The sequence below is a fragment of the Scophthalmus maximus genome, chromosome 5 (assembly GCF_022379125.1).
Source record: "Scophthalmus maximus strain ysfricsl-2021 chromosome 5, ASM2237912v1, whole genome shotgun sequence".
In the NCBI taxonomy this organism is placed as follows: Eukaryota; Metazoa; Chordata; class Actinopteri; order Pleuronectiformes; family Scophthalmidae; genus Scophthalmus; species Scophthalmus maximus.
The window spans coordinates 4,775,062-5,032,729 of record NC_061519.1 but is presented as its reverse complement, the minus strand read 5'-3'; the positions used below and the strand labels follow the sequence as shown (position 1 = coordinate 5,032,729).

Sequence of the window (257,668 nt, the reverse complement as noted above, 5' to 3'; positions counted from 1 at the left end):
AGTGACCACGTCCATTTTTACATGCAGTCTATTGTTCTACGTGTTCTCTATCTCAGTGTTGGTTGGATGATAATTGAATCCACAGCCACACAAGCTGTCGGGCCTTTTTCTCTTTCTTTTCTGATCTAATCCCATTTTGTGTCATATGTGCTCTCTATCAGAAGCAATTTGTTAATTTGTCAATACTCCAGTTCTATTGACTTTAAGTTGAATTAAGTGTTGTTTTACGGCGCTATCAATCCTGGGGATAATCTGCAAAGGCCAATTATTTGCAGCACAAATTTAAACCATAGGAAACTCTGGACTGTAACGCAGGCTCTTTTTTTTTTGTTAGTCAATGAGCAGCTCTTTAAAACTAAGCAGGGTGTTGCACCTTTCTTACGAGTCTAAAGTGCCAATTATGGCGCAGCACTGATGGCTGTAGCTACTGCCAACAGATTTTATAGCCCCCACCCCATCCTGCTTTCAGTCCCGGTAGCATACTGTGTACTGATGTAACATGACATGATCTTTGGGTAACAAAGAAAAGGGTAGACAGCAGTTCCTCGCTGCCTCTTGGGGTTGCGAGATCACACTGTTACCATGTGCAGCTGTAGGGGCACAGTGGGGCAGGTGTCACGGGACTTAAAGAACCTTTGCCACAGTCAAGTCAAAAATAAACCTCAAGCCTAAAGCCCAAGTAGCCTCGAGGGGATGAAGTATTCCTTACACTCTACATTCAAAGAATTTTTTTTTTAGATTTTGTAATTCTCACTGCTTTGCCAGTCAACACAAATGTGAAATGACCTTCCATTAAAAGTCTTAAAAGCAAGGCAATCTCAGCGTTTTCTTCGTTGAGTGCAAGTTTTATTATAACTGATGGAAACACGGGCCAACTGTAACAATGTAAGACCCAAGTGAAGCCAAATTATCCTCAGGGTTTTACTCATGAGGAAGGCCAAGAGAAAGCCCATGAAAAGTAATGGAAAGTCCAAAATGGAAAGGTTTCCTCCTCTGGGGATCATGAATGCACTAACTTGACATTTCGTTTATATATATGGACATTTTGACCCGATGGTGGAAGCAAGGGAAAGGTCACTATGCTTCAATTTTGAGTACAGGGTTTGGCTTCATCCAAAATCCAGCAAAGATCAGGAAACTTAATGACAGTCTCTCCTGGCTCCAACACAACTTCATCTGCACTGGCCAATCAAAAATGTCTCAGTCCCCCCTAGCATATTTCTTTATAAAGCATGTAGTGAAATCCGTATTAATTATGAACCACCCTGCACTTTACATCTTCGCATCGGATTTACCTACAAACTCATGCATCCGTTAGTCCAACTGGAATTCCTGTCCTGAAGCTGTTACAGACTTATCTGAGCCAGCCCCTCGACTTACCCATCTCTTTTTTTGTTCCCCGATGACATTATGCAAATGGGTGTTTAGGTTTTATGGGGAATCATTGAGGTGGTTGTGTGTATGTCTTCTTCAGATCCTCCACCAGAGTCCTCCGCAGTATCTTAGCTGTTCCCGCGACTGCCCTCTTCTGATGTTGCACCTGGATGCTGCTTGAGCCACTCCTCCCAGTTTGGGGGGGTCACAGCCCCCAATCCTCCTCTTATCACAGGGGCCACATTGGCCTTCACCTGCCACACCTGTCCCAGTTGTTATTTCAGCCCCTCGTTCTCCTCAGTCTTCTTTGGGCTTCTTCTTCCTGGAGTCATGTCATCGACCACCACTGCCCTCTTCTGCTCATTGTCAACCACCACTATGTCGGGTTGGTTAGCCAGCAGCTGTTTGTCATTCTCCCAGGATCTGGGCTCTGTTGTTCTCAACCACTTTAAGTGGTTTGTCCCATCGGGACTTGGGGTACGTTCTAATCCATACTCGGCACAGATGTTCCTGTCTCAGTGTACACGTGCCTGCATCTCACACCCTGCCACTATGGATTCTGAGTTATTAGCGTTGCTATAAATATCAGTGGGACTAAGTTTGGGTCGTCTTACTTTTGGAACAAAACTCTGAAGTTCCAGTTTCACCAAGGCTGTTTTTTTGGTACCCGATAGAGCAGACCCCCACCACAGCACTCCCTTTTTTGCATGTCTTTGATGCAGTGCTGTTTAAAAAGAAGGAATACTTTTAAATGAAATGCTAATATATAGTATCAGTCTGACACGACTGAAACTACTGACACAAGAAGCCGAGCTGTTGGTGGGCCGTTAATCCATCTACTGTATCACCCCAAACACTCAGTCTTGCTCGAAGGGATTTCTGGCTCTGCTATGTTTACAGCCCAGACAAAGAGGATTGTGGACCGTGTCTGTTTTTCTCTCTCGTGCAACTGGGGCTGTGAGAGGAACTAATAGAACCCTGGCAGCATATGCCACCGTGAGCCACCCCATCTCCTCCCTCTGCCAGCCGCGTTGGCGTGTGCCCCTTCTCCCGGACCTTGACGAGCAGTCAGGGGAGGGGAGGGGAGGGGAGGGCGGCGTGAGCGATGGCGGGAGGCCTGCTGACGGACAGATGTGTTAACCCCGTCGTCAGGCGGGGGGGGGGGGCGGCGATAGCACCGTTGTTGTTTACACACACTGAGGCCGCATTGTCACCTTGTCTGTCGGGGAAATATCCCATCGGCCTCCTCTTATCTGGCCGGGAGACAGCAAGCCGCTCTGCTGGAGAGACCTGCTGCGGCATCGCATCACCATGAATCACCTCCCTCAGCCGGACCATCGTTGCCTTTTCATGTTATTTCACCCTTCACTCCTCCAGATACCATATTATCCTCCCCTGTCCTCAAATGGCATCTACTCTCACAAACTCTCCGCTCGTTGACAGTGACCCCGTGTCCTCACATGGCCATGAGTTACTGAGGCGTAAAGACTGCATGGTGAGATGAAAACATACCACGGCAACAGTGGAGTCGTAGACATATTTTGCCCTTGATTGAAAACGTCAGCAGCCTTTTCATTAAAACATGTTGTAAATGTAATTTTTACTCTTAGATTGCGCCGATTGTTAATGTTCATGAAGCATTACGACTGTTTTAATGTTGTGACCTTGCGCGGGCCAAGTTTTCACATCAGCAAAGTGCTTGTTGAGGATCAAACTGAAGTTTTGAACACATGCAGTCGTTTGTCAGCCTCAACGTGAGCACATGGAGAAAACATCAGGATCCCAAAATACACCGGGCTTGTTAAAATGAATTAAGCCAAAGCGCTGCAGGAAGAACGCACACCGGAGTAAATGAAGCCCACACTGTGTAAGAAGAGTTTAAAGAGCCCGCGGACGTGAAGAGGCAGCGTGCCTCGGCTGTTGTGTCGACGGATAGTATTCTGAATGTACTGTAAATTTTTTCGAGGAACGAGGGGGCGAGAGCAGCGTAGTCCCACGGGTAGAACGTATTCAGAAATTGATGCGCGAGTGGAGAAACAAATTGATGAGGAGGGAAGATGTACATTCTGGAAAACAGTCAAGTTATTTTCCTCATTAAACACAGCGGATAAAATGTTATAACTGTAGAGCGGAGTTCGAAATTAAAGTATAGTAAAGTTGGTGAGTGCCGTGGTTTGAGAAAGCTAAGATGGTAACGAGATAGAGAAAATGAGTTTCTGATGTTAAAGACAGTTTGGAAAGAAAAAAAGGCAGGAGGAGTCCTGTATGCATGAATGTCGGTGTTAATGTTTCACACACCATGTGTTTTTTGTAATTCACATGTGCGTCATAGTCACAGTCAAAGTAATCAAGCGCAGAAGCACAACATGCTACTTGGTCGCTCACAGAATATATACCCATTTCAATTTGACTGTTCGAAGCATGAACAGAGTCAAACGACTAAACCTTTGTTAAAACTGAATCAAATAATTTGCTGTGTAAATGGAACTTTATTGATTCTTGTTGATTGAAGAGTGGGACATTGAAACAGCAAATAGTATAGTAGGCCCACAGAAAAAAAGACTAGGTGGATACTGGATATATTGAATAGCAGGGAAATATACAATGGAAATGCTAGGCAATAAAATACAAGTGGCAGTTCTAACTTGCAAGAAATACAAGCGGTAAATTAATAAAAAGAAATATTAGTGTTAGCCCTTTGCAGTCGTGTGATCATGCTAATATCCGGTTGTTCAACACCATCCTAGTTTATCGTGCGTTTGCATCTTTACATTTGCTCAACGCTCAAAACACTGAGGCTGATGAAAATGCCATTGCGGTAACTGGTACTTGGCCATAAAAAGAAGCATTGGGCAAAATGGATAGTTCCCCTGGGGAACATGAATGTCAGTTCAAAAACTGCACGGCGATCCACCCGACAGTTGTTGAGATATTCCAGGCTTGCGGTGGGCCGACTGACTGAGGAAGCTACTGCTACTAGTTGAACTTCTGATCTGCAGCCGTGTGGAGGACGGCTCATTAAGGTCGATCACACACGGGGCACGGCGAAAGTTTACCACCGGCTGACGGTAACATGGTTTTCTCCCGGGATCGGTTCGGACTGAAGCGTATCGGCCGCCCTCAGTCTGCACAGGTCTGACCACAACACTGTTTGTGCGGCCTGTGTTCATTTGCCGCCGCGGTGCCGACTGTACGGACGGACGGAGCAGCTGGCGCCAACAAGCAAGGAGCATGCACTGCAGGAAAGAGTGCAGTGTTCTGGAGACAGCTCGGTCTGTGATCTCAAAAGTCACCAGGAACACTGGTTCTGTGTTGTCATTTCCCCCAGACACCTTTCCCTGTTTCTTTTTATCTCTGCATGCAGAAATCACGAAGCCTCACAAATGAAATGATGACTCAAAGCAGCGACGTCTAGCTCTCTTCGTGGATGCATCAGCACCGCAGCTTTCTTCCTCCAACCTTTTTTCTCCTTCTTCATATGAAAAAAGGACAGGAGGAAGGGTCTTACTGTTTTCTTCTTCTTTGCCTCGTAATTCTCTCTTATTCCGTCCATCCATGGTCTACCGCTTTATCCATTTAAGGGTCGCGGGGGGGCTGGAGCCAATCCCAGCTGACATTGGGTGAGAGGCGGGGTTCACCCTGGACAGGTCGCCAGCCTATCGCAGGGCCACATACAAGAGACGGACATTCACTCTCACATTCACACCTACGGTCAATTTAGAGTCTCCAATTAATCTAACCCCATTCTGCATGTCTTTGGACTGTGGGAGGAAGCCGGAGAACCCAGAGAGAACCCACGCACACACGGGGAGAACATGCAAACTCCACACAGAAAGGCCCTGGTTGGTTTGAACCGGGATTGGAGCCCAGAACCTTCTTGCTGTGAGGCGAAAGTGCTAAACCACTACGCCACCGTGCAGCCCTCTCTCTTCTTCCACGTTTTTTTATAAAGTCCCACAGACTTTCTAGCATGTCGCAGCCAGAGCAGGACAGGTGCATCCGTCAGAGCAGGCGTCAGTCATTTGACGGAGGCGAGAGGCGTGAAATGATGGAAACGGCATGATCTACTGCCTGACGCCCCGACGGGATGTGTGAGGTTTGAGATCAGATCATAAAGTGGGGCTGTGGTAAACAAAAAATATATATATCTTTTTAAATCCAATCCAGAGTACTTCAGTGAAACTTTGGTGCTGGGTTTTTTTAATGGGATGTGCTCTTTCATACAGAATGTGACAGAATAAAAACGGATAATTGGAACGCTCGACTCATTCGCCACCACACCACCGGCTGCTGCGCCCAAAGTCAACGCTCCGTGAGTATGGTCTCTGTCATTTCAGGTAGCTCTTACCACACCGGTGGTTTTTCTCAGGGGGTCAACTTTTACCTTGCAAGTGTAACTTGCAATAGCAACGTAATGAATACAGTACAGCAAATTTAAATCACATATTAGCCCAGATCAGAACATAAAGCCTAATAAACTATAACCTAATTATTAGGGGCTTTATCAACTTTCCTGGTCTCCTCATTGTGAATAAAGGACTCGTCCTTTGTTGCCATTTTTCCTGCTTTCATTTTGATTTAGTGATTGTTTAGTTTTTATTCTTGTTTGTCAAACAGTATTTAGAAAACCTCGAAATACAGAAAACAGTTTTCGTGTCTCTGACTCAAGTCATGCTCAATAATACATTTGGAGAGACTGTGAACCACTGGCAGAGGTAAAAATGGGGCTATGACCATTCTCCAGTTATTTATACCTGTTGAATGATGAGCGGCCAATTTTTTGCAAGGTAAAATGACTAATATGCTGTTATTCAAATCTGTGATTCAAGATCCAAGATTCAAGAGAACTTTATTTAACCCCAGGGGGTAATTAAGGTAAGGCACGTAGAGCAGACAAACAATGACAAAAACAAAAAACAGAAATGACTAAGAATAAATAGATACATTTGTATGAACAAAATAAAAACAAAAAACAAAACTGGCGTGTGGGTGATAAAATAGGAGGATAAATGCAGATACATTGGTGTTGTATATGAATAGCCTCACTACACACGCACACCCACACACACACACACCCACACACACACACACACACACACACACACACACACACACACACACACACACACACACACACCACCACCAGGGACTGATATTTTTAGTCATGCTATTCGATCAACCTGGCTGGCCACTGTAATGGGGCGAGGGAAATGGGGGTCGGTTCCTTTCACAGGTCAGTGGACTGACAAAGCCCAGTGTCCCCGTCCGGAACCAGGGAGCTGTCTGCTCGCTGCTGTTTGTGTGGGTGTCGTGTGCCTGTGCGGGAGTTGATCTGTATTCCCCCTCCATTGCACCGTGGCCCGCTTCTGTTTAATATGGGTCCCGCTGTAGCCTCCCCCGCCATCACCTGGCGCTGCACAGTTCATTCTCATCGTGTGTTTTTATCGGCACCCCTTGGGGCATGTGTAATAGCTTGGTGCTGATGAGAACAGCCCCAGCTCAAAGTACCATCTCATACCGCGATTAAACCCGTGGAAGTGCAGTGGGGGGAAAAAAAGGGTGAAAATAAAGAAACTACCCCGGCAGGTGAAAGATTTGGCCTAACCTCCTTCTGCTGAGCTGCGCCAGGGCTGATAGAGGACTGAAAGTCAGCCATCTCCTTGGGGATCAGGAGTTTTTAAAACTGTTAATCCTCCGTCTGTGGATGACTGAGGTGAACATCTGATATTTGAAGCCTTTTATGTTAAAGGTTCCAAAGCTGAAAGCTGTGGGTGCATGCGTGTGCATGTCTGTGTGTGTGTGTGTGTGTGTGTGTGTGTGTGTGTGTGTGTGTGTGTGTGTGTGTGTGTGTGTGGTTTGCCAAGACAATAAAGGTGACACATTTTCTTCACAACTTCTTGTGTCCCGCGTGTGAGCTGCACACACCGAGGGGGAAGTGGTGTTGGGGCTCTGACAGCTCACCGCTCCTCCGCTTATGAAAATAAATGCTGACGAGTGTTGAACTGGCTGGGTTGCTCGGGTGTCAGCCGGGGAAGAGAGATGGCTCTCCAGGCTGACAAGCCCGATGCGCCTGGTTTGCATTGAGATGCATGAAGCGGCCCCTTCGTCTCGGCTGCCTTGCTGCCATGGTTGCCCCCGTTTGCTTCTGGGGCGGGGGGGGGGGGGGGGGGCGTGGATGGCAGTTGGAGCAGAGCCGAGGCCGGGGCCAGCTGAGGTTCACAGCCAAGACGACATGTCCCCCATCAGTATTCCACTGTGACAAAAGATGAGGCCGTCCTTGCTGTCGCTTGTGCTTCGCCGATGTCTTTGCGTGTTTCAATGTTTGTTCGTTCTCCGTGACTTTTTAACATCTGAATAATGCTGCATATTTAAAGTTGCCTCCTGCTTTTGAGCAGGGGGTGGGCCTGACTGAGGGCTCATCCACCTACACCTGCAGCCGTGCCCCTATTGGAGGGTAGTAGCTGTCAATCGCTATCCACACACCCCAACGCATACTGTGCTTTATCAACTATTTCACTTTAATTTACAAAATGAACATCATGCCGTTTCGCCTCGTGGACTTTGTTTTGTTACTTTGTGTTTGTATTCTGTATCTTTCTCTTGTGGCTATTTCCTGTTTTACTTTGTAGTCCCTTTCCTCGTCTCTTCACTTCCTTTCCCCCCCCCCCCGTCTTGTTTTTGTTGTGTCTCCGGCCCCTGTGATTAACTGCACCTGTTCCTAATGTGTTTCACCTGTGTTTAATTAGCCCCGCCCACCTTGTGTATCTGTGCTTCCTGTGTCTCTGTCAGTTCGTCTGGTGTGTGTCGCCCGTGTTGTTTACTGCTTTTGATTCCCAGTGCTTTTTTTTTCCAAGTGGATTACTTTTGTTGGATTGTGTCCTTTCCCCCCCCCCCCCCCAGGGGACTGTAAGTATCTTTTTGTTCTCCCTTTTATTAAATCCCTTTTGTTCCCAGTCATTTTTCACAGGGGGGGGCAGAAGGGATGACTGAAAATCTCGGGGTGGTCACCAAAACCAAAAGCCATAACCGCATTTCAGGAATTTTATCATGCAGTTGTAGTGTTTTTTGGAGTTTTGGATTTGAGGTTTGGAGAAATGGATTTTTTGTTTATTTAAGTCTGTTTTTTGTTACCTTAGTTATTAAATACTCTTTTTTTCCCCTTCTTACTTTCATTTGGGTCCTGCTCCTTCAACCATGTGACACTTAAACCTAACTATACTATTTAACTATTATAAAAATATATACTTAATTGATTTAAATGAATAGTACCCAATGTAAAATATCAGAGAGAAGCATTTTACCACCATGTAGCATATTATGCATGTGCTACATGCTACTCTCCAGGGGGGGCAACTGGGATTGTGGGTTGTACTTGAGAGCATGAACGCACCATCAGCAGCTATTTATCACTGCATAGTTATTTCAATGCCACAGCTCATAGAGTGTTCGCAGTTATTATGGTCTGATTAGGCCCCTGAACTCATGTTTTTACCTTCACCTGCAGTGCTCCCTAATGACTTCTGGTCCGCACCTGCAGAGCTTCTGTTTGCCCTAGGGAAAGGACATAAACTATAATAATAATGATGATGATCATTATCAGCATTATTATTGATGTCACTGTTCGTAGAATATAAGAATATGTCAATGTGAGCTTCTGATCCATTGTTCTGTCAAAGTATGTGCCGACTTTTTAAAACCAAAAAGTCCATTTTGGATACGCAAGTGCTTTTGTCACTCCTGTTCCTTATCTTGTTCATATTTACGATTTCTTTTTTCAGTAGTGTTCCCATTATGCTTTGAGGAATATAACCAGAAAATGTAGGCAGCTGTAGATCTCACTGAAACAGATAACACATGCTTGAGTCGGTCCCACATGATTCAGCAGAAGTGTACCGTGGCCTCACCATTAGCTGTGAACTCCGGGGCGGATTTATGGACTTTTGAGTCGCGCCAATCCCATTAATACACGTGAAAGTCGAGAACGTGCATAAATTGTGTCTACGTGCCTCAAAGCAGTTTTCTACCAGCTGCACAAACGGCAACTGTTGCGCCTATCCCAACCTATTTAAAACTGGGATTATAAAAAGACGGCAGGAATATTTATGTCACACGCACAAGACTTTGACCGCGACAGTTCAGATCTTCACATAACCGAAGGTACAGAGAACACGCTCTGTCAGCAAACTGTTCATCATAAACTGTCTGACCTGAATACTGAGCTTGCATTATGGCAGTTCCATGTAACCCTTCTGTTTGTCTTCTCCGTGCAGAATCAAAAATTTTGCCAAACATCTTTAGGCTGGTTAAAATAGGGCCCAGTTTTTTGTTTTTTTGCATTGCTCACTACTTAGTTCTCATCATCTGCCCCCTTGAGCACAGCTGACTCGATCAGAGTCAAAATTCACCGAGGCCATTCATAAGATAAACTGATTGTGTCTTCAATTTCACCTGTCCTGTTATGGAGTAGCACTCGGCCTCAGAAAACAAACTAAGATTAAAACTTTAAATATTTGACAGAAAACCTATGTTTTAAATTGGGGAAGTGGAGTTAAATGCATCTATCGGGTGTAGGGAAGGTCGAATGAAAGATGCTACTGAGTTGCATTATGGGAAATGGGATCCAGAGTTTTCGGAGCTTAGAGGATGTTTTGGCCTCTGCTGCGTAGATGATTATTGATTTTTTTTTTTTTTTTTTAATCTGTTTCTTACAATCCCCTCAGCTTTATGGAAGTGCAGTACTAAATGCCCCCTTTAAACAATTTGCTCTATTAAATTTCGGGTGCACAGTCGGGTGGTTACCACACATTGCAAACTAAAAAATGCTGCCACCTCTAGTAAAATACATTTTGAGTTAGTAATGTAGGATTTTATCCATTCTGCAGAAATTCCACGGCATGTTCCCGGCCAGATATTACCCCCTCAAGTCTGTTTCCCTTCGCTGCCACCAGAAGAATGCACTCTGCTGAGTGGGCGTCGTGTCATTAAACTCCATTAACAGTGATCAGTCGCTGTGTAGTCCTGCGATGTTAGGACAGACTGCGGTGCCCATGCTGCTCTGCCTGATATACGAGGTGGCGAAACCTGCGTCTCTGTGTCCATTACACACACCAACTGAAAAATGGCCCTTGAAGTGGCCAGTATTTTCAAGTGAAATGTTCTTCGGGGACATTGTGCACGGACACTCGTCATGAGAGCTGGCCCGTACTTGATGTGGATCTGCATGCAACGGAGAGCACACAGTGGGACGCTGCAGAAAGGAGAAGAGATCTTTGGACAGCACTGTGCCATGTCTGAAAAGAGACACAAACACAATAGCCTGGGCAGCGCCTCAGTTTTCTCAATGATGATGCAGATTGAAAGAATATTGATAGAATTATTGTAGCATTGTTACAGATACATCGGGAAATAACCTCAAAGATGACGTATTTTGAAATGTCAAATTTGCAAGTGGAAAAACGAAGGTAGTTTATTGTATTCTTTGGTTCTGTGACCTTAAAACCTCATTTTGGAAATCTGTTGAATGGCTTAGAACACCTCATCATAAGACACTTTCCCAACAGTGTTTTAGTCACCACTAGACAAGTTCACATGATGATGAGTTCTAGCACTATTGGCGAATACATGGCTATTCACTGGACATCATGACAATTTCCCCACAGTGGTTGATTGAGCTTTTAAATTCTCTGAAAAAGGCCAGAGAGCACGACTCTGGAGGCGAGTGTAAAAGAGACTTTACTTTAGAGAGAGAGGGAAAAAAAAACCGAGGATAGAAAAAGCCAAGCAGACAAAGTATAAAGGCTGAGGCGAGAAAAACCAAAACAAAAAGTCAAAAAAGATGGTCAGGAGCAAAAGAGGCAATGCAAAGAACAGAGCACTGGGAAGATAAAGTCAGTCTGGCAGACAGCAAGTGGAATGGACTGGTATGGAAACTGGAGAGCTGATGAGGGAACAGGGAACAGGACATATGTGCATGTTTGGTTACATGTATAGTTTGTTAGTTAAATGATTTCAATATAATCCAATTTCTTTCTCCATGTTATTTTTTTACTGCTCCCTTTAGCTTTAATAATAATTGTCAGTCATAACAGTAGATGCTAAGTGAATGAGCAGTGTTTCTGGCGAGGTCTCAGTAAAAGATCTATTGCATTAGTCCATGAAGTCTTGCATTATGGGTCCATACGATCTGTATGACTGAAAGCTTTACAGCATGTTGCTTTTTCACAAATACATTAAGGCGTTTGTCTTCATGTAAATGATCATTACTGGAAAATGTGTCATTTAAAAGTACTCTGATTACATTAGTCCAAATAATTAGTAAAGTAACACTATAACCATGTCTTTCTAAATGTTTGCTGTATGCAATGTTTCTCCACCTCAGCCCCTGTAAGTGATAGAATCACGGTCCGTAACAATTACCACCCACAGGTTTCCTTACCTAACAGGCCAGTTTTATTTTTCCCTTTTGACACTGATTAAATTCCCCCGCAAACCCAACTCGGGTTTATTGGAAAATTGATGTGCGGGAATGAAAACATTGTCCACAAAATGCTCCATAATTACCGAGTTGGTTCAATACAAGTGACGACTGAGTGGGCTTTGGGCCACACTGACTGAGCCACATGTGCCTGTGAGCTTTATATCGTGTCACACTCAGCTCACTCTGGAAACTTTATCATTTATCAGCTATTGAGGCTTTTTTTCTTTTCTACTTTTTTTCAAATTTACATTTTAATTGGTTGTAATGTAAACAGGGTTTTAAAGGTCAGCTCAGAAATATCAGCTGTGTTTGGAGCTTCATGTGACTTGCTTGAGAAAACTTGAATATAGTTCTGGATGCCACATTCTGTCAGTTGAAATATTCACGTGTCATTCAGTTTGACAAGTGAAGTAGATTAAGGAAAGCAGATGAATTTGAATTTTAACAAGTACATGAATGAAATATTTATTTAAGTCTTTTCCAGGACAAACTTGGACAAAATGAACACAAGCCCATCATTGGTCTGTCAATTTTAAAAGCTTTACCGCTGACTCCTACACATGGACCTCTGATTCGGGTCCACTAACCTGGACGTATCAGTCACCAGTGGTCTTTTGGAAAGCTGTGAGCTGCACTGTGGTGCTTTAAGCCACAAATTAATGAATGAAACATCTTATTCATCAGATTGTTAAAAACAGTTTGGGGCATTAACAGACTGGCCATTAGCTACTGTTATCACCTTTTGAGGTTTTCACGTGATGTTATATTATTTGTTTTGATAAAATGACAAGTCATCTCTAACATTCACAGACAACCGGCCATTCGTTATCCCCATTGCGGATTTGACTCAATGTTATTAGTTTAAGTAAAATTATTCAAATGGTCACATGTCAGAATTGAATTGTATTACATTTGGCTTTGCACAATACAACTACAATGCTGTGTTGTGTTTTTCATCACTAGATAATGAAAGATACATGCATATATTTAAGAATTTGAAGGAAAATTATTTTAAACCAGCTGACATACACTGTTTCGTTGTGGCTTGTATGTTGCCGTGATGAACATACTGTCAAGTAAGAGGTAACAACATTTTCTTTCATCATCGTCATTTTCATAATGTGAATTTCAACATTTGGAAATCTGGTTTTGATTATTAAAATGAGGGGTTACAGGTCGACGGATGCCACGTTAGCTTAATTAGCTAAACGTAAGCATATCAGCCTGATAAACAACTTTTATTGAGGTTTTCTGCAAACTTGAACTTGCGAACTGTAAATGACTCGCCACGGAAAACAGCTTACAAGAAGCCAATGTCCTCTAGAGCTGTAGGGAAACTGCAAAGTCAAATGACATTTCTTTATTGGTTCATCTCTGTGGGTAACCCAATTGATCATTTAAAAATAATGATCAGTGCTTTAAAGCTACTTGTGTATGCAGTCCAGTCAGGGTGTATTTGAAACCGTTCCATTTCGATCAATGATCTGCAGTTCCTGCAGTGTGTGGAAGTCATTAATTGAATTTTGAGACGAAAACACTCAATAGCTGATGAGAAGCGAGACTCAGTGTTCTGAGCTTCTGATGATCGTATATCCGATCTGTCCTTGTCACTCACCACATGCTGGCCTTGAAACAGCAACCAGCCTAAACAGCATCAGTAAGGCTGGCCTTAATATTCAGAATGTCCATTCTGCTATCACGTGGTCAACTCTTTCAGCTCGTTGCTTTGGTTCAGTCTCACTGCTCCCATTCACCTTAATTCCAGGATATCAGGGAAACGTTCTGATACGTGCCTTACGCTTCATATCCACCCCCAAATATTAAACAACTTGATATCTTTTTTTGCCAGGAGTTGGTGGAGACCAAAAGAGAGCCAAAAGAGAGACTGAATATTTAATGTGCGTTCACTGCGTGGCCGGAAATTTGACTCCATATGAATGCTAATGTTGCTCCATCTCTGCTGGTTGTATAAAATGGAAAGTTGTTTGCAAAAATGTTCACTATTGGAACTTAATGAGGTAACAATACATCAATGTTGTCAACAGGTTGCTCCAAGTGGCAAAAAATGAGAGGTTATACTGCTTCAAGACTGTCCAATAATTGAGGTAATATTTTCTACATATTACGCCCTCGTTTCATGGGAGTACCCCATTAATTCCTTTTTTTCCCTTGACGTTGCCCATTAGATAGGCTACTGTATATTACATGTTTCATAGTGCTCGCAGTCAGTAAAGTGGAACACAGTCCAAATGTTCCTCAGGCAGAACAGATGGTGTTAAAAGGTCAAAACCTCCATCCACCCTCATCATTTCAATGGAAGTGATGTAATATGTGGCTGCTGTGTTAAAAAAAAGAAAAAGACTCTGGCTGTACAAAAACTGCTGGCTCAATGACAACAGTTAACTCTCCAAACTTTAGTTTCCCGCAATCCTACGAAGTGAGGCATTTGCATCACTTTGACCCGCCCACCAACACTGCTCCCTGTGAACAGCTGCGCGCAGAACTGCACTGTATGCCCGACGCTTGCATAATGGAGGCCATCATTTCTCACTGTGCACTGTAAAAGCCGTGGAAAAAATATATATGTATGTATATATGTAGATTCCCCAGTGCTTCAGTTCAGGTATGTGCCGGGTGAAAATCATAGAGAAAAGCACAATCCAGTGTGACTGTTTTACCACATGGCTGATTAAACTGGGGCCACCATACCCAGACAAACAGGCTGTGTTTCTACCAAAATACCAGCAGATCTCACATATGGAACGCTGTTTATCAGTGCTGAAGGAAAACAGAGTCTAGCTGTGCCGTTGCCCTGATGAATTATGTAACAGCCAGGACTTTACAAGTTTACCTGTGACTTACACCCGCCGAGCTGCTTGTATACGGAACAAACTGTGGATAATAAAGCTGCTGCTAAACGCCTGACTCAAGCACCGCACAGCCAAAAAGTGCCACTGCAGCAGCTATAGGCATCCACTCGCTCAAAAGCTTCCTCTGCAACCCCGTCGTTTACCTTTCCACTCATATTAAATCACTCCCACTGTAACACACACACACACACACACACCTACACAAGTGCAGCAGTGGACTTCTGTCAGGTCGACCTCCGCTGTGTGCGTTCAAGGGAAAACGGCACCAATCCGGGGCACAGGCTCTGCAGTGCACCAGTGAAGGACTATACTGCAGGGTACTCAATCAAGTGAATATTTGAGGTGCTATTGACATAAAAGTTCAATTAAAAATGAATTTTGCTACCGAATTTGTAAATAAAGAACGCGGTTGATGTCTGACTTAAATATTCGGGCGAAATTATTGTAAAAGCACCACTTACATTAGCGTTGTCCCAGACGGGGTCCGAATCCTTTTGTAGCTGCTGTGGGGATTTGAATCATGCAGTAGCAAACAATCTACTGCGATCTGTTGTCCAAATATGTGAGAAAGCAAAATTGTTAGAAGATATTTCCTGTGTGAAATTGATAAATTTGGGGGACAAGTGGTTTCGGACGATTTTTCCTTTTTTTTTAGTAATTGCTGTGTAAGTAGTGAAAAGAGAATAAAGCTGGTGAGGTAAGTTCACACCCCGAGACAGGCTGTTAAGTAAAATCATTTTGATATAGACCCTACATATAGTCTTTTAATTGTCTCAAATTAATAATTTGCTGCTTCCCCGTGGGTGTAATCATTAGTGTTTCTATGGGCGTGTGTTTGCCTGACGTTAATCACCAGCTGGAGCTGTGAGCTCACCACCTTTATAGTTTCCCCGCTATATTGCAGGTGACAAAGATGACGTGAAATACAGCAGAATGAATATGGGCAAATTAACTGGTTATATAACGTGTAATATAAGCACTTTATGAGCGAGCTGTTAACGTAAGCATGCTAGAAGTTATTAGAGCTGAAGGGCATGTGGACCACTATATCACTGACACCAATATATCAGCCTCTCTCAATAGCCTGAAAAAAAACTTACATTGAATTATTGCACCCTGGCAAATGAAGCAAGCTCACAATATGCCCCCCGCTAACGTCCTCCGAGAAATAAATATCTGCCAGACACAAGTTAAAAGCCCTGAGGCTACAAAAATCAATATTTCATAGGCAGGAGGTGATAAAGTGTCTTGATCCAGCTCTTCCTGTCTTTGAAGCAGCCAGTTGTCCAGTGGTGAGCAGCGGGATGGCTCCGTGCCATCGGAAGCCACAGCCAAGTGGATTTGGGACGCTGCGCAGCGTTTCGTAAGTGTAGGAAAGAGTTGGCCACAGCACTTCACCCTGCAGTGTTGATAATTCTGGAAACCAAAAAGCGTGCGTGCGTGTGCGTGCGTGTGTGTGTGTGTGTGTCAGCCATAGTAACTGCCAGGGCTCAGGACAGAGTCCGAATAAATACCACCGCCAGCCAGTCACGTTAGTGTCAGATGCAGCGAGTTCCATGACAAAAAAGGTGTGAGCTCGTATGTCGTGCATACATGTGTTGCTACAAACGTGAAATAATCAACAAATGATCGTGGTTCATGCATGTTTTCCCAATTTCTTACCAAGCCTGCATTAAATCACCATGTTGCGCTAGATTTATGGTCGATTCTGTTTCATAGCCGTGGGTTTTCGCTCGTTGGTAAACCCACTCCAAACGCATTGTGTTGCACATTGTTCAGGCTGCATCACACTTAAACTCTATCTGTGTTTACCCTCTTTGACTCACTCTGGGATGCGGAGTGATGGTGGGCTTCACACACACACCCACACACACTCACGCGCATTACGTTTCTTTTTCAGGAGGCACATGTCAGCCTGTGATGCAGCCTGTGCCGTCCCCCAGGAGCCGGCTTAGGTGTGGGATGACTCTTTGAAGCAGAATTATAAACAAATCTTCAGGCTTTACCTGTAACCACCACACCACAGAGAGACGTCCACTGGGGGCTCCCCATGAAGTTGTATAAACCCCTCTTCTATAACTGGCAGCCCTGTCATTCCAAACCACAGTGACACACTGCATTCCCACTGAACAACGATACAACCTGTACAAGCCAAGGTAAGACTGTTTACCATGAGGATCGTATTTTCATTTAAGTTTATATTTCATGGATCTGTTGACATGTTTAATGGATTCATTTGTATTGCATCAACATCTGAATGCAGAGATGCATAAAGTAATAGAAGGGAAATGATGACCCGATTTTGTGTATTAATTCGATCCTTTGTTGTACGCATCTAATCCAATTAGTGTCATATCTTCCCTTTAAAATGTCTTATTTATGTATTGAAAAAAGGATCTACTCATTCCTGATTGATACAACTCGTGTTCAACCCAGCGTTTGGATCTTTGTGCCCACCGATACTCCATGCACTGACGCACATCCTCAACTGAAATGATGAGCCTTAATGTTTCATGCTATCTTTTGTTCACGGTGTGTAAATCAAGTTGTGCTTAATATGTGCAGAACACAGAATACATGCACAATGCATAAAGAGAATAGAGGAGCGGGTGGCCAATAGGGGCCCAGAGCACAGGCACAGTGTCGCAGGCGCCTTTCAGTGGGTTAAGCTGGCCACGGGAGTTAAACTGAAGTGATTTTTAATTTGTTTTGTTCTCATATCTGAAGAGTGTTTTCCCAGCATTGACGGGACTGAAAGAATTCAGCAAAAATCAAATGTTAGATAATAGTTTGAAAAAAAATATTTTGTTTACATTTGCAAAACAGAAATGTTTATCTCATCCCTTTAAACGCCCGATGACTCCTCTGATGTTTCTTGGATCCCTTTGTGGTTACCAACCCCTGGATTGTAAACCACTGACTTGCATGTTGGTGCACTTAACATGCGTCGGCTGCCACACAGTGTGTTCTGAATAAAATGTGGGCTTTGGATGTTAATCAAAAACCAACTCCAAAGGAAAGGTCAGAGGTCAGGGTCGCCCGCCCACAGAGCTGCGGCTCCGCAGCAGCTGGAAGAGGAGCCAACTTCGCTGCAGGCATTTTGTGTGTGGCTCGAACCCAAACTCGCTCCCCTTTTTCATCACAGAACAGATTGTTAAATAGTGCAAACTGTCACGGAGAGCATCATATTCATGAATAAAAAAACATTAAAATAAACTGCCACTAGGCACGGACAATGATTTGGTTGCCTTTGGCGACGCGCAGCCTGATAAATACCTCATCAGAGGTGAGTCAGGATTAAACCTTTTTTTAAACATAATAGTCTAATGGAGAGTAACGTCCGAGCAGGGCCGAGTGTCCGAGAGCCAAAACTGCACTTAGAGGGAACACGTCCCCCTCTGATGTGACCTTAGGTACATCTAATAATTCACAGATTCCTAATGCATGTTTTTGCCCCTAAAAAGAAAACCTGCACATATCAAATGAAAGGCTCTGTGAGTGGACGGATGTTGGATCCCGCTCCTCGCCACATGGCGGCGCCGCAGACCCGCACTCCTGGCTCAGTGCGTCAGTGCAGGGGGGAGAGTAGTGGAGCCGTTTGGGGGGGGGGGGGGGGGGGTCCTTTTGAAAGCTTCAGCTCCAGATCAGATGCTCCCTGTGCGGGCGGTGGAGGGAGCAGGCAGGCTGCACTTCTGCAGGGGGATTCAGCGGTGGATGGATGTGAGCGCACAACTTCTCTCCAGTCCTCCTCCTGTCGCCGCCGCCGCTGCTGCTGGATTTTTTTCCTCTTCTTGTGACAAAAGCGAACGGGACTTTACATACTTCTTGTGCCAACATGTGTCCAGCAGCGCTGCTACTGATGCTGGCCGTCGGGATCTACGCAGAAAGTCTGGAGGGACCAACAGGTAAACAGACGCGACGCGATGTTTGTTTGTTGCGCGCACCTATACACATTTTTTTACGTGGGGCAAAGTTGCCGATTTAAAGTAGTTTTAGTTTTTGAAATTGTTGCCATACTCTGACGCGTTGCTGTTGTTGTGGTGGGTTTTCCCAACTTGAAAAGTTGCCTGGCCACCTTCAGAGGTGCCACAGATATGCGTCCTCTGCGAAATGTGCCATGGCCACAGCATCTTCCTCGCAGCATCAGGACCACGGTGTCGTCTCAGGACATCTCCTCGAACAGTTTAACAAACACACTCCCTCTCTCTGTTCTCCCTCTGTGTCTCTCCATCTCTGTCAAGGGGACGTTCACTGTCCAGGCTTCAGTGGACTCACTACACACAAAATGCAAATCACACCTCAGTGATGAAGTCATCCTTCACTGGATTCGTTTCTTCTTCTTCTTTTTTTTTTTTTTTTTTTTTTTTTACTGCTGATGCGCATGAAATGGGACTGCGCACTTGGCCTGTATGTTAATAGTATTGATGGGAGCAGTTTTGCATAATTGTGTTTCTGAGGCAGGGGATCATTTGGTCGACGGGCTCAGTGGTGTGCAGCAGAGAGTCCTCTGGGAGAGAAAACTTTGGGGGCAGACAAATCAAGAGGAGAGTGTTCTGCTGCAAACCAATGCAGCGGAGAGGAATAAGTGAATAGTGCCCCGAACAACAGCACTGACAACTGGTCCAAATGTTGTCTGTGTGTGCAGCAGGCAAAGTTTGACACACAGAAGTACTGTAGATATAGTTCCCTCAGAGGAGGACTGTGACTTCAATACCTGAGTCTATCTGAGATGGGAGTTCAAAAGTCCTTCTTCACTTATCCAGGAACAGGTCCAACATTTGAATGGGCCAAGCAGTTTTCCTGAAAGGCCTCCGCACCGAGCCTCATCTTTTGGAAGAATGCCGGTGAATACAGTTGTCACAAATCCCCCGGTCACACCCTGTCAAGTTTGTCTCAAGCGAAAGTGCCAGCTGGTTAAATTCCAGGAACCTTTGCGGCAGAGCATGCGAGCTATGCAGCTCCGGTATAAATACTGGTACACGGGGTGTCGGTTTACACGGCCACCTAAAGCAGTTGCTCAAACAGACGCACACCAAGCCGCTCCCTGCTCTCCAGGATCCACTTGGTCCTGTATAGACAAGTTTAATGGAACAGGCCAACGACAACAACACAGAAGGTCGTCTCATCATCGCTTGGCATTCATTCGGTTTATTTGTTTGAAAATGGACACAGAGGGAATAGATACAGACGAAGCTGGTCCGGACTACTGACTGTCCAGGGCTGTGTGTTGAACCATAATATTTTGGCACGAGGGGTGTCAAAGAAGTAGAGAAATTTGGCATAGTGGTCTGGTTAGATTGATAATGTTGTTTACTTATAAATTAAGCTTGTTTTAGGCTACCCTCATCCTGTTCTGCTTTTGTTTTACATTATTCACCAATGAAAGATGTCATATCATCACTATCAGTAGGGCTGCAACCCAAAAAAAGAAGAGTCAACAACATATGAAAAATATGCATCAACATTTTCCACAGCCCCTTCAAATGTCTGGTTTTCCCCCACATGACAGCCCAACACCCGGATATATTCAGTTTAAAATATCATAGAAGACCGACCTTCCCCTGGACTCATGTCACCGCACATCCATCGTCTATCGCTTTGGTATTCCAATCCCAGCTAACATTGGGCGAGAGGCGGGGTTCACCCTGGACAGGTCGCCAGCCTATCGCAGGGCCACATACAGACACAGACAACCATTCACTCTCACATTCACACCTACGGTCAATTTAGAGTCTCCAATGAACCTAACCCCATGGGGTTAGGTTCCAAGGTAGCCGTAGAACCCACGCATACACAGAGAGGCCCTGGTTGGTCTGAACCGGGATTCGAACCCAGAACCTTTTTGCTGTGAGGCTAACCACTACACCACCGTGCAGCCAATTAAACAGAAGTGACCCGTTCATTTTAAGACCGAAGTTTGCTTTGTGGTCCAGCAGGTGGCGCTCCTAAAAACTCTGCTTCACCTTTTTACTGTCACTAAACAACAAGAACAATGCACAGATGTGCAAATCAGATAATCAGAAGACTTCAGCATTGAAGTACTTTGTGTGCATTGCACCGTGGATGGTAAAGCTGTTAGAATAGCTGGGTTGTGGCGATTTTTGTGGAACAAATGCTGCTTTTTGAAAAGGTTTGACACATCATGTGGATGCTCGGAAATAGAACCTGGCGTCAACCCTTGTCGATGCACGTCAAGGTGATGCCGATCTGCAGTGTGTGTGCCTAGACTAGCGTACAGTGTGTCGCTGCTGCACCACTCGATAATTCGGACAGATTTTGCCTGGCAGTCAGAAAGTTTTGTTGCATCACCTTGACGTGCATCGACAAGGGTTGACTCTATAGCTCTGGGTGAAGAATGTTTCACCTGCAGAATGTGTGACTGCTGGGGCGTGTGTTGTTTAAGTGCATCCGGGCCCCTGTTAGCAAGGCTCCAGACACCCTGAGACCGGAGGCCGTGAGGTGGTTGGCTGGAAAAGACCACACTGAAATGGGGCCCTGACGCAAGAAGGTGGGCTTTGGTGGTCCGCTGCAATGATGTAGAGAGAGGGTCCCCCCCCCCCCCCCCCCCCCACACACACACACACACACACACACACACACACACACACACACACACACACACACACACACACACACACCCGCACACCCGCACACCCGCAGCTCTGCTACTGCAAGTGGAGAAAACGGTGCTCGTGCTCACACAAAATCCAATGATGAGACGCGGTTGTTCTGGAGGAGATAACACCAGATTCTCTAATGGAACAATGGTGAATTGCATAACGGCTACACGCTGTGTAAGAAAATGACTGCGCTCAGTAATTATAGTTCTTGATAATGAGATGGCAAAGGAACAAGGTTATTTCGACAACCATTTTTATAAAAGAAGGAGAGAAAAAATCACAAATATCTGTCGCCGGGCTCCGATCGTTTATCAGACAGTTACAAGCTCTCAGAGGCGCGGGACTGAATTTCAGAAGCAACGGACCAAACACTCCTGCTTTCATTGTCTGTTTGGCTGGAGCAAAATGGAAACGATTAAGCTCGCAGACAATACAAATGACCAATATGATGAAATGATAAAGTGTAGCCTGCTCAACTTTATGATACAGATTGCATTTCACAAACGGTCTGAATGAGCCCGTTTTTCCTGCAGTTTAAGTGGACTATTAGATGGTCAAGCATCAAATGCATGGGCATGTTAAATCAGTAGAAGCAGCCTGACAGACAGATCCAATGAGAGTAAACCAGCCTGCGTGAGGTGGAAGTAAATAAGGCCTTTTCTTATTTCTCATTTCTTATATTCTACCACTTTGCTGCGGCTTTTGAGAAACTTTTAATTGCTTCTGCTCAGCAGTTGAGAGTCTGTGTGACTTCTGTGGGTTTTAACATCCTCACTGATTATGAAATTGTGTTGTTGTGATCATAAAGAATTTTTGTGCCAGAGTGAACAATCGGGGAGCAGTGCGCCACCTCGCGTCAGCTGGTGGGGAAGCAGATGCAGACAAAATGGAAAACTCTGGTTGTGCGATTAGTATATTACTTTGTTGTGGGACAAACGTAGCCAGCTGTTGCCAACATAACCACGAATATAATCATCTTGATTTGAACCCCCAAATGTCAAACATGTTTTATATCATCTGGTCCTGATTAGGCCTGTCGCGATAATTACGTTATCGACTTATCGTACGATCATTTTTATTGACCTCAATAACAGCCATTGTGTTGACATGCATGTTTGAGTGAATGTCAACAACGGTCCAAGTCTCGCTTCTTCTGTCCTCTCATCTGTTCTCGTCGTGTGATTAATCAATTAGTGGTGTCGTCTATAAAATGTCAGAAAATATGGATTTCTTAGTATTTTTCTGAAGGCACCATGTCTTCACATTGCTTGTTGTGTCTGAGGCCTAAACGCAAGTCGAAACTGGATCAGATTTCTCTCAGCAGTGGCACGTTTCGTGTAGGACTTGCACGCGCAACGACCAAGCTCACGTGATTCAGTATTAAATAATTGTCTTAAAATTACGATAATATTGTTTATCGCAATCGTCACATTACCAGAGAATCTGGGTCGAACATCAGTACCAAGGTCCAGGACTGTGGGGTGAATCAGGGATAAAACTCCCGTAGTCTGAGCCCGGTTTAAATCAAACTAAAGTAAAGGTGTTTGACAGAACAGACGTTTTACTCTTCCTCGTCAAAATAGAAGATTTTGTGGGCTTTGGGTCGTTCTCAGGCTGGTGAATAGCGGACTTTGCAAACCTCACGGCCTTTATATATATATAGAGAGAGAGAGAAAGTCTGAGACCGCTTCATCGTGATGGGAATGCGGTCTCAGACTTTTGGACCCCACCGCAGCTGCTCCACGATTGCTTCTACATTTATCTGAAAATTATTTCCCCTTATCGTGGAGGGAGGAGTCGTGGCTGCCGTTGTGCCACTGAAGTAAATTTTCTCCACGAGATTGGAGCTGCTGAAAATGCAATGTCGCCTCCGACGGACTTCAACAGTAATCCAGCATCGTGTTGACATTTCTTGGATCCTCTTGTTTGCTGTTTCAGCGATGGAGGGTTAGCAGGTGATAAATTAACAATTTTTAAGAGCTACGCAGAATAAAAAAAAAAAAATGTTTTCGTCCCTCAAGTAAAAACCGCACGTCAAATAAAAGCTGTGCTCTCAATAGAGCCGAGGGCAAAGTCGACACAATCAAATAAACACAGGCTGGGGAAAAAAAAAACAATGGTTTAAAATCTCCTGGTGTCTGTCGTACAGTATAATGTACCCTTGTGTCGTACCCTTTTTTGCTCTTGTTCACTCAGCTCAGCATTATCTGAGTATTATTGTCCAATTTCTGTGTGTGTGTGTGTGTGTGTGTGTGTGTGTGTGTGTGTGTGTGTGTGTGTGTGTGTGTGTGTGTGTGTGTGTGTGTGTGTGTGTGTGTGTGTGTGTGTGTGTGTGTGTGTGTGTGTGTGTGTGTGTGTGTGTGTGTGTGTGTGTGTGTGTGTGTGTGTGTGTGTGTGTGTGTGTGTGTGTGTGTGTGTGTGTGTGTGTGTGTGTGTGTGTGTGTGTGGTGGTCGTCATCCCGTCCAGCTGTTGTTGCATGTGCTACGTCTGCAGATGCCTTTTTAAAGGAAGCCTTGTTAGAACTAGGCTGAGTATTGAAAGCGAAGTAACAAGTAACGTCACCAGCCACTTTTGCTTATGAGTAATTGAGAAAGGGACGTAAATCTGTCAGTGATGAATGTGTAAGTCATTGATCAGATTGACCAACACGGATCGTCAGATTTCTTACATTTGATTTCTGTGCTCAGGTCTCCGTTGAGCAGGGCCTGTGTCTGCAGCCACATGTTGGTCGATGATGGTGGTGGCTGTCACGTCCCGCCTCGCACAATATGTCTTTATGACGGTTATCCACCAGTGCTGCTGCTGCACGCACACACCCGTCACCACCACGTGTTGTTAATGGAGCTGACGGCGAGCGCAGAGCGAGCGAGCGCCTTGGGCCGTGCCCACGAGGCGTCTTTGTGGAGAGGAGAGGCCCCTGCGATGCCTCTCCAGGTGCTAGAAAGGCGTTGTTTCTCTCCCCCATCGACAAAAAATAATTATTGAACAGATGGAGGTGTGCCAGCAGGCGCCGCGCTGCCTGCCAGGCTGATCGCTAAACAAGGTTTAGACAATAAAATTTATTTGCTTGGTTTCAAACATTCCTCACTTGTTCGCGAGTGCCTGCGATGGTTTTCCAGTTTAGATTCCTTTAATGGAAACGGCTGGGTGTGGGATTCTTTTGCCGTTGCTTACTCTGCTCCCTGTGCGTCATTGCATCGCCCGCACAGCTCTCGGTTTTTTGTTTCAACAAGCTACAGTATGTAATGATCTGCCTGGGTGAAAAGTTTCATGAAATCAGTGGAATAGTTAGAGGGGAATAAACTCAGCTGCCCAAGTAACAGCTGCTGGTGGAATTCAGATGAAGGAGGTCGGTGCAGGCGTGCAGGTATGCAGAGTTTTTGTTAACTGTATTACTTGTAGAGTCTCAGAGACTTGACCTGCTGAAAGGGCAACAAAAAAGCCTAAGAGTCGAAAGCATCCTGACTTTTCAACGACAGACGCTACTCCAATCAGGGAGCTTTTAAAGTTTTTTTTTTTAACTCAAGCCTCTCTCCTCGTCAGTGTGAGAGCTCACCCTCCTGCCAGAGATCATGTCTCAGATTTTCCGCGGAGCACCGAGGGTGCGAGGATGATGCTCCGACGGCGTATAGGCGGCTTACCCGACTGCCGCGCGCTGCCAGGCGATATCTGTCTCTGAGAACACAGCTACGTGTCATGTCGGCCTCTTATAATTCCTCAGACAGCCCTCCAGAAAGGAAATATCATCAAGCAAGGCAGGGAAAGCTTATCTTGTCAAATCTTAAAGGATTGAACCTTGAACACATTTATCTTAAAACACTTGAACGTTGTTGGGTAAAAGCGATGTGCCTGTGCATTCTGGGGCTTTTGTTGCTTTGGTGGTGTTTATTGACCTTCGCCTCACTGAGAGCACTACGGCAATGTGGAGAGAGAGTGACAGAATGAGGTGGAAGAGTATATAAAACCTGCTATTTCAGTCTCAATGGACAACACAACGAACACAGTGGTGTTATTCAAAGCAGCTGCAACACATGCAGACAAAATTGCAGTATAAGATACAGTAAATGGGAAATATTCATAAAGCGCTTTACAGGTCACATTCACACACATTCATACAGTGCTGACGTTTACTGTGCCATTTTTGGTCACATTCATACACTGATGGAAGAGCCGTCAGAGGCAATTGAGGGTGTCTTACCCAAGGAGACATCGACATGCGGAAGCCGGGATCGAACTGCCGACCTTCGGGTTAGTGGACGACCATCTCTACCTCCTGATCCACAGACGCAAGAAAGATTAAGAACCCCCCCCTTTGTGAATGTATTTGATTTCAATTTTATATAAAGTTTCCACAAATATGTATGGCATGTAATAATATGTGGAAATGGATAGATGTCTGAGACATTTGTCCTCTTCATTTCCTCACTGAACAAGTCCCAAACAAGCAGAAACGCTGTGAATGGAACAATCCCTGTCAAAGGAGTTATAATAAATGACCCAAGAAGATAAAACAGAATCAAATAAAGGGAGTTATCATTATACAACACCATTTATTTTGTTTTGTCATTAGTTTCAGGGATTTTAGATATTGTTGTAAAACAAAAATATACCAAAAATCTAGGGGATTAATTCAGGATTCAATTTAGCATAAAACTGTATTAAAACTAAAATAAAAAACAATAATCCCTGCTCAATGCAACAATGAAGCCAGAACTACCAATGTCCTATTGCAATAAAAAATATATGATCTAGGGTTTCAATATCAAGGATATTGGTGCTATAGCCAGTGGTTATTTTCATTATTACATAATATGCAAATTATTTTCTTGATAAATCATTTGAGCAGAATTGCAATAGTTAAAATGCCTGTTGTATTACCTGAAGGCCAAGTTAACATCTGGATGTCTTGCATTGTCCAAGCAGCAGGTCAAGAAAATCAGAACATCCTCACAGTTGAGGATTCATAAAAATTATTATGAATGGTTACAAAAATAGATGCCATATTAAGATTCTTTCAATCAACTAATCCATTGATTAACTGTTTGACTGATGCGCAATGGCACATCTCATACTGTAATTTGAATTGATTTGTTGTTTACCATCGTACATTCTGCGTACAGTTAGTCTGCACGTGGAACAGGAGAACACAGTTCATGTCCCTTCTCAGGGTTATTGGGGATAGGCAGGGTCTGGGTAGTTAAACTTCAGTACTCACTATAAAATTGTCGACGACCAAAAGTTGTCGTTGAATACATAATCAATAAACATTATTCTTGTTGAGGGTTTTTTATTCATTTAAGAAAAGTTTTTGTAGCTGCTTGTCTTTAGACAAAATAAAACACTGTTTTATATTGATTTCTCATGTTTTTTCGTATTCCTCAGTGTGAGATTGAAAAACATACAATTCTGGTATTTGGACCAAAACCTAGGTATGATGTTGTTGCTATAATGCATAGTTAAAAGGAGTATAGAATGAAGGGAGAGTGGGTAAAACAGAAAAGTACATTTTATCCCAGGGAATGCACTCAAGCTCGCACTCTGATGACAGATAACAGTGTTTGAGGGCGGGTTCATCCTTTCAAGGGTAATTCACCCTGTGGTATTGAAATCTTTGCTCTCAGCACTCAGACTGGGCCAACTTTTTGGAGAAAGGAAGGTGAGACCGGTGATGTCGAGTCCTGTTGGTTGTCGCTGTACAACCGCGCTCTTGTATTAAGGATGAGTTGGACACAGAGAAGCGATATGGAGCGTGACTATTCTGCGGTGACGGCCGTCTGTCCATTAAGTCCGGTCCTGCTCTCCGTCAGACTCGGCCGCTGTCGCCGTTACCTCCCAGATTTGTCACCGCCGCTGACAGCCGGGCCGTGAATAATCTTTATGAATATTCCTCCATCGCCTGTGCCGCCTAGCCGATGATGTGTGTACACTGTGCGGCTAAACCAATTGTCCAAGCTCTTCCTAGGCCATGAAACCTGTGGTCAGACCTGTCACAACCCATTGCAGGTTGATGGCAGCGCAGAGGGAAACTGTTGCTCGGTTATCGCTGCAGCGCGAGGCAGCCGGACAGCAGATTCGTCGGGCGGAGGGGGTCGGAGTTCAGCCACAGGGTGATTTTCGTGGTGGTGCTGTCAGCAAGTGTCACTTCAGATCGAGATGACATCTGGGGCCAAACTGCGGGAGGGGCGTTCCTCTCGCTTCCTTTCCTCTCTGCGGCTTCTTGGGCAAAATAGCTGCATTGTGCCTGAAGGTTTTTTAGCTCCGCTCCTCCGCCTCAACTCTTTATCTCACAGCATTTTCCCTCACGGGGTTTGCATGGTTACTCCCCCTTGTCATTACTGTAGAAGACCACAGTGCTGATTAAGTCAAGTTAGATTAAGTGCCAAAATACAAACTCACTCCTAAGGTCCATCTAATAAAAAAAAAATAATTGTGATATGGAGCAGGACGCCGAGTGCGAGGGTCCCAGGGTAGATGTAGATATAACGTTTTAAAAAAGTAGCTGTTTAAAGTTATCAAACCTTTGGGCCTCCAAGTGTCCCTGTGGCCCACAAGAGATATTAAAAGTTGAAGGGAGACTTGAAAGAAGAAGAAAAAAAAATAAATTATTTAATAGATAATATGACATGTCCCTCAACGGAGTGAACAGGGGCCCTACGGCAGGGCCCGATCACCCCTGTCAAAGTTAACAGGGACCCTCCTGTGCACAGCGGGGGTGGAAAGGGGGAGGGGTATGCAGCATGAGCAGCAACACCTGTGTGTCCGCTGTCACTGAGGGACATCCTCATCACCTTCTTCCTCGCTTCCTCCTTCCGTAAAGTAGAAATTTGAATAAATGCCAGTTTTTGTGGCTCAGTTGTTGCCCCCATTTCCCCCCCAGAGAATTTCACCCTGCTACGGTACACATGAAGTGTCAGAGGCCCAGAGTGCAGGCTGGGGAAGTGTGGGGGTCGGTGATGAGTATAACTGTGCACACTCTGTCTGACCGGGGGGCAAGTGACAATCGATTCAGTCAGGGATCGGGAGGGTGTGATCCGACCTTTTCTCCCCTGATGCAGACGTAGATGTGATTGACCAGACGGGACGTACAGACTGAGGTCGTGTTAATGTGAAGAAACAGGAGACGTGACGCTGCAGTGGCACTGAGAAATTGAGGCTGGTTGCCAGCCATGTCTGAATGAATGTAACTGACGGAGGAAACACTTAAAGCCACCCCCCCAATTCAGATGTCAGAGTAGTGTGGGGAGAGGGGGTCTCAGACGCAGCAGGAGGAAGCCGACTTTTCCTGCATGAATTGGTTTCAATGCACAATTAATTAGTTTCCGTGTTGGAATTTCCTGCTGGGAATCGAACCTTCGACCCCGACAGTGTTAATGTCTTGCTCCGCCATCTTGGCCCCCTTGCCTCCCACCCCATCTGTCCTTCTTCTCCTCTCTAGAAATCAATTGGCAAATGACTTGCTAACAAAACTAAATGGCACATTTTTTATTATTCTGGTCTCTTTGCCTTTCCCCTGACTTGGCGGTGATCCAGACGATGGCTGTGTTCTGGCAGTTATGAGAAGCAGTGGCACCTGGGCTGTCGTCTGCACCAGTTGCGATTATTGAGGCTGTGGCCCCGTGGCATCTGAACTCCGACAGATAGACGTAAAGGATAACATTTGTGAGCAAGGAGCTGGCGGATCACGCCCCTGCATGGGAACGAGCCAGCTCAGGATCTTTGCAATCACACAGGGACGCATTACCTAGCCGAGGATGACTGGAATCGTATACCTCCAAAATCCCCATTCTGTTTTACGAGGTGTATCGCTGCCAGTGCCTGTAGCAGGAGTGTGTGGTTTTTATAAACTTGCCGCTGCAGGAGGCCCTGAATCAATGATTCAATGGGCAGGCCGCTCAAGTGTAGGTGCAGCAGCGCAGGCGGAGGTGGAGGAAAAGGGGCAGCGAGTGAAGTGGAGGAAGAGAGGAGTGTGTGGAGTACACGTAGGGGGTAGGGGGATTATTGATGACACCGGTGGGTGCTGCAAGGAAAACAGCATGGAAATCGGCTGGTGGTAGACTTTCTGTCTGTGCTGCAACTCCGCGCACCCTTTCATCCTTCCCCCCGCCGTCTGATCTAGCAGACCGGGCCCGGGGTGAAAGTGACTCCGGGGGGAGGCGTCTCCAGATCGGCCAGCAAACATGTGTGTCCCTGCACCCTCCTGGCCTGCACTCCCCTAATCTCAGCATCAATGGAGTCCGAGCAGATGGCACCGTGGCTGGGGGTCACCGAAGCCCAAACACAATACAAACGGGGCATGAGAGGATGATGAGGCTGGCCCAGACACCGGGCGGATGACGCAGAGATGACCTGAGTAGACATTAAAAACAAATCTACTTTGTTTGCCCTTGCATAAGGCAGCAGTGGACATATGTTGTTTGTGAGTAGGTTTAAACACAGCCTCTTGTATATTGACCCAGAAAAGTGCTGAAAGCAGCAGGCGGCTTTTCATCAAACATCTGCACTGGTTGATGTTAATATTATTATTATCATTATTAGTATAATTTTTTGATTCTTTGTTTCATGTAGAGGTTCCTTCCTATCATTAATTATGAAACAAAGGAAAACTCGCCACAGTAGGAAATTTGTTTGTGATTAGATGGGGACCTTATTATAGCATAGAGTTTGTAGCAGTTTTTTTTATTCAACATACACATCAATGCCAAAATGATTCCATAAAAAGGAATACAACAAAATGATTGCATAAAGAAAAAAACAATATTAACTAAAATGATTCCTTTGGTTTGATTAGTCTATAAAAATAAGTGAGGAACCCCATATAACACACACAAAACATGTATTTACTTGTACACATGAAAATGACTCGGAAACATCCTAATTAATCTGACATATTAAACTAAAGTTATCTAGCATTAACCTCTGGTCCAACTTGGAAGTAAAACCACTGTCCACTTTAATTTTCATGTATCATGTTTGGTTCCTCTATACAAAAGACATATGAACACATACACATGCTAAAAGTGCCACAGACTGAGTTAATGTAACTTAGTAATTACAAGTTCTGAGTCATCCACATATCACTCTCCTGGAATCAGATCCTAATGTTGATTTTTATTGTAGGGACTGAAAGCGTGGGTAAAGCAACGGGTCGTCGGCATAACCGTGAGAGGAATATTGTGATTATGACTAATTTGACCCAAAAGGAACATTATAAATGTGTAAAGAGACCAAGACCAAGTATCAAACCGTGGGGAGCAGGGAAAGGTCGATCTTCAGCCTTGAACCGAGGGGTTAGTACAATTTCCTGAGTCAGCTGCCACAAGGTCTTTTTTTCTCTTCGAGTTAATGCTAATTTGCTACTTGACCTCCTATTTCTCTGCTGCTCCCATTCATATCATAGGTCATGAACAACTAGGTAACTTTAACTCATCAGTGGCCTGTTACCTAAGAGCAGGGAGGGGCTTCAGTGGCCCCGATGTGGTTCGGAGAGGAATGCATATGTAGAGCATTGTATGACATGTTTGTCATTGTCGCTCCTATGGGACGGTTTGCACATAAATTGCTTCTGCCTCAATCTGTCCAGCCACGCCCGGTGGTTCAGTAGCAAGTCCCAGACATCTCTAATTAATCGCACAAAAAAGTAGGCTATGTATTGTCTCCATAAACCCCCCCCCCACTATCCCCCACCGCTCGCCAACTCCGTCACCCACTTTCTGCCAGGCTGGAAGACCTGTTGTTAATTAAACCTGCCAATCACAGAGGGAGGGAGGAAGGGAACAGCAGGCAGCGGTGGAGAGAGTTCCTCACGGTGTTTTGCAGCAGTGCTTGCTTTATGGTAATGGAGTCATGCACATCTTCGTTTCCAGTGGCTGTAGCCAAGGACGGTAACTGTTGACTTACAATAGTGTTTGTGTGTGTATGTGTGTGTGAGTGTGTGTGTGTGTGTGTGTGCCTTGTCCTCACTCTGTAAACGCATGAGTGCATTTGGGGCGGGCGGAGCAATTAACGGGGGGGGGATTCAGATTAGGAATGCTGTCAAAAGTGACAGCTCTTTTTTTTTCTTCACATTCCGTCCTCAAAGGAAAGAAGAGAGGTTGAGTAACGAGCTCTGTTGAACGATCCAACACAAATACGAGTGTCCTTTTGGCCCCCGTGTCCTTGCCGCACGGACAACGCCTTTGACCCCGATGTTTTTTTCTGCGTTTAATTAAGAACCCGCTTGAGAGGGATTACAGTGCAAGGCAGAGTGAATCTGGAGTGGCAAAGGAGTGAGAGGCAACTAATGGGAGGGTTTAGTGTGGCGGCTTGGCTGGGCACACTGAGGGGCGGGGGTTGGGATGAGGGGGGCATTGAAAACACTGGCCACAATGTGTTATTCTCGGGCTGGCTGGCGTGTTTTTGGTGTGGTTTACAGTAAATCCTTGACTCAAGCAGTGTCCTGCCTAGTTAACTTGATTTGTTTGTGCCTAATTGGGCTGGAGGCGTTTTCTTGCATTGTTCACCTACTGCACCGCTCACTGCAGCGCAGACGTAAGCATGGCCTGCAACAAAACTCACCTCGTGGCCGTGTGAGAAGGTGTACACTTACACACAACCACAGACAGACAGACACACATGCTTAGGTAAGGGGAAAGTGTTCACATTTGTGTCCCTGAAAGATTTTTAAGTTATGCTCGACTGATAAACCACCGCCACCATCACTGCTACTGATGTAAACAGTATATTATATCTGCTACCGCTGCTGTTGCTTTCATTTCTACCACTACAACTAATATAATCACTGGCTTTGCTTGACTGCCATACCTGCCCCTTCAGCTGTTTCAAGGTTTCTGGAGGGCATAGGTGCTGCGATGGTGCTGGGGGGGTACTTGGAGGGTTTGACTTGATCGTGGGGCAGTATTGACTCTTTTTAATGGAAAGTAACTAAGGTTTGTGCAAAAAGTCCTTTGATTTGCTTTGAAAAAACCCAATAGAGATAATTTTTTAAAAGAGCGAACAACCAACTGGGAAATTCCCAAAACTGAGCCATCCGACCAATGGCGTTCCTTCTTGGTAGACCAGTGGTGTGACACTTGATTACAATCTAATCGCTTACACTCACTCACAGACTTTTGGGATGAGGTGTCAGACAACATGTGTGGTACTGATGACGTCTCCAATGTGTCACAATCACTCAGCTTCATCAATGTGTAGCAGTCTAGCCATATTTTGAAGACGTAGCTTTAAAAGTATGTGTTGCTGTGTCATGATGATCCCACTGAGGCTCCCCCAGCCCCAGCTCTGAGGTGCTGACAAGACCACCTGGACACCTGACTCAGGCCTGACCTGTAACTTTTGGACGGTGCAACAACAAGACCATTTGTGGTAATTTTGACGGCGGGGATCGCTGGAGGGCACCGGGGCTGTTTGCTTTGCCCGCACTCTGACTGGGTGTCTGCAGAGAAGTAAAAGGACTCGGCGAGCATGTGGGAGAGCTGACCTAGCCAGGGGCATGAATAAAAATGTGCAGTAATTGCCTGAGTCTGTCACTGAGATCATTACCACAGGTGTTTTGAGCCCTGGCGGATGCAGGTGGGGCTGTAAGTCTGTAGAGCTTTGACAGAAAAAAACAACCATTTGCCCAGATCTCCTAAAGACTTTGCATGACGTGATAATTATTCGGGTTGGTAGGGGCCCTTTCACTGTCACCAAATTTGACAGTTGGTCTTAATGATGTTGACATTTCAAATATGCTTGGGAGAAAATGTTGTTGCAATCGCCCTCTCCCTTCATGTTATGAAAAACAAAATCACTGGCATGCGAAATTTGCATGGTAAGGGATGAGGAGGAGGAGGGGAAGGGGTTGTAGCAGGAACTGGGAGGAGGGCACAAGTTTTTTTTCTAGTTGATTAGGCAGCTGAAATCATCCTTTGTGAAGGCAGCACAGGCAGGGGAAAGGGGGGGGGGGTCGCTAAACCTCCCAGAGGAAAGCCTTTTGGGTTCATTGCTGCTGGATTGATGCGGGCGGGGCTTTGTTCTGGGCTCGGTTTCAGAGGCGTGGGCCCATTCAGAGGCGAGTCTGTAGGCTCCTGGATTTATTCCGGCCCACTGGGCAGGTGCGACAGTGCTGGCGGGCCACGCTGGAGGATTTAAGCTCCTATCGCAACGACAAAGCAGCACGCTTCTTGCAGAAAACGGGGAAAAAAAAAACGAGTGCAGGGAAGCAAAACTGTATACTCATTATCAGAGTCGACAGGAGGATGAGACGAAGGGATGGACAGAGAGAGATTGCTGCGGAAAAAGGAAGCCGAATGAGCTGAAGGAATAAAGAGTTGCAGAACAAGACGGAGGGGGAAATGACAGAGCAGAAAGTTTGTGATGCTTCAGTAAAAATATATCTTGCCTAAGACTGAGGGAGGACCGAGCGAGAGAGGAGAGGAGGAAATGAGGAAGATGAGAGGGTTACTTAGTATCTATGTGAGGGATAGAGAGCCTGTTGTCCACTGTTTGGACACAGCAGAGGCACTGTCTGCAGCTGCACGGTCTCTGTGGTGGAGCTCCATCTGTGGGATTATGTGTATGCACACACACAGAGGAGCCGCAGTAAACGGGAGCTTCCTCATTAATGGCTGCTACAACACAAGGCTCATTTTAGAGACCATTACGTCTTGGCAGGAACTGATCCAGACAGTGCGGGAATCCTTCTTGATTTTCTTCTTTATTGCGGTGCTGCAATACTTGATGCAAAGTCAAACCAGTCCACAGATACTTAAAAAAACTGGGACTACATAACTGGGCTGAAAAAATATCCTATGCTGTGTGTCTGTGCTGTGCGAGACAAATAATGAATGAGAATGCAATCTATTTATTGTCCTGGCTCGCCACTGTTTCGGCCTTCTTTCAAAACTTTGAAACACCCAAGGGAGACCCTTCATTTTTATAAACCAGGTGCCAGAGACAAGGAGCAGCTTGTGTGTGTGCGCGGTAACGGTGTCTGCCTGCACATAAGAGTTCAGTTAACGACACCTCTCCCAACTTGGGAATATGAGCTCCCAGAGTTTTCTGGGGAATCTTCCCTAAAGTGGCGCACTGCCCTCCAAGCAGCACAGTGTACCAAGAGTCGATCTTAAACGTGGACCTGATGCAGATACGGGGCCATTTCACGGGGGAGCGGCTGAATGGGCCTGTCTGCCGGCTTGCTGCAGGGTTACCGATGATGAATGGACGAGCTCGAGAACAGTGTCCCGGAGTGGAGAGTTTTTTCCAAGAGTGTGCAGCGTGACCTTGGAGCAAACGTGAAGAAGATCCACGACTGTTTGGTCTGATTGATGATCTGTGGACCTTGATCTCTCACCTGCGGCCTCAGTGGCTGCGGCAACACGTCGCAACTATCAGGCCGATGCGTTGCTCTGCTGATACAGACGTTTAACTCAAAATATAAATATCGAATCCAAATCCAGTTTGTCTTTGAAGGTAAGGTAAAATATCTTTTACCACCTTCTGGTGACTCAGAGGGTTAGAAAGGCTTCTTTTGAAGGGCAGCCGTGTGAATTTTGACAACATATATGAGCTTCTTAGTGGATCATTGCCTACAAGAAGAGTCGCCACCTTGTTGGTCTTGTTGGGCTACACAGAGATATTGGGAATATCACAGCTCCCTAAAAGTTGAAGGTTCGAAGCATTAGTCAGATAAACTGTACTTCACTATTGGCGTGTAAAATTCCCAAATATCTATATCAGACCCTCCTAAAAAAAACAATTATTGGCTATACTCATGATAATCTGACGGCTATATCGGAAACCTTTCCATCCAGTCACAGTCAAAGAAAATGATGAAATCCATAGGTGTGAAGTAGCATAGCAGCATGTATCAGCAAGTGTCGGATTATTCTAGAATATATTGTATCAGTCAAATCCTGCTTAAATTGTCTTTTGTTGTCACTCAATGCGTCCGCTGGGATAAATGTAAACCGTCATCGCTGACAGACTCTTCAACAACAAGACTGGTGCATCTAATGTGCACAGGACGCTATAAATACAGGCCTATAAGTCAGGTTTATGCCTCATTCAGGTCGGATAGGATTTTCTGCCAGTGCAGCGCGAGCTGCCAACTGGGATGCTGGCAAGTCTGTGACAACGTATGTTACGCGAAGGCTTCCAACATCCCACTTTCTGACATCACCTGAACTCAGAGGAGCTATCTTTGTTTCTCACGAATTGCTGTCCTACCACACCAACACCTGCGCTGCTATTGTCGTCTTTCCCGGCTCCAACGCTGACTCTCCACATCACCTTGGAAGGGGCTTGAGTAGTTCAGCCTATAACACAAATAGGTGTGATTGCAAAGACGGCAAAGAATAGGAATGATTATCAAAACATAAAAAACATTACAAACTGCATTTATCATAGAATACCAGACTACATAATACATGCTTTTAACGTTTCATGTGTTGTGCTCCTGATTGCCAAGTTTCTAATCATGTTGAAAAGGGTGATAATTGCAGCCAGTCCCTGACAGATCATGCTCTTCACTTAGCTGAGTGGCAAGTGGAAAATTAGAAAATTGGTGGTATCTTGTCCCTAACAGCAGCCCCCCCCCCCCCCACCCAAGAGGGAAAAAAAAATGGCACCAGCAATCATTGTTGCTTCATTAACAAACCGACGATCACCGCCTCTTTTAAAAGAGGACAGAGGAAAAGGAACTGCTGGTCGAACAGTTGGCGTCTCATCCCTCTTGCAAATAAATTACCCACTTTATCAATGACTCACGTACAATAGTCTAATTATAATCATTCTCAAGGGTGTGGTGGAATGTGTTATATCGCTAAGTAGGCTGCCCATGCTGAGAGAGATCCCAAGACTGCAAAGCTGAAGGCACGCCTGTTGCTTTTGCGGCGCTGTGTGGGTTTACTCGAGTCGACTCTCCAAACTAAAGACAGGTTTACGAGGGAGGTTATTGCACCCGGTCTTCCCCTTCCCTTCTGAAGTTCCTGTAAATTCTAGGGAATATCTTTAGTGAAGCATCCTCTCTGAGGAATACGCTCCTCCACAGGGGAGCGGGTGTATTTGCAGGAGCGATCTGTCTCGTTGAAGAATGTGTCTCCTGAGTGTCTTAGCTCTCATTGCTTCTCCCACTGCCAACATGAAAGAAGACACAGCGCTGTCTACCCATTATCCTCGGGGCTCAGTCTGTCCTGTCTTCTTCGATGGGACTTTGTGAGTGTGTGGACGTCTGCGTGTCTGCTTCTGCCACAAAGATGACAATCACACCTCGCATATACCTCTCAGAGAAACTACACCTTAAAAAAATAATAATCTGATGTTTAGTGGAAATATGATGCTATAGGGTACATTAAAAGTTCTTCAGTGCAAAGCAAATATCCCCGTTTTCTCAGGTCCTTTTTTGGTTTGACTAAACTGCCAAGTTTTCAAAGAAGTGGAAAAGGAAATCTTCCACTGTCATGAGATAATTTCAGCAGACGTTATATCTCAATGCAAACTGACTTGTTACAAGAATTTTGCAAACTCAGGCATCATTTGTTTTGACTCTGCTGCAGCGATTTGCTCTATTCTGTGCTCTTTCAGAATACTGACATTCATTTGCATAAAATTCACATAAATTTGTATTTTAAACATGTTCAAATAATCTTACTGTACCACTAGATAATTCCACCTCTTTGATGAAAGCAGAAGTTCTTTTTGTTTTAGTGACAGTTTATAGTGTGTAGATGTACTTTTAAAGGGTCAAATTAGTATTGGTAGTAACACAACTACTTTTAAGAGTAAATAATTGTAACTGATTACTTTTTCCAATTAGATAACGTAAGTACGACGGAAATCCCACATTTAAAGGCTCCACACTGGTAAATGTCTACAGCAGACAAATGCAGCACACAAGTGAATCAGTGAATCAGCATTAGTCCTCACAATGGTAGAGATTTTGCGGGGTGCAACCTTTTTCTCCTGGAAATATGGACAGAATATTTTTCATCCTCATGGTCAAGGACAAAAAAATAGTTTTGATTTGATTTTGACCTCGTGTAAGCAAAGTAACTCTGTTTCGTGAATCACCTGGTAAATGTGTGAGAAACTGTTGTTGTTTCTTTTCACCCTGTGACGGACTCAGTGATGATATGAAGGCCTGTTGAGGACACAATAAATACGGCGATAAAACATTGTCAGATGACTTTTATTTTTGCACTGCTTCCTTCATCACAGTAATGAATTATTAATAAGACACTGAAGCAGACATTTAAAAGAAAACTATAGAGTTAATTTCCCTCAAAACTTTTAAATGGTGGAGTAACTCAGTGTTGTTGGGGAAACGAGTAAAAACTGTAACTGCTACTAATTTTCTAGTAAGTGTGAGTTTGAGACACAACAGGCGCACTTGTATAGACAATGGAAATGTTCCTGTTGTTTTCTACTCTGTTAGAAAACTAGACATGAAGACAGTGAAAACGAGCATTCACATCTCTCAAACAGTGTTACAAACAATTCCCTGTTAAACCACATTAAGTGGCATTACATACACAGTTAGGATTATGGAGCAAAAAAAAAGAAAATTTGATTATTGACAAATCGTGTTAGTTGCAACTCATTTCATTTTTCACTTAATTTGTGTCACTGACTGCAACGGACTGGAAATAAATTACTCAACCAGCAAAGCCCTCGGAAAATAACTCCATTAAGAAACAAATATGGGGGGGATTCATTTTTACCTGCTACGTGGATGAATAGTCACGTAAAACAGGGTCATTACAGGCGTGTTGCCCGTGTTAATGCAGTCATGCAAAAGGCTGAAATAGACTGCTGCCTTCACAGTCCACAAGCAGCGGTGACAGTGAGCAAAGAGGGAGTAGTTATTTGCAGATTAGCTATAGGTGCAAGGCATTTAGGATCACTAACCTTCAGTGGGTGGAATTATTCAACTACAACAAGGCAATTAAAAGCTGCTAGCTGGTGCTTCTATTGGCACACATTTGTCGTATAAAGTAACCACAATCACACCTGTGATCAGTGTTGAGTCTCCGGGTCCTCCAACCTGCCCGGCGACGGGCTACGGGGGAGAAAACTTGCAGAGATCTAGGGAGAACAGTCAAACTCCAATTGTACATACAACCTAGAAATGTGAGTTGACAAAGGAGATGGCGCTGTAGAGTAGGGATTCCTTCAACATTTTTTGTCTTTTGGACTTAAGGTTGTGCCACTTGTCACTGGTGCAGTCACGCAAGTTGCATGAAGGCTACAAAAACTAACATGGACGAGAGTGAACAGTAGAATTTCAACCAGCAAAGAGGAAGCAAGGCGCTTATATCTGAAATAAGGTTCTCCTACTTCTGTTGCATGGACTTGGTATAAAGTCTGAAATGAATCTGAAAACCATACTCTTGGACTCAACACCTTGGCAAGCCTTGTCAGGCAGTACGGAGAGAGTCCAATCGATCAGAGCCACTAAAGTACAGTTCAGTGCTCAAAACAAACCCCAAATTCAGACACTGGAAGAGAATTTTTTTACCAACAAATTGTAAAAATCATGATGATGGAAGAAGGTAACTGCTGCAGTTGACGCTTACATCTACAAAGACATGGTACCTATTCACGCCCTCGAGAACAGGCATGAGTAACAAGTAACGATATGTGTCATTATCTGTTTGGATTTGAGATTTAGTTTTTAATCTCACAGCGTGACTCCAAATGAATTCAAAGGGTTAATTAATACCAATGACTCAACAGTTACTCAGCCCGGTGCTGTGATTTCTGGCTTTCAGAAAGTCACTCCTGAAAGCCAGAAAGCCCCCCACTGCTGCTGGCATTTCCAGCTCATTGATGGATGGTGCGGTGGGTGAGAGTTGGACAAAGCAGGATTTTATCGAAGTATTTATCACAGTGTTTTGCATGGCGGCCTTTTCGCCTGGCACTTGTACTTTTCATGTCAGTGACTTTGTTCCTATACTGTCTACTGTACAGTATACACAGCTTCTATCAGCATTGCCCCAGGTCTTACTTTTTGCCAATAGAGGTCGAAAGACATGGGACTGCTTAATGCAGCTTCAAAACCCATTGTGTACATTGAGTTTCATGAGTTTTAGAAGTGCAATATATTGTCTTTCACAGTCGGTATCCATGCAGTGCCCGTGCCTTGTTTTTCTCTCCACTGTCACCTCGTGGGAATTGTTGGCTTTCCCTCTACAATATTTAAAAGATCTCGACCTTACTCTGTAAAGTGCCTTGCAAAAATGCATGTGGTGATATGGTCCCATACAAATCATATTGAATTGAACTTAATGAATATTACATGAAGCCAGGGGTGGCTGGGAGCTGTGCTGTTTGGCAATCAAAGCACACCGCCAGTTGTGTTGTTGTTAATTGATCAGCAGCGTTGGGCCTGGATGACCCACCCACTCAAATCTCAGCCCTGTCAGAGAAGAGGAGTCTTCTTTTTTATTTAAAAAAAAAAAACTGGCTGAAGCTGCCGCGTGATCCAAGCAGCACGAAACCTCAGATCTGCAAGCCACAGAAGCAGACAAACAAGAATAGCTGAAGGCGTCTCTTTCTTCCTCCCTTACATACATGCACACTCACACTCACGCCCACTGCACCTCCCCACAGACACACGCTATTTTCCATCCTGCCTGTGCTTTTTTTTTTAACTGAACACAAAGACAATTTTTTTTTGTGTGCTTTGCTGCCACCCACCCGCCGGCCCGCACCTCTTGCCTGTCCTGGCCATCAGTCAGCCTTCCCGCCACGCTGCTGATGTGACAGAGGAGCCGTCAGAGCAGCTCAGTCAGAGGCTCTGATGGTGAGCCAGAGTGACAGAGCGACAGGGGGAAATGTGCCAAACAAACAGCCAGTAATATTGCTCCGTCCCTTCACTTACCGCTCTCTGTCAAACCAGAGTGCTGACAGTGGGAAGAAGTACAGACACATTTACACATGCACACGCCCAAGCAGATACACGCACACACAAACACAAAAATGCAGTACACACGGCTGTTTACATTATAATTAGATAATTTCAAAGAAGCTTTTTCATGTTACTATGGGTAGAGTAAATTCCAATAGCTTTTTGCTGCACTGCTCCGTTGGCCAAAAAACTGAGGATTCGTTAATGCCAAAACTGTATCCCTCACATTCAGAATGTGACTTTGCTGTCACAGCCCCCCTCTGAGCCATGCCGAGTTATTTACACAGCTCCAGGCAAGGATTATGTCCGCGGGCCCTGATTGTTTCCCATGCATGACTGGCATTAATGTGTCGGGGTGGCTAAACAGGATGGGCGATGCACAGAGACACGGCTGGCTCTTACCTCAATCAGGGCCCGGATGATCCAGGATTACTGTAGATCGCATCCATTCATTCTCCATCGGCTGCAGCTTGGTCCGTCTCCAAGACACCCGCGTAGTGCAACATGCTAATCACTGCTGAGAGGCGGCATCTGCGAAAGTGCTGTACGAGGAGATTGTGGGAATACTTTCGTATGTGCAGTATTTGTTGCCATTTGTGGTGTTACAGTGCGAGAAGGTGTGTTCGTTTGGATTTTGTCTCAGCCGAGTTTCCCACTTGTTGTGCAGAAGGAAGAAGGCAAAATCCCTGGCCATGTTTTTTAAGGGCTAGATGAAAGAATCAATGACAGATGTTCCTGCTTATATCCGAACTTGCTGAACTTGCCATTTCATAAGCGTAGACTGTAGGAATGATGAGACCTTTCCTTGCAACGGACAGACTCTGCAGACTTTGACACTGGCTCAATTTTCTGTTATTTAGGGTACAAAATAATTAAACCGTGGAGTGCCATTATTGAATTTAATGCGGAAAATCCGTCCCCCTTTCCTTCTGAAATAGTCATTGTCTCCTGGCGGAGTTCTGCGGAACAGTGACAAAAGAGATTAAGGGGCCCTAATTCTCATCAGAAATCCACTTTAGCCAGAGAATCTCGCCGGAGGGGTGGAGAAAGCTTTATATCCCCATCACCAAGACTGCGCTCCTCTTTGCTTTATGTGTCCTCGGTTTCACTCCCATGCAGCAATGACACGTACACCTGATAGTGTTCACCTGGGGCAAATGACTGGGATTACTGGATACCAGCTTTTAAGACCTTCTGACCTCCAGAAAGACCCAATGGATTTTCACATATCTGATTGCCATCTGATTGCCTATAAAAGATACATACTAGTGAGGATGGAACTGCATAATTCAAGAGACTACATGCCTCTTCGTCCACTGTTTGGTGACCTTTGCCCCGCGCACCAGACACATACAGCTACCTGCACTGCGGCAGCATATTCAGACACTGAGCACTGACTAAGCACTCGTCATTGTCCGACTCATCATTCAAGGCATGTGTCTCAGTAAGTGCAAGTATTGTCAGTCTCAATTATACTCAAGCACAAAAAAAGATGTGTGCAGAGGCATGACTGCGGGATACAGCGACTCTGCCGGCTGCCAAATGCTGAGATTCGGCTGCTCTCAAAGGTGACACCCATGTTCCTTGAATGGGTGATGAGTTATTCTCCCCTTAATCAGGACAGAAAATATGTTGTCCGTCTTTAAATGGGCTGCATGGCCAATGTCAACAGCAACAGGGATTGCCATAAATCACCTCTGATGCTTTGTCGTAGGTATGAATTATGTTTGGGAAGGGGAGGGGGGGGGGGTGCACACGCACACCTCTTTGGACCTCCCTCTCTCTTTGGGGATTGTTGCCAGATGGAGCAGTTAACAGGTAGTTAATTCTCCCCTCAGCCATGACAGACCTCCACTGGAGGTGAAGCAACTACTGGGGAGCCTGCAGCTAAATTAATCTCCTCTCCTTTAACCCTTAATCCTGGAACCTATGGATTTCAAGATTGTAGCCAAACAGAGTAAACCCCTTTTGAACACCCACATGGGTTTCATCTTTCTGAGGGTGAGTGATTCATTTCTGTTCTGTCGGAGTGCTCTGTCTGAATAAAGCATTAGCAGTCAGGTTAGCCTAATGTAATGCTCACTTCTGGAACTTCACTCGGTGATAGCCTAAGGGTGCAAACATAAGTGGATTAGAAAACACACACACACACACACATAGAATTCACTGTCTGTTTTATAAAACACGCATGTCCCAGCATCCCTGGCTTACCCTCTCCCGCGTCTCTTTTCTTAATACACACCAAAGTACTTGCAAACAAGCACATGCATAAGCATGAAAAGACCCACGTGCTGCAACATTATTCTGCGGCCACGCATCGATGGCGGCCTTGCACCGAGAATCTCAGCCCCTCGCTCAAATCCAGCCGTGACGCTAACAGGAGGTGAAGTGTTGGTGCGGCCTGGTCACGAGGCTCGCCCTCTGCAGGGTGGCACAGCACCAACTGTGCAAGCACGGACAGCGGGCACAACCTCTAGCGAGGTACCAGGAGCGACCGAGAGCCGGAGATAATGATGCAGTGCATGTTGCTCCCATTTTTTATTCATTTTTTTTGGGGGGGGGGGGGGGGGGGGGGGGGGGGCATAGTTATGCTGCCATGCCTCGTGGCCTTTTCCACAGGCTGGCTATTAGTGGGATGTGATGGTGTCCGAAGCTTTTCTTCAAGTGACAAACATGATTTAATTCTGCTGCGTGTTGTACCATTTGAAAAGAAAAATAATAAAAAAAGCACTTGGTCTTGTGCTCAACACCGGGAACATCATTACAGAGCAAAATCTCCTCTGTTTCTCCTTCAAAGAGTTTACAGTGAGCTCCCAGGGGGTGCTTGTGTTGTCTGGATTAGATAACAGATACAGTACACCTTCCAAACACACAAAGAAAAAAACATTCATTACTTCACCATTGATGCCGCGCACTGTACGACCCTGTGTGTGTATAAATGTGTGTGGGGGTGGGGCAGCTTGTTTTTACTCAGGCATGGCCCGAGCTGAATGTCTTCAGACGCCATAAGACAATGCAGACATGACAGGGGCTTCACTTAATTCATTGACCTCATTTCTTGATCTTGTTTATTTGTGTTCTTCTGGCTGCTGAGCGGTCCACTCTAATGATGGCGGGCAGCTTGTGCGGCACGGCGACTCAAGCTAATGTCGCTCAGAGGGTTACATATGCCCTATTTGTGATGCGATGGCGGGTTAGTAAATCATTTCAAACGTGATCTCGGCTCTCCCGCGCATCCCTTGGTGGAGACTACACACAAATGCAGAAGAGTAATAGACTTTTGAACCAACTCTTTGAGTGGCTTTTTTAATGCCTGTGTTTCAGAATGCTCAATCAATACCTTGCCCCACCTTCAGGCTCAGCACAGCAGCTCCTATAGGAGATCCATAAATTGAACGGATGACAGCGGCCAAGCCCAAGCCACCTACTCCCATTAAACCCCATCATGAGAAGGGACAGGTATAGGTCACATTGTCCAAGTGCTGACAGAGATTAATTGAGGTCGTGTGACTTTGTGCACCCACAGGGCCTCGGGGGGTGGGGGGGCGTCTCTGTCCCTGCCCTTAAATAACCTTGGGGTGCCCAGCCACCTTGCCGACAGTAACAGGTGAATATTTTATGAACCACAGGGATTTGAGAGAAACTGCAACCGATCTTTTAGTGGATGGCAGCTAATGGCTTTAGCTGTGAGATAGCGAATGGATTAGGGTTTACTTTACCTCAACTTGTTCAGAGAATGTGTCAATCTATTCCACAGTCTCAATGGCTTGGGGGGAAACTGAAGTGCCATGTTAGTATGCCCTGCCACGTGGAGGTTGGCCAAATTTACGAGTGAGCCCCCACATAAACTGTGCAGGGGAATGTGCATATTAAGAAAGGCACAGATGGCTATGCTGGAGGTAGACGCAGCGATAAATTCCAACGGAGACTTTATCTGTCATTTGTTTTTTCAAATCTTCAGCAGCCTGGGACTCCGTCTCCATCTGCTAATGTCAACCTGTCTGGCTGTGACAAATGCTTGAGTTAAACCGCTTTTTATGCCCGCGCCTCTTTTATTGTTTGTGGGTACAAAAGCATGCAGGGCTTTCATAATTGCACCGGTGGTTTTTCAGTCCCAGACTCATCTCTGAAAAGCTTCCTTCCACCTACACACAAACGCTATGTGGTTACACTTTTGAAGATGTACAGTACGCCTCTTGAAGTTGTAATGCCAAAGATTTCTTTTTCCCTACGTTTTGTCTCCATTGTGTTTGTTTTTTACCTCATTTCTTAGAGCTCTCCTGTTAGTTAATTAATGATTTTTCTCTTCTTAGATTTTTGCTCTTGGAGGATCTCTGGAGCTCAGCCAGAGGGACCATCGGGTCACCTCCCTAACCCAGATTGCTCATTTTTGCTGTCCACTTGGCCCCTGTGGCTCTTGGGAACCTTCAGTTCAGCCGAAATCTCTTGTATCCTGCCCCACATCTGTGCCTCCACACAATCATGTCTCTGAGCTCTCCAGGCCGAGCCTGAGCCTCTCCAAATCACGTCTAATCAATTGAATTTGCCACAGGTGGACTGCAGCGGTCGTGCCATTGCCATTGTGTGAATGCTAAGTGAAGTGTCACAGGGAAGGGTCTAAACTCTTATGTCAACGTGATAGTTAAGTTTTTCCTTTTTAATGAATTCACTAATAGTTTTCATTCTCTATAGTTCAAATTGTCATAAGTGTGATGAGGGGAGAATCGAATCCAAAGGATTTTAGGGTCATACCGCAACATGACAGCGTGAATAAAGCGAAGGGGTCTGAATATTTATTGAGTGCAGAATTCACGTGGAAGAGAAAACTGCTTCACTTAATGTAGTCCTCATAGTCACATAGTTTCCTGTGCAATGTGGAATTATTATTAACGACATTTCTGGTGAACTCGCTTTTGGTTTCATCTAAAAAAAAAAGAAGCTTTGAAGATTTGGGAACTTTCGAGTAACATCAGTGACTCATGACTTTAGCCTTTTCAAGTTGAAATGTCTTGATCATTCTTAACTTTGTTCTGAAGATTAGGAAGAACAAAAAGGCAGTGAGTCAACTCTGACAGTGTGGCTGTAGTTTCAGAGTTTTTCTGATGACCATGAGTCATGTTGGACAGTCGAGATGTAAAGACGCATGAGAGAGAAATCATCGTGCATCATTGTAGCAGATTGCAGTGCACCTTTTTTTCATTTGTATTTTTTTGTAAATGAGTTCAACACAGAGCTTTTGAATGACTGGTCTTTGGTTTTCCATCTTCACGGCACATCACACTTTTACTACTTTGATTCTTTAGAAACTTTGATTATTTCTGTAGATTTACTATTCTTAGAGTTTACATGTTTAACAGCATTAAATTTGATGGATTGCGTACAATTGCCTGGCTTGTCTTGGGTCTGCTGGTCTGTGACCTTGAGCTTGACTTGAGACTTGCAAAACAGGAACTTTGCCCCTTCTCACCACACTGTGGACAAGGAGAACAAGGCCAGTGTTATAATAAATCGGAGTTATCCTTCAGTCTCTACCTTAATGAACCCACAGTGAGCAATCCAAGCCCGCCTTGATTCTGCTCATGCAGGTTTTATTGAGCTCAAGTGTTTGGACAGGAGCCGCTCCTTTTCTTCTTCTCTGTGTGGTCTGGAAATAAAATGACACGATAACCAGAGGTATTTGCTTTCTGCTTCATTTAATAGCCTCTTTAAATCAGATCAATAGTTTAAACTTCTTCCTGCCATTTTTGGCTGCCATACGTCATTGTAGCATTTTTTCTTTTTTTACATTTCACAGAGAAACTTATATGCGTGAAGAAAACACTGTGGATTATCATTAATATTTGTGGGATTTTGTGCGAATGTTCACATCTCTGTGATGAAGGTGTTAGCAGCACACTGCAGGTGAAGACGTGTCCCGGTAAACCGTGTGTGTGTGTGTGTGTGTGTGTGTGTGTGTGTGTGTGTGTGTGTGTGTGTGTGTGTGTGTGTGTGTGTGTGTGTGTGTGTGTGTGTGTGTGTGTGTGTGTGTGTGTGTGTGTGTGTGTGTGTGTGTGTGTGTGTGTGTGTGTGTGTGTGTGTGTGTGTGTGTGTGACCCCATCTGTCTCTGTGTTTGAATAAATGCGAGCTTTGTTGAAATTTCTCTCCATAAACGTCAGAGGAGAGTACATCAAGAGCCCCCCCCTCCCCTCCCCGATGGCCCAACCTAGTGTAATTGCGTAGCTCCTGAATCTCTGCACCCGCTGCTCCGTTCAGAGTAAATTGCCTTTTGTACACAAAGATGTGACATGTCATTGCGCGGAAAACGTCTCAGGTTTCATCAGGCTTTCCGACATCTCAGGCGCTCATCTTCAACTTCTTTGTTTTATTCCCAGCTCTCATTTCCGTCCTGATGAGAGCTGCAGGGTGACGAAAAACCTGGGGGAGGAAGGGGGGGTTGGTGGCATGTAGATGTGGTGGTGTACAGCTGCGGTGGGAGAGGCCCTTGGGGGTTTATGAGAGGAAGGCTTTGCTTGTTCATTTGCAGAGGTGTGTGGGGGGTAAATGGAGACAATTGGAGACATTTTGGAGGCACAGGGGTGGGGGGGGGGGGGCTCCTGCATCCGTCCATCCCTGCACACATATGACAAGATGCAGTGTTTGCTGCAGAGGTTCGCAGTTTAGATGACTGCAGTACAAATGTAAATATCTCTGTGAAGCAAACACCTGCATCCTCATGCGGCTGCTGAGCTTTGTGCCGTGTGCCGCAGAGCCGCTGTCACCCCGAACCTCTGTCTCTTCAGAAGTTCATAAATGTCGAAGACTCGACAGCAACACTTTGAGTCGGTGGCCACAGGAGCACTACACACGCTTAAGCGCCCCTGTGTTGTTGTTTTTTAACCATCAGGTCTATCCGGCCGGTATTCCCACATGACTTGAACGCAGCTTAACTTCGTTCCCTCTCTTTCTTCTTCTTCCCCTCTCCTCCGGTGCCTTGTTTCTCACTTCAGAGTCTTCCTGCCGCAGCTCTCCTGAGCACAGAGCCGGTGTGTCACAGTCACCCGCCGCTCTCCCTGTGTTGATGTGTGTGTGATCACCATGGGTAGAGTCTTTCATCAGTGTGGATAATAAATCCAGTGGTATTTCTTTTCTTTTTTCCCCCTCACATCTTGTCATGAATTGACACGTTGCTTATCGTCAGTTTCCTGTAAATCTAAGTTTTGTCTTCGCGTGAACAGCTTCTAATCCTCGCAGACAAATCTGCATTTCCTGCGCACGACATGACACTTTGTCTCCAGTGAATGGCTGCGAAAGTTTATGGCGCAATTATTGTGCCACATTAGTGAGCGCGCAGTGGGACTCTTCTGAGCACCCAGTGGGACTCTAGAGCAGAAGATATTAATCTGACCGAAGAAAACTTTTTCCTGTGCATGCTCAACTCTGCCTACACGCTCGCTCAATCTCTGACCTGTGTGCTCACAAGCACCCGCACGCTCGCGCACAGTGTCGCGCTCGCAACTCTGTCTGGACGCTCGCTCGAGGTGGCACAGCCTCATTAAAAATGCTGCTAATCACAGACAGGGGGGGGGGAAGCTGCTTCAAGCCTGGATGTAAACAGCCAATCAGAATTGCTCCCTAGCCCCTGTCTATGATTGGCTGGTTTTTCGAGGGATTTTCAACCATGGACGGATTTTGCGTGAGAAAAAGGGATTTATACGAGAAAGAGGTATTATAAGATACGAATAATACAGAATGACGCAAAATAACACCACAAACATTCTGCCACAGCCCCAGGTGAGTAGAGATTTTTCCGTTTGTTTCTTATTTGCGGCGCCCGTGGTCTATGGTTGAAAATCTGTTTACATCCAGGCTTGAAGCAGCTCCCCCATCCCCAGTCTGTGATTGGCTGTTTTTTTTGGTGCATTTTTAATGAGGCTGTGCCACCTCGAGCGTGTAGGCAGAGTTGAGCGCGCGCAGGAAAGTTTTTTTCTTTGGTCAGATTAATATCTTCCGCTCGAGAGTCCCACTGTGTGCTCAGAAGAGTCTGACTGCGCGCTCACTAATGTGGCACAATAATTGCGCCATAAAAGTTCACCTGTATTTGATGAGTGGGAAATCCCCTTTGACCGCGTTTGTGTGTGGATTAGCAGCGGCATGGCCGCGGCCTTTGTTTCTCCTTCTTGCGCTTTGCTCACATCAGTTATGCTGTGTGAGCACGACACCACCACCTACTGTTTTCCTGTTAGGAGCCGGAGATGATCATCGGGACCAAGGCGTGGCTTGTGGGTCGGGGTACGGATAGAAGTGTCATGTTCTTGGCTCTCGGCTTAAATTATTCACGCTCATCCGACACATTTTGTACATGGAAAAGCTACTTCTACACTTATGTTTTCATGATCTCATTCTATCGTTAATTTCCGAGAAAGAAACTGCGAGATGTGTAACTGCATCATTTCATGCCCCCCGCTAATAATGCAGGGGAATAGAGTCCGTCTGTAATCATTTAGTTTCTGGAGCAGAACTCAAGCAGCATTTGACATTTGTTCATGCAACTCCTCAGTTATGTTAAACAGGCAGCTTGTATTTTTCCTGTATTTCCGTGGCAAGGAGTTTGACTTGGCTAAATTGAGAGTAGGTTAAGTTTGTGGAGCTTCTGGAAATCTTTTTTCAAGAAACTTTCCTGTACTATTAATCAGGTAGTGGAGTGGTACCTTTTGATATTTTTGGATTCATGAATTTTATTTTTTCTCCGCTATTTACATGACAACGAGTTTGACTTTCAGCAGACAGACATCACACAGCGTTCTGTTTACAGTCGGGGAATTTGAAGGGATTAACTTGTTATCACTCGCACTGAATTACAGGACCCCCCAATACTTGACACTTCCTTCTCATCTGGAATTATATAATTTAATAATATTACACCCCTTTGATGTTTACCCATCTGTGTGCGTGCGTTGTGTGTGTAAAATAACAATCCGCTGTTATTTAATACTGGGAAATGTTACTTTAGGTAACGGTGATGGCACCTAATGAACTGCTGTTTCAAAGTTCTGCGGGCGCCGGTGGAGAGACGTCATCTCCTGGTAACTCCATGTTTCAGAAGGATCCTGCAAAGGAATATCCTGTTTATTAATTATTGTTGTGTCTGTGTGTCTTTTATTCAAATGAAGATGTAACAGTGGATATTTAGCCTTATGTGGAAGTCGTAAAATTAGGCCAGTCAGCTAATTGATCAGGTGGTTGTCACTAAAGTAATGTCAACGGTCGTAATTGACAAGTAGCCTTTGGTCAGATGAATTGAGACATCTGAAGAAGTTTCCTAAAACTGTTAGATTGTTCAAAAATATTTGACTATTTAAAAAAATTTGCCATTTAATTTTTTTCTTCTTTTTTTCATAATGGGCAGTTGCATAGAGGCAAACATGCAACATTGTGTGGGCAACACTTTTATGACACAACTCTTTCCAGGAAAACTGTGAGAGACCTATGAAGAGAAATAACAGTATGTTTCTCGTATGCGGTGGTCATGCATAATATACAGATTGTTGGCCTCATTACGATCAGAATTTGTTTTTCTACTTTTCCCATTCTTGTCGTACATCTATTCTATTCTGTTTTTTGTTTCATTCCTTTGGTATTTTGTTGCTGCCACGGTTCAATTACCTCGGGGAAATCATGAATGTTTTATCTCATCTCATCCTCCTCTTTTTATTTCTTTCTTTTTTCTTCCTCAAAGTATCTCGCTGCATTCTTTTTACTCTCCAAAGGCCTGAGAGAAGGAGAACGCCACGGCACAGCGCGGCTGCTCCCGAGCCGTCGCCCGCTGTGGCCTCAGATCATCACAGGATGCTGGAGTCTGCCTGACAGAGCAAGGGGGTTATAGGGCTGGAGGACTGGAGCATCCTCAGGGGAAGTAGATACATCGCTAAATATTAACAGAACAGCACATGTATTTGTAAGAAAGCAGCATATAAACATGTTTCAGAAGGACACATAATTGTTGCTAATCGAAACTGATGTTCAAATAACAGTGATATCAGCCTGTTAAGACAAAGACTGCACTCATGTCTTTGTAATGAAACATTAAACAGCTACACTTGTGAACGTTAAAGGGGCGCCTCACTTGTTTTATACATGAATCATTCGACAGGCAACGCGAAGCGCCTCTCAGCCTGCGACAACAGTTTCGTCATGTCGTCTGCGGCTCGGAGCTCAGTCGCAGAAAGACACCCTGACGTTACGTGAACTGAGGCCTGACACGTGACATTTATCACAAAAGGCCTGTGATAATAAAGTTTCACAGGCGTGGGCCTTTAGACGGAGAGGAAAGTATCCAGTGTTTTTATAGATTTGCCATTACACCGTATTTAAAATCTTTTGCACCAATTATCATCGGCTTTTTGTGCGTCCCCCACCTGTACGAAAACACAGTAGTGAATCAATGGTGTATTCTTTTGGACGAGGATGTCAATATCAGTGTTTGAGGGTGTAAAAATGTGTTAACTTAACATGTCGTCAGTTTATTTTTAGATAAATATCCCTTTGTTTTTAAAAGGCCATGTTCTGGCATTTTATAGTCCGAAAATAAGTCAAACTATGTAACGCAACTCTTTTTCTAAACTGCGTCAAACATATCGTTGATGTCACTGGAACAGCATTTTATTTAGTCATTTATGGGCTGGCATATGCACCGATGATGACGTATCCGCATTAAACCCAACCAGGATTATCGGCCTGGCTCGATCCAATCCACAGGGGCCGGATGATTGGGCCTGTATCAATTACACGACTCTTCCAGTCTGAGCTGCTGTCTGCAGATCCCATCACGCGACGGCTCATCCTGAAATGAGAGACACAACATTCGAGAAAGGGGACGCCGGCTCTCGCAAAATGACTGACCGGATCAGAGTAACACGATTCGCTTTATCGTTGAAATCATAATGAAATACAGAGCGTCTTGGCTTCAGTGGGATCAAGTGAAGTGAAGTGATGTGATGCATGTATTGAAGCAGCCATCAATATGGTGAGAAGAAATCTAGTTACAGTTACAAGTACTGGGAAATTCTGTGTGGCATAACTCTGGATGTTTTGCAGCTATTTGCATTAATATTTGCAGCAGGTATACGGCTGCTTGAATTCCCGCTCATGCTCCCACATTAGATTAAATTTGCAGTTTCATGTGAATTAATCAGAGCCCAGGGAGGAGGACATCTAATGAATGTTTTTTGAAAACAACCTACAAAAGATAGATTGTCCTGATAGGATATTCATCCCCATGCAGTATGTAAAGAAAAGCCCACAGGCTCACGTTTATCTTGCCCCGTCAATTTATGCTACTGCTTCTTTTGCAGCACAACGAAATGACGAAGTACGACATTTTCACTCGCATAGAGTCAGATGAGAGTAGTAAATGAGATGAAGTAAATACTTCCTTGTTCTCTTTTCATGCTGATTCGTAAAGACAATCTTTCTTTTTCTTTCTGCATCCATTTGCTTTTGATTGAAGCCAGGAAAGTGGTCAGTGGCTGCGATGGAACCGGTGCTGAGGGGGGGGGGGGGGGGGTTTGGGCTGATGGGCTCCTGGGAGACTTTGAGCTAAATGCTCTTTTTCATCACTCTCCAAGATTATCAAACGCTATTCTCTTCCAAGTCTGCTTGTTTTTCTTCTCCCTTGTGTCTCGTGTTCACTTACAAATACAAATAGCCCTCCCTTCATAGGGTGGACACACACACACACACACACACACATACACACATAAACACACTGACTGGTTGAGGCAGAGAGAGAGAGAGAGAGCGCTAGGATGATAAGGCAGTTGAAAGCTGTGGAAAAAAAAGAGAAGGAAATGAGGGAATAAACTGCACTTGAAGGAAAATGTGAAGATCAGTAATGTGCCTCCATGTGGTGATTAAGAGGACCCCGGGGTGGAGCGAGTGGTGGGAGGCCCTGGGGTTAGTTTTGTGAGGGGGCCAGGATCAAGGCCACCTTGACAGCTCCCAAATTCTCCTTTCACCCACCGACTCAATTTCCTGGTGGAATGGTCCAGCGCTGCCGGCTCCCTCTCCCCTAGCTCTGTACGACGTGCACTGGCAGAGACACTCTACTACAAAGAGAGCCGCTGGTCATCATCACCCATGAGCGCTCTGCAGGGTTTTGAGGGTTCCTCACTATAGATTGGGCAAAAAGAAAGGATTCCACATCGTGTCATTGGGATTGAGATGAAAGGGGGCCAGCAGGTTTTGGTTGCGGGCAGGACACAGTAAATAACTTAACTATAATCTTAGTAGAGATTATTATAGTAGTCATTTAACTCAAATGCCAAAACATCTTTGTTCACTTATCCTTAGTAATATTTGACCATGGCAGAAAGGCCATACTATTTACTACATACAGTATGTGACTCTTACTCATGCTGATATATTGAAACTCATGCCACCACCATAATACAGTGTGAGCAAATTGTATTTTGTTGAGGTTGCTCAAAATTTTGGTGGGGAAAAACAGTAAACGGTGAATTACGTGTTCGAGCCCGTCGGAACCCCCCGTTAAAAGTGTAGATGTTTAACAGGAGGTCACTCTCCGCCTTCTGCCCACTGACACATAAAGCCTGAGCAGCGGCAGACATGTGGGTGATTTGGTGTCCCGCATCTTTTCGGGCTCTACCTGAAGAGGCCAGGGTTGTTGGCAAGATGCCCACGGCCTCACATTAAGATGCCCACCGCCTCACATTAAGATGCCCACCGCCTCACATTAAGATGCCCACCGCCTCACATTAAGAGGCCCACCGCCTCACATTAAGAGGACGCAACGTCTCCAAAAACACACAAATGCATATCAGGGTTGATATGCTTATGAGGCTGTGAGGAGGCAGCGTGGGACTATTTGAACAGTATTCTATGTCTCATGTATTTTCTTGGTGATATTCTGCCTCGAAAAAGTTCTTAGTGCTTAGGTTTTTAAGTGGAGAGCTTAATTGCCCATTGATGGCACTTTACTTTTTTAAATTGACTGTGACAAAAATGAATTAAGGTTGGACATAAATCTTAAAATTGGAAGATATTAAATGGAAATTGTCAAGCAAAATACCATACAAAAACTGGCTCACACTCTGACCTGGAACCAAAGGTCACGTGGTTTGACTCGATGAACGCGCCCCGGTCGGTTAACACTTAAATGAGCATGGGTTCCGGGCTGTCAGAGAGGGGGCCTCAGTGGTCCAGCCTCAGTGATGGATAGACAGCTTTAAAATAGCATCTGAGGGGCGGCTTATGTGTCGCGATGGATATTACCACATCATAAACTTTAGATTCCTTGCTTAATGCTGCGAAGACAGACACATAAGCTTGTGCTCATGCCTGTGCATACAGTATGCCCGCGGGGATGTGTGCCGTATGCACACTTGTGCACACAGGTTGCCGTAAATGTGCACGCTCACTCACACTCACATGGGCTCTATAGTTAACCTCTACAGTTGCTCCGTAACTCAGCCCAGATGGCCTTGTGGGCACTGGCCTCTATAGTGGCCAATATTAACATGCAACCAAATTCCCAGGCCCTTAATTCTTTACCGTGGCTCTACAGGCCCCTTTAACTTCTCCCCACTGACTCGACAGGCCTGCATGTCAGACCTGCACTTCTGTGTGACCACAGCCAAGCACCCTAATTATCAGCTCATACTGTCCCGTGAAAGGGGGGGTTATCGCGCCCCATCGGGGCGGTCGACGCAGTGTGTCGAGGGGGCTTCGCCTTTGTGGTTTCAAAAGCAGGCCCTTGAGAAGGTGTCACAGCCGGCCCACTGAACACGAGTGCAAGTGGTCCTGGCCCCTGGCTGTGGTAATTACAGACCCCCCCCCGACCCCGCCACAGGACATAGACACGCTGGTCCCGCCTCTTTCCTCACAGCTCTTTCTGGCACAATGTCTCGTGAGTGGTCCGTTCCACACTTGAGCCCCTTTCACACTGGCCAAAACCCCCCTAACACCCGGCCTTTTCTGCAGTGTGAAAACGTTTAATCGGCATTTAGCCCCATTTGCCATTTGCGCGATGACGGAGGCAACGAAGGGCTTGACTCCTCCGTCTGTAACCGCTGTAACCTCACCACTGCTACCACTTACCACTTATTCACTGTTCTTCTTATTTGTTTTACAGCGCGCACCGCTCTCTACCGCCATCTGTGGCCGCCAACTGTCACTACATGATCATCAGACCCTGGTCTGCTCGCAGTGTGAAAGTGGCCAATTGCCGATTAAACGCGGGTCGACCCGTGTTTGAAAAAAAAAAACGGGTCTACGCGGTAATTTTGGTGTGAAAGAGGAATTGGCTGCATATTTTTGTGGCTGGAGCCAGATGAAGTGCTTATAAGGCTGGTGTGGATGCATGGGAACATTTAATTTGGTGTCATTTTTTAAGCCCCGAATTAACGTTGCACATTTCCACATTGCAACACCAAGGCCCCTTTAATACCCAGAAATAATAATATGGCACTCATGTAAACCAACATCATGGGTTGTGTTGCTTTGTCTTTTTTTTAAAAATTCCTCTTCTTCCAAACGTGTTACAAAATAATACATTTTCATTTTCCCTTTCTGTGCACTGTGAAGAATTCATTGTGAATCCACGCGTTTGTGGTGGCAAACCTCGTGTGTATCGCTGGTGGCTGTTTTTTCCTCTCTTGTTGTAGCCAAAACATGAATTGAAATCAATGTTTCCCCCTGAAATATTCATGCAGTGGGTGAAAAACTGCCACGCTGCAGCCGTCTTTATTTTAATTTAATGTCGTGTGAGTGACATGCTGAGGCTTTGAGGCGCACGTGTCACATGACGCATGCATGTAATAGTTGTACAGAAATAGGTTTAAATACAGACGAATTTCCGAAAGATGTTCAAGAAGCAGTGATGATATATGGTAAGATAAGAAGTTGTTTTCATTGGTTTCTACAAATCTGTAGTGGTGGTAGGAGGATGTGTGCTGTACGGCCCACACACTGTTGGAGGCCCCAGGCCCGTCCGATCCTCACTCTCGCCGGCCCCTGATGAGTCGTCGTCGCTGGCGGTTTATTTTGGTAGTTTTCCAGTTGTAGACGTTCGATAAGGTCACTGAATCGCAAGACCTGCGACAATGGGCTGCTGTGTCTTCATTCTGCCGGGCCCCCAACTGGATCCCATCCACATGGCTCCTGTCCCAAACCTTTGTTACTCTGGGCCACACTGTCCTGAAAACACACCGGGGCACTCTCTGATTTCACACTCCTTCATGGGACTGCTATAGCCAATGGATAATGGGCATCAGACTGAATACGGATGTCTGTTAGATATTCTGCCTAACCCATCCTTCCCCCATGCTCTACAATCTTCCAGCCTTGACCTCTGAACCTCCTTTGTTTTACTCCTGCTGTAAGTCAAGGTTGCTAGGTTACCTAATAGATGAAGGGAACATTGTCGTCTCGGTGAAATCTCCACTGGACTAAAATTAGCAAGACGGTACAAATTTTTAGAGTAAAAAGAGGCAAATTAAAAAGCACGTGATAAAACCTTATAACGAGTGCTCATTTAAATGTATATGGTGCTCGAGCAAGCGCTGCTTTTAATGTGACGTAAAGCCTCTTGTTACTGAATACCACTTTGTTTGTTCCCGTGTCTTACAGTTCTTAGATCTGCGGCTGAGTGGCTTAACCTTGTGCTACCACTGGAAAAAGGCTGCTCGGTGCATCCTCGGCGTAACACTCACTTGGCCGGGGAAAGATATGTGTGGGGAGAAACAAAATAGAGAAATAAACAGCGAGAGCAGAAGACGGAACGGCTTAGAAAGGGGAGTAAATGATGCCAGTGGAAGCAGAGGATCAAGTGTTCCACAGGGCATCTGAATCAAAGCCCTCTCTCCCCTCCTCTGCGCAGTGAGAGGGAAGGTGTGATCTGTAATTAAGTCGGAGCGAAGACACTGAGACTCTCCGAGGAGCACTGATCTCTTTCGAAAAGTGTCTCATTGCTGCGGTTACGGCACACTCTTACATGAGGTTAGCATACTGTTTGTTTGTGTAAATGCGAGCGTCTGGCGCCTGTTCTTGCCGTTGGCCAGAGGCATTGTGTCGTCAAGTTGTCCCTTCGTTCCATTCTCGTGAACGTGATATCTCTGGAGCTCCTTGAGGGGATTTCTTCAAATCTGGCACAAACTTTCTCTTGGACTCGACAATGAACTCATTTGATTTCAGTGGCCTATGGCCAAATACTAAGGTCACTGTGGTTAGTGATGTTCAATCTTCCACTATCGCCATCACCGTGGTGAAGTTAGACAAAGACACACAGGCCCAGCAACGGACCCGGATCTCTTATGTGTTGTAAAAATGTAGCGGAAGAACTTTCAGGCGGCAGTAGAGCTGCTAGTGGGAAGGTTTTCTGTTTTTTTCTCTGTTTTATGAAAAAAAAAAAAAATCTTCAGTTGCAGCTCTAGAAATTTGCTCCACCTCAATCAGCTGCAACAAAAGCCACTTACACATTAATGCATTAGTAATAATGATAAAAAATATACAAAACATATTAGTTCTGATACTTCTATGATACTAGAATAGCACAATTCACTTCTATACTTCTATAGCACAATTCATACACAGTGGCAATTCAAATGAGACAGATACAATAAAGATGAGCAGATGAAAGAACATGGACAAATATTACATTCAATTAAGAGGTGAAGTGCATGAGAGGAAGTAAAGATTAAGGGAATAGAAGTATATAAAATAGAATATGAACATAAAATAGCATATATTAAAATAAAGACAAAGTCGAATAAAGACATTGTGTCATATGACCAACAGCACTTGTTCTCCTTTACCTTTCTTAGTGGAAGACAGTCACTGCAGTAAAATGAGACGACTCCACCTTGGGCCTGGCTACAACAGCCTGTAATCCCTGAGCATCAGATAAATTGAGTTAAGGATCGTCATACTTCCTCCACCGCTGGTCGTCAGTGGTCCAGACTCTTGAGGCTGGTCTTCGCCGGAGCACAGTCACTCTTTGCATGAGCGGGGACGTGTGCTCAGGTGTGATGTCCACACGAGGGCCTGTTGGGTTGTGGACGGCGGGGAGGCTGTGCGGTCAGGGCCCTGTCTCTGTGATGGAGGTCAACGTTGTCGTCTGTATCTCTCTCTGCAGCTCGTCACTCTGTGTTCTCGGCACGTTCGCTTCCTTAGCGGCAAGTAAAAATAAATGATTCAAAAAAATTACGAATGACTTACTGAGTGTTCTGTTCTCGTGGCCGACCACCTGCGGTGAATAACAAGGCTGAGCGCGTCACATATTCTGCGTTCAACATAAAGTAAAAAAAAGCAGCCGATGGAAAAATCCCTTTATGCTGTGGAGTTGTTTCCTCATTTGCTCTTTCATATGACTAAGTTTTCTCTGCTCGGGGCGATCTGAGAAGTCATCTTTTTTTACCAGTGGACTGTATGGAGTCGGCTGCCGTGACATCATGCAATCATGCGTGTTGTCTAAGTCTATGCACGTCATTACCATAACTACAAAACATCGCGCAGATAGACTCAGGCTGTTTTTTTTGGGGGGGGCGGGGGGGGGGCGGGGACTTCTGTATTCAAAAAGTCTGTGAGATCAGTTTGATTCCCTCGTTATATGTATCAGCTAATTGGCAAGAAAGAATTTAAGTGGAGACGGTAATAATTTACAATATGAATAAATCGCCGCTAAAAAGATCTAAAACTTTGAACTAATGCATTTAGGTCAGTCCTGAAATGAATATTCCCCTGTTGTAGCGGACGAAAAAAGACTTGACATAACCACTTAAAGTGGCTTTTCCACATGAAGGGGGAAAGTGTCTCCTCCAGCCTTCTTGATTAAATTTTCATATATAACAGTGGCTCAGAGAATCTGTCATTTTCCTCCCATTTCTCCATCAGGGGACAAAAAAAAAAAGGGGCGGCCGGTGACGTAACGCAGGTACCGAAGAAAAAGCCCTCTGTCTCCTTAATTAGTGCGATTTGAGCCTCATCGGACAAGGTCTGTTTTTATTCATCAAGCTCTATTCATGAGGCCCCCCTCTCCTCGTGACACCATAGCATCAACGGGCGAACCGGCCTCAGATTGTGGGAGATGGAGCCCTGTAATTCATGTCTCTGTGGAGGGGGTGGGGGAGTGGAAAGATTAAATGAGAAATGAAAGAAGAGAGCCTGCCCTAATGAAAAGTATCTGCTCTGTTGAAGCCAGTGATTTGTGACTCTAATTTTTTTCTACCTGGAAGTGAATTCATACACCATCTCCAAACTTATAAAAAAGGTGAAGTATATCTCTGAGCCACAGCCTATCTCCTGTTCTCTGCCTGTATCATCTGTTTTTCTATCTCGCTTGCTGGTGGCTCATGCACCCCCCCCCCCCCCCCCCCCCACACACACACACACACACACACACACACACACTTTAATCTCGCTACACGGACACGTGTCGGTTCAGGTTATACTGATAAAAATTGGGGGGGTGGCAGGAAAGTGGTTGATTGAAATCACTGATAATCACTGACCTTCGTAAACTTCTAATAGCAAATTCTCACCCAGTTTTCATTTCAAGTTCTACGGTGCTCACTTTGTGAAAACGCTGAACGCTGCCCTCCTCAACATACTGAAAGGTGTTGAAGAGTGTTATCGGCCTCGGAAGGTACAAGGTCTTGGCCGGCGACTGCTGCAGGGATTTTTCTGAGTTGCACTGAGGGGCCAGAAACCATCGTGAACTAGTAATGAAACAATTTCACACAACAGCATATGCCCTGCGGTGCCAATCTCGCCATCCTCTCGCAGCCCCGCGCTGGAAAAGTAAAGCATGCAGCGAGAGGGAAATTAGATCTTTACCATTCACAGCCTCGTGCGCTCAGAGTGGCTTCCGCCCGATCTGCTGAATCGGAGTATTGAGATGTCAAAAGAGGAAAGGAAAAAGGATGTTGTTGAGGAACACTGGAGCAGCTTCCAGGAGACATGGCTCATCTTAGTTTAATGGAGACTTATGGGCCGGGTTTGTCTCGGCTACCAGGGCGTTTACTCTGCATTTACTGTCTCGTAAAGGTCATGGGAGCACAGCGGATCTGCTCATCAGTCACGAGCTGCTGGGATATCTCCGGTCATATCCCCGTATGAAGATAAACGATGACGAACGATTGCAGTTGTAGCTCTGCACCAAGTACATTTTGATCGATGTCTCCGCACATACGCACAGTCTGTGTCCTCGCACAGGTTGTCACAGCTGGCACAAAATCAGCCACTGCGTCCTCATCGTGTGATTGGACGTGTGATTTTACTTTGATTATAGACTGGTGCAGTAGTGCTTTGATATACTTATCCCACGCGGGGCCAGATGCATATGTGCAGAAACTAAGTCAGAAATGTGAATGTTAGTTCAGCTTGAAAAAAAAAACCAAGACTATAGGTCGTCTTTGTAAGATGCATATTATGACCCAGTTACAATTTATCGGTATGTGACTTGCAGTGGACAAAAGGATTATGGTGGGACCAGAGGAGGAAATTGGGTGATGCATTAGGAAGAGCAACATAGTCTATGTTAGGAGGAGGAGGCTGGGTGATGGGTCGGTTAGAAACTACAGGATATTAATGCACGGGACCACTGTTCATTTCTCATGCTAATATCTACTTGCTTGTCAATAATGTAAACTGAAGCTTTCAGTGTTTTCTACTTTTGTAAGAACAGTACACATTGTCGTGTTGCTACATGCGTTGTGTGTGCGCGCAGACCGCATTTACGAGAATAACAAGGTGCGTCGTTAAGTCACTCAACCATTTTACCCATTTGAAATGCGAAAAACAATAGAAAATCAATATGTGCTGGTCAATGTTGATTGTTTCTTGGTGGCCCACCATTAATAAATCAATGGTGGTCCTTCAGTGTGGCCCGAGACCACCTCTGAATGTGGTCCGAGGGATCAGAAGATCTCAAATGTGTCCCCAATGCATCTTGGGAGTGCACACACACACCTCTTGTGATCAGATCAACTGAGACGCGTGTTAACTCCAGTTCTGAACAGCGCCTACGGACAGCAGAGCCAATTTATCACAGAGAGAATGTCAGCGGGTAGGTGAGATAAGATCATGAGGGGTCCCTCGAGACGCACGCGTGAACCCACGTACCTGGAGCTGTCCACTTGTGACCGGATCGCAAGAGGCGCATTGTTGATGCCACGTCCGAACGGGGACGTTGACTCGATTGCAAGACTCTCCTTTCAATTGTTGGGCTCATTGCGACGACTGTCACTGTATTCATGCAAGTATGCATGGGGATTTCACAGTACTGAAATGCAACACGGAAGATGGAGTTGTGTGCGTGAGAGTACTGTACATACAGTAACAGCTGAGTTGCTGCAACTGCCATAATGCTGCAGCTCCTTAAAATCTGTGGTCCCATTTTTGTCTTTGTCTGCCGACTATAGTAGGTGGCAGTTGACGTGCACTGTACGAACAAAAAGGAAGGCAGAAGAGGAAATGTGTGTAAATAATACACAATTTCAAATATTGATCAAAAAGTGTCTTTGTAATTGTTTTATGAATACAGAAATGTAGTCAGCAGGTCTGTTATTGGCCTTGGGGATTTACAAAATGCATTTTTGGTGCAAAACTGAATATAAACATGTTTTTTGTTTGCTTACAAGAAAACTGCGGGGCACCTTTAATGTGGTGTATACATGATTTTTTTTCCCATTGCATATGCATCATTTATACATCTGCCCTCGGGTGTCTGGGTTTCACTTCGCGTTAGTATAATTGCGGTCTGACCGCAGTTTCAAATTAAAAATGAAGAATCCCACTGAATATTTCTCAGGACGTCGAAAAAGTTCCTGTTGCCAGACATCCAAATATCCGTCTCTCTGTGACCTACTGCACCTTGTGTTTGGTATCGTCAATATAAATAAAAAATCTATCAAATTTCGACAGCCTGCAAAGAATGTCATCCTCTCTTTCAGGGAATTACCAAACTTGTACTTGTTTCGCCATTCTCCTGCATCAGCCTCCTCGGTGAGGCTGCTGGAAATGCAGTGGCTGTTATTAATGCTCTGAGAAGAAGTGGTGTTCGGCGCGAGTCCTCAGCCGGCTCAGTATTGATGAGCTGTACAGCTGCGCCCCCCCTCCTCTCTTCTCCTCTCCCCTCCTCCCCTCTGCGTAAGTAAACTTGTCAGGTCTGATGCATTGCCTGCACACGCTCAAATGCAAATCAGGCAACAGCGGAGCTTTATCTCAAACCAAACAAGAGGAGGGGCAGAACGTCCTGGATCCCCAAGTCCCAGCAGAGCCGCTGCATCCGAGAGGCTCTGATTAAATGAGTGCCGGCAGAGTGCGGCGGCCGGTTACGCGATATTAGTGGGGGGGGGGTTTGCCTGAGGAAAGAAATGAGCTGAAACAGACGGAGCTCAGCACAGGAAGTGGTTTTCTCGGTTGGTTCGCACACATGAAGTTCAATTCCGATTTAGTGGAGAACGAAGGGACTATTAGTGACAAGAGCGGGGCACTGAGCCCGAGTCGGAATGAAAAGTAGCATCTCGTATGCAAAGAGAAGAGAAGAGGTACTCCAGAGATTCAGCTCAAGGGAGGAAAAAGACAGTTTCCTTTAAACGTAAGAAAACTAGACATGGCATTCAGTGGAGGGGCATACCCCAGCACAACAGTCCCCTTATATTCACTCGAGCCACACCAAATTGCACCCACTCGTCAGTCCTTTTAACGTGCCTGATTTTTCCTGGATCTGCCCTTTTCACCTGATCCATGGTTGAACTCAACGGATTCTTTCTCCCTCACCAACAGAGAAACCAACAAAAAAAAGAGAGAAAAACATAACCTACTTGGTGGAGGTAAAAAGAGCAGTGATCAACTCCGACCGGAGAGAGGAAGTCCAAGGGTAGCTTTTTAATGCGGTAGCGTTTGGGGTTCATGTTTTCTCAACACGAGCAGTGAAGGGCAATCCCTCAGACTGGCAGCCAGTCATTTGATCAGCGCCCGCCCTGCGCATTGTAATCATTGTTATCCCCGTACGAGTAATTGCAAATGAGTGTCCTTGTTAAATCTGTGCATGGATGATTTAAGCCCGTCTGAGAACTGCACTGGAACAGCGTGATCAATAGAATCCCGTCCTCCTCCCAGACTCCTTTGATTACCTCTCGTGTTTTATACTGTAAAGCCTTTCGGGACAAAAAGAGTAAAAAAAACAACAACTTGTTTTCCCCAGAATCCTCTTGTTGTACATGCCCTACACTATCTGTGATATGTTCTCATTATCCCCGCCCCTCTTTAGCCGTGCACTTTCCCTCTCCTCCTCCTGTTCGAGGGCCCTCCACCCCGCCCATGGCCGCCCCCTCGCCCCCTCCAATTTATTTCTCCCTCTCCATGATGAATGCAATGTAAGAGGCTGGTGTTTTCCTCCCTCTCCATCACAACGTATTTATGACGCGTCCGCTGCGCTGGCTATTAGTCAGGGCCGCGGTGCTCGCTGTAGAAGCGAGCTGGGTTGGACAGTAGTACCCGGGGTCCGTCACAAGCACTTAAGGCCGGTCAGCACCTCCTCACATTAATCTCCCCCCAGGGCCTCCTCCGGCTGAGCCACTTTGTGCGGCGGAGTTATGCTCTTCCCGCTACTTTCTGACTTTGATCCCGCACCAACACGGCTAATAGGATTTCATTACAGTAGCACCGTTTATTGACACTGAGGTATGAAACCAAGGACTTGCTTAGAGAAGGCATCCATCTCTGAAAATACGTACCTGTAGTGGTATTTTACCACCTTTAGTTTTGCTCAAGGTTTTAAGGTCCAAGCCAAATGCAAAAGATGAATGGAAATTTATTTACGGAGCTTCTATCATTTAAAAAATTGCATTTGGCATTAACTTCAATATCTCCCTCCAGAAAGAGTAGAATTCGATATAATTACAAAGAAAATGCCCCAAAGAAAATGTAATCATCAAAACTTGATTCACCTCCACTGATGTGGCCGCAGAAATGCAGGAGTATAAAAATCTATGATGGTAAAGGTTAATGTGCGGTAAAGCTACTGATGATACATGCATATTGCCTGATGCACTTTTTAAATGAAGTGAAACAGCAAACAGCTGTTTGAGGAATTTGCTTAACATGTAATTTTACTTTAGGAGCCGATGGCCTATGAACCACAAACAGGGTATCAAAGACAGAAAGTACTGAGAGACAGTAAGAACAATGTGAGTGATACCAGCCTCATATTTGGACATTTTACTCTCGAGAAAGTGAAAATAAAATGACTAATGTTGGATTTTCCCCTCAGACATATCATGGGGAAACCTCTGAAGCAGTGTTTAGACCGTCACACAGAGCTGCGTTAATGAGATTCCCTGCTGCCTCATGCCGACTTTGCTATAAGTCTCCCCACACCACACAGAGGATTTCTATGAAATTATGTAAGATTAGCAGGAAAAACACTTTATTGATACTGTGGAATTTGATGCAACTCTGCAACTGATTTAGGACAGATGGAAATTTCACTTGAAAATGAAATCGTTCCACATCGTTCTGACAGAAACAAGGAAGTCTCAAGAAATGACTTCTGGACGAGAACGTATTGAGGTTGAGACAAGAGCACAAGCCGAACAAAGATAATACATTCTGCTCATGGTGCCTTCGACAAGCTCGGGTCTTGTCTGGCAAATTACCTTTCCTAGCTTTCAAAGAGGAGGGCGCCTCGTTCTTGCACACTTATTTATTTCTCCCTCTTTGTTTTCCTTCTGAGAGACCCTTCAGCTGTGACAGTAGCTCACTAAAGTTATATTCGGGCCTCGTCGTCCACTTCTCCCGGTGTTATCGCAGCTCTGCTCCTGCTCGGCAGCACGTTGCTCCGGGGGAACCGCTCTGCGCGGTGCTGCGCTCTCGCCCCCCCCCCCCCCAATAAGCAATTAGCATTCTAAAAACTGCTTTCTCTCGTTCGAGCTATTATCCAAGCAATCTAGGTCCCGCGTTGGCCAAACGCCCCGTTGCTGTGATGATCACAAATAATTCATTCTCAATGTCGTTACGGCTTTAGCCTGTGTGACATTGACAGATTCATTATAATTGTATTCATTTTTAAGTAAACATCTAAACAGCAAATGTCCTCAACTTACCACACACACACACACACACACACACACACACACACACTCGGAGAAACGCACGCAGGCGTGCACACGCGCGCACAGAATGCATGCAGCTTTTCTAATTACATGGGCTTTGCCCTCCCGCTGCCAAAGAAGCTCATTTGGGCACTGAGAGGAATGTGTGTGCGCAAGGAGCAAAGGAGGCTGCGAAGGATGAGTCCTAATGAGGGGAATCATTGGAACGTGTCTGATGGTGACATTTCTTCCTGGCGCTGGAGGGCTCTCGATGAAAGGCAGGCCTTCACCGTGGGCCTCGCTCCACCACTCAGCCCTCTCATCCTCAGATAGCAAGGGCACGGCGCAGCACAACACGGAGGCGCTCACACAGGAGGCAATTAAAAACTCTGATCTGCTTACACACCCGGAAACGCTTGCTTGGCTGCCGGCAGAGGGGAAGCGGGACGGGGCGGTGGCGGCGGTGGGAGGCGGGCGCTCACTGGTGGTGGGCTGGTGATATTTGTTTGTCAGCAGGAGGAGCGGAAGTCGCGGTCCAAAATTAGCCTTCTTATTATTGTAACAAGCAATATTTCTTCAGACTCAGAAGTTACACGTTAACAAAGGAAAACAGATGGAGCTTCTGAGCAAAACAAAAAAAGCAACATAGGCCAAATGGGATACTATTAAGCATAAACTGGCGTTGAGTCAGAGAAGCTCTTTAACAACAGCAGCAGCACCGCTGCCAAGCTTTAATACGATGTGTTAGTGAAGAGGGTCCTGGGACTGCAGAGGGCTCAGGGCGTTCGGAGTTAGATGGAAGACCGTTAGGCCCGTCTCCCGAGCCGGGGCCAGACTGAGCAATGGCTAGTTCAACGGATCGGTGACAGTCCAGCGCTGCACTGTATGTCTTATAAATGAGCAGCTCCCCCCCGCATCTCGCACCATTATTCCTCAGTCCGCCCTCTGGCACCAGGCCCCTCGCTCGTCTCTGGGCGGGTGGATCTGTACAAATCACACTTTCGTTTGACCCCCAGGGAGACTCATTTGGTTCTGGAGCAACACATTATTTCTCCCTTTTGCCGCTCGGTGGATCGGCTGCAAAAGGCAAAAAAATAACATTTGTGCTAAAGCTATTAAAGGAAAACTATGGTTTATTAAAACATCGGTTTTATTTTTGTGTCTTTAGCCATCGGACATATCAATTCTGAATAATTGTACTCGACAAAGTAGGTTTTCTCAGAGCTTGGAACGTGGTAACAGCCCCTTCGTACATTTGACCATCTTGTACTTTTACTACATTTTTTTTTTTTAAAACCTGAGTCTCCTTGCAGCAATGGAGCACTCCTATTTCTCAATCATTCCTAAATTAATTAGATCCACAGACCTTCAGAGAGCAGACATATTGACTTTTATGAGCAGAACAGCCTCAGGTGGAACTGAACATTTCTCATCTGCTCTCTCCAGAAATTATTGCATTGCAGCAATCGGCTCTTATCGGCTGAGACCGTGTTTGACTTGTCCAAATGTCATGTACAACTCTCCAGATCATAAAACCAGCGTTATCATAACCCCAGAACTGAAGCTCAAATCTGGGAAATCAAACCCACCTCATTCACGTATAAATTCCTGAATCAGTTTTCAAGCAAACGTTCGCTTGCTGCAGATTCCCAGCCTTGAAAAGTCTCTCTTTTTCTCCGTTCTTATATGTCAGTGGAATCATTGTCTTGTGGTTTTTGACAAGACGAGCAGCTTGAAGGGGGCTCTGGGAAAATGTGACGGGGATTTAAAAAAAAAAAAAATTCTGTCGTTTGACGGACAAAAACATTGCTGGATTCTGCAGATTGTAGCTCTGAAACGTCCCAAGCGCTGGGGTGAAACATCGCTCTGTGGCTGAAGAACAGTCTTAACTGTTAAGCTCAAGGTTTTTCTGCCGGTGTTTTCCGGCCAATTAAACCGGCCACCCACCACCCCCAGTTTGACGACCACGCTGGTGTCCGTAAAAGCCTTCGGTTGGTGTGTTAATGGACGAATGGTGGATGGAACCATTAGAGGCCAGAGAGGGGTTGGGTCACCTTCACTGAGAGCCAGGCTGTTGTTGTCCGTCCCCCCCCCCCCCCCCCCCCTCTCTGCTCCAGCATTGCTGCCCATTTTTTCCTGATTATCTGGGTGACCTGTGTCATATTCACACCACAGGGCTAATTGCACCAAATGGTGGTGGATTTTTGAGGGAACAGAAGAGATGAGCAATCCGTGGTGACCACCCTGTGCCAACCTTGAGCTGCAATTTGGTTTATGTCTGCAAAGCTTCTTTAGGAGTTGATGTGTTAACAGTGAGCCTGTGCTGATGTAACTGACCTATCCTTTTTCTGATAGGGATGACATGATGCATTCACTCCACCCACTTTTCTCCTGGTAGAATGTACCACATGAAGTTTAATAATAGCTTTAGGCTTTCTCCTGTTTCAATTTCTAATAACATATTTCTTTTCTTCTTTGGGTTAGCTGGCTGTACTTTTGACGAGGACTCAGACCCCGGCCTGTGTGAATACCGACAGGGCCAAGATGATGACTTTGACTGGCAGCTAATCAGGACCTACAACTGGCCACACCCGACCCCGGACCTTCTCCGAGGTAGGCTACCTGATCTGCACCAACAGTCAGTGACTGCGTACGGCTGTAGTTGACCCTGGTGTGTAAAGCACTCGTGCTGCAGTGGAGCAGCTCACTCCAGACCAGTTGTACCACATGCTTCACGTGTGAAAAGTAACAGGTGGAAATGAACATCTGTGCTCTTGACTATTTGCGCCACTCTGATTGGCTGGCCCCCGCTGCAGAAAAAAATCCTAGAGGAAATACTGGAAGTGTCCTTGGGCAGGACACCTAACCCTAAGATTGCCTCTGACGGCTGCGAGAATGTGACAGAAAAAGCGCAGTAAATATCAGCGCTGTGTGAATGATTGAATGTGAATCGTACTGTAAATTGATTCCAGTGGTCATTAAGACTAGAGAAATGCTGTATAAATACAGTCCATTTACCATTTACTGTTTCTGCCAAGTGCCAGTGTTCAAGTGAGCGTCGGGCAGAGGAACGCGGCGTCGCAGGGGTTCACATGTATCACAAGGTGGGATTTGGAAGGATCCGTTACCAAACATTACAAATGGGCGCGCTAGTGAGCACTGGAGGCTCAGGTCCACTTGTCCCGCACATTTCAGGAGCAAGGCAGTTCAGCATCTAATTTGTAGACATAAAATGCATGAATATGAGATATTAAAGATAAATAAGACAGTAAAAAAAACATGTATGAAACGGATTTAAAAGTTTTTCAATGAAATATACCAGAAAGAAATCTGATCAAATTCAATGAAACATTAATCACTAAAACCAAAATTCAGCACAGCTGAAGCCGAGGAATCTCAGCCTGTCTGCCTGTATTTTCGATTTTCTCCTTCCTAGACCTTCGCCAACATAACGAATGAAAGACCTTGTTTGGAGCCGTAACTCACAAAATGAATTGGCTTCTGTTTAAAACAAATGAAAACAACACCAAAATGTCTAGTAATCACATTGGATTACAGCCGCAGCTCACTAAAACAAAATCAGTTGTCTAGCCTCCGTGGAGCTTTGACATGAGGCCTCCTACTATACAAGTCGATCTGTTCAGGGCGTGCGACAGGAAAACCAACATGTCCAGACGCCTGACTGTTTCGACATCTTGCCGGAGCAGTCGTAACTCCTAAGCCTGTCACATGGTCACGTGTCACTGTCCGAGGATGTCCATCACCGTGGCAACAGGCAAGGCTGCGAGGCACCCGGGTCAGTCCTTTTGATGGTGGCTTTCTGAAGCTACGTATCAGACAAGAACGGCGACTTGGCGCGGCGGTTGTCTGCCTGTGTGGCGGTGTGAAAGTCCGGTTTGAATTTCTCTCTCAAAACTAGTTGATTAGAGACTGACGGAAGTTTGCGAAAATATACCATACAAACTTACCTGTGCCTCAAAAATGGGGTTTCAATGTTAATAGGGTTGGGGGGTTTCAAAATTTTTCCATTAAACATTTCTAAAATCTCCCTGCAGTACACGATATATCCAGCTGATTAAAATTCAGACTGTAGCATTATAGGGAGCTGGTTAATTGTTACTTTACCTTTTCCTTCCACTAGGTGGCAGCTGCAGGTCTTGAATGAAAGATGCTTCACAAATAAAGTAAATCAAAGCTATAATAATTTTCACACTGACAAAAAAATATGTGATAAATGTTTCAGTCTTACTCTGGAGGACATCAGAAGTGGAAGTGGTAAACACCGTGAAAACCCAAACTAGCTTCTTATGAGGAGAAGCCGCCGTGTGACACGTGAAGCTGGTTTGACGGGTGATTTATCGAAACAAATGACTTTCTTGTCACTTTCACGGCATCTACAGCTGGACAAACACTCACCATCATCACAATGTCATTTTCACTTGAAGGTTTACTCTCCAATGAGCCACCATGATGGCCAGCGAGTCAAGGTGCTGTAGTTGTTCTGCAGGTTCCTGAAAGAAGCATTTGGACATGAATATTGTGTAAAAGCAAACAAGCCACAGGAAGCACTGTCGGGAGACATTTACCAGCTAGTCTAGAAATAGACGTATAAACAATGCTGTTTGGGAACCCAAACTCAACTCAGACACAATAACCCTCCGGTCTCCTGTAAAGCGGGCTTGCCGCAGCTTTTATGTGCCGTGCTGCTTTTTCCGACGGTTCATTAGGAGAGTGTTTGTAAGTGTTTTGAATAATATAATGACACATCTAATTAAATCGACCTCACTGCAAACTGAATGGCTCTGTTTTATGCAGCATTCTGTCAGTTTGCCGGAGGAGTGCTTCCAATCCACACCTGGGGCATGAAAAAAAATGTATAAATCTTTTCAGCTGGGTCCGGGCTGGATAATTGTAGTAATTGGTTTTAAAATGGGGAGCTGCCAGAGCTGTGGAGATGATTTTGACAGAGGTACAGATTTGTATCTGACCATTAGCCTCGGTTCAGATTTGGAAGCTTGTATCTCGAAGAATGCTCACTCCGCTCAGACGCAGCGGAGACGGATCGGAGTCCACCTCCCCTCACCTGGCACAACAGTGTATCTCGCACGGATCTCCAGAGATGCATTTGTGATTACGTTTCGCCTCTCGACTCACTCATAATTTATAAGTAACAAACGCTGACTGCTGCTGAACAGGCCGGGGGGGGGGGGGGATAAACTACACATTTGCCTGGCCATGCAGCTACTGGAGAGAGAAACTGTGGCTGTTGGGGATGTTGCCTCAGGGAGGCGATGAACTTCATCACCTTGTGCCGAGGTGTTTGACACACAGACGGTGTTTTGGGGCTTTGTCTTGCTTCGCGGTGTAAACCGTACAACGTTGACAGGAACGCATTCAGTCTGTATTATATTCCTCCCACATATATATTTGGCTGCTATCTTTATTGGGAGCCATTTCCTTTTAAAGAGTTACCCAAGATGCCCTTTGGTGCAAAGAATACATTTCTTCTATTCATAGATCTCGGCCCTAAGTCCAATATTTAAAACTGGAGGTGATGGGGTTTTTGCTGAATAACTTGTGTTGGTGGCTTCATTTTTCGGTTCTCAAATCTGCACTCATCAATATCTTTATACACGGATCAAATGGCTGCGCGATGAGAAGTATCATGCAGCTCTGCAGCTCACCCCTCGGCTCTACTTCTCTTACAGTAGCCGGTGAACACATAGTGGTGCACTCGGCAGCTAAAGAGACCGACAATTCCCCAGAAGTGTTGCTGGAGACAAACACAGAGCCGAACAGAGAGCAAACATTGGCCAAAACACGGCTCCTAATGAATACTAATGTTGGTGTGCGTCTGCGGGATGTTCACTGAAACAGCCATATAATACTGTCAACCAGTGTTGTGTTTACACCTTGTTTTGCTCCCACATGTGGCCATTTTCCTTCCTTCCCAAAGGAGACTCTTTAAACCTTCCCGGCACCAAACGGCCGACACACAAAGGTAAGAGAATAGCCGGGGAACACAGTGGAGCGTTTAGCTGCTCAAAAGGCAAAATATTTCCCTGGACTCACGAGCGTCAGGTAGCCGGAAAGAAACACAACGCAGCAAGAATGCTGATTTTGTTTTCCGCGTCTACAAGACTTGTTCATTCACAACTCATTGCCAACATGTTGTTATATGACAAATGCATTTTCAGCTGTTTCCTAAAGGCAAAAGAAAAAAACCTGTAGCTTACAAGTTCATAATTGAGAAGCAATTATTTGTGCTTGGAATAGGACTGAAACATGCATCGATTATCAGATGATGCCACCTCATCCTTTCAGACTACACACTATTATTATTCCACCCATATCTGAGCTTGTATGTCTCCTCCTCTCCGGATTTACAGAAGAAAGTTTAGAACATGATGTAAGAAACGCTGCAAACACGATCACCCTATGGTGATTACACATGCACATTGCAGCGCCGGGGTGAAATTTTCCCCACTCTCACGGGTAATCACAGCAGCCTCGTCCTCATGCTTCTTCAGTGTTGTGTACGAGCACCATGGTTATATGACAACTTCGGCCTACATGTTATCTCAGAAGCCTGACCGCATGGTCTTCTGAAGAAAGGGACGCTAAGACCCCTGGAACCGCGCAGCAACCTGTGGCGACCCTGCATCTCCCACCTGAGGGCGTGGTTTGGACACAGCCCAACTCGCATCCCTCATTGGCGGAGACCCGCACGGCACCGCGAGGGGTCGCGCGACGTCGCACACTCTATAAAACAATGCGATGCCCACCGCTCATCGCTCTCCAGGTAAGAAACCAGTTTTGATCAGGTGGGTTACTCTGACCTACAAAGGAGGCAACCACCCCTAACTTAGACTTCGTGCACCGCGACCATTACTCTAGAAACAAGAAGAAGTGACCGTGCACGCAGCTGAACCAGGCCCCAGGATTCCCGACTTCGCTCGACGACCCGGAATCCGCCTTTTTTTCTTCCTCTATGTCTGTTTGGAAACACACACAGCACCGGTACAGAGACAAGAGCTGCCACGACGGAATGCTCTGTCGATTGATCCCTGCAGAAGGAAAGATCTGAACCCACAGTCTTTCAGCCGAGTCGACCGCCATAAATGCTCATATCTACCAGATATGAACATTTTGAGTGAACACATTTAATTCTTGAGACTGAATTAACGATTTGGTTATTGGTCCCGGTTTCCGGGTGGTGCCCCGTTGCTATTAACATTGATTAATAAGCTCTATTGATTTTCAAATTTCATAATTATCTTTGATAATTATAAATTATTGCTGATAACCAAATTAGCCCAAACCGATGCACAACATCAGGAAGAGTGTGATCAGGCTTTACATCCACTCAGGCTGAATGTTAATGGATGTCCAAATGGATTTACAGTCTGCGTCTGCTGGTTTTCCTCAGTGATTTATGCCAAACAATCTTATTACCTTGGACCCCGTTCCAGCCGTCAGCCTACTGACAGCTTGATTTTACCCACATTCAGTCCCATGCCGCTTTTCTGTTAAAGTTCCTGATACATCGGCGCCAGTGGCCCACCTCCAATCTGCACTGACATTTGTCATACACGCTCATCGCAAAACGGTCTGTTTATCTCGGGAATTGCTTGTGCGAGCGCATGTCTGAGGGGGACACATCCGAGTGTGAATGGCGCCGGGGTGTCGGCTGCTGGATCGGGCAAACTGTGGCGATGCAAGGAGCCGACACACGTAGGGGGATTTCATAATTTATTCTGCGTTATCAAGTGCTTGTTCCGCCGTCGCAGGCACAGCTCCCCCGAGGCGGGCTGGGTATGTTAAGCAACTCCCTGGGATCGGTGGAGTCTAGCATGGGTCATTGCTGATTACACTTCCTGGTGGTCCTTGCGGGCCGGCGATGCCACAACGTCCGCTTTTCATCCTTTTTGTTTTTGTCCATTAGGGAAGGTCGATTTCCGGCGGGATGAGCACATGCTCGAATGACTTGAGCGTTTCTCTCGGATGCTGCTGGATACGAGATGAGGATTTGACGTATGAGATCCCATCATCGGAGAAATGTGAAGTGGGCCCTCCTATGGGGGTCATACAGAAACCATAGGCTGTGTTAAGGATCAGTGGTCATGGCTACATTGGCATTATCTCCAATCGTCCTCTGTCCCTTTGACATGTGGTGTAAACTTAAAACTGGTTGTTAACTTTCGTCCTGTGTGTCAAGACTTAGCACAGTAAATGTTAACTCCTACCTTTGTTTAATTTAAGTTCATATGTTCCATAATTCTTGGAACAATAGCGGACATACAGTAATTACATTTCTGAAGCAAGACTTAATAGTATGATAGAATCTATGTAAATAATCACTTCAAAATAAAATTATTAGAGGTACTCCAAAAAGGACAGAGGCACAAATTAACAATCAATGCTTCCAACATCATGCATACAACTTCAGTTCGTTGGAGGAAATTGAATGTACATTTTAATGTACATATAGTGCCATAATTCACATTTACCAATATCAGCTGATATGAAAAAGGAGATACATTCTCACCTGTGCACCTGGTTGCATTGAATGTAGTGAGACTTTTCAATGAATTAAAACCTTGCCCGTTGAGCCGAGTGGACTGAGGGGTCCGAACGTCTGGTCTCAGATTGCACGTGTGTTTCTATATCTAACTCTGGATCGATGCGGAATTCAGGAAGTGTAATTGATTTGCTGTAAAGTTGTAAGCAAACATGCAGTCTTTGTTAAGAGCAGAAATATGACTTTTACCCGTGATTTATGTCTCCACACATCGGTGAGGAATAACAACTCCGTCCAGCCTGCTGGTTCATCCTGCAACGCTGGAGCAATATTCAAGGTCAGAGTTTTCCAAGAGGACCCGTGAGGTAGCACTGCAAATATACATTTTGCCGTAAATTTTTCCCAGGGGCTTTAAATTCTTTCTGAGGTGTTAAAGAGACTGAAATTGAGACAACAACTGAGTTTATTGGGCACCAGCAGCTCGATAGTATTGATTTGCGCCCACCAGCCAGTGGAATACCAATGACATGAAACATTGCAGCTAAAAAGGAACATGTTACGCCCTTCAGCTTCGCAGTTTGTTTCCTTCTCCCCCTTTCCATGATAGTGTTTCTTCTCCAATTTTTCAGCCTGCTTATCGGCATTGTAATGCGTGGTGTGAGGCGCCATGGCTCAGCGTCTGGACCTCTGTGTGAGAGCAGACATGATTGCTGTGAAGGGTGGACAGTTGCTGCTGCTGCTCTGCTGATGGTTTAAATTGAACAGGTCTTGCGCGAGATCAAACAAAGCAGATTCAGAGGCTGTCGAAGGAGATTTCATCAGAGTTAAATTAAATTAAATTGAATTGAATCTCAGTGGACTCGTCAAAAAAGAAAAAAGAGAGAGACCGATCTTAATTCAAGTCGATATCACGATGGGGAGCAGCATCTAGAAAACTTGTGGTCGAGACACTGAATGAGATGAAAGCACCGGGCACACGCTGGTGCTCGGGAAACAACGGGACCCGAGTTATTGTAATCGGTCCCGCTCACCCAGCGGCTGCAGCTGTGGCTGAGGCGGCTCATGCATTTGTGGTTTGCTTTGTTTGGCTGACGGTTAACTTAACACAGCCTTTAATGAATTACACAGCGGTTAACACTAGTTTGTTTAATTACCTCATTTTGTTTGAACGATCATTTTCAGTGTGAGAAAGTCCAGTCATATTTTGTGAATTGCAACGTGCCCAACTGCTCCATGGGAACTTTATAAGCCAACGTGAGCGAAAACAGATTTTGGTGTCGAGGAGAATATCGACCCTTTCGCAGCAGAAGCATCATCACCCGGGGCAAAGTGACATTGTCTGCTTTTAGATTTCTTCAAGGCACTCAAACCTGCCACTTCAGACAGAGACTGAATGCAAATTTCACGCGGCTCACAGAAACGCAGTCATTGTTAGTCCAGCATAAATCACCTTTGAGCCATGAAATGCACAAAGCTCTGCAAAGTGGAAGTAAATCAAACCAAACTTGCGAGGTTCTCCTCCCTTCAAATGTCCCTCGTGGGGTTTTTAAACATGATGCTCATTTGCTAAGCAGAACTTCAAACATTTTTTACGGTGTCTTGCCTCCACCCCCTTTGCCTGTCCCCCACGCTATCCGGGTTTTTTCCTGAATGCTGCAGGCCTTGGTGATTCAGGGCCCAGAGACGAGAAGAAAAAAAACTAACTAGAGGAGGCAGAATGAGTCTTTGCATTTAAATGGCACATTTAACAGAGAGCAGTTTCTCTTGATCTCATGACTTATTTAAATTCGTCAGCAGTGGAGAGCCTGTTATTCGCGGAGGTACAGTAACGACTATGCACTGCTGAAGGACTTATTCATAGCCAATCATGTGCTTGCACATTATCTTATCTACTGTACAGCAGTGCATGGCCATTAGCTTCCGTGAGACTGTCCTCACCAGACTAACAGCAGCTTTCATCGTTTGTTCAGACGCCTAATAGACCCAATGTTTGCATAGACCTGACGAGTGCCTCTTATCAATGATGGCTGTTAATTGAGAGCCACGTTAAACCTTCGTGGGAGGTTGATGGGTTCATTTGCCATTTTTTGTTCCAAAAGTTGGATGAGAAGAAGAGATACCACTCACATGTTTATGAGCTGTCTACTGAGCAAAAAGACTCGCTGTTCCATCACCTGCCAGCTCACTGATTAACATGGCTTTTATCACGTTTTTTTAATTCCTACATAAAAAAGAAATGTAAGATACGCCATGAGGGATTTTAAGTTGCCAGGCTTCCCAGGTCAATGTAGCAGTTATTCATCTTTAAAGGCACTGGCAGGCGATTTCTCTGAAGGAAATTTGGACAGAGCCAAGCTCTCTCCTCTGGCTTCCAGTTCATGTAAAGCTACTGTACGCTAATGTCCGCCTGGCTCCAGCTTCATATTTAGTGCTCGGACATGCGGTATTGATCCTCTAATCTCACGCGCAGCGACAGCAAATAATCACATTTTGCAAGATGCCACATTTGCATTGGATCTTAAACCTAACTAACTCTTATCATTTAAAGAATATATTTATGTAGTTAAAGCTGCTGTCGGTAGGATTGAGAGAAGTGTGGACATAGTCTCAGAATTCAAAACCCAACGACTCCTGCTCCCTCCCCCTCCGCTGCACTTCGGTTCCTCCTCCACAGCTCCTCCCATCCCGCCGTGCTCGCGCACGCTACCATGGCAACCGAAGCCAGGCAAAGTACGTAACATGACGCTCCCACCGGTAAGAAGCTAACCCGAGGCTAACACGGACTACTGTCCACATTGATAGACTATCAAGCAAAGCAAAGTCAGCATCTGTGGAGAAAAGCAACATGAATAGCGACACATACTTAGCATTTAGCATAGCACGGGATGCTACGTTGGTGATAAAATAGTGAAGCTAACTAAACAGTACGACACAGATGGGAGAGCATTGGGTCGCGAGAGCACAGACAACGACATGTCTGGAAAACTCTCAAACACAGATTAGACCGCTTGGACACAAACATATTTTCAGCTATTATGCTACAAACACCGCTAACCACAAGCTGTAGCACTGTGGACCTGGCAACTAGCAGCCTGATCACAACAGCACAGGAGCACACGGTCACAGAGTGTGACAATAACATGGAAAATAAAAGATAAATGAAACAGAGATAATTGTCGGTCAAGCAGAACGCATCGTTTGTGAACCCTGTCGGTGTCCTTGCTTCTGTGGAGCCACTCCGATGTTTACATCTGCTCGATCTGCTTCCTTCTTTTCAGCTCGTTCTTGCTCGCGGTCTTTGTCGTATATGCAGTTTCTGGCAAAGGAGCCTGGCAGTTTTTTCGATGCTTGGCGTTTCTCTGCCGCGGTGTTTTCAAACTAACTCCGCTTCTGCTGCGAGCTCCTCGTTGTGAAGACGTGAGCTCGGTCGTGACCGAGCGAGTGAGGCTGTGCACAGGTTCTGCAGCGCTGCCCAGCTCGTACCCGGATGATTGACAGAGCGGAGAGACGCCCCCTGGCTGTGATTGGACATTTTTGCTCGGGCGCAGTGGATTCTGGCAAATGGCATTAAAGGCAGTAGGGGGACGAGAATGACCCAGAGTCTGTCACAGACGATCTGTCTCACATATTACTACCAGCATGTAGCGCCAGTTTCAGCAAATATGAAAAAAAGTTATATTTGCAAATCCTACCGACAGCAGCTTTAAACAAATAAATGCAGTGTGCTTCATTCCGCCTATATTGGGAGGCAATTGTGAAAAACATTTGTCTTTCAGTTTGAGGATTCTTGGAGATCACCGTTAAGGTTTGAATACTTTACATACAATTCTGTCATCTGAGCCTTTTGAACATGTTGTCACTAAGATGGAGCCTGTGTAAAACAAAAATGTGTTAGAGAAGTATGGACTTAGTATGAACAGTAATTTCACTGAAAAACGTAGCAAATATTGGCTACACTGTGAGACATTTTTCACTTGACTTTGGCAACAACTTCGCCAATTATTGATCATAGGTTTGGTATTTCAAATCAACCCACTGCAATTTCTCTTTTTTCTGCGTTTATTGAGTCAATACACATTTGTTGCTGCTTCTTTGAAAGAACGTCATCGTATTTATAACGGCACATTCTGCTTTTATGAACTGGGCGGTTGCATCAGATTTTGGCAATTGATGTCACAGGCGGCATGTTGGGACTGTACAGCGTAATACTGTGAATCTGGGGCCCGCTTTTTCTTTTTCTTTTTTCTTCTTGAAGTAGTGACACTTTAGTGCAGTCAACGGTTCCTCTGAGGTTTTAAATTCACTCTCTTTTATCGGAAAGCTACTGGGAGTACATCAACCGTCTGTGTGTGTATCTTGGGCAAGACTGACTGAGCCCACTAAATACCCTGAGCAAACGACGGACAGACTTGAGAAATGAAAACAGGTTGGGAAAAAATGTACTGAAGGAGAAAAGGCGATGTGTTGTGGGGACAACAGATGTTTGTGCACACGGGGAGATCCGGGATTGATAAGCTTGAAGGCGAGTGATGGAGCTTTTTCTATTTTTTTTTCTTCTTTTTATCAAAGTAGCAAGAATTTTTCATGTGGAACTTTTACCTGCCTGTCCCTCTCTTATCCTTGTGTGGCACGTTGAATGATAGAGGCTCAGCACAAACAGCGAATTTGCACTTCGCCGTAGAAGCAGACTGATGATGACAAAGCCATCTCAAAAGTCCTGTCCTCTTGTTTCCAAGGCTCAACCTTAAGCGCCACACATTGTGTGCGTCGGCTGTCATCGAGGAGTAAATTCACGCTTTGATCGCTGTGAATCAACCCGCGCAAGTACGGTGCTACAGAAAAATTTGTGTTGAGAGCACACGTTGATTGGCTTATTATGCTGCGAAGACAGAGATTTGATTAGGACGGGCTCCATCTGATTCCCTTTTGTTTTGGGAGAAGTAAAGACAAGAAGTACTTGTAGTAGGAGAAGTAAGAAGTGGGGAAATGACAGTTTACACGGATTCATTTTATTCCAAGTCTTTTAATAGATTGGTACACTTTAATGTGTGTGTTAGCAGGGTACACACAAAGCAATGTGTTGCCAGTAAACTATTAGAATGCATCTTATATAGCCTTTAAATATCTGGACAGTCGAAACACATCACGATGTCTATGGAGAGCCTGTTGTTGCTGACGTTTTTCCGACCGTACTGGTCGAGGGTTGAACTCGCTATCATTGATGCAATATTCACTTTAAACATTGTTTCTGTTGAATTAGGTTGAGGTTCACAAACGCTTGTCCAATTGGCTAAGGACCTCCAAAATGGCAGCCAGCGAGTAGGTTTCATTACGTGTATCCTAAAATCCGCTCCTCGTGTCCTCAGACAACTTTTTTGCTGCAGGTTGCAGTTTCACAGCCTGCAAATGTGGCTCTTGAGTCCTGTGCTAACAAGGGGTCAATCTTGACGCCCTCTCTAAGCTCTCTCCAGTTTATGAAAGGCATTTAAAGTAGATTTACATTATTTATTAACTTTGCCTCTGACCTTCTACTTGAGCTTTTAATACCTGGTATTAACAGCACGTTGCACTGCAAGTGACTTCTTCCTACAAACAGGTCCTATTGCTTCAAAACGGCCACTGCTCTATATTCAAGTTATATGACTGCTCAGATTGTCTCTGTTGACTTTTACCTCTGACTACCTCTCTTCTCACACATCAATTACACAACATGCTACGTTACATGCACCCAAAGAAAAAAATGACAATTCTACCACCAACTATTAGCTGCTATCACTGTTTTACAAATGTAAAACAAAGTCACACTAACCTGGCATCAAATAAAATAATGCATGACTATACAAACTAGACATCTTTTGGTTGCTGTTGATCTAAATATCGGTGATCTGAACAGGAATCTAGGAGCATGAATTGATTTTACCAAGGATAGATATGCCTGTAAATGGATATCTATGTGGCAGTCTGCATGAGGACTTGAGGAAGAGGGCCTTCCCCCTACTTGTTTTACATTAACAGTACAGTGTTAGCTCATAGCTCATATTGTGATTAAGGTCTTACTCAGGTTAAGCTGCTTACTGTCTTTCGGTTTCTGCACACCAAAATGATAACCAACCACTGTCTTGCACCATGCTATGCTGTACAATATGTATATGCAGTTATAAAGCTGTGTGCAGCGCTCTTAATTATTGTCGCTCCCTCAATTGCATACTCTCTCTCTTTCTCTCTCAAACACCTGTTGACCCTGTGTTCTTAATCTCAAACACAAGCTTCTCCACATCTACCTTCACTTTGGTGGTTATGACAGGGAAAAGGACATATCTCACTCCCCTTTTTATAGCTGACTGAGGGAGGAATTTGCAGCTTTATTCCTCACCTATTTTTCACATTCATCAATAAAGTGAAAAAAAATTAAATGCTCTCAACAATATACTGAAAAAATAAAACAATTCTTCCATACACTACAACTTACAAGGGCAACAACAGACAATGGGTTGTGTAAGAGCTTCATATACAGTGAATATACAATACATATAAAATGTAATTGACCATTAACATACAATATATTATATATATAATGTATAGTATGACATATCGTACTGTACATTGGTTCATACATTAATGGTCGGCTACTAATTCTACGTATTTGTCTCTTCACTTTCATTTATCTTCCACTTTGACTGAAAGGCATTTGTTGTCTGTTTGCTGCTCCGTCATTCCACCAACCTCTTTTGGGCGAGTCAAAAATTGAACCGCCGACCTAGAGGACAACCGCTATGCCGCTCTACAACCTGAGCCACCCCTTACACTTACACACTATAATTAATACATTCATTTTCAAAATGATTATAATACCTACATGTCCATAATAATGATGGAATATCATTAGTTAGAATTCTTAGTTAAGCTGTTTTTCTGATTATTATTTGTGCCAATTGAATTTCTTTTGGATTTACGCCTGTCCACTAAAGCTGACTACTGTTGTGACTCCCTATCTTCCTTATTTCTACTTTATTTTTCTTCCCACATTAATATATCACTTCTTTTCCTAATGTCTTTTCATCTTGTCTGCTGTCTTTGTTCCCCCTGAATTTCCTGTCTTCATCCCCTCCCCCCTTCCTCCTCTTCTCCCACCCCTTAGGTGCTGACAGGCTATCTTTAGGAAATATTTCCATATCCCCTCACTGCAAACATCTCACTGTCAGTGTAATTGATATTTTATATATTTCAGGTTCCAGAGTTGGGATGAGTCATTTGCATATAATGGGCTGATAACTGATGTAATAATGAAAGCCTGGAGCCGGGCGTAGGAAGGATGGATCTTGTGAGGGACTAATGACCATTTAAATAATGCACAATAAGTGATATTTTCCAGCCAGATCAAAACCTCTGGAGCTCGGTAGCAAAAGGAGAACAGAGTCTGACTGAACTCCAGAACAAAGTACAAATCCTACAAAGAACTTTGTTGACTCCTGAACTACTTTAACTAGCACCTGCTGAGACCAAAGAGTCTGTGACCTCTGGTCTTGAAAGAGCAGACACAAACATTTAGTTACTTTTTATGCCCAGAGGTCTGAAAAAAAAATCAGTCGGTAATGGAATTTAAATTCTCCGTGAAGCCAGTGAACCCAAACATGATGGAAACTGCTACAACTTGTAATCTGATAATGGAGACAACCCCTTGAGTGCATTCATGTTGTGTCTATTCTGCCGGTTCATATTTTAACTGTGACTACAATGAGATAAAAAATTATCATTTTATCTTTTTTTTTAAAGTTTTGACTTCAATCGGTTTGCCTGATTCTAACAAAGCAGTGGTGCCTCCCGCTACGTCGCCTGCTGTTCATATCACACTGCGTGTTTGTAGCTTAAATTTGATCAGATGAAACAAAACTGACGAATACTTTGACAAAATCACAACGTCGATGTGACGTCATCGCACCAACGCTGTGTCTGGTAATCGAACAGACCTACTTGTTTGACTCGGCTGCTCCCACACTGTGGGCCGGTCGAGAGCAGCGTGGCTTCGTTTCACACAGGCGTCACATTTCCCCCGACGCTCACTCAGCATATTCCTTATTTTGGGTGATGTATCGCATGGCGTCTCTCACATGTCTCCACTGTCTGACTGTTGGCCCATTAGTGTTTCCCTGCCTCATGGAGACACCGCCTATATCCCGGTGGAGAGGATCAACAGTCCCCTGCTCCAGACAAGCGCCCGGGTTCGTGCTGCACGCACGAGGGCAGTAGGTGAGGAGGCCATCTCAAGGACAATTTGAACACACCAGATGAGTGAGAACATCTGACCCCCCCCAAGACCATGATGTCCTAAAAATCACAGATTTCCTATGCTTCTTTAGTAAAACAATGAGCTCCCTGTCCCTGTGTTTTAATACCAAAGCCGAATTCCTACAGGCCCATCCCCAACAAACAAGCAGCCATTACACATTGCAACCAAAAATGTTGGAATGATTTATTGACGTGAATGCTCAACACGATAGGGGGTTTAATTAATATGGGGCTGTTAATATTTTTGAGCCATGACATTCTCTTCCCTCCCTCCTCTTGCCTCTTGTCTGGAGCGGCAAACTATAATTAGTTTGTACTCTTTGTCCAAAAATATACACCATGGAGCAGACTTGATGTGTTTTTAAATCATGAGCACAGGGCTGCAGCTTTTCAACTTAGTTTTGACATTTTTGGTGCTAATATTGAATCTCTGTATGTTTGACACTGTGGCCTGCATGTCATTTTAGAATTGGATTAGAGAAACACACAAAGAGCAGCATTGGCTGAGGCAAACCAGTGTGTTGCCCAAGTAGAATAAAACCCAGTATAGAGCCCTATTTTTCATGTCTGTGACATTCTTCCTCCACACTCCTCCGTCGTGATAGCAGGCTGTGAGTGATGAATCCCTGCGTGTGTGCGTTAGTATTTACCACTCCTCCATTTCCTTTCAGCTTGTGTTTTACACATCAGTTGCCCCTCTGGTTGCCTGACTCTCCTCATTCTCGTCTCCCCGTCTGTGGCTTATTCCAGCTCTCTTTTTGGCTTCAGGTTGTTGTTGTTGTTGTTGTTGTTGTTGCTGCTGTTGTTGTTGCTGCTGCTGCTGCCTATGGAGCAACAGCAGCAGCCTTATCCCCTCTAAGTGGCAGATAAAATTCTGGTTGACACAGAGGGATGACATGGAAGGGTTATCGAACACAGAACAGGCAGCCCCAGTGCACCGCTTGCCCATGCTCGGCTTCCCCGCACGGATGATTGGCTCCTTCTTCTTCGCCGTCGTCCTTGTTGCCAACCGACGAGTGTTCGTCGCTATCGCTCTTTTTCTTTCATTCTCACTGGCTCTTTTTTTTTTGCCCATCTCAGCTACAGTGAAATTGAAAGTTTGTAGGGTTAAAATTTAAATTGGTGCTGCTAAACATCCTCCCCCTGCTCGGCGTTTGAAGAAGCTGAAGCGACTTGGGAGATGAGGGCCGGGACTGGAGGCTGGTGGAGATGATGATGTCAAAAGGAAATATTTTCACTTTCAGCTGCTCGCATGTGCGAGCTCTGTTCGGGGATGGAAAGACATCATTATCGTCCTCTTAAACCAGTTGAAGCACTACTAAACTGGTAGCTTTACTTTGCCCAATTTGGTGACTTTTTCATACACTGGACTGTAAATAAGTAGTGGCAAATACAAATCTGCTGCTATTTCAGTATGGCGTTGATACTGCTGTGTCTTACAGATAATTCCTGACAAGGCTTTTCTTACGCACAAACATACCATTTCTGTTGTCTGCATATCATTAGTGGTAAACTCAGATTTTTCAACCAAAGCGGTGACCTATGAACAAAAGCCCCGGATACCGGTCTTAGGTGAACCCTATTAAACCAACTCGCTACGACTCATGCGACAGGCCAGGCTAATTATAAATAATAGTTTGGGCGATAAGGGATTTGTGTTAGATGTAGCCTAGGTTACTATATATTCATATCTTTTGCAGATTACTGACAGCCAGGTCATAAGAGGACCTTGTGGGGGCAGACAGTAGTACTGCATGCAGTTAAGCCTCCTGTCAGCAACCTGTAATATCTTCCAAGAAGCTGCGCGGGTCAACCCGCAGGTGCTGGGTCAGTAGTAATATAGAACTTATATGCAGTCCGGTGACAGCTTGGCAGCTACCTCTGGTTTCTGTCTCTGGACTTGTTTACCTGCATGTCTTTGAATTACCACACAGTTTCCCACAGTGCCTGTTAACGTCAAGCCGACGACTCGGAGGGATGCTGCAAAGGGTGCGCTCACGGGTACCATCTTGTTCCTATGCTGTGCTTCAACAGTAGATGGGGGGTTGTCTTGGCTTTCCCCTGGCTCGTCTTTATGCTGAGATGAACTGACATGCTCTCCTGGAGCAGCCGTTGGAAGAGGAGCGAGCGAGAAATTGAGGGAATCTACACTTGGCAGGCCTAATCCTGACTTCAGAATGTGCTGTTCCAGGCTGCTATCTTTAACCGGGGGCTGCATCTCCCACAGAGAAGAATGCCTGCCTTTGATTGGGCCGCCCACACTGGTGCAATGATTTGGCCAGAGCTGCAGGCTAAGTTGTATCATAGTTGTTGCTGTGCACTTTTTTCTTTTACTGTAGGCCAGAGTGAAACAACGAATAAGAGGTCGTGACCTTGAGAATTGCCTTGGGCTTAGATAAGCACGGACCTTTGCTTTTCTCCACACTCTGCTCCACGACGAGAACAAAGCACTCAAAGAGATGCTTGCAAAAGGCAGCCATCAAAATCTCAAACCTAAAAACTGTGGAATGGTACACCACTTCAGAAATCTACAATTCCTCCCAAAACCAGTTCATTTTGTGTTTTCAATTCTTTGCAGCAGCTTAGATGGATTTTAGCTGGGCTCGATGAGACCATGCTGGAGTTGGTAGAGGGCTTTTCAGTTTGCACCTCAGAATTCTCCAGAGTTAAATTTGAAACTCCCCAACCAGCAGCGAGGGGCGAAGACTTCCACAGCGATGGCATTTGGAGATAAAGAGACTTTATTTCCCCAAACAGGCAGAAAATTAATTGGACAAGCGAGGGTTTTGTAATCCTGTGTTTCATCATCCGTAACCGCCGCGGACCCAGCGCACGTCAAAGCCTGGCCGAAAAGACCTGACAGAGACTGAGAGGAGTCAACGTCTCAACAATACATCGCCTTCTCCACGTATTTTCCCTCCTTTGCTGTCTGGGTCTTGCTCTATCTCCCTTCCCCTTTCTCTGTTCACACTAAAATACTATAAAGATAGAGAAAATGAGAGCGATAAAGTAATTAAAAGTCGGGAAAGTTTCTCTCAGCGCTGCGCACCAATTTATTTTTTTTTAGTCATTTTTGCCTTCAAGTGCTCTTTGAGTCCTACATTAGCCATATCTCAAAAGGAATTGTAATTAAGTAGCATTAAATTTGTGCAGGTCCTCATTTTCCTTTGTTCTACCACACATCTAATTGTGGCGATGGCCCTGAAAGATCATGAAAGTATGTAGTGGAAGGTAAAAAGAAAAGATCCATCTAAACAAAGGGCCATTTAGAAGTGTCTCAGCTCTATTTTTTTCTTCTCCTTTCTTTTAAATTTTCTGGCCAGGGGTTGGATGTTGGTGGAGGGCGATTGGAGTGGCTCTCTCATTTCAAACCGCAATGTGTGATCCGATGCCTGCAGGCACATCTCTACAGCTGTGGTGACAGAGCTTTTGTTTCTTGTACCTGTCAGCCCAGATAAAAAAGATGGAGGAGTTTATCATGCCTCTGCTGCGACAAGATGCAAAAAAACTAAACCTTACACCGCCTTGTGATGGGATCACACCTCACGCGACGCCCGTCAATGTGCAGACGTTCTGATGCGAAAATCTGTCCAGAAAAACAGACGTATGAACATCTTCCAAAGTATTGGTTTAGATGCATTCAAATATCTTATTTGGTTTCGATGGTCCACCATCTCCCATTTAATGGATATGAAACACTTTTTTTCAGACAATTCCCAGACCCCAGGAAGTACTTTGTTTAATTATGCTGTAAGAAATACTGTATATGGTTGGGCCTGGTATCGTACCTCAATACTTTTAATGTACAGACAGGAATGTGTGTTCTGCACATGCAGCTGAGGAAAAATCTGAAAGGAAAAAGTTGGCATTGAATGTCTTGTCAGGTGGCACTTCAAAAAGAAGAATTTTTTTATTTTTTTTATCCGGTTTACAAAAAACTTTACCATTTGAGAACTTAACCTTCCTTTGTTGAACAAAATTGAATATTTCTTAAAGAAAGTTCTGTGTTGATGGTAAGTTTTGTATTACATTAGCAACATTAATATGAAGGACATTGTAAGGTTTAAAATCACCCTCAGTGGATTCTTACAACTTTGTTGAACTATAAATTTAATCTTAGACTTAGCTTCCGTTTTTGTTTTAAAAAAATGTGTTATTGTATGTTCCTTGCATTTAAAGACGTAAGTAGGACTAGTAAAATAACCACTAAAATCAGAGCAGTCCTCAGAATCGTCAACTGATTGATGGGTCTCTGGACTATTGAAGTGTGCCCGCGTCCGTTTTCTGTCTCAGCTCGGCGGAGGCAGAAGGTTTTTTTTGAGCTTTGTCACTATTAATCACAGGCCACGTCCTGCGCTCTGAACAGAGTCTATAATGCACCAGGCCTTTATACTGTCCTCCTTCGGTACACACTCATGAATGAAAGAGGAAATGAAAAAATAATAATGCATGGATGTAGCAAGTGGATGATGAGGCTTCTTTGTGAGGAAAAGTAAAACGAGATTCAACTTGCCTGGATTGAGGCGCTGCAAATGTCAAACCAAAACTAATAAACATATCAATATTTGAAATAGGGATACAGTGGTCCTCGGGGTGTCAGACAAATCTGCTCTCTGAGAGCAAAATCCAAAGGTAGGAGTGTTTTTTTTAATGTTCATGTGCTAGTGGGCTGTTGTGGTGTAGCTCTATTGATCTTGATTTTCATATAATTGACATATATTCAAAAGGAAGTAGTGCTTGGACATTCATTCATGTTAATCTAAGTTAACTCATGGAAATTAAAAACTGAATAGTAATTTTAATAGAGGCCGTGGACTGGGCTGAATGCCCCAGGATACCTCGGGGCAAAAATGAGTTGTTACCCCCTGTTCAGCCTCCGCCACAACAAGTTAGTCTCTTCCTGTTTTGATTAAGTGCAGATGTATTCAAGAACATGCAACGTTTTTATTAAAACATGTACCAATTTCAAGTAACAAGTTATCTTAACCCTAAACTTTATGGAACAGTTTTGTCATACGGTGGCTGCTGTGCTTGTGTTTCACAGCGGCTGTGCGACTGTGTATGTATTAAATTTGATTCCCCCCCACTCATTCTGCTGTTGAGGCGACGTGCTTGTTTTTAGACCTTGTCGGTGTCAACAAAACTCGAGTGAGATGTTCTGAGAAAGTGTCTCCTCGCCGAAACAGGATCTCATTATTTCCAAGGTGGCCTGGTTCTTCAGTGGCAGGAACAGCGGCAGTTTCTCTCTGCGTTGCAGGTTGACGGAGGGAAATACCACAGCGAGTGTTCCCAGAAACGACTGAAGGCGCATCCAGAAAATATGTCATGCTTGAGTTAAAGTTGAACTTCAGGGACTGCTTTCAGGTCAAAAAAAATAAATACTCATCTCTGTCCTGCTTTCAAGTTGTTTCCTCGGGATTTTGGTAAAAAAAAAAAAAAAATGCTGCAAAAGCGTAAAGGACAAACTGAAACTCAAGCTGGTCTTTGAAACGCCAGTCGAGGTTCACCTGGGTGGACCTCAGAGGCGGAGGTGGATAAAGATTGAAAAAGGAGAACCATTAGATCGGAGAGGAAGGGGGCAACACAGTGAGATGAGATCATGCAACAGTTTTTTGTGCAGATGAGCGGAGTCGGCGGCTCCTAAACTGCCTGAGCGTTTCCTTAATTCATCACTGTCTCGGCGCGTGCGTCTGTTAGTCACGGTGCGGCGGAGCATCTGCGTGGCAGCGACCGGCTCTGATTGATCACCCTTCTGCAGACCGGAGGGGCACATTCCTGGGGCCGCGCCTCGCCGGCGGGGGCCTCAGCGCCTTCGTTAAGGCTGAGACGACCCCAGAAATGAGCGCCACTGGAGGGTTCACCCTCTCAGCCTCTGTTCTATCTCTTACCTTCTGTCTGGCTCTCGCTGTGTTGCCGCTCTCCAGATTAATGGAACCCCCCCCCTCATCCATCCATCTGCTCCTTCTCCTCCACTTTTCTCTTGTCAAGACACTTTTGCATCTTTGCTCAGGTGACTTCCCTTTGTCTTTAACTCACATATTTCTTTTTTGTTCCGTCCCTTCTTTATAGTTCCAATCGTTCTCTGTCCATCTGTCCATCCTCTCCTGATTTCTGTACCAGCTTTTTTTTAGTTACAAGCTTTACAGTTTTTTCACATGTCGAGTCGCGGTGAGATGAGTGCGTCACGCTTGCAGGATAACACTGGCAAATCTTTTTATTTAAAATAGCTTTTTTGAAAAAAACTTGCAAAAGCAATCCGATAATAGAGACTGTTTTTGCCAGTAACTGTCAATGGGGGAACTCTATTCTCTATTCTTCTATTCTAAGTCTAATAGCGTTTTTTGTATTGACTGTGTATGTAATATCATTGCATAAAAAAAATAGCTTTGTGATTGGAATGAGCGCACCATAACGGCCTTGGCATGAAATCTTGAAAGTATCCTGCTGTTTCAACGCTGCAGTGAAATTGACATCTGTTGAACCTTCCACATAAAACCTTCACGCTTTGTTCAGTCAATGGGCAGTCTTTCAGTACAAGACGGGTCTTCTTGAACTGCTGCGTTGGCTTCTCCTCAGCAGCGGCCCGACTTATCGGTTCTGATCCAAGCTTAGGCATGTCGGTTGCAGTTTACATTATACAGCCGAGGGACTTGTCATCCTTCCCCAGTACACACTTCATTTTATACCTGGAAGCTCTCGGCATCTTGAATTAATCAGAACATTCACTAGTGTGTGGATCAAAAGAAAAGATGAACCTTTGCTCCAGTAGCTCTTTTAGTATCACCACACCCTCTTGGCCCGTAATGTTCATCAGAATGATTGAATAGGAAAAGTTACGGTTACAAAACCATCACTTGCTCCTGCTGGTTTAGCTGTATAACCAGAGTATCTCGTGCGTAACAGCCAGTGTTCGAGCCTCGCTCCGTGAGATTGATTGATCAATCAGCTGCCTTCAAGGAGTGGCAGGTGACAAGTTTCTTTGTGACAGCTGACAAAATAATCGGGCAGAGGGGGGTCGCCGGAGCCACCGTGTTTTAAATTGAACTGGTCACAGGTTTTAAGGGTAAATCCATACTGAGTCCCCGAAAGCCGCTGTTATTTTTGACACTGACAACTGACGGGCAGAACCTGCTGCGCTATCACCGAGTGACCAGAAATAGAACCTGCATGAACGGCTTAATTGATAGAAGGAGTTTTACTTCCTCTGAATCGGTGTCGACGGCCCCTTCAAAGTCCAAACCCACTTCACAGAACAATACATTGAAATTTGACAACATATAAGGTTTTGAATTACTGCTTCAGTTTTCCCGCAGCCCTCCCTCCCTCCCTCTTTCCTCTCTCGTCCTCCTTCGTTTCTACCTGTGGTGGGCTGCTGCTGACCCTGGACGCAGCGGCGGACGACTGCACATGTGTGTCTTATCCATTAGAATGGAGCGTTGCCCGGGAGTGTCACTGGCTCAAGTCGTACGGCTGCTTCTGCATCCCACAGGCGTTACATTATTTATCTTCCCAGCTGACACCTATCAACCGTAGTGACTTCTCCGCAGCCCTGCTGACATCCCTGCTGTCGCCCCACTGCCGCAGCCCGTTTGCCCCACATCAACATCCCCAGAGCCTCAGGGGACTTGAGACTTCGACCCCCCCCCCCCCCCCCCCCCCACCCCCCTCCCCCCTCCCTGGAAGACCGTTAGAAATTGTGGCTGACGTAGAAAAACATCTCCCTCCCCAACCGTCCCTCGCTCATCAATCAATCAGCAAAGTGGAACAAAGAAAGCCAGTGCTGCTTTTTATCTGCAATTTCGGGAAGTTGATGAGTCTCTCGGAGAACTTCTAAAGGGTAAATGGAAAAATGCCAGCAGTCCAAGTACATTAGTTACAGTACTGGTGTAGCATGTGGTTCTGCATAACAATCACAGCCTGACCTTGATCCCAAGTGAATGCACTCGCCGCGTTACCACACACACCACTCTCACACACACACAGGTCAAAGGGCAGGGGTGTATTGTTTGCGATTCCTTGTGGTTTCCCTGCACCGTCTCTCTGAGCCCCCCCCCCCCCCCCCCGTCATGGATTAATTGGATTTTTGACCCAGTTCCAGTTTGCTCCCCTCCTTTTCCTTGGGCTCTGCTTGGGAGCTGACGTGAGATTGTGTAAAAATGCTTGTGTGTGGGTCATCACGTGTGTAGAGGATTTAGTGTGTCGCTGGCTGCCCCGTTTCCAGTCAGTTGGGACCTTTTGTCTCCCGACCGCCCTCCTCGTCACACCCCCCCGTATAGGGCATGCAGCCGGCGAACAAAGCCGGACTCCCTGTTTGAATGCTTACAAACCCCCCCCCCCCCCCCCCCCCCTCCTTCCCCTCTCAATTCCAGCCACTTGCCGACTTGTCACAACCATAACAGCCACTGTCACTACCATTGCCATTGTTCTGGCATTTTGGGACCTCGCAAGGGGGCCTGCCGGCATTAAGTTCATCTGTAGTGCACCGCACAGAGAGCCAGTAAAGGAGAGGAGACAAGGAATCGCCCTGCCTGTACGTCTGAAAACTTGTGTCTCCCTGTTTTATTTGTTGTTCTACCTCTGTCGCCCTAAATCAATCCCCGGCTCTCTGTAATAAAACCGATCAGAAGGCCTTTTCCGTGTGGGTGTTTGCGCGTTGTTGTGGAAAGGTCCTTTTTGCCTGCAGTCAGTCATTCTCTCTGGGGCGAATTTCACAATACATGTACATGACCTTGCTCCGAACACACTTGTGGAAAAAAAATAAAATAATGAACGTTGTAATTGCGGCAACTTTGTGTGGATATTTCCCCGTGGGTCTTCAGCGGGATTTTTCATCTTGGTTTGCTTGTAATTACAGACCTGGGGGCTGCTGCGAGTGCAGGGTCAGCTTCCGCAGTCCCTTTATGGACGTCCGTCTGCTCTCCTGCACTGATTTGTAGTCAGTTGGACGGCTCCGCTCCCGCCATCGGCAAAATCCGAGGATTAAGAGTTCTGCTCATAAATGTCAAATGATAGATCTGAGAACAGTGCGCTTTCCCCTCCAACTTCAGCCGAGATGCTTATTATGCTGATTTATTACTATTGATTTCAATTTCCAAGGCTCTGTTTGCTGCGAGCCGTACCATTAAAATGCTGCCACGCAGGATGTGAATTAAGATCCCGGAGATTACAAATGCCTTTCGATTGTGTCTTGCAGATTAATGGCTTTTGAATGAGCAACACCGTGTGTGTGTGCGCGCGCGCCTGCATATGTGAAAGCAGTAATGCCTGCTTTTTGTTTGGCCCATTTGAATCCCGCAGCCAGGCAGTTGGATGGTTCCCTGGCTCCTTGCAGCCAATTGGGTTGAAGCGTGGGTGATTTTGAATAACTCACAGCCACCGCATTGTGTGTGGTACGTTAAGCCGTTACTCCACTTGCTTGAATCCCAACGGGGATTTGTAAAGGCCCCTGTCAGTTAACGGTCGTCCTTTCAAAGACACATTTAAAATTTAAAACGCCCTGCTTTCTTTATCCAACGGGGCGCCGTGTGTTTTGGCCCGAGATTAGGGACACGCACAGGCTCTTTGAAGGGCCTGAGTGAATATCGCAGGCCAGCATTAGTGTGCCCCCTACTGCCAGTCTGATGCCCCTGTAATAGGCTCAGGGCTGTTTTTTTAAATATATATAATCCATAAATGTATCTTGTCACGTTAACCTTTGCTCGTTGATGAGAGGTTAAGGCTACAGTTTAAAGGTGTTATGGGGATGTATACAATTTATTCTCACCCAGTTAAGATCACAACTGATGTGATGGATGCGGTAAATCATACAGTTTAATTTGAACTTGTAATGGAAACTGGGGTTAGTTATCGTTGGATCTTAATTGTTTCTGGTTCTTATCGATTCCCTTTTTTGATTCCAAAATGGTGAAAAAAAATGATGTTAAGAAAACAAATATGTCTTCTATCTATCTATCTGTTTTATATATCAATCTATCTATGTAGTTATCTAGTTTTGAAGCCTTGGCTCTCTCCATATTAGTAAATTAAACTATGGTGGAAAAAACTGTAGATGATTTGTTTTTGTACTCGACACAAACTCATAGCTGTCAGCAGCCCCCTTCAGTCAAACAAACATATATATTTGTATCTGCGTTCGACTTCGAAACTCACAAGTGCTGCTGCTGCTGTTGTTTCAGATGCGTGTCCAGTATTTCTGCTCTCCTCTGCCCACCGGCTGACAATATGCTCCCGGGGTCAGGGCTTCATATCTGGGCTCCGGGCGGGACAGGTGGAGGAAAAAAAGAGCTGGCCTTGGCATCTTGAAGGTGATCCGGACCAGATGGTGGCCTCGCATCCAGATGCACTTTGCACATCCACCGCTGGCACTCTGTAAAAGATAGGGCCTTATCGCAGCCACTCTGCGCGCGTGTGTGTGGGTAGCTGGGAGTGGGCCTGAAGTGACCTGCAGTGGGCCATGATCCAGCCTGCCAAATCCAATACCCCCCCCCCCCCCCCCCTCTTCCGCACAGATGCTGCAGCTCTGCACTGCACCAACTGATGGAAAAATCTGATTTTAAGGCTGTTGGCCTCAAACTTCCCACCCACTTCTCACTATCACGTCCACATCAGTGCAGGGCAAATACAGCCAAGAAACGGGCTTATCTCAAGAGGAGATGGCTTTTGGGAATGAAAGGCTTTTGTTTTTCTTTGCCAAGCAGAACGGCAGCTGAGGACTCAGGAAGACTCCTCCGCAGGGCCCGCTTTTATCGACTTGGCGTCTTCCTCCTCTTACCTCGAGTTACTCTACCTGGGTTTATCATTCTCATGTTGCATTGTGCCATGTGCCTTACACGTACAGGATGTTGTAGATCTTCTCTTTCCCTCACCTCTTTGTGCACCTTGACGATCGTGTCTGTGATGGAGCCTGTTACATCCAGACCCCTCCAGACACACCCAATAGGAGTCGTCAGGAAAGTGATAATAGGGCCCCTTTCTACACAAATGTGAATTTGTTGTAAATACGCGGAAGTCTTGCACGTATGCGCCTTCCGTCCAGACGCACCCGGAGTTTTCGCTGCCTGAAAACGGACTCTTTTGAATCCAGGTCCCAGGATCTCCCCCCCTGCGTTTGTGTATTGGAGTTCGTGTGAACGCCAGATACGCATAGGATGATGTCATATGTCATCGTCTTTCCAATGAATCCATCATTACGGAGAAGTCTCAGGCCCCCCTGCTGAGGAAAATAGGGGGGGGATCATTTTCGAAATATCTTGTGGTGTGGACGGGGCCTAAGTCTGTCTAGAGAAGATACATTCTTTCTGAAGGATGTGCTGTTGTGTTTTTTTTCCTCGCCCTGAAGGACCACAGCCTCAGTCCCATCCATTAGTCTTTATCAAAAAAGCAGTTCTGTGGCCTTTCAAGGCACACTTGGCCTCAGATAATGTTTTTTCCCTCTTTTCACTTTGAGCTTTACTTTTCTTCTCTCATTAATGAACACATTTGGTTTCAGAGTCACATCCCTTTAAGCCTTTAGCTGCCTTGAAAACTAGCATGTGGAAGGAAAACGACACTATGATCAACCTGAAGTCACGGAGAAGCACCACAAGCCCCCACAGAGACCAGCCGATTAAAACAAACAAACAAACTAAAAAAAACTCTGATGACTCGTGGGAGAGTAAGACACCAAATTTAACACCAAATAATATATTTTTTTATGGCATCATATTGTTTGATCATGATAGATTTGATCAGAAAACTTTTGCATATTTGTATTGTTTCAAATTAACTTAATGACACAGTAACGTTCATTGTGAATGAAATATTGTATGTTTGTGCAGCTTTCAGCACATTAACTGACTTTTCCTTTGAGTACTTGTCGTTGAATATTGTTATATTATAACCAATATAAAAATGATCATATATTTGTACTAAACAAACCACAGTATTCTTCAACTTTGCTGTGTCCAGGCATTTGTATGGTTATAGATTCCCACGTTCCCAACCCTTGCAAATGACCATTTATAGATAGTAGAGATAACTCTCCAGCATTTCACTAGATCAGATAAAGATATGATAAAAAGTAAATCAGAAAACATAATGTTCTTTCTTCATATCTTGTTAATAATCTGATTATCTCTCAGATTTACCCTCCAACCTCTTGGTCGCCCTAGATACATTCATGAGACCGTATGTTTCATCTTAAACTTTTCTTTACTCTGAAACTCCTGTGTTTGGAAAAGTCCCTATTGATAAGAGCTCCCCTGCTACTGTACAGGACGACACCGCACAAGCCCGGCTCCCCTACAGCCAGAACGAGCAAAAGGAAGGAGCAAGGCCTGGGAAATGACGTGCTCTGTTTACTAAATGAGCAGAGAAACCTAGAAGAAACGGGCCACAGAGAGCGATACCGGCACAAAGAGCACAGAGAGAGCGCCGGCTCCCCCAAAGGCCTCGGCGATACCGAAATGAAACAAACAAGCAAGTAGATCAGAGGAGTTAGATGAAGAGGCTGAGGGCGGGTGTATCAAGCTGCAGCAGAGGGGCACACACATTGTCACCTCGCCGCTGCTAATGCACTATTGATTTCTGCCACCGAGAAGATTCCCCCGCACCCAGCGTCCACTTCCCAACCACTCACGTCTCTGTCAGACGGCCTGGACTCCGCCTCAGGAGCAGTGTTTTAGGCCCCGGGTCCAGGTCAAGATTAGATTTGTTTTTTCTTAAGCGAGCCCCGAATCCGTGCTGCGAGCGGCTATAGAGAGAACTGTATCGCTTTTATTACTAAACACTGCTTCTGGGGAGACGGTGCTGAAAGTGTGTGGGCAGTCGACAAACTTGTCAATGAGAAAACTTTGGAAACAGCTCGACTTTTTTTTCACAAGCATCTGCCACAGGCAGCCAATCAGGGGGATCTTTTGCAGGGGGAAGCGTTTACTGTGTTTTAGGAACAATAGTTGGAGTCTGTTAAGTACAAAATGAACAAAATGTTGACTACAGCTATAAAAAATTCCATTTACCACCAGCAATTTTAGTTGAAGCTGCAGGAGTAATTACTGTGAACGGTGGGGGGCTACTTTTCTCATTTTATTTCAAACACGGCTTTAACTACTGGATGTCTGTGAAACATTTTTCTGCATTTTGTACCTCTAGTTAGAGCCGGCAGTGCTACCCTCCAGTGAAATTAACAATGGCTGCTCCACTGGAGGTGCGGCTACAGTATAATGATGATAACATTAATAATTTTTCCCTCGTGTGACATGGAAATTTGACTGTTCTCATCTGCTGGAATAAAAGACAGAAAATCCAACCCAATGCAAATGGACACATGTTTTCTGTACTCTGAAACAATTTATAGGAAAACTACAACCTAGGTAATATTTGACCTCTGATAACCACAGTGATTACTGACATCTTTCAGTTCACCACCTGCCTTTGGTTTCTCTTTAATAGAAGTCTAGCAACGGTTTCATACCATAGTTGCGCTCCAGCAAATACTATGCATTACAAATTACCATAGCTGCAAAAATTTGGTAGCCAATTAAGTAACCAACTTGCCAAGTTAATCCAATCAGCAGGGACTGGACATATTAGGCTTCGGTATCTGTCAACCTCAATCTCGTAGTTTCATCCATCATGGTCTACTTTTGGTGACGATGACATTTTTCTAACCACCGCCTCTACAGACATTTGGGAAATGCTGATTACAGCAAGAGAAACCCTTTTTGTTGGCAAGGCACAGGAACATTCTCCACAGGGATGAGACGTTATGAGAGTGTGAAGAAATTATTTCTGGCAAATGTGACTTTATTTTCTGGAAAGCTGTAGAATGCTTGCAGCCTTTTCTCCAGTTGGCTTCATTCTTGCTGGAATCCGTGTATCTCAAAACTTGTCACCAAGTAGGTGACATTTGGAGTAAGTCCTCCAAATGAAAAAAAAAAAAGTTTGTAATCTTTACAATAACACAGAACAGCTGACAACTTTGTCAGTAGGAAAACATTTGTTTGTGGCTTCCAAAACTATTTCCAATCACTTTTTGGATAATGAACTGATCGATTTTATAGGATGATGTCCGTTTATTGAAATATGGTGGTTAACGTCATCGTCATGGACACAATAATAACCACACACAAGGTCAGCGAGCAATCGTGATCACATTTTACCAGAGTTTGGTAACAGTAAACAAACAGCCGCTTCCCGTTTTTAAGTCATGATTTCCATGGTTTCCAGAGGATGTGGTCATGTGGACATACATTTGCAAAAGACTTACCGATTCTATTGGTTTTCATGCGAGCCTAAAACAAAATGTTATCATGGCGATAACAAATATGCAACACAAAATCCATGTTGATGACTGCCAAAATTTCATATCACAGAGTACAAGCCCTTCTTTTATTCATGTAATGTTTATATAATGTTTAATGTAGTTGGATAGGGTTGAATGAATCTATATCAGCAGAGGCAGTGGTTGGAAGGCTACGAGTGAATTTGGCGCCACTGAACTGATGGGTCCCCAGTATGTACAGTATACAGGATGCCTGTTTGCTAATGTTCAACTAAAATATGCCTTTCAGATTAAGGGTTTGGGATTGAATGAGCTCCTCTCCAGTACGTGTGTGTTTGTAATCCTGCAGCACAAACAGAGCAGCGGCTCAGGCCTCGGTGCAACAGTAGCATGTGATGGAGCATGTGCGTACGCATGGTTGGCACATTTCACTCAGTATGTGGTGCTAATCGGTGCATCTTGGAAGCATCAGTGTGGGAGCACATAACTCTGTTGTTGTCAGTGGTCTCCAGGTTGTCTGCTGGGCTCTCGAGTCTCACCTGGGGAATTCATTAGCCGGAGCTGTCAGCTGCAGTCAGGCTGGTATTGTTCGCGGGCATTTAGTGTTTTCTGTCAGTATCGCATTCATGACCAGCTGCTGTTGGTTCACAGATTTCCCATTTTCACGGTGTAAGCACTGTGTCACTTTGTAAAATGGCAGAATCCGCATCGCCTTTTGGCTCCAGTAAACAAGTCCCAGCCGCAGTGAGCAGATGACACACTACCGCCAGAGATGCAAAGAAGAGCACTGTGGCTCTGGGTTGCAATATCATGGAGAGGGGGGGACACAAGGCCGATGAAGATCTGAAAGACTGAATTCAAGGACCAAATTGAAAGTCTTGGATGACCTTCTCCAAATGCCCTGGAGGAGCAGAGTTGAGGAAAATAGTCTGGCTCGCTCCCACCAATCACGCAGTCTCGATGAACATCACTTGAAACCAGACCGTCAACTGTTACCCGCAGCCAGTAGCGCCGGTGGTGGATGTTAGACAGTATTAGATAAAAATTTGATTCAAATGTGTGAGGTTTTGCTTGGCCATTTTCAAGGAAGGACGTGTTGTCATTGGGTAGAACAGGGCAACCTGAGTTATGAAAAAGGGTTATTGATGGCGGTGGAGGGAAGCTGACAAAAAACGACGGAGACAAACATAAAGATAAAAAGCACCCCCGCTATCTTTCCCTCTCTCTGTTGCTGCACTTCCCCGCCCCTCTCTTCCCCTTTCGGCTCCCGCGCCTTTTTCCCCCGGTGCAAGTGTGATAAAAGCAGGCAGACCTATGACTCAGGTTCCCACCCCACATTCTGATATCAATTCAGGGAGCCGAGGCCGTCCCCTAATCTCTAAATGCATGTTCCCTCGCCCTTGGCAGGGTCACAGGAGAAATAGATGGAACCTTATCAGCTTTTATGGATTTATGGAGAATTTTTCTGCACTGGATGTAATTTTTTTGGTGTGTGTATACAGTTTGCGCCTTTGTGTGTGTGTGTGTGTGTGTGTGTGTGTGTGTGTGTGTGTGTGTGTGTGTGTGTGTTCTCAAGGATGTTCACTAAGGTTATCAAAGCTATCTTCGTGAATTTTTATCAGGTTTCTAATTACGGCATCAATCATTTTTGACTTCTTCCATCATGCTAAAATGAAGAGACGCTGGGCTTGTTTTGACAAATTTGTGCCAGTGTTCTACCCTTCAGCAGCTCATCTCTTCTGTTGGGCTGCTCTGTGATTCAAAACCGCACCAATCCATATTTTTTATATTAACGATCGATCACATGAGTTTTCAAACTTGCAAAGAATATTATGCGGTTCCTCTCTTTTCTACGATGTTTTGGTTTTCGGGTCATAAATACATAAATACATTGGTGTTGCTTGACAGATATATTGACGTGGTTATGTATAAAGATTTTAACACCCAGACACAGAGCACACCGAGGCAGGCAGGTGCGGTGAAGATAATTTGATGTGAAATAAACAGGCGTACAGAAGCTCCAGTTGGCAGACAGGCAGGCGTACGTAAACAGAGAATCCGACCGAAAGACACCGAGGAACACGAGAGAACAGAAGTAGGTAGGAAACTCTGGGGAACGGAGCAGCAATGCGAGGCAACGCCTGGGAGCCGAACAGACGACGTGACGGGGGACAAGGAACACACACGGGGGGCAGGGGGATAATTGGACACAGGAAAACACAAGAGGATGGGAGAAATTAGCAAAAGACAGGAAGTGGAACATCCAACAGAAGCACTATTTAAATACTAAGGGTCCAAAAAGAGTCACTTTAGAGGGCTGACTCATGTCTGAGGCAGAGGGTAGAAAACAGTGAATCTGAAGGGCCATTTGAGAGAAAGCTGAAGAACTTGGACAGCTGTAGTTTGGGAAAGTGAAAAAAGAAACCCAACTGATTAATGATTGAAATGTTATTTAGTAAAATAATCAATCCAGCCTTTACTCAGTTGTCAATAACTATTGTTAAATAGCTCAAGGGGTGTAAAACTTCAACAAGTGAGTGTGTTGGATTAACAAGGTGTACCTAATAAACTCTCAGGTGCATTTTTACACATTGTAGTAACTTCGACGGTGTTCATTCTTTTAACCTTAACACAAACTGGTTTTCATCCGTCTTTATAATGTGATGAACACAAGCAAACGTATTATTCACTTAGTTTGTACTGGCTGAACATCAGTTTGCACAGATGTTAGGAGAGCCGTCTCGAGACGAGCCCGAGGGATCTGTAGCTATCGGACAAATCCAGGCACATTTTAATGGTTGGGTATAAACCGAAAAAGAACGCACATCAAAATCCGATTCTTTTTTTCTTTTTTTTTCCATTGTGCTCCGCTGCGGTTTGTCCACCTCAGCATGCCAGTGTTCCCACTCATCTCCGTCAGGACAGCCGTGCTCTGCGGTGCAGCATCCACCTGCATAAGCCACTGAGAGTCAGCGCGTCTGCATGCAAATGGTTTAGGCGCAGCAGTGGTGACATTGACACAGAGGCTGTGAAAAATACACAGATTCACTAAGCTCCGACGCTAATAATCATTAGCGTGGCAGCACTGACGGCATTCAGCTGCGGGCTTCTGATTTTTGGTCGGCGCTTAACATCAGTTTTGCGTCTTAAAAATGACAGACGTCGCCATCGGTCCCCAAAAAAAGTGAGACGTCTTCTTTCGGAGTGGATCGTGCCGTGTCACTCTCTCGGGGTGACATTTTCCGGAACGAACTTTCCCCTCATCAATAATTCAAGCCTGCAAACTTTAAAATTGTTGAACCATGACCTTCAGTATTTGCATCAAGAAGCCCAATAAGTGGAGTGTGCAGATCAAGTATTCATCAGCTGTTTTGATTCTGCTCGTCAGATACACAAACTTTTGAATCAGCATTCAAGAAATGATATGTATCTCGTCGGACTCAGTATCTCCAGATACCCAATATTTAAGGGGAGCGAGGCCAAACAAGCTTACTACCCAAAAACGTTGGTTCAAGTATAGTATGCATATAGCTTCATTATACTTGCAAGCATTAAAAACCTTTTAAGTTATATTATTTCCCTCTACGATAATGAAAATAATTTTGGCTGCAGAAGTTCATAGATTAGTTGCTGAAGGCAATTTTCAGGCAAGAATGTCAAATATTTGCACCTTTTCTTGGTCTTACATTATAATAATTTCAATATTTTTGCGTTCGGTTAGTGGAGAGACTTTTATTCATGTCACCTTGTACTCTTTGTACACCTCGTGTTGTCATGGGCATTTATTACTGTTTTCTGACATAAGACCAGATGGATTATTGAAAATAATTGTCAGATTAAACTGTCTTGAAATGAGTTGTTACTTGCAGCCTTTTCATGAATTTGCCTCTTTTCTCTGTGTAGATTAAAGTCCTCATTCATCTCGGAACATGTTTATAGCATAAAATTCAACTTCAACTGATTCACAGAAGACTGGAGCTTTCGGTGACAAGATACTGCCAACGCTGTGTCTTTATTTTGATTCGCCAAATAGGATGAGTGCGTTAAGATATTTAAAATCGAATGTGGAACACAGCGTTACTGAAGCCGAGGCTGTGTCTCCCCCTCACTCGTCCCAACACCATCCTGTCACATGGACAGATGCAGACTTGTCCTCCTACGTCGAGGGGGTCCAGCTCTCGTAGCTGATGGAAAAAGCAATTTAGCCACAGATCTCCCCCGAGAACTCGCACATCAAAGCATGCGGCGGCGGCGGCGGTGTTTGGGCAGGGGGAGGTGATGGGGGCACGGAGCCCGAGCCTGCCAAGCTTTTCCCGCGAGCAGGTGAGAAAAAAAATATTGGCGTTGTCCAACAGTGCAGCCAGATCTCGGAGGACAGCAGCTGCTTGTTATCACAGGATATTTCGGGCAGTTTGACGTCTCTTCCGTGCTTCTGGGCCGGGGCAAGAAGGAGCCGAGGGAGGGAATGGACAGTGTTCAAGGAGGCTTTTGCGATATATGCATTTTAAATCTCTTTGTATCCAAACCTTCCTTGGATCTCACCCTGCTTTTGACCTGTTCTTTTTTTCCTTAAACCCGAGGACTGGGGCCCACTCCAGGCTACACATTAAACCAGACTCCTGGTGACTTGCTTTTGCATCCTAAATGACGCACAGTTGGGACATGTAAAATGACTTGATAAAACAAACTAAAATTAGTATAATTGAGTTCATTTCACATTTGCCTTTGCCTGAATAAATAGCTGCACCCACAGGAAGATGTTTTTCTTTTCTTATTTTCTCCCCAGACCAGAGTTTGTCATCAGCACACTACATTCCCCAAATTACTTCTTGGGATGTTTTTTCTTACTGACGAAAATGAGATCCACCACATTTCACCTGCTAATGAAACTACCATCGCTCATAGTCGTCTTTGACGCCTTTGTTTTCGCCCTTTTTCCTTCAAAACAAACAGAGAATCTTTATTAATAAATAGATTTTATTCTTGCGTGTTTGCATGCATCTTGAATGATAGGGGCTGGTGAAGGTAGATAATTAGGGGAAATACATATTGGCGGAATAAAAGAATGAGGTAGAAGGGGGAAGGAGGTACAGGACCAGATATGAAGGGAGAGGTGAAGGAAGAAGCCACTTCTCACTCTTGGGAAGGTCGGCAGGATTTGGCTCTGAGTCGGCTGTGGGTGTTGATATGTACAGTGTGTGTGTGTGTGTGTGTGTGTGCATGTTGATATGTATCCTGCATGTCAGCGTGCGAGTATTACAGCCATCTCTCTGGTTTAAGCATTCCCTTGGTTGCCATTACGGCCCTAATAACCGTGTCAGTATGATTAATGCAAGAGGCAGGGCTCTGATTGCACTCTCGCTCACCGACAGCACCTAGGTAACTACGCAGCCCACGATTCTGCTGTCTGTGCTCCCCCCCACCCCGGCCATTTTCGAGCAGCGGTATCCCTCCGCACCGCACTTGGATGTGAAGGTTATACACGCACTCGGCTTGTGCTCCAACTTCCTCTCGGCGGCATCAAAGCGTCAGTTTGACGATGATTGGGAGATCAGAAGTGTACTGTGTGATCCCCGAGGCCGCTGTAAGCCAAGGTGACGGACGCAGGCGGCCTCAGCTTTTATTGCATCTTCTCTTTTAATACATACAATTATTCTACGCCAGTAGAGCTCCAAACTTATCAGTGACATTTTTGTGACACATTTTTTTCTATTGGTATTTTTGATCTTGTGTTGAAGTACTCAAGACATGTCGCCCATTTGTGGTGGGAATCTGAATAGCTTTACAGTATATGAGTGTTGGTTTTTGGATGGACATGTTCCACTCGGTTGTTTTGTGGGATTAATTGTATTCCTCACACTAACAGATAGACGATGGGCTATGTTTAAGTGAAGTTGTGGGCAGACAATGTTACTGTAAGTCAACTAATTACAACATGAGGGTCTTGGTGACCCCCTTCATGCCAGGACCAAACTACGATTCCTTGATCTGACAGAAATCGACTATCTACAAAGAAAAGTATTGTTCATAACACTTTTATTCTAATGTGTCATCGTGGAAGACCACCGATTTAGCGTTTGGGAAGCCTCATGATACCTTGATTCACTTTTCCTACGGAGAAAGTTGCCTCTTCGATTCCTGCCTCAAATGCCTTTTCTTGCATTATGTATCGTACCCACCCGGTCGTTTTTCCTGTGAGAGGTGCTGAACTGAGTGATAGTCAGCTTAAACTGCCGGAACGAGGCCCAGCAAGTCCAAGAGTAATGCCGAACTATAGGTCAGTTTAAAAGACTTCATTTAAAAACCATTGCTCTTCTCCGATTTTCACCGAGGACTCTTTGAATATATCTAGAATACTAAATGGAGTTCGACGTGTTTGTCACAGCGATAGCACCTCTGTTTCATGTGGAATATATACTGTTTGGATGTGTTCCAGCTCGGTGAGTGGGGCCTACACAGTCGAAGCTCCGGTCCAGTGATTGGTAGGCTTTTTCTGTTCTTCAAACCCGCTCGGTCTCAGACACCGACAGCATTAATCACCAGTCGTGGCTGCAGTCGCTCTCGAAAAAAGTTTCTTAGCTGTCGCTTTAAATAGACATCTAATTGTGGCAAACCTCTCGGTTTTATTCCCCCAACTCTCCGCTGTGGCACCTCTCTCGTGGCCAGGGGATTTCTGCCGTGCCGCCGGGACGACAGAGCCAGCAGTGACTCTCTGTGAACCCGAGTCCAAAAATGAGAGCCCAGTCTGAAACCCGGGCGCTTGCAGCTTTGAACACACCAGATCTGAGGCAGTGCTGCAAAACTGATGGCAACCCCTGTTAAGGCAGGAAGCGGGGAGAAGCAGAGACGGACCAAAAAAACAAATAGCCAGAGAGCATCGCCCAAGATATCCCGGATAACAACCTTGCACCTGTCAAATTTGGCTCTTAGGCTCTTTTTCGAGGATTTAAAAATAAAAAAGAAAGCAGCCGTTCTTCGGCGGCTGAAAGCTAACATGACATTTCTATCCTGGGCCGAGGTGTTATGGGTGAAACGCAAAGACTTGGATCTTATTATCTTTTTGTGTCTCATTGGCACTAAGCTCTGCCTGGCAGTCAGAAATGCTGAAATGGCTGTTATATGTGAAGTGTACAGTATGTAGGCATAGCAGGTGCGATTGAGACCGAGTGGAGTCTTGTTTTTTTGGACAAGGTCATTCACTTTTATCAGGACTAAACTTTCAAACATCTTTTTCCTTTCAGTGAGCTGTCTGTGAGAGCCGGCCCATGCTATGGGCAGTCAAATGAGCAGCATTCGTAGTGATACTTGAGAAAAAACTCCTCTAACCTGTCCCTCCCCTCCAGGCTCCTTCATGATGGTCAACTCATCGCAGCACTTCGGGGGCCAGCGGGCTCAGCTACTCCTGCTGCCGCTCAGCGAGAACGACACCCACTGCATCCAGTTCAGCTACTTCCTGTACAGCCGCGACGGCCACAGCCCCGGGAACCTGCAGGTCTTCATCAGGGTCAACGGGGGCCCCAAGGGCAGTGCTGTGTGGAACATCTCGGGCTCCCAGGGACGCCAGTGGCACCAGGTGGAGCTCGCTGTCAGCACTTTCTGGCCCAGTGAATACCAGGTAAGACTCTCCAGACGATAACCGAGGATAAGGAACGTGTTGGCCTTTACAGTTATCACATTGCATAGCAGCTATTTAGGTTTTTAAATCAAGTGTGCAGATGATTCTTGCAGCAATCTGGGACACTGATTTATTTCCATCAACAGCGCTCTACAGTAAACTGGGCTCATTCCAGCTGTTTGGATTTATGTAGAAATGTCAGAAATGAAACCTGGTGGGTAATCACTGATATGTTAATGGGATCCAAACAAACAGCGTAGAACTCCACACATAAAAAATCCCCTTATTTAAGATTCATTTTTTATTCCTTGGAAGAAAAACATTCTCAGCCTTATCCCAGTTTGATTTAGCCATGGCACACCGCAGGTTTTACACATGAAGACTTTTAAAGGTGGAAGTGATGAGTTGAGGGTTGTCCTGGACGGGATTTGGAGTTTTAAAAGAAACCTGTCATGTCCGAAAGACCGAGACATTTACAGGGAAGAGAGGATCCAAGGAAAGACACCGTAGAGTCGCTTCACCGGGGAATGTAGTATCGAGTGTGTTTAGAGCCAGGATATAATTTGTCTAATATTCAATCTGTCTCTTATTAGTTCACCATTTTATGAAATATCAATACTAAACTTCTGGAGTAACCCTTTAATTACCACGTGTTTTTTTTGTAGGAGTGCTGACACTGTTAGTAAACTGATACGTAATTGGTTAATTGACAGAAATATAATTATAATTATTATAATTGAATTGTCATTGTCACGCAAGTAAAGATATCACACACACAACACACACACACAAGCACACACACACACACACACACACACACACACACACACACACATTAGTCAGACTAATTAAGAAATCCATGTGGGTTTGGGAAGAAATTGTTTGGATATGAAATTTTTTAATCAAAGTAATAAAAATGATTTAGAAATGAGTTTATATCGAATTGCTCATCAATGAGTTGGTGGCTACATATCATACTAAGAATACTGACCATATATGAAGTGGATTTGATGATGATTAATGGCTGAATAGAAAAAAAATGTTTTATTTATATTGACTATTATAATTTGAATAATCAATCATAGATTCTTAAATTCCCAAGTTTGATCTTCACATTTTTTTGTGTGCCTTTTCTCGGTAAACACGTTTTGTGCTAAATGGCCACGGAAGTCGACTGAACCGTGTTTGTCGAGTTTCACCGTGAGCCAACCAGCTCTCTGCAGACATCAGGCGTATGTCTCATCATCACAAACTCTGCAGATGAATTAGCGATCAGAGAGTTTCTCTCCTGTTTGTGATCATTAAAGTGGATGTCTGTACTCAGCTGGAGCATCTGCCACTGTATGGGACTTCATTTACATAAAAAGAATATGAATGATGCTGATGCCCTTGTAAGTGGTGCAGGTTTTGCAAATGTGGCCGACTATAGTATTGCTGATACGTCTTTAAGCCATTTTGTATTAACCAAGGGAAATAAATCGTTGGTCAACAGTTTCACAACTGCACTTTGCTCAGTTGTACAGTCAGAGAAGTTACAGTGTTGTTCATGTGTTGAACGTAGGAGATATTTAAGTTATGAGAGCAGCTTTATGGAACATTGGTGTTTTTCTGATGTAAATGAGTCATCACATATTGAATTTCATCCAGTCGAACCGATCAAAAAGGAATCAATCCTCGACTCTGTCAGCTGAGTTGACATCTGATCGGATTGGTAGATCAGTGCTGGTATCCAGCTCTAATGAAGATAATTAAAGTCGCCGTCACTTTAATTAAGGCGAAGCGGTCGTCATGAATCATCGGAGCAGAAATCACGTTTGTGTTACAGTATGTCAAATTACCAGTAGTGATCCTGCTGCTTCACATGTATCAAGAGTGTTGACTGAGGTCAGATGTGGTCTACACAGTAGACCACAGCATTGATGAACACAGGGCTGGACCTGGTCGGGGTCAGCTCACAACGCAGATAATATAATGTGAGTTATTGTGTTAGTGTGATACGCAAAGAATCACACTAACACACTAACACCCCCTGGGCACCTACCTGGCGAAGAAAGCTGTGAAGCCACACAAGCGTTATTTCTCCTGCCTCATAATGTCATCCTGAGATTTAGTCTGTACCTAATTGATATATTGTGATTACAAATATTGAATTTGAAAAAAAAAAATGTCACTACATTGGCCAGCCCAAAATCATCTAATGCCTCGCTTCATCGAGAACTTGAGGTGCCACTTAACAAGGCACTTCACCGCCAGCTGTTCCCCCCGAGCTGCGCTAGGCCCACTAAACACTGACCCGTGGCTGTGTCAGCTTCAGCGGCGTTATTATCATTCACACCATATGCAGGAATTAGCAAATTGCAGCGGCGTCGTATATCACTGTGGCTCAATAGGTGTATAATTACAGTGGGCATGTGTTTGCGTTCTATCTTTATTTATTAGTCAATTTACCTGCATGCCGCAGTCTAATCAATAGCTCCGCCTGATGCCCGTGTCGTCGTGCCGCATTATTAGCGTTGTTGCGTAGCTTGTAAGATTCTGATGACTGCATGCAGCCCTACCTCATGTCATTACGGCCGATAATTCATCCCCTAATGCTGTCTCTCTTCCCAGCCTGCCCCCTCCCCTCACCCACAAACAGGCGTTAATGAGAGTGCAATGGCTGGTGTGAGGGACTGTGGGAGCGTGGGTCTGCCGAAACAGTCAATTGACCTCAATTCCACGCGACCCTCTGTGCGGGGGAGCGGGCCAGGTGTTTGATTCCATAACCTTGGCGCACCCTGGGCCCCATCTCAATAAATCAAGAGCCAGTTAATGAGATTAGAGGGCTGCGCAGATCAATGAGGACAGCCTGCACTTTACCATCCTCAGCTCTGCTGTCCTGCGCGACTCTCACACACAGCCAAACTGATTTAAAGTAATGATTCCCCCCCCCCCCCCCCCTTCTCTGTGGACGTTAGAAGTTTGTCTGCCGCGCACCAGGAGGAGGTGGAGTGGAGGCAGGGGGAGGGTGCTGTCAGATGGGTTAGCTGAGGTGAACAATCAGACAGGTCGGCCCAGGCGGGGAGTTTGCTTAGCGCCGCCGTGTTTGCCATTTGGACAGGCGTGCATAAGCAATGTAATCCACTTTTCAGGTGATGTATGTCCACGGCAACTGATTGATGAGAAGGTGCTGTTCTCCAGAGTCCCCCCGCCAGGCATGTAGACACAGGACAGATTGCATTATTTGCCTGACAAACCTGGATGGCTGTGCAGCAGGTAATGGAGCAGGTAACGCTGAGCAGATGAGCGAGGAGGCTCAAACGTGGGCCTAGAGGAACAAAGTGTGTCTATCTGCTGTGTGAAGAGGAAGGGGAGCGAGCCCGGAGTGGGGCTCGTGCCTCTTTCAAGTGTTCCCCATCGCCACAGGAACACCCCCCCTTCCTCGTCGGCTCCCACAGATACGAGTCCAAGCTCATCGCAGGCCCCACAGGGCTCCACTCATCCATCCGGTCCCAGCGATAAGAATCATTGTCCAGCACTGCCAGCCGACAGATGAGCCCCCTGCAGGCCATCGGGGAGCAGGGAGAGGACTTGTGGAGAAAGTGCTTTTGATGGTGTGTGTGTGTGTGTGTGTGTGTGTGTGTGTGTCTGTGTGTGTGTGTGTGTGTGTGTGCGCTAGTGTGTGTGTGTGCGCACAGAGATGTGTTGGACTGTGATCAGAGGTGTGTTGGTCAACGCCAGTATTTTTCGGTTTCCAGATGTCTGTTATTGATAGCATATTTTGTGCTATAAATTAGAACATTTTCTGGCCTGTGCAGCACGGCAACGATGGCAGGGTGGACTGGACGTAGATCTGTGTAGGGACAGTAAAAACCTTTTGGAGCCGCCCGTGTTAGCAACTCTGCAAAGAAATAAACCCGGAATATATCAGAAATGTATCAAAATCTGGCCAGCTTGGCCATTAAAATAGCACGCCGGTGATTTAGTACTGCACTCCCATGAGGTTCAAGGGACTTAGAAAGAAGAAAAATTGATGCAGCACAGGCTGAGATATCTGGACTCAAATCCCCCAAAATGCTGGATCCATAACTCAACACAATATCATCTCCTCCTTCGACTGTCCGTGCCTCTTTTATAGGAGGTGTCCCTTTAACTCCATCGTTGGTATAGTTTTGTTTTTTTCTTCCAATCCCAGATAACCCTGATAACATTATAAGGGGTTATTTCTCTCTCTTGACAAAGCTCTTCCGGGGCCTCAGAAGAAATAATAAAACAGTTTTCAAAGCTGTATGTAAATATTTGTTGGGAAATGAATGTTTACGACATAGTAATACATAATAATTTATGTATGCAATATACAGTATGTAGTTTATATAATGTTTCAAGCATTTCAAGTATTGCAAACACAAGACAATATACCTATTTCATCACTAATCCTATTATATATTTATTTAATTTTGTAGGAATTTTGATGATTTTAAATAAGAATCTTTCAGACTTTTCATAAATTCAAAGACCATTTTTGAACTGAACTCATGGTTGACATTTTAAATGAAAATAGCCTTTCCTTTTGATTTGAACTCTGCCATAACCCGTCTTTTACAGTTTTGATTGGTAATGTCATGCCATACCCACAGATAAGCACAATTCACAGCGAACTACGCACGATGCAGGTTATCCGGGACAATAATCTTTTAACTGATATCAGCCTCACTGCTACTGTTCATGAGCTATAGCGTGTCAGAGCTGAATTAAAAATCCGCTAATTAAAATTAAGAACATTCATGTAATGAAACACAGGGTGGGTTTTATTGTGAAAAAACAACAACATTATCTTTGCCGCTGATGGTCCTTTTCTGCTGGGTTATTTTCTGTGCATCAGCCTTTAGACTGAATTCTAATAGGGGTTTCATGCTATCAATATGAAATTATATAAAATAAGATACTGTAAAATATTTGACATTTTATTCATATACTTTATATAATTTTAATAATGATGAAAGGTCTTAAAGATTAAAATCACTATAAGAAGTTAAAAAAATACATATTTATGCTCTATTTGGGGGGAAAGGAGATTTTTGTGGGTTCAGCCTGCATCACGTCTTTTCCCCCAAAGCTCTGAAACCACACACAAAGACTCGTGTCTCGTTTCCTCCAGCAGCCATACTGCAGCGGCCCTGCAGCCGTGCACCTCGCCATATTTCTTCAGGCCCGCAGAGAGACGAGGGGAAGGCTCAGTTGCATGTCATATATTTCAATGTTTCACTGCCACGGTGCCAATGTGGATCAATAGCGGTGGCCTCGTTCTCTCTGAAGAAATCAATTAACAGGACATCGCCACAATTTTTAAATGACTGCATGTGAGTCGCTCGACTAATTCAGGTCCTCATGAAGATTGATGGCAGCCGTGCATCAATTTAGAGTTTTACCAGAGTGCACGTACTTAAATTATTTCTGCAGTGCTGTAATGAAAACTTAAAGCAAAAAAAAGATATATTTCTCTCGGTGGAGTCTTGCTCTCAATGCGATCCCTTTTTAATGCATTGGCTCTTCGTCTTATGAATTCACTGTGAGGCCTCCTGGGGTGCAGTATGGATTTTGTTACTCTACACTATCAATTCTCCGGCATTGAATTTTATGAGACAAACACGGTGCTGCGGGAGGCTCATATTAAAATGCTTGCATGACTTTTACATCAAATGGGCCTGTCCAGCTGCTTCCGTCCCCACAACCATCCACACTCGCTGTTCCTGTGCCAGGACTTCCTGATTTGGATTTCTCCCTCGTCTCATTTCCTTTGGTCGCCGACAATGGCCCGGCGCCCCATCCTGGGAGATGGCATCCCGCTGCTTGCAGTAAACCAAACCTTGATTCATACTTCACAGATTGTGCCTTTGCGGCGTTGCACGCTTCCCTTTTTTTGTTTCCTGTTTTTGTCACAACAAGAGACTGTGGATGACATCACCTTGATCCGGATATTCTCAACTGGACAAAAAAAGAATCCATCTCTTTTATTGTCTGCAGAAATAGATTGTCCATCCCACCGTGCCTACTTGTGTGACAATTGGGAAAAGGTGAAACTTTGCCATCAAATATTAAAAATTCTATCCCGCCACATCATGACAAACTGCATTGGTGGTGTGGTTCAAGCTTCCACACCCCCACTCTCTATCTCCTTCACCTATCCATTATCTTTGCTGCCACCGTTTTCACTTCTATACTATACTTTTTTTTAAATCTCCTTCATATGGTTGACCTGCAAGCTCCACGCAGGGTAACGTAAGAATAAAGGTAAAAAGGCAAAACAGGATGGATATTTACCAATTCAACAACGTATGCACATTTAAAATGTGGGTAATTTAGGGAAACACACCAGACTGACAACACATGCTGTTTGAAGCAAAATGTCAGCACAACCACACTGAGCCTAGAGGTATCAAAGAAAGGAAAGTGAATAATTGATGATATGTTTTTAGGTTGTTTTTTTTTGGTCATATGATGAGCAAACAAAGACAAACCATTAAAACCAACATAAGGCTATTTCTGTTGCCTCAGCACAGAGGAACACTACCCAGAGAGTCTTACTAGGCTGACTCACCACTCTGCGTGGAGCTAGTTTAAAAAAAGGGACAGCCAGTATATATAATTTCAAATATTTAGCTATTTGAGTTTTGAAAGATTTAATATTCACAAAGTCCCTTCATGTAATCCTGAACCACAATTATATATTCAGATTATGAAAGCATTTGTACTGTCACAAACTCTGCCGATAATTAAAATAAACCTATTAATATAAAACACTGCTTTAGCCACTACTCACTGTTCTGAATGTGTGTGTGTGTGTGTGTGTGTGTGTGTGTGTGTGTGTGTGTGTGTGTGTGTGTGTGTGTGTGTGTGTGTGTGTGTGTGTGTGTGTGTGTGTGTGTGTGTGTGTGTGTGTGTGTGTGTGTGTGTGTGTGTGTGTGTGTGTGTGTGTGTGTGTGTGTGTGTGTGCGCCATGTTTTAAACCCAGAGTGACCCACTTTCTACTATCTGTGGCATAATTATCATGGAAATGAACTGAAAAGTCATTTTTTGGATATATATTAAAAATGGCTACTCTCCGTCTTTTACTAATGTCTTGTTTTCTTATCAGCGTGCAGTGTCACTTTGCGTGCTTTTGTGATATTCTGTTGCCTGTATTGGCTGCAGATTTCCTTACGCCGCACACATGTTGTGAAACTGAGGAACACGTTTGCTAAATTTGCTCATGTTTGTATGTAACAACTGCAAGGGGATCCCACTGGAGCCGGTCGTTGTCGGCTGCAAATGTTATTCCTCAGTGTCTGGCAGAGTCGTATTCAAACACACTTTTCTATAAGTGAGTGCAGTGTGGAGGATCTTAATGATGGCTCAGAGTGCGGAGCTGGGTGAATCGATGGCGGCGCGTTGCGCCGACGCGTGATGAATTGAGGAGTTTATCAGTCAGACGTCTCTAATGGCCCGACATAGGAATGAAAAATAAAAATAAATTAGTCGTAGAGAAAAGCCTTTGTCTGTATCCATCTGCCAAGGCCTTTTGTGGTATTGATTGGCCTGAGGCACTTAAAGCCTGATGTATTGTCAACATTGCAAACTACTGCCCGTCTTAACTGCACAGTCTGACTTCCACTTGGCTTTGGCATAGATAACTAGGGTTAGTATGAGTGGGTGAAATACTCTGGCTACCACACACACACACACGCACACACACTTCCCTGATGTAGCGTACAGTTTACAGCTTTCATCTTAGCAGCTGTTAATGCACTCGGTCCGTGAGTTTGGAGTTTGTCGCGCTGCAGTAAAAAGTGAAGAGTTGCTGGTGGAGGAAATGATCTGGGCTCTGCTGACTGTAATTACCACTTGGAAACCCGGAATGACTTTGTTGCTCTCTGGGAGGCCTCCCCGATTCACTTTGAGGCACCGCGTGCACCAGGCTCATTTAGATGAGCGAGTGAAAATTTGAGTTGTGTTTAAGGACACCTTTAGCCACGGTAGGGATTGATAAAGGGGACAGTTGAGCAGGAGGAAGTGATTTATTCATGCACCGTGCAGTGCAGGGCCTGTCAAGGTAAAACATTTCGTATTCACAAGAAGTCTGATGAAATAACCTGCAGACCTCGAAGGTTTGGGGGTTATTCAATCACATATTGTGTTGTTTGACGTTTCTTTACAAGAATTGGGCTTTCAGGCAAGCCATGATCTCCACAGTCATCTTCTGAACGCCTTTTCATTATTGGAATTAATGCACAGTATTTGCAATAAGAGTGACTAAGAAAAGACTGATTATAAAGTTCTCACATACAGAGACTAAAGTAGCAGGATGTCTCCTCCTTGTTCCTACACTTGGGACATGACTGACATACCTAAATCTGACATGACTTGTATTCTGATGTTTCTAGAGTCCGTGCCCCACTGGTTTTGAGGTTGTGTAAACCCTGCAGTACATTCACGTTGCCGTCCCGTCTGTCGAAACTGTATAATTCAATACTGATATTAACATATGCATTTGAGCCGCTCCTGTTCCTAGTGCAGTCATTGGGATTCCAAGTGATACATTATGGTTGGCACCGGTGTGCATCAGGGCACACAGTTCAAACTTTCCCCACAGTGTGTTGCAGAGAAAGATGCACCTTGATAGTGATAGAAGTTGTGAGCTTGCCACCGGACCTGCTTCTATAGAGAATGCTGTGACTGTGTCTATTACTCACGATGTAGTAATCCACCATACACCAGGTGTCATTTTGTATCGCGGTACATCTGTCACGTAAGAGTTATTGCATCACATATAGCATTTCAAATTATCTCACAATGCATCACGACAAGCAGAATACTTTGCACCTACTTGTGTCTTTGCATCGACTTTGTATGTAATATCATTGTGAGAAAACGTTGCTTCACCTCTTGATTCGATAAAGTGTAAGCAAAAATAGTATATCTAGCAATTCATCCTGTTCATGAATATTGAGACACCTCTGTCACCCCTGCTGAAACCAGTGTAGCGTGGCTGCAGTGGTCAGAAGCTGTTCAGGCCGGTGATGGTGCAGAAATTCATGATCCGTTTGACCTTTTACAAAAAATGACTTTTTTAGAAGAAAATAGTGTCTCAAGAGAGTGTTACTTCTTATTCTGAGGGGGCTGTAGCATATTTCGATATTTCTTCTTTCGTCTTTCACAGAGCTAAACAGATTCTGATGATAACTAGTTTTATTATAGTTGTGAATTAATATCTGTGTATGAAACATACAACACATAGAATGAATTTAAAAATGCAAGAAACATTCCTGATCACAGTCTTATGGCAATATAACCTTTTAGCCAAGGGGCCAACTCTGAGGCTGAGAAATGAAGTCTATGCGGAAGTGCTATGAACTGCAGTTCACTAGATGCCCGCTTGAGACTGGATTCAGAAAGGAGCAAATCCCCATAGAGCCCCATGTTAAAATGCCCAACTTTACAGCAAAACAACAAAAAAACGTTTTTGGTCCCAATGGCTAATCCCCCCTTCGTGACAACTGTGCTCGGGGGGGGGGGGGGGGTTAATAACTCGGCCATTTCTATGATATTAAAGTTTGAAATTCTGCATAATTAGGGGCGTGGTTACTTGAGTGACAGGTGATGTCGCTGTTTGCTCGTCGCTCGGTGGCAGCTAGCCGCTGGGCAGCGCTAGGTGTCACCAGGGCTAATCCCCGGTCATTGAACGGGACTTCTCGACCGCGGTGTCGGAGCCCTGCGGAGAACATTTCAAGCTACTACTGGAAGTCGTCCCAACAGAGAAGTCCAGGAAGCTTGCGCTCCTGTTGTTTCGGTAAGTTAAATGATGGTGTTGTTCTGTGTTTGCAGTCATTAGCGGGTGTCGGTGTCTGCGCTCGGTACCCGCTTGTTAGCTTAACTCGCTAAAGTGCTCATTAGCCAGCTAGCCTGGGGTTAGCCTCGAGCGAGACTCCGGCTCTGCTGATGAGGCGAGCGGGATCAACACAACACGACACCGACATGAGCGTGTGGATGGTAAATATGGTCCACCACGTTAAATACAAGCAATGCAATGTTAACGTGAAATGAATGCAACTGTCAAGGTGCATTAAGGTGTTTGTAATGTAGTGTTCATGTCACATATCAGACTTGTTTCAGAAGATACCGTTAACGTAGAGGATGCGCTGTGTTCTCGGTTATTGCGCATGTACGGTAACTTAAAAGGAAACAGAAGAACACAAGAAGTGTGATTCATATGTTTTACTAAAACCGACACGATAGATAATTAGGATGCAGAAACAGACTTGTTGTGATCGCCTGTGACGAGGTTTGTCTGTGTAGTTTTCTTCCAGATGATCCAGACAGACTGGACCAGTGGAAAGTCAACATGAGGCTCATCCCTTCAGCACTGACCCCAGGTCCACATATGGTTGGTGAATAACTTAATGGTCACATGAGAACAGAACATGATCTTACAGTGCCCGTAAGCTTTGATAACAATTAAATATTCTATACATACTGTACTGTACATTCACTGTGTTGGTAGAACTCTGTTAAATCTAAAACTACATTCAAATACAGTTGAATATCTACAGAACACAAGCACACTTTATTTACAAACTTGTCATACTATTTTTTATTTGTCAAAAAAATAAACATAGACAATAGACACATTATCGTTGTTATTAGGGAAGGACCTGCCTGAAGGACTCCACTGTGCAGACCATGTTCTCGGATGAATCATTGGTTCTTCTTTTAAAATATATTTAAATCACACAAACCTGTTATTGTCCTGAGTTATTTGTCAATTAATAGTCAGATTTGAATGTGAAATCTCACATATTCAGTCAGTATTAAAGACAAAAATAGTTAAAATATAGACATAATTTATGAGCCAGAACCAGAAGTTATAGATTAACTCTCAGATTTATTTCTAGTGAAGGTACAAAACATAAAAAGGTGGACAATATTAAAATTAAAGAATAGAGGTAGAGGAAGACCAGAGGTAATAATTGTTGGTATTTTTTATCAACCATGACGAACATAAAAATAAACTCAACATTGTCCATGAAAGTCAGAGATGTGTTTAGACTTAACAAAGTGTGTCCTGAAGGCCAAATTCAATAGCAGTGACACTGCCACCTGTAGCAGTTCCAGGTCCCCTTCACAAGGTGCTGGAGGTGAGTCTGCTGCAGGTCGTCTTCATGTTGACCAGCCTGATGCTACTGACCTCCCTCAGGTTGTCGTCACCACAGTGGATGATGAGGACGTCAGCTGCTGCTCTTCCTCACGAAGTGGAAACAGAGTGGAGAAGGCTTTTCCACCACAGTTCACAAGCCAAACAAAGCTTGCCAAGGTCTGCAGCTCTCTGGACACCTCGACGGACAAACTCATCACCACGTCCGCATTGTGACTGTAGGATTAAAATTAATAAATGAGTGTGATAAATGCTATAGATAATTAAAAATGTGAAGTCCACTAAAGAGTGTAGCTCACATTTTATGTTGACAACACTGTTTTCTCACATCTGTAGGATGAAATGGAACTGAAGAGCTACATCTCAGAATATAGATGACAGTCTCTAATACTTTATATTTAGACAGACTATATAACTGTAAAGTCAAAGCAGCCACGATAGTACTGGTTTGTTTTGTGCAGCTAGTGGAAGCATCACAGGTGAACTGAACAACCAATGTGCTGAAAGTAATAAACATCTTGTAACAAATATAAAAGTGCCTTTCTTACAGTCATATTCAAAGTGGTAATCTGGTACAGTAATGTCTATAGCAGTACAGGTAAGGTAGACTACCAAGGACTAATGTCAGTGTAAAAACTTGATCTGTGCACTGTTTACAACTGTGGTGTGGGGAATTATAGTTTTTATATTTTCTTGTTTGGTGTATGTGTATGTGCCTTAAGGCCAAAATAAATAAATAAAAGACAAGCCAGTTTTAATACAACATTTACTGTATGCCAAGAACACTAACCATCACATTTTAACTTCTGTTTAGTTAACGTTTAATTGATTTAATTTATCAGAATCAAAATATACTGGTGCAAATTACCACTAATACAATTTTTTTAGAAAAGTAATATTTAAGACTATTATAATTTCAGTAACAAATATTTATTTCAAATGTTGTTTTATAGTTCTAGTGTTTCTTACCACATGTAACAGCGCATGTTACCGCGGTCAGTACCGACCCGGTGCAGCCTCGGGGCCTCGGCGCTAGCCGGCTCGCACTTAGCCTAGCTTATTAGCTTAGCTCCTTAGCGTCAACTAACTGGGAAGCTTCGACGTATGTGTGCGCGTTTCAGTGACCGGTCTGCATTTGGCCCACCTCTATGTCCATATTTGGATTAGCCGGGTAAGGGAGGAGTCAAACCCTGCCAACATGGCGACGGCCGAGCCGCTGCGGAACCGCCCACTTTGGGCTTCAAAACCGGCCTGCAGAAACCAATGGGTGACGTCACGGACGCTACGTCCATGTTTATATACGGTCTATGCTCTTACCCCAAGGGATTAACTTTCCACTCTTTGCAGACCTTTGGGACCCATCCCCCTTAATTGCCGACACTGTCGATTTGCTTGCCACTCAACATCTTAATGGTCCACTGTCCCCACAGGTCGTCTTTGAAGCAACTGTATCCGAGGGGCGACAGGGCTACATTGCCTTGGACGACATCGTGCTGCTCAATTACCCCTGTTGTAAGTAAGCCACTCTTGCAACACTTACAGCCCACTGTACATGCGGACCTCGACTAGAGCTCGGGAAGCCCCGGCCCCCGAAGCTCAACAGTCTCCACGCGGTGATCGGAGACTGAAGAAGTTCCTCTGATAGGGGGAGCACATACAGTATACCTGGCACCCGTCCGGGTGTCAGAGCCACAATGACACAGCGGGAAGCTTCTCTTTTGTGCAGGAAGAATGGCTGACCTTTCCATCTGATTGCCATGCTCCCGGCTGAGTGCTTTTGCAGCCAACGCTGTGTTACAGTCAGGAATTGGAGCGCTAGTTGCTGTGTTTTGATCCTCTCTGCTAGTGGTTAGTCATTACTGGGATATCAGAGTGTTGGTAATGTTACATGATGCTCCGTTCCGTTACATTTACTGTTATCCCCTTCTTTTACACAGGCTGTTTGCAGATGTTGTGTTCCTATCATAAAAGACAATTTTCTTTCACTGCTGTGCCGTTCCCAACATGATTAGCTCTATTCGACCTCTTAGACAAAAGTGACTCGCTATGCCTGGAAGAAGAAAAGCTCAACGGACACATGCCGGTTTCCAGAACGAGGACACATTGAGCCAGAAAAAGCAAACAATATGATGCACCTGAAAACTGCATGGGTTATTATTGCCTTTTAATGAAATACTAGGTGCACCTGTTAATATTATCAATAACATTTACTCAAACAAACACAAAGTACAGGCTTCTGAATGCATACTTGCACAATCACGTATTGTTTCATATGAGCCGGCGTAGCTGCAAGAGCAGTCCCCCCAACCAACCCTTAAAAACACACACACACACACACACACACACACACACACACACACACACACACACACACACACACACACACACACACACACACACACACACACGTGAGCATTGGTAAGCCGGCATAGACTCCCCCACAGGCAACAAAAATAATGGTATGCCTCCTTAGGAAAGATTCAAGTCAAAGGCAACTGCTATTCAGTTTGCATTCCCACTCATTTGACATTGGTGTTGTTTTCCACTGGAGCCCACTTCTTTATTCCGATCACGTGTTTCGGTCAAGACCAGTCTCTCCTGCGACGAGAATAAGAGGCAGCATCGCTAATTTAAAGGACCAACATCGCAGACAGACAGAATATGTTTGAGACTCAAATTACCTTGCCTCTGTTTACGTTTAGTGCCATTAATTAAGGCTAGACAGGCTTCATATGGGCTTTTAGATTTTAAATTTAAATTTTTCTCAGTAACTATTAGGGCCGTTGCCTCACTGCCAGACAGGTAAAATGTGGATTTTATGCTTAGTGTTTTCAGCAAAACACAAATTGCTCTGTTTGCATGCTAATATTTGCTTGTGTAACTATTTAATGTAGCTACAAAATGTATATCTATTATTGTCGTACAGGGTTATTGATGGTTCAGACATTGTTGAGAGACATAGACTGGTCATGGAAATTTGGTTTCATTGTTTTTAATATATTAGTATAAAATAACATAACCATTAGCTGTGGTAAAAAAAGGAACACATACAGTATACTCAAACTCTGTTTAGTTAAACATTTGTAATAAACACATGAAATGACAGATGTCAGAGGGTTTTAATATTCCAAACAGATACAGTGAAAAACCACAACACACATTTTAATCCAGGTAATTCATTTGGATGGCGACAGTACCACTTCCAAGCAGTTGCTAAAAGGTAAACCTATTCTTACAGGTTATACCTGATGCTTCGTAGCCTCCTTAGCATTGAGTGCATTTTCACCACATACGCTTTGACTTGTCTTAGCAGGAGAAGCACAGGCGTAAATAACAGTTATCAACCAACCATTAACCACATCCATTTAGCTGCTTCAGTTTCAGGATCCCGGTGTTGTGCATGTTGGCTCACTGTCACACTGTCATGGGTTACTGGAACACACAAAGAAAACAGTGGCAACGTTATTAGTTGCACCTCTGCTTTGCCTATTATGACAAGTCAAAATATCTGCTGTGAAACATTTTTAATCGCTTTGAGATACTTATAATATGTATATAATAATATTATTATATGCTTTATTTTTGAAGCATAAGAATCAGATATTTTTGAGAGCTTCATGGGGAGTTGATTAAAAAAAAAACCTAGTTCAAGTACAAAGGGTATGATGGCGTACCTTCTTAATAGCAGTGAAATTCCATTTTTCTCTGAGACAGTAAAACAAAAAGAAATAAAGATGACGTATTAATGAGAAATGAACATACTGGAAAACTGCCATCTTTGATTGTGATCTGTTACTTTGTTATTGATCAGAGCGGAGACGAAAATGAAAACCCATCTGGCGACAGAGGAGCAGAACCAGAAATAGAAGCCCAACAGAATCAGACTCGATCAGAAACAAATTTTACTTCATATGATTTCCAAACTAGTTTGCCGGATTTTGAGAATTATTAAGTCTGTGGAGAACAAGTTTTGAAAAACCAGGTTAACTTTTCTCCCCTTTAAAAAGGACCAGGTGAATTATAACTCGATGAGCTATACAGCATGAGCAGTATTTGTCTTCACCAAATTATGAAATTTAAAGTCCTGTCCCACCACTGTATTTTGGATTTATATGTTTTTATTTTTTATCTACACTAGCCCTTATGTAACATCACACTGTTGCAAACATTACATTACAATGACCGGAATCATTTTTGTATATTGGCGGGGAAGCAGGCAAAGAACGAGTCATTTATATTGATAAAATGTCCCCTGTTTTGCATTTCAACTTAAACTATTTCATATTTGAATAGATTATATCATAGTGTAATAAGCTGCCATGGAGACAAAAATATGAATTTGTTTGTGTTGTTGATAGGGCTTTAAGAGCAATTCAGACTAGATTCTGAGGTTGCCAGGTTTTCTTTCTGTGATCCTATAGCGAACACACTGTCAAACTGAATGGAGATTATGTGTTTGACATGGTGGATGTTAGCTTCAGAAAATGTCTTTCTTCATAGGTTATTTTGTGTCTTCTGCATTATGAGCTGGATTCTCTAAACCAAGCGGAATCTCTTGCTAACGGTTTGAGATGATTATACTTGGGGCCACGACATTTTCAGTTATGTTTTAGAAAATTCAGTAAGGTCATTGTGAATTATTTGGAAGAATGTTTTTTGTATGATCAAATGTTTATATGTTCATTATACATGACCGCACTTATACACTATGCATGCAAGCATGTTTGTGAGGGTGCATGTAGGTACAGTACTTAATGTGCAGCCTCTGAATAAATTAAATTCACATCTGGTGTTTAATATATTTAGACAGTGATGCTCAGCTCCACATGTGCCGCGTTCATCAGTGTGTGTGTGTGTGTGTGTGTGTGTGTGTGTGTGTGTGTGTGTGTGTGTTTGTGTGTGTGTGTGTGTGTGTTTTTGTGTGTGTGTGTGTGTGTGTGTGTGTGTGTGTGTGTGTGTGTGTGTGTGTGTGTGTGTGTGTGTGTGTGTGTGTGTGTGTGTGTGTGTGTGTGTGTGTGTGTGTGTGTGTGTGTGTGTGTGTGTGTGTGTGTGTGTGTGTGTGTGTGTCCCTTTCCACAGACAAGGTGCCTCATTTTTCTCGGCTGGGTGACGTGGAGGTGAATGCCGGGCAGAACGCCTCGTTCCAGTGTGTCGCCACAGGCAAAGTGTCTGAGACTGAGCCCTTCCTCCTGGAGGTGAGAAGGAGAGAGTGTGTATGAGGGTGTTTTTTTTCTTTCTTTTTTTGTAAAATGTATTATCTTAGCTTGAACAGCCAAGCCCACATTGAAAACACCTGGATAAGAGAGGAGGATTGGTGGCTGCCGACAGAAAAAAGCAACACAAAGTGAAAAACAAAGACATTTTACACGTTTGCCATTTAGCTGACAGTAGTTACATTTACATGCATGTCTTCTGGACTTGCTCACATTGAAGTATCATTAAAGCTGCTATTAGAATGAGCTTTCTGTACAGTGATGAAGTCAAAACCATGGGAATATAAAAAAGGTCCTAGTAGTAACAGAATTAGTATAATTCAAATGTACATGCCTAGTGCATGCATCAACCTAGGTGCATATTATTATCTTCATAATAAATAAAGGTGGTTGGTCATTTGAGCATGTCATGAAAGTCCCTCAGAGAGTGCGTGCTCATTATAGAAATGAGCATCATCCATGTTTGGTTCACATATATTGATCAAATTGAATTATGCAGAGAGAAGTTTTTTTTTAATGAATAAAAATCTAGCCTTGGGATCTTCAGTAACACTAATGGAATAGACTTGTGTGATATTGTCATTACACCTCTAGAAACAGTAGAGGTTGGACGCTGTGTCCACCGTGTCTCATTAAACCAATGTGTGTCCCATGTAAGAACACCATCTTAGCTTGTAGCTGCAATGAGCGTTTTGAATCGGCGTCCGCAAGGTGCGGCACTGCTGCCACGACCCACCGATTCACGGGTTGGATCATTACACAGCTAAATAGAGTTGTAGCTTAACATAAATGCAATGGTTAGCAATAAAAAAAACTATCACGACAAGCTTTGTTTATTTAACTAGAGCGGATAATCGGACGAGATGTTGATGTTGCTCCGGTACTGTTTTTTCCTCATTGATCTGTTCTCTGCCAATGAGGTGTGTCATTTTCGATAACTCCGATAAACTGCCGGGAAAATCTACCTCTGTGCTGTTTCCCTTGCTGTAGCCTTTGTTGTTGCCATGGTCACACAGAGCCACAGTGACAAGATGAAAAAAGTTAAAGCATCATAAAACTCTCTCCCCTCTGTCTGTGTGTGTGTTGACACCGGAAACAACTGAAGAGATTCTGTAGCCACCGCTCGCTTAGTCGGGTTTGTCGAACTTCATTGGAAGTACTGTGCCGAGCTCCACAGAGATCTGAACTTTTTCTGTTTACTCATAAAGTTGAGAATTTCTTGCACTTTTAACTGTAAGCTGCCTTTAAAAGTGGAGAAATACCGAGTGCTAAAACAGTTTTTCTTTCCAGAAACTACATTCCTGGATACTTAGGATCATCCATGAGTAGTTGTTTTGAAGAATTTCCTATTTCTCAGACTGGTGGGCGTCCCAAAACTTTGAGTCCAATATAATTCTTTTGAAAAAGAATTTGATTCTGATCATATAGTCTGATACAGGGAGGAAGATTTAAATGCACCATAAACCAAATAACATTACACCTTGGACCATGACCAATAATGATCGTCTGCTTCTCCACGACTCCTGTGATTAGAAAAGGGGGCGCACACCAGAGTTTTCCACCTGAAAGCCCTGGCAATATGTCTACAAGCCATTCCCACTGGGTTATTCTCCTGTGGGTCGACATGGCGGAACAGACCACAGAAGCTTTCACTCCTTTTGTCTGTTCAGCATAACTGATACCCTCGTTTCCAGTTTGTGTGGCCACATTTGCAAGAGTCCTCAAAAATACCAATCACAGCCAAGCTGCCTGGGGCTTGTGTTGCTGACTGAACCCCGACGGTGAAATCTACATTCTGTCAACAGCAACGTAAAGGGAAGTTCCTTTTAACATCATTTTACACCAGAGGACAAATTTACTGGTATTAAAGAGGACTTTTGTATTAAATGTGAATTTCAGTGTGTGCATAAAATAAGTCTGAGTGGAATCTGTATTGGGCTCAGACATAAAAAAAAAACACCTAGGGTGTGGAGTTTGAAAGATGTGCACATTTAGGGCTTGAATAGAAGATTTCAATGTTTTGCATATAGTTAAATACCCTTTATAAGGGACTACGAGTCAGGGTACCTCAGCTTCCGCTGAATTCATTTTGTCCAATTCCCCCAACTCTATGGGAGTACGACAAATCTCTGTTAATATCCCTACACTGAGTTGTGTTGGTGAAGAGCTGCATTCTCCTCGTCTGAGCTTGTAATTAACTTTACAGTAGTTGTTAAAGGAAATGGCAGCAATTATCCGAGGTGTTAGCATAATACCATTAACAGTCCTTGATTTAGTTAAATAATGCAGTAACTTAAGACTCAAAGTTTGTCTTCTTCTATGGTTTCGCGGGAAAATGTAGTCATTTGAGGGTTTGGAAGATGATTAAGCGTGCTCCCTGCTTTTTTTAGCTTCTAGATGGTGATGGCGTTTAGTTTACGAAAAGCCCCTAAAGTCATATCTCTCATGCAGCAACTTCAGTCTTCCTCGTCTGAGTGTGAGATAATATTAGTCTTCAAAAATCCATCCCTGAATGCCTCCGCTCTTCCTCTGGCCTTGAAGCCTGCACATCTAAGTGCTTTTGAAATTGTGGCAACAGGGAGAAGGCGCTTTGCAAATGAGATCTCAGTATACTTGGTGATCCATCCCCTGTGTTTCTGCCTGATTTTATATCAACCCCCTTCTCTGAACCGAAGCCTTTGAAGATCATCGGCATGTGAGAGAGACATTTCCAAAAAATACAATTTTCTCAGTTTTGAAATTTGTGGACGTAGCCACAAAAACATACACACACACACACACACACACACACACTCACAAAGATGCGAATAAACAATGCGAGGCTTGTTTTTTATAATTCGACAGTGAACTTCTCTGCCTGAGTCAGCTCTAACTTCAACTCCTCCCTCCTTTTTCTCATTGACAAAAAAAAAAGAAAAACAGAATGCGGTAACAGCAGAACATAGAGCTATATCACAAACCATTACCGCTTTCTGTTCCTCCATTTGTTGTTCGGGGGCCCGTTTGATCACCAGCACCGAGGCTGCTAATTGCTGCTTTCTCTTTCATCTCCTTGGCGCTGAGGAGGTCCTCTCCGGACCCGTCTGAAGCTGCTCTCCTACACTCTTCATTCTGTTTAGGTAGTCCAAATGAGTTCTTAGCATAAGGTCTCTTAATCAATTATAGCATCATATTTCCCTCCGCCGTCCTCTGGCCCAGATCGCAGATGTCTCTCATGCGCCTCTCAGATCTTTACATTTACATGTTCGGGATCCCAAACCCGAATTTCTTATTAATCGCAACGTGTTTCACGGCTCGCTGCCAGATGAGAATAGCAGGAGGCTTAGCAAACAGGAGCATTAAAAAAATGCATGAAAAGCCTGCAGGTGGATTAAAAAAAATATGTTAATGATAATATGCTGCACAGACTCCTTTGAATAGTTGCTTCAAACCTAAATACAAAGAAGTCTTGAGACAAAAAAGTTGGAAACAAGTTTTTTTCTTTTTAAGTCCATTGAGGTTATTTGAAAGAGGAGACCGATTATATTGATACCAAAGATAAAGGTAAAATGAGCTTTAATCTGTCTCCCTAGGCAGCAGTACCCCCCCACTGTACATCTAATTTCATATTTTTTAATAGCAGTGCATTTTTTTTTCTTCTCTCCCCTATCCTCCTAAACCAATTCTGAAATGCCGATGTCAACCCCACTTACTTGTGAAAAGCATGAGCAGGCGACAGTTTACATAATAATATGCTTATTCTGTGAGAGGGGCTGCGTATACCGTGGTGTAGCCTGCACCTGGAACAGCTCGCTGGGAGTGTTGTCTTCTGATTTCCTGTTCCACTGGTTGTGTGCCCGGAGCGCACACAACACATTAGCATGGCAAGAGATGAGGACATGTCAGCTAGGGCCCCCGTGCTGGGAACAACAACCCGGCAGGCCTGTGTCACCCGCCTCCGCCAGCACAAACACTATTGTTACCGGTGACATTTATCACAGACTTATTATCTTGCCCTCCCATGTGGCTAATTCCAGCCCTCCTTTGTCTTCCTGTCTGCCTCTCTGCCTGCCACCCACATTTAATACACTTGAATGGACTTCGGGTAGCTGTGTGGTCAGGCCGGTGTGCTCCTTCCTCATGTGCTGATCTTTCTCTCTGTGCCCTGGTTGCTAGCGGAGGAACGGTGTGCTGCTGGACACACCCTCGCTGTCACGGTTGAGCCACAAGCGGCTGATGGCCACTTTCCAGGTGGAGGCGCAACGCGGGGAGCAAGATCTCTATCGCTGCATCACCCTGTCCCCCAGAGGTGCTGCCGTCTCCAACTTTGGAGAACTCATTGTCAGAGGTGAGCCACATTAGGGAACACGTTCACATCCAGACCCACTGTCCATCTCTTATTTTTATTGTTATTGTTTTACCCTTTCATCAAATCCCACCAATAATAGGTGCTTAACAGTACAAAAAAATGCAAATGTATATAATACAAAGAAGTGAGGATTCAGATGAAATAATTATAATCATAATAAATTGAAATCGATTAAGAGTGCTAAACTAAAAAGATGTGTTTAAGAGTTCTTTTAAAGACATCCTCCGCGTATTTGGCAGGCTGCTCCAGATGCAATGACCATAAACACTAAATGCTGCTTCCCCGTCTTTCCTTATCCTCTTCCTGGGAGCAACTAAAAGGCCAGTGTGAGAGGACCTAAGTGATCTGGAGGGAGTGTACAGTACAAGCAAGTCAGACAAGTAGCAAACACAAGTTCATTGAGTGATTTTAACACCAATACAAGGATTTTACAATCTATTTTTTACAACTGACAGTCGATAAATTTAAGTAAAACCTTGTTCTTCTCTTTGGTAATTTTCATGGACCTATGTGACTTCCAAGCAATGCTTTGAACCCGTTTGTCAACATGGCTGATGTCATTTCTGGACGATAATGAAATGTACAGTTGTCCGCCAGCTTAACAGAAATTAATTCCATTTAAATTTTTGTTCTCCTATGATATTACCCAGTGGCAGCATATAGACACTGCACAACACAGGTCCTGGAACGGAGCCTTGAGGAACCCCACATGCTAGTGTTAGTCGAGGAGAAAGAAGATAAAATGTATTCACATTAACAGCCAGCGGTCATTCTGCTAACAAGATAAAACAATTTGACGGAAACATCAGAGGATATGCTGAGAATATATTATTATTATTATTATTAGAAATATTAGAGATAAATGGCTAAAATTTATTTATTACGAAATACAAAATAATCTTACTCCAAGGTCAGAATCCACCAGCTAATTCCACCATTAGCATTTTACCAAGCGACAGTAGTGGGCTATAGACCATTACATGAAACTAAATTTCATTGTTCATTATTATTTTCCATTTATTTTTCATTATGATTCCCTAAGACACCATTTGTGAGTTAGCGACTTCACCTTGCTCCGCTTTATATCCTTAGCGTAGCTAAACACTGTCTCCTCCATACTTCGTGCACAGACACTTATAGCTCTGTCTCTGCAAGAAAGCTAATGAGCCTGTTTTTACGAATACAGAATCATAAACCCCTCAATTTTGAAATGAAAATGACAATGTATAAATAGTAAGGGTCAAATTGTCCACCAAGACCGACTTCATTTTTATGTGCAGACAGGGAAATTCATTTTGTAATTGTTCATGCAAATAAGCTCTTATTCGTCAGCGTCAGAGTGAACATTAAGACTTGCAGCGTTCAAGAGTCTCTCTCTCTCTCAATATCCGCATGTGATTAAAAGACCTTTATGACTCTGTGCTCTAGCAGAGCAGAAATAATGTTATTGTAACTATAAAACAAAAAAGAGACAGTCCATGACAGGAATCCTTGACTTCTCCTTTGCTCTCTTGATGTGGTTGTTTTCTGCTGAAAATGGCAGTTTTATTGTTTTTCATCAGTTTTCCAAGGACAGATTTTCATTTTGTTTCCAAGTAATATCTCTTATAAACAAGTGCCAAATTCTTAAGCCTAATAGGATTATACATTAGGTATGTAATGACATCTTTATTGCAGTGCCCCCGACACCGATCGCACCGCCTCAGCTCCTGCGGGCAGGGCCTACCTATCTCATCATCCAGCTCAACACTAACTCCATCGTGGGAGACGGACCCGTCATCCGGCGGGAAATCCAGTACCGAGCCAGCCAGTCCATGTGGACGGAGACGCACGGTGTGGGCTCACTTACCTACAAGGTTTGGCATTTGGAGCCCGACACAGAGTACCGCATCAGCGTCCTGCTCACCCGGCCTGGGGAGGGGGGCACCGGGGCACCTGGGCCGCCTCTGATCAGCAGGACCAAGTGTGCAGGTGAGTCAGATCAAGCACTGAATCATCTTCAATGGCAGTGGAGCAAATCTGAGCTTTGGTGGCAGACACAGAGACAGAGCTACATCTCATTGGTTGGGAATAAACCTCAGTGGGAGAGACTTTAATAGCTTTTTTTTTATTATAGCCTAGTGAAAAAAAGGCAGGAGAGGAGGAAGCAAATATTGGAAAGTCTACAGTTTTAATTTTATCCACACTAAGCTCCACCCACCCCTGCACTGATGTTTACCTCAGTCACTTTAAATATCTTTGCCTCTCTAAGAAACACTGCTAAGACTTGAAAGTACTGTTATGATTCAAAGACTCTAATATAGCTAAAACAGAAAAAAAAGCTTGACGCGAATTCTCAAAAGTCCAACAGACAAGCAAATTTACAATAATATGAATTGAGAAGCTGGAAATACTGAATTAAATTTCTAATTGATAGCTGACTTGACCTATTGAGCCCGATAAACACAGTTTGCATCAAATCCTGCACCTCGACTCGTTAAGACTCATAACTCAGTCTAAATGAAGCACAAGGGGCATCATCTGAACGCTGCGGGGATCAGCACTACTTACTGTTAATGAAAAACAGTCCCTGTTGTCTGCACATCCATGATTAATGTGCAAACAGGAACATGAAAAGCAAATGGCTGCAAAACTAATGACATTCACACCATCCTCCGTTGTAGTTCGTGTAAGGGCTAATTAGCATTACTTTTTCACGGTGCTAACATGGTAAATTAAGATATAGATTGTCCTAAACATAACACTTTCTTACTGTCATGTATGTAATTGTTTGCATTGTAACTGTGAGCACAGAGGCTCGTCCTATATCCCTGTCGCAATCTCCTGTTCCTATTCGCAAATAAGTATGAGTTGAAAACCTGAAGGAAAAAAAATAGAATTATAAACATTTATTTTTTTATTTAAATGAATAAATTAGTTACACTAAATGTAACAATATGTGGCATTTCTAATTATCAAAAAATCTATTTTTTGATAATTGATTGACTAATTTATTGGTCAGTGGATTAATCGTTGTCAACCATGAATTACACATGATATATGACTGTGACTAAAATGTGAGAGTTTTCTAACCCCTAGATAGAAAGTGTCATGAGAGCCATTGAGAACAAGAGATATGTTTGTTGGAATCACAGCACATTGGCTGTGTGACGGTTCCTGTTCATCCTGGTTTTGTCTTAGTAAAAGCAAAAACAAATGCAGATCGGATTTCCATGAAACTCCAAAAAAGATACTGTAGATAGATTTTGGTGAGAATACAAGAAAAAGTCTTTAACGTTGCAATGGTGTTTTTTTGTTTGTTTTTTGTCATTTTCACAAATTCCCAGGAATCAATGCGTGCAAAAAAATCATGCATAATTAGCGGACTGATATCTGCGTGTGTTTACTTTGGTGCAACCAAATCTGTGGATACATCCAATCTATATGGATGTATGCTTTTAAGCAATGCCATGCAAGCAGAGGGCAGGGTCTTCCCACAACCTCTCATCTGTGCCTTAACAGCAAGTGCCAGTTATCTGCTTGAGAAAAGGCGCCCTGTCAATCAGTCAAGCAAGCGGCGTGGTGCTCTCACGTCACCTGCCACCCTCTTTGATCCGCTCTCGTCTGTGTCTTCCACTCGCCAACCTCCTGTAGCCTCCCACTACTCCGATCTGAGGCCTCATCCCTGGGGGGAAAAAGCAGCAGACAGCAGGCCCGGATGTGACACAGAAGTCTGGACAAATTCCTAATGTGTCACTGAGAGCCATTTTATTTAACAGTGACACTGTTCCTTTTGGGGGGCAGTCACTGAGCGTGACATTCTATACTTAACTGGTCCAGAGTTTTTTCGCTCCCACGGTGCCAATGTCGAGGGTGGCCAGCCGCACACGGCTCCAGTTCAGATGCCAGACGAACAACGAGTCCTCGGCATGAGTGCAAATGTGCCGTTCAAGTACTGTAGCGGTAGCGCTTGCTGTCCTTCTCCCGAAAGACACTTTACATAATAGTAGTTTCTTTTTCTGATGGCAGGATTGTGTAGTGAACACTGCTTTCAGCCCAGCAGTCTGAAGGTCTTGATGTTCTTAAAATGAAGGGGCCTGTCTAATCCTGGATTGACTTGGTGGTGGCACATGTGTCCAACCCAATGCAGAACCTTGTACATGCCTCCAAGAGGAGAACCTGACGGAAAGAGTGAGCTGTTTTTCTGCAATTTTTCCATTTCGGTGATACTACAAACATGCAGGATTGGAGACACACAAAAGATATCCAGTGCATGTAGTTCTCAAAGAGCTTTTTTTGTACCAGCTCTTTAGTGCGGCCATTCAGGAACAATTGTAAGCCTTTCTGCCTTTAGACCTAGTCGAACAAAAATGACAAAAATGCAGGTTCATGTCAGGAACACTCTTCACAGTACGAGTGTATTGCTGTGTCATTGTGGCTGTGAATTATCATTCCATAAACAGTTTATTTAAACTCTGGTCCTATTTTTGTAGGTTTCACAAAGCCTCTCAGCTGCACAGGGGCTCTGCGCACGCAGCATTTGTGAGTGCAATGCGAGATTTATAGTAACATTCCAGGATGCCCAATTTCGGTTTGACCTCGAAAACAAGGTGGCCTCGATCATCTAAACTGATGGTCTGTTTACAACCTGTCTGATTTATTTGGTTTATTGCCTTGTCAGACTTTGTTGTGGCAATATCGCCGCGTTCCCAGCAGATCTCAGCGGTTACTTGGCGTATACGATGTCTTCGTAACTGATAAAAAAAATAAACTTATGGCCCAAGATCCAAACATAAGACTAAAGTGATAATAACCTGGAGTTACCTTTGGTGCACTTGGTGCTGCAGGAAGTATTCAGTTGATCCTAGACTCACACTCCTGCTGTACTCCTGCATTCTTTAAAATGTGAGGTGGTTTACTTTGGAGGTTTTTTGAAGCACTTGGATGCTGAAAAGAGCTCTTTAAATGAGAATTATTATTATTATTTTTCACCACTTACATTCCATCAACATAATATACATTAAATACTAGAAGTTACATGTCCATACATTGGTCATAAACTTTTTCTGAAGAACGAGTGTCAGCAGTCAAAGCCCCCTGTGGTTTCAGTGGTAAGTTTGAGCGTGTGCGGCGATGGTTCATCATAAATCCAACATGGCTCCTGGCGGGAGGGACAGGCCTCAGTGGCAACTCACTGAGGCAGCTTTTAAAGATGAGGAGGGTGAGATGAAATGTGCAGACCCACAGGGACTCTCCCTCGTTCATGTTCCCCTTCCTCCTCCCCCTGCTCGTCTCTTGGTCGGCCTCCCCATCCCTCCTTCGCTCCCTCCGCCTCCGGCTAATCCCTCTAATTAGGCTAATCGAGCCAAGTGTCAGTGTGGGGCAGGACTGGCGGAGGACTGGAGGGTGGAGAGGACAGGACGGAGCCCGCTGCACTGCAGCTGTAATGATGAGTAATGGTGTCAGGAGCAGAAGCTGAGCACTCGGTCAGCGAAGCCTCTGGTGGCGGACCTGGTTTCAGCCGGATTCGACGTTGTTTAAAAAAGAATCAAAAACTAACCCACTTATACCCATGCACTTTTGACATGACCAGTACAATACAGTTTTTTTTAAATTGCATTTTAAACCGCAGGATTGATTGATGGTGTTCTCTTGAAAGGGTTTGATCTTGGAATGGTGTCTGCGGTGAAAACACAAATCAACCAAAGTATGCCCATCGCTTCCCCTTTTGGGAAGAGAGAGCAAACATGTTTTAAATCAGCAAGGACTCCTTAGGACATTTCCGCCCGCGTCTCATCTCTGTCCCCTCTGAACTGATGTCTCCTCCATGACATTGCCTCTCTAACGTACGCAGCAGCTCTGATCTGTGTTTAGTGTTGCAGCAGGGTTATAACCACTTCTCCCCCAGTCCAGACAGGCAGCAGCTCTGCACTGCCGGTCCGTGCTATGATGAAGGCATTGCCCCTGGTCTTGGTGAATCCGATGTCCCGGCAGGCCAGGCTACTGGGAAGAACCCCCCCCCCCCCCCCCCCCCCGTGTGCTTAAGACTGGACATTTTGCGTGACAGGAACACGGGCATCCGTAATCACAGCATTCACACGTGGCAGCGGTAATTAGGCGTTGAGTGTTGATGTATGATTCTCTGCTGGGGCCACGCGCTGGTCTCCAAATAAGCTTGATTCACGTTAGGAGGGAAGGGAATGTAGAATGCTGCAATGTGTGTGACTTCTTTCACCCTGTTTCTTGCTCCTTCCCCCATCAATATTCCTCGTTCATGCTGTACTGGATAAGACTTTGGGGTAAAAAATACACTTGTCAGCTACAAGACGAACGGCATCCTATCCCCTCTTACAGGAAATAAACCCATCATGTTTTTGTTTCATCTATCCATTTTCTTTTGATTTTCAATGTCAAAGTAGAAGCAGCAGGAAAGTAGCCAGACATTCGTCCCCGCAGTCACATTCCTCTTCAGCGATCCGGAGGGAGTCTCAGGCTGGATGGGACGTGCGGTCCCTCCAGCATGCTTTGGTCTGGCTTTGGGGATCCTTCCGATTGGACCACTTTCATCCGTGAACTCTTTCTTTGGGTCACAACGAATGACCAGGGGAGAGGGTTGGAGTGTAAATCCTTAAGGACCAGAGTATCACTTGCATAGATGCAGTGCAACGCACCAATCTAACCCCCAGGCACCCTAACTCCATCTTGTGGTTTGACGACAACGGGTTATGAATTTGTATCACAATGACAAGAATGTCACAATAACTTTCCAATATTTTCTTACTGCCGGATCAATAACTAAAAGGTTTAAGTAATGTGAAAGATTTCACCTGGAGAAATGAGCCCACAGAGAAGTGTCACCTACTCTGCTGTTCCCTCTAACTCCAAATTATTGTTTGACCTTGGTCAAGTGTCCAAAAAAATCTATTAATATATTTGTACTAGATAACAGATGAATATAGAAGTTCATCCTTCACCTTGGCATTAGTATGTTTGACAAAATAATCTCAACTCAACGTCTACTTGCTTTTGGCCGCATGTCTTCGTCCGCAGATACAATGTGGTATACCTCGGTAATGTTAGTATCCGGTGTGGCTGTTGATATTGTGTCAATTTGTAAGTGGCCATCTAAAACGAATGAGTTCTGAAAATTCTGCATAGATTTCACATTGAAAACCTCGTAGATCAGCCAAGTTTGTCCAGATGCAGCTATATAACTTCTACTTTCTGCCCCCTTACTAGAACCTATGCGTGCCTTGCGGGGTCTGACGGCCACAGAGATCCTGCCGCGGCTGCTGGCCCTTCAGTGGGAGCCCCTGGGCTACAACCTCACACGCTGTCACACCTACACCTTGTCCCTGTGCTACCGCTACTCCATGCCGACTGGGGGCAGTGGGGGGAACAACGCCACCGTCAGGGAGTGCCTGTCCGTGGACCGCAACACGTCCCACTTCACGCTGAGGGACCTGCCGCCCTTCCGCTCGGTCCACGTCCGGCTGGCGCTGGCCAACCCCGAAGGGAAGAAGGAGAGCAGAGAGGTCACCTTCCAGACCGAGGAAGACAGTGAGTGGGCGGTTTCATTTCACTCAGTGGAGAGCAGGACGAAAAAGATAGAGGGGTTTGTTCAAATAAGGCATGCATGGTTTACCTCCTCGCATCTGCACATCATTATGCACAGCAGTGATGTATTTTATGTATGCACCGAAGCTCCGTCTTGTCATATTTGCTCAGCTCAGACTCTCAGAGTTTCTATGTATCCGTGCATGCTCCTTCATGCACAGATAATTATTGTGTTCTGCTTACACAAATACATGCCTTTAGTCATCCACTACCCGCGAACAAACACAAACATTGACTCACAAAGTAAGCTGGATCAGCGTAACTAAATGGAAGATCAGCCCTTTAAACAGAGACCAGTGGAGCAATAATCAGCTCGGGCCATGGCCCATGGCGAGAATGCTAAAAGGATTTTTGCTTATTGTATTAACATTTTCCTGTGAACGTCAGCAGGGTGGGTGCATTCTAATGCAAATGCACAGAGCGTCTAAGTCCAGAAGGTCAAACACTTATTGTTGTACAGAATAAGCAAGACTTTTCGATGTAATTGAATGCCACTCAGGGATATTCTTGTCCCGGTGAGGAGAGCGAGAGGGACTGATGGCTATGATACAATTTTTTTTTGTTAATTGCATCTTCAAAATGCATTTCAGTAGCTGCCAAAAGACGCATTATTGTTTCACATTCCAATTTACGGCAGTGCTCGAAAATACCGAGCAGTGAAGGAGATATGGAAAAAAAGAATTATCCACACCTACACAGAGCTGACTTGTAGACAGAAAGGGAGTGCATTTACATAAATTGAATTACACGAATGTAGTGTGGTATTTTAATTTTTTCATCCTTTTTGACTGGGTTAAAACACAGACAATCAAAAAAGAAAACAAAAAAAACACCCAATCCCTAGACTTTACTTGATATTTTGAGTGTCGGCAACAGTTTGGAACACTGAATCCCATTCTGACTGCCTGACAGTCCCCGATCCCCCTGTCACATGGAGAGCCGCCATCACCTCCGCAACGACGGTAATTGAAGCGCAGACGGTGACAGTTCCTCCTGCCTGCCCCCTATTGGACTCAACAATCAAACGCCGGTGGAGCGCTTTGCTTACACTGTGTCTCCGCCGCTCGCTGGAAGCAGATTTGAGCTGTCAGGGATTCATGGATACAGCAGGATGATTTTCTTCCAGGTTTCTCTTGCCTACCTCAGCGACAGCGTCTGATGCAGAGAGATGGGCCAAAGAAGTTTGACATCGTCTCCTACAATGCTTCCTCCACTCACACACCGACTCAGTGTGAAGGACGCGAGGGAAATTATTTCAGGACAACAAGAGGAGACAAGGACACTGGCATTGTCTTTTTGGCACGTGAACGGATAATTCAACCTGGGTCAAGCTAGTTGCCGAGATCTGGACACAGGGACGTCAGTGAAAAGAAATATGGCAGGGCGAGAAACATGCATTCAGGCGATAACAGATGGTTGAAAATAAAAAGCTGCAGGTCAGACTCAGGAATCAGATAAGTAGAACGAGTCAGACCGGCCCATTGGAACCACCTGGAGATGAAACACCAAATGGATTCCTAAATATACTATTACCTTTATAGGACACTACATGAAACTGTATGTCAATGTAATTGTGTCATGTTTCAAATGTTAATTTACACTGGACAGATCACATTCTATGTCGATCTTCTGGTCTTTAATTTGCCGAATCAAATAAATAAATGCGTTGGGGCCTCATGACGGCTTCAAAGTCCGTTTACAGGTTTCAGGGAGGAGTGGTGGCTGATGATGTTATTGTGTCACCGCGGGGCCCGTTGAAAAAGCTGATAAATGTCACTTGAGTCAGAATCGGTTAGGCCTGAAGACTGAAACGAGTCTGAAATTGCGAAAAAAACAACCAGGGTCTCTAGGTTACATTAGCTGCTCCGAGCATAGCACACCTGAATATCCCTAAACTGTCGGGTTTTGACAAGGAAGAAGAAGAATGTTTGGAATGAAAAAAAAGGCATTTTTTAACTGTCCAGTGACTCAACAGTTTTTTTTACATCCATGCCCATCATACCATAAGAAAATCTGGACATACTGAGCAGAGACGATTGTGTGATAGGTGTTTTTTCTGGTGTTAGCTGATAGAAATGATAACCTAGACGATAAAAAAATAAGATTCAATAACGTGGAACTGCTCTTTAAAAGTGCGAATATGAAATATCTCTTGTTTTCCTTTGACATGACACCTCTACGAGGAAGAGTCAAATCACGTTGCTTCTTTGCTTACATGTACATTGAATAATGTTATTTAGCCCCTTTGACAAATAGGGAAGATCGTGCAGAGGTTGTTCGGTGCCTCGTGTAGGATATTCAGGATATTATTCTGCCTTTCAGCTTTCGTTTTTCTGTATCTCCTTGAGTCTTCCTTCATTTCATAACAGAAAATGCGATTCACCCGAAATAGATGCAGCCAGGTTTATTTTTGAGTAATTTTTGAGTGTGTTTAATCTGTTTGAGTCGCTCATTATCCATCCCAGCTTCAGTCACCCACCTTGGAAATACAGAAAGTACACCCTGGTACTTCAAAGCTCATTTTCTTTTTTAAAAAAATCCTTGCATAAAACACACACAGTGACATCTTATTTAAAATGACTCACTCAGATTTAGAGATTTCTAATTCTAATTTGTGTTGCCACCGAGCACCGGAGCCAATAACCCAATGGGAGACTCATTATTTATTCTCGCCACTTAGTAATCTGTCCTGCACTTCAGGCACTCAAAAGCGAGCTGCACTCCTTTAATAAGATGCATCTCATTAAGCCCCCCCCAAAAAAGGAAATGCAGAGAGGTACGCAGGCGGTTCAAAGGTTGGATTACTTTGCCATTTGTTTGTCAGTGAGGTGCTAAAGAAGAAAAATCGACTGTCATCCTCCAAGACGCAGTGCTCTGTTATCGGACAGTAGAAGCCAGAATCTCAATTCATCCCGAGGGGCTGGGTGCAAGCCGGTCGCACAGTTTCCTTTCATCACCTCCCGTCTGCTCCGTCTCTCTCTGTGCCTTACACCCCCCCCCCCAAACCCCCCCCGTCCCCGTCCCTCCCTGGCCCCGGTGCTTTTTCGTTTCTGTCAAAGGTGTTTTTTACCCCTTGGCACGCCTGCACAAGAGTCCATTAACTTGAGACCGGAGCGGAGTGTTTGTTTTCTGAGGGGGTTGTTTTTCTTTTCCCCATACTGTAGTTCCTGGCGGCATCGCTCCGGAGTCCCTGACCTTCACCCCACTCGACGACATGATCTTCCTGAAGTGGGAGGAGCCCATCGAGCCCAATGGTCTCATCACGCAGTACGAGGTAGGACACCCCGTTAGTCACGCAAGAAAATGTGCAATCCAAAAGATTAGGCTGTCTTTGAATCACACACTAATCCTCTACAGGTGGAGGGTGTTATTTTCCCCTTGCCAATGTTTATTTTATCCATCCCCCTTCATTACAATGACTCAACTCAAGGGCAAATCCCCTCTGCATGCTTTAAACACTGTACTGCCCCCCCCCCCTGATTTTCCCCAGGCTTTTTTCCCACTGTTTCTTGTGCCCAAATGCTGGTAAGACACATGTGCCTGCGCCTCTGGAGTGGGGAGGACCCACTTTTCACAGATCATGGGATCTACTGTACATGTTTGTATGTTAATGAAGCCAAAGCACAGACCTCAGGCTGTAATTACATTGGGAGGGAGGGGGGAGGTCATTTTAATTACTTATTCGCCTAAGAGATACCTACACACGGGGGCAACTTTAAAGGTTTTCTAATTAATTATTGATGGCCCCATATTTACCGTGCCATAGACCTTTGTCGCGTTGGTTCTGGGTCTGTTTTCTGTAAGTAGATGTGACGCCCCACTCTCAACGTATGGTCGCCCCCGGACATGGAGAGTTAACAGTTTTGTTCATATGGGGAAGCTTGGAAAGTGAGGAACTGGGCAGAGAGTAGGGCGATGCGGTAACCTTGGTCCACATACAGGTGCATGTGCTCCTAAATGCATGGATATTCTAGATCCATGTCAATATCCATGTTTGGAGTCAAAAATCGGGTCGTGGCCGAGTCAAAAATCTGAATATTGGCCTCCTTATTGTCTTTTGTAACCATTTCAGGGGATATTTAGTGAATAGAAAAGATGTGTACTTGCCTAACCCTGACCCCTGAGAACAGGTGCATGGATGTTGCTGTCTTAGGATCACTGGCTATCCTCCAGTCACCCAGTACATCTATGCTCCTCCTCCAGCACCAGCAACGACGCCCACATTCTCCTCAGTCCCAATAACTTTATGAGGATTAAGTTTTGTCCAGACATGGATAGAAGTGACATTTATCTTTATTTGCACAAATGTTATTGTTGCACCAGTATACCAGCAGTGCAGACATAAGCTGTAAGGTGCAGCGAACGTGCAAAACACACTCACCGACTGTGCGCACGAGGGTGTGTGTCTGTGTGTGTGTTAGTTCTTTCTCTTCCATCTCGTTTTATTTCCTCTCACATACCTACGCGAGCCCCGGGATGAGTTGAAGCATTTTTGAGGGGTTCTGTGGACGCGTCAGTTGTATTTACTTGTGTCTCTCCACTTACTTTGTACGCTGTTGTTCCACCTAAGAAATGCACTTCTGCATCCTGTCTGAACACACGGCAACAGTGTATGGCAAGAAAAATATGAGGGAACTGTTTGTTTTTCTTGTGTGAACATTGTGTAGTTCCGTTCTAATATGCACGAACATATTTCAGCAGAGAATGAGCTACGTCATTGAATAAACACTAAAGAGAGAGCAGATCATATACCAAGAATCCATCATCTTGTCCCTGATAAGTCACGTCTCGCAGGCCTGTCTTTGAGTTAATCAATAAGGCATACAGTATGTCAACCACCCAGTTATTCATCTATTCTTGAAAAACGATTATCCCATTCAGGGTCACAGGGGCCTATCAAAGTAAACCACCATGCCAACCCCGAAAGTTAAATGTAAAATCAAATAGGCCGATGACACTCCGCTAGAATGAGGAATGTAAACATTTTTTCACCGGCCTGGTTCATTTCCGCAGTTTTACGAATCTTGATTTACAGACTTGCATTCATCAACCAGCAACAAAAAACAACATCATCATGCCATTCTTCATTCATACTTGTCATCTTCAGTGACTGTTGTTGTTCTTTTTCTCTCTCTATGCTTCTCTTTGTCAACTAATCCAGAGAACTGAGTAAAATAAGGCCGACGTCGCTGTGGAAGAAGAGTGTGACGTAGAATATGCACGAGTCTCATTATCAGTGGCTAACTGCAGCGTGAGATTAATTAGATCCGAGCGAAGAGTTGAAGTCTCTTTGCAGTTGTCCTGAGATTAACTGAGAGGTGTTTCCTCATGAGAGAGTCTTTAAATGAAATGCCATCGGAATTCAATCTTTCAGGTGGTGTGAATAATGAGCTATACACCATGAAGAGCATATCACAGATACTGTATCAACTCTTATACAGTAAGATGAGCTCTGTCCTAAGTATCGTATACTGTACGTTGGGGGAATACTTACAATGACCTAATTTGAACACATGCTGTGCGTGAAAGTGAAAGATCTAACTTTTTTAATTAAAGTTTGATCAAACCCATTTTGAGCTACCTATTTTGCATAAAATGTAAAATGACTCCCCTATCTGAAGAAGGGTTAGAGTTAGTCAGTCAAAGAAGTCAGTTTCTATAGAAGTCAATGAGAAAATGACCCGACTTGATGAACTTCTAACTTGATTTATAATCATTTTCATGAGTATATGGTCTCAGAATGGTGGATGTAATGATTTCTCTTCCACCATCAGGTCTGAATTGTATCTAAATACCTGCATAACTAATGACATTCACGTCAGCCTCAGTTGTACTTTGTGTTTAGTGCTTTTTATAGCATGCTAACATGCTTATCTGAACACAATATACCTGCTGAAGGTCAGCATGTTGGATTTGTCAGTTGTGAGCGTGCCAGCTCAAAGCATGGCCGTTTTGTTTTAATCCAGTGGCATCTCTTCCCTGTTCCCAGATCAGCTACCAGAGCATCGAGTCGTCAGACCCGGGCATTAATGTGCCGGGTCCTCGCCGCACGGTGTCCAAACTGCGGAACGAGACCTACCACATGTTCTCTGGCCTGCATCCCGGAACCACCTACCTGGTGTCAGTCCGCGCCCGAACCGCCAAGGGGTTCGGCCAGACGGCGCTCACCGAAATCACCACCAACATCTCCGGTGAGGCCGAGTTTTGACTGCCATCATTGTTGTGGCTGGGTCCGTTGTGTCTGTGCGATTGGGCCGGGGGATGAGTCAACGTAGGTGCGGTTTAAAATAGTAGATAATAATAATAATAAGTAGATAATAATGACACAATGTACTTTTAGGCTGATGATTTTTTTTTTTTTTAAAGCTGCATTCTGTCATTGGGACAACAACAAGAGAACAATAAACTATTTTTATGATAATGTGTTCCCATTCAAAGCATTTAAAAACCATAAGTTATGACTTGTAATTCCCTCCTTCTGAAGAGCTTTTGATTAAATTACACATATACTTTGAGATTGCACCAATTGTCCTCATGTTCCCTCTGCGTTGGCTTTGTTTGATGCAGACCTAAATTGAAGTGAACAACGAAAATGGTTTAAGCTCAAAGAAAAAAAAAGGAAAAAAACAGCTGTGTTCAGTCAACACCACCGCAAACGGAGTGAGTTTACCATTCAGAGGTGACACCGCAGTTCAGACGTGAGGGAAGCAGCATACTGTATGTGGGATGAAAAGGTTTCGGGTATGGATTTTGAGATTAGACTGGGGATGTACCCGTGGGAAATGTGAAACAGAGTTTTCTACACACGAGGATCCGCAGGCTTCGTGCTCGTATGTCGAGGATCTTTATTAGTCAAGTAATTTTAACTTACCTCTCTGACCTTAAAAACTTTATTTCTTATTTGGGGGAAGACGATAATTGCGAACATCCAATTTAAGTACTGTATGTCCACATACTTTTGTCCAAAGCAAAACTGCATGGCATTAAATACAAGCTCATGCTGATTCCATTGTCAACAACTGTATTTTTTAGTGCTGCCAACAGATATTGGCCTCATTCCTTCATATTAATTTTGCTTTCGTCATATATCCTACATCTGTCCTTGTCCCCTCCACACTCTCTTTTCTTATGGAATTATCATGTTACATTGAAATAACGTGTTGTAAGGAATCAGACCGAAGACGATGTAATCAACATGAGTTGCCTGTTTTTTTGATTTCTTTTTTTATTTTGGACAGAGATGCATGGATATACAGATTTAGACTGTTTTGCCCTAAAAGTATAATGAATCGTCTACTGCTGGTGACACTTAATCATATTGCTATATTCTATTTAGTGGTACGCACTATTTATTAATTATAGAGCTCAATTAAGTAGATTCAGCAGAGTTTTTGTTCAGATTTTAAAAGCATGATTTACGAACTCGTGCAGACTCATTAGTTTGATACCTGCTCTGAATAGATAAGCAAATGATCATATGAATCCATTTTGGACTGAATATATGGGTGTCAAATTGAAATGCTCAGAATATTTGTTTTAGGTAGGGTTGTAAATGACGTATCAGTCAGTTTTTGGAACATTTTGGTCTTTTCGGGCTCAAACCTATTTGATTAAATTGTCCACTTCTTTTTGTTTTTATTCCATAACTGCCTCCACCTCAGCTGATAATTGATGTGATGTATTTTAAGGGATTCAAACAAGCTGCGGTGTGTTTGACCCGTGATTGCTCACCCATGGCTGCGTAGGTGTAATAAAAGTGGCTGTACCGGGCCCTATAGGAACTGGATGACTCTGAAGCATGGTACTGCAAACACAAAACATGCAACAGTGTATGTACAAAACACGACATGATGCAGCTCGTTCTCCATCAGTGACGGAAAATCTATGCGGCTGCTGGGAGACCCAGATGTTATGAGCAGAGGCAGAAGAAAAAGCAGCGGACGACACGAGCTAACACTGTGTAGTGTCACCTAACTCTGAAGGCCGTCCTTCGCACAAGTGGCCTCACATGGCACAGACTTTACTTTACGTCCCACTAAAATAAACTAACTGACCATGGGACACAGAGACTGGCTGGTTGTTATGTCCGTCTTATCTCATCAGTACGGTCATAACTATACTACAGACAGACAGTGAACTTTAATATGTTTATCATAGATGACATTTGAGTGTGACCTGTATACAGGGGTCCAATGGAGAAACGGAATCAGGGGCGGACTGAAATATGGTCACTATGCTCATCCCGTAGGAAAGTTATCCAGATTGCAAAATACTGTGGAAAAACAATTTCGCCAAATTGCATGTTATCACAGGAGAAAGTGAAGAATACATTTTATAGTCACAGCAAAAAATTTAAATAAAAATTCCAATATAGTTATAATTATGTTATGTCAAGTTAATAAAACGTGTCACTTTAGCTCCCAGCCACTGAGCACAGAAAGCACCACTTTGCTGCACGCAGCAGGTCCGTGAGGGTTCCCATCACGCACAGGTGAGGCATGTGGTGCGTGAGGTCCGTCGACTCATTGGAAGTTGCTGCTTATTAGATCATTATATGAGCTGGTCAAGTTGACTGTTGACTGCCTCAGGCCGCCCGTGTGTCCACCACTGTTCCCCATCCCGTCTTATCAACCTGGCCCATTTTGTTGAGAAGGTGGCCCGTGTGGGCTCACAGCTGCCGCAGTATACATTTCAGCCTACATTATCACACGCTCTCTCTTGGCTGTGCTGTCAGAAAACCCCAGCGGGATGCCGGCTTTTGGTGGCAAGCATGAAAGTGTAATGTGGCACTATTGCTCTTTTCATAATTCATGTTGGATTGAACCACCTAACATGCACTGGCGGAAACTGTCCCTGACGCCGCGATGTATAATGCAGGCCTGCAGCTGCCGGGTGCAAAGCGTGTGTGTGCGCGTGCGCGCGCTTGTGTGTTTCAGTTGCACAAGCAGATTTTTACGACATATCTAATGCCCCCTGCCTTCGAAGCAGAAACGTTTGCACGTCCATTCCGGAGCCCGTTTTTTTAGGTTCTGCGCATCTGTTGGACCAGGATAGCCATTTGCTTCACTACATCCTCCAGTTAATTCACTCCCCGTAGTAAACAGAGATGGGTACACTCAACCTCTTTGTCCCCAGAGCTTTTCTGAGGTTGTGCAACCTAATTATATTATAAGGGCCTGTTGTTTTCTCTGTAGCTGGCTGCTGTTTCTAGTCATCATCAGTCAATGGCCCTGCGTGGGAGGCCACCACGCACCGCAGTTCCCGGGGGGCAGGTGCCGGTACTGATTAAAGATAGCTTACGGTACCTTTTCATGGTGGATGAATTACTAAACTATCCGAGCAGAAGTGCGGCTACTTGTCTTTTTTAAACCCTCATATCCAAAGAAAACATGTTTGATCCTCTCCAGGAAATGCAAAAGGTGAACGCTGCTGTTAAAATAACGCTGGTTTTATTGCACAGCATGTCAACTTTCCCCTTCCCCTCATTCTTTCCTCAGCGCCGGTGTTTGACTATGAAGACATCCCCTCGCCGCTGAGCGAGTCAGAGAGCACCATCACCGTGCTGCTGCGCCCTGCGCTGGGGAGAGGCGCTCCTGTCAGGTACAACTAACACACGCCTCAATCCCACGCCGGCATTCATTCAAGGCTCTTCCGCACCGTGATATTTATAGCTGCTGTCAGAAGGACGGTGTAGTACGTCTTCAGTCTTGTGGCTCTGCAGATGCCATTTATAAGTTCAATGTTATCAAGAGCCACACGTGTTGTAAGGAATGTTTCATAGGAATTACAAGTGATCGATTGCACGTCAGGATTTACCCACCAGCTGACTGTCCTCACTGAGCTACTTTATTATTCATTCTATGCTGAAACCTGTGCAATCTTATCAGACAGCTGTGGATGGAAACCACATGCCAACCAGCCAAAGCGTTGACTGCCTGACAGCTATGCGACTGTAATGAGCGTCACCCAGTGTCAGTCAAGAATCGCGGTTCGAGGAAAAAAGAACTAAAGGAGGTCTAACTTTAAAGGCAGCCTCTACGGAGCTATGACATGAGTCGGCAAGATGGAAAAACAGTGCAGAATTGTGTATATGATGGAGCGTTATAGAGTATTAATGTGTATTACAGTCCATAAAGTTCATGCTTTATAATACGCACAACGTTTTTCTTCTCCAGTTTGTGGTACCTTGCATCAAACAGGCACTTTTCCAACTGCAATTATGTATTTTTCCCCTTCAATATAGTTTTTTCTCAGTTTAATTGCCGTTGCTTTCGTAAATACAAATCATAATTCTGCCTTTTCCATTTAAAAAATTCGGAACCATTACAACTTTTGAATCACTACTTATGTATTTAACTCACTTTCAATCTCGGTTTGAAACAGGACAAACTTAACAAAGCTCAAAAAAAGGTAGTTTGTGGACTTTGTAGTAGCAGTTTTTGATTGTGTAAACATATATATATCCTCCTGCAGTGCCTACCAGGTGGTGGTGGTGGAGGAGGACGGGTCCCGCAAGGTGAGGCGGAGGGAGCTCGGCTCCGTCGACTGCTTCCCCACGTCAAACTCCCACAGCGAGGCCCAGGCCAAGGGGGCGCCGCATTACTACACGGCCGAGCTGGCCCCCAGCAGTCTGCCTGAGGCCACGCCCTTCACCGTGGGCGACAACCACACCTACAACGGCTACTGGAACAGCCCCCTGGACCCCACCAAGAACTACCTCATCTACTTTCAGGCCACCAGCAACTTCAGAGGGGTAATAACAGTTAAGATGTCAGACATGGCTTTTTTTGTTTCTGCAGCCCGGCCACGCTGCTTCTCTGTTTGAGCTACCTTGTCAGTCAATTTAGATTTGTGTCGGGAGGCAGCGTGAGAGAGGAAACCGCCCTCTGCATAAACAAGGCTTTATTTATCTCTAAATGGAAAGATGTATGTCTGCAGGCATCATTCCGTGTAGCTTTGGGTCGGTCGTTTCCCGCTGGTAAATCTTGGACTTGTTAATGTTGAGTAGTTTTTCAATGAAAAAGAAAAACAGTGAGGGTTTTTTTTTTCTCCTCCATAAAAACACTTCAAAAACATCACACGAGTAATGTGTCAAAATGAATCTTAACAGCTCTTAGAAGATAATTGCTTGCAGAACACAATGTGCATTCCTGCCTCTTTTTTTTTTTTTTTTAATCATCCAGTTGTCAGATTCCCTCATATTCAAGCTCTTTAAAAACTTTACTAGTCTGTCGGGTTTTTTTTTCCTTCGGGGAATATCAAACACTGCCTCGCAGGCTTGAAAATAACTGAAAAGCAACTCAGTGAGCAATTGGAAAAGTGACTGAAGCATAAATAAGGAATGTGGCTTGCCAGTCTTGCACAGAAGCGGCGAAAAAAAAGCAAACGTTCCTAAAATCATTCTGCACATACGGAGCTCATGTGTGTGTGTGCCTGCCTGCAGGGTCTCATCTAGATATCAGCACCTGACTTATCACAGGGTGCAGCCGGTTTCCTCTGGGTGCCGGTGGGTGGGTCCACAGAGCTGAGGAAAGGCCAACAGACAGCCTCTGGTCCGGGTCCGGACCAACACGCTGGGTGTCCGACTAAAATTTCTCCCGTTTGATCTGAAATCAGCGCTGCACTTTTACCCATCAGAGCGGTTTGTGAAGATTCTCCCCCAGGACCAAATTAAAAGCTCTGTTGGCACAGCCTCTCTTAGCCAGAGAGGAGCCAACATAACAAGCTGAATATCACACTTCATTTTCTTTTTGTCCTGCAAACATTATCATCTCCAGTCGTTGTGTTTCACCAGAGATGAGCTGCTCGAGAAGGAGGGAAGGGAAAAAAAACAAATTATTTTGACAATTACCCTGGAAATAATTAGACGTACGAGGCTCACCGTGGACCGTGAGCTGCCGTAGAATTGAAACAGTAATTGCTTTGGCAGATATGCCTTCAGTGGCGCTTGAAAGATGCACGATTGGTGCTGCCACTTTCTTGTGAAGCACACAAGCAGAAAAAAAACTTTTTGTATTTAGCAGCTAAATTCAGTTTTTTTTCAGCCATGCTTATCACTACTTTCACTGTTTTGAAAGGGGCAGATGTCGCCGGTAGCAGTTTATATGGGCTCTAGCTAATTTGTGTTTATTATTTTTCCAAGTAACTTGGTAAGGCACTAGATTGGGAGCCTGTTTGCAAGCCGGCGCCTTGTCGTCGTCTGCCCTCAGTCAGAACGAAGCACCACTCTGAAACCCGCTGTCCACGGTGTGCCCACCTCCGAACTGCTGACGGAGGCAGAGAGGAGCTGGTGAACATTGCGGCGCATTTAGAGGCTTAAAGAGTTGGATTTTAATTTTTTTTTTTACCTCGTCAGGAGTTAATAGAGACCAAGTCGGGATATTGGACAAAAATTTGTCGGGTGGACAGAAACGACTCCAAATGAATTCTAATGCTGCTCCGCGTCTGCTGGATGTGTAAATGGGAAGCCGTTTGCTGACGCATAACAATTTTGAAAGGTGTGCAGGGTTACAAGGCTGCTATTTCAGTGCGGTTGATACATTTATTCAACATTTCATACCTCATTTTGCTCATTTTATTCTCAGGTTTGTAGACTGCAAACATTATTAAATTCCACAACTCAGGCCTGTAGCGTTGTCTGTGTATCAGACAACAAAAACATGATTAAATACTGTACCTCAACCGAGTGTTCCTTATTCATGACTTTGTTTATAATGGATTCTGGAGGGAATCGGGAGGGATTCATATTGGGTGACACTGGAATCTGATTTGATAAAATGCAATGGAAATCCAAGCCCATTGATGTGGATTCCACTATACTGTAAATCCCACATCTTCACGAGACCAGCGGCTCGGTTGCATTAAATTTGCGACTTTGACAGGCGCCAGTGTGTCTGCTCCAAAAGGCCAAAAGCATACCTTGACGGAGGGCGAGATGACACATGACATAAACCCCGCCGCAGCTTTAATAACCCCTGGGTGCGAGTAAATATGACTTATCTGTCACCGAGGAGATGAGAATCCGCTTGAAGTGGATTTCCAATTAAAAAAAGGTGATTGGCAACGGGTGCGCGGTGAAAGGTTTTCGACTCCAGTCGCAGAGCACATATTAGCATAATTGCCCATAAAGACTGATTTAACTTCGCTAAATCTTAATTTGGTAAAATGTCATCCACCTCTACCTTTGGGATAGAGGCGGATGTGGGGTTTTTTCCCGTTTTCTTTTGAGGGATGTGGGGTCAGGGTCAATCAGGGGCCCCGGGTGAGGGGACCTTACATGGTGAGGAGGACAGGAGGTCTTCTCATATAACAAGGAGATGTCTTCCTAGTGGAAATAATAATAATAATTCAGAATTTACGGACAAGGTTGTGGATTTCAAAAAAGGTCTTGACTCATGATTAAGTTACACCGCGGTGCTTGTTGCCATCATGCTCATCAATGTGTGTTCACGGCACCAAACACGATTAATTAACTCCGCCTTTCTTCTCCTTGCAGGAAACCAGGATCAACTGCATTCGGATCGCTCGCAAAGGTACCACCCTCTTTTCTCTCCTCTTCTGTCAGTCTTTAAGGTGCTGCATGTGTCACGGCTATGTCGATAAGGCATCAAGTGAATAATGGATCAGTTTACCTTTAAACATGGCCGTCACAGACACAGAGTTCTCATGGTTTGTCCTCCTCTCCCTGAACTCTTGCTCATCCACAGTGCTGTGCAGTTTAACAGAGGTGTTGTTCTCGTCTCCGTGCAACTTTCAGACCTTCAGCTTTATGGCAATTGCACGCATTGGATGTAGTAAACGTTAGATAGGCAAAGTGAAACCAGCGCAGAATGAAGTCATTCAAAAGTCTGGCCCTGGAGCATTACCTTCCCCAACAGTATGTCATAATTTGATAAGACAGCAATGCCAAGTTTAAAAACAAAAAATAAACTAATGGTGACATGATTTATTTCATATTTACTGCATGTTAAATGTTACCAGCTGAGGGAGGTGAGGTGTTCAGACAATATAAAAATTTATAAATAAATAAATATTTCTGAACTTCAGATTGAAAAAATTGGAAATATTAAATGTGAAGAGATAGTTGGTGGCTCAGACGAAGGGGTCGGTGGTTCGATTCCCTGCTTCCCCCGGAACACCTAAGTAAAACCCTAAATTGCCTCTGATGGCTCCTCCGGCAGTGTATGAATGTAACAGGAAATAGCGCAGTAAATAGCAGCGCTGTATTAACGTGTGTGTGTGTGTGTGTGTGTGTGTGAGAGAATGTGTAAATGTGACCTGTGCTGTAATGCGCTTTGAGTGGTCACTAAGATAAGACTAGAAATGTGCTGTATGAGTACAGTTCATTTCCCAAACTTGGAGGAACCAAAATGGTAAATCATTTTTTTGTTGAATTTTAATGAGGATCATGGAGTCTTTGACTTCATAGACCTTAGTCAAAGTGACAGTAAGCTCCAGGAACTCCAGCTTCACTCACTGCTGACTGGGGAAAGAAAAACATCGGTGAGTGAGAGAGAAGCTAATGGAACAGAGGTGACTTCAGGCCTTCAACTCTCTAGTTTGCTGAAGAGTTTCTATAAATGAAAAACCCATTTTAATGCTATTATGTCCTTAATTTTTCAACAATAGCTGTGGGATTACATGATTGCGTTTCTTTCCCATGCGGGAAACTCACACACTCATATGTGTGACACGTCTTTTTCTCATCCGGTCATGTGTCTGGTATTTGGGTGTTGTTTTCCTGATGCCAGATTCCAAGATGGGGGCCAGTCACTTGAATAGAGATTGCTAACTGAGTGTCTGAGCTGCAGTTGTACTGTACATGCCGGTCACATTCCTTTTTCAGTGTGAACTATGAATGTGTGATGCAGCTCCCATCTGATCAGATGTTTCTATGCACCTGCCATAATTTTGATCCTTCTGATTAAATTGTGGTCTGACTTTGACTGTTCTATGAGTCATTTCTCACTCTAAGAGCAAAGGAACATTATGCGCCCTTTGATATATTCATTTATTTATTTTTATTTTTATTTTCTCTTCCCCTGAGCCGCCAGGGCAATTTTCCCGGTGTTGTATGAAGCCAGTTTCTCAAAATAAAAAAATAAAAAGACACACTCCATAACATCCATTCTAAAGCAGATCTTATCACAGACAGTTAATTGTAAAAACAAATCTAAAATATGTCATTTTATTTTGAATATTTTGGATAATTTTTTTGTCCACAACCCCCCCCCCCCCAGGTACAGAATCATCATTCTAGGTTGTTGTAGTACCAGTTCCCCTGGGACAAATCGTCTACAGCTCTTTTAATAAATCCATACGACTGATACACGAGTTGCATTCGTCCCGTTTCCTGGCAGTGGCCGCTCGAGGTTTGCTGCCCCCGGCGGTGGACACAGCACGTGCTGTTTCCACAGGTGCCACCGAGCCATCCGAGGACACTTAAGGCTGATAAATATCACTATGTCAAGACCGAGGATCACAGGGTTCTTACCGACGGCGTTACAGCTTACATCAGCCATCAGACAGCATCTGTCCCTGTCCCTGAGAAAAACCCTCTCATGTGAACCTCCTGGGGTGAAAGTGAACTGATACAGTTTTCACCTTAACCGGGTTGTTATGGCGAGATCTGTGTTGGCATCGTGTCCTGTTGTTTCTCACTCAAGCAGGTTTGCGTTGACGCGGGTGGAAAGATTCTAACGGATCATGATGATTGTAATGAGCAGATAAGACAACGGCGCACCGGGGACTCGTTCGACACCTGTCTGCTCGCGCGGTCGCCCCATGGACTCCTCTGTGAAGCCGTTAGATGCAATGGTGTCATTATCTATGGAAATAAGGAGCGCCAAATAGAAAAAAATCCATCTAACATAATGTTGAATAAGTGGAATCGTGATTCCCGAGGGAATCGTAACCTCTGTAGGAGTTCCTGTGGTTCCAGTAGCTCCGGCTGTGTGGTGCGAGGTGCATGTCAGGGCTGATAACCTGGATCAGGCTGCTGCTTACGAGATTTGACACCGGACCCGGTGTTGTTTTGGGTGTTGCAGGGAGGAAGCCCCTGTGCCAATCGCTCGTCCGCAGAGACGCTGAAAGGAAAGGTGAAAGCAAACAGAGCGTCCGTGCTCTCCCTCTCACTCTGCGCCTCCTGGATCACTGACACTGACATTTGGCGAACCCCTTTTGGGCTCTGATGGCTTTGAAATCCACAATAAAGCAACATTTCTTTTTCTCCTTTTCTTTTTCTCCTCCTCCCTGAGAGAGGAAGTGACCGAGTGTTTGCTCGAGAGACAGACACGCATAGATGGCTCTCTGTTCAAACAAAATGGGAGAGGGGAAACAGACAGAGGGCGAAATGGAGTTGCCCCCCCTCCCAACTGAATTATGCCTGGAGTTTGTAGTGCTCTTGAGAAAGGTGGCAGTTAAATTGGATTCCTCTCCCTGAACTCTTTCTTATCTGGAGTGTGATGACATCAAAGAACCCTGCCACAGCGTTGTCTGCCAGCAGGTCACGTAAATCGAGGGGAGGTGGGTTGCAGGCATATTTATAGAAGCCATTTTTTTTAAATTATTTTTTTCCGAAGCTGTGCATATTCGACTGGGCACCCCCAGAGGGCATGCGGAGGTTCCCGCTCCTCCTTCGGAGGTGGCACAGGGGTCCCATTCCTGGATGCTGTGTTCAACGCAGCGGCAGGTCGAGCCACCGCAGCAGTGGACACTTTTTTTTCTTTGTTTCCATTTTTTAATTTCTCTCTATGCCACCGGGGGACTTCTCTTTTGTTTTATTTTAGTCCTCAGATGAAATACAGCCATCACCAGCTAACAGAACAATGGGAACATGTTCATAACGAATTGTGAAAGATTCAGTTTCCGGCAAGACAAAAAAAAAGCATCAGATTCACATGAAGCTTTTGCAGCATTTTTAAAAATGTTTTGCTTAAAATCGGCGTGACAGCTAATTGGAATCAGATCATAGCCTAAAAAAACACACCTAGTTTACTCTGTTTACCTCAACTGTAGATCGACCCGGGCCTTTATATTACATATGTTATAAGTCATGGTTACATCTTTTTATTACACATGCGAGTTTGAAATATTCAAGTGTTGGGTGGCAACACTGAAAGCACTTCTCCATCACCTGATATCATAACGTCTTACATTACCAAGTAAATCTACAAGATGCAGCACTCGAATCAGAGCAAACCCCAAGTAAACAATGAGTGAATTTGAAAAAGTAACTCCAGTTTAAATCATCTTCACGTCAAGTTTAAAACTAAGACGCCGAGGGATCTGGCCCGCTTTTCGGAACTGTTTGCTCGGCGGCTGTCGAAGGAGCCAAAGTGATGTCCTGAGCAGACAGATGAGCAAATCACCCGAACCCATGAAACGGGAGGGATTCAACAGGATAAATATTATATGAGATGTCTGTTTTGAACAGTTTTCTAAAACTTGGGAGTGGGACATCGATCTGGTTCACTTTGTTTAAGTATACAGTATATCCATGAGAAGGGGTGAAGTAGGTTCATCCATAGAACCTTCATCACCCCAACATTAATCCACTCGTGAGTCAACAGTGCCATTGCAGATTTATTATCATAGATTTGTTTTTTCGGAGTAGCTTAACATTGATCGGGGGGGAGATGGTGTTTCAGTGGCAAAGAGAGTATCAGAGCAGGCGCAGCAGTAGAGAGGTGTTTGTTCGGATCTGTTCCTGCTGGACAGCTTTTATTTGAGATTTTATGTTGTGTGTGTGTCAGGCTAATAAAAGGAAACTGCAAACAATGAGGGGGTTTAGTTTTATCGACAGTACCTCAAGTTCAAGTGCTAACTTGAGGTACTAACGCTGACCCACAGCAGGAGAGCGGTGAGTGGGACATGACTGCGCGCGTTGAACAAGCGCTGATGCGGAACTTGTACCCAGCGCGGAATTTACATGCGTGAGCCGATATCATACATGTAATTCCAGTCCCATTATAGATGCAATATTGTGATTGGCCCAACCAGTTTCAGGATGTATGGAAATGTTTCTGAATCGGCGGAGGGGGAAAGGGGGACAGAGCCATCTGTGAGCGTGAATAAACATGAGCTTGCTGACAGCTCTTGTTGCTGCTGTGTGTGTGTGTGTGTGTGTGTGTGTGTGTGTGCGCGTGTGTGCGTGTGCGCATGCGTGCGTGTGTTTGTGTTTACTTGTGTCATTTTTTCGGTGTGCCCAGCACAGTGCAGTGTGTTTCCTCTGATAAATTGCACAGCGATACAGGGAAATGATGAATTATGATGTGTCTCACAATCTTTACCCTTCCTCCCTCACTCCTGTGAATTTCCCTGCATATCCACTGCTGGGTTGTTTTTTTTGGAGGGTTTTTTTTCTGGTGCGATGACATTTACAGTGATATCCAAAGACTAAATAAGGCCCCATAAAGCAGAATGACTCAGCCAGCATGATTCGTGTTATTATGGTGAGTCTGTCAGCCTATTGTCTGCCAGCAGCTATTGTCACCACCAGTCCACAGCTTATCAGACCAAACTCTGCATTCTGTTTCACAGTAACGACCCCCTCCCCTCATTCCTTTCAGTCACAGATAAAAAGCAATAACTCCCCCATGAAGCATCTTTGCTTTGTTTTAAATACAGAGATGTTGTCCAATTCAACAACGCTGCCAAACCTCACAGAGTCCCTTAAACAATTCCAATTTCTCTGTGTTTCCTTATACTCCCTGTCTCATTTGTTTTTCTCATCAGTGAGATGGCTTATTAATGTAGAGCGTGCTGCTAAACGTGTAATAATGCTCCTTCAGCTCATTCGTCCCTAAAAGCAATGTTTCACCTTTGGATGGAACGCGACGGGGAGCGATTCCATGCTCTTGGCAGGCTGCGATGTCAAAGCACTGAGACTGTGTCATGTAGGCAGAGAGGGGGAAATGCATGAATGCACCACTTAGGTGAGATAACCAGAATGTTGGCTCTCGCAGGCCAAACGTGTTTAGGTCTCCTTTGTTGGAGCTCATGTTGCACAGAAATCGTGTCTTAAGCCCTTTACTGTCTGGCGAGCTCTTTGTGGTGCAGCATCTGGTGATTAAGTGTGATGCAGCTTCTGCAATGGGCTGCACGGTGGTGTAGTGGTTAGCACTTTCGCCTCACAGCAAGAAGGTTCTGGTCGCGAATCCCGGTTCAAACCAACCAGGGCCTTTCTGTGTGGAGTTTGCATGTTCTCCCCTTGTCTGCGTGAGTTCTCTCCGGGTTCTCCGGCTTCCTCCCACAGTCCAGAGACATGCAGATTCTCTAACCAGTTAGGTTAATTGGAGACTCTAAATTGACCGTAGGTGTGAATGTGAGAGAGAATGGTTGTTCATCTCTGTATGTGGCCCCCGCGACCTTTGGGTGGATAGAGCGGTAGACGATGGATGGGTGGATGGATGGCAGCTCCTGCATGGTAATAAACTCACTTCAGCTGGAAACACTGCGACTGGATACGTATTGACCTCCAACTCTGAATCTGTTATCTGTTATATTACACAGTGTATCTGTAATAGATCAATTAGAATTGAAATTGAGCTGCACACTGTAAAAAAGGAGAGCGGACATGAACACTGAATTTGAGGAGGAGGATACAATACAAGTGTGATTATGTGTCCACGCAGTAAGATAGTTTTACAGACACATTCATGATCATCTCAAGAATATACATGAATTCAAAGAAAGAAAAACAAGTAGATAACTTTCAAAACAAGATACTTCATCTCAAATTTCCAACTCTTCGGTTTTAAATCTTCACAAGCACAGAACAATTTGCATTATTGTGACAGAGCTCAGGGCTGGAAAATCTGGACTACAAGGAGTGAGTGCCACCGTTTCCTGGTTATTGGTGATGTGCGTCACCATCGCTTAGGCCAATGAGATAAACACGTCAATGCATGTACATTTGGGATACATGCAGCGACTATACGATATGACTCACAACCGATTCGACATGGTGCAGAGAGATTGATTTTATTTTCTTTGGTCCCTCAGCCGGCAGCAAATCATAAAATAACAAACAAACATGTCTTTTTTTTTACTTTTACTTTTTTTTACTACGTACCGCAGCTAAGCATCTCATTTATCCCGTTGCTTTTGCATATCACATAATATTCTTAGTTTATACCACTGTTTAGCAAGTGGTCTGAGCAGGGAATTAGCCAACATTACACACAAACATGAAACTACTGAAGCAGCAGGTGTTTTTAGTTTTAGCTGTGAAAGGCTCATTGATCAGAGGCCTTGTTCTGCTGGGCCCCCAGCGATAATAACACTGAATTTCAGTTTTATGTGCCCAGGTTTCACCACAAACCCAAATCCCTTCACCTCCATGTCACTAGTTTGGCGGCAGACGTCTAAGATATCTAGAAACCTGGATAAATAAAACTCAAACTATCCACACAAAATCTCCAGTGGGGTTAAGTGAGAAAATATATTTCTTACAGTTTTTACGAATGTGCCGTCCAGGCTATGTTTGTTTTAAAGGAGCAGCATACTCCTGTTGCCTTGTGCCATGAATTGATCTAAAAAGAAAAAATCAGTTCCCACCAAAGCAGAGCATCAAGCCAATCCTCTTGGCGATAGTTTTGTTTGTTTGGGGGTAATTATGCTAAAACGAGCGCAACAATGATTTATTGACATTGAACCGCTGCACGTAGCATCTTTGCAATTAGAGCTGATTAACCAGTCACCGTGGCCGTCCCTTTCTTCCGCTCTGCCTCCACAGCCGCCTGTAAGGACTCGAAGCGCGCTCTGGAGGTGTCCCAGCACGCGGAGGACATGGGCCTGATCCTCGGGGCCTGCGCCGGCGGTCTGGTGGTCCTCATCCTGCTCCTCGGGGCCATCGTCATCATCGTCAAGAAGGGGTGAGTGGCTGGGAGGATGTTTGTGTGTGTGTCTGCTGGCCAAGTGGCGTGAGACGGGTCGGACCACGTCACACGAGTCGTATTGTTCCTGTACGTCCCCATCCAAAAGGGATTCATTTATCCCAATTGGCAGCTGAGGTCTACTGAGGGGGACGCACTTGGCAGGTGAATTACAATCAGTTAGTGGAAGGGTAGAGCATTAATCCTAAACTCCTCTTCCTCCTCCTCCACTGCTGCCTCGGCCAAGCTTTTTGTGTTTTCATATCATCTTTTAATTTCAAGGTCTGCGTGTTGGCTGAGCACATTCAAAATGCAGCGCGCGCACGCGCTCGCACAGCAACCGCTGGCTGCTCTCCACCCGCAAATTACCTCTGTTGTCGCTCGCACCTGCAGTGTATTCTTCCTGCGCTCGCCGGGCATTGGTGGAACAGTCATCTGAGTGTGAAATATTTCATCAAGGGGCATGTTATTCCATTGCCCACTCAATTACATGAGGCGAGCAGCTGTGAGGTGCCAGTGGATGGGCTAGTAATTGGTTAGGAAGGCTGTTTTTGCCTTATTTTTCCTTTTCTTTTTTTTTTCTCCTCTCTTCTTTAGGAGGAATGAACTCCTCCGCCCCGAGGATTTTTCCTCACAGAGAATAGAGGGAGAATGAATGGGGGTGTCTGGAAGAAGGCACTGACTGATAAGATTCACTGGGCCAATCCAGCAGATACAATAGGAGCCAGACAGCCACATGGGGGGGGGGGGGGGGGGCGCAGTAAGCAGACATGTTTATATTTCCACCCTGCATGTTCAAAGTTAAACTCCAGTGTGTTTGGGTTTTGTAATCAATAGGAAAATCAGAGATCCCAGTTGGGCGCTCACAAGGCAGGGAAAGGATCCATGATGAAGAAAGGATTTCAAAACTTTTGAGATATTTATTCCAAGTCTTCGGTGGAGGTGCAAGCAACACATTTTTGCACACTGGATGCGTCAACTGGCTCAGTTGATTGTATTGGCACATTTTTGCAATGAGTTTCTGTTGCCATCTGGATACAGGTTGGTGCGCATTTGTAGTTCAAAATTCAATGTATTTATTTTTAAGTTTTATTTGAACTTCTAGTTAATGAGACACTGTTCAATACCAAATATGAATATACAGCAATAAGGACCAAAATAGACCAGATTTTTTTTCACGGTCAAATTTGAGACAACCATTTGGAAATTAAAAGCCCTTTCTTCATTTAAAAAAAAAAAGCTTTCTCCTGCTTCATGCAGTCGTGCTAAGAACACGCCAACACACTGAGAATCCTCATTTATCTTCCCGATGCCCATCTTGACAAACCATAGTCACCTCTCCTTTTTTTTTTTCTCCTCACTCTCTGTCTCTCTCCTTTGCTCCTCCCTCATGCTAATCAGAAGGGACTTCTATTCTTACCCTTACTACCCGTAAGTTACTCCTTTCTCCATCTTCCACCCTGACGCCATCCTCCCCTTGCTTTCCCCTCGTCCTCCCAAGGAACTTACTAAAGTGGAAATAAGCATTGCTATCTCCAGTCCATCCTCCAGTATACTGTAGACACCCCCCCTCCCTCTTTCTCCTCGTCATCCTCCTCCTTTTGCCCCACCACCTGCACCACAACCCCACCACCACCCCTTCTCCCTACTCTCTCGCTATCACCAAATCTCACTTTCGCCCTCGTCCACTTTCAATCTTCTGAGTCCAATTTCTCATCCCCTCACCTCGTCCTACTTTCCTCTCTCCCTTATCTCTTTGCCTGTCTTTCTCTCATTTTGCCCCTTTTCTGATGTCCTTTATCTATTATTACCCCCTCCCACCCTCTCCCTCCCTCTCTCTCTCTGTCCTGCCTCTCTGTTCCTGTATCTCTGTAGTAGGAAGAAGGTGGCCATAAACAAGACAGCCATGTCATACAGGCAGGAGAAGAGTCGGAAACTGAGCTCATTAGACTGCAGCATGACAGAGCAGAGCACCCTCCAGCAGGACGAGAGGATGGCCAACTCCTTCATGGACGCCCACAGCTGCAACGCTCGAAGTAAGACAGCAGGGAGCATATGGGTACTCTTGAGAGAAGTGTCGGGAGAGATGAAGTATCCCCCCTTCCTGACCTTCAGCCATGTTTACTTCCAAGCGTGTATCCAATCTGTTCTGCGGGAGCACAAGGTGCTCTCATCAGAGGAATCTCCTGCAAGTCTCTCGTCTGTTTGAATATTGTGAAGTGTCAGTCAGCCGTCACATCTCTGCAGCCTGTTTTTCCTGCTGCTGCGCACCCCCACCCCCAGACTTTTCAGCCGACTTTACTTCAATAAAAAAAGGAACTAGGTCTGTGTCACAGAGTGCAGAATGTCACTGGTGTGACTTGAACTGTGTGTGTGTGTGCTCCATGTTCCACAGATGAACAGCGTAGCTCCGTCAACGAGTCCAGCAGCTTGCTGGGAGGCTCGCCGCACCGCCACTGTCGGAAGAAGAGCTCGCCGTATCACACGGGTCAGCTCCACCCTGCCGTAAGGGTCGCCGACCTCCTGCAGCACATCAACCAGATGAAGACGGCCGAGGGCTACGGATTCAAACAAGAATACGAGGTGAGAAGAGAAAGAAGCTCTGTAGTCGTGCATTTAGTCTTGGGGCTGTTTACGTGGTCCAAACTTGCCCCGTAGTTCCAATGAAGGAAGAAACTGTATGTTTGGCCCCCCTCATGTTTCAACATGACAGTGCCCCCACACTCAAAGCCAGGTCCATGATGAAAATGCTTTTCCCAGTTTGATGTGGAAGAACTGGACTGCACAGGGCCCTGCAGGCTGCTGTGCTTTCCAAGAAAAAAAAACGCATCAGTCGTCGCTGATGCCAATTCCCCTGAACGACATATGTTTACACTCGAGTACAACTGTTCACTTCCCAATTTCTAACTATGAGTCAGCGTTGTTTCATTTAAGCATGGCCACGATCCTTTGAAGTCATGACAATTAAGCTCCTCCAACCTTAAAGGCGCCAGTTGATTTTGCTTTGACTACATTGTTACAGCTATCCCTTCCAATCTAGCAGAAACGCTGCAGATACAGGTTCATCAGTGGAAAGCAATGTCATTGTAAACACTTGTTTATCTTGCGTACCTATCACTTTGCTTCTGCTAACCAGCTATCCCCCAGCCTGGATATGACGTACCACTGGGTAAGATGTCAATATCTGTGACAGTGTTTTCACTACAGTTAACAGAAGGTTAGGTTCAGTGGCCGACTGCCCATCGGGAGCATAGGGGTATTTTTGGACCAGTGATGATACAGCAAGCAGGAATTATCCGACAGATCTCAGAGTCCACACGTCAGGTTCGACGGATTGCAATGACGATCCTCTGAGATGCACCTGCTTCTAAGTCTGCATCAATACGAGTGCAGCTGAGAGGTGGAGCGTGGAAACATAGAAAAAATGCTGCATTATAAGCAACTTGTTCACAGGAGCAGTCTAAAACATCAGCCAAACGTACATTGTTGTGGCCTATTTTCGACTTCCGTGAATGTGTGTTTTTTTATTTTGATTGGTTGCTTAAAGATAATCATTGGAACGTTTGAGCAAACTCTGCATCACATCCTTTGTTTAAACAGTATAGGATCATTTTCTTTGTGCTTCCAGCCTTGTGCACTTGCACGTTCTATGATTGGTGTATACCTAGTGAGTTTTTGAGGATTCGTAGCGATAGCTACCTCGAAAACTCCATATTGAGATAGACACACATGTTGGTTAGTCCCAAATATATTGTATTTTTAAAATCTGGATAATGTTCCTCCTTATTCTAGCATAGCCAGACTCGTCCCCACAGAGCTGTATCAGCTTTTTTTCCCCATGTGGCCAAATTTATAACTAGTCTGGCACCTGTTACAAATCTGTACTGTATATTTGAACCATCAATCAAACTTGTGTTCAGTTAGTGCAACCGGCTGCAGATTTGGACCATGCATCACCTCAGGAATGAACTGGAAGGTTGACAAATGGAAAGCGCGACACCAGAAGAGGGGAAGCTCTCAGCGGAAGCTCTTCCAGCAGCTTAGAGTTTTGGATGGAGATGTTCGGAGGTCACATAATGAGTGAGCCCACGTGTGGAACTTTTCATAAGCTCTCATAACCTGATTGTGAGGTGAGGCTTTGGTTTCCGGTTCTTCCTTACGTTTCCACTATATTTGTGAAAACAGGTTGTTTCAAACGTTCTATTCTATCTAGTCAGGGATGTGTTGCACTGCTGCTGGGGCTTGATTCAAAATGGTTGGAAGCCAAGTGCATCAAACCACGTTACATTGTAACGTTTCGACTTTCTGTTATCCTGTTTCAAATGTACGCTGAAACCATTGGGCTGTGTTGAATCTGTTTTCTCTTAGTTGTTTTTGTTGGAACGTGATGACACATCTGCTTGACCAGTCACGACTGACGGCTCAGCCGACAACCCTTAAAAAGTAGTCTGGTGATCCATTGAGCAGTATTAGATATGTGGTTCCATGAACTCCTCTCCGAACCACGGGAAAGAACTGTCTACTTTCAAAAGGCTTAAACGCAGAGTTAAATATTCATGAGCAAGCTGTGAAATCCTGTATTACTTAATCTGCATTACAGATATAGTGCAGATTTACTGAACTTTCTGGAGTTGTGTGGACTAGTTATGCTCTCCCAAAGTTACTCCGTTCAGCCAATCGTTTCACTTTAATAGGTGGCCCACCACATCAACCAGTGGTGATACGTCTTTCTTTATTATTTTTTATTTTGCACCAACACCTGCAGGAAGCCAGATGTACATTCTTCAATTCATTAAGCTATCCCCTGAGGGGCCAACAAATTTCCCCCCTCCAAAATCAATGTGCGGGTTTGCTTTTTTTTTACTTCAGTCTGGCTCCCCATCGCCTGGAGAAATAAACAAGATGAAGGGGATCAACGTGCACACCGCTGTCAGGCTTCATAACCCTTATTTCCCACAGGGTCGTGCAGCTGCCATTGATCAGACATGTTGCAAGTCATTGTGGAGGGGGGGTGGGGTGTGAATAAATCGGACAGGGGGGTACAGTGCGTCGTGCCAACATCTGGATCCAGAGCTATGGAATAAACAAAGTGACAGAAAGCATGTCACCATCCACGAGTGATGCAGACCCCCCCCCCCCCCCCCCCCCCCCCCCCCGTGTGGGTGGGTGAAGCGTTGTCATTTTGTTTTTCTCCTGGAACTGCAGTGCCTCCTTAACACTGTGATCAGATGTGTGGCCTTGCAGGTAGTGGGTTACCAAGTATTGTGGAAAGACAGATTTTGATATTTAAGCTGAACAAAATCAATATTTCTTCAAGTCGTTAACCATTGAAATGACTATGTTTAGTGTTAAAGGTTCAACTAGTAGTGAAGAATCCATAGAAAATGATTCTCATAAGTCTACTGAGCTTCTTCTTTTTTTTTTTTTTAACACAGCAGCAGCATCTGGTTTTAAGCAAAAATAATAAATAAATACATAAACCAGACAGACACAGTTAGCAACAAGCTGGTGAACACTGTTGAATATCCAAACTGAAGAGCCACTTATTTTTCCTCAGGGGTTGGTGAAAACATGTTAAAATGAAATTTAACATTTGGAAATGTCGGAATTGACTCATAGTTAACTAACGCATAAGTGACTCCATGTATGTGTGTGTGTGTGTGTGTGATGTGAGCTCTTGCATGACGGATTTGTATGGATTGCGTTAGGGCAGCATGGCTGTGCCTCACAGCAAGAGGGCTCTGGGTTCAGCCCCTCATGGCAGACTGTCCAGGGAGTACTGTGCCTCGGCCCAATGTAGGAGGGGGTTGGCTTCAGCTTCAGCCCCCCGGGATCCTCCAGGGATAAGCAGCATAGCTAATGGACGGATGATTGGATTGTATCATGTGTGCTGTGAAATCCTAAAGTCCATGAAAAACTTTTCAGTCAGTCAGTTTCTTAGTATGATTGATGGTGTCCAATATGAATGCAGCAACTCTGCAGATTTAATCGATTTTACATGAGGGATGTGTGTATTAGTGTTTTTGTCTAAAATGGAAGGATCTCAACTGGAAAAACGCAATGTGACATACCTCTATGCACAAATAAGACCCAAGTCAAGCTTGTCGCATCTGCTATAGCCACAACTGTCTATGTCCAAAATGTGTGCGCCAAAAGTTAACTGGACACATTTCATTTACTAAATGTACATACAGTATTGTGTCTGTGTCCATATCAAAGCATGAACAAACCCTGAGGATTGATCAATATTTAAATATCAATCTTATTTTTGCTTGTGTTACCAGGCCACTGTCAATCAAATGTGATCCAACCTCTCTCGGCACTGATAAAGCAGAATGGCTGAGTTTTTGCCTCTCCACACTCTGAATAGATAACGACTCTAACTTCAACTTTGATCATTCCGTATTTATTCATGGAAATTAAATGAGATATGACTGCGATTTGTAACCAAGCTGTCGGGGGCGTTGAGTGTTGAGCATCGTGACTTTGGTGGATGAGATAATAGAGAATAGAGAAGAAAATAAATGGAGTAAAGCTCCATGAAGGTGAGTGGGATGTTGTTGTTGTCGCTCCAGAAAGTACAGTACAGGTGGACAAAGGTACTTTAAGCAGAATTAGATCAGGCATTGCATGTGTAGGGATCCAGCGGTAGATGTAATCCCCTGATCAACTGGCTCCCTCCAGCTCGGTCGGGGTCCTCATGTCTCCCAATTTGCACCCAACCCCCCCTGCGTTTATGTTTTTGTGTCTTCGTGCTCCTCCTGATGCTTATGATGTTGATTTAGATTCAGCGAGTCCCCTTGCAGCACCGGCAGATTTAGACGGTGAGTGCCATAAAAAGCTGCCACGAATTTAGCGTGTTTTGAGCGCCGGCTTCTTCGAGGCCGCGAGCTTCCCACAGTGTCCAAAATGAGAACGACTGCGGTCGGCCGCCCCCGCCTTCTCCAGGCCGCCGCCATCTCTCGGTGGCGCGCGTTATCTCTCTGCCTCAGTCTCCCCCCTCGACGGTGTGGCAGATGTCTGCTGATGACTTGGCAAGATGCTGACAAGGAGACGCTACTTAGACAACCTCAGGGCGACACTTAGGAGGTGCATTAGCAAATTGCGAGTTTTTGAAGATGCATCAAAGACACATCACCCCTGTTTTGTATGTTCGTGATGTCTCTCTCTCAGACCTAACTCGTGATGTGTGACTTTGCCCTGCAGAGTTTCTTTGATGGCTGGGACGTCACGAAAAAGAAGGACAAGACCAAAGGGAGGCAGGATAGCTTGCTGAGCCGTAAGTATTTGTGCATTTCGTCAACTGGGTTAAAAAGCAGATTATTAGGGGGAAATGTTTGATGCTGTTATTACCTGGTTCTGCTCCAGCACACCAAAACAGGAAGAGCTTTTTATACTTAAGACACTAAAGTAGGTTACCATTTAATGAGACCGCTGCCTGTATCCGGTGAGTCAGCCCAGTGATTATGTTTCTACTGAATGGTAAACAGTTAGCAGTCAAGGTTTGATTAATTCAAATTGATTGTTGAAGAGCGGCGTTAATCATGTTTTTTTTGTTGTTTTTTTAATTGTCAGGGTTGTAAATGAGCCGACAGATTATTATTTGTCTGAATGTGAACGCACGGAACCGCTCCCTTCAAATGTTGATACTGATCTGTTTGAACAATCTGACGGATCCTGTTCCGTGTCCTGGTCTGACTTAGAGGAAGTTGTAGAGTTCACAGACTGTGAGTACAATGTTTGCTTTTGATAATAAAGAGGTTTTTTTGTATTTCAGATGATCGCCATCGGGTCAAACTGCACTCTCTACTCGCAGACCCCAGTTCTGACTATGTCAACGCCAACTACATAGACGTAAGTCTTATTTTTTCCCTCCTCTTGTAGCTTCCTCTTCCTTCATCTCTGTCTTTGATGATCGCCCATCTCTGCCTTAACAGCTTGTACTAATCGTCTTTTATAGTCGTGGTTGTCATTTTATTTACTCCGCTCACAACATGGCGGCCCATCTACAGTATGCCTGTGAGCACGTGCAGGTTTCAGCGTGAGTTTTCTATCGCAGCAGCTCCAGAGTTCCAACAGCGTCCCGGGCTCAACGACTCACCCAAGTGCTCCTGTCAGGCAACATTGCACAGCAATTTGACCCACTACAGTGCAGCTGATCCTTTCATCTACTTCCAGATATTTCGATCTCACCTACAGTTCAGCTCAAGTGGCTATCTCGGGGAGCCTCTCCAGTCCCAGCAGCCGTTTCACGCGGCTGCCAGATCCTATCTTGGCGGCTTTGCATTAGATGGAGAAAACACTATCTGAAGGATAGTCACTTTTTTCCGCTCAGTACGGGTCAGGTTATGATGTCTGCTGCTCCCTCGTAATGGAGGGGTCACTTGAAGGTGAGTCTGGAAAGCTCTCAGTGGCCTCGGATCTGTACTTGGCACGGCCTCCTGAAGCACTCACCTAAGAGTTCAACGCGAGCTGTCTCCGAAGGCCGTATTACATCCTCTGTTCCCACTATAGTTTGCAGAACAGAAGGGCATGTTAAGTGTACGGAAGGGGTCAGGTGGTGGATGTCTGTCTCAGAGTATGTGGGCGACACTGGTTAAAGTAGTACGCCAAAGCTCAAAGTGTGTGTGTGTGTGTGTGTGTGTGTGTGTGTGTGTGTGTGGTCACTTCATCCACTTTAGTGCTCCACGAGGGCTCCATTATGAACGCTCCAAGAACCTCTGTGTGTCATTAACTGTGCCATCTCCAGCGCTGCCTGCATGCCATGCCAAAAGCCCTGGCTCACAAAACCGCAGTGAAATGATTCCAAGATGATTCATGGATTCAAGTCGGGGCTGGAATAAATGGAACTCTGCTCAATCTAAAGGTTACACAGAAGACTTTCACCACCCTCTGCTCTCGATCGCAATTTTTTTCTTTTGCACGGGTAGAAAGACGTGACATTTCCTGTCAAATCTTTCAAGCTTCCTTTTTGTCTATTTCTTACAGATGTGACAGTTTCGAACAACTTAGTTTTCAAAAAGATTTTGGTTTTGATGGTCTGTACTTCCACCACCATCGATTCCTTTCTTGCTCCGGTGCTCGGAGAAGTGAGGCCTGTTACATTCATGTTTGTAGCAGCAGCAACTTGTCTGGCATACGATCAAATTGGAGCGAGAAAGGCTGGTAACGGTTGCCGTTGCTGTGCAGTCAAATCAAAAAGCATAAATTGTTTGAATGATAGACGAAAACTGCTTCATCTTAAAACTCAATGTGCTCAATATGCAGGTTTGATCGATTTCATACCGAAGAATTATAAAAAGTCTAGATTAATAACTGTCTCTGTGTTGGACATGAAATCTGGACAAATCTGAGGGGGCACATCACTGCACCATTTCCTACATTGGCAATGAATGTTGTCACTGCCTGTTTCTCGCAGCACACACACCACATACATTAAGTACTGTAATTAAATGATAACATGACCTTGTGTCCATTACTTGTTTATGCTTCTTCATTAACACAAAGGACAACTACAGTATGTGGTATCACTGGCCTCAAAAACAAAAACCTGCCACCTTTGCTTTTTGCTTCCCTGCCTCTGCCTGTACATTGCACAGTATAAATAAAGATGTTGTGTGCTGGAGGTGAGTGGGCTCAGAGGAAACAAATACATGAAGACAAGTGTGGTTACTCTGAAACATAACTTGGTTTTTCATCGCAGAAATATGGGGATTTGAGGTTTCTGAACATTATTCTCTCCACAGGTCCTCCGAGCTAGATGCTTTTATTTAACCTTTTCATTACCCTCTTTCCCTGGTCTTTCATCACAATAACTAGCTCTTGTTTACTCCCCTACTTTCCTTCTCTCTCTCTCTCTCTTTCCGCCCCCCTGTTTTCAACCTTTCGGCACCTCTTAGATTCGGATAAACAGGGAAGTAAGTACCTTGCTTCTCACCTCTTCTCATCTTCTCGCCCCTTTTCACGCTGCCCTCTCTCGCTGTCCCCACCCAGCCCTGCCATGGCTTCCCTCCAACAGCAGATCCTCCTTTCCTCTCTCGCCCTATGAGCTGCTGAGCCTTTCTGCCTTAAGCCATCACTTGGCCACACTGATCCACAATCAGATGCTCACCTAGAGTTCTTGCTTAATGCCAGGCTGTCCTATGAAAGGCCGATAGAGGCGAGGAGACGGGCTCAGATCAAAGCCAGCACACACACCGTAACACAGCAGGCGTTGTAAATATATTCATTGAGTTTGGAAAACAAAAACTATAACCCACAGCGCATGAAAGATCAGTAATTATTTCAGTGAAAGCTTACCAGGGTTTTACCTGATTACACTCTCGGTTCCACCACAAGAACATCAGGTCCATATTTGTCAAGCATCTCAGAGAGTACCTGCCTAGTCACAAGTGGCCCTGCAAAATTATTTGTCTTATTTTCAGGAAATTTGCAAAATCGCAGGACTAGTTTGCAAGGTTTTGTTTCAGTCAGTGAGTTAGAAAGCATGTTAGCTGCCAGTCAAAAAGTTCACACCTACAGTAGAGTCTTAAGTCCGGTTATCTGACTCTCGTTCATTTCCCCCCCCCTTGAATACAGCGTATTGCTCTCGGGGTGATGGACAACAACTGCACCTGGACCCTTTAGAGGCTGAGGTCCCGGTCTGTTCCTAAACTAACATTGGAACAGTTAATTTCTTGAGGACACGGGATCCGACGTTGATCCGAACAAACCACAGGGTGCACTCCGCAGGTTTGGATGCGGCAGAGCATGCAAACTGTTGTAGGAAGAAGTAGCAGATAGCTGGAGAATGAACTCCGGTCTCACTCTGAATAGCAAAGAGCAGTGAGGTATTCCTACCTTCTTCCTATATTTACTTTCTTGCTCCAGAAATGACATGGTGACATGGGCATTATTTATAACTCCTGCGCCCTTATTTGCATGCACCGTTTACTAACCCGCGCGTGCGACTCACCGAGGTGTATGCCCGCCTTCCCGGCATTTCGGTTCACAGTTTGCTGGCACCTGGCTGCAGCTCCACTTGTGTACCAATAGCCTACTTATCTTTTAAATACATACTGGCCAGGCGCTAGCGAACTGTGCACCAAAATGCCAAAGTTCACAGACGTCAAACCATACAGTGCACGAATGCTCTGCGTGGATTTGCTTTGCCACCTCCATGGAATCCAATAAATTAGCTGCTTTAGGTTTGAATTCTCGCCGTCATAGATACAGGCGGAAACAGGTCTGAGGGGGCATAGGAGGGGAAATCAGTTCACACATTTGACTCCATTTTAAGTAGACACTTTCTGTTTTTATCTTTCGAGGTAAGAAACTCATCTCCGCTGACGTTTGATAAAAAGCTGCGACACCTGACATCTCAACCTGAGCGCAGGCAGCAGCATGTGGGAGATGATATAATAAATTATCGTTCCAACAGGTGTGGCTGCACTGACAGTAGATGTCTTCATCTCGAATAACAAAATAACGTATTCAAAGGTATTGAGTTGATACAGAAAAAAAAAGGCTATGAGTCACATGAATATGTTCATCCCAACGTTTTAACTAGAACAAAAAAAGCTGCAAAATCCCCATGTCATTTGTAATTCTCAGTGGAAGACGCCTGAGGTTTTATCACTTAAAAATTTCAGCAGGATCCCTGACTGGCTCTGAGATGCATGATAAATATGTGCTCATCCACTTGCACACACCAAGGTCAGATATCCACTAAATCGTCACAGGTTGTAGATGGAGTGAGCTCAATGTGTGAAAGCAAAACAACCTAAAAGTTGTTTTTCCCGTCTTTTTGATATTGCTTTCCACGTTTCAAATTACTCTGCATGTTATTTGTTTTTTGGGGGGGGTGTTTTTCTTTTCTTCTATCCAATCCATTGTGAATTCACATTGCTTGATGTTTTGCTGCTTGCCCGCTGCTGAAATGTGCAGTTGCCAAGGTGACAGACAGGAAACTGGTTGGCATAGTGAAACTCGGCAAAAGAGGCCTGTGGGAATGAGGGTCGCTGCACTTTTTCATTGCGATGGCCATCCATCTCAACTTCCCTTTGTGGCATGACAGTTATGTAATGTAATTTGTGTGGCTGTCTGGCGGAATAGTGCATATTTGTGTGTGGTGGAGGTATTCTTCATGTTGCAGGGACCTGAATGTGTTTATTCACAGTAACAATATCGGGACTTGTCTTCCTCATGGTGACTCAAGTTACGATTGTGGGTACAAATCGTTAAAAGTTCCTATGACCTAAATCATCGCCTTTTAAAGGTGAAAACATGTTTTACGGTTTCGTTAAGGTTAGGGTCAGGCTAGGTCAAGCTTGGGTCTCTGGGAAAATGTATGCAAGTCAGTGTGTTGTCCCAAAGTCATGGAGACATGGATGTGTTTGGGTGTCTGGGTGTGTGTGTGAGTGGGTAAGGGGGCTATCGGGCTGTGCTTTAGACACATGTAGATTATATATACAAATCTTTACCATAAACAGCAGTTGTAACATCACTTTTCACATCAGTGATCGGAGGATACACTCAGATCTGAAGGCGAGGGATCCATCATGGGCCGCTCCTCATGGTGGACGGCCACTAGCAGCCTTCCAGACCGAACACTGTATCATGACTGCGCTAATGCCGAGCTGAGCAGAAGGGAGACAGCCAGATCAGTCAATGTCACTCTGGTAGAATTACTCCCAGAGCTGAAGATCCCTCACTTGTCAAACCAACCTTTGATCAGTGGCCCTGGCTGCATGCAAAGCACCGCGTGCCGCCTGGTTCGTCTTTGAAATGCATTGACCGCACTCTGCATGTAATGACCTGGCTCAGAGAGAGAGACAGAGAAAAATACTTGAATGAATGACTTTTTCGCCGTGCATTAACAATTCAAGTGCCACCCTTCACCCGCAACATGGGGCCCAAACGGTCCGAAGAATGTTGCGGCCGGTCAAACGTGCTACTGCCATCAGCCAATAGTTTTCACGGCTGCGTAAAATGTATCTCCAGGCGAAAGCAGAGCAGAAATTTAGCAGAGCGCCGACATCAAACCAAGCTCTGGGATGAATAAGAGATGACTTGATGCTGAAAAATGGAGAATGAGAATGGATGGGTGGGGTGAAATGAGAGTCAGAGGTGCCTGAGTTTCACTTCATCATGTGCTCTTGTGATCATTAACTCTCTCCTCTTATCCCTTTCTTTCCCTTTCCCCCCCTATCTCTCCTGTTCTCTCCGGCACACAGGGTTACCAGAGATCGAACCACTTCATCGCCACTCAAGGTGAGTGTAAAACACGCGGCGGCCACGTCAAGCGGCTAATGTTTACTTTTGTTTGTGGTGGGGGGGGTATTTTTTCACAAAGTGACAACATTAAAATGAGTTTGCTGAATTATTAATGAGTAAACAAGAAGGAGTCGTGTGTTGCATCAGGCTCGCATCTGGATATCTGCCGTAAAAGCTTCGCCCCCCCTCCGTCTGCGAGGGAAAAAAGCTCGCACAACAGTCGACTGTAACTGTCAGTCAATCTGCACTGTAACTGTCCCTCACCGTGAAGCTCGGCTTTCGTGTCTCTCCTCCCCACCATCTGCATGTGTGGCGCTCCGTATCTCTGATGCTGGGTTTGATACGCCATACAAGCTGCATTCCCCAGGCAGTACACTCACATTCACACACAGAGAGAGAGAGAGAGAGAGACACAGACAGAAAGGAGGAGAGGAAGACTGAGAGAGAAAAGAGAGCAAGACATTCTCTTTATTCTCACCCAGCTCTGATCCTATTTATTCAAGGAGTATGTTTTTCACTTCCATAATCCCCCTCAGAGTTTTCTCCATCTTTCCCTTTGGTCTCGGTTCTACCACTTCACAAAAGTAACCTTAGAAAATTCCTCAGCCTGTCTCTTTCACATTTTGCTCACAAAGTCATTCTATGCACAAAGGTGCAGGCAGAGGTGGCGAGAGTGTCGCAGAGTGCGAGCGTTCGAGGGGAAGCATCTGCTAAGATTTGACACGTTGCTGAGCTAAAGATACTGATTTAAAGAATCAAACCAAATGTTAAAGTTTCTTTGATTGATATAAGAATAATGGTGGTTCTTATCCTAAATCAGCAACAAAACAATGAGTGTGAAAATTAAAAATACAATACAACAACACTGAATATAGACTTTGCAGTGCCCAGTGATTAAAATACATACAGATATATGTGACAACGTTTCTTATAGCAAGAGGCCTACCTTGTGTCACTTCTTGTGATGCTTACAAACTGCACTCGGATTGTTGTGTGGTGCGGCCTGCACCTTTTTTTTCGTTTCGATTCACAAAGCCTGGGCTGCACCAGAACCCAGATTTTTTTCCAGCACACAAAACAAAAGCGGCAGCTAACGGATGTTGAGGAAATTTTCACTGATTTTCACTAAAAGTCTATTGCTTTAGAATCGCTTACTGCCCCTTTAAGGGCTGTCTTTAAGAAGCAAAAACACTTGCGTTGAGCTTGGTGCTGCTTTGCAATGAGTGTGAAATATGCGGCGCAGACAGCTCAACATATAATCAAAGCATGATTGCACATAAAATGGAAGGAGACTGACTTGAAAGGTACAAATATGTGTTAGGTCACGTTAAAAGCATAGGCTGTCTGTTCCATCAGACGTGTGAACAATGCATGTGTAGTTGCACGTGATAGGTCTATTTTCTTTCCGTTTTACATTTGTTACTACAGTGATTTTGTGTTTGGCTCTGCGAGCTGCCAAAACACAGGTCACCTACACCCAATACTGTGCACAAACCGATCCTCTGAACTGCTCTGTACCACCTATCACGTCCAAGAAACCAAGTTAGAGGCGACTTTAACTTTGTTACGTGGAGCATGATCCTGCTGGAAGTGACCGTTCGAAGATGGTAAACTGTGGCCATAAAGGGACGAACATGGTCAGCAACGATACACTCAAGACTGTGACATTCAGACCATGATGATTGGTGTTGAAGGCCCAAAGTGTTTAAAGAAAACATTCCACCATACCATCTCCACAACCAGCTGCCTGGAACTGTTGACCCGAGGCAAGTTGTGTCCTTGGATTCGTTCTGTCGACTCCAGATTCTGAGGCGACCCTCTGCACCCTCAGCAGAAATCCCCATTCATCAGACCGGGCTACAGCTGTCCGGTGTTGGCGAGTCTGTGTCCCCTGCTGCCTCAGATTTCTGCTGTTGGCTGACACAAGTTGAACTTGACCTGGTCTTATGCTGTTGTAGACCATCCACCTCAAGGGTGGACTTTTTTGGGGATTACCACAGTAGTAAGGAGTGGTCGTCTGAGTTACTTAGCCAGACATGGTGTCCAGCTTTCATACACAATGCATCTCTGTTTTACTTTGTAGAAACTAGAAACTACAGGAGAGATCGAAAGTTTCAGAAACACCCAAACCAGCCCGCCAGACACCAACAACCATGCCACAGTCACACCCCGATACTGATGATTGATGTGATGAATTATTGAACATCCTTGTACTGTATCCTGTACAGTACATGCATTGCTCTGCCATCATTGTACCTTTAAATTCAGTCCCCCAGCCGTAAAAGGTTATAGCCACAGCTCCAAGGTTAAACAAAACACATGCAATTTGTAATTTTTAGATTTTCTTTATATTATAGAAATCAAAGCATGTTTCTGTGTGGATGTTGATATTCTGACATGAGCATGGAAAACAATAATTCTGGTGCCAAGATAAAAAAAAGTCTAACCCGCTAATTAAAAACGTAACATTTTAGACTCAGGTTATAAAACATCCACCAATGCACAGTCTGTTATTGTCCACAAAGTTAATACAATTCATTACTTCCACTCTGACTTCCACACATACACACACCATTTGTACGCTGCATCATTAAAGCTGCCACTCTTCCCTCACAGTCTGCATATTCTAAACAACGCTGCATACAGGCAGCGAGCACTGTGTTGGTCGGTTTGTCGCGGAGGGTTGAGGTTGATTCGTTGTATCTGCGACGGGTGTCCAGGCAGCTGAGCTTCTGCAGCAGGCCGCAGGTGCTGTGGGCGAACTCTCCATTATATCCAGAGATGAGGGAGCGGGATGGAGGGGGGCGGACAGGGAGGAGAAATTGCCAAGCGCACTCTGAAAGCTCCAGTCCAGGGCGATGGCTTGCAAATGGATGCACCCAGCTGCCGGGGCTCGCACATCACCCGTCTCCTCGCTGACTGCCGCGCCCCCCCCCCCCCCCCCCCCCCCCCCCATACTTTTAAAGTCACGTGTGCTCATCACTCCCCTGGTGCAGCTGGAGCAGCGCTGTTGAATGAGAGTCGCGACAACGGAAGGCCAAAATGTCTGCAAGTCACGTGACTCATGTAGACTTCAGATAGTTCCGGAAGTTCTTGGCGCGCAATTCAAATCCATTAGTCAGAGTGACAGAAACTCAATTTTTTGGTAATTAGTCGTCAATAATGTATCGATTTACAAAAAGAAGACCTACATGCCTATCTAGTAACATAGAGTTACTATAATGGAGAGTTCCCCAGAGCACCTGCGGCCTGCTGCAGGAGCTCAGCTGCCTGGACACCCGTCGCAGATACAACAAATCAACCTCAACCCTCCGCGACAAACCGACCAACACAGGGCTCGCTGCCTGTATGCAGCGTTGTTTCGAATATGCAGACTGTGAGGGAAGAGTGGCAGCTTTAATGATGCAGCATACAAATGGTGTGTCTATGTGTGGAAGTCAGAGTGGAAGTAATGAATTGTATTGTAGTTTGTCAATACATTATCTTAAATCATAAATAAATCATAAATAATCATAAATCATAACCCACTAACATGCTTTAATTTGCATTTAGATGTGCTGATAATATACAATCTGATTATTCAAACGTCTCACCCTTCAAAAGTGCAACACAGTCTGTCCATTGATCCATTCACTTTCTGGAACTATTGATAGGCTCCGTGATCCGCCATTGCTGGGGAAAACAAACTGGTCCATTGGAGTGAACGGAGATGTTGTAACTGTCTCTCTCTCTTAAGGCCACCTCCACCCTCAAAGCTCCATAACTAGGACGAAAAAAAAATTATATTTCTTTATCTGATTCTCAAACAGAGATGTTTATTGCACAGTTGACTTTAAGGTACAAGGCTGGTGTTGCTCCTTGTTTGCTGATTGACAGCAAATCCATTGAAAAGTAAGTACTGGAGGAACTTTTAGAGCCGGAGGTGCACAGAAGGTCACGGGAAGCTGTGAAACAAGTGCTTGAATTCGTCAGCGCTTGTCCAGGACAGAAATGTCATTGTTCCACACTCAGACCGACAAAGGATGCAATGCCACACTTTTTAATGCAGGCCATTAAAAATAGCTGGGCACTGCAGGATTATCTTTTTTTACAAATGTTACTCAAACTTTCAGTATCTGGTTAATCTACAGTCTGTGTGTTCATGGTAATAAATACACATGTCAGCCAGTGGAGTACAATATATAAGGCATTAGAGGCTGGCCACATAATTCATTGTTTGTTTTTCTGTTTTGTGGGAGCATATAGAATAGTGATTTTTAGAATAGTCTCATTGTGTTGGTCTAAAAACAGTACATAAGACCAAGGAGTTTGGACTTTTACTTTGTTATATATATATATATATACTGTCTCCAAATGTCAAGAATAAACTTCAATGCTCAACATTTACTTTGTTGTTTTTTTCAGGAAAGTTACGTTTTCAAATTTTCTTTGAATTGATTTTGTGTGAGATTGTACTCTACAATTACACCTGAACTGAAAAAAAGATTCAAAACAAATATTGTGTAGCAGAAACAGAAGATATTCTACTTTGCCACACCACAAAGGGATGATTACCTGCTCTTAAGGAAAGAAAGTCATCCAGTTCAGTTTGGGGAGACAAGATAATTTTCTTATTAAACAAACTGCGTGGGTAGAATTGAATTATCTTGTTCGCCAACAGAGGTGTAGCGCGTTTGGCAGAGGCGGCCGTACGTATGAGGAAGGGGCCGATATTATCAGCGCCACGGTGTAGTGAAATCAATGGAGGTTTACACGTATTCAGGGGGCTGTGATTTGTGTCAGCCACTGTTGCCTGGGAAAGGCAGTGCGTGCGCTTGTTTGCACAACGGCTCAGGATTTGTGGGCGTATTGAAATGACATTTCTCGGTAGTATTAGGAGAACACAGAGCGGGCAATAGTTCAAGAATGACACATTGTTACTCTAGTCCCTGGCATGGATTACACAGTGCCGCTACATTGATGGTTATTGCCGCTATTTTCTCTGACTTATGGCTCGACTCACCACCCTCCTTATCCTCCTCCCTTTCTCTTCATCCACCTCCTCTCCCCTGCCACCCGCCACCTCCCCCACCCCCCCTCTCCCCACCTATACCTCTGCTGTGTATTCCGTCTTCCGCAGGGCCCAAGCAGGAGATGATCTACGACTTCTGGCGGATGATTTGGCAGGAGAACTGCTTCAGTATTGTCATGATCACCAAGCTGGTGGAAGTGGGCAGGGTAGGTTTCTCTTCCCTTTGTCCTGTGACCTCTGCAGCCCCGGTGCAGATTGATGGGAGGGGGGGGTGTATTTCTGGAGCTTCCTTTATCATTTACTATATATCAGAGGAGCTGCTGCACTCCAGGTTGTGGGAGGAAATGGCTGCCGCTGTCTGATCATGAGTGATCACCTTTAGCTGTGGTGGCCGCGCTCCAAGGTCAAAGCTTTGATGTATATGAATGCCCACGGAGGAAATCTGTGGCCTCTTTTAGGTCAACTCTCTGTTGAATACAGTAGGCTGCTAATACAACCTTCAAAATGTGTGTGACAAAAGGGTAATGCGCTGAATGCACCATTTCAAAACATTTGATCAATGAAGATACCAGAATGGATTTTATTATCAACCACAATGGAATTTGCTCTTTGACCACCAGATATTTATAAAATAATGACCTTCCTTCCTAATTACTGAGTTACTGTTAGCAAAGTTCAAACTATCAATTCACCAGATTGAGATACTCCATTCAAACCTGACAAATGTCTGTGCTGGTAAAGAATTTAGTTTTTTGTATCTTGTTTGAGAGTTAACATATGTAGTGCCGACCTATCAAAGAAGTCAACTATATAGATAATCACTGTATCATCACCAACTGAAGTGAGCTTGAGGGCGCCATGCATTAAACATTATTAAACTTATTGCCAATTGCCTATTTTTTCTACAATTCAGCCTGTGGTTATTGGCAAAATTATTTGTTGTTTGAGATAAATAGCATAGTATTTAAAAAATGTATCTTGTGCACTTGAATATTTAGGCTACAACTACGTTTAGCTCACAAATAGCTGGGACAACTTTCCTCAGGGGACAAACACAACACTTTTCACTACTTTAAGTACCAATCCTTTGTAAAATCAAGTAGGACTCAAAGATATATTATCTGTATTAATGCCTGTTTTTAGCAGTGTTCGTGTATTTTAGGATGAGACGGTAATATCCGACTATGTTGGCTTGTGTTTTTTAGCTAATTCAATTCTAAACAGTTACACCTAGTTGGAATATTTATTGTTTTTATGAATCATTAAATTAAATCATTCATTAAATGTTATGTAACTCTACACTTTGTCAACACTTACTCTAAAACGACATTTGATCTTAAAAAAGAGCTGGTGAAACCATCCGCAAAGTCAGAAAAAAAAAGGATATCTCTGTCTCTGCCGCATGGAGTTCGACAATTCTGTTCTCAAATTTATCATTTGTGGTTACCCCGATGGACTTTATGGGATAAAGTGTCTTTCTAAAATTGGCTGATAAACAAAAATGCACCATGACACCATCACTGACTGTAAGTTCTGTTTCCGAGAGTGGCCCTCAGAAACCGCGTCAACACATGTCTTATCTCACCTTGCAGCCGACACTTTCATGCCTCGGATGTGATGGTGGAGATGGGAAGTCCAAATATTCAGCAAAGGTCACCGCAGGATGTGGACGTCTGTCGCCTAGCGTTGATTTGTAAATCGGCCCTGTATCTGCGTGATCCGTTCTAAACTTTTTCTTTTGGGGTTTGTCCAGATGAAGTGCTGCAAGTATTGGCCCGACGACACCGAGCTCTATGGCGACATTAAGATAACGCTGCTGAAGACAGAAACGCTAGCCGAGTACACGGTGCGCACCTTCGCGATGGAGAGGGTGAGTCATGCGCTCATGCGGCTTATATCTCAACTGTCTCAGTGTAACCTCTGTGTCATACATACCCACCAGGACAGTTGGAAGTTTAATGGGCCCAACCAGCTGATATGGATGCAGTGTAATGTAGCAGCCTTCTGATGAAATCTCCCTTTGTGGTCGTTAAAATGTTCTGTTTGTGTCTGAACTGTTTAAGAGAGGTGTTGGTTGGACGGCACCACGTTGTACAGACAGTTGCGTGTTTCTACTATTTAGTCCACCCCATATGTAACAGTAATGGCACCACACTACTTCCTCCAAAGGGATCATGAGGTTGAATCAGCTCCCCTGAAAACAATTTCAACACAAACTGATCATAATAACCTTTGTGAAGGAGGATTCATTGCAGCATCGGTTTTAGGGAGGTGTCCTGTAGCTAATGAACTGAAAACGGAGTGTATGAAACTGAATCGGTTTACGCTTGTGTCCCTCCCCTTGTTGAATCTGCCTGATTGTTTCTTGTAGAGGGGTTACCCTGCCAAACACGAGGTGTGCCAGTTCCACTTCACCTCCTGGCCTGAGCACGGCGTGCCGTACAACGCCACCGGCCTGCTGGCTTTCCTGCGCCGGGTCAAAGCCTCGACGCCCCCCGATGCTGGGCCTGTGGTGGTCCACTGCAGGTAACCCATCGCCTCCCATCCTGCCCGGATTATGTAATGGAGTTAGCATAATTCCTGCCTCGGTTTCTCTTTAATATCAAGTCATTAACTTTACGCTGTTTGTTTCTACTTCAGCTAGTGTGTTTTTTTCTTCCATTTCCCGAAATAGGTTTCCGCCTCTTGCTCTTGTGTGTGTAGGTGGAGAGCTGAATGGTGATAAAGAAAATAAATAGAAACGGATTGTCAAACAGGATGTTGGATTTCACACAAAACCAGCATAAAGACACAGAGAGTTGTATTTTTGACGATCTGTGATGCTTTTCTGCCTTTTTTCATTCTTCTGCACTGACTGTCGGACACTGATGTTCAACTCACAAAAGAACCCTGTGCCCACATATTTAATTTCCATTCAGCTGTTGAGATGTGAATATGCCAATTTTTATGATTTAAAAAAAAAGAGGTGCAAACTGCAAATGCAATATGCCCGTCTTGGGGATGGAAAAATTGTCCACATCAAAAATGAGGAGACACAATAGATACTGGTGGGGTTCTTGTAAACACCTTGACAAGAACACAACCTTTTTCTTTTTCATGCTGTGGACAAAGCACTCACTGTTACAAGCCTCCGCTCCGCCAGAAAGCCCCAAAAATTGGTGTCTGAGATTTATACGTAACCCTGGTTTGAGTCCAGAGGGAGTTCTTTTTCCTTGTCACCCCTTGAACTCTGGTGCAGTCTGAACAAGCAGACCGAGACGGGCTGAAAAGGGGAAAGTCTCAGTCAGGGGATACGGATGGTTCGGAGTAGACTGCTTCCTGAGCAGTTCATCCACAGCAGATGGACTTTCTATATTAGTAGCTTCTGAATTCATGCAAAAAACACATTTGGTTGTCTAAGCTTTCACACACAAAGCTCAGTAGCGAACAGGTTCGGTGTGAACGCCCCCTTTCCTGACAGTTTATATTGCCTACATTTCAGAAATTTGCACAGCAACTAATAGAAACACAATTGTTGATTGTGAAGGAATAATGTAACCGACTGTAACCTGCAGAAAATAATATCTCCACCATTCTTGTGTACCGCTCGATTATAGATTCATGCGTCACCAACTTGATTTAGTTTAGTTTTTTACATTCCACCTTTCATAACCTGCAGTCAACTGCATGAAGACACGTGCATGCTTTAGTTTGCAAATCCACCAAGCATGAACATGGCGACATGAAGCTGATATTTGTTGCTTATCTCAGTTTTTTGTTTCACACCAGCGCTCTCGCTGTGGATTCTAATTCTGACTGAGCACCAGTCCTTTTGCATCCCAACATAAGTAATATGCTTGTTCAACTGTACTGATGCGCCGCAGAGAGAATTGCTTTTGTTTTTCCCCTTCTGTCGAAAAAAAACTATCAAACGATTGAAAACCTATGGAGACAGATGTGCTATTGAGGCATAAAGCATCCCGGTGCAGGCAATCGGGTTGGTTTGAAAGCATTAAAGCCTTATTGGGAGACTACTGAGGCATTCACACACACACACACACACACACACACACACACACACACACCCCCACGTCTACCTTTATAGCAGTGTTAGACCCAGACATTCAAGGCACAGGCCATTGTATAGGGGACTTAGATCTCTCAGCACGTTCCACCTACAAGGGTTTTAACTTTCAAACTTCCACTTCAATTTTTTTTTTTTTATGCTTCCAGAGCACAATGGTCCCTATATTCCCCCCTATTTCTTTCCCGAACAAAGCTCCTTATTATACTTGACTTTTGAGCAGAGATTCTCAATCATTACTCGAGGCTCTCCACCGAGACCTTGTCACTTCACGCACAGTGATGTGTTCGAGCCTGTCGACCAATCTCCTCTCTTCTTTGCACCAGTATGGGGGCAGGCAGGACCGGCTGCTACATTGTGCTGGATGTCATGCTGGATATGGCCGAATGCGAAGGAGTGGTGGACATCTACAACTGTGTGAAGACCCTCTGCTCGCGGCGCATCAACATGATCCAGACTGAAGTGAGTGGGAGGGCGGCGATGCGCTAAGAGAGGCCGTGAAATTTTAACCAGAAGCTCACTAGTATGAACGTCACAATATGACACTACTGGTGGTTTTCAATCACTTTTATATTCTCTTACGTAGCTCCACTAAAAGTAAATTCTTCTCAGTCTCTAAAACCGCATTTCTGCGATCACCAGTGGTGGAGGAAGTGTTCAGATACATTGCGAATGTAAAAGTATTGACAAATACGTGAAAAATACGTACAAATTAAACTATTGTAAAGTTCAATTAGTGACAGCAAATGGCCTTTGTGACTCCTTGAAAGCAGCAAGACATGTTATATTTGTTATAAAGACTAGAGGCACTATATCATGCTCTGGTCAATTCTGACTTTACTTACCTAACATGTCCGAGACCAAAACACACATTTGGGTGTGGATTTTATTTCACTTTGTTTATTTGCTTCTGCAGATCTCAATTACAATAAGCTTCTTTTGTCAAAATTAGTTTTGTTCTTATTCTCTGACCCAGACATCTCCACTACTCCAGAACGTGTATACCCCAAATTTTCCAGATCCTATTTATAGTCTAAAGGATTTCTACGGAGGGGCTTGTTCATGTATCATTAATAGCTTCATTTATATAACATTTTAAATCTTAAAAAAAACAGTATTTTTTGATTTATGTAGTCAAAAAGTGATATCAGAAATCCCCTCTGTAAGAACCTTCAGTATACTCGCACGCAAATTAATTCATACTTAACTATATAATTTATCAATTTGCATATTTTGAGGGAGTTTCATGGCGATATCTCTTCAATATTAAATTAAAATTCAATATTTTACTCTACCCAAGTTGTCAGGATTAAAGTGTGAACTAAGTTTTGACTTCAGTTGGAGCTTCTTTTTTTTCGCCAAAAACATTTGCATGGTTCAGCGAGAACAAGGTCAATAACAGTTTGTGGGCCAGGAAAAACCAAGACAATGAGCTCAAAGGTCAGTAGCCCATCAGCAGCTGGCACCGACGCTGTCTGCTGTGTGGTCCTGGGCCAGCGGCATGTAGCGCGTGTTCAGCAGAGGCCTCTCAAGCTGGAGGCGGTTGTTCTCAGTTGGACTAAAGCTCCGTTCAGAGTCGGCCGATAATACACTGTTGCACATAGTCATTAGATTTGTTCTTAATATAAAACATTGATGAGGGCAGCTTAGTTTTTTTGAAAGGAGCAGGCAGTTCAACAATAATGCATCACATCCGACACTATCATGTATTATGTATGTAAAACAGGGAAGTACAATTGTCAAATTAATGTTGGGGAGTAAAATGTCAAGTCAAATTTCCATCTGAAATGTTGTTGTATGAGCGTAAAGGAGCACTACATGCTAGAATATTAGCATCCTAGCATGCACAACTGGATATACTCGTTAATTTCGACCAATAGAGCTTCCATACAAATCTCTAATGAAAAACCAAAATCATTTAAGGGTATGATATTGATTATATTAGTGTGTGACAGCACTGTCAAGTTGATACTTCAAGACCTAAAGAAAACTTTTCAGATACTAAAATATGCTTATTTTAACTTGTAAATAAACACACAATTGCGAGCTACTCGGGGACCTCGCTGTGAACTCCTCGAGAAACACGGCAGGGAAAAACGGTAATTACCAGACTAAAAGAGTTTTTAAAAGTGTTCTCTTATTAACGCGCCTGGACACGGAGAAGGTGCGGCAAATACCAAAACAATGGCATTTATTTCCCATTTTAATTTCATCTCTTCATCTTTCGGCGAGAGCCTCGAGTCTGCCAGTCGAATGCATAACTGCAATTACAGAACAACATCGCACAATTTATAAATAAATGGAAGACGGGACAGTTTTTATGCGTTTAATTGTTCAATGTATACTCGCTTCTTTATTTTTTGTTTGGTCGGATGTCAAAATGAATTTCCAGGTTAATTGTACCGCTCACGATGTTATTCAGCTATTTTATGGGGGCAGTGTCTGGCTCCTCTGATGTACATTTTCACTGCTCTTATTATTTCTTTATTTTTTTTACACCATTTATAGATGAGTTACCGCCTGGAAAATAATGCCCAAGAGTGGGCACGGCAGTGTGAGGGATGTTTGACAGTTGTGACTATTAGTCAACAAGTGGCGGCAGTATTAAATTCAGCATTGTCCGTCACAAGTGGGCAATTAACAGTTACGGGGGGATCACAAGTGCAGCGTGGTATTTTTTTGTTTGACTTTTGTTAACTTTGCCAACGCTTCCCGTCTCCCAGGAGCAGTACGTGTTCATCCACGACGCCATCCTGGAGGCCTGTCTGTGCGGAGAGACCGCCATCCCCGTCACTGAGTTCGCTCTCATCTATAAGGAGATGCTGAAGGTGGACTCTCAGAGCAACACCTCCCAGCTCCGAGAGGAGTTTCAGGTAACACGCGTGTGCTGGCACGGGATTTTTGCACTTAGGTCCGTCTGATGGATTTTGACAAAATCTGAAGGGATTTTTTTTTGTCATGGTGGGAAAAAAAAGGAGGTAAATGCCACACGGAAGCCGAGAGGCCTTTTGACAGACCAGTCTTATGTCATTGTTTGTGGTTGGATAGAGGTACGGAGCCTGCAGACAAAACAGCAGCTTTTTATCCAAGCACAATGTTGGCATGTATACTTTAACATGGTTAATGCACCAGATAACTCAGTTTATCTGAACAAGCTGCTGATTCTGTGTGGATTGTCATTTTGTTCTTTTATAACAAAAAGTGTAGTTACACACTGATTTCAACAGCTAACAATGGAAAAACAATCCCCAGACACATTGACTTGCTTCAGGCAAATGATTGTTCATATCTCAAATCTTTAATTGAAATTAAAGGGGGGGGGCATTTCTGCAGCCCTGTAACACCCTGCAAACAACCGTAAATCCAACTGTAAATCCATCTTAAATGTCGGACAACATTCCGCCATGCAGGTGAAATTACATTTTCCACATTTCATCTGAAGCGGTAACAGATTTCAGCCTTGGCTCCGACCACTAGCTGTCTGTATTCTGCGAAAACTATGAATTAAACATCCGCTCCTCAGCTTTTACTCGGGCTGTAAATCTTGACAATCACTGTGCAGGAATCGTCAAAGGTCAAACAGCAAATGATAAAAAAACGTCTCCAAGCCTTGCCATTACTTAACTGTTTTTTTATTTTCCATATAAATTAATGTCCATTGCACTACAACTCACTGATTGCTCAACTGCGATTCAAGCCCGTGTCCTCCACATTAAAGCTTTTCAACTCAACCTCAGTAAATTCACTGTGCCGCTGGTCTTTCATGAGAAAAAAATCCTCTGCTCGATAGAAATAATGACATGAGAGTGACAGCCACTGCGTCCACTATAAAAGTGCAACTAGGATCACGTAGACGTCTTTGATGTAACCCTATTGCCTCCAGTTAATGCCAATGATAATGATCCTACCGATTGGTGACCTTTGGTCATTTTATGATTTTAAAGTCTCCTCTCCACATGCTGCACAGTCGCCCTGCGTGAGTGGTCCAGTCAGAAAGACTAACTGCAGCTCGGAGCCCGGACACACTATCCCAGCGAGCCGCTGAAATACGCTCTATCCATTTAGTCCAAACCAATGGGGACCCATTCACGAGATGAAGCCAGTTAGATAATCACTTTCATTTCAATTTCCATTGCTTCATCATGTGCTTACTCATAATGTATGAGATTGCACTCAATGTTTTTTTTTTATCCATTACGCCTTGCGGGGGATTGGACTGATAATAAATATGTTTTCAAAGTTTCCCAGAGATGATTGGAGATAGTTGTGCTTGTCAAGTATTGCCAGTCAAGGCTGTGTGAGCGGAGAATATTTCCATTTGCCTCCGTCCGTCTCCCTTTGATCCCGTCTCTGTTCCGCCGCGTCTGTCTCCTCTTATCTCAATCTCTATTCTCAGTCTTTCATTTTTATCTCTGCATCGAAAATGTGAACACATTCTAAAACGCACGAGCCAACCTTTGTAATTATCTCCTGGTCTTCTTCACTTTTCCGCTCCCCCTCGTCCTCCTCCTCCTCCTCCTTCCCCCACCCTCAGACTCTGAACTCGGTGACTCCCCACCTGGACGTGGAGGAGTGCAGCGTTTCCCTGATGCCGCGGAACCGGGAGAAGAACCGCAGCATGGACGTCCTGCCGCCGGACCGCTCCCTGGCCTTCCTCATCACCACCGAGGGGGAGAGCTGCAACTACATCAACGCCGCGCTCGCCGACAGCTTCCTCCGGCCCGCCGCCTTCGTGGTCACGCCGCACCCGCTGCCTGGCACCACCACCGACTTCTGGAGGCTGGTCTACGACTACGGCTGCACCTCGGTGGTGATGCTCAACCAGCTCAACCAGTCCAACTCTGCGTGGGTGAGTGGGGAGGAAAGGGGGGCGATAAACCAGCTGGAGCTTAAATTGTCTACACTTCTGCTGGAAGTTGAAGTGATTTTATTATCAAGCTCATTATGCTGAGCGCCAACTTCTAACTTATCATCTTGCCACTTGTAATTTAGCCATGGGTAACATTAAAACCCTCTGTGTGACTGCATCTTTATCACAGCTGGAGTTGGATTAGTGCCACACAGTGCATTCACTGTACATAAACTCCAACCACACACACACACACTTGCAAAGTGTCATATTAGAACCGGCTTTCTAAACATTTTCTTCCCCATCACCCCGTTTATTAAGGCCCAACATTCTCACGACCCTGATGGCATTCATTTAATCAAAAAAAATCAGTTAATGCTGATATATTATTTAGGTTGATATTGCTGTGATTCTATTCCGGGTCACAAAAATGTGCCACAACATCATAGTTTTTTTTAGTCCGGCTCACTGAACAACATTAAGTTGATTTCAGCCACCGGCAGCCTCTCCCCTGAGAAATGTATCGTATGTATTACTATCATAAAGAAGATGTGAGGAGTGTAATTTCCCACCAGCTCCAAACAGTAAGTTCAGGACCAGAGCAAAAGGACAGGAGACTGAAAGCAAAAGCTTTGTAAACCAACAACAGAGTCCAAACTCCAGCAAAGAGCAATTCCTCCTCCCTTATGAATCAAAAAAACTGCCTTGTGAATCTTAATATTCTCACAGACGAGTAGCTCCAAGAGTAAAAGCATTCAAAGTGTCAACTCGGATCTTACTGGATTGGATTTAATTTTTTTTTTATGAAGTGCAGCAGTCAAATTTGTGGTGTTAAAAGTTCATCTTTAGACTGTTACAAAACAAATTCCTGGATACGCCCCATGGGGGGTGAAAACATCAATGCTATCATGACATTGTGGCAACACGTCCCCTTCAAAATGTTTTCTACCCCTCTACTGTGTGCACATCTTACGATTGTCATTACAGTGAATCCCGTCTATGAAAGTCGAGCCTGTAAATTGATGAAATTGACACTTTGTTAATAAGATGGCATCTTAAGATGTTGTCCCACCAGCTGTTCAAAACCCAAAGATAGTGAAATCACATTGACATATAGCAGAAAATAGAATATAATTCTCACATTAGAGAAGCCGGATGCAGCCAATGCTTGGCTTCCTGTTCCTGGTTAATATCTCCCGATATTGTCCTCTTCACAAAACACTTTCTTTCTAAGAAATAAAGATACATTTTATTGTCACAACAAGAACTCTGCGTGTGAATGAGGACGAATAGCTGTGGATTTGAAAGTGATTTTCAAGCTCATGAATAAAGATGGCTGTCGGGGCTGCCATTCCTCACGGTTTGACGTGGGGACAGCGGTCGTGACAGCGTGTCATCCCTCTTCATCTTCAGATGAGGCGCGAACGCGTCACGCGGCACATTGACGATGGGTCAGCACATGTCTGGCCTTTTCACTGGTGCTCCGCCAACAAGCGTCTGTGCCTCGCGCCCATTTAATTTGCACGCGCGCCCATCAGGGCATTAACACATTCTTATCGTTTCCTTTCCATGTTTGCTCATGCGTGGGTTTTCTTGTGCCGTCCCCCGATCGCCGCTCCGGCGCCGTGTCACTACGCATTCATGCTCGACATTTCCGCGGTGCCTGTCGGCTGCATCCTGTCCTTCCTCCTCTGTCACTCTCTTCCTCTGCCTCCTTGTCTCTCGCTGCCAGTGGATTAACAGATCATCCCTCCGACACACACACACCCACGCTCAGTTTGCCCTCCTGAGTTGGTGCTTCCAGTCTCCTGTCTGCGTGTATAAATATTTATCTCCCCTCCTGCCCAATGTCACCTGTAAATACCCTTCTGTCATTGTGAAATGCCATTATCACTTCCGACTCCAGGGGTCCCCGTCAACGCCAAAGTCACCGCAGAAGACGTAAGCGTTGTCACTGCCGCTCCCCTGTGTGTTTTTATTATTCTGTGACTGCTCCTAATGGCGTCTTTGAAGCAGCGATGATAGGAGACTTTGGCTGTGGCCGACTTCCTGTTTATCTCTCCCAGGCACAGCCAAGGTCTCCTGACCCATTCATTTATAATGTGCTAATGGTAATGATTCAAGCTCATGAATAATTCAGGCCAGGTGACCAACGGCCCATGTGAGGGATTGTTTCAGGCTCCCAGCATGTTGTTTTGTTTTTTGCTCATCTAATTTACGGGGGCTATTTGTAGGCAATCATTGTCATTTAAGCTAATTGTGTCTGCTGTCAATACTCAGGTGTCTTGTTACCGGGACTTCGCCATCACTGGATGCTGGCATCGTGATTTGTCCTGCCTCGAGCAAGTGTGGGCTAATGACCTGTTGTCTCCTCCTCCTCCTCCTCCTCCTCCTCAGCCGTGTCTGCAGTATTGGCCTGAGCCGGGGCTGCAGCAGTTCGGTCCCATGACAGTGGAGCTCCTGTCCAGGACGGCCGACGATGACGTGATCATCCGTCTCTTCGGGGTTCAGAACATCACCCGGGTAGGTGTAACCCCCCCCCTCCCACAATCTAAAGACAGCGGAGTCTGGTGGTCGCTTCAGTTCCTTCACTTTTTGCTCATTCTGTTGTGTTGTTCATTGTTTATTTTAAATGGGGGGGAAAACTTTTTTCCATCAATCTACACTCGGATGTTTTTAAGACATTTTTAGAAAGTATTTAAATTCACACTTTGACAAAATTGTGCTGAGGCACAGATCAGGGGGCACAGGTATAAAACTGGTTCTGTCTCTTTGGGAGTTTCACCGAGGACGGTGACCTTAACGATTGTGAAATGAAAGAAGTTTGGAACGGCAGTGGCCCTCTCCCGAGTTGGCCACGCAGCCAAACTGAGTAACCAGGCAAGAAGGACCTCTAAATATCATAGGAGAGGGAATCAAAAACAAAACACGCTCAATAACGGGTCGGGTTGTGTTCTTAAATAATTAAACTCCTGGGGGATGAGGATGTAAATGATTATTACAAATATTATAATAATAACAATGGTAATGCTAAGTTGCCAGCTTTCTTCACACTGATTCAGTCTTATACATTGTGATTTACATGCAGTAGCAATATTCATTTGTAAAGGCGTGTCTGGGAAAAGTTTTCATAAATGTGCCTTTTGACAAATCTGTGAGCTTGACTAGTTCAGCTTCTTTAGCTACAGCGGCTTCTTCTTCACCAACCTGAGCTCGCACCTGTAACCGATGGGCTCACTTTCTTACCAAATGCACATAAGCTATTTTAAAAAACAAATTCAGGGCTGTAGCCTCGGCCACCTTCGCTTATCCGGGCCACTTGCGCTGCAGAGACGGGAGAACGTGCGGGAAGAACAACCGTCTCAGCAGCGCGCCATCAATCAGGCCCTTAACGGTCGTCGGAAGACGCTTTGATTAAAAGGCATATGACAGCCCCTCTTGGAGTTTGGCAAACATAATTTAAAAGGACTCCAAGAGCACGGGGGAAACAATTCTCTCGTCTGATGGGACAGAAATTGATGATGGAGGTGATTCATAGATGCGTCCTGTCCAACCTGACGCCGCCTGAGAGGATCGGGCCCCGCAAGCACGAGATAAACTGCTCAAATCCAGTGAATCCATGTTAGCATGTGCAGGGCGTGAAGGGGGCTCACTCATTTTCAGTGAACTGGAGTTACCCAATAGTAACCAATGTTTATTTCCTCCACACTGTCCACTCTGTTTTTCTCTGACTGGATTGAATGAGAGGATGTAATTGTTGACATTTTCTTTTTCTGCAGAGTAAAGAACCAAACTTTAAGTTTCCTTGAAATGGCAGTGTAATGTCAGTTAACATTAAAAGTAAAATGTCTGTTGAAAATGTTGACTTTTCTTTTCTAATGCACTTTGAGATTGCTTTTAGCAATGAAAAGTGCTCTATAAATGAAATGTATTATTATTATTATTATTATAATGACATGTTTTTCTTTCATATTGAATATGGACAATGCCCCTCGCCACAGCCGAGAAGACTGATCCAGCTCTGTGGTGCTGTGGGAAGCATTTCCTGGCACTGAATCAGTTCATTTATTTTTAAGAGTGTTAATGAAGCCTGACACTAACATAATGATACCGAATGGTGACCCGGGTCCCAGCTGGCATCTGTTGTTCCCAGCGGTCAGAGTGATTCGCAGAATAATAGTCGTACTTTCAGCAGAGCGACTGCATCAACAACACGATAATGTCATCAGCCACATAGAGGACCGAGATCTGTTTAATGAGCAGACGTGGTCCTGTTTGAGCAAACAAAACGATTCTGAAAGAAACAGAACTCATGTTACAATTTAAGTGTCTTGGTTTTGGTCAAGATCCAATAGTTCAGCATGACTCTTGTGTTACTGAGTGTTCACCCATTTTTGAGAAATGTTGTCCAACTCCAGTTCCCATCAGTTGACCTCTGTCAACAGTCTCCTGCACACACTTGCAGCAGCTATTCAAACAGATGTGTCCTTGTTGTTAAGCCCCCTTTTAGCTCATGGTGGCCATGGTAACCCCTTCTTTCTCGGTGCATTATTCAATTTCAAAAATTTCCTTTTGGACAAAGAGAAAGCCTGGGCCCAGCTTAGTTGGGACAAATAAGTAGCATCTGTGCTTTGTATCCACAAAAAGAAACACAGTTCAAGATATTTGTCTTTGGAGCTTCTGTGATTAGTACTTGTATGTGTAACGTAAATGGAATTGGTCCTCGTGATGATCTCTCAAAGTATTCTAACCCGTCCCTCTCTCCCCACTCTCATCATCTTTGTTTCGATCTGCAGCACGCAACTGTTTTCAGAATAAAAGCTCAGACAAAGTAAATAACTAGCAGAGGGCAGCCAGGGAGCTGGACAGTTTTTCAACAGTTAGTGGAGACTGAAGCATAAAGGAAAGTGGAAATTTGAAAAGTTCTCAATAGGAATAAGTTGCTGATAGATGTTAGTAAAGCTTGCTGCACTGCCAAGTGGCCAAAAAGTCTATGAATGCAGCTTAATGTAACAAAATGAAACATTGAAACACTTTTAAAAATGACATAAGAGGTTCAGCATGTAGTAGTGAAAAATAAATATATGGTGGCTGTGTGATATGTCCGCTCTGGGCTACTGTACGAACGTGGTGGTGTAACATGGCGGGCTTTACGGAAGAAGATCTGCTCGCGTTGTAGCTATAAAGGATTTCTCTAAGCTAACGAAAAAGATTCTTAGTTGCAGAGGATTATATGCTGATGAATAAAATTAATAAGAATATAATATTCCATTTCAGATCCCCCTAAATCCCACACACTGGATTTTCAGGAGAAAAATATAACTTTAAAACTTCAACTTCATGTTTTAAAATGTACTTTGCATTTCAAAAGACAATAGGAGTCATTAGTGTATCAGTTGGTGCAGCTTGATTAAAAATGCAGTGCCGAAGCCACCGGGTTTTGTCAGCAAATTTACATTCATTTTGATCATAGCTCATTTTAACGTGGCCCGTTACAGTGCACTGCAACGCGCCGCACCGCCGATAGTCCAAGCTCAGAGCAGAAGCGTCACCGTTGAACTGGAGCAGGGCTGAAGTGTCGACAGAATGCCCTCGGGCTGATAACCAGATACATGTTTTAATGAGCTTGTGAAGTGTGGAGCACGTGCAAGGAGTTCAAAGCACAGTCCATGGGATGTATTGTTCAAAAGGTTTCTTTAAAAACCCTCCTCACTTTTTTTTCCCCCTCTCTCCACTTCTCCGACTCTGCAGCTGCAGGAGGGCCAGCTCGTGGTGCGTCACTTCCAGTTCCTGCGCTGGTCCCCGTACCGCGACGTGCCCGACTCCAAGAAAGCCTTCCTCAGCCTTCTGGCTCAGGTTCACAACTGGCAGCGAGAGTGTGGAGAGGGACGCACGGTCGTCCACTGCCTGTGAGTCCAATTAACATATACCCACACCTTTTATACATAAATAATTTTAATGGCCAATACTGACATAAGCTATTTTAGACTCGTGACATTTCAATAGTATTATAAATTCAACAGCCGCTCATGAATTTAATTCTTGTCTGAAAGGAAAAGCTTTAAAAACAAAAGCTTTGAATTGCCACAGCCAAAGTTGACTGTGTGCTATCATATCACCTGCTGCTATTTAAACCTGGCCAAGGTCATAGTTGAATAAAAGTTCTCGAAGTTTTCAGAGTTATTAAATCTCTTTACCTCTGTGTAACAGAGGGGGAAAAAATGAAGGACTAAGTGTTTGTGTCATCAGCTGATTTACAGTGCCTGCGATTTGTCCCCCAACTCCATGTCGGGGCCCTCTGATCTCTGGAGGTCACACTGCGTGTTCGACATCTCATGACTGATTAAGTCCCCGCTGCCGTATTTTAATGAGAGCTTTGCTCAGATATCCATGGTGACAGTCGCTTGGCCTTTTTCCTGACAGCGCGCTTGATCTGTGCTCAGTCAAACTGTGACATTTCACTCTGCGGCTCTCCCTCTGAGAGGCTGCCTGAGCTGCTCCACCAACTCTTCATCAGGTCACTCATGTTCTCCTCGTGTGCCTCTCTTTTTGTGCGTTTGTCTTTCTCCGTGGTTTTTTCGCGTTTCGTGATTTATTTCTTTTTTCTCGTGCAGGAATGGTGGCGGCCGAAGCGGTACCTTCTGTGCCTGCACCATGATCCTGGAGATGATTCGTCACCACAGCGTGGCGGATGTGTTCTTCGCGGCCAAAACCCTGCGCAACTCGAAGCCAAACATGGTGGAGACAATGGTGAGCAAGTGGGGTCTTTTATCTCCTCTGTGCTGCGACGTCAGGGAATTCAGGGATGTGGACAGATCTGCAGCAATCTGTATCATTTTACATCCACAGTAAAACACTGAAAATATGTGTTTCGGAATGACATTTCCAATGCAGTGTGTTGCATACGGAGTCTAAGAAAAGAAGAGGGTGGGCGCAAATGGGAAATTTGATAGGAAACCACAGGTTTTTGTGACAGTTCCTTTTAAATTCAAACAAGCAAGGCCTTCCTCCTGGATCCATTATTTAACGCTGACATTCAGCAGTCATACATTGTGGAGGAGATAGCGTTACCAATCTCTCCGCCCACAGTCACCTCAGCAGACCAGGACGCAGTGCAGCTGTATAGGAGACGTGGTGGATTCGAGTCGGGAGATCACACAAACATAAAGCACAGACAGCGGATGAATCATCACGCTCTTGTGTGTGTGTCCCCACTGTTCTTGGGCTGAATTGGATTTTGCAGACATGTGGCATCGAGTTTGACCGACACTTCCAAGGAACATCACATGGGATCTCGAGAATGTGGATGCATATTTTAAAAAGCAGCTACATCAGAGGCTTGTGTTAAAGGATGAGGCTATGAATATTCTCTCTCAGTGGGTTGTCTCCACTCCCCAGCCTGTGGCACTGGTTCCTATTGGAGGTATAAATCGTTAAAGGAATAGTCAGACATTTTGGAAAATGAACTTACTGACGCTCTCTCACCTGTCTGTCTGTTTTGATACGAAGCCGCAGCTAAGAGATGGTTAGAGCTGTGTTGCAGACTGTAGGCAGGGGGGGTAAGGAAACATCTAAACATGTTTTTCCTGTTTGTTGAGTCGCAGAGTCAATAATTGCGGACTATTTCCAGTCCAGGTGGCAACAACAGCATCCTTGCAGTCCCTGTCGTCACTGTCGGGTTGCTAGGGCAACCAGCTGAGGCATCAGAAAGCTACTGCTCTCCCATCAGCAACAACCAGCCATAAAACTATGAAATGACATTCTTATTAAACAAATAAGATTCCACAAAAATGCATCAGTGAGTGTGTGAGAGGGAGACAGTTTCCATCGTAAGCTAATATAATCAGCTGCTGGCCCCTACTTAATATCTACTGTACAGACGTGGTGTCCTCAGCCACTCTCAGTGAGAAAGCGAAGAAAGGGTATTTCCCAAAATGTGTTTTACTCAAGGAAAAACATCTTGGTCCTTTCTGGAAACTAAAACTCTGCTCTGTTCCTAGGAGCAGTACCGGTTCTGCTATGACCTGGCCCAGGAGTACCTGGACTGTCTGGAGGTCAGATAGCAGTTATCCCTCTCTGCTTGTTCCCTCCTCGAGGAGAAGGTGTGGAGCATGGATCGCTGCATCTTGGATTTCTGGCCCCCCGGCTCCTGAGTCCGTGTACACAGCTCTGGTCGCTTTCTTTTTTGCCATGCTTGGATGAAACGTCGTTTGCCATAAAGACTGACTGAGAACGCTCACCGGACAACTTGTAACAAACCACTGACACGCCCTCTCTGCTTTTCCTCGGCGCTCTGATCCAACCTGTACTCTTCGGTGCCACTTTACATCTGCCAAACCAGAGGGGCCACTAAACAGAGGCGCGGGGTTGATTTTCTATGTGACGTCTGTCAAGGCAGCCGGACCACTGTATACCTCGCTGACGGGATTCAAAGAGCGCCGCTGTTTCATGCCTTACTACAAACAAACACTGAAAAGGTACTGCAGTCGATGCCAACCACTGGGTGATGTTTTGTCTTTGTTTGTAACACTGTAAATGGTGCAATCTGCTGTCGGTAAACATCCCATGTCGTACTGTACTATATTTAAACTTTATCGTGGGTGAGACTGATGGCTGAATGGTTAACCAAGGGAGGGACGGAAAGAAGTGGGTCACATCCGATGGACATATGTACAGTAGAGTTGTCTTGGACCTATTTTCTCTTTATTTATTCTTTCTGTATATAGGTGTTTGTTTTTTTCCTCCCCTCCCCTTGCGCCCCCTCCAGATGTTTCTAGATGTATTAACGTTTTATCAATGTGCCAATCCATTTTCTTTCTGTGTCTGTAAATGGGGACCACATCCGCATCTGCATGCCCAGTCTTAAGTGTTTCATTGCAGTGTGTGGCCCGAGTCTGCTTCAGGACGGATCCTGCGACGCAAATCCTTGTGCCGATCCCGAGAGAGAGAGAGCTCCGTATGAATAACCACCTGTTGCTGTGAAAATACGGCCAAAATCTGTTGCTTTCAAAATTTGTATTTATTCAATGTGTTTTATTTTCTAAATAGTGTATAAAACAGGAAAAGAAATAAAGTATCACGTTGTTGCTTAACAACCACGCTTTTTGGAGAGTTTTTTTTTTTTACACATCAAAAGGCAGAATGAAATTTATTATTATCATTATTATTGGTGACACAGACAACCTAAACACCTTTAATGCCAATTGGAGCCAATCCCAGCTGACATTGGGCGAGAGGCGGGGTTCACCCTGGACGGGTCGCCAGCCTATCGCAGGGCCACATACAAGAGACGAACAACCATTCAAACTCACATTCACAACTACGCTCAATTTAGAGTCTCAATTAACCTAATCCCCATTCTGCATGTCTCTGGACTGTGGGGGGAAGCAGGAGAACCTGGAGAGAACCCACACATACACGGGGTAGAACATGAAAACTGCACACAGAAAGACCCTGGTTGGTTCGGACCAGGAACCTTCTTGCTGTGAGGCGACAGCACTAACAACTACACCACCGTGCAGCCCCCTAAACTGACCATGTGTTTGTCTCTGTGTCTCGGTCCTGCGATATGCTGGCGACCTGTCCAGGGTGAACCCCGCCTCTCGCTCAATGTCAGCTGGGATTGGCTAAAGCCCCCCCCCCCTTTTTAAACCCTTAAAGGATAAAGTGGTATAGATAGTGGATGGATATTTTTAAAAGCAACTTTTAAAACTTTGTCAAACGGTCGGCACTTCCGGAGGTAACACGGCAAATCTATCGAAAAAATAATTAAAGGAAACATCTGAAGGAAACATGACGACTGTTTCGGTCATCTGTATCTCATGAACCCAAAAGAGGAAACGGTTATCATCGGTCGACGCATTAGAGCAGTGCAAAACATACTAAAGCAGCAGACAATTGAAAGGGGCGACTGGCATTATATCTGACTAAGGATACGGTGCTGTGGGCAACATGGGAGTGGAGACACTGATGCTCTAGATGCACTCTATGATCGGCCGGTGACTTTACTGCAGTGATGTGCTTAAAAAGGTGCAAATTCAATCGGCTCTTTTTACTCTAGATGTAACAGTGCATTTTATAATTGGGGGGGAGAAATATATGGCAACTCAGATCGTGGGTTGTGTGTTGAAAAGTTAGAGGGTGGGGGTCTAAAGTTAGAATGTTGAAAGTTGTTTGTGTTCATATTCATTTATTACACAGAATAAATAATGTAACTGCACTTAAATGAGCCCGTGCTTTTTAAAACCGTGCTCACGGAGCCCCAGCTGAACGCGTGGCCCACGCTGCACTCTGCAAAGCCACTCGCCGCTCAGCATTTATGAGTTTGTACCACCGACACCACCCCTGCCCCGCCGCCTCATGCTATTCGCAGCTTCTGCTTAAAAAAACACAACAACCCGACGTTCATTCTCCTGACCCGTGTTTTAATTTACGCTTATCATTTAATTAGCAACTTTAATGGACTTTTCTTTTTATCATGACCACCAATCAGAGCCTCTAGTACTCAGCCACCTCTTTAATTGGAGAGACTTGATGAACCATTGATCGAGGGCTCGACGCACTTAATCTGCATCTGGTGCTTTACAAGTGATGTCACATCTAGTTACAGTGTTTTATGAGCGGCTGATGAGCTCGAGTGATTCACTGTTTGACCCCTCTCTGCCCTCTGCGCTCCGTTTCCTATCAATATACTGTACTCCCACTGCTGCCTCTGCACTTTTTTAAATGAGAGATGGGACACTGACGGATGATTTTCTCACGTGTGCAGAGGGAGAGTGCAAAGGCAGCCGGACGGGGTGAACTCCAGAAACAGTCAGACAATGTGGCGGAGGTCAGAGGCCACGCTGGGCTGTATTGTTCGGCCGTCTCGCAGGTTCAATTACACGCCATCTTTGTATTTCCGAGGCAATAGATCTTTTTCTACTGCATTTAAAAGGTGATGAAAAGCTGCATAATGCGCGCTGGATGAAAAACACAATTGCCATTGTGCGGGGCGCACAAAAGAACAGGGACGTCGCTCTCAAAGCAGATTACAAAAACAACAAACCTGGAAATGGCTTTTATTTTTTTTTCTTCTTCAAATTTCTCTTGTTCGTATGAAAACACAGGTCTTCAAATATGCCGCTCCCGCTGCTGTCTCTCTCTTTTTGAGGTTGATCTGAACACCGTGCTGTACTGTGTGCGTCTCATTGTTGCAGCAGCAGTGTCTCTCATTACTGTCAGAGCCATTGTTTCAGTTTGGAAGGCTGCATTCAGGAACTGGAACAGACACTTTTCTAGATGACTGAGTGCAATGACAAAAACAGAGAGAGAGGACTTATGTGTGTATCTGGGGATGCTTATCTTGATGATTTCATTAATCACAGGGCATTTTTCTTCACACACACACACTCGCATAGAAATTAGATTCATTCCAGGCAATCAGCAGACCCATGCAGATTTTCTAGGATCTGCATAAAGGTGGTAATAATGCCCAGTGATTAGTGAAAGTGGTGGCATTGTTGGAGGCAGTCCCACACAGTCTCACTGTGGCTCCCTGCATAAATACTTCATAATGTGCTCTTTTGTTTTATTTTTTCAGAGTCACACCATCCAACTAAATGAGCAGTCACAATAGAATCACAGTGCCTTTTGACTGTTCAAAATTCTCACCCATTAGTTATTAATATCCGCACAAGAGATGCGTCGGAGCTGCTCTAACAGATTTTTCTAAAGTCTTTGATAAACAACACCGGGCCGGTTTCCACCACAGATCTGCAGGTTACAGTTTATCTGAAGGCGAGCGATGGAGGCCCTGCGGGGCTACACCCTCCTCCTTGCTCCTCCACGTACGGCTTTATGATTTTTGTGATCAATCAGCGGCTTGCGTTCAGAGAGCCTGGACTGATGGTGACGCAGGAGCATCGAGGGGCAGGCCCTGGCACTTTAGCAAAACACAAGTGTGCAGAAGGAAAGCAAACACAAACACAAGGTTACATCAATTCCCCCTGCCGGCGTTGTGTTAAGGCTCCACACCAGGCAGTGCAGGTAGCCTCATGAATCTATTAATATCTCCATCATTTTGACACAAATTCACCGCGGGAGGTGGATCACATCCTGGCTGGTGAATAGAGATGTATCTTTGCATGCTGCCCCCCCCCCCCCACACGACTGATTGCAGATTAAATTTGAGCTCACTTTATCATCTTATCTTTGGCACGACTTTACATTGCATTCAATTTGATTGCTCTTAGCGGGTGTGTGGACTGGGAGCTTCTCGCGTCTTTTTGCGCGGTCAAATCAAATAAGGGGCCACAAGGTCTAGAACAACCTATCTCAAGATGGTGTCTTTTCAGAAAATGTCTCATTCAGCACAGCAGTCATCATTGATTTTGTCAGGCCAGGATGATAGAATATCTATGAAGGCAGCAGTTAATGGCGAATATGCTGTTTGGTACGAAGGCAACACATCAGTCGGGGTAGCCTGTGGGCACCGCTGAAAACCTGCGGCAGGACAAAAACTGATGAGACTGTTCCCGCGCCCACGGGATAATCTATTGAGGTGGGAGGGAAAATGGAAGGCGATGGCCGAGGGCGAGTCAATAATGACCCTCCTTCATCCCGGTGGCTTGTGGTTCACAGGGCCTGCATCTCCATCTTCCATCTCTCTGTGTCACGTTAAGCTCTGGGGGAGGCTGAGGGGTCTCAGGTGGTGCGACCCGCACAGACCGGAGTCGTATGAGTAAGCGGCGTGCACCCTGACTGACACACAAGCCTCACTTTTCATAAATCCACAGCCGTTGGAACTCCACACCCGATGCTTTAAAAAAACAAAAAAAAACGTAATGAAAGTGGGTTCAAAGAAATGTCTGCATCTGACCTTTACTGGGAAGCACAAGGCGTGTAAGCAGCAGACAGGAAATGAGAGCAGAGAGGGACGAGCAACAGTGGTCCCCAGCTGGAAGGGAAAAGAGTCTCGTCAAGTTTCATTTGATGCAGTTTAAATGGAGGCCCCTCAAGGAAATACCTCTGGAAATCAACAATTGCTTATAAACCCACAATGATTAAAATGTACTGAATTAAAATAACAGTGTCTATTCTCCCCAACATCCTGTAAATTGCATTCAAGCCTTTTATGCAATAAAAAGTAAACTGATACAGTTTCAACTGAAAGTTATCCAAACCCCCAAAGTTCCCAGAAACAGATACAGAAGACACGACCTCGGTGTCCTTGATGGAAGCTCATTGCGTTGCTGATTTAAATGATGACCTCTGGTTCGCCTCATCATGATAGCAGGCAAACAGCCGCACAGCATCATATCAAGAGAGCGGATGTAATGTGATGACAAAATACAGTTAGTGGTTTTTACGTGGCCCCTAAATCCGACGTCATGAAAGCTAAACATAATATAAGTGCATCTATATTTGAGCAACTATATACAGCGCAGTTATGTTTTTTTTGCTATACCCAGGTTGTTGTTTTTTTAATTCAAATTTAAATGCAGTTTAAAAACGAGGTGTTATTAATCCTAAACCCGTCTCCGACTAACCCGATTTATTAGCAAAAGGTAAGCAAAGTGTCTGGGAATAAAGTCCACATTGCAATATTCCTATGTTTTGATAATGTATTGAGGCCTCCTTTTCAAACAAGGTCCTCTTATGCCCGCCCTGTTCTGAAACAGAGTCTTTTACACAGTTTTGAATTTTGTATTTTTGAAACTTGTCAGAGAAGCACAGATGGAACTAGTTGGTTTAATTACATCTCCACTGAGATGACGAGTTACACCTGTGTTCAGGCCTGGGACAGGGGGGCGGGGGGCGGGACGGTCGGCGCATCCCCTTCCCTCATTGGCCGTCCTCCCCTTAAACACCCAATCAAATCTTGCTGCTTGACTCTTTTTTTTTTTTCTTTCCTAAACTTTTAGCCCGCGAAGTGAATCGGACAACATCGACGCCATGTAAATATCTACAGTTGTATGAATATGTGTGTGAATATGAATGATATCAGTCCTGCGGAGCGGCTGCTCCGTGTCACAATAGATTTATTTTGTAAAAAACGAGGGAGGTTGGAAGGAAACCCCCGCACCTTGCCGACAGAACCGGGAGGATTCGTGAACGGTGAGTTTCTCAGTTTCTGTTTGGGTATAGATAAGTTGCATGACAAATGTTGCTTGGATGTGAAAAGGGGGCTTCTCTGAGAATTTGTGCTCTGCATGGTACAAGGAGCTGGTGTATTTTAAATATAAATGATTCCTCTTAAGAATTAAACCCAAAGTTGCATGGCATCAACAAGGGCTTCTTCTTTGCGTGTGGAGAGTAGGGTTGGGCATCGAGAACCGGTTCCAACTTGGAACCGTTTTAAAAAAATTCCGATTCCAAATGTAACGCAAAAGTTTTGCTTTCTGTAGCGGCCAACTGGCCACCATACTACAGACGCCTGCTGTAGCAAGCGGCGCTCAAAAGTGTGGCCTCATTTAACGAGGAAGAATCCTGCGTCGGCACAGTGCAACACCTGTGAGACACACATTTCTTGCATTGGAGGATGCACTACGGACATGACCAAACACCCACGCCTGCATGGTGTACAACCAAACAAGGAGTGCACCGTGATCGACGTGCTGCACCGGTCTCCCTGTCCCGCCTCGTCCTCCTCAGTCAACTCTGAGCCTGCTACCACCTCCTCGCATTCAGGTATGTAGAATTGCAACGTTAGTGAAACGAGTTGCTTTGCCGAATTGCTAAAGCCGTGGTGAACAACAATGTTACTGTAATGATTTTTTTTCCTTCGTAGATAAATTAAGTGATTCACACTCACTCACTCAATCCTGCCAATTCTCCAAAAGCTTCAGGCAATTTAACTGTTGTTGAGGGAGACGCAGTATTTGTATCCAACCTCAAGAAGCAAGTTTGGGCAAACCTGTCCAAGCGGTATCAGGTAAATGACTGAGTTGAACAGGGCTATAAAGAAATGAATGAACAATAAATTAAGAGATTCTATTCCTGTGACTTAATTGTATTAAAGAACCTTTATTTTACAGAGCGAGGACATCAGGAACTTTCCTGAAGTGACAGCAGCCTTGGACCCACGCTTTAAGCAAAAGATGGAAAACGGGGCCAGTGTCTGGGACCAGATCAAGAGAGAGATGACAGAATCTGAGCAGGTAATATCATGACATTGATGCACAAATATATACTGTCTTCTATTCAGTCATTAAAATGTTTGATCTAAATGCCAATTTTGTTCTCTGCAGTCAACCGAGGGTGCTTGTGGAGAGGATGGTGATGTGACAAAAATGTGGTCAGAGAAAGATGGACAGAGTGAAGAGGAGAATGTAAGCATAAGATAGCTAAAATTATGTTTTGTTGATTGTGATGTTTTTCAATTTTTAGCGACGATAATAAGTCTGTACTTTGTTTGTTCAGCAACCACCTCCCAGCAAACATCCTCGAAAGTCTCCTTTGGAGGAGCTTGTTGCTGATCGCAGAAGAGGACCATGTCCATCCAGGACCAGGCAGAGAAGGAGCTGCAGATGTATCAGGAGACACCACCAACTTGTATATCTGATGACTCTGCTGCCTGGTTGTGGAACCAGCGCATGACCTATCCCCTATTGTCAGACAGGGCCTTTTCTTGTGTCCAAGACTCCTCTACACCTAGTGAACGGGTGTTCTTAACTGCCGGCGACACAATCTGTGCTGACCGTTCACGCATACTGCCTGAGAAGGCCGATATGCTAATTTCTGAACAAGAACTGTTTTTAATGTTGGGGGTATTTATACTGTATGTTAGTCCAGAACAGGGTGTGAGTTTTGCAGATATGTTTTAATATTTGTCTTGGTCGCAGTTATGCCTCATCTTGCAGAGACGTTCCTTCTCTCATAAAACACCCACATAGGCTGCAGCTCCCAAAACTTTAAATTATAAGTGAAAAATGTAAATACAAATTTCCTCTGTGAAAAGAGCATGTGACCCGTTTCTACTCCACCCCTCAAAGAATCGGAATCGAGAATCGATAAGAAACGGAATCGAAAGGAAGAATCGGAATTGGAATCGTTAAAATCAAAACGATGCTCAACCCTAGTGGAGAGAATGCGGTACAAAAGTAGTTTTGCTCTGTCGAATCAAGGAGCACTGATCCGACACTTGAGCCTTGTGTGTATGAATGTGTATAATGTATCTTCACCGTATTATAAATGACAACTTGAGATTTGAAATCAAATCGCCGGGCAGCCAGTGTAAATGAGACAAACCTAATGTCAACAGCATTAATACTTCACAAAAACACAAGTTGCTGCGTCTTTGTCCAAAAAAAGCTTCTGTGCAGTCAACTACTGTGGTTGGGCTTTTCACTGAGGGAATACAGCTAGTATCAAAAGAGAGGAGATCACAATGCTGTATTTCACACGTGCATACAGGTTTGTGATCATCACTTGCAGCGTGGTTTCAGTGTACATTACCGAGGCCTCGTGGGCTTTCTTATGATCAGACTTTTTTGCAGACTGGGTGATGTCAGGATTAATGTTTTTGGAGATGCGTGGTACCGGTTCCACCTTGTGCATATGGCTTTGCTTTTGTCCAGCTCCTCGCTTTCTTCATAGATTTTAAATCCGGAATGCAACCAGATGTCTGTGGAGCAGCCCACACATGCTGTTGTTTTGTCTCATGTGGCCAGGGGCCTGTACTACAAGAATTCAATATACCCAGAATCTTCCTTATCTGACTTCTCTATCCAAACACCAACCGTCCTGACAACCTTTACTACTGAGCTGGATATATCAGCTGTCTCAGTTAACCCTGGGTTTACATATCCAGCCACGAGTGCGTTGGAAGAGGCGGAGGCGTTAATTACAAGCAACATTGTCGGAACTATGAATGTAGTTTATAATATAATACGAAAAAGAAATGCTGATACCAGCAGGTTCATTTGGTTAAAGTGACATGATCAAATGACACTCAAAACAATTTGGATATTGAGTCCGCATAATAATCTACTGTAAATTAGAACAAGCATTTTATCTACTTTACTATTGAGTGAATATTTTTTCCCTTTTGTCTGACAGTGATCAAACTATGGTGAATAGAAGCTGAAGTGATGTCCCGGCTGCTAAAGCAGAGGAGAATAAATGAATGTGTGATGAGGTTAATCAGAGTAAATTGTTCATAATCATGAGAAATCATGACCCGTGTGTGGATAATTTTTCTAATAGAAGATAAAGTAATTTATTAGGTTTTGTTACTGTTCAGCGTCAATCGGTCTCCTGTTATTCCGAGGTGCAGTGATGGAATAAGAAAATAAAACAGTCAGGGATTATGTCGAGAATCAAAAAATCTTTGTTGAATTCAAATGAAGCTCTGATGTTAATTAGCATATTTATTTAATTATTTAGTGTAAATAACTATTTCTCAGTTTATTAAGAACTGTTTTAAAGCCAGAGTGGACAAATCTGGAACGACAACATGATTCAACTGATTCCGTTTTGCCGCCGCCGCATAATGGGGATGAGAGGGATGAGGTTAACCAGCAGCCTCCTTTAGGCCTTTATCATTTCAGTAGATATCGGTGCTGAAATGAAGCTTATTCCCAAACAAATTGTACGAGTAATGCAGCACAAAGCAGTTGACATGCCGTAAGCCTGGGACTTTAGAGGCCGTTGGAGTTAATGTGCCCCAGGAAATTCAGCCTTGCACCATCGTTTCCCTGCTGGAGCAAAGGTCTGTTCGGAATCTCCTCCTGACAAACTCTTCATTTGCACATATTGTGTGGGGTGAACATAAAAGCCTATTGTTTTTTTTGAATTGCCTTTTTATTATGACACGTACACCCCTCAATACACCCTTAATTTATTCCTCATTAATCCATAAAGCCACACCAACCAACCTAATCTAAATTGATGCGTTTGATTTGTAATGTAGCCAATGATCATTTATTTTAGTTCATTAATTCAAAGGTGACAGCTCTCCCATTTAGGCATCAAATGTTATTTAATAATAAAGTTGGTGCCTGATGGTTGACGCACATACTACATAACCACAGTGCGAGATTTGTTTCCTATTAAACTGAACAAAATTATAAATGCAACACTTTTGTGTTTGCCCCCATTTTTCATGAGCTGAACTCAAAGATCTAAGACTTTTTCTATGTACACAAAAGGCTTATTTCTCTCAAATATTGTTCACAAATCTGCCTAAATCTGGGTTAGTGAGCACGAGATAATCCATCCACCTCACAGGTGTGGCATACCAAGATGCTGATAAGACAGCAGGATTATTGCACAGGTGTGCCTGAGGCTGGCAAAATAAAAGGCCACTCTGAAATGTGCAGTTTTACTGTATTGGTGGGGTCCGGGGGTAGATGACATGCAGCAGGGGCGGTGTACATCCACAGTAATGTGCTACATGCCATTACACCGCTGAATTGATTATTGCACCGCAGCAATTTCATGGACTTTGCACAATGAAGCGGTGTCATGTTTGAACATGACAGACAGTCCGTGAACAACAGTTGATAAATTCCTCCGTGCTAATGGCCCTGGAAATTGAATGGCAGAGGACCATGGTTCTCTCCTCTGTCTCTGTTGGGCAAAAGACCTTCGACCAATCTACTATGAAGATGGAAAATCAATAGCCAATCACATAGCGAAGACATGACTTGGTGTAGCTACACAGTTAGCCCTCTGGAAAAATGTTTCCATTCATATTAAAATGGCAACTGTTTATTGGAAAGAGGTGTGTGTGTGTGTGTGTGTGTGTGTGTGTGTGTGTGTGTGTGTGTGTGTGTGTGTGTGTGTGTGTGTGTGTGTGTGTGTGTGTGTGTGTGTGTGTGTGTGTGTGTGTGTGTGTGTGTGTGTGTGTGTGTGTGTGTGTGTGTGTGTGTGTTTGTTGTCGTCATGCACAATATCAGACAAATGGCAATGCCACAGACATGGACCTGAGGGAACGGCAGTGAATAATAGCAGGTGAGCACACCGGAGTATGATCAATGGTTTCTTTTACTTTTACGCATGGCTCCTTCCTGCTGTAGGCCTCACTTGGAAACACTGGACTTGGGTTAGCATGAGGATATAAGGAGGGAAGAAAAAAGAGACAAAACAGGAACTATTGTTACCCTCACCCAAAATGTGACGCACTGCAATGTATCAAGTGGAACAGGGCTTATTCAACCCTGTCATATAGATTCATAATGACTCTCTTGTATAATTTGTGAAGAAGGAAAAGGGTTCCTTATCCTCTTTAGTTAGGAGCACTAGTTCAGGGATATCAAACGGTGACTATGAAACAAAGTAGTATTGCTTTTTAAATTAAAAAGGCCATCTTCTACAGATTTAGCAGGGTCCACAATGAGGTTAGTCCTCAATGTGTTGCCAAAGCAATATAAACAGAATCTGTACCTGCTGTCTTCATACCCTCACAACTAACTCCCAATATCCATCAAGCACCTTTTAAAAGCCCCATTGTGTCAATGTAACTCTGTGTCCATTGTCTTGATCTCTTCTGGAGTTTTATCCACATCTCATTGGTCTCACAGTTGTGATGAAGAGGGTCCAGGTTGTTGTTGTTGCTTCTACATCATCCGATCCCTAAACATTAGTATTATCTCCTGCGTAACTGAGCAGCTGATGATGACCAAGAGATGTGGAAGAAAAAAACTGAAGTAAATAGTCTTTGGGTTGAGATTTCTTTCTTGTTTGTTTTTAATTTATTTTCCACTGCGGTTTTATGACATTTCTAAAAAAACAAGAAAATACTTTGGCTGATTAATCAATAAAGACAATTATCCAGAACCCTCTATTTAATTTAATGTTTTTTTTTATTTTTTTATTGCTTTTGGCAAATAGACTGTAGTTAAGGTTGGCCGTTCTTAGTAGTCTATTATCACCTGTGAAACTGAACATTTTTGGAATCTCTTCACAGGATGTTTTGTGATATCCGATGTTCTTCCCCAGAATGTACGCGATGCCACTTTTGCCTCTACATTTGAGAGACAGCAGTAGTTTGTGCAACCTTTACCAAAGGTCCTGTTCATCACTTTTGGAGTTTGAAGAAAGGGCAGATGCTGTCATTCTTCTGGTGGGGACTTGATGTCATGAATGACTTACTCTGGCCATGTTCATTTGTAATGTAGTAATATGTCACCCGTGTTTTTTGGAGTGCTATCCTTGGTTTTTAGAAAAGCAGACTACTGTCAGAAACCACAAACTGCCTTACCTGATGTAAGTAGCTCCAGCAGAGGGCTAGACGGATGAATAAACCACAAAGGGAATTCAAGATAGGTAGAAAGATGGAGATTAAGAGGTTTTCTCATCAGGGGGCCTGTGGATCTTTACCTTTAATGGTGTCTTGAGTTGATCCTTGGATGCCATTGGCAATCTAGTTCTGCCAGTGTGATAATAGAGAGCGCTGCAGCATATAATGCTCCAGCATTATTTAACTTCGCCCTGAAGGTGACTCGAGAGGTTTCTAGTGGAGTGGGCTTTTCACCGTTTCCCAGTAAATGACTAGACTGTGGCGGCCTGGTGCCATCTAATTTTTCCTGCCACACTTTCATAATGAACTGAAAGAATTTCTACACTGCACATAATACCATAAAAGATTTGTAATGAAGTGTTTTTGCACTATGGCTTCACCGTAAAGCTGTGTGCAGTGCTCTTTGCCCTGCTCTCTCTCTCAAAAACACTGACAACGGACTCGGACACCGCGGGCGTCAGGAGCACCAGACGAAAGAGTCCACCCTTCAATCACAAAAAGAACCCCCCTTACAAAAATAAACCCTGTGATTCTGTGGGGATAATCTGCTCTTGGGTTTGTTGCCTTTTCAGATGCCTGGAATATCCGAACCTGTAGTTTTGTCATGGAGTAGAAGTTTCACTGTCCTCACCTCAACACATTCAATACTTGCTCTCGGAAAATATGTGACATCAGAGATCACTTACCGACTCCCACGGACCCAACTTGTCAGACTATAAAGCATACTAATGCGCCAGGGCATAGGGTCTGTGTCCTGCACTCCTAATCATGCACTACACAGTGCATTAATTAAAACTAAACTTAATGAGTCATACAGTACAGACTTGCCCTCAGCAATACCAATTAGTTTTTGTTTTGGCTAGTTACAGTCTTCCTGAAGGGCCTGAGGCTGTTGGCAGAGATCTGGATTAATTACACAATGGGGCAAATTATAAAAAGTTAAAGAGAGGAACAAATATAACGCTGTTCCATATAATTCTGCTTTAAATGCAGTAGCTGTAATATTTCTTCCTCAGTATGAAACATATTCCAGGATCAGAATCTAAAGTACCCTTGATGCCCGGAATGAATATTAACATTTTATATATGAATTGTAAGTTTTAGTCAGCATGATTTACAATCATATCTGGTCAAAAAGCATGAGATGATTTGTCAGATTTTTTTCCCCAGCTTTAATTAAAAGGAGCATAATCAGTGCAGTTATGACAGTAAACTAAAGTGAAATGATCAAGCTTAATTATTGTAACACAAATTCTCCTCAAACCTTTAATTAATGTGAATTTAATTGGCCCCTTTAAGGTTTCAGTATTGCAGGTCTATGAAGTTGGGGGACTTGCCAGAGACAGATTAAAAAATTGAAAATAACCAGCAGACGCATACTGTAGATACCGGCCTTCTTACCCCTAACTAGATCTTACACTTCACATAATGCCACTCTATAGCGTCCTTGGGATATTGTACAGTGCCACAGTGGTTAGTCACAGTTTTTTGTCTGATAAAAGATTTAAGGATGGATCACATTTCTCAAAATCTTTAAAGGGATATAATTATCTTGACAGTGTCAGATATGCAATACTATTCTTATCAGTCCCATCAGGAAGAACAGGTTACTGTTAAAGCATAACCATCTACGGAGATTCCATCACAACTGTGTATTTGGACATGAATAATATTATCACTGACTCCAGGGATAAACTTCTTTATCTGTTTATTGACCCTTAAATCAACCTATAGGTGCAGTACCGACAAAAACCACGCTGACGAGCAGTAGACCGTGATGAAATTATGGGATATAATTGGCTCTGAATACTGCTTTAGGTAGAATTAGAGGTTTGGGTTAAGTGTACAGTGTCTGTCAACTACCTTATACACTATGTTATGCTTTGACAGGAAGAGACCCATAAGCTGAATAATATAGGATGTGTAGCCTGCATCTTTCTAGTCAGCATCTTGTTAAACATACCTTGTATTGTGACAACCCGGATTGCACCACAGGTTCCACAGATCAAACCCAGTATAAGCCTCCTTGTCTCAAAACACAAGCTGATTTTCAAAAATATATATTTTATTCATCAACGTCTTTACTGCTTTTCTAGCTAGTATATGTCTCTGCAAAGCATTTTGTAATTTCTGAATGCTGTCATTTAAAATTACTCAAAGCTTCACAGTCGTAGCTGCAACAGACAAATGGAGGGATTTGTTGAAAAGAGGGGACAAGAAGGTTTATAGAAATTGTGTGAATTAAGAGCAATAGAGATATGATTTGTACAACAATACATGAAATATAAACCTCTGTTCAATTTCTGAGAATTATATATTTAGCTGGTAGTTACTGCAGTTTCTTTTTTGCATTTGTATTTTCCACTATTACTAAAAGTATTGGTGAAAGATTGTGCTTCAAACTGAAGTGACAGAGTACAGGTGAGAGAAAAATTAATACTTCACAGAAACGGTAAATGGGAGAACCTGAGTATAAGTTTGACTGTATTATTAAACATCCACAATATCAAGGTCTGCAGACTCCAACCCACAGCTTTTACTCATTGTTTCCTAATAGAGCACAATCTGCCGATTATTATCGAATACCTTTAATCTGCTCCCTTACTGAATGAACTCAGTCATCCTCATCTTTACTTTCATCCTCACAATCATCCGAGTCAATGCCCAGCTCGAAAAGTGCCCCGCTGAGTTGCTCCTGGACTCTTTGGTCCATTTAAGTATTTGTAACTACTTCTTGACCCTCAATGCCCTGGAACACTTCCACCTCCTCAAAGAGGTTGACCTGGATCCCGGTGCTCAAAAGTGTTTTTTCGAGTTGAACTAAGCATAATGTTTTCCCCCAGCCATTGGAAGAGGTTTGAGGGTCAGCAGGTTTTGGTGTGGCCCTCCCTCCACAGCTTGGTGGCCGTATTTAGCATCTCCTGGCTGTCATATGATGTTCTATGGGTTTCTGGAGGAGTGGGCTTCATCTGCATTATTACATAGGGGATATTCACTCTGATTTTTCTTTTTTTTCAGGCAGACATGAAATCTTTAACATCTGTACTGAAGTGTTATCTTTATATAGATACCAAGATTATTCATATAGACCTTGTCATTCTTGAGCAGGGATCTGCGAAAATCCCTTGAGCACGGTTCCTCCACTGGGCAGATCAATGTCAATGGTTGAAATCTTGTACCATGGTATCGTGATCAGTGTTCTTTGTTGATTTTTCATGTAGACTAGAGGCATGTGGTTGGTAATGCAGATTATAGACATATAGCTTTACTGTTTGCAGGTAATATATCCAACCAAAAGATCTATAGTTTTGGAGGATCAGTCTGATTTTTACAGGTTCTCTTGTGCGTCCACAACTGCGTTTTATTAGCTTTTCCCTCCATCCAATTACAATCTCATCACCCAGGATACAATTTAATGTCTGTGGAGGAGTTTCATCATCACTCCTCTCTTTAGCGCACAGAAGCCATTTGCCCCGAGGGGCCTCATTTCACTGTTAAGCTTTGTTACTTTCCACTGTTTTCCATTGGACTTGCGGCCCCCTGCACACATAACCCAACAGGATCACTCTTCTTGATTGTAAAGCCATGGGTCCGTGCAGAGCAGCAGCTCTCTCAACTAACTAGTTTTTTATCCTAATTGGGGATATCGAGCAGTCCTCCTGTTCTGTGATCTGAACCAACCTCTCTTTAATGTGGTGTTTGTGGCACACCATGCTTTGAAAAGAAGTTGAGGAAAATGAAGTCTAGCTTCAGGGACTGTCAAATGAAAATCTCTCTCCACGCAGCCCCGTGACATCTCCCAGTGGTGATACAGGCAACTCTCCAGCCTCATTCTGTCAAACAGCGTTTGCAATTTGGTCAAAGTGAAATGATTGAGGAGTTGTTTTTTTTCTTTTCTTCTTCCTGTTCTTCATGATGACCACGGCAGTGTTAAAATGTGGTATAGAGGAGTGTGAGAAAACCAGAGCTCATATCACACAGACTGATGGATAAACTGAGAACCCGTTTCTGTTGCAGACAACATTGAGTTAGAAGTGTGCAATATTAAGTAGCCTACTGTTATAGACTTGTTTTGGAGTTTCATCTCCAGACTTGTGCAATGAGCCGGCAGACATCCAACCCAAACAAACCTGCCTTCGAACCAGCCTTCACCACTGGGCAGTGAACCGAGCTGAACTCTTACCTTTTTAATATTTATCAGATTGCGGAACCCGTATCTGCAGACATTCCTCTGCTCTGCTTTATCAAAGCGCTGACTCGGGGTTGAAGCAGCCGGTAGTCATGTGGCAAGACTGGTTTGGAGTTAGTAGATGAAAGTTTACCTGGAGGCCTGATTTCAGACTCATCTGTTGTCGTGATTCTGCTGGCCACACGTTTGTCTCTGTCCTCAGTGACGGGGAGACATCTGTTTGGCAATAGTGGGCAGCAGCAGCATATGGGAGCCAGTGGTGCTTTCTCCTTTTTGACTCCAAAGGGTGAAGCCGAGGCTGTCTGCCAGCCAATCAAGGGAGGGTGTAAAATTACTTTGAAACATTAGGACTGAGTGACCATGGAGTGAATTAGGCCATGGACAATCATTTTCTGCCACCCCCAGCTCCTACCCACTCATCTGTCCTTTATCATTTCATTCTGCTGAGGGTGCCTTGTGTTGCTCTGAGAAGTTAAAAAAATAAAATAAAAAACCCTCCCTGGAGCATATGAAGATTCATTTCATGTGCTTCCATCAGTACTCTTTATAATTCATAGTTCAATGTGAATGGATTTGATAATGTGACAATAATAGCCAAGTTTTGATCAACCTTTTTTCTATGCACATGTAGAAGTCTTGTATTAGAAAAAGTGCAGTAGATGGGAACGGCAAAATTAAAAAAAATTACTCTAATTCGCAAAAACTTTATACGCTCGCTTGAGATGGTTTTTGTCTTTTTCAAAGAAGAGTTGATGCGCTTCCCCTAGATTCATAACTGACTTCCGCAAAGTAAACACCGTTACAGTTCAGGACTCACAAAAAAGCAAGACGGAAACAACTTTGCCGATTAAGTTCTGATGTAGCTAACATTCAACTCCCATGACTGATCAGTCCCGTGAGTCTTCATCCGAGCTATGTCTGCATAGGACCCATCGTCTTATCCACCTCGCTACTGCATCAGAGTGGCGTTTCTCTGTCTTTGTCTCCGGACAGCATTACACATTGCCAATACTAACTTAATTGAAAGTACTAGGATAACTTGCCCGATTGAAATATAAAATTGAAATAGTAACTCCTGCAGACCATCTCTCCACGTTTCCTCTCTCCGTTGCCAAGCATACAGCATGTCGTATGGGTAGGTTGCCAAGGCAACTCTAGTTTTGGTTTTGGTTTGCAACTTCTACTTCCTGACTACTCCTTGAATAAGTACTTTTGTAAAACGCACGACTGCCAGGGTTAATTAATGTAGTATACTGTAGTACATGGTATTCATACATGGTGAGCTAGTGACTAGCATGCGAACCAGCAAGGAACATGTTAATGCAAGATAATATCACAACTCACTCAGTGAGATTGTTAGCTTGGTCGTTAATGGGACAAATATCTCAACGTGAATATTATAGACATGTTAATACTGTTCGCATTACTGTCTGCAAACCATGTCTCATCTGTGAATTCACTCAGTGCAATCATTCATTTGAAATTATGATTTTGTTAATTCTGGCAGGGTGGTGAAGCCAGACCGACCAAGAATATCCATCCTGCGCTGCACTGACTCTTGCAGACTGACGCTGCTCTGGTCTGTTTGTGAAACTATACATTTCCCAATCAGTTGCTTCTTGTGCTTCGTGATCCATAAATAGAAAGGCAATCCACACACTATTAGCTGTGGCTACTGAGGTGGTATGAGGAGACGCCGGAATGAAATTCAAAGCTCTCAAGTGTGACAGTTGACCTCAGACTCTGCTCAGTGACACAGAAGATGAGCCACCAGTCAGACATGTCCAACTTGTAGCCAAGTGCTGAAAGTGAGATTTCTTGAATCGGATGGTTATGCCGAGAGGGAGTGATTCAGTTGGAAGCGAATCATTTAGCAGCACTGACCTCTTCTAATGGAGGCTTGGTGAATTGTTCCAGTTTAATACGTTATGACCGCACAGTGGACAAATGGAACAGAAAACTATTGGATATCAGGACGGTGAAAAGCCACTTGATGGGAAACAACAGGGATTCTGGTGCTAAAGGATCTGATGGCAAAATCTAAAAGGAACAATTACATTTAATGAAACATTTCTACAGTGGGACAACAAGTCACGGTCACAAGTGTCATCCTTTCTTCTCTTAAGATCGTTAACACGTGCTTCCTTTTCTTTGCAAGTTCCTCTCAGCAGTATGTATTGACTCGTATCTCTAGGTTGGTAAAGGAAAGATTAAGCGAGTGGATTGCCTGACTAACTAAGGTCTTCATGTCACCCAGCATGATCTGCCTTCTGCATTTGGGTTGCAGAAATAAGTCCTGTGTTGAGAAAAGTAAGAAGGGAATACATAAAGTCGTTTACATTTTATTGCCCTCACAAGTCAAGAAGTGCCTGCATCACCGATCACCATCAGGAATGAAGGCTTCAGACAACGTTCAGCATCTACAGTAAGGGAGAGCGGTCCTCAACGAAGCGATGGAGAGATGATTTAGTGGGTCAGGCTCTAAATAGAGTTCAGCTTTCTAAGGCAGTGACTTTCAGGTTGAAATGGTACCACAACATTTCAGTGGATTAACAAGAATGTGACTTAAAAGCTGCATTTAGGCCAGATTGTCAAGGAAAAGTGCACCAGTCTAATGCTTTAGATGGGCTAGATAGTCATGAAAACATTACACAGCAAGGTTTGAGTCGATGCTAAATGCATATTTAGATCATGCAGGGACCGGGTCAGAGGCTAAGCAAAACTTAAAAATGACTTGAATGCTTGGGCCAATTATATCAAAAGTATTCTTCACGATAAGGGATGCAACTATTAATCTATTTGCAGTTCTTGTTCTGTCCTCATCCCACCATGTCTGTGTTCTGCTAAAGGTATATTTTATTAATGCTACGGATGATGAGCTGCTGTCCAAATTCTGTCTACACTGTCCTGCCACAATGATTCTAGACCGACTTCTCTGTGGAAACTGTAGAACATATCCAGTGGGTTAGACGCCTTAGGAAACTTTCCTCAGGAACTGAGCCTCTTCCCATGATGAAATAGTGTTATTCTAATGCACCGGAAGCCGGTCTGTCCAAATCTGACAGAGTTGATGGCAAACTAACATAATCACTTACACTACAGACATTAAAAATGTTTTTCTACATTTATGTGCAACAGGTGGTTTGATCTTGGTTTTTTAAACTTTATGGCCCATGCAGTAACGAGCATCTGTGCTCTACTCCCTTCCCTATCAGTCATGTGGAATTAGAAATAAAGGCCCCTTTCTTTCTGCACCTAAGGTGAGAAAAGGACTTGGTCACAATTTGAGGAAATACACTAGCTGGCTGGACTTCAATGAGTTCAGTTTGGACGCTTGTAAAGCTCTATCGATGTGTGTCCTGGTATGAATCTCAATATCAGCAGCATGAAGCCATGGACTCAACCTGCCTCATGTCAACAGTCCAGGCTGGAGGTGGTGATTTTTTTTGTTATGGCTACTTCCATTGTGCTAAAGCATCTTGTCACGAATCAAAGGTCGTCTCTAACTGGTTTCATGAACATGACTGTGATCTTCCCCAGTTGTGAATCCAGTAAAACACCTTTGGAATGTGCTCAGACCTGCAGCTCACTGCAAATCTGCAGAAACATGGAGAGGAATGTCAAAGACAAAGGACAAATGTATAAATAATAATCTGAAATGTATCCATGGCGACGTATATTTAAAAAAATACAACCTCCTGAAATAAACTGGTCAACCCACAGTCAGAGTGCAGTCTGTAACATGACATTCTGATAACGGAAGACCTACTTCGTAGATTCATTAAAATCCCCCCCCCTTATTAGAAGAGCGTGAAAAGTAAAACCTTTTTAACGGCGGTGTGCACAAGACAAGTACAGTAATGAGGTCTTTCAGACTTTGTTAAATTTACACCATCATGCGGCCGTCTAGGGCTGTACGATATTCTATTGTCGCCTTAAAAATCTCTTCTAATTTTTGCAACAGCAGCTCCTTATTGTCCTGCCTCAGCCCTGGGAATGTAGGCAATCAGCTACCCATCTTATAAAGCCGGGCAAAAATAGTCATCACATCAGAGAAGTGAAATAATCCCCGTCATCAGGGAGCTGCACGGAGGATGTCTCTGCAGGTATAGACCATTTCACTGATTCTATACCTGGCATTCTGAGGGAACTGACAATAACGGCAAAGGGAGCAACCGATAACTCCGCATGCACGCTACCTTTTAATTTACACTTGATCTCCATAGACTGAGGCTGCAAATTGGACATTATGCAGGCTTAAGTGGGTTTGATTTGGCACAAAAATTAATACCACATCACAGTACTTGAAGTGTAGGTATATTATTATCTGCCATCACGGCCTATTCAGTAAAGCTGGCTGACTTATTCATTCATGATTTAGGAGTCTGTCATCACCCTTTGCACTCTATTCTTCAGAAGAGCAATTTCAGACCAGAGGCCTGGCTTTACTGTGTATTGAAGGTAAGGAGCGTCTTTTGGTTTTTTTTAGCTATTTCAACTCAAATGATTCCTCTCTCATTGATGTTACAGCACTGTGACCCACAAGGTCTAAGGAAAGATTTAAAAACACAAGTCAAAAAAGTAACAGGCAAAACCTAAAGTAAATACTATAAAATAATACTGTCCTTTACAAAAGCTGCAGGGCGGCAGCATATCCTCGTCTTTAGATGGTGTGCGATGCTGCCTGTGAGGGCCTCTGGGATTTCTTGTGGCTCATTTGGGCTGTGATGGGTAGTATGATGTGGCACCGTACTATCTCTATTGACAGCACATTTATCACACTTTGTCTCTGAAGAGCATTCATTTGCATGGGCTCATCTCCAGTCATGTTGCTGGAAGGTTGTCGTGACAGTATGTTCATTTTTGTCCCAAAGCCACGCACGTACATAAACAATGCCAGACAGGAAGACTGTGCACTGTTATACACTGGCATCCCGTTATTGTTTATTCACATTATTTATTATGGTCAAATGTTTACCATGCACTGTCACATACACTTCACATCACGCCTCACAGCACATGACGGAACAACACTTTGAATTTTTAATGGAATAATAATTTGTATAATTTGTACGTGATGGAACATTATAAGTTGTAGTGAGAAACTGTCAAGCATTGATTTATTTTTATTTATTGTTGTTGTGGGATGATATGATCTCTTGAAGACATGATGGTGCCCGACCATTAAGGGCTTTGTAGGTGAGAAGGATTTTAAATTCTTTTCTCTGTTTTACAAGGAGTTAGTGCGTTAGAGCTTCTGGGGGCAATTATGGTCTAATTTAAGAGTAACTGAATCATTAGGTGATGTGTTTCTGATGTGTTTAGGGCAAACACAATAACTTTAGTTTTGTCTCAGTTTTATAGCAAACTTGAGGTTTAGTAAACTGGTTGGATTTATTTGGCTTCATGAATGAATATGTGAATAAGTGTTTTGTCATCTGCATGAAAGGACATGGAGCGTTTCTTTAGTATTTTCCAGAGGAAGCATATTGCATAAGGTACATGAGCACATAACCTTGTGACAGTCGGAGGATTTATTGTTAAAGTGTACAAACTGAAATTGATCTGATGAATACAACAACAAAAAAATTAAATGGGTGTGTGCTATTTTATACAATAAAGGTCCCAGTGTCTGTTCTGGTCAGTAAATTGAATGCAGATTGAAAATCTAACAAGACAAGTACAAGTACTGTCACAGTCTGTTCACCTCCATACTGGCTCCAGTAAATTTCCACTCAGCCCACCTCTGCTCCTGTCTGCCAGCCAGCCACACCCACCTCATTAGTTCATTCCCCTCACCTGGTCTCTCAGCTGCATCTCATCCACAATCAAACCCAGTATATAAGCCTCTCCAGTTCACAGACTCAGTGCCAGATTGTTCTTTGCATCGATGACAGACTTTCCAGCGTTTGGACTCATTTCCTGGCTGCGACCCTGCTTCACCCCGACCTCCCTGCCTCATCTTTGCCGCGGTAAACACCTCTGCCTTCTGCCCTCAACTACGAGCTTTGTCAGTGTGTTTCTGGAGCACTGTCTGCCTGTCTCCTCGGTGGCCTGGCGTCTCCCCGTACCTGCCCTTCCTGGTGAGTTTCCAGCCATCAATGCGGTGGGTTGCCTCATCTTACAGACTCTAAACTGTGTTACACCCTGGTCGTCTGGACTGCTCCTGGGTGCCTGCTCTTCCGCCTGGTATACGCTACAAGCTGTTTTTAGCCTGTTTTCTCTGCCAACCTGGTATTCTGCTGCAATTAAGGACATTGACAACTCTCCCCGTGGTGTACTGCTCTTGGGTTCACTGCTCTTCGTTTACTGATAAAAGCATTAGATCACTGTTATCTTATGTTTTAGTCCACATTTAATTCCATGTTGTACTTTTGCATTAGTGGTGTTAATTCTGAGTATTTTTTGTAACTACACTTCTGTTTACTTTTGGTTTCATTAAGCTAAGTGGTCGGGAGGCAGGGAGAGTCTCTGTTGGGTTTTAAGTGGGTAACTGTTCTTATGGTGCTTATAGTGCAGAGAAGCATGTAAGACTACAACTCTGCTACCTGGTCTCAACCCAGGGTTGCCATGGTTGCAGTGTACTTTCAGATTTTTTATTTTTTTTTAAATTGAGCTTCTTCAATAACTTGACTAGAAATTTAAATTCATTTATATGGCCTACAACAATTCTGGGCAATGCAGCACACATTTGTATTGATGGACCCAGTGGTGAGTCTGGGGGGGTTGAATAGTCAGACAATAACATTGAGTCGTGTCCAGCAGACATTAATCCTCTGGGAAAGAATTTAAAGTTTTATTTTGTACTCAGTAACCAGAGGGGCGCCGTCACAGCTCTGCAAGAGTTCAGCGAAGATGAGTAGGTGCCTCTCATCCGTCCATGAGCATTTCCAGAGCAGAACTTAAAAACCCAAACCAAAATGTCTCATGGTAAAGAACATTTGGGCTTTATGAGCAATTTCCTGAAAATCAAACTCAACCCTTAACATACAGCAGTTATAAAGAAGACATATGCTCCATTTTATTACGCTGCTACTTTACAACAGTGGGTCTTTAGGGCTGTAAAACTCTGCACGGTGAGATTCCCACAAATTATACTGATGAGTCAGAACCAAACAGTTGAGCCTGCTAGCTATGTAGAAGGTAGATGATCATAAAATGAGAGCTTTGCAATATAAGGGCCAGATAAATTACATGACATTTCTGGAAAATGAAAGCTACCTAGATATTTAATATGGTAAAATGAGGTTTTGCCAGGTTAAAACTTGTGCTGTTTGAAGCCTGACTCGATCCATAGTCTCTGCTGTTTACCTTTTAATTTACATCTTATAGATCTAGTTCACGGAGTGTAGATAGATGGAAGTCATCTTACATTAAAACTGTAAAAAAGTGTGACAATAAAAACCCAAGTACTGCGTGTAAAACCAGCACCACCAGTGTTTACAATCCATTGTAATCGCTTAGGGCTCGACAGATTCTGGGGTATCCAATAGTAACAGATCTAATGTATGAAAAATGCATGCTAGCATGTTATGATAACAGGCTGCTAAGCCACCAAATACACTAAACAGTATATATACAGTATATGTAATCATATTAACATACCTCATCTTCATACAATGCAGGCCAGATACTCGTTGGATATTTTGAGGTGAGAGGCAGGAGATGCATAAATCTATACCAGGGCTGAATTAATGCCAGTGAACCATGAAAACACCTGGTGAAAAATCTCAACGGCAACAAAGGGAATGCGGAATGAAATGGTTAATGTGCTGCATTTGTGTTGTGCTTTTCTCGTCTTATGGACAGTACAGTTGACACACACAGCACTTCTATAAGTATCACTTTGTCTATGAGTCATGCATCTCATTCACACGCTGCCGGCAGCTGTCAGGCGCTTTCTGGTTCAGAGTGTTGCCCAAAGACACTTGGGCACATGCCGAGATACAAACCACTGACCCTTTGATTAGTGGACGACCCACTCTTGTCCTCCTCAGCAATAGCATATGACGATATGCAAGGGTTGATTTGATTACCTACCAAATATTTTTCCTCTCAACATAGTCTGCTCCATACACACTTAGTCTGGCGGTTGTGGAGCATACAGATCTCTTGTTGTAGATGTTGGCATCTCTGATAGGTGGAAAGAGGTCCACAGCATTGAACCGGGTCAGAATTCATCAGCCCGCCACTTTACCATCCTGTAAGATGGGTCTGTCACCCCTATGGTTGCCACCATGTCCTCGTGGACCTCATCTGGTGATAGATCTTTGAGACTGAGGTAGCTGACGAATACACAAAGGTCAATATTGTATATTGTACTGTAACAGAAATTCCACAAGTTATTGATTTCCATATTACTGCATGATCAGTGATTTTAACTGCAGATACATTGAAGGAGAGCTTTGTAATTTATTTCCTTTCTACCTTAAGCCACAAACTCCTGGTCAGATCTATCACTCCTTGTATATTTATCATTTCAAATTATCCACGGTTGTTTTTTGCTGTGCTTCAAATCACTTCACATCACATGGAAGCAGTGTGGATTTGTGTGAAGCAACTAAAACAAACATGAAGGTGACACAGAATGTGGTAATTGTGACAGATTTTTCAGTGCTAGAATCAAACAACATTATGTTGAGTGTCGGTATCATTGGAGGAAACATCTCTATATGAATAGAAAATTAAGCAGGAGGAAATTTTAATATTTATTTCAAAACCCATGGAGAACTAAGAGGAAAAACAATGAAACAACTGAGTGATGCAACAATCACTCAACTTCGTCTCAAAGGAAACAAAATCTGCACCAACATGGCAACATTCCTGATTTTCTTTTGAAAGTCTGCTGTCTCCTCTTGTCGGCATCCAAACAAACACATGAACTTTCTAGTAAACACAAAGTCGACACGCACAACTCCCCCCTCCCTCTACAGAAATGTGATCACCTTCATGCTGTGGTCATCAGCTTGGCAGTAAACCTGTGGCTCTTTCAGTTCATTTTCAAACAAACAATATTATGTTAATCATGTTTTCATATTGCTTATGGCTAATGCAATAAAAGGCAGATTTAGTGCTGTGACGGCATCTGCACAGGTTGCTGATGTTGGCTTGTTTTTAATTTGCCAGAACCTGTCATGATGACAAATGTTGGTTCTGCCGGTTCGCATAAAATCAACCTGGTTTAAGCTCCAACTGGAGTGGCAAAACCTCAGGTATACTCGGTGAGAGCACTGCTCAGGGAGAAAAGAGATTCACACAGGTCTGCACAGGTTAAATGAAGAGACAGCAACTGAAAAACTAGAGTGAAATGTGTGGTTCAGTGAGACAGCATCAGGAGCAGGTAGATGATTCCCAGAAGAGTGGGACCATCAGTCTGAAAGAGGAAAGTGTTCTGTAACTCTGACTTGTCAGCCAATATTGTTGCTGTTGCTCATGATTTCTGTTGTACACAACTTCAGTTTTGTTATTTTGGCCACAAACGCAGCATTTTGCCAGTGCAGACTCCATTATGTCTATTTCAGCACAAAGGTGCGCCCAGGCTTGAGGTGACTATAATTTGCAGGACGTCCACAGCAAACAGAAATGCTGTTTCATAATTGGTCAGAGTGGGCGCTCGTGTGGACCGACAATGCTTTGCGATGGCAAAAGCATCAGCAGCCTTTCCTCCTCTGCCCTTCAGTTCAGACTACTGTCCTCTGGCAAATGGCTGTGACCACTACATAGCTGAAGCAGCTCTGTGTATTTTTAGCGAGGGTACTGTGTGTGTTTGTTTTGTCTTTTTTTCTTTTCTTCCAATTGATAATTTTGCTTGACTCCAATAACTGATTTAATAAAATCTGAGGAAAAAACTTAAAGCACCACACGCGAACATAGAACCTGCACACTAGAAAATGAAAATGTGACTCCGAAGTGAAATATTGCAGTTATGTGCTGCTACACTGGGAGACCAAGTGCAAACACATTCAGAATGCTAGAGAGAGAGAGAGAGAGTGAGTGTGTGTTTGTATATGTGCTCATCTGCAGCATCCATGGGGAGTCTTTACTCATCTAATCACTCCACTCCCCTGAGTATGCTTGCTAATTAGGTCTAAAATATACATCATAGTTTCCCTCATCTCTTTAATTAAAAGTTGATGGAAGTCATTCAGCTATCAAGGATGTGACACGTTCATGCTCACGTGTCCAAAAGGTCTGTTTTAAAAGCCATTTCAGGGAAGGTGCCAATACTGCACGCTTTCTTTTGTTTTCAGTGAATGTGCACTGTTGCCTGTATTAGTGAGAAGCGGAACAGCTATGAAATCATAAATGATGAAATCATTCACAGAAGATAAGTGAACTGACATTGGATGATGACTTCAGGCGCGGCGTGGTGGAGTACATCTTTTTCATGCAGGTATTGTATTTGCAGGGTGTCGAGGTTTCCCCTGTCTGACTTGCACTAAACCAGGTAATGAGATTGATGTGAAATGGAGCTCAGGGAAATGTTTCTGAGCATGTAGGCCAAAGAAAGGGGCTAAACTCAATTAGTATCATTCATCAGCATCTTAAGGCGAAGATTGTCAGCCCAAGTAAAGATCCCAGATCTCACTCCATCTCAGGTTAACCCGTCAGTTAATGTGTAAGATCCTGACTCTTGGAGCTGATGTGTGAACTTATGTTTATTGTATGGGTTTAATGATTCTGAAACTGAAATCTGAACTGCAATTGAAACGCCCCAAATCTCCTGCACAGCGATACCCCAACTCTACATCAACTACATCAGTACTCAATGAACAATATAACACAATGCAAATTAGAAAATTATTATTGGCACAAGCTGTATATCCAACTGCATAACGTTAGCATTGTGGGAACAGAAAAAAAATGTAATTTTACTAAGCACTGAGTAAGTTAAATTGAACACTGAGTAAATGTTTCAGCGTTACATTTTTAGAAGGGGAAGGGTTAATGGTCTTTGCTGTGAACGACTTATATGCATTGAAACACCAGAGGACTGCACCAAGAGCGAAACCTTAAATTTCTGTCAGGCCCATTGTGAAAACATCGAAGACTCTAATTACAGATGAACTGTCAGTTGTCAGTTCAAGCGCACCTTGCTCAGACTAATGCAGCAGGTCTGCAATAAATCCTCCTTCATGAGGTTATAATATTCAGCTTGGAGAGCAGTTGATTCAAACTGTTTGGGTGTAAAAAAAAACAAAAAAAAAAACACCTAGACTCCACAGCGGGGGTTCATAGACTTTATGTAGCAACATTAAGCTGCAAACATCCCATAGCTGCCTCTTCTTATACAATCAACAATCAACATAGAAAAACATGTAGCTGTAAAAACAACAAACTCCACAGTGACGGCAGCCAACAAATAGAAAGAACACTACGTTGCTAGGCAGTTGTTCTCTTCCTCTGTATAGTGAGACTTTTGCTGTTATTAAATGTGAAATAAATGACTTGACTTACAACCATCAGTCATGAGTTGCGCAAACACGCGTTACTGTCACTCTCTACCACAAAGTCCTTCACAGCCTGCTGAAGATCAAACTCCTCTGCTTGTTCATTATGATTGTAAAATATAACCAGTCCGCTCTGCCTCTATGGTCCCACGGTCTTCACTTAGCACTCCGTGTTTTTTGCCGAACCAGCATGCGCCTGTTAGTCCTGCGTGTTGATGATGTGGTCAGTGGTTGATGCATTAAATCAGTGATTAATTGGGGTCAAAGGAATCTGTGTGGCAACCGTGGCAACATCATGACCCATTCTTCATTTAATTGCATTGTTAAACCTGCACCCTTCACCTACCCTGACCACGGGTCAGTGGATGTAGAGCTTTAGAACATGTAGTCAGAGACACAATAAAATAAGTGCATGTACACAAAAATAACTTAAGTAATAATAAATTGATGCTTTTCTTATTATTATTTCTGACAACAGTTCAGTGCCAATCATTGTATTTTCATTTGTAGTTTTGCTGCAGTAGTTTTCATGGTTACTGGAGGAGTCTTTCTTCCCCTTGATAGATTCAGTTTATGTACACACAGAAGGAATTCTCTCTCTGTCACACACACGCATGTAATAGACATCATGTGGAAGACAAAAGTGCGCACCAGTACACTTGGAGAGGTGTCCTGGGCTTTCGCAATTCATTAAGACTCCACAGTGTATTTGACTGTGCTGCTGTAAACCTATTCCCTGGCCGCTCCTCTCCGACAGAGTCCCAGCTCAAGGCCTTTGCTGCCCCCTGCGGTCATGATTGTGTTTGATCTCAACAAATCTGGTTCTTTTGCCACTAAAAGAAAGCAGCTGTTTCTATCGGACGACCATTTGGAGCAAGGCATGAAGTGCACACTAGATTTTTTTTACAGCTGCTGCTTAAAAAAAACCAATGAGGGATCTAAGCCAAATACAGCCGAGTTAATTATGGGTTAATGTCAATGGTCTGAAAGGCACTAAATGCTCCGTAGAGAAGAGAACTATTGATTCAAATGATTCTGAGGGTTTCAGCACTGAGATGTTTCCCACCACATGGCTCCGCCGAGGAGATTATGTTTTCACCAGTTTGTTTATGTATGTCGTTTGGTTCGTTGGATAGTTTGTTTGTTTGTCAGAAGGATTATGCAAAAAACACTAAAATTGGCGGAAGGATGGGACATGGGCCGAGGAAGGACCCAGAAATACTGCGGAATACGGGATTTTCTTTTGACATTTCCATCAATCTTGGATCTTGATGTAAAAAAAAAAAATCAGCAGGGGGTGGGGAGTTGACTGATATCTGTGAGTGTGTGTTCGCAATTTGTTGTGGCTTGATTGAATTTAAGGAGACCGTTGGGACTTGGCAGAGGTATGCGCTTGACTGAGTGACATTCTAGTCAATATAAATGTATCGATTGATGCAGCATTAAGTTTGTTTGTAGTAAAATTAGACAATCTTTCTGAAAAATGCTGCTGTTTTCCAGCCTTTCGTCGTAGTTTTTTGTGCCATGTTGCCTTTTTTGATACAACCGCTGGGGGCCACTAGAGTTGAAAATCTTAAGTCCTACCCATAGGGACTTGAACTACAAAGATCACCCGCAGTGAGATTAATTGACTGTGCGGTCTCCTCTAATATGCTTTTCCTGAATGCATAGTAAAAGGCTAGAACCAAAAAATAATCTCCAGTTATCAGCATCTCAGCATCTGCACCATCTGCCCCATGACTGTTGGCAAAGTGTTTCAGAGAAAAATGATTCAGACTTCTCACTTGGAGCAGCAGCTACATGTGCATCTACGTTCCAGATGTGCAACTGTGAACGACACCAAAACAATTAAGTCACCATTCTCTTATCTCACATCAAGTATTAAAGGTTTGTTGGTGTATAAGTAAAAAATACTGTAAAATTAATACCTGCATAAACGCTGGCAAAGTTGTGGGATTTTTCACTATAAAACAAAGCTAACCTATATTTTCCATGCCTTATAGGGCACTGGGCGCATCACAAACGTACACGGTTGTTGGTTCTAGCTGTGGGAGGTCAAGTACAGACTGCACGGTGCATCTAGTGTATTGGAGGTAAAGGAGGCTCTCGCTGTGCTTGGTATGCCCAACTTCCATCAGAGCCCCCTCTGTCAGACATAAACACCCCTGGAGACTTGATGGTTCACATTCTGCAGCCTTGAACACTTGACCCAATCATGATTGATGGGACTGCACCACACAGAGCAACCAATCACCTTACATTTTATCAGATGGTTGCACAGGTGCTCAAGAATCACAGCAGACCTGCCGACACCCGACTGTTGCCTCTGCCCAGCGCTGCTCGCAGTCTGGTACCTGGGTGGAGATCAATTCATTACCGAACATCATTTATCACAGCAGAGACAGTTCCAATCAGCTTTAAATCACTTAGTGCTACTTGATGTATATTTGTCCCACATGAATCCATGCAGCTCATATGCAAGCAATTTAAAATCTCATTTTCTGCACACTATTAGTGCACAGCTTTTTTTTCCTCCCCCCCCCCATTTATCCAATGTATGTTTTCTAATCAAATCGGATTTGTGCAAATGTTGGCAATGCTGTTGCAGCAGCGCGTCTAAACTTTGCACAAGGTGGTTCACTCACTTGACTAATAACGACACTATGTCCTCTGCTACCGAAAGAGTCTAGCATAGCTGTGGTGACACGTGCTCAGCTCCCATCGGCAGCAACCAAGGCTATAGTAGTGCCAGTACTACTATCAAAAATAATTCGACAATGTTTTGCTTTGTCGTCAGAACAAGGCAGCAATTATATATATATACATTAATAATTTTTTTCCATTTTTATTATTACATTATTACATTAATTTGAAACAACAACAATGCTAGCAAACTATCTTATTTTCACATCCAGCAGACAGAAAGCAACATGACTTCTCACTGGGACGTTTTTCTGGAGACCTGATGACTATAAGTCAAATACTGTTTTTGTCTCCCCCAGCTCATGAAGGAAATGTGCTCTTCAGCTGCTAAATGATGAACTATGTTCACCAGCTATTGGCAAACTTGAGAATATAATTATAAGATCATGACTATCTGGACTTTGTTTAAGCCTCCCCTGAGCATACACTGAATGAAAGGGGAAAACCCTTCTTTGATTGAACTTCAGCATTATGTGCACTCCGTCAGGGGACTACAAGAAAAGGATGGTTCTTTTAAGGAGTTCACAAGCTATACAGTTCAAGGAGCCACTGCCTTAAGCCTACTGCATTCATTTCACAATACAACTCAAATTGTCATTTGGGGCTGTAGTGCACTTTTTGTGACGTCTTTGACCCATGTCTGTGTATATAAGATGGGTATATAGGCAGAAATCAGAGCAGGTGAAGATGGGAGAAGGGCAAACTTCAAGGCATTGATTTGCGTGTGGCGATGCTGTAATCAGCCGAGAGTGACTGACTTTAATCCAGCAGAGTGTTTGTAGAGGAGATGCTGAGGAGCCTCAGAGGAGCTTTGCAGCGGAGGCTGCCAGACATTCACCACTAAGACCTGCTAACGCAAAAGACACATTAGCTAACGCAGTGGTTCCTAAACTTTTGCTGGCATCGACCCATAAACAATAATCATAAAAAAGGTTCACACAATCCTTACTCAACCCACAATTGTTCCCAATGATAACTGTAATTATATAACTTTACTGTAGCTCACATTTGGTGCTGATGGCAACATTGCTGTGATATTTGAAATGTCAACTATAAGAAATTAATTCAAAAATTATAATTAGTGGTGATTGCTCGGTAATACTATGGCACTTCTGATATCTGTATGGTGTTGTCTGCTAACTTAAAAACTGTTAATCCGACCAATTGAAAAAATAACGTCAGTCCAAATATCGTTTACCATCAGCTAGTATTTGCTGTCAGACAGACTGCTCTCCTGCTGTGATGGACAGTGTGTGTATGTCTGGGAAATGACAGACACAGACCCATCACTGTGATCGGCCCTTTTTGAGCAGCAGAAATACACTTTCCAGCCTTTTACACAACACATCAGTACACTGTGACATTTCTCTCTCTGACAAAACCTCTTTGACTGGTTTACAAAGCATGTTCACTAGGCGACAGCCAGCAATTTCATCTGATAGTTTTTTTCAGTCGTGAAATAAATGTGGAAGGAGCTGATACAATCTGCCTGCAAACAGCACTGAGATTTTACTGGCTATAGTTAACCACAGGGATGTTGCAACGGTGCCGTCTGGGTCAAACCCTGTCTTAAACTTCCTCCTTAGCCTTGTTAGTCTGCATGTACTGGCAGCTCTGCATTAAACAGGCTGTACTGATGATGATGGTGATAGGTGAGATGATGTAATACAACCCTGGAAGTCCAGTGCTTCAGATCCATGAGTTTGAATGAATCAGACGCAGAAACACTGCATATTACTTTAGAATGCTATGAATATCTTAAAGCTCCGGAAAGTTATCATAATGTCATTCATTTTGTGTTCTGCCGCAACAATAGAAATACTCAAATTGCTGCATTGTAAAAGGACTGGAATGTCTTTTCTTGTCTTATCATGCACTAAAAGAGATTTTTCACCATAAGTCACATTCACCCATTTAGAGTCTCGCCCAAGGACAGCCTGGAGGAGCTGGTGATCGAACCACTGGCCTTCTGAGCCCCAGCCGCCCCCTCCATAATGACCTTGTAGCTTTGCACACATCCTCTTCAAAAACCAAATGACGTGTGTTTCTCCCACCAGAACCTTCTGGGATGTCTTGCACAGTGTCAGCACAGTGGTCTCAAGGAAGAAGTTTTTTTTAATGCGGTGCTAAAGTTGTTCTGGCTATAGTCTACGTCAGATGCCCACATGCAGGGTTTTCAAGGTTGTAATCTCGCAACTGACGAGTCTATGTTGAAACCACCAATAGTCCGGCTTCAAAAGAAGAGACCAAATCAGAATCTGTAATTGAACATTCGGTGCAGAATAGAATGCTACAGCAACACCTCTCAGAACATTGTTCTACAGATTGGAAAAGAACAGCAGATGACAACATTAGTTGGACAAACTAACACGTTTTCATTTATTTATTATTGACATTTTGCTTTGCAGGTTGACAGGACGTGGATGGTGGGGTGCCAAAATGTTGATTCATGATCCACGTGTTGTCATTGTAATAAAAGCCTGTTTTCTGGGGGAAAATCTTTGATGTGATCCCAGGAAATTATAATAGTAAATCTGCTAGAAAACATTGAACCCCTGCCCAAAAGAGAGAAGCTGCGATTATGTTTATGAGAAACTTAATGAGGGAATCTTCATCCAGTACAGTCATGTCCCTGGGGGGCGTCCAGAAAATGAACCTCGTGTTGTTTGTGATTGCATTATAGATGGCCCCCCCGTTCAGCTCTGTGATTGTTCCTGCTGCTGATCGTTCGGAGGATGCAGAGGCTAATTTACAATGTTATTGTAGCTTTGTATCAGAATTCATGTTCTTGATATTCACCCTGGTCATTACATGTATGAAGTCATTAGACACATTGGATGTCCTGGAGTTTGGACACGGCTTCAAAGCTGGTTTCAGTATGAGGTCTGCGCAGTGGCCTCGAAAACAACATTTAAAAAGCAGAACACAAGCAAACGGCTTCATCAGTCTGACAACACACTCTCACTGTTCAGTGACAAGAGCTGTGTGTGTCTGCGAGGAGTTGGTCTTTTCTTTAATTCACCTCTGAGGAATATATCCACATTGTAATGTTTGTGGTCAAGGTTTGATGTGATGAGGATGAGATGAGGCTATAGTTCCGATCCGGTGTTTGTTATTTAAGACGGCACCCAAGCTGAGACATGAGTCGTGCTGCTCTACCTCGAGCTCTCTGACTTCACGCCACCCTCAGTTTCCAACCCCCGTCTCCACATCCTTCACAGTTTGGGGTTCGGTCATTTGGAGACATGACTCGGTTTGTTCACAGTCACTGTCGCTCTCTGTACAATGACGCAACCAGGACAAACAGGTGCAGTGAGTTCACTGGCAAAGTCCAAATGGACTTGGGCTCTTTGACTGAAGCACTAGTGTTAGTCCTTGGTTAACACGTGGCCCCTTCTTTCAGTTCACTGTCAGTGCTCTTCATTTATAACATACAGAAAAAGCAGCACCGGGCATATTGATTGTGAGGGTGGAGGAGGCTCAGGAGGAGAGACCTCCAGCTGCCCCAGGGGAGTGATCAGTCCCCTGGTTAAAGAGCCTGTGAAGAAGCTTCCAGAGGAAGAGGGAGACACGGAGACGAAGACGAGCGGTGGGACAGGAGCCGGCAGTGTCACACTACGTTTCAGCTCGGTTGATGTTTTGTGTTCGTTCTTAATGATACCGGGGAGCGGCTGTTGCTCTGGTGTGTGTTGGGTAACCCAGGGTGGCAAGAATGTTTGCCACATTGATTTAATTTACACGTCTGTGAGTCTGCATGTGCCAATCTGACGTTAGAAGGGGTGAACACGATGGAATGAACATCTGCCCAAGTTCTTCAAATACAATAAAACATGACTAACACTAAAATCAATGATGACATCTGAGAGGTGTGACGCACCCACGAAATAGAACCGCTAATGATCCAACAGACATCCAGTACTTGAGCTTAACTCGCCTGGTAACATACAGAACACTCACAGTGCACAAAGAGATGACCAACCTCATCCCTTCCTTTTTGTGATCTTGTTGCTCTTTCACGTGCCCATAGACTGACATGATGCTCACATATGTCCAAATGATGTTATTCTTTGTCCAACTATCACCCGTATGCGCGTGGGAACATCCCTTCGAGTGCCAAATCATAAAGATGAAGTTATGTCTTAATACTTTTACTACTCGGAGAACCGGCCGACCTTGAGACTTCATGGTGCTGGATGTTTATCTCGGTTATTTACCTTCTCCTCTGGACGCCGTGCCCGTCTTATCTCTGAGGCCTTGTACTGGAGCCTTGGTTGCTGTGGTTACTGCCGATGGGAGCTGAGCATGTGTCATCACAGCTATGGTAGACTCTGACGGTAGCACATGACATGTCAGTGTTAATGACCTGTTTGGAGACTTGTTTAAAAAGACCTCATCGAAAAAAAACAAGTTAATGTAAGGAAATTACTTCATGACACATCAGGGTTTCACGGCTCAATACTGTAGACCCCCAGGCATCCAGTAAACATGTGTGTCCGCCCGCTGAAGCTCCACAGCTCCTTAAAGCATATTTAAATTCAGAGCGACCCTTCCAGCCAGCCTGATGTGATGGCTGGGTAAATGGGCAACAACAAACAATTACTGTTTATTAACTGTATTGAAGGTGTCCTGGGTGACAGCTCCGCAGACAGTGAGGAGATGGGCAGTGTTTGCAGACTGCTGTTATTTTCAAGATGCGACAGGAAATAGAGAGCAACCTGTCTTCTGAGACGCTGCAGTATTTAAAAAAGAAAAGAAAAAAAGCAATTAGGCAGAAAAGTGGGGTTTCTTCTGTCAAATATTAGTTCTGTGCATTTATGCTTGTCTGAGGTGTCTCGTGTCTGCAATCTTTATACAAGGACATGAAAGAGAGTCCGGGGAGAAGAAGAAACAAAAATTGCATGTCATTTAAAACAGAGGCCCTAACAATAAACCAACGGGTGAGTGGCGCAGCGAGCTCTCAAAATGTCAGAACAAAGTCATTTCCATGACATTTATTTCCAGCGCCAAATCCACTTCCTTTCATGGGACTTGAATGGAATGGGACGTCAAGTCCCCTCGCTTGCAATCTTTTGCCAACCTCTAATATTTGTTTACCTCCTCTGACTACACTGCTCGAGTCTCCTCAGACGAGGCCCTTAAATGTTGATTAAGTAGAGATCACACTCTGCTCAGAACACAGGTAAAAAAAAAGACATGAACAAAATGCACAAAAGAAAATCCTTGTTTCTTTGAGCTTTTTTATGGCCACTGCACATTGTCAGTAGGAGCTCTGAAATAATTTTCCACATGCATTCCCAACACACCCACCCACCCCTCTCTCTGATATGAAGCTGAAATGAAGATAACACACCCCACATTCCCTGACAGCCGTAGCAAATATATCAATTTTCCACTTGGCTTTTTTCTGGGGCATTTTTTCATGAATTGATTCTATAACTCCAGGCAGCACACAACGCACCGTGTACGTTCTAATATAGGGCCTGTTTTATCAGATCCATCATCATAGTGTGTTCACGTTCTTGTGCATCTGTCTTCATGTGTGTAATTGCAGGTTTTCATTAACACTTGGCAGTACTGTAGCTGTGCCTCTGGAGGCCTGCACTTGATCGATGCCTCCTGTTAATTGAGGCGCTGGGATTTAGAGCGGGAGGGAATCTGCCCCCGAGGCGCCGCAGGTCGAAAGTTGAACTTCATATTCGGGCGGGAAATCGAATGGTTCTCGCAAATGGTCTTTAGATATTTTGTTTCTGTGAATGTTAATTAAATGTGATGCTGCCACTAGCAGGGCTGACTGGCTCTGATTAACAGTTCACAAGATTGAATGTAAAGTTTAGGGAGGATGACGGAGATTCAGTGTCGCAGTTCGCAGGCGAAGGTGATGAGGTCAAAGGTCAAGCCCAGCTCGGACTGAATCAAATGGCTGTTAGTGCTCAGTGTGATATTTCTGTTACATTGGGCTTAGCACCAAGTGCATAGTTAATATTTAATCCTAACCTTGTTGTTCTGATTCTGTATATAATGGGCATATTAGTATTTCATGGGCACACGCTCTATGACCACATCTCAGATTTATGACCTTCATACATATTCATCATTTTCCTGCACAAAAGAGAAAAACAGCATAATAGTAAGTTATAGATTAAGAAAAAGAAATCTACCTTGACTTCCATACATATTGATGGACTGATGACGGAACACACATCAGCATTGCAATCAATATTTTATTTGCCCAAATTATGTTTAATCAGTGTCTTTGTGTGCCCAAGTTAAGTATGAGTGTGGTGGTGTTCTAGATTTCTCTTGTCATTGATCGCCTTGTGTAACCAACTCCTGATACAACATACCCCTCAGTGCCATAGAGATCCATTGTCCAAAAACTATTAAAAATCTATCAATGAGCCGACTCTGTTGCACTGGGTAGCACCTTCTTTTACTGCCATGAACACAGTCTTTTTATTTCAACGCAGTCCCACACACACACATTAGTGCCACCAGTTATACTCACAACTGCACCCAGGTGTCTGTAAATAGTCCTCCTGTCTGTGGAGTGTTTGCTCAAAACTACAGTGTCCAGCTGTTTTGGAAAAGTCCGACAACAGAAATGGATGTACCGATGTTTGATTCGGTCCCCTAATGGGATCAGTTGACAGTCTGAAAAACAGAGAGCACCAACCGCATTCCATTGAAGATTCTAAATTTAACAGCACGTGTATATGATCAAAACAAATGCACAGAAATGTGAAGCCAGGAAAGGAAAATATACAGCTGTAATTGAGGAGGTTGCACACTTTCATATGACTGGGCTGTAGGGATGCAACGATACAGTTAGCCAACGGTTCAATACGTACCTCTATTCTTGGGTCACGGTTTCGGTTCAAATTTTGTGCGTAAGGAGAAAAAAATTATCTTTTTATTTTGCTTATAAGCTAAGATATTTTTTTTTCAACATTCAGACACATTCAAGTGAATTTTAGAAGTGTTTTGATTAGGTGACGAAAGCCCGAATCCCCAACTACGGAGTAGGGCTGCAAATCCTTTTCAATAAATGTCCTCACTGCAGTTGTTATTTTTTTGTGTTTTTCTGAACCCGTGGGATAGGTTTGTTGGAATGCATCAGCAACAGATAACTGTTTTTTAACTGGTGGTGTTACCTACTCAGCCGCCCGGCTTCCAGACACCGCCGCAGGTGGCGCCGCAAATGTGCGCTCATATTTGAGGTGTTACCACTTGCATAGCTAACACATGTGAGGCAATGTTTGCACACAGTAATTGTCCTGTTGAATTTTTTTGTTCCGTCGTCACTGTAGTCAACGCTGAATCCAAAATGTCCCCACACCACAGATTTGTAGGAAGACGGTGCTTCTTCAAATTTTGGCTTCTCTGATGTGGGAAATCTGACTCCAATGATTGGATATTTACTCGGCAGGTAGGTGTGTCCCCAACACACGTAGCATGGAAACTAAAAGTGTGTATTGAACTGTGCATGGCGTACCGTACGGTTCAATATTATATCGGGAACTGTTGCATCCTACTGGGCTGTGAGCGCAATCTTACAGGATCATTGAATGAAGTTTTTCTGGAGATGGATGATGTTTCAAACTGTATTTTACTGCCAATTACCGGATGCATCAGGGAGACTGTTGGATGAGCCGCATAGATATTAACAGTTATATCTCCATCTCCAAATCTGAGCTGTCCGTGCCAGGGAACCAGGGTCTTTATCTAATGTAATACGCTGTATAGTAAAGTAGTGAGGAGCCTGTGAATTACTTCATTAGAACATTGCCTGCTACTTTATACGTTGTGCTTGTACTGAGGTCAGCCCTCTTGCTGAGGAAGGAAAAAAAAATGTATAGATTTTGTTGATGGTCCACCGCGCCACTGATGGGGCAGAAATTCTCCTGGTCTGCTCAACAACCAGTGCGTGCGTGCGTGCGTGCGTGTGTGTGTGTGTGAGAATCTATGCTCACAGCTTTACAATGAATCAACAACACAAAACACTGTTAAAGACCTTTTTTATGTTATTATGAGAGGTGTAAAATTTTACTATGGGCTGCCACAGTCTACATAATTAATGGAAAATACTGCAATCAATTTTTTTTATACACTTAAATACTTACAACCACTTTGTTTAAGTGTAGGGCAAGTGGATAACAGTATTTCAGGGTGATTAATCCACTTTATTCCTTTGTCCAGTCAACATTGGAATCAGCTTCACTGGCCAAGCTTATGTAAACAGACAAACTATTTGACTCCGGTTTCCAGTGCTCTCACCGTGAATTTACACAGTAAAGACTGAGGACAGAGCTGAACCAGATGAACAAACGTTTTACAAACACTGTGTTTGATCTTCATTTCCATAAGAAAAGAAAACATGTCGTCATCTTTATTATGGTCTCCAGCTCATTTTTCATCACCTTTAAAGATATCAAAGGTAATATGAATGACTGTCTTAATGTTTCGCTGTAAGATTCAACATTCCTGTCTTGCTTTTGTAAAAAGTGTAATTTCCTCGGCTGTTCACTATCTCGCGACTGCAGAGTGACTCAGACACGACGTTATCGGCACCGTTAAATGCCGATAACGGATAATTAGAGTTGCCACTGTTTGGGTAAAACAATTTTGCCATGTCTCTTAATTTATCTGCAACCAACACTTGATTACATTTTTTGTTAGATGCAAAACTAATTCAGATTTGGAGATAACGTTTGTCTGGTGCTTTTGTTTCCGAGTGCGCACAATATTACACATGGTCTTTGCAGTACTGGCAATGCAATGGTATTCCGTGGTTTTTACTTTTATTCAGGTCCATTAGATATTTAACATTTTCCATTTTTACAGACAATCAAGTAGCTTTTAATACAAAGGGATGTATTGATAAACTTGGATCTGAAGGCTTAGTGATGCACCATTTGTTCATGGTGTTCATCATTTATTTGGAACACACTGTTGACATCACAGGTGACGGGACATTCCAGGATGCACACAGGACTCCAACTTGACATTCAAATCAACACAGCAACGCACGAGCACCGCGTTTGCTTTGTAGGAGATTCATAACACTTCTGTACACCTACAATTCCCCAACTGTCAAAGCCAAGACAGAAGTGTGGGGGAAAAGGCAGAAGCACTTTGTCTCTGATAGGCAGAATAACCGCCCTCTGGCTCCCTCATTTGCCTCAGCTAAGCACACATCAGATCCCATCTGTTCATTCATACGCAACCGTCATTCCATATCATTTATAAAGGCTCTTGTCCCTGTAAACCATCCGCACGTCGGCCCCTTATTAGTTTTGCAGAGATTGTGTAATGAAGCAGCAAAATTTTCCATCGTGATTCAGTGGACATGTCTGCGGGCACACTGTCTCTAGATACTGTCATGATTGCTCTTTTTCTGGAAAAGTTATTTGGTCTTTCAGCAGGAATAATGCGACAAAGACGGACAAGAGTGTAAAGCACCTTTAAAGTGTGACTGATCTTATGCTGCATGGTGGCAGTTGAACTTTCTAACACTCCCTGTGAGAACGCATCGTTGTGGTATTCACAAGTCTAAAGTTGATTCACATACAAGTTGAGTGTATTGTTCAAGACTTAAGCGCATAGAATTCTCTTATACAGTTTAACTTCACCAATGGTTTACAGAATAAGATAATCCTCTTTTGTGTTATATTGTCCGTATGAGAAGTGAGAATCTTGATTGATTGAATATGCATAGTACTTTTTGTGAAAATCTGAACTTCACTATCATAGATATCTCTGTGGATATCCAGAGGCCTGACGGACTCTGGACATGTACTTGTTCTGGTGGGTCCTGTGGGTACTGCGGTAGTCCCTCACCACTGTTGTTCAGGAACATACCAGCTCCATAACCTGCCCACCAGTTCCACCTACGATAAAAAGACTTTAAAGACATGAAACCTATTTCGTTCTTTTTTGCATATCAGTGGTAGAAGCCACATTAATTTATCAAAAAAAACAACAACTCATAAGCACAGTCAAAGTAATAAAAAAGGAAATACCTGTAGTGAAATTTTACATTACAAAGTCCTTTCTATATAAGATGTATTTCTCTCCCTAACCCTTGTGGCCTTGGAACCAGCATGTACCCACCAGCGAACTCACTATACTGCCTGTCCACCCTGTAGACAGGTATTACTAACCTTGTATTCCTTTGTCTCTCAAACAAGACAAAGTTGCATCTACCATTTTGATTTCAGCAGCCAAACCTGACATTAAAGATGCCAGTAAGAGCTCAACAGATACTGAGCTGACACCCGCTGTTGCCAACAGTTTATCACCCGGTGGGAAACAGTGGATTCCCTGTATCACTCTGTGGTAAAAGCAATTCAGATGTCCCATCGCTCCCACAGTAGTTCTGTTTGATGTAGGATGGAGCTTTGAAATTGGTAGTAATGATTAGTCAATGAGTACGAGCTGTTAAAAGTGTGTTAGCTGCACATGTAAGTTCACTTTATCCTTTGAACACAGAAAGAGTGACCTACAATAACACGCTGTTCTTCTTTCAAAGAGAGCCGGGGCCTTTCAAATCGTGTGCTTTGAACACCGTGAACACATCAGCAAACACGGGGGAGAGGGGCTCAGAGAGACAGACAGGAAGTGAGACCGACTGACAGGAAGACAGACAGACAGACAGACAGACAGGAAGGAAGAGAGCATCTCAGCGTTCAGTCCCCTGCAGTGCGGCACTGAAGGGTGCAGTCACCGACATGCTCTTGCCATTTTGTCCTTCTCCAAAAAGCTCCCACAGGCTGCTCTCATATGTTGTGCTCCAACACTCTCCCTTTCCCAGTCAGCTGTGTACGACCCGTCCTCCCTCCTGCTTTTTTACTGTGAAACGAAGCCCTTCTCAATCACACAGCGCTGCTGGCCTGCTCTTTATTTCACTCCTCCTTTTTTTGTGTTTGTTTGTTCCCTCTCTTTCTCTCTGGCTGGGAGCTTATCTGAGAGGCTCAGCTGCTGGTCGACGTCCGCAGAGAACCCCAGGCCACAACAACAACAACAACAACAGCAGCAAAAAAAAGAAAAGAAACCTCTGGCAAATATTGCTACTCTTTTGCCTGGATTTATTTGTATTAAGTACGGAGACACTTCAACTATTCAACAGTGACCTCAACTTGAAATGTGGAAAACAATACAGGTCACACAATACACCCCTGAAATGCCTCTTAACGTGAGTTAAAGGAGAGAGGTGATGACTGTGTTTTTCAGATTTTTACATTTCTTATTTCTTTATTTTGTCCAGAAGAGTTGGGGAGCTCTCGGATGAGACGCAAAAGAAATTTCAACCAGGTCCAGTCACTCTGCTGTTGTTTGGTTGCCGTGCCGTGCTGAACTGATCCAGAAACACATGGAAAGTTCTGAGTGATCTCGCAAAAGTACATCTCTCTTTTTTTCCTTCTCCATGTCCTCTCCGGGGCTCCGTCACATTTAACACCTGTGTGGGCTGGACTTTAATTTTCAGTTAATAATGAAAGTGTTAAACGCAAAAAAAAAGGGGAAAGAGTATAATTTAGCCATTTATTTATACATCTTTAACTCTATGTATATTCATAGTACAGGGGTGTCACTGCTCAGAAATAGTGTGATTAGGGTTTGATCTTCAGCTGGAGCCAAGAATCCTCAATTAGGTCAGGTACACAGTACAGTTGGACAATGAGATACAAAATTTTAGCCCGGGGAGGCGAAACCTACGTGAAGCTGCTTCGGTGACGTTTATATTTATATATTTAGATTCTCTAATGTGGCACTTGTCAACAGTATACCTCTCTTGTTGGGCTCGGTCTTCATTGCATCCCTGCTCCAAGTGGCGATTCATCTCCAAAGGATCCACCCACTGTGACAGCAGGACGCCAGCCCTGTCCACTGTCGTGTCAACAGGCTCGCCCTTAAATGGCAGCAACAAACCCCAGTTATGGTGGGAGCCCCAACCATTGGCAGATCTCCAGTCATCCACTAAAAGTGGATCCCTAACCCTAACCCCTAACCCTAACCCTAATAGCCCCTCTTCCACAACTCTACCCATCCCCCCCAGCCAGAAGCAGGTGCGACAGGTGTATCGTTCACAAGGGTTGTACTTATTCTCTAAATTAATCATGGGTACCTATTAGCATAACTTGCAATAAGGCTAAAAGAATAAGCTAAATGACTGACAGTAAATTCTTTCTTAATTTGCCCTTTAAAAATCAAATGATGACTGATGTAGAGAAATAAATTGCTAAACACATATTTATTCACGTTTCAACTGAACAAATATTTATTAAATAACGACATGCTTCATTAATGTTACCGTGTCACTATCTCCTTGGATAGAACCAAGAGAACATGAAATCCTTTCAGCATTTCTAATTGAAAGGTTGTAAACTATGAAATTAGTCATTGATGCATCCATACGAGTTTATTATTATTCCTTGTTCCTGTTCAGGGTCATATGGGGCTGGATCGTGTGAGTTCTAGTGTCGTCTGTAGTGCATCTGGAAGAAGATTATAGATATAAATGACAGCTGGAGATTGAATAAATCTAAAAATCAGTAATAACACGTTTTACCACGTGTGGCAGGAGTGTTGAGAAATCCTCTGCATTACCGAACCTCAGTCTCACGATTACAAAACGAGTGACTTGCAATGTGATTTATTGAAATGTGGTTAAGTAAAAATAATGACTGGAGAAAGTTGAGATTTTGATCTCGCTGCAACTATGCAACTTTTATTGGCACAATTTTGTCCAGCAACGAAGATGAACAAAGTGGTTATTCAAGAGGAATTGAAAGAAAAAAAAACATAGATACATATAATATAGTGTCTGAACATCATGCAGTTATTTTCACATTCATTTCCTGAGGGTCTTTTGCTCATTTACCGGAATGGGATTTCTAGTATTGAAAACAAATTTTCACTCCGTGTGGGCAGAGCGTGATGTGTGGGGGCGAGGCAACCGTTCTCCAATCCCCACTTTGGTGTTTGATTCGATGAGACGGGTCCATTTCATACACTGTAGTCATCGTGCATAATAGCTTTAACCTGTGCCCTCATTTACTGTTAATGCCACACTGTGAAGAAATGATGAACACAAGATTGTCCATTTATTGATGGAGATCCAGACTGGGGGGGGGAACTACAAGCATATAATACCCGTGGATCTTTGGAGCCAGTCTTCTCCCTCTCCAGCTCTCCTGTGGTGTGAATCAATCCCATCGATGGTCCCTCGGAGTCCGTGGAGCGACCCCGCAGTCGACGTCAATACTACTTCGTCCCAAGGCGTTCAATATGTCAGCTGGACAAACTTTTCCAAGAGATGATCCAGTCAGCATGTCTGTGTGGATGCTTCTATAATGGGAGGAGCGTCAAACACTGCAGTTTGTTACTGTAAAAAAAACAAAAACTGGTTGTGACAATAACTCCTCTACATTTGCGAAACAAGTAAAAATGGTGAGACTTAACTTTAAAGTGTCACTAATAATATATTCATTATTTGTAGCAATTTCATTTATTCAGTGTGATTAAGTTTGAATATTCTGTCATGAAATGATGTGCACTAATCTTCTCATTGATCCTTCGTCCCTTCGGTGTCTCCTTGTGTCTCTTTGTTGTCATCTTGTGTACTGTAGGGATGTGTGATTAAATTTACCTGCCGGTTAATCCACCACTCGGTGGGTGACAGGTGATGTCTGGCAAAAACCACCACGTGTTGTGTAGACTGCGTCAGAATAAAGGCGAATATAAACTCAGTCCTGCTGCATCTGTGGGTCTTACAAAAATTAAAGTAAAATAAAAATATGATATATTGACACCACCCTTAACACAATGTTTACTGTACATGGTGGGGAGACATGGAGAGAGAAAAGGTAAAGAAAGAAAACTAAATGAAGTAGCCTCCAGTGGTATGTAGTGCTCAGCTGGACTTGTCTTGTAATACACTATCAACTCATTAAATTTGTTTTTCACTATTACAGCGGTAAAAAACAACAACCTTGTGTATTTTCTTCTATTTGTCTTGAATTCTTGTAGGTGTGGGTGAAACGGGCACCATGCAATTTTCCAATCCGGTTCACTGAGGTGTGAAGAATGAACCTCTGTGGAACACATTACTCTGACACCGACACGCTCTGCATCTCTTTCTCGTGTCTGCAATAACCTCTATCCTGCATGGAATCTTAATCTGAAATGCGACCGGTTGTCTTCCGGATGTGAAGTTTACTCTTGCTGTCTGTACAACACACGTCCAGATGACTCATGAACACACCTTAGATCCGGCATGATTTTGGGATGGTGGTCGGCTGTAATGAGTCAATCTGTTACGAGCCGTCGGCTGGCATTGATCCAGGTGTTCAGTATTCGGCAGTGCCCTCCCGGTTGACTCGGCCCGTCGTCCAGGCTTCTCTCGCTGCAGCCTCTCAGGGAGGACGATTTGTCGTCCAATTCATGCTTTTGCTTTATCTCAGTCACACGGCCTCCTTTAATGCAACTGTTCTTATCGCTAATTGCAATTCATCTGCTTTCACTGTTTTGGAATGTCTCATTCTGTGGCTCGCCAAGGTTGAGTGCCGGTTGTAAAGGTGTCGGTGGAGACTGAATACGCAACACACAAATTAAACTGATGAGGAGGAATGAAGATGAACAGATGAATTGGCTTGTAGATAATGCAAAAGTACACGTTTATCCCTTTTTGTTTTAATAGTGAGAGCAAAACTTTAGCATCAGTGTGTGTGGAATTTGTGATGACTCAACCTGGGTAACAAAAGAAGTTGGTCCTGAATTTGACTTGGGAGAATCCACTGATACACGTCGATAAAATTAGACCTCGACAGGGACGCAGAAGGACGTCTCCCGTGTGGAGCAGGTGTTGCCACTAGCATCGGCACTTCAGGCGAGGGAAACGAGAGTTCAGTTAGCTACACGGAGTCATAGCAATAAAGAACGGAAGCATCAGCCTTCCTTTTACTGTTATATCCTTATTTGTATAATGGACTATAATTAAACGGGGAAAAATGAAGTGCAGTCACAAATGCAATTGTTTATCGTGCATCCTATTTGGTAAAGCTAAAGGCTACGCAGGAATAATGGTCTTGGCCCTCCCTCCTGTTAAATAAGTTCAAGTTTAATTTCAAAGTTATCCCCCTTTATAAAAGTTTGTAGTCAGCTAATCAAGAAAAAAAGAGCCCGAAGCAGCTCGCAGCTTTTGTGTTTCCCTAAGAGGCAGACCATTAGATGGAAAGCAGTGGATATCGACTCTTGTGCCTGAAGCCGGATACAAAGGGCCTTTTAAAAAGCCCACTGATTCTCATTTGAAGAATCCTAAAACGCTAACACATTCTTGTTTGTGCTGCTTTTTATTATTCGCCCTTTACAAGATGAATACAAATAAACGTCTCTCATTACAGCCTCGTCTCATTTAATCCAAAGGATCGGCCCATGAGGTTTTGGTAAATGAGACAAATTCCCAAAAAGCGGTTTTATGAAAAAACGAAGACAGAGGCTTAATGCAAATTTCAGGGAATGTTATATGAGCTGATGTCGCTACAAAGTTGGACGAGCATAAAAGTGAATTGATGTGTGGCGAGAGAGAGAAACACACTTGTGGTAATGAATAAGGCCCCAGCAATAAGTAATAAATAGGAAGACTTAGTGCAGTCATGGGAATCATTTTGTCTTGGTATTTACTTCTATGCCTTCAGAACTGCCTCCTCTAAGCTCTGCTTGCATCCATCTCTTCCAATTAGTCTAAGTCCTGCCGAAATATGACTCCCTGCCCCCTCCTCTGTGTTCTGACGGCTGATGTCAGGATTTGGTTTAAGTGGAGAGATCTTAATAAGTTAGTTTCTCATTAAATTAGAAGGCTAAAATGCATTCACTCATGTTATTTGCCATCCGCTGCATGGCTGGAATTCCAGTGTGCACCGCTTGATGGGGAGAGGTTCCATGACGACTCACAGCTCATTACAGGCGTTACTGTAGACCATATGTTACTGTGTGGGTCATTTTGATGATTTTTACATCGTTTGTTCAATATTATAGTTTCTTGATTTTGGTCTGCAGAGTTGATAATTCATTTATAATTTAATTAATTTTGACTCTATTGTGACAATATGGTTAACAACTCAAACATGGACAGTGCACCAAATAAAGACTCCGTAATATGAACAAAAGACTATTTAATATGAGAATAAGATACGCATATATCTTAAATCTAATTCTTTTGTGTTATCGTAAATGCTGCAGTAACCCAGAGTCCATTGGTTCCTAAACTGAAGACAGAAATCTTGAAAAAATGTCTCACAAACATACAGTTTGACTTTCTATGAAGATACACTGATTTCTTAAATGTGCCGAGGACCCCGTACTCATACTTTTGAGTATTAACAGGAGCAAGAATGTGAATGTGTTCAGTGCGTCTTTTCACGCTGCATTCCTACTGGTCGGTTACTAGACTCGGGTAATCTTGTAATCTTGGTCGTAGTCTCAGTCACATTGTGAGTAGGGCTGAACGATTTGGGGAAAATATCGAATCGCGATTTTTTTAAACATATATTGCGATTCGATTTGCGATTTATAATGAGCCCGCGCGCGTACACACATACACACTGACAGAGAGCGAGATTTGTTGAAGAGTTGAAGGGGAGAGAGCTCTCTTTCTGTTACTAGTCTTGTCTCTTTAACGAGGGAATACTCGTGGTGTTCGTCACCTCACGGTGCCACGTGAGACATTTTCATACGGAGTGACAGTCTCAAACAGCTCTCGTGTGGTTCTGTGTTCGTCACCGCTGTGCCAAGCGCTGATACAGGTTGATGGTGCTGCCCCGTGAAGTAGCTACGGTAGTTCTGCACAACACCTGACGCTGCGCACCATCCTCCTTTTTAAAACCAAAAGAACTTCCACACAACCGACGTGCTGCTCCTCTTGGACACATAAGTCTCCGCCGTATCATTTTCCGACTGTTCTGTCGAGCATGAGGCCATTGAGCATCACGTGACCTGTGTAATCGCGGCCTTTGCGATTAGAAAATTGCGATATTATCGCAAATGCGATTAATCATTCAGCCCTCATTGTGAGTTGGTGATTCTGAATTTGTGATACTGTCAGGCTTTCTGTCTGCGCTCACAGGACTGTGAACGTTCCACTCTTAACATCTCTCACAGACCACAGCGATGACCAAAATATAGCTCCAAGCTCCATTTACTGTCAGTAATGTTTGTTTTTTTGCCTGAAAGAAAATATTCTACCACACTTAAAATGTGTAGTATTTATTCATGTAAGTGCTTGCGGGTTATAGAAGAATATACATCTTACATTATGGAGGACTTTACCATGTTAGCTGCCCATAGAGAATAATTAAAACATCAGATTATGTATTCATGTCCCCAGACAGCAGCAGCAGCAGCAGCAGCAGCAGTTTGCCAGGCATCCCAGGCACTAAATGCATTTTGTGGTCCCAGAAAAAAAAAAAAAAAAACCCCAGTATGGAACAGGAATCACAAGAGTTGCCTGAGCTCTGGACCATTTCAAAGGAGATAAGCCACCGTGAGCCAGAGATGTTATTAACACCGACCTCACACTGCTGCTCTGACTGAAGAAAACAGTGACGGATCCAGCTGCTTCAAAGGAAGCGCTGCTGAATTTAAGAGCGTTGGCGCGGCGGCGGCGGCGGCTCCGTCGTCTGCTGGGACTGTGCAGTTTTTGTCTCGGAGACAGAAGAGGAGATGCCGGAATCTAATCTCTGCCGCCTCGCAGCCTGCAGCTGCTCCAGAGAATTGGATGCTGATAGTTTGGCTTCAGTGTCAATATTAGCCCCATTCTATAGTAATGCCTGAAATATCGTTTACACAATATCTCATCAGCTTCTACGGTGGTTACCCAGTCCTCAGATGATGGCCCTCATTACGAGTTGAAGGCTATAACAGGCAGTGGGAGGAATTAACACCTCAGCCTGGTGTGGTTGGGAGCTCTGCTATTTCACTTCAGGAGGTCAGGTAATGCAATTTTCACCATCATCATTTTTTGTACAAGTTCAAGCCCACAGGCCTGAAATCGTGGTGCCCACGGACTGATTTATTATTTCAATTATTAGCATTTTCCAACTTTTTGCATGCAACATGAAGTTTTTATAAAATTAGAGGAATTGGACGTACGGTCCCAACGTACCCGTGGTGCTAAAAGTAAAAGGTGAAGCATTTTAATCTTCAAATGACAATGATTCCAACATCATTAAGGTGACTCGCAGTAAAGGTCTCGCTGCTGCTGCTGCAGCTGCAGTCAGGACAGATTTTCCATTACCAAAACCCTCAGCGCACTGTCAGCCAGCCAGTTCCCATAAGATTCCAGGGGGCCACACAATTGCACCTGGATCCCTTTTTTCCCCCTTCACCTTATTTGAAAAGAAAGTCCTCCCAGTCGTTTTTTGAACTTTTAATCTCTTAAATCATAGTATTAGCGAACAGATAATGTTGAGGTCAGGGGCTTAGCAAAGCTACACAAAATCATTTTCTGCTGAACAGGACTGGACTGGGACAAAAAAACAGCCATGGCATTTTTGGCCATGGCGGCCCACAATTATTGTGGCATGATGGCCCGCCACACGCGTGCACTCAAGGCGCGCAAGCTCATTAGTGGCCTACATGCCCTGGAAGAGAGTACCAATGCTATAAGAACTAGTGTACTCATTCACTATTGATAGATATCCTTGTGATCCTAAGATGAGGAATAGTTTAACTAATCTTCTGTAGAGAAACATACAGAGATAGTTACATGTATTGTACTTACATGGTTGTGTTTCGATTTCTCCATTTTTCCGTATCACGACACACTTTACACAGTTGACGATGCATAATCAAGGGGGTGGGGGGTATTTCCCCCGCATCTTTGACCCGTTGACATAACACCCAGCGTCCTCCCATGCAGCAGCCCCACCCACCTTTGACGTGCCAATGATAAATCGCTGTGTTGTCTAAAAACATACACTTAACACCTAATTTCATAAAGTGAAGTGTTAAAGTGCATCTATTCCAGCCAGGTACCACGATGAAACCTGACCAGCACCAAAAAACAAGACGCTCAGGTGGCTCAAGCTGGTGAACACTGCACTCAGTTGGTGGAGACCAAACAGAGTTAAAAGGGGACTGGTCCATGTCTGCTAGATAGATGAAGCAGTTTGTTAATTAATGTTTGTCAGTGTCACCTCCACAGCTTAATAACAGCAGCAGCTACCAACAGACAGCACGCCCCGACGGATTTTTCATTATTATCACTGGCGATTTTCTTAAAAACTAAATCAAAATGTGCACAATGTTAAGTTTGCCGCAGAAACAGAAAAAAAAACTGGACCTTGTTAACTTCCACGTTGTTGCTACTTTATGAAGAGTGCGTCTTATCCATAATAACGTGCTGCGTTTTCGGATCTATACTGTACTGAAATCTGTGAGGAATGGCATTTTGAGCCCCTGCTCATTCCCAGACATTGTGTACACTGTATTGTTGATGCATGTGAATGATGGATTACACGTCATAGAGGTCAAAGTATTTCATTAAGAGTAACGTTAAAATTTTTTGCCATTCTTTTCAAAAACTTGAGTCACAGTTCAGCACTTTTCTGTGGGTATTGGGAGGTTGGAGACAGCGTTTTATTTAAATGGCACCTGCTGCCTGCTTCACGTCTCCTGTATATAATCCTGTCATGGTCGGGAAGCATTCCTCCCACTTTGTATGCACTCGGCACATCATTTGCATTCCCAGATAGTGCTCTCGTTTCAGGAACATTTAAGGGACCAGGCTATGGAAAAAAGAGTGTAGGTGTTAAGTATGCATATACATGGGTGCACATCTGCCTGCGTCCAAGTACTCTATACACACATCTGCTCATATCGTATTGTATGTGTAAACACTGGTGGGACTTAATGGACCGTATCCATACAAGCCTTGTTTCTGGTGTGTTTTCACTTACACAGGAACCGCAAACATGGTGAATTTATCATCAATTGCAGTGAAGTACAGCTAGAAATACACAACATGACATGCCCTCTTAAATATACAATATGCTCTTGATTGATTTTGTCAAAAGTTGTTTACTATAGCAAAAAAAGTATATATTTTGATGATTTGACAAATTCTCACTTGCCTGCCCTAAGCCCTGCCCTTTGTGAAGATATTTGGATTGATGTTTTTCCTCTGATCTTGCTCATTTATGATAGTTGTGTATCTCGGTTCCCTGAAGTTGAATTACCAAGTTTAGTCAAAATCCAAAGGGTTCTGCTCATTTGACTGTCTGCACAAAAACTTTGATCCTCTTCTGTGACCTTGACCTTTTGATGGGTTTAAAAGAAAAATCAATAATACAGGTCCCGTCCCTCTCCCCAACCACCCTGCCCAGTTTAATCCAAATAGGTTCAAAAGTGCCAGCGTTATCACAGTGAATGACAGACAAACGGCAATCACGGCCATTCATGTGCAGGAATTACTAGTCAAAATCACAGGTCGGTTTCTAACCTTGCGGTTTCTGGTTCGGCGCTTAGGCTCCTTTCCAAAGCTGCAAACATGCTAATTTGTTCCCTGCTTTGTCTTTCGAGAAGACGACACAATATGTGTAATGATTGCACATTACGGGGGAGCTCCAGATTCCACGGGTTCACTGGCTCTGGCAATGGCTGTAGATTTTGCTTTGCAGTAGGGCCACTTATTGTCCAAATCAGCCACACTGTTATTTAACCATCTCAAACTATGCACCACTTGGACAAACCAGACTTTTTACCAGCCAGAGCTGCAATTTTAAGCCTTTGTTCTGTATTCACGTCCTGTGCAACAGGATTTTAGCTGTTCAATTCAGGGCTGCCTTTATGAAATCCTGACCACATCTGCGAGGAGAAAACCCATTACAATAGCACCGCGATAAATGCGTCACTGCCTCTGTAGTGGTGGTGATTTATTTTAATCATTTTTCACAGATCAGAATAATGTATTTGATAAAACAAACAAAACATTAAATACGGATGGGTGAAAATGGAACAACCAGATGAATAGGGGCCCAGGAACTACATGTGCAAATACAATTACAAGCATAAAATACCTACAATGATAAAAATAGTGCCAAAAACGTCTTTCCCATCAGTCTCAACATTAACCCCATGGGCAACAATGACGGCACAGACGAGTAACCAGTGCTGAAGTCCCCACACATTCAGGGCACAGTTTATAACATATGTTAGTTGCAACTGCAGCTTTTTTGCTCTTTTAAAAACAGACAGAGATAATCACAATGCAAACCTAAAAAAAAACACGTCAGAATTCTGGAGAAAGCTTGTTTCTCTCTTTGTTGTTGTGATTTCACCTGCGACCTCCGTAATGGGAACCTGATGCAATAACCACTAGGCCAACACCGTGGAGTTGCAGCCCCAACCGCCAGCACGGCTCTTAAGGTGTCGACGAGTGACGTTTTACAAACTGCACCTGAAGTGTTGTGTGGTGCGGTCCGCAACATTTTTTTGTTCTTGATTTACGGAGCCCGGGCTGAGCCGAAAACCTGGAATAACATGTATTGCTCTATAATCGCTTACTGCCCCTTTAACAATCGTCATGCCATGACATAATTCCATAAAATTTTCCATGATATGGTCCAATAGGATGTAGAGATACCTGAAATGTTTTAATTAAAAACTATGGATGACATCATTATCCGACTTCATTGTGACCTTTTCATGACACCACTTCTGTTTCCTATTAATTACCTGGACTGTGGTTAAGCAGGATTTGCTAAAAAAAACTACAGTGCTTTGATGATTTAGGAAATTACTGAGCCTCTATAACAAGTACGTATTTTTGAGCAATTTTTATTTTATTTTATTTATCATCACATTTTAGTCTGCTATCATGGGATTAAGTAACAGTAGCAGAAAAATAGAACACCACTTAATCTTTACAATGTGTTTACTTCTATTCATTTGTCTATTAGTCATTTAAATCAAACAGGATTTTTATTGCATGTAATATTAAGTGTTTTTATATATCGAGTGGGCAGATGAGGCATTGCACATCTCCTCAGGTACATCACATGTTTACATTTTCCTTTTCTTAAAAACAACGTGAAGTTGTTCACAGTTGAGGTCAAACCAGGGTTTTTGTGAACACACATCTCTTCACATCAGCTGCTCTATCTGTACCAACGGTGCGTGTGCTCTCACCACCGCTCTGCTCCGTAAGTGAAAGATAATTCCATGTTATTTAAAAGAGGTACTTTATATAGCAGTATGTGTGAGCTAAATTAATGCATACCCTGACTCTTTTCTTGGAATAATTTAGAAATTACATGAATTGATAAGACGTCACGTGTTGAAAAACATAGCTATTTAAGTATTTGTGGGCACAAACTGCAGATTCTATTATGCTGTAAGATAAGGTATTATCTCCATATAACGATTTCACACTGCAGCATTGTGTCCCAGTGTGTCACCTTAGGGCTGGCACTTTTTAATGAGACAGATTTTGAATGAAATAAATTAAACTGATGAGAAACCACAAGACTATTTGTGAAGTGCTTAAATCTGCTCTGCCTACTTCAGTGCCTTTCATACAATCAGGTGAGGAAACACACACGTTTCACGGTTGTTATTTTCGAGAGACAGCAGGGTATCGAGATCCACTTCAAGAAAATCTTCTAATGATGTGAGAGCCCCGTCGGAGCTGATGTATCGGAGCTGAGAACAGTGTATGAACTGTATTCAAAATCAAAAGCTACGACCAAATCATCAATTGACAACCTTTTATCACATTGAAGAAAATTAATTAAAATAATCCTTGAAAACAAAAGAAAATCAATAATGACTATTTTTGTCAATGTTTGAAAATCTGACAGACATTGTGTGGATGTTAAATACCTCATCCCATCATAGATCTGCTGGGCCCCATGACAGGCGACATCATTCTACAATCCTGACCTGAAGTACTTTTTAAACTGACCTAACGTACTTTTTCAATTAAAAATAGTCAAAAGGTAATTAAAATATTTCAAATGTGGGCTGAAAAAGGGATGTGCTGAATTGTTCCAGACTCGATGAGTCCAATACAATGCAACAAGAAATTTTATAATAATTATGCTTTTCATTCAACTGTAGCGACATGTCTCTTCAAACCCATGTCGAATGTAAAGGTAAGGCACTACACAAAAATGTTTGTTTTGAAATTGATCAATGTACAGTTAATTCATTTGAAAGCAATTTTGACTAAATCAATGTTATATATCACCATCGCTGGGCAGAGGAAGGAGATGTCTGTATGTGTCTCTCTCCCCTGAAGCTAAAAACCTGAGGGAATCCTCATATCAGGCGACTCCATAGAAAACACATGGGACACTGCCTCTGTAAATAATGAGCAGTTGTGAACTCCATTAAAACATCGATTAAATGTGATAAATGACCAATGAAATGGTGGAATGCAGGAATTGCAATACTCTTTTTAATCAAATCTCTCCTGCATTGAGAGACAATGAGTCCAGATGATAAATTAATACAGCATAAAAAAAAAACCACTGTAAATATAGACTTGCTTGCAATGGGCTGAAAAAAGTCAAAGGCTGGCCTTCATCAGTCAGGCCAGTGAAATTACTTTCAGCCAATGAGGGAAACAAATTACTCCACTCACCCCATCTAGCTTTGTAGTCTACGCCCTGACAGGTCTCATCCAGATTTTAAATTGGATAAAAAGTTTAAGGTTTCAAACACTCACTTTGGTGTAAGGAATTACCCATTTCATGGGCTCACGACATCCGAGGCCCATTCATTGTAATAGAGCCAACAACAAATGGGGTGGCATCAGTCATTCAGAGGCTCTCCCTCTCGTTTCTAAATCAGGGGCGAGTGCTGCATGTTCATATTGACCAAACTGCTCTGGGACACTGGGAGAAAAAATGTGAATTCTTAAAATTCTTAAAAAGGGTTGAGTTCTCCTTCAAATGCTCAATCCATGATAAAAATAAAGTGTTCAATCCCCACAGCAACTGGTGCAGAAAAAAAAGTAAAACAGACTTGACTTCTTAACATTAATGTACTAATTAATAATTCATGTCTTCAGGTCTGTGAGTTGAGCACCTTGGTGGTACAAGCCAGTAGACCAGCTAGCAGAGCATTGTAATAGCTGAGGTGTGATGTGACTGATGATTGCAGTAGGGGTTGGTTGGCATGGTTTTCCAAGGAGGGGACGGCTCTCGCGTTGCTCAGGAAGAGTCTGCCGGTTGTGTTTGTCGAGGGAATGTGAGCGGAGAAGTCGAGCCTGTGGTCTAAGACCACATCCAGGTTCTTGGGCACCAAGAAGAAGCCACGGCTGCATTTGCCACGGTGATTGAAAACTACTTTGCTCTTCACATAGAGGGCAATGGCAGAATAGTTTGTTTTCAGGGGTCAGGGTGACAACCGGAATAAGAGAAAAAACAGAATACGCTGCAAACAACATTCTATGGCCTCATAAATTGCCATTTAACATATTACACACTTTGCAAAATGTATGAGCTTAATGACACACAAGAAGCAATTGATAACGTCACGGCTGCGAATGTTAAGTGAAAGGGACTGTTGTATAAGATGCAACATGCCTTTCTAATCAGGAATATGTTGTTGATGTAAGCTGAGGGCTTTGCTGCTGGTGCCTGCCTGGAGATAATTGCGGGGGGGAACCGTTCTGCAGACTCTGAAGTTCTTCCCAAAGCTGTGTTGATCCATGTAAAAAAAAAAGAAGAAGGAAGGAGGAGGCAAGCAACAAAGGAGTTGTGCGGGTTGTAAGAAGGTGGATGTCTGAAAAGAAATCTGGGAAACCCAAGAGATTTAATGTAATTCCTATCATGTTTTCCATATATTTTTTTAATACATCTGATTCAAGTGGGAATCTTTAACGACAGTGTGCTGCTGATGCTTAGAACCTGATAAGAGCATTCAAGAGTACCTGTTAGTAACTGGGAATTGGCAGATATTATATTCAGACCTCAAAACATTCATAAATATCCGAAAGAAAAAGTAGAAGAGTATCTTCAGCTGAATAGTGTTATGTTCCATATTGATCTGACCAATGGATTTGGAGATATGACTTGGTTGTTGTCATATACTGCAAATAAAAATGGATATAGTCACCAGATCCAGAGAGCGAAGTAAATGTGAAATTGCTTTAAACCGTTTTCTCTGGGATGACCAGCAGAGGGTTACACCACTAGTTACAAAAAAGTCACTTTCTATCGAAGTCAATGAGAAATCAATTGTCATTCTTACTTGATTTAGAACGTCAGTAAACATTTTCCTGAAGAGTTCTTGGTTCAATCACTAGTGTCACGTCTTCTTCAATACAACATGATATTAATTCAGTAAATGATGGTCCACTTATAGAAAATTAGACAATAAAATACCATATGTGTTGGGCCGTGGACGAGCTCCCAGTCCTCGCTCCTCCAAATATGACTACTTCCTTGTTGTTAAAAAAACAAGATGGTGCCAGACAAAATGCCAAACATGATGCTTTAAAATGGCAGTTCACACACCAATGGGTGACGTCATGGTGGGTTTGCCACTTGGTTGTAGCCCTTGTACAGAATTCCTTCCGATGCCTCATGTCCACCGCTGTGGCCAGTCAGGAGACTGACTCTGGATTTATCTCAGTCCCACATGTAGACCGTATATAAGAATGGTTGTAGACTGAAAGCCATTGTGGAAGTGCCACAAGAAGTCGGTAAACATTTTTTAATACAGCATGATGTTCACTTTGTAAATTATGGTCCCATTCAGAGTACGGTACCATGGGATTGACAAATAGTACTGTCCAATGGGTGCAGGTCGCAGTTGAAGGTGGACATTCAGTGTCCTCCAGCTCAGTCAGACTCACCACCCGTCTCCACCTTCTCATCCAAATATTGTAAATTCTTGTTTCAAAAGAAACAAGATGGTCCTGGACAAGATACCAAACTCCAGAGTTCAAAACAGGAAAGGGGTGAGACATTTCAATCATTTGAGGGAAGTTGATCATGTCAGTCTTGTTGTTAATTGTTGTAAATATCGATGTGGTTAGTCAATAGTATGACTAGTGTTGCTGCTCTTATTGGCTCATGAAGCTAGCATACTGCCTGCTTATGTATTTAGGTGGACGAGGTGGAATGCAGCTCACGTCATGACAGATTTTTCACCTGCTATATTCATGGCTTATTTCCCAAATGTGTGATTCCAAGAGATGCTGTCAGATCTGTTGATGTGCTAGTGGAAGGAGTTAAGAGGATTAAGGAATGATTAAGTCATAAAATAGTATGCCTCTGTGAAAACATACATGGATATTTATTTCTGTGTATATTTAGATATCCCATCCATATACTTTGTACCTCTCTCCAAGTGCAGAGCCATCTGGCTGTCATTGGTTACGGGCAGCGGTGATAAATGTGGCAGTGCAGCTGTCGAGTGTGGCCTCAAAGCTGGCTCTGGCCCGTAGTAACATATACAGCTGTGGTGCAGATGTGCATGCGTGTGATGACCAACCCGGCCAGTGCGACACAGCCCACAGCTGCAGCAGCGTACTGTCCCAATTCAGCCAGCTGTTTCGGGCGGCTGACAACTGTGTGACGCATCTGTCCCTTAATCTCTGAAACCATCCAAAACACACCAGCGATACAATTAACTCTAATAATGTGTGACATCATAAAGCCATACTTAGTCATTGTGACAGGCTTTTAAAAGATTTAGATACATTATATGAAATGTTTGCTGCAGATTTACAGAGCACAATACAGGCGTTAGCTCCTTCATGCTGCCGAGGCCCTGGTTCACTTTCTGCATAATGTGATCAGTACATTTTATTTCAAATCAATAATATTTTACAATCATCATCATCATCATCAGCTGTTTAGCTATCATCTTTGTCTTGGCAGAGGTTAGAGCCTCCACTGGAACACAGTGGAGTTTAAATGAAACATAATAAAGCAAATATATTCAATCTATCTCAAGGACTACAATGTAACGAGCACCTCAAAGACGTCTGGTGTAGTACTTTATTACTGTGGCAACCTCTGCCTGTGGCATTATGATTTCTGAAGTCCACACGAAGAGAGCAAAAGCTGTCAGCAGCAGCTCAACAGGTTCTTACCTGCGCACCGTCTGTCCGGGCTCCGTCACAACATGGAGCCAGGTGGTGTTGGTGAGTCAGCAGTAACTGTCAGCCGGGTTATTACATTGTTTTAACGTGTGTAATCGATGACTGGGCAATGAAAGTTGATATGAGGGACAACATTTCACTTTATTAGGGCATTTTAGATTCCCCATCTTGAACTACACGGATAGATTTTATTCTTCGTCATAATATGATGCATTGAAGTAATTTTAACCGATAGCCAGAAGAGTTTGAAAAAGCATTAAAGAAATGATTTCAATAAGACCTCCAAAGATAAACATGTCATTCCATTTTTGTACTGGATACATAAAATCATTATTGTTTTTGACTGAATCATTGGATATTCTGACCTTCTGTATTGCATGTATTCCAACATTCAGCTTTATGCCCACCTATATTATCCTTTTGTCTTTTTGCATCCAATATGATTCAGCTATTATTTAAGCCCTGAAAGGTGTTAAAGGAAGAAAAAGATGAGGCGATAAATATGTTTATGTTGTGAGTCAACACTCTGATGAAGTGAAAATTAAGTAGAATTGGAAAGGTGAAACAATAATCTACAAAAACTAAGATTAAGGATCCTGTCAGATATTTTCAATAGACAAGTCTCAGTGTGGCAACAGTGACATTAGGTTTCAAAGACGTAGAAAGCTTAGATAAATTAACCCAATGAATTTAAAAAGCTCTCTGTGGAGATTACACCCCTGCGGATAAAAGGAAGTTAATTAGCTACATTAATAGATATATAAATGACCCTCACGTCTGATTAAAACTGCATTATAATGCGTTATCAACCAGTGTTCATATACTGCTTATTAATGTTGCATAGGGGAAGGATGCACTGTATGATGTGCATCAAAAATGCCTGCACACATTGTTTTCAATACATGACTAATGTTGAGGACCTGTAATGTCCTACAGTATATGGAGTGGATGTGAGTCACCTCCTTACAAGAGCAGTGCTTTTATCACATTAACTGTACTCCAGCCGCTCACACCCACAGGCTGCAGCTCTATATTTAATGGTGGTTTCATAGCTAAATATTTTAGGGATGACTTTTAAGTGTTGATTTTTCAGCCTGCAGGTCGCTGCTGTGTTATTGATGGTATATCCAGACCAAAACGCTTCACAGGAGTCTAAACTGTTTTCAGATTTATTTTTTCAGCAATCTGATTTGCAGGTTGTGTTCTCAGTGACATTTTGGGAAAGTTTGTCACTGAATGGGTTTAACGCCAGAGAGCTGCGATGCTTTTTCCACATCTGTTCCTCTCGTATCGAGACAAACTGGTGCTTGTTTTCATTTACAAAGCTGCCATTAGTTGTTTCCCATCTTTCTGGATGTGATCGTCTGTGCTTAATCAGTTAGGAGAGGTTTAAAAACACTAAGCCGACCGCTCACTGCTGTTTTCTTAATTTGTTTTTTTTCTATTATGGAGAAATATATAATTTCCTAAGTGGCTGCTTTTGTATAGCAGTTTTAGCTGTTTTTAAAGTTTGACCTTAGACGTATTGCCACTTGCGTGTGTTTAAAAAAAAAGAGTTCCTGGCTCATTTCTTACTTTACAGTGGCTGCTTCTGCGGTCTGTATAACATACCCAGGTGTGTGTGTGTGTGTGTGTTATATACATGTAGGCATCAGTTGATGCACCTCAAGTGACATCCGTGATGCCTGACGATGTGTGTCGGCCTTTAACACGGCGGCAAAACAACTGTGGTCTGTGAAACCAATCTATGAGTTTGCCCAGTAATGCTGAAACTTTTGCAACATGTCTGAACGTTCCACAGACAATGTCTCTCATGCAGTACAGAGAAGCCTTTTCAAAGTTTGTCTTTGACGTGGCTGACTCCGTGATAGCAGGGTATCGGCCTATCATTAGGATGTGGTGTTATCCTCTTATATCTGAGATTACATTGTCACTGTCTCTGATTCATGCCTTCATGGAGTCCTCCTCCAAACACTCCTACGCCCACAATGGCCTTGTGTTACAAAGGAAATCAGGAGTAAGGCAACGATGGAGAACGCAGGGGTTCATGCCCAACTTCCTCCTTAGATTCACAGTTGTGTTTTACTACCACAGGCTAATGTCTCAAGCTCATGCACCGATCAGCCACATCATCACTCAACACCGGGCATCGCTGCTACTCACACAGCCGAGTCACATTTGACCCGGTGTTGAGGCACAGCATCAAGTCACTCAGCCTGGACCTGTGCTTGCATTTATTAAAGTTCATAGCGAAGAAAAGTTTGTCACAGAGACACGTGCCTCCAAATAGGCACATTACCCAACTAAACTATTCGGACAGCTCTGCGAACGATGGAGGTAATTCTGCCACAGACTATCCAGTCATGTCCGTTTGTCCCTGTGCCTCCCTGAATGTAGTTTTCAGCTTATTATTGAACAAGTCAGTTCCATTTGGGACCCTCCACAATAGCTGAGAAGGGGTTTGCAAAGAGCAGGGAATTGTCATGGAGTGCCAAATAGACGCTGATCAAATTCCAGGTGATTTTCAATAGCAGAAGCACATTCATCATCACTGAAAGCTGCCTCCTCAACAATAGGGGAGGGCGCAGCCCTAAAAAGTCCATACTTGGACTTTACATTCCAAGTTTGTCTACTTGGAATGTAAAGTCTATGGGTGGATTCGGATCGTCCCTCCTATTGTGTTTTCCTATCTACTATTCCTTGACCTCAGTGGAAAACGTCGTGAGGTCGAGGAAAGGTGTAAAGGACGATTAATAGGACTTAGGAAAACCCGACAGCTCTGCTCAGAGACTATGACTCCACGTTAACTAAACTACGTCATCATACGACGGCGGATGTTGTTCACGTGCATCTGCCGTGGTGAAACTATACATTTCCGAAGACAAACTGAAAAAATGCAGCGGCTCCATCAGCATGTTTTTGTGTTTTACCACCGTGTGACATCAGATGTTATGATTCATGAGTAACAGTAACTTACATGATGACGTGCGACTCTTCTGGGTCATAGTCATACTCTTCTTCTTCTACTTCTTCTACTTCTGATTGAATCTTTTACGTTTGTGCACGGCGCGTCACGTTAAACATCGCTGCTGCAATGAATTGTTGGGCGTCTATATTTACCTTCCTTTCGCATAGGAAGGTCCGGTGTACCCTATGCTAAAGGAGATAGGGAAGGAAGCATTGAAGCACCTTTCCTAAACATTTAGAGAATCCGAACAGCTCCTTTCATGGCTGCCGATGAAATACTTCCCGGTGACTTCAAGTTTTAGGAAACTTCCTAAGCAGATTTGACAATTTGACCGCACCCTATGTCTCATTTTGTATCCTCAAATTGAAGAACATCAATTCTGTCATCTTCCATGAGTTTCTGCAACCTCTGCACTTGATTCCAAAAAATCTCTTCAGGACATTTCCCCTGCTGAACCAGCGCACCACAGTAACGTTTAAACTAAAGCGTCCCAGAACCGGTGGTGCTGTTTACTCCTGTGCACTACTTTTAAAAGCTCTATTGTATTTTCCCAATATGGACTGTATAAGAAAGCATCGGGGTCAGGGTGTGGACAGGAGACCCGGCTAACTAGGTAGTGAAGTTCCCCCTCTTCCACAGTGGCGTTTTAGGGGACATTACCACAGCTACATTGTTTGACACCGCTCCCTGAATGACAAACAGTGAGATGTTAATAATAGCAGGCTCATTTAGCAGGTTTATTTATACAGTACATGTTTCTATCTGAAGGTAATTCCGAGGAGTACACAACACACTGCTACTGCAGATGGATGTGATTGAAATTCTGTAACTTTTCACATTTTAATGATCGTATGGCCTTGATTGTGTAACCGTTATTCAGGGCACACACCCGACCCTCCTTTCGGACTCGTAGGTATCAATAATCCAAACTGAACTACTGCTGCCATGCCCCATTACACTGTGCCAACCGCTTAAGGGTTTGGTGCAGTGTCACACAACAATCAATAAGTTATATTGTTTTCTTTGATAAGATGAAAATGAGACGGGTGGGGGAGCGAGGAAAGGATCTCAGTCACATCACTGAATGTCCTCACGGGCATATTTTTGATTCTCCTTATGTCTGAATTTCTTCAATTCCAGCGCGTTGCTCTGAATAATCCTTTATTCTCCAAGGCTATGAATATGAAAATAAATTCGGCGGCTCAATGATGCAGCTGTTCTGCCTTTGTTCTTTGTGTCCCTTTTTTTTTTCTCATTACGAACATTACGGGTAAAATACCACCTGGAGTGGTGGTCCATTTAAATGAGACCATGTTTTAGTATACAACCAGAATGAAACAGAATTACCTAAATCTCTGGCATATGCAGCGCACACCTGTTTTTTTTATTGTTACTGTGAACCCTGAGAACCCTGTGAATGAAACGGTTTTGTGTTCAGATGTGCCAACACCAGTTTGCATATCTCATCTCATCATTGGTCCAACCTGCTTTTACTTACATTGACTGATGTCACGCACAGAGGGGTGATCTATCACTAAATACTGAATTGAATCTTCCCAGATGACTGAGTCTTTGACATCCAATGACATTTTAAAAGGTTCGGGGTCTCCCACAGTAATGTTCATTTAGAATCATGTACCCTTTAACTTGTTTGCTTCTTCGGGCAGTGACTGTGAACAGCAGGAGAAAACAAACTATGTTCATGAAACAAAATCATCACTTGTGAAAAAATATGTTTGCATCTGTAATGTGACTGTTTGCATCTGCTCTAAAATGTCCCTGGAAACACGGTGAGCTAGACTTGGCTGGAGCAAGATTTCTAGAGCGACTGATGGAAAGATTTAGCATGAGATTTACAACCTGAGATTTGAAAACCGTGACGACACATTCTCGACTGTTCCCGGGCTTCATATGTCTTCTTGTTATAAGGTTCCTAAATTTCGCCCGGGACCTTTGATGGTGGTCACATCTCCAAGAATCATTGGAATGCTTGGTGATGTTGTGAACACTCGAATGGGCTAGTGAGTGAACTACAGTAGTTCTAATCCATCACAACAGCTCCTGGAGCATCATTCATCTATTCGCTCTCTCCTGTTCAGTTTACTCTTCCTCGCATCTTGTTCTGCACTGCATCATTTCCTTTAATAAACTAAGCTTGCCACTGGTCAGTTGACACCGTGTTAGCTTTGCTCAGTCACTAACTGCACATAGAGTTGACACATTGCCTCATTGCTCTTTTGGTGAGCAGTTTTTATTCTGATTGGTCCAATGAAAATGACGCATATAATAAACAAAGCTAGCTCCCTCATTTTGTATCCTCCAACTCCCTTTCCCTCAAAGTACAGCACTGATTGCTATATTGATCAATTGCATACGTTCATGTCACTAACAAAGTGGAACTTGTGCGGATCAATTAGCTTGGATTGATTTCACCGCGAGTGGATTGCAATGATACGATTGAAATGTCAAATGTCAAATATTCATCTGCGATGTTGCAATTTAAATGAGACCGTGTTTTAGTATACAACCAGAATGAAACAGAATGACCTAAATCTCTGGCATATGCAGCGCACACCTGTTTTATTCACTGTTTTGCTGTGAACCCTGACTTGAAGCAGGAAGAGTTCAGTGAGCATTCAATATAATTTGGATCTATTTTTTACACGGTGCAGTGATGGGTGGTGATTAAATGCTGGTAGCTAATGCCAAAAAACATCCTCCTCTGATTTGCAGAGGAGGCTGCAATAGACTGGAATGTGTACAGAAAAATCCCGGACACGATTCATGTTTTTGACTGAAAATTAGTGGAACAACTACACTTCTGTCAGAAGTGTGAGGATGGTCGACAGTAGCTCTGTCTTTTCCTTTCCACCTATTTGTTGTGGGAGGGGAGAGTTGTTTTTGAGTTATCTCAGTGCAACAAATCTTTAATAAGATATTATTATGGTGTTATAACTCCTTGTAAAATGATGCATGTTCACAGGTCATAAAGTACATCTTCATTTCACAGTGGTCGTGATCTCAGAGGAGTAAAAGCCAGATTTCCCCCCCCCCTTCAAAGTGCTGTCAAGATCACTTCAGTAGTTCTTAAGTTTCCAGTGAAGGAGAAAATGTCGGCTCCACCCGGCAGACAAACTATTTCCACAGTGTTCACGGAGCACTTTCACGTTTCTGTAACGTTGTCTAAGTCTGGCTCCTAATGACTATGTTGTCAGGAAGACGTTCTCAATGGCACCTTGAGAGTTCAAGAGGTGTGACAGCAATATAATCTGGGCTGCGTGTCTGTTGAGTCGCCTCAGTGTAGTGCAACAGTGTAAATGGTAGAAATAACGCATAATCCATATAGTGCATTTCTGAAAAGGAGAAAAAAGTGACCCAGGAGCAGATTATGAAAGACTCTTTTCTTATTATTGACCATCATCACACTTACCTTTTTCCATTGCGTAACCCGCTCGAGTTACTGAGTATCACTGGTCGCTGGAACATTTTCCTGTTCTCCCTTTCACTTTCTCTGACAAACCACCTCTGAAGAAACACTCACTCACACACACAGGTAGACATTCTCTGCCCGGTCACGATACAAAATAGCAATTTGTGTCAAAAAACTTGGGGTGCCCACCTACTCCGACAATAGTTTTATTCTCCATTTCTGATACAAGCTAATTATGCGTTATTCACCCAATACGAAATTTGTGTCTAGTCATATCTTTGCATCTACTTTGTATGTAATACAACTTATTCTACTACTTATTCAAATAAGTCGGACAGACATGTAGTGGCCATGGTGGTCAAACAGTACATACGACCTACTGAGTGCCATTATAGATAATCTAGGTATAATTGTAGGAAAGACCACACGTCTTTCAACATTAAAACAGTAATGTGAGGTCAATTACTACAATTGTATAGATAGAAAACATCCTGCCTTTAAACACCATCATTAAAACTCATCATGTTAATTGTTTGACATATGTGTAGATTCCATTAAAGGAGCATAAGAATTGTTTCAAACGTAGTGTATTTGTAGTGAGGTTCAGCACATCAAAGCCCCGTAACCACCACTCGTGACAGCAAAGGCTTTGTGCAGTAACTGGAAATCCACTGCTGTCACATTGGAAAAACATTAGTTCCTACGAAAGCCATCTATCTGAAGAGATACAGTTGCATTTCTTTGGAGTGAAATACAACAAAACTCACCAACACAAACACTGGTAGCAGTGCAGACCATCAAAAGCAAGAAAACCCTGTTCGGTGCAGCATTCATGTAACGTGTTGTTTAGCCACAAGCGGCGAGGCTCTTTGAATGAATCAGTTGGTTGGTCCATCTCATCTCAACAACCATAGGTTAGATTACGATCATATGTTTTGTAGATATTAAAGGTGTTTCCATCCACCTGATTTAATGGGCATTTGCATCAAAACAATCCTGAGAAGAAACACTAGGAATTAAGATAATTACAAAGAAATGAAAAACAAAATGTGACAATAATGGTCCTATTCAGAGGAAGATAGATGATAAAGCATGGTATTGGCTTATTATTATTCCGCTTCGGGTTTTTTAAACTTCGTTTTCTTTTTCCCTTTTGTCCTTTTAGATTTTCTCATAACTGCTCACCAGCACTGTTGTGTATATACCACAGAAATGCTACAGTGAATTATTTTAATACTCAGGACTCTGTCACTCTTACTGCGACGTCAACCGCACAAATATCTTTGCAATTTGAAGAGAATCACAGAAACCGAGAAGATGTGCACACTTCCATGGGAAAAAGTGACATATTTAGATAATGAAAGAAAAAAAAACAAGCTGGTTCAGTACAGTAGTAACTGAATCCTGTTTATATATTGAGAAAAGCAAACACAGGTAGATGCTATTTTAACATGATTCATTCATTCACTGCAGGCACAGACATCTTGCCCAAGGACGCTTTGGCACGCGGACTGGAGGAGCTCGGGATCGAACCATCAACCCTCCAGTTGATGGATGACATTCTCTAATTCCTGAACCAAAGCCTTGTCCTTGGGCTAAGACGTTTAACCCTGAACTGCCACGGACGTCTATGTGAGAGAAAAGGTGCAGTAAATAGCGGCGCTGTATGAATGTGTGTAAAATAATTTTGAAGGCTATTGAACAAGTCTAGTTAAGGAAAGTGAACGTAGCAATGATCTATACGACTAGAACCACGAATGACTGAGAAACCACGTGAGGCTACATTGTGTACCGACTTATGGCTGCTAAGTAGAATCATCGCCAGCCTTAGACTCTGCTCCGGTCGGTCTCCAGATCAGCGGAGAAGCCACCTGCATCCTGGGTGGTATAGCCCTGCTGGGACAGTGATGCCAACAAAAGTGCACATTTTAAATTTAAGTAGCTGTAACTGCTACACCCAGGTCCTGGTTCATGACGGTAGTGCATGGAAATGTGCATTATTCAGAAAGTCAGTTAGAGTCAATAGAAGCTACATTTGAATGTGAACTTGATTATTGATGGTCCCCAGAGGATGAAGCTCAGCAGTTCTGGTGATCTCCAACTGTTCCGCTAGCGTGATATTTATTGTCGTGAGGGAAATTTCCTGCCAGCTGTTGGATGGTTTGCCATTTCTTCTGCTATTGACATTCATGTAATAACTTTGGCGATCCCTTAAATTTTCATTTTGTGAATACATTCATTCTTGAAATATCTTAACAATGACTTTTTGTATTATCAGAATTTGATCCATTCAGTCCACTCAAAGTTGAGAAGAGTAGTGTCACTAAATCATTTCCTGCTTTTCATGTATGCATAGAGTCAGCAGGAAGTGTCTAACGTACTTACTCTCGACTGGCCTCGTGGCCCAGAAAATACAGAGACCTGTGCAAGTCTGAAAAGCTCTTCGACAGACAATATGTGCCCACTGAGCAACTTTGATGGCAAAGAATAGGGCACCGTTGTGGAACATTGTATCCATAATATATCAGTGAACAACACCTGGGACTAGGGAAGCAAAGTCTGGTGCCTCTCTTTTTGCCATCACAACCTCCTTCTAAGGACTTTCATGGGATAAGAAAATGTTGCCGCTGGACTCATGCGAGAGAGCAGTTATGTTTTCCAAATAAGATGACAACATTTGTTTGTAACTAGTCACTAGGATGACACACACAAGTCTGATGTGATCCGATGCCCCTATCAGCCCGTATGGTGGAATTCACTCTCTAACCATCGGTGGACAAACTCCCATTTAATTGGGTTGAGATCCGGTGAACGTGAGGACCGGAGCGTATGATTCACATCATTATCATACTCGTCAAACCATTTAGTTTGGCCTGTGTGGAGGAATCTGCATTTGCTATGTTTCTCCACTCATTTATTTATAGGCTATTCCTTCAATTTATCACCGGTCTGCATGATACAGTGTACATGCTCCTGCAGTCTCCAAATCCTCCTCACTCGCAATATTCCGTATATATATGTTCCTCCCAATTATAAGCCATCTGTTATGCCCTTGAACACTCTTAAGAAGGCTTGTTTTTAATACTCATCTGTGACAGGGGGCTCTGGTTACACACGGATCTCATAACTTTAACAAGATGCAAATAAAATAACACAAACAGTATTATCGCTCACCCCTTTCTGCATAATTTAAGGTTCAAAGCAGGGCAGGTTATTACCAGGAGAAACAAAGACATCTGGGACTAAGCGAATGATGCAAAGACATGATTTCAGCCTTGGTATTTATTGTCATGGCTCTTTCTATCATCGTCACCGGAGATATATTAAAATTGCTGGTGTACAACAGAATCTCATTATCACATTGAAGCAAGCTCTAAACAAATTAGAATATGATTTCTTTTCATCTGGATACAAACTCATTTTCATACTATAAACAAGAGAAATTGCAATCTTGGGGAAATAAATTGACTTTCCACACTCCCATTCAGAGGGGGCAAAATGAGCCGACAAGTGATTCACGCACGAGACAAACCACTTTTCACAATCAATTGCGGAGGAAAAGGCGGCTGCAATTGTTGAAAAAAGACAGACAAAACCTCTTCTGAGCGACTGAAATGTCCTTAAGAGAGAGAGCTGACACAAACTCACATCTCCTTCACTTTGACTTAGCTTCATAAATGCAGCCAAGTCACTCATCATTGTGAGTGCTGGATGCGTTGATCAGTGCGTTCATATATCCCCGCCGTGTCTCCAAATCCCGCTGCTTCAAGTTAATTACAGTCCCAGACGTAAATGATCGCTGCTGTTTTATCAAAGTTCTGTAACATAGAGACACTTTAGTGACAATGAATTATGCATTCTCCCCAATAAAACAAAGAAGTGTGCTGTACAATAGACGCTATTTCCTTTGTGTTTCCCCAACTCTCCAGAAATGCAGTCCATTTTTGACACAGTCGAACAGGAACGAGGTGTCTGGAGAAAATAGGGTGGATGTCAGCCCGCAGAAATACAGGGTGATAATAAAAACAAATGTCCCACTTAGGTACCATATTGTTATCCATCCATCCAGCCACAGGGCTGACACATAGAACCATCTTATCCGTACTTACACTACGGGCAAGTTAGAGCCGCCAATTAACCTAAGCTGCATGTGTGGGGATCGTGGGAGGGAGCTGGAGCACCCAGAGACAATCCAATCAGCACGGGGAGAACATGCAAACTCCACAGAGAGAGGCACCTGGCCGACAGGTTCGAACCAAGAACATTTGCAGTGATACAACATTGCCGACCGCTGTAACCCCATCACATGTTTTAGCTGATTCACCAGAATTTACCGGCGTACTGGGTTTTTTTGGTGTTCTCTCGCTCTTCATCAGCAATTTAACAAAATCTGCTTCAAACTGCCTTTGATTGACATTCTTCAAGTTGTTTGGGTAGAAAATAAAATCACACAATCAATGAAAATGACCAATTTTCTAAATGAAAACCATAAACCATGTTTTTTTGTGTGTAGATTCTCTCTCTCACAATTATTTTTTTTTCCATCTTCAACTTGTAAAGGCCGTTCTATTTCTCATTTGCTTTCTTCTTTGAAAAATAATATTTCATGTGTGGAAAACGGCCCCTTGTCCTTAACCCCTTCTGTTTGCGACTGTTACCTTGGTGTGGTGTAATTGGGAAAGCATTTTGTTTTCAGTTTAAGGTCTAATAATGTGGTAAAGTTCCTTCCTCTGGTCTCATGATGACGACAAAACTTGAAGGACATTTCATTTCTGTGGGTAGCACTTGAGGCTTCTCTGGTTAGTTTAATAGTTAGTTTATTCTGTCATCCATTGATATTCCATTGGTTATTTGCTGCTGACTGTGATTTGGTCCTCATAATAAGGTAGTCAGCCATGTTTAATTGGCCTTGGAGCAATGTGAGGTTATTTCTGTGGCTCGTTAGCCCAGTAGGTTGTGCTGTAGGCTCCAAACTCTTTTGACAGTTGTTATCTTTCTTTCTCCGCTTCAGCTCGGTACAAATCCAAATCGTGACATGTAAGCTGTGGCTGTTCAGTGGCTGAGCCATGAGGGGAATGTTTAGGATACGCTCACTTGTGCTCAGTTTCTATCAGCCGTGAAACAACGCTGGGTGTCGCCAACAGGCCCGATGCAGAGTTAATGACCCGTGCTGCAACCCGCCACCAGGGGGCGGTTGATATGTTTTGGCTTCACTTTTGGGGAGCTGTCACGTCAACCCTCAATGAATACAGTCTTTGTGTAAGACACAGATTGGTTTAATGCTAGTTGGTATGTTATACCACCTGTTACAATCATGTGTCAGTTTGTGCGGAAAACCTTTGTTGTGTATCAAACCTCTGATTCAATAGATGCCGATTTCAAATCTAGTCCCGTAAGCTGCATTGTAAACTGTATCATTAGCATTTTGCCTCCAGGAACTGTTGTTCCTTTTTGAATTTGCTGCCCTTTTTCAAGACAAAAAATGAATAGTCCCAATCAGATATGACGTGAGAAACAGTAGTTCCTTCTTTTTTTGCGTTTGTGTGAAAAAGCAATCAGTTTTTTAAAGATAACAGAGTTGAGCAAATACAGCTCCCAGGTAATGATTTCAGACATTTTTCTTTTTGCCCTCCGTCCTCGTCGACTCTCATCTATATAAATTGATTCCTGTCACATGCTATGAGTTATCTGCTGATTTGAAGGTCACAGAATTTCAGACAGATTCTTGCATGTCTCTCTTCCCTCGATTTCTTCTTTGTCCCCGCTGTGGGCGATATTGATTTGTTCCAGGGCAGTTAATCATGACAACAATGTTCTGCTCAGGAAATGGGTCTGTAAATGAAATGTAACCTGGCTGAAGAAAATGGGGAAAAAGCAGAAGAGTACAAAACACCGTCATAGTTTGAGAGGTGGATTATAGCTCTGGAGTATGATAAAGTTCATGATAATTTATAGTCCCTGGAAGTTTCACACAGACAGAGGTCAAAGCTGAAATCATTAAGACTCAAATTTGAATGAAATCATCTGCTCTTTGTCTCCGTGCGCAGTGAATTCATCAGGAGTTTTAGATTGCTCATGATCGTGCTCTCCTATTTGTCCGTTCGCTGAAAAGAAGATAAATATAATTACACTTCCAGCAAACAATTAGATGGATGAGCTGGAATAGATGGTGTTGTGATCAGTCATCCATTGTGCATTTTATTTCTTCTCAGACA

General features: G+C 43.8%; 1 protein-coding gene and 1 long non-coding RNA gene across 7 annotated transcripts; both read left to right on the top strand.

The window, feature by feature from the left end:
• The first annotated feature begins 18,388 nt into the window (after nucleotides 1-18,388).
• Nucleotides 18,389-188,475, top strand: ptprua (protein tyrosine phosphatase receptor type Ua). 6 transcript variants are annotated; one of them, XM_047332188.1, is made up of 31 exons: nucleotides 18,389-18,626; nucleotides 66,803-66,931; nucleotides 102,729-103,000; nucleotides 115,598-115,679; nucleotides 119,247-119,362; nucleotides 123,536-123,707; nucleotides 125,406-125,699; nucleotides 130,947-131,267; nucleotides 134,489-134,598; nucleotides 137,314-137,515; nucleotides 140,822-140,924; nucleotides 141,798-142,077; nucleotides 144,820-144,856; nucleotides 152,062-152,200; nucleotides 153,602-153,631; nucleotides 154,079-154,236; nucleotides 154,596-154,783; nucleotides 159,407-159,479; nucleotides 159,978-160,054; nucleotides 162,100-162,117; nucleotides 165,415-165,451; nucleotides 170,574-170,671; nucleotides 172,219-172,335; nucleotides 172,837-172,991; nucleotides 174,855-174,990; nucleotides 177,252-177,401; nucleotides 179,063-179,377; nucleotides 181,775-181,900; nucleotides 185,129-185,286; nucleotides 185,992-186,127; nucleotides 187,378-188,475. In XM_047332188.1, the coding sequence occupies exons 1-31, from the start codon at nucleotides 18,557-18,559 to the stop codon at nucleotides 187,438-187,440; spliced, it is 4,362 nt and encodes a 1,453-aa protein (XP_047188144.1). In that variant the 5' UTR covers nucleotides 18,389-18,556; the 3' UTR covers nucleotides 187,441-188,475. The 6 variants fall into 6 exon arrangements, with proteins under 6 accessions (XP_047188144.1, XP_035491066.2, XP_047188147.1 ...); XM_035635173.2 differs by having other exon boundaries at nucleotides 154,076-154,236; XM_047332191.1 differs by lacking the exon at nucleotides 153,602-153,631 and having other exon boundaries at nucleotides 154,076-154,236.
• A 5,703-nt stretch (nucleotides 188,476-194,178) lies between these two features.
• LOC124850029 lies at nucleotides 194,179-196,501 on the top strand. Its single transcript, XR_007030764.1, has 4 exons — nucleotides 194,179-194,291; nucleotides 194,395-194,517; nucleotides 194,608-194,688; nucleotides 194,780-196,501. It is a non-coding gene; the product is annotated as an uncharacterized LOC124850029 (long non-coding RNA).
• The last annotated feature ends 61,167 nt before the right edge of the window (nucleotides 196,502-257,668 follow it).

Excerpts from the sequence above, each read along its gene's own strand:
- ptprua (XM_035635173.2), top strand. The coding sequence starts at position 18,557 with ATGTGTCCAGCAGCGCTGCTACTGATGCTGGCCGTCGGGATCTACGCA. Across the intron at positions 134,599-137,313 it reads GTCTCATCACGCAGTACGAG|ATCAGCTACCAGAGCATCGA; the intron begins GTAGGACACCCC and ends CCCTGTTCCCAG. Across the intron at positions 174,991-177,251 it reads TCAACATGATCCAGACTGAA|GAGCAGTACGTGTTCATCCA; the intron begins GTGAGTGGGAGG and ends CCCGTCTCCCAG.